Raw genomic sequence first — 259,587 nt, 5'->3', positions numbered from 1 at the left:
CATTTTGTTTCACAGCTCAAGTGAGATAAAGTTAGGAGTGGGGAACTAATTGGATTTGAGATTATATATGTGCATATGTATATTGATATAGATAGATATAGAGATATTGACTGCTTTATGCAGTGAAGCCTGCTTCACTCTGACCAGAGTATTCTTCAGCTGCATACAAGAGCCACGTTCCATAGGTACACCCCAGCTGGCTCCACATGCAACAAGGTCAAGCATGTTCATATCACCCCCACCCACCTCAGCTGAGGACCTCAGTGAAACACAGGAGAGTGTATGACTGTATTGCATCTATATTTGAGCTGCTATATGAGGATGGTATCGCATAGCATTGCATATGCAACCTGGAGCTAGCACTATGAGAACCTCATCTCATGAGACTAAAAATCCCTTAAACTTCTTTCCTGCTCTACAAATACTCACCCAGGAAAATTTCTGTTCACTTCAAAATTCTCAGTCTTTTGTATAAACTCCTGGCCAAGAAAATACTGAATTAGGAAGCTAAGTTTTAAAGGAGAAGAAAGTTGAATTTTTTTAAATGCCACTTTCTACCATGCTTTGAGACTGCAGAACACCAGCAGGTCCAAGAAAGCATTTGAATCAGGCAGAACCTGGACATTTCATTCAATCTGTCCTCAGCTCTCTGAAACATGGGGGCAGAAGCATGCACACCAGCGTAAGGAAGACTAACTCCTTCAGCATGAATTTCTTTTTCAGACCACTTGTTTGCTCAAGAAGTTTTGCAGCCTATAGGTGCATCAGCCTATACCTACATCTGCAGAAGGCTACTTTCCCTCCCTCTTGTGCCCAAGCACTCCAGTTTCCACAGGGGGGGTACACTAGAGAGGTATTGAAGAAGAAACTAAACAATACACAGATTATTTAATGTACAAAAACATGCATACTGCCATTGGAAAATGGCTTATACATAATCTTCAGTCTATAGCGTCTGCTTTTATTTATTACCATTGCTATTTATTATCCCTGGAGTGACTGGAACAGGAAAACACCGGAGTGTACAGTTCAGGGACACACTTCTGTTGGGCCAGGGTGTGCTCCTCAGAGCTGAGGCAAAGAGGTACAGGGGTGACCATTTCACAGGAGTAGCAGGCAAGGCTCCTGAACGGGTCTAATGCCAACACATCCCTGGATGAGCTTAGTGGGCACCACTAGACAAGTCAGACCCCTTCACTGGAGGTGGCCTTCACGTAGCATTTATAAATCCATTTATAAAGCTATGTCAACAGAGGAGCATTCTGCTTGCTGGAGGTTACCCAAGGGCAATTCCTATTTTATTCTATTACCCACTTAGACCAGAGAGGGAAATAAAAAAGGTGGGAGAGGTATAGCTGAGGGAGAAGATGACACATTAGTAACCTGCTGGTGTAGATCTAAGGTCAATCCCAAGGTCAGGTGGAGCTCTGCTCCCGTGGGTGGTCAGAACCACTATCACAGGCCTGCTTTGCCCCTTTGCAAACAGCTGAGGTCCTGGCCAAAAACCTGAATGAAATCCAAGTTTAAATTCAAGTGCCAGAGAGGAGCAGAGTTACCACCATACCCAACGTGTTATTCCAGTTGCTTCATAAGTGCAAGCCTTAAATAATGCTATCAGGGCTCAACTGCTTAACAGTAGCACTGTACAAATTTTTGCACTGTAACTTGACCAGGTGCAAGTCTCTGGCCATGGCCAACATTCAGGCCAGGTTTGGCAAAGCTCCGTTTCCTACACTGCAAGTGTCAACTAATGCTCATCTTAAATGCTCACACCGGTCCTTACATAGACATCTGGTCTTTCCAGACATCCCCCCCAGAAGTTAGTCAGCACGTGAGGTTCTAATAAATCAGGTGACCTTGTACATGCGACTAAGGGAGACAATATGCTGAAGCCTCTCTAACAGGAAATACCCTATAATCAAGTCTTCAATCTGTACTGTCTTAACAGGCAGGACAGATTGTGAGAGTTCCTCCAGCCCAAGTCATGCCAGCAAATCCCCTTCCCCGTCCCACCCCCTCAATTTTAATGGAATCTTCCTCCTCCTCTTTTGCATTACCTCATTTGAATCTGATGAAAAAAAGATTTAGCTTCTTCCCAGGGGCAAATGCTCCCATACTTGTTTCCATCGGTTATGAAACTGCTACTGACGTCTAGCCTAGTTTTTCCCCCGCTTTGCTCAGTTTCAGACCATTGCTCCCCATTGTTCTCCATCTTGCCCTACAAAGAAAAGGTTTAGAGAAGGGAAAACAAACAGGCCTGCAGATGGGGGCTTGGGAAACGCATTCCACCAGCAACTGCACAAAGAGACAGAAAAAAAACTCCAAACCCCGGCCCCACGTACAATCTACTCACATCTAGCAAATTTCAGAGGCTTATTGAACTCACCACCCGGTGTGAAACACGTTTCTTGCAGGCACCGCATACAGCCCTGCTCCAGCTAGAAGGGTCAGGCGCAGACAGAGCGGGCTCCAGCACCTCCTGCTCTGATAGCAATCGCACATGACAAGAATAGACCTAAAGCTGTACCAGGAAAATTTACTCACTTTTACCGTAAGTAACCTGAGTAGTTTGTGACTCTTCCTGTAGCTGCAAAGTAAAATGAAATCCAGACCAAAGAAGTTTGCTTCAACTATGCACAAGTGACTTTGTGGCAAAAAGAAGAACAAGTGATGAGGCATTTTAGATTCTTTTTGCAGCCCAAGAGCTGCTCTGGTCTGACCAGCAGAAAACCAGATGATACGCTTACATGCACAGCAGCAAAGCTGCTATACATTAGAGCATGGGCTTACCTGGCTGTCGGAGGAAGAGGCATTCCCTGTTGTTGCACAAGCTCAGGGCAGAGCACAAGGCTTTGGAGCTGCAGCAGCTGGGCCCTTCCTTGGGCACGTGCATGCTCACATTTAATAGGTGAAACGAGGCAGCACTGTCAAGCAGTTATCATGCAACATGCTGACATTACACCCCACCCTGCACTACATGGTTAGCTGAATTTGTTTCCCCCATGGGGAGGCAGAGCTTCATCTTCCCCAAGACTAAATATCTGGAATAGGACTCCCTCGGAAGGAACATGCATCCAATTTTCCTTGATGTTGTGCAGGTGCCCTCAAGAGGGATAGAGAAAATAGTAATAATAAGAGCCAAAGTGGGATGGGCCCTATGTACGTTTTACAGCCTTACATTAAAGAAGGTGCTTTGGATTTATATCGTACATTTTTGTGCCACAAAGCTATGAAGAGGTTTTACAAGGGTGTATAATGTGTCCTGTGGAGGAAAGGGTGAGTGACCATACCAAGCCATCAGCCAGAATTCGGACACAGTTTTGGGTAGACAGAACTGGACACAAGGGAAGGGAAGGCAGTACCTCCCGTTGGTTTCATCCCTTGCCTGCCATTAAGGCCTAGGTGACACAGAGCTGGGTGCTCTGCAGTAAAAATGAGATCTCTCTTCTCCTGGCCAAAGCGTAATGATAACCAAGGACAGAAAGTGAATTTTGCGAACAGTAGGAGAGGATTGGAGGCCACAAAAGACAAAGCCTTTTGTTACATAGAGCAGGGTCCTCACCTGATGAGACTTCCTCACTTCATTCCTTTCTTGATCCAGCAAACCCCAAAATCTGTTCACCTCCAGACTGGCAGGATATTTAACCATTACCATATCCTTGGGACATGCAAAGGAATTCAACAGCAGAGAGGCTGCTATTTTGCTTAATTAAGATCGCCTCATAACCGGAATCAGAGTTGATTCTTCAATTTAGTGTGTGAATCATTTAAGTGTGGAAGGAAAGCCAGTGTTGTAGGGACTTAGAGGAAAAGAAATCACATGCCTGGGATGTGCAAGATGTCTCTCAGATCTCTGCAGCAAGCAGAGAGGACAAACGCAGATCCCTCATGTACAGTAAGTCCGATTTGTAGATTTAAGATGAGATACAACCTTCCTCCCTATGAGTAGCACCAAAGTCCCCTTGTTGCCATCCACCAAATTGAAACACTTTGAAATAAATCTGTTTGGTATTTGCAAGACAATTCCCTTATTTTCTGGGGGAAAGGAAGGGAGGAAGCTGCTGTTTCCAGACATATTTTGTCCAGCTCTCAACAGGACACATCTAGAGGGAAGCACTGAGGTGGAAAAGAAAGTCTGTAAGAGTGACATGTTAGAATGAGATTCAACATGCTTATTTCACTTGTGACCTAAACTGCAAACACATTTGCCTTTGGGGGTGGGATAATCAGCACTCAGTTGGGTGCTAGCATAGTTTTTATACTAATTGATTCTCAGCAGTGCCATATTTCAGCTATTCCCAACATCCTACTACCCTAGAGCAAAAGCCCTAGTTTATAATAAAGGGCTTAGAGTGTGAAAAACAAAAAAGTTAATTTTTCAATGCCAGACAGACTCCTCAGGGAACCTTAACTCAACATGCATGAGCAATACTCACAACAGGACAACACATTGCAAATAAAACACAAAGCAGAACCAAATGGAAAAAGAGGAGGGAGAGAAGGAGCTGGAAAGAAAGACAACGCATGTGTGCGTAAACACATACACATGCACACAGAGGGGCACCACTTGATGAAGCTGCTCAGTTTTTGTTCTGTAGACTGCAAAGCTACCTGGATGGAGGCTTCAGATCAGTCCAAGGTCGTTGAACATAGCGAAGGCAAAATCCTGCACCGGGACAAATGTGCTCTCAATTACAAGTTAAATGAGAGATTGTGATGACCTAGAACATGTCTTAGTGCAACCTCATGTGTAACGAGGAAAAGGCCGTGCAAGCACAGGGTGCCGAGGACACTGGATAGGATCTTGCTAACATTTCAGCACATACAAATCAGGAATGACTCTGCTGACTTAAGGTTTATGCCAGTATAGGTGCACAAAACAGAGTCCCCACACCCTCAATGTGAGGAGACTCATCCTAAATTTTCCATGCACCCAATTAGCCTGATCAACATTGTTCTCCCAGGTCAGGGCAGACCCTGGGGAAAGCTTGCAAAGAGTATTTTGTCTTTGTGATCTCTTAGGAAAACTGCTTTGCTCCTCATGTCATGTCTCGCTTCCACCTACAGGGCAACACCCAGAGCTCCTCACATGTGAAACAGGGAGGTTTCCCAGCAAGGTGACCCCACTAGCCCACATATTCAGTATTGATGTGCCCAGGCAGCCCAGAATAGCCCAAACCAGCTGTTTGGCAGCATACTTTGCACAGTTCCTGCCTGCTTTTCCACAGTGGTGGGACTGCAGTCCTGCATTGCTTTTCTATAGGATGGGGAGGAGATTGCCTTTACATTTCATTGACCACATTGATCTGTACTTGAGGAACTTCAAAGAGGAATCTCCAACATCCAGAAAGGTTCTTCAAAGTCATGGATCAGAAAGCCACACCCTCATTCAACAAGCTAGTGCTACCTCTCTGGTCCCCTGTGAGGTACACTCTTCCCAATATAGAGTAGAAGAAACAACAAAGCAGGAAAGTAAGAGGTAACATCAGAAATACCTGCATGATTTAGGATTTCTACTCATTTTTTTTCTAGGCATAGCATTTAAAGCACACCAGCAGTCATGAATTCCTTTGGCAATCTAGACCCCTCCAGGCCTGAGACCACCAAGTTACTTGGCTCATGCCCCTGTGTTCACAGAATTGGTCTATTGGGTGTGCATGAGTTTAAGGCAATAAAAGTGCTCTCAGAGAACACGGTTGGAGGGAGGGAGGCATTATAGCTGCCTTCTCTCAGCAGTTAGGGCACTGAGAAGTGATGTGGCAAGTCAGGTTCAAATCTTTATGGGGGTTTAAACCTACATGTCTCACCTTATCCAGTTACCATGCCATACAGATTTCTGGAAGGGATCTGGCTCCATCCACCTTACTTTTCAACCTTGCATGAGAAATTCATCATGGTGAAAGGGGGAAGGACTTGGTAGCTGAGAAACATAATGTGCTTTCTTGGGAAGGAGGACACTTGCAGTCCAGCCCTCACTCAGGTCACTGCTGCCTGGAAAACACTCCCACAGAACAAGGATCAAAACTTCCCCCTTGTACTATCGTTCATTCCTGTACTGTGCAAGTTGCTCTCTCTGCTGTTTCTTTTGGACGCAACAGCAGTTATATTATCAGAGAGGATTCTCTGTGTTGGAAAGGGTAGTGTAAATACCCCTTCTATCACAATATGTGTAAACATGAATTTCACTGCATTTCTAGGATTTATTACTATAGTGAGAGCATCACTTAACCAAACACCCCAGCAGGCTGCACAGAGATACTACAGATCCAGCTGAATTAAGACACTGATTTGTACCTCCCTCTCACCCAGTTGCTCCAGCACTCCACAGACATTAGTGATCAACCTTTGCAGACATTAGTGATTGACCTTGTGTGATTATCTTTGCCTCCTCCAAACGTTATTCCTTTGACCCTCTTTGCAGCTAAACACATCCAACCAGGTTCTCTGCTCTCTCCCGAGTTCCATTTTACCACATACCTGAACAACTAATTCCATCAAACTTGACTGCTGAGTGAGGGTACCCCTCACATGCTGTCACTCCCTGCAACTTGTCCCCATTCTTCTGGTTTCCTCCCATCCACTGAGGAAAGAGACCTTGTCGTGGCCCACCTCCAGAGAAAGATCATTCACCTAAGCTATTTCCCAGCTCTGGTAAAACTCAGCATTTAAAAAGAGCATTGGGTGTGAAGTATGTCTTTCCTGTGGCATTTATGATGGAAATGTGGATACGCTGTGCTAGACCATGAGAATTACAAACCAAAACTAATTAGGAGAGAGGAAGCACGAGGAAACAACATTGTGCACCTTTCAGTAATTTTGACCCTGTGAAGGATTGTGAACTTTGCATGGAATAAAGGCCTGATGTGCCCCACAGAATACAGCCTCTGGCAGAGTCAAGACTGCAGAAGGTTAAAAATGGTAGTGGGGAAGCCAGCTGATGGGTTATGGAGACTGGCCTGTTTGGAGTGGTACGGAAAGAAGCAACAGTCTCTTTTTGCAAATCGTATAATAAGGCAGATGCATTAACCTCTACATTTACAGCCTATATCATGGTACAGGAATGAGGAAATACACAAAGAAATCAAAAAGCATAAGATGGGTCTAGATACGAGTTTTTAACTATGCGGGGCCACTCTCTGGAATTCATGGCTACAGCCATTAAAGGGCCAAACAAGGGTGTTCAGGTTTGAACCTAATGGCTTGTATAACGGCCAGTGTGTAATACCTCTGTGTCAGATACTGCCTAGCTAGCTGGATAGGAACGTGATGGGAAGAGGAGAACTTTCCTACCTCACCCTGCGTGCTGCACACGGGATTATACTACCAAGGACTCAGAATTGTCTAGTGCCAGGGTCACATGGTGCTCAGGTCTTAATACTTTCAAGTCACATTCAATAAAAGCACTTTTAAAAAAAAAAAAGTAACTCCAGTGCTCCAAGAGAAAGGCCAGAAAACACAGATATTTGGAGGTTTTCAGCCAGGAGGCTGAGTGTTTATGATTGCAGGCTCACATGGGCATGCACACACACACACAGAGGCTAGGAATCCTGCCCACTGCAGAGTCCTGCCACACATTTCCACAGGGAGGTGCTAGGATGAGGCACATCAACTTTCATAGGCACCTATAGCACCTCATCTGCTACAACCCTACATACAGCACTTCGCTGGCACTAAGGAACCACAGGCTAAGAGTGGCACAACAGCCTAAACCCAACACTTGCACCACAAATACAGCCTCCCAGGGAACATCACTGGGGTCTAACAAATAAGACAAAATACTTAGGTCCTTTGCATTAGCTTAACAGCAGGTTGATATTAGCCACAGTTTAACTGGTTAGCCTGCAATAGGTTGTTTCACACTCACTTTGCTTTGTAGCTTGACAAAAGCTGTTCACAGAAAGGTTTCTCATAAACAGGCCTGAAGCAAAATCAAGAAGTATATTTCCCCCTACACTCACCCAGTCTTTTTTCAATTCCTCAGAAATCACTGCAGCATCCTACCTTGCAGACCCACCCTCTGACCAGGGAGGAGGCAGGTTCCTGCCTCCCCAGTAAGATCTCAGCAGCCCAAGCTGCCAGAGCAGACATACTTCACCTAACACTTTCTTCCTTTTTCTTTCCACCCCCCTGCAAGTGCAAATATCTTACCTGAGGGAAGGAAAAGGTGCAGTAAAACTAGCAGCCCCCACCTCAGTGGCTTGAACCAGAACCAAGGAAAAAACAGGCCACCCTTACATCTGAGGGAGCCAGAAGCTACGGTGAGCTTATGTGGTGCTAATTTAAGAAGTCACAGGTGCAGCTAATCTCAGTTACCCCACGCTGAGAGGGGGAAGAGGTAGGAAAAAAAAAACCCTGAGCAAGTTTCTGTGCTATATTCTTGGTGTTGACTAGGGCTCAGGCTGTGAGGTAAACCCCTGAGCCTGGGAAAATGACAGTCTGTGTATGGCTTCTAACTTATTTTTTCTGACCCGACATATGAAATTTATCTTTTCTGTTTCTGGGTTATCAGTCTGCAGATCTGCCTTAGTCATCTGGCTAGGGTGTTCACAGAAGAATAAATAAATGAATCACACTCTTTGCAGGCATCACTGTAAAATAACTCCTGGCCCCTTGACTTCCCTGTGTTTCCCGAGCCGAGGAAGCCAAAGCCTACAGCAGCCGCAGTGAGCGTGCTTTGGTCATCGACTGTCTCACCGGGCAGCTTTGCAGGAAAGCAACCTGTGCACAGCTTTGCTGCTGCCTGTATATGGGGGCAGCTCGTGCTCGTGGGCTGTGTCAGCCCCACTGCCTGGTCGGGAGCCTGGACGTGCCCCAGCAGCACCAGGAGACAGCGGGTGAATCCATGCCTGTAAGGGTAGCACAGTATAGGCAAACCTCTTGCACATCCCCTGCTTCTGGATGTCTTTGTATTTGCAGTTTCCCTCGATCTTGAAAATTAAAGCAGGCAGGTAAGAAAAGGCAAAAAGAGAAGCTTGAGATAAAAAACAGTTAACACTCCAAATTCCTCCTACGTGTGGCTCCAGGGGGCTTGACTCTATGCTCTGCATTGGGCCATTCAGATACGATTTTGGGAGTCATCCTACCCAATGTGAGAGAGCAGCAGGTGGAAGGAGATCTGTTACAATCTGGCTTGATTTGCAGGGTGAGGGCCTTGGATGGTGCAGTGCCAACCATTACAGCACCGGCTTTTTGTCCCACAACGTTTGTGACTCTAAGGTCGCACCTGGGGCTGCAGTGGGCAGCAGGACCTCAAAGAGCCTGCAAGGGACACAGGTGTCAGAAGAAAGTTCAGAGAGGAGATATGAGCCTTAGTCTACTTCCAGGGTGAATTAAACACTAATGTTTTGTTGTAGGAAATTGTAAATTGTAAATTTCCAATTTACATTTCTCCTGGAGAAAATCATGAAGGTTTTCCTTCTGAAAATCCAGAGCATAAGTATTTGGCCTTTCAGAAATTCAATGAGAAGAACAAAAGGAATTTCCACCACCCTTTAACCAACTCAGTTCTCCAGACAATAAGCAGAGCATTAAGCAAGGCCATAGAAGACCTTGGTTTTCATCCTGTTTTGACCATAAGATATTTGCTCCCCTTGACATTTTTGAGGGAAGTGTCCTAGCACAAGGTTTCAGGAAAGCTGCTGAACCGGTGTTTCCACAAGTCTTTCAGGTTATGTGGTGAGTTCAGATAAATCACAACAATCTCTGATGGAGAACTCTTGCAGCCTTCTGAGCAATCGAGTTCGGCACTTCAGTTCATCAGGAGGGTTAAAGTTTGCTTTTCTTTAACTGCCTACTGTTTATAGCAGGAAACCCAAAGAGCACTCCCAGGTTCCTACAAGCAATTGCTCTTGTTCTTGTAACTACTATGATGGATTAAGATGGGACTTTCCACCCATCTGGGGATCACTATGCTTTGGTCTAATTTCCCAAAGAGTGCATTCCTGCTGAGATCAGTCCCCCCTCCAAGCTGCTCCTTGTTGAAAGTTCTTGACAGGACAGAGTGCTATGCAAAAGACATTTATGTGCAAAGTGACCTGATTTTTTTTTTTCTTTCACTGATTTTTTTTCTTTTTCTATACCATAAGTGATCATCATTAAAAATTGTATTTTGCTAGTTACTGAGTGTGATGTTCAGTGTGAACCTTCTGTGAATAAGTTAGTTCAGATCATTTCTCTCAAGCTCTGAGATGAGCCAGTTCTCAGGACTTGCCCACAGTTAGCTGTTTTCTGCATTTCTAGTAATTCATGGAATAAAATTACTTGGCCTTTGGTATTTTAATAAAACTTTCCTCTTCCAAACAAGGTGTAGAGGTTGTTGTTATGTTGTTACAGCTCCACAGAAGAATTTTTTCCTCCAATGGAAAACTCCTCTGGAAATATTTCAGCTTTTGTAGTACATGTATAATAAAGTTATAAAATTTTATTTCTTTATGTATGTGCTTATACTTAGATTTACCATTCTGTTTATCACTTTATGTATCCACATTTCTCTTCCATGAGTTTGTGTTACCTTTTAGTATCAGGAAGCATTATATTAGCACAGTGTAGAGAGCAGTGCATTCACCCAGTGCCTTGATACTTAGTACTATCTTCATTCCTCATCAAGCAGAGTCCTGGTATTTTAATTAATACTCAGTATAATTCTAGCAAGTTAAAAAAAAAAAACAAACCCATAACTGAAAGTCCATGAATCCTTATGTATAACAAACATTCCTAACAGCCTAAAATAAGCAGTCATTTGTCTGTTCGAGTGATCAAATGAACAAAAGACAGCTAGCCATAACACATGCAGTCTTATTTACTAGTTCCTATTCCTGTTCCCAGCTATACACGCAAATGGATCTCTAACTTTACCAGAGGAGTGATTCATTTTACCAGTGTCAGAAGAGCAAAATACTGTAATACTCCTGCAAGGCTCTCAAGGCTGCGTCCTCTTGAAGCTGCTTCTGTGTCCTTGGCACTCATGGGTCCCTGTGCATTGACCTTATGCCTGTTAGCAAGCAGAGACTCCTGGATCAGACATCACAAAGAGTTTCCACCTTTATGAGAATTGCTAATCAATGCAAGCTTTTGGAAAATCTGTATGTGGACAGTGGGATATGTTTGAGCATGGGTGGGACAGATGTGCTCCCAGAAATGGGTAAGGTGGCCCCCAGACTGGTTTGGGGTGTTTAGAAAAATGAGGTGTGAAGTCATGATCCAGCTAAACACTTTGAAAGCCATCATTTCAGGAGATGCCCAGGGTCCCTGTAACTTCTGAGGGTTTCTTGTGCCTGTGGATGAGATCTTAGATAGGTGATGTTCCAGCTGCTATTTTTTTCCTCCAGTCAGAGGTTGTGAGTGCTTTGTACAACAGTCAGGGAATGCTGTTTCAGAGGAAATGGTTGAAAATTGTTTCAGAAGTTATTTCTGTAGATGATAAATCATGGTAGGAGAGGAAGAAACAGCTAACAAATGTTTTGTGATCTATAGAAAAATTATGGAAAAGAATCTTGTCAGGACCACAGAAGGCTATCCAACGCCAGGATGAAGCAACCGTACCATTTTGACAGATATTCTTAAAGACTTTCCTGAATGGGATCCTCACTTCCCAGCAATCTGTAGCAGGGCTGAATTGTCCTTATTGGTAAAAAGTGTTTTACCTAAGTCTAAACCAAATCTTCCCTTGCTGCCTTGCACAGTCTTTGCCTCTTGCTCTGCCCAACAGGGACTCAGCCCTCCTGGTGAGGGTGCCCTCACTCTCTCCTGTTCCCATCAAATAACACAAGACAGTTGCAGGGCTGGGTCTTTTACCACAGACCTCCAGGTTGTCTTGAGTGCCTTGGGAAGCTTTTTGAGCTACTTGGAGTACATGTTCTACCAAGACTTTTAAACTAAACATCTACAGCTTGCTAGCAAAGGGGGATGGGTCTCAATGACTTGCCCATCTCCTTCCAGCACCGTGTTCTGGCACTGAATGGCTCAAGTTAGACACCATTTCCATTTCGAGTCATCTGAGCAGTTGAGAAAGCTGTGTTCCCAAAGCACACAAACTGCCACATCACATCAGGTCATTTAGCAAAAATAATAAGAGAACAACTATGGGAAAATCTGTCTGTTGGAGAAATTTTATCCTAAACGTCCATCAGGTACTGGGCTGGGTCATGCCTTGAAATGGTGAGGGAGTTATACTGAAAGGTGGTTGATGAATATGAGAGGGAAAAATATTGTTTTGGATTAGCAAAAAAAAAAATTCTTTCCAGCAAAAGGAAAAAAATTTAATAGGATGAGTTGTCAGCCTTCTGCTAATTAAAATGAAAGAACATTCCTTAAGGGAAAATTGTTTCAAAATGAAACAAAAAATGTTGTATTTAGAAAATCTAAACCATTGTAACTTTCCCCAGCTTGCTTTGTTTGCTTTAGCTTAAAGCAGTCTGGATTTGTAGAACACATGCTCCATCACCTACCTAGGCTGTCCATCCTTTCTCTCCCCTTTTTCCTCATTGGCTCAGTCCATCTGCAAATGGGTTCCAAGGGTCCAGCTTCTTCTTCATGCAGTTGGCACTCTGGACATGGCTTGTGGAGGATGTCCTAGAGAGAAAGACTCCAAAGACATTGGACAAAATTCAGGTAGAGCCTCTTCCCCAGCTCAGGAACTTCACAATTCATCTTACATTTGCTGCCAGCAGCTGCATGCACCCTAGCTAAACCTCATACAGACCGAAGGTAAAAGGTTGTATTAGGTCATTTACCTTGTTCTTCACAAACTGACCATCATGTTATTTAAGTTCAATGTGTGTAGGGTGTCCCTTTTTTCTGATCAAGTCCTTTAGTCCTGCAACAAGGTCAGCATTCATTTAGATGCCACAGTCACTTTACAGAGGCAAGGAGGCTTTGACAGTCCAGGCGATTCTCACTGGTTTTGGTGGTTCCTCATTACTGCAAGATGGATGTATTTCCCAGTCTTGAATGCATTTACCCCCACAGCATTCATCTGGGTCAAAGCAGTGACCCCACTTTATGGGCTGGGAACTGAACCCCAGAGGGAACAACGACTGGGCAAACACACATGTGGTCCCCACATTTCTGCCAGGCTTCCCCAGTTCCCCCTGTCATGACCACAGCTAAACATTCACATGAGGTCCATATCATGCTGAGGTCCTGCTCACACAGTTCGGCAGCCGGAGATCAGCGTGGGACCAGAGCAGCAGTGCTCATTGCTTGTTATGGAGGAGGAGACGATGGGGAGGGAAGAAAAAAGACAGACTTCTCTATTTTTTGGTGATAATCTCTTGACTGCTTTTTCAGTGAAGTATTAACCAAGAAGCTCCTGCTCTGATACACCGTTCCATTAGGTTTCTTTAATTGTCATTATTTGCTCGAAGCTCATAGTTGTAGATGGGCAGTGAGTTTTCAGTGCTGAATCGTAGTTGGCGTAGCAACAGAACATACACACTTGTATGTCCATGCAGTGGGTGGAGGACATAACACTGACTACTGCTGGGTTGCCTCATCCCTCCTATTCTAACACCTTGATTTTCACCGCAGCTAGCTTTACTCTGTGTAAATATTGAAATTTTCCATGTTGGAGAGCTGCTTCCCTGTGGTTATTGTTGTTATTTAACAACATTTATATCCAAGGAACATTATAACATTTATTCCATGAGGAAAACTACGCTTTGTAGCAGAACATCAAGTCTGGCAGAGCAGCAGCTTTCATGGCAAGGCCGTGTCTGTTGCTAATCCCAGGAAAACCTGCCCAATTTGGTCAGTTTATAAGTCTTTGCAAAATTACACTTCACAAATGTGCTGTTGAAATGCCTTTAGACTTCTTGGCAGCCGAGTTCCCCTATGGTTTCTCCATGTTGTTCAGGCATTTGAACAGCCAGTCCTTGGGACTGCAGCTCATGCAGTCTTCACTACCATCACTTCTGGCCTTCCCTTGCTAACTTTTTCAAGAAATCACTTTTGTACTCTCGACAATTTCTTTAATCTGATTTTTGTGCATATGTAATCGAGTAGAGGCAGGCTATCTCACAGCAACAGTCTGTACTGATTTAAAATGATTAGAGGACCTTGGCAGTAGATGCTAGAGGAGTATGAAGTGTTCATACTGCATCTATTTGCTTCTAATGCACCTTTGCCAGAGCCATAATTCAGTTTATGCATAAGGATCAACTTTTTAATACCTTCCAGGAATAACTATTGTCATCATTTTATGTTTCAGTGTGTGTATTCAAATAAAACATGTTGCAATTGGATCAAAAAGGTTGCATCCTGTTTTGAAAAGTCTCATTTAAAGTTAATGGGTTTTGGCAGTTTCAGAATAAAAGTCATTTTAAAAGTTGTGATGTAGCAGTCTCACAAATACATTTTTGCAAAATATAAAGACATATATTCCTCTATGTTCTTACAGAATTTAGCCTAATGAAGTGTGATTTCATTTAGTAGCTTTCAATGATACATATGTATATATACATACATGCATATGTATATATAAGAAAACACAAAGTCCACAGCTCTGTATGTTCCAAATTATTTTTTTGTGATCTTACCTAGGACTATTTGAAAATTGTAATTATTGCTTTTTGACTTTCATTTAGAAGCACATTCTGGTGCAGTTGCAAGAAACTGCTGGAGCTGTATGCTAAGATGCATACACTAACTACCATGTGGGCAGGTAAAAGCATTACACTGCAATCCCATACCATTCCTCCAGCTGCAAGAAGTGCAGTCCCATGCTTTTCTCATTATTTTAAATACTGAATGTCAAAATATTAAATAACCACCCCTTAATAAATCAACACCAAAAATTTCTGTAATAACTACTTTCTTGATGGTCAAGGAGCGCTGCCAAAATCAATAAACTACTTGTCTGTGGTAAAATTTGTCAGCACTGCTATGAACCATAGAAACATGTTATCGGTTGTTTTCTATAGACGCATTTGCTTTTTTATTTTTTTAATTGTCAGCTGAAAATTGACCTTTCAGTTGGCCATGAAATGAATGTTCATTTTCACAGACAGCTACCTGTCTGAGATCGCAGACACCCCCCCGACCCCACCAGCCTAGATATGCTGACAGGAAGGAGTCCTCTTTGCACAACAGTCATCCACCAAGCCAGTGTAACTCCTGTAGCTTCTGTTTGTGTCCACATACCTGTCTCTCCAAGGTGAGTGCACATCTGCAGTGACCACTAGTGCAAATCAAGCCTTGACTGTGTCCGCTATCAGGTTCACAGAAGATACTGCTGGAAAACGCTATGGCTGCCATGTTACACCTTCTGTCCCGTTCACCTGCCACCTTTGCAGCCTGTGGAGACTCACCTCCCTAGACTTTGGGGCTTGGGGTTCTTCTGCAGTGTCTGAATCCCAGTGAGCACTGACATCAGGCCAATGCTCCCCATCCTTCCTGCCCTCCAGCGTGGTTCCCGGCACCTCAGCTCGCTCACATTGGCAAAAGAAGTGCCAAAGCCCAACTTCACATTCGCACCATGCACAAAAGCAGGAAGGCAGAGAGACTGGATGATTTGGCCAAATACCATCCAACATGCTGCATTGCAGCAGTGACACGATTCTGCTGTAGATTTGTACGGGGATGCTCCTGCACGCATCTCTTAGACCTAGCACAGCAGAGACCTCACCTTCCCAGGGGACTGGGGAGGTGCTACCACAGCTTACTGGTAATACTGATAATTTGTCAGAGCTATACAATAGACACACCTATTTTTCCATTTCTGTGGATGACTGGTGGAGGGTCTAGAGCACAAGTCTTATGAGGAGCAGCTGAGGGAACTGGGGTTGTTTAGCCTGGAGAAAAGAAGGCTGAGGGGAGACCTTATCGCTCTCTACGAGTCCCTGAAAGGAGGTTATAGCGAGGTGGGTGTCAGTCTCTTCTCCAAGTAACAAGCAACAGGACAGGAGGAAATGACCTCAAGTTGTGCCAGGGGAGGTTTAGGTTGGATATTAGGAAATATTTCTTCACTGAAAGGGTTATCAAGCACTGGAACAGGCTGCCCAGGGAAGTGGTGGAGTCACCATCCCTGGAAGTATTTGAAAGATGTGTAGATGCGGTGCTTACGGACATGGTTTAGTGGTGACCTTGGCAGTGCTAGGTCAATGATTGACCTTGATGATCTTAAAGATCTTTTCCAACCTAAATGATTCTACGACTATATAAGACTTCAGATGACAGCAGATCTGTTGCTGCCTGTAGGCAAAGTCTTCTAAGAGTTAGCCATAGTTTAGTTCACACAGTGACTACAGATATAATATCTCACTGTGCTTCTTGTCTAGTCACACCAGTTTATAATGTTCCTCACGTCAGCCTTAACATGACTGAGTGTTTCACTTAGTATCCTTGGTGAGGGAGAGACCTTTGGAATAGAAGTCGTCAATAACATCTCTGAGTGCAATAAATAAGAACAATTGAATTCATTTGATTTTTCACTAATCAGCGCTCAGTAATAGACCGTGTTATTCCAACCCCAGCTGACCAATCGATGAAGAAGTTTTACTCCAATGGATTTTGAGTTTTTCTGGATCAGCTGGACTGATTTTCAAACTGCTCTTCAAGAGCATTAAGTTGCAACTGGGGATATTTTTTTCCAGAAAAAAAGGGAATCAGAATAACTTTTCCAATTACTGCAAGAAAAGCTACCATTAAAGATTTTGCTTTGGAGTGGGAAATAGCTTGTGGTTTTGTACAGCAGACATTTTTTGTGGCACACGGTCAGCACCACGTCCTCTTCTAAGAAGCCGGCCGATTTTAGTCCTTGGCATTGGCGGGGCGGTGACAGCCCCTGGAGGAAGAGTGGCTGTGGCCACCCACCGGTTCCCCTGCTGCTTCAGCGCGCCTCTAAAAATGAATCCTCACATACTTGTTTTTCAGAGAACAGCAACGGGCTTGTTTCACAACAGCTTTTGCTATATTTTACTTATGTCTCTTTCTCTCACTCCCTTGAAGGAAGAAAACACATGAATCAAGCCTTTGTTCAGACTGGCAGTCTACACGGCTTAACCCTCGCTGCCCCAGAGACACGCAGTGTCGCGGCCTTCCTGACACAACACCCGTTGGGGACAGGGCATGCTTTGTCACCCATGTAGTCATGAAAAACATGGAATCCCACCTATATATGACAACATATGCCTTTGTTGTTTTCCAGTCTCAAAATCATACTGGTAACCAAATCTAAATCTTAAAACTGAGGTGCCTGTGTCCTGCTTGGGACTGAAAATTATTAAATACAGTATACATTACTGGTGGTTTGCTTATGCCTTACTGCTTAGAGTATTGTAACAGTGCTGGCTGCTGACAAACAACTGCTGTTATTGCCAGCAGTAACACTGTCACACATAGCAACGTGAGAGAACTTCAGTGTTTCAGATGTAAACTTCAGCTTTTCCACCTGAGATATTTAGATCTCTGAGTTTTGTCCAAACTGCTACTGCCCACATATTTTTTCAGGAAGATTGAACCAAGCAAATATTGACATATATCTAATTACTTCATTGCTGTCTTGAATGTTGTTAAACACCAACAGAAGAATGACAGAGCATACAAGCGTCCTCATCCATTTAATACCTAAGTCACTACATGTAATTGTTAATGGATGACAGCCAGCCCAGGGTTGTGGCAATGTACTACACGGTGTAGTGCCACCTTAAATTATTATTGGTACAATTTAGGGAGAAAAAAACCCACTAGAAATAACAAATTCACACTTAAGAAAATGCGCTGATGAACCACAGAAAGAAAGAAACCAGGACACTATCTATGAACACTAGCATCAGAAACTTTGCAGCAGACTGTTTTCACTAGATACTGCCACATAGATACATTAGACAACAGTTTGTCCACTGGATACTAACACCCTTATTTTTAAAAATGATTGAAACATTTCACAGAAAATGTGCCTAATTTGGAATTATAAAAATAAACTTAGAAGAATACCATTTTTTAAAGTACCATACTTTTATTCTGTGTTTTCTTTGGTCTTTCATTATTTTACTCCAAATGGGATGGAATCTACCATAAACTTGTTTTTCAGGTTTTCACACTGTGTCAAGAACCAAAGTGATCAAATATCGAACCCTGCACTTCAATCGCACTCTGGTGACTTTTAACCCCAATCCACCTCATTGTTTATGTTCCCTACTTTGAGCTACTGATAATACCAAGCCTAACAGTGGCTGAGGTTAGATGTTAACAAGGTTATCTGGAGCACCACCCGGAGCTGGCAGGCTCTGCTGCTGCAGGGGTGAATGATGGAGTGGGTGAGACCAGCTAACTCTGAGGAGTCAAATATCTCACCCAGGTGTACCAGTCTGCTTCTGGCTGAGGTTGGAGAGCTCTTGGGCACACTGAGAAAACCTTGTAGAAGATCCCCTAACAGTTGCCACAGTTTTGCAAGGGCTTAAATTGTATTATTTATTATTCAAGAACAAATTCCAGGAGTCTGAGGAAAAAAAACCCTGAAATTGCAGATGACCTGCAAGCCTAATCGACAGCTTGTCAAAGGATTTCTCTGGGTTCAAGTCTGAAGCAGAGCTACAGTATCAGACACACTGCAGCAAATGAGTGTATGTAACGTGTAAAATGAAGAGTGCAGCTGTTGACAGCCAGACAATGAAACAATTTGTTTAAAAATAAAACAACTCAAGAAAACATACTAGCAACTTCAGTGCCGTAACAGAAGCAGATGCAAAATGTTATAAAGTGATAATTAGAGTGAACTGCCTGAATGCATAGTGATGTTGTGCAAGACAGATCAGTTTAGAAATGTACAGCTTGTGATGAAATATTTGCTTGTTCCAAGCCATAAGAATACAGAACATTGAGTTTTCTGTTCTAAGGGTGTGGGGATGTTTGGTGGATCCGAGGTCCTGCTGGTCAGAGGGCACCCTGTGCTCCAGCAGGCACCACCTTCTGATAACGTTTCCTTTGCTCCTGTGTGGGAGGATGGAACCTGGGAAAATGAATTAATGGCCCAAACCAAACAGATCTTCCAAAGTGCCAAATTTCAAGCTTGCACTATTAGGTGGTGGTGCCAGAGACCATGACAACGATGATGCTAACACTGGAGGGGTGGCATGCATTTGATTTCTAAAGCCTGCTGAGGAAGAGTGGCATGTATATGCATGTGTGCCTGTATGCACTGGACTCTGACTTTGAAAGGAAGCTGTTTACGCGGGAGAGCTGAATTTCCAGCTTTTTTTTGCCTTTTTTTTTTTTTTTTTTTTTTTTTTTTTTTGCATAAGAGCTCTCTGGCTGTTTGCCTGATTTCAGAGCAGGGCTATTTTGCAATTATTGTTGTCTGGTTTGCCTTATTCTTCTTCTGTGAGACACGCTGCAGCAGGACAACCCCTTGGTATACTCTCTTCTGCTTCCAGGAGGATGCAAACCCATGGCTGCAGAAGGCTGGGGAGGCAGAGGGGGATTTGCACAGAATGAAGGACTGTGGGGGGAGTTTTCTGTCTGCTGATTCACATACCGGGGTACAGACTATACAACAATGTTGTTGTATACAACAAACAGCCCTCCTCAGCTATTTCATTAAAATAGCTCCCGAGCCCCAGTGGTTGCTTCCCTGCAGGCAGTAAGAACAGCGCCGTGCTCCAGCAGAAAGCACTTGGGGCATGTTCCTAGGAGGGGGATCTGGGTAAGTGCTAATGTACAACTGACCCTTGCAGCTAGGGGGTTTCCTTTTAAATGTGCTTAAAGCAAGGCAGAGGGTTGTTTGATAGCGGCTCAGTCTTTCTTGTTGATTTTCCAGAATAAAGTCTGGTCCAGAGACTTCCCTTGATGCGGCCGTTGCATTCGCTGTCCCTGGCAGGCAGGAGAGTCAGGGTCCATCTGCCACGCAGCTTCCCACCCTCACGGGTGAGCAGCCTTGGTTTCACCTGGACAGCTTTGCTTGCACCACTGAGTTTTCTCCAGAAACCTGTTGCTACCACCAGACTGCTATGGATAGGGATGGAGGCAAAGAGAGGTCCTGCTTTGCTGTGAAAGAGAGCAATGGATCAAGCTCAGCCTCTGACCAAGAAAATTAGCTGATATGGCTGCATTGTGAGAGCTGGTCCACAGTTACAAGTGCAAATTTCTTCCTCACCATTCTCTAGGAAAGACGAAGGAACAAAGGGAAGACCTTGGGTGGAAAATATGCCTTTGACGATCCCAAGCTGTAAGCAGAAACTTTCTGTTTCCAAAACCAGGCTAAGTAAATGTCACAGTCCCCTTACTCATGTTAGGATATCGATTCATCCCTTCTAGGTTTTAAAGGAAATAAGTCACCCTCTGTGTTTGGTCTTATCCCCTTATCTCTAAGTTTTATCGCAAGTTCTCATGTAGTCTCAGGTTCATTCACACAGAAATGTAAAATCCTAACGCTATATCAGTAAATGCATTTTTTCGCTAATGAAATTGCAAATTGCAAATGCTCAGGTTTCATTTGAATAAAAGAAAAGTTTGCGTTACTATGTACTCACGTTCACACCGTATGTGTGCATATCTATATACAAGTTTGTTCAAAGCTATTCAGGAAGAAGAGTGCCTACCATTGGATACACAATTTTAGAATCAATCTAGTAAAATTAATATTTTTAATGGTCAGGAAATAGAGAAATTAAAAACATGGTGAGAGGGAGGGAGGGAGAAAAGTAAGAAAGTGTCTGATTTTAGAGGTCAGACAGGAGCTAAAAGAAAAGGAACGGTGCTGTGCTGAGATGCTAAAATCCAAAACACGCCCCTGGAAGATACACTAGGTGTACTACAGGTTAGACTTTTTGAAACGAAAAGATAATCTCTTGATTTTTAAAGGACATTGCAACTAGAAACACCAGCAGGTACTAAAGTGCATCTGGTATGGCCATCAAGCACAAACTGCTGAGTTTTCAATACCGTTCAGAGATACCAACTATCTGATGGACCATTGTCACTGTTGCTAAGCAGCTGAAACAAACAGTAAGTGAAGTGGCCAGAGCATTATTGCAATAGCATACTAAAGAATTCAGATCAGCAGTATCACTTTGGGGAGCTTTGCCCACAATAAGAAACCCAAAGCAAACATAGCCATTAGCTCAATAAATGTATAGTGTACTGGGAATCCTTGTTAATTCATTCAGTAAGGGGGCACTAGCTAATTTGTTTGCCAGGAGCATTAGTAAATAAGATCCAGCTGAGTGTGACCTAAGCCATAGGACTTGTTCTCAATCAACTTTGCAAAATAAGAGCAATTAATTAGACAGAGAATATACATCCTCCTAAAAGGAATTGAGTACTTTAAAATATTATTTAAAAAAAAAAATTAAAAGACCTGCTCAACTGGAGAAAGGACATTGCGTTGTTTCTGCGTTTTGAGGGCGCACACCCCCTCTGCTATTATTAGGGGTCAGTTTGTAGCAGGAGCAGAAAAACAGATGGTAATCCCCAGTCTCAATAAATGGGAGTCTTTCTGTGTGCTGTCATCTGCTTGCCCAGCCTGTACGTTCTGAACTCAAGTCCCAATGTGAGGGAATAGAAACAATTTTATTGACAGATGGAATTGCTGCTATTTAAGGACAGATGTTTGTGTTTGTAATTTGTTAAGGTTTGCATGTTGTTAAACGCTTCATTACAAGAATGGGGAAAAAAAAATTGAATTATCAATTTCTTCAGCTAAAAGGTATTTTGTCCTGTCAGGGTTAAAGAATTCCACATGCTTATGTATATTACTATGAAACTAAAGTAGTTTCAGAATTTATGCAAATAAAATTTGCTTAGAATTAATTCACAGTTAATTTAATAAATTGCAGTATTTTTGCGATATGTTCAAATGCAATTTAAAAAAAAAAATTAGTGTGTGTCTAAATATCCTTCCCTTTCCTTCTGATAACAACCGTGATGTAGTAAAAGTTGTGTAAAGAAGACACATTTTTAACTTATACAAGAAAGAAACAAGGTACAGATGAAATTCACACTAAGGACAGAGCAGCTTACTGGGACCAATGGGAGAAGAAAGAAAATTAAATGTATGTACCAAAGAAAACTAAGCATGATTAGATCCCAGGTATATTAAAGGAATTTGAGATTTATATAGACCCTGTACTCCTTTCCTGTGCAATGGTCAATTGAATCCCAGCTTCTGCTCTGGGGAATATTTAAGGATTTCTGAACAATGAACTGATCTGAGAGGTGCACTTCAAAGAACTATATTGCTTTGGTGTGTTTGATGTTTTGAAGGACTCTAGTGTATTTGAAGGAGATAAATTTTCCAGAGTCTAAATATTGACATTTAAATTGTCTTGCTTAACTTATCTTAGGTACTTGTCTTTACAGTGCCTGCACCTCCTGAGAAATAGGTGGTGGTTTGTCCACAGATTACGATATGTCCACTTGAGAAACAGTCATCTGATGGCAAAGAAAATTTGTATAAAATAACCACAATGACATATTAATGAATGTGTTTGTTGTACCTTGGTCCTCAGAGTCCAGCTCACATTCAGGTAGCTGCTGTCTCCAAGAATCTTTGAAGGGGACCAGATGTAAATACCAAGTGTCAAGGCACAGTGCAAATAAATGCTTCTGGCTGATTCAAGAAAACTTTTTCTTCTATTCAATTTAGGCTTTAAAAAACTTGATTTCTGGTTTCCTGAAAACTAGGGAGGGTTGTTGAAAATCTAAAATTTGCTGCTGTAAATTTGAATTTTGTAGATCCAGCCTTTATCTTCAAAGAACCTTTCACACTGGCGGTATCAGCGATGGCCATCTCAACACCTACATTTTAATACTGGCAAATGAGAAGTTGAGTAATGCACACAAGATAGCACATCTAACTGGTACTGTTCAGGCAGGTGGCATCCTGACAAAGGGTTTAACAATTTCACCTGAGTCAGCTTTCTGTGACAAACCCAACATTTGAGTCCGCTTTCTAACCTGCTGGCAATTTTGAGAGGGCATAGGGTTGAGGGGCTTTACTGTTGCTCCTTCCTGTATAATGTTCATGGATTTGAATTGTGTTTTGATGTAAAGTACAAAGCTCAATCAGTGGAGCTTAATTTCACCCTGAACAGTTAGGTCCCTCTGAGAGAAAAAGATGGACTGGAGCTGTAATTCTCTTTTCAGCAACAGAGTATTTGATAATAAATTGTAATGACATTGGAAATGGATAATATTAAATTACCTTAACCTTGCTCTGGCTGCCACCTCACTATAGCAGATGACTGGAGAATTGTTGATTGTGTGGCTTTGGGGCTGAGGTGTGTTTTACAAAAAGGAATTAAGACAATTTGGAGTGAAAAGTGAATTCTAAAATCCATGGGAATACTACTGGTTTTCTTTCTGCCTTGCTTTCTGGTTCATTAAGTACTTTTTTTTTTCCCAAAGGATTTCAAATGGAATTTTAATTGTTTTAAGGTATTTTTTTAACTCCCAAGCTATATTTGGTGCCAGAGAAATGATACCACGATATGAGACCCGTGGTACTATCCCAGCTCTGGCTCTGCAGATGGCCTATTGGTCAGGACATGCTAGCAACTGCTCTCCCAGAGGTTTTTCCCTAAAAGAAACATTTGTTTAATGCTCAAAATCAGGCCACCTGCCATTTTATACCTAATTAATAAGACCGTGAGCCAGTTTTGGTTGGGTTGTCCATACATGTCACGACATCCTTTACTTACCCAGTAAAGTAAAGCCTGGGTTCTGCAGGAAGTTTGCCATGCTAGCTGACCAGCCTCTGCTCCTGGGGGCAGCATCTGAGCTCTCCCTGGCCATTTTAGTAGCCACAAATTTACCCTCATCTTGGAAGGAGCATGTAGCTCCAAGCACTACTGCTTTTCTCAGAGAGAGCTCAGACAGCGGGGTCAAGGATATTATTAGTGTCTCCCTACGCACGTGCCCAGCTCAAGCCTCGCAGTCACCCGGCCCCTCCTCACGGTGCCGTGGCTGCAGAGCCAACTGCAGGAAGATCATCGATGAACAGTCAGCTGCCCACAAAGTCCTCCCTTCCTGAGTGACCTGTGGCCCCTGGTTTCTTGCTCCCTGGCACTCTGGCCCAGGTCCTGCTGCCACCAGCCAGAGGAAGACGGTGGCACTTACTGCTACCTCTCTGACTGGGGGGTTCATCCGTGGCCACAGCTTGGGGATCCAGCCTGGCTTCCCCCCCATGAAGAGGTTCCTCTTCACTGGGGTTTGACCACGGCATGTAGGCAGCCTTTGCTTTTGGCTGCCAACTGATTGTTCCTCAGTCACTTTTTTCTCACCTGAGGATTTGAACGTGCTGCATTTCTGTCGCTGGGACTGAGTAAACTTGGGAGCTGGTGTTTAGGTATCGACAGAGGTCTTTCCGGGTCATCACATCAATAGATCTTCTAGCTGTGACGTTGTGAGTGGACATTGGATTTGAAGGTCCTAAATGATCTGGCAGTTGTCTACGTTAGAGGTTAATGCTTTGTGTACCATCTTGCAAAAGACAATTAGAACTCTTTTGATTTACAGAGGCCTGTGATGGTCTGTGGACCTGGGAAGATTCTTCCCATGGCCAGAAGTAGGCTGAAAGCATTGGGGTTTGTAGCTTAAGCCATCGCCAGCAGCATTTGAGGCAAAAGGGGTGATCTGAGCTGCTGGGTGTGTAACCTGACTGGAAGGCAGTGGGTGCCCACAGCTCTGGGTGGGCACTGATTTCTGCTGTCTTGAGGCCAAACACAGGACATAAATAGCAATGAACAAAGGGATACAACTGTAATCAAGCTTCCTACTGCTCCAGAAACAGTTTTAAAACCAGAACCAGTGCTTAATACTCAGCTGCGAAGCAATCTTTCCTTCATTTTCAAGCCATCAAATGCCTGCAGATGCGTAGACTGGCACCCCACCTATGGGACCTGCACCACTCTGCAGAAAGTAACGCAACCCTGTAAGGGTGGGGGAAGAGCATGGTCAAGAAGTTTGTTCTGTAAGTCACTGATTAGGGCAAAAAAACTCGGCTGTATTTCTTGCAGTGAGCACTCTGCGACCCCAAGGGATATTGCCTGCTTAGTATGAGTTGGCTTTCTGGGTGAGTACTTGACCAGAGCCGCAGCCCTAGCCTTGCCCTCAGGCTCAGATCCTCATCAGGTTTCTAACTCAAAACCCAAATGAAATCTTAGTTTCATCCTTCCTTAAATACCCCTGTCCTCCCTTTCCATATGACATCTGTGACTAATCCCCACAGGGATCTGATCCTTTTCCAGGGAAAAGCTATCATCCTGTCCTCCACATTGATGTAGTAGCCAGCTCTTAGCATGCCTCTCAACAGCATTTGCTTCAAACACTTTTCACCTACAGACAAAATCCTCCTATCCCACTGGAATAAGCTGATTTCTAAGGAAAAAATTTATTACAATTACTGTTTGTTCTGCAATCGTGTTAGAAGCCTCACCGGGCAAAGCTTTGTGCAAGAAAGAAACCCCTTGGACAGCCTCATCCCAAGAGTTAATACAGAAATGGGAAAGCTTGGTCCAAGCAGAGAGAGCACTGACGTACACAAGAATGACATGACTGCCAGCAGCCTTTCTGCAACCATCTTCTCATTCAGTACTAATTAGCCATTGCTTCCTACTGCCAGAACACCCTACCATTACCAGTGCTAAACTGGAACATTTTCTGTGAACCTTATCTAGATCTGCAGGAACCAAAAGCCATTCTTTCCTATGAGAGTTATAAATCCCATCCATTGAAAACAGCTACATTTATCACACTCATCTCACTATGTATAGGGACACGGTGAGTTTATTTGTGGGGTGGGTAAATAAGTAATCAGTTTAAGCCACATGGGGCTTTCCAGGTGGCTAGACAATAGCTTATCTACTTGGCAGACACCAAATCCTTTTCCAGTAAATACACTGCAGCCTCCTGTGCCATCTATGGCCAGTAGGCATTCCCCAGTACTGGTCAAAGTCCATCTCCTTCATTTCCTCCTGCACCTCAATGGACAGAAGTCACTGTTTCCCTTCACCACACAATAATTAAATCAAAATATAAGAGTAAATTTATAATAGTGCTCTGGGGTGCTTTCCCTTCGGGACTTGACCACACAAAATGACAGTGTGCTCTAATGGTGTGGTACCCCTCATGTGAAAGCTTGCCAGAGATTGAGGAAGATGCACAGCACAGCAAGATATTACATTCAGTTCTCCAGCATTTTGTTAGTAAAAAAGTCTTTGAGGATTCAGAAATACAAAATGCTCTAAGCAATAGCATTTTGTGAAATTAAAGTATAGTCATCTCCCTCCTCACCTTCAAAAAAACATGAAATGAGATGGCTGGATTTTGAGTTACAAGGTTTAACAACAGAGCAGGAAGGAAATGAGCTGTTTGCCTGTATGTGATTTAACTAACAGTGTTTGCTCTGTTACAAGCCTGTCGAAGCAGGGTGTTTTTGTTAAACTGGGAATCTGAAACGTGGCTTCCATAAAAAGCATAGTGGCAGACTCCTGTATATGTGTGCGGTCAGTCACAGGAAGTAGTTTATTTGAAACCTTTAGAGGTATTCTGCATTGCAGAGGAAATACTTGTACCCAGTAATGGCAAGAGTCCATCTCAAACACCCACACACGTGCACCTCCAGCCCTGAATTGGAAAGTAGCGATTCAGTAAAATCGGGTCCTCAGATTGTTATGCAGAGGTGAAATGTGCACTACTCAGACAGGGACAGGGGTAGGAATATGAGATTTGATAAACCTGCAATGAAAAGCACCTACATCCTAGCAAATCCCAACAACACCTAGCAGGACAGGTGGTTTAGGGAAGCAAGAACAGACTTGGATTTGGTATGCTGATTATTGGAGAGAGAGAGTGTTAAAGAACAGTCTTATCACTAACTGGAAGTATTGTCTAGTAAATATCATCCCTTCCAATGCATCCTTTACCTCCTGCTTTCATTGAAAGCCCTGTGCTGAGCCACGGTTAACTAGATCCTCATCCACTAGGTCCACAAAGCTCCTGATGAGCTCACTAGTTTGCTTAAAAAAAGCCTTCAGTTTCTGATCAAATCCCCCAACTCCCCACAGAAAGATAAGAAGGTAGAAATGAACCAAATGCAACCGTTAGTCCAGGGGCTAATCTACTTAGGGGATTTCCTACAGACATGAGCTGAAAGTTGAGATGACAGAACGATCCCTCATCCATCCCAGTCAGAGCATACACCGCTGGGACGCTTCTCAATCACCCAGAGAAGTGCCAGGCAGCAGCAGGGCAGTTCAAAATAGCCACCACCGACTCCAGTCTGCAGGGTGGGAAGGGGGTGGCCGTGCCAGCGGCCACCCCTCACAAAGCTCCTTTGCCTCTCACCGCTCAGCGCTGCAAACGCTGGCTCTGCAGCCCCGGTGAGATGCTGCCGTGCGCCGTTATTCAGCTCACCGTGGACTTCCTCGCTGTTAATGTCGTGGCGCGGTGGGGATCTAACTTCAGCAGCTGCAATATCCCTGCTTCTCTCGACCTAAACCCGGGGCGAGGACAGGGTGTCACCAGTGGGACAGGCAGACTTGACACAGAACAATAGGGTGAGAAGTACTGACAGTGATGCGATCAGGGAACAAAGCAAAACATCCCCAGCATTAGTTATGGGGCTCCCAGGATGTTTTATAGCATCAGCTTCCTACACCCCCAGGGTTTCCCACCGACAGAGGCTGCAGGACTCCTCCTCATGGTGTTTCCCAGTAGACAGCCGGGATGGGGCCACCAGCACTCAGGTGTTTCCAACATTATGACCCCAAACTCGGCTCTGGGCAGGGGTAGGAGACAATATCCCCGGTGAAGAGGAGATGACTCAAAGCAGCCATGGTGCCCTGCACCCTCAGCCCCTTTATGGACCTGCTGAACCGCTCCTAGACCCGCAGGGGCCAGGGCTGCTCACAGGGGATGGCTGAGTGTAAGGGCTGGCACCAGGGCAGAGCTCAAGGGAGCTGCTTCCAGCTGGTCCAAGGACAAGACCGATCCTCAAGCAAGTGCTGGAGAGCTTGCTCTTCCCTCACCAAGAGCAAAAACTGAGCAACAGCTGCCTGCAATGGCATCACCGCTCTGCTCCCCCCCCCAGCTCCGGTTTACCATCCGAATGTGCCGGAGCTGCCCTCAGCACGGGAGGGCCAGGTACACAGCAGGCTGCTGCACACCTGCGTGGCAACACCCCGTAGAAATCCACTACAGTATCCTGGTGTGAATCCAAGGAACGTTTCACACTCGTCCTTCAAGTTTTGGGAGGGAGGTTGTGTAATCCCCTTAAAGTGAGATCCCAGCCCAGCCTGCAGTCCAGGAGGGCACAGACAGCTCAAAATAACAACTTGGCTCTTTCTAGAAGAGCAGGAAATTACTGTTGTTTTGATTCGTGGTATGACTGGACTTCAGTATAGCCTGTGGCATCTACCTATTCTCTCAGAGGGGTTATGTGAAGACAGGTCCCTTTTCCAGCTGCCCACTGTGTTTTCTACTCCGGCTTCAGCACAAAATCAATGGTCAAGGCAGACTGAGGAAGACCAATGAGTCATTTGCTGCTTTGTTATCCAGGAATATTTTTTTTTCCGTCCGAATTGGAGCCCTTCTGACTCTTATTGCAAGATAACCAAATGGGACCAGCAGAGAAATTAGGGAACATGATGTAACAGTCCTTTAGGATATGATCTAAAAGCCTTTTCTTGCCACAAAACTCAAAGCAGCCAAACCACAGGACAAAAACAGCTCAGAGCCCATTGTCTACTGACAAGATGCTGATGATCTTCACTCCATGGAAAAACAACTCCAAAGACTCACCCCTCAAACATACTTTTTATACTACGTTTTTCCCCATTTTCTGTATTCATTTCCCCAAGTATGTCCTAAACAACATCTACTTATGTACCATATTTTACATGGAAGCAATTAGTTTTATAAATTAATCATAATGCACATTTAAATCTACATTGCACTTGCATCCAAATCATCATCACATTGTCATGGTTATATTATTTATTACGATTTAACTGCCACCAGTCTGTTTAGGAGGAAAACAACTCTCATAGAGGACCCAGCCATTCTATAAGTTACCATACTTGTAGTTTCACTCCTGTAACTGAAACAGAGCTGCAATATAGTGAATGTCAGATATAAGGTTCTTACATGCAACACAGATTTCAAAAAAGTTAAACCTTAAACTGTTATTTTCAGACAAGATATTGTTACCTCTGACATCATCTTTATTGGGGTGAACATGTATACTCCAAGATATAGGCCAGGCAAATCTGGTGCTTCTCAAAGAGGACAAAGATGGGAGGATTTTTTCTATTATCTACACAGCTGTCCAAAAGTCTGTTTGAAATCCCAGGTCTGGTTGGAGGGCGAAGGTAGACTTGGTTTCCCTGAACAAAGTCTCCAACAAGGACTTGAGCTACAAACATGCTGTGGTGGTCTGTGCTGGATGGCCAGTATTAATGAGAATAACTGGCATCTCTGGCAAAGTAGCTTCCTAGGGACCAGAAAAAGCCATGGGTAAGAAAATGCATAAACCAAAGTCATAAACATCTGCTATGGGCACTTTGTCAGCCAACTCCTCAACAAGCACCTTCTTCTCTTTCCTACCCCAGATAGCTCCAAACACATCCTTGCCAGGTGTTTCCACATGAGTTCATTTTAAGGCATCAACAGATGAGGCTGATCTGGCAGCTTTCACCACTGCTTTTTGTTGCTTTACCAGTTACAAAAGGTCTAAGGAGGTAGGATCAGGCCCACACAGTAGGAAGCACAGCTTGTGTTGTGCTCTTCCCTGCACTCTGGAAACAGCCCAAGCATTTTGGTGCAGGTCCAGCTTATGCACTTGCACCTTTTCCATGCATTGTCTGATCAGTCCACAGATCCTCCAGTCGAAATTCTGCTCACAGATAGTAGGCATGTGTGATGGACTCATCCCGTGGAACAGGAACCGCTCACCCACGACCTGCCCTGGGATTCTCTTTTCCATGTGCTCTTTCTGCCTACAGAAAAACATATCAGAGGTTTAGCATATGCATATACACCCATGCACAAGCGCTTATCTTTATAGATCGGTTGCCTTCTCCGCCCAACTCCCCACCAGATCCAAAATAATATGGAAGATGGAACAAAAAAATGGTGTAGCCATACAGCCTGTATCCCAGTGCATGATGAAACATGCCCACTGCACACACTGGAGCATTGCCTTGGTCCTCCCCAGTAAATCTGTGTGCCTGACCAAACCAGAGACAGTGGTGTTTGAAATCAAAAGAGGCAAAGGAGCTGAGCTAAGACCCTTTTTCCTTGACTCGAGCCTTTCCCTCTCTCACTTTTCAGGACAAAACCTTTGTATTGGGTTTGCATGGCAAGGTCTTGGGGGGGGCGGGGCTACAGGGGTGGCTTCTGTGAGAAGCTGCTAGAAGCCTCCCCTGTGTCTGACAAAGCAAATGCCAGCCAGCTCCAAGAAGGACCTGCTGCCGGCCAAGGCCAAGCCCATCAGTGACAGTGGTAGTGCCTCTGGGATAAAAGATTTAAGAAGGGAAAAAAAGTTGCTGGGGCACAGAAACTGCAGCCAGAGAGGTGAGTGAGAACACGTTAAGAGAAACAGCCCTGCAGACACCAAGGTCAGAGAAGAAGGAGGGGGAGGAGGCGCTCCAGGAGCTGGAGCAGAGATTCCCCTGCAGCCCGTGGGGAAGACCATGGTGAGGCAGGCTGTCCCCCTGCAGCCCAGGGAGGTCCACGGTGGAGCAGATATCCACCTGCAGCCCGGGGAGGACCCCACGCCGGAGCAGGTGGGTGCCCACAGGAGGCTGTGACCCTGTGAGAAGCCCACACTGGAGCAGGCTCCTGGCAGGACCTGCGGATCTGTGGACAGAGGAGCCCACGCTGGAGCAGGTTTTCTAGTAGGACTTGTGACCCTGTGGGGGACCCATGCTGGAGCAGTTCATGAAGAACTGTAGCCCATGGGAAGGACCCACACTGGAGACATTTGTGGAGGACTGTCTCGCATGGGAGGGACCCCACGGTGGAGCAGGGGAAGAGTGTGAGGAGTCCTGCCTCTGCAGAGGAAGGAGCAGCAGAGACAACGTGTGATGAACTGACCATAACCGCCATTCCCCATCCCCCTGTGCTGCTGCGGGGGGAGGAGGTAGAGAAAATCAGGAGTGAAGTTGAGCTGGGAAGAAGGGAGGGGTGGGGGGAATGTGTTTTAAGATTTGGTTTTATTTTTCATTACCCTACTCTGGTGGATTGGTAATAAATTAAGTTAATTTTCCCCAAGCTGAGTCTGTTTTGCCCTTGATGGTAATTAGTGAGTGAAGTCTCCCTGTCCTTACCTTGACCCACAAGCCCTTTGTCATATTTTCTCTCCCCTGTCCAGTTGAGGAGAGGGAGTAATAGAGTGGCTTTGGTGGGCACCTGGCATCCAGCCAGGGTCAACCCACCACAGCCTTCCACCTGAAATCAAGTGGCTGGTGTTTTCCTGCATGCCATGAGAAGACAGCAGCATTGCCTTTGGAGAAATCCCTTAACAGAGAAAGAGGGTATGTGGCTGGGGAAAAAGAAAAACAACCTCTTCCTTTTGTAGTGTTAGATCTAATCTCAGCAGACTATGGCCAGACACTGAAATACTGAGATAGATGGTTGGAATTGATAGCATGGCTGAAGGGGTGGCTTGGTCCTTAGCTGGCCTTCAAAAAGAGTTTGCTGCTTTTCTGTTCGTGTCAGTACCAGGAAAGCCAAGATAACTAATATGAGTCAGGTGGTCTTCTCCTGTCATGCTTTTTCCTTCCCTGGCCTCCATCCTAAGGAAAGTGTCTTCAACCTTCTTCCCTGCAAAACCAGCAAAAGAAACACAGGAACTTTGAGCTGGAGCCGAGAGGAATCCCCATATCATCACAAATGCAAAAAATCCCACTGCGCTTCAGATATTTTTAAAAGAAACTTTGCTAGTATAACAGGACATATTTCAGAAATACAAGATTGTCTTGATGAGGGAGAAGAGGACCAAATGAAGAAAAATGATTTTCTGATATATAGCAAATAGCTGCTACTTGCACGTCATACAGGGATAAAGACAATAGATCACAGGCTAAACAGTGGTCTCACACACTCCCTCTGCAGCCCTGAACTCTAATTCTTGATAAAATGAACACTTCAAGTTTTGCTCTCAGACCAGTTTTTCTGATAAAACACTGGCCAGTAAGCAGACCACATTTTCTACAAATTCAATATATCTGTTCTCAGAGAAGAACTGAAGTAGTCACTCATTTAGGTGTACTGAAACATTTTCAGTCCCTCTCTCTGAGAGGTAAAATTCATTTAATCAGTTATATCTATTCCCTTACTGGCTTTTAAATCAAACCTGCCTACTAATTTCTCATGCTCTGTTCAGTCATGGCCAAGTTTGAGAAAAGGAAATGTGTAAAACTACACATTACACCTGCAAAATAAAGAGCCCACTCCACCAGTTTTGACTAAATGTTTTTGCTGAATTTGTGGAAAATGCTTATGCCAACTGGAACCAGGTTTTTTGCAGGAACATTCAGTTTTGGTACTGTTTTTTCCTTGGAAAACTTCAGACCCAGACTGGCATCTCTGGTTACTACACACAAGCCTGAGTGACCCTATCCCATGCTCCATTTGTGAAATGATAGGGGCAAGCACCCAAAACAGGGAGCCTTAGGTTCAGTTCAAGTATAGGATTAAATGTAGGTATCCCATATCCTGGGGAAACAGTCCACCCACTCCTCTGGCTGTGGTTAATCAACCTCTCAGATTTCAAGAAAACACAAAACTCTGGCCTTCTCCATTTTGAATGAGAACATTGCAGTTGCAAGAAGCCAAACAGCAAAGAAAACATTTCCCCAAACCATGTTGTTCTACCAACAGCGAGGGTATGTACAATTTGAACTTATAATGCCTGGGTTTGTTGGTTTTTTCCTAAAAAAGGTCATAGAATCTGATAGTTTTAAAAATGGCTTATGTAAAGCCAGGCTTACAAAACAAGATTTGTATGCACCCCAAATCTAAACCGCAGGTTTATAAAAGCCATCTTTATAACAAAAATCTTGTAAGTTGCTGAGCTTTCCTAATCAAAACATACATTTCCTATAAACCCCAGGTCTAATTCCACAGAGCCCCAACCTTTTTGTCATCCCCCCTCCCATTTTTGGATTTGGTTATTTTTCCACCATAAATCAGAGAATCCACGTGGTCTGCTCCCGAGGAATGCGCCTGAGCCCACGAGGGCTGGGATACGGGGCTGCTCGGAGAGGGATTCAGCTTGCCTTTTGCCAAGGGGAACCACCCACACGCTGGGAGGACGGGATGGGGGCCCAGCCATTATCTGAACGGCTCTGCTGCCACTGGGGGAATGAAGCAAAACGGATACAAACAACTGGAAACGCTGCCAAAGCGTCGGGCTCCGAGTCCTCCGGAGCCTGTGGATTCCGTAATCGTTCATTGTCTGCTGAAATAGGTTCTCGATTTCCCTGTATTTTCTGTCATAGCGGCTGACTTCTACTAGCTGGAAAAAAGTTAACGCAACACAGACCAACGTGTTACAGTGCTTTCGGTTACACCTCCCTGGTCCCTCCCAAAGGACCTAGCCACCACCCACCGCGGGTGTGATAGTGGCCTGGGATTTTTCAGAGCCCTCTCTCACTTGTTCGTAGTCTTTTCGTCACTCTCACTCCTGTCCCAGTGTGCTCTAATCTCCTACCCTGACAGCTTGTCTGTAATACAAGGGAGCTATTGCTCTCTGTGGAGCGCATTTCTTCTGCCCAGAGAACATCTGCAGTCCCAAGCAAGCTAAAGCGAAGCTGTGCAAAGACACTGGGGGTTCAGAATAGGTGTCCAGCTGGAAAAGAGAAGGTGAAATTGTTGTTCTATACCAAATGCACGCTTATCTTTCATGGGCACTAACTCATCTTTATAGACAAGGCCTGATGTTACTGTAGTGAGTCATCAAAGTAGTTTTATCTATAATCATGCTGCCTGATGTTTCAGAAACACACAAGACCTAAATCTCATTATAGCAACACTAAATGAACTGATGGTCTCCCTAACACACATGCTTTGATTTGAAATTCTAGAGCGTGACTGAGTTTTAAAGGAGAAACAGTCCTCTGAATAGGGAGCACTGAGGCTCGACCTCCAGATCATCAGCTGTTTTCTAGGTCAAACCAAAGGCACAATGGATAAACCAACATTTCTGTGCACTGGCCATTTAGATGTACAATGCCATGGTGTGAATGGACACTCCTGTGTCCCCTGCAAAGCTCTTCTGCACAGCAGTCTTTGTCCCTCTTATAGCTGTACATTTTGGAGTGATGTGTTTGCAAGCTGAAAACTAACAAAACCAGCTCCTGGACTCAGGCATGTATTTTAGATTTGCTTGATGCAAGCCATTACAGGCTATAACTTTTCCCAAAGTAGTGAGGAGATGTGAACATATATATACCTCATACCCTTTTTCAGGCAGTGTTGAATGGTCCCAGTCTGAAGGAAACAAACTATGTGAACAGCATCCGATTGTCTGTTAAAAACAAGTTTGACCAAGATTAACCAACTCAAGGGATTTCCACGAGACAGTCTCCTGGTCATGTTTCAGGGACTGCCTCAGAAAACCTTCTGTCTTTGTATTCTGTATAAACTCTTCCCTCTTACTAATGCAAGCTACAAGTAGAGAATGTCCACGTATATTATAGTGATGCTCTGCAGCAAAATGCATCACACAATGCTTTCAGCAAAGCATTACCTTTTCCTGCCTTGCTTGGCTACATGCTTATAAACACGCCTAATAATATCGTGACCTAGTCCTGTCTAAAGAAAGTACAAACAGCTCTTCCAGCACAATCGCTGCATTACATCTCCTTACCACCACCAGGCCATAATGGCCTCTTCTGGCAGTAAGCTACCAAAAAAGAAAAAAAATGCAGTGACACAAACAGTTCACACAATGCCTGTTGAGACCCTAAGAAATAATTAAAACTATTCTTTTCTTAAATTGCATGGCAGGACCATGCAATTCAACCCACTGGGAGAGGAATCAGAGAAGGAAAAGCTCACCAAAACTACATCAGATTATCAAGTGTTTTTTGCTCCAACCAAAACATTCACTTTCTTCCCTTTTCTCTTATTTCCCCCAACTGCTACAAGATGCTACCCACCCCTGTTCCAACAACATTGCACAAATTTCCGCTAATTGATGTCTCTGCTCTTTCAGTCCCACTCTTCCTCCTGCTCCAGACTACAGCATCCACAAATCAGGATGTCAGCCTTATTCCCTGGGCTTCCCAGCTCACTAGAAGGCTGTGTGGCAAACCAAAAGTATGTTTTCCCCAGGCTAAATGGCTATGCATGCCTGAGTTGGACCTGCTATTTCACATTGTCACCAGTATCAGCCTTGATAGAAGAATATAAAACACCACCCTAGAAACTCCATTACGGTAGAGTTTTTCGACCTCCATCAGATTTATTTGAACACCCCCAGCTATGTAACTTCTCATCAGCAGAAAGTGGGAAACTGCCCTGGCAATCTCCAGGCCGCTGGGATTTCTCCTCGGTGCACTCCCCTTGCAGCACGCCTGTCACAGTGACAGCCTGCCAACGCTGTCAGACCCACCGCCCAGCCTACCTGCACGAAGTCTACATCAGCAGATAAATGAGTCATCCTGAAACAAGAGAGGACTTAATCAACAGACATTATTTTCTACAGGCAGGAAAACAATAAGCATAACATCCCATACTTTTTATTGCCCTGTTTCCTACTGTCACTCGTTGCAGCGCTAGACTTCTGCAGATTTTTATCAGGGTCTGAGGATTCAGATTTCTCTGGACTGTTTCTTGAAAGAGAAGGCAAATGCACCACGAATGAGAAAGGAGGTTTTTGCCATCTGGGAATGCTGCCCAGGGGAGCAGATGTCATTGTGCAACACAGTGGGATTAGCCTTGCTCGTGCTGCTCCCTGACATTTCTGCTTCAGGCATTTTGCTGTCAGTAAGAAGGGATCTGTGCAGACGTTTCACGCTGTAGCGGCTGAGAGAGGAGCTGATTATCACCATCACCCAATTTCACGTTTTCTTCCCTTCACAAAGGTTCTGTCTCCAAAGCCACCGAGACTTGGGGGTTGCTGACCTGGCTTCCAACCAGCACTAGCTCCTCTCATGGTGTTGAAAGAAGAGACCCTCTCCTCTCTGAACTTGTGGTGATAGCACAGGGCAAACACTCACAGGTGCTTGAAGTGCTGCCTGTGAAAGTTTTGGGGAGATTTGTGGACATCTTTTTGACTGTGCCTCAGTCAAAGTGGTCAAAGCATGGTGATACCCAGCAAACTTTTGGTTCTATTTATAGTAGTGGGATGTCTATCACAAAAACAGGACTCTCTGAACTACGAGTCCTTCTCTGGGGATCTAGACTCTGCCTTACTCATGCTACATATTCACTGTTTTCCACCGGTATGACATAGTGCCTCGCATCGAGCTCCCCGTCCCAGGCACTCTCACTGTTTTGCTGTTTGCTAGAGATGCCCGGAGTAATTTCTGCCGCTCCCCACAACCTGGCAGCTGGTGCTGCCCACACCAGATGAGGCCCTGATAGCTCAGCGAAGGATGATGCCTCGGAGGCTGCGGAAGCCCAGAGCCTGCTGCGTGCAGACACCCTGAGAGTCTGGCAGCCTCTCCGATGAGCACTGGATTCACCAGCCCCCACACGCTGACGTGCCTGGATTGTGTCGGATGACTCAGTCTCGGCTTTATCGCTAGGGAAGATGTAAGGATAAAAACTCTGCACATTCACTTACAAGAGCACAGTAATAGAGCAGAGCTATGAGAAGATAAAACCCAGAAGGAGCTACTGAGATGCTGCTCGGCCACCATCTGAGTGTTAATTCACTGGCCTCCTTACAGCTCACTCACCCTGCAGAGATCTTGAACAAACTTCTCTCTTTTTCCAGCTGTTGAAGAAGGCCACCAGAGAAGCAATGCTCTTTTTTCAGCCCCATACAGGAGAAGAGGACATCCTACCTACCTCTTGCTCCCTCAGACTGGTTTGGAAGGTATATACGGTGACACACACCACCACATCTAGGCATAAGACATACGCGCTTCTTAACATTTAACCAAGGCTGCCATCCACAGTTTACAGCCTCCTTCAAATATGATATATCACAAGCAACTGTCACTGCACACGATTTCTTTTTAAGGTCTGCACAGAATGTATGTATACCATAGAAACTCAAATACAGCTTAAGCTGTGGAGCCCCTGACCTTTCTTGTTCCCTGCCCCTCTCCCCCAAGGCAATGGACACAGCAGTTTGGGGCCGGGGGAGGTTCTGCTTGGAAAAGCCCTACCTGTACAGCACATTCACACCCAAGGAAAAGCAGAGTCACCAGCGCGTCATGCCCACTGTGCATCGTGGTAAACCGGATTCATATAGAAAGTCAAATTACAATGCATGCAACAACCACCTATGCTGTGTATGCGCAAGAGGGAGTTGGATTTAGCACCTATACAAGTCATGGGGAAAAGCCAGTGATTCAAACCAGTCAGATCACGGACTCCGAGATGAGCTACGGCATGGCCTCTGTTGTCTTTGCCAGTCCCTGCACCACTGCAGATGAGAGGGGCTCTCTCCTCTCCATCTCCTCTCTGTGTCCCCCACCAAGGACTGCTGGTGGCTGCAGTGCCATCCCATTACCTGTGCATGTCACCTCCCTCCACCACCCTTGCGCAGTGCCACCCACCTCGCTCCCCGCAGCGCTTCACCCTCCTCCGACTGCCCTGAGGGGAAGGAATAGAGGCTCCCTGGAAGGAGGAGCTGCAATTCCAGGCTCCAGAGTTATTTCCAAATGAGCTTAAAGCTGGGGATGGTTCCCAGGGGCCTTGAGGGGGAAAACAGGTGGTTTTCAGGGACTTGTTTTTCGGCAGAAGTACACAGAAAGCGGACCCTTCTCACATACACAGAATTTTCAAATTAAAATGAGTTTTCAAAAAATTCCCCAGCCACCTGTAAAGGCAGCCTGTTTTCAGGGCTGGATTTCCTGGGAGCATTGAGGAAAATCAGCAAAAATGACAGAAATGTGTGAGGTGATCAGGAAAGTGCTGGGAGAATATGTGTCACATTTATTAAAGCCAGCAGGTGCTAAGTTCAAAGCAAGGAAAAGGAAAGCCTTCTTCAAGCAACATTCAGTTCAGCTGTGGGAATACTTGCCACAAGATGTTATGGCATACTAAAAGTTTATATGGATTTAAAAAGTGGTGGAATAATTCCTGAAAAAAGAACGCAGCCAGGCTCATTACATGTAGAGATACCAACTCTGATGCGGGAGATCCCCAAGCCAAAAATTGCTGGAGACAGGGAGAGTATTTTGGGAAAGTATCACTACGTGCCCACCTTGAGCTTATAATTTCTTTTGGGCACCTCTGTCATCCGGTGATGGGGTTGGGCTCTGAAGCTAGATGTACCTCTTGTCCTGGTATGCTCCAGCCTTTCCTACACTTTGAGGGAAGGAGACAGCAGGAAGGGAACGACTGGCCTAGGGTGCTGGGCGTCAGAGGGAGATGCTCACCTGCTTCCCATATTCAACCCAATGGTTGTGCCCATCCAGCCAGTACCAGCAGCTTTCCATCCTGCCCATGGAGTGGACGTCAGTGATTGACAGATAGTGCAGAAAGATGACCACAGGCAATAAAAAAGGCAGATCGGTTTCTGGCAGTCCTGAAAGCATTTCCAGTAAGTAAGTCTGCAGCCCTTCAGTGTGCTCTGCAGCACTCCCTGTCCCTTATGTCCTCCTCCAGCCCTTCCTCTTGTGGGTCAAAATCTGCACTAATCAGCAGCCGTGATTAAACCATGACTTTTGGGGGGAGGGGGAACTACTTAGGCTGGGGCTGTATCCTTCCTCGCACCAATATCTGCACATGTCCCTGGGCCTGCTCAGTGGAGGATCCCCTTCTTCCCATCCTCCCCTTCATGCTGCTGTAGCACTGACTGCTTACAATCCACAAAGCACTCCTCACCCCTCTTATGCCCCTGCCTGCAAGCCTTCTCCCAGGACACGCTGCATTGCAACACCAGTCACATCCCACCTGCATTAAACATCAAGCAAACAGATATTTCACCTTTGAAGTTGATCTCATACTGCTGAGAACCTGCTTGAAACTAAAGAGTGCCTTTCTGGTCAGCCTGAAATGCCTTCTCCACTTGTATAGAAGTCACACCAGCAGCACAGTGGTTTGGAGACTAGAAGAAGGAGGGGAATTGTCCATCAGAAAAAAGTTTTGGCTTGAAGGGACCGTAGACCAGCATTTTATTTGCTAACCAGGGGTAATTGCCTACAACTTGGAGCTTCCTAGTACACCCCAGCCCTACCCCACCTCCCACCAGAAGCTGTTTGCTGGACACTGCTCTCTTCTCATCACAGCATGCACAGATGTAGTCTGGTGGGGTGGTGTATGACCCAGAGCCCCGTCCATCTCTGTGGTGCTCGCTGCCTTCTCCTCAGCCCTTCCACACAGGATTGGAGAACAGCACCATGGCTCTCGAAACGGTCACATATTTTGCTATTGTTCCTTCTCAGCACATGGGATAGCTTTCCAGCACTCTCTTCTGCAGTGAGTTGTTAGGATTTCCAAAAGAGAAGAGCACTCTCCTCACAGGTGCACACATAGCATAAAAATTGTTCAATTTTGAAAGGCTCTGGTTTGGCCAAGAAAATAAACAGCGTTCAGACCTCGACCTCACAGGGTCCTGAGTGGTATAAGTAAAATTATGGGAGGCTGCTGAACACATCAAAATGCATGTGCACCATGGGGAGGGACTGAGGCAAGACCCGAGATGTGCGTGAAGGGCACTGCTTGGGAAGGGCAAAAGAACCGGCAACTCCCGAGGGGCGGCTGGCACACAGGCAGGGAGGGGAGAGCTGCTTACTGCCTCTCTGTATCCCTGCTGCTGGTTAGAGTCATCCAGCCACTACCAGCAGTCTTCCGTACTGACCACGGGCAAGTACCAGCGTGTGACACACTGAGAGAAAAGATGTGGAGGTGGAAGGAAAAAGCAAATCAGTGCCTGGTAGGTATGGAAATCAGTAACCTCCATTTTCACCCTTTCCATTCTCTGTGTCCACCTCCTCCTGCCAGTGCAGGCAGGTCATGTCCAAGAAGACACCTCCAGTTTTGCCACCCCTTGCCTCAAGAGGCCCAGAAAGCAGAGTTGTTCTTCACGGTGCTGATGATGAAGGAGGGGAGAGACAGCACACAGCACGACATGTGCGGCTGGACATCTGAGTCATGTCACTTCGTGACAGGTAGAGTGGCCAAGATATAGTGCAACACACAACCCAGCACCCCGCGACCCCCTGCCCACTGCCAGTGCACAGCACACCAGGGCAATCCCAGTGCTGTGTCCAGGGCCCACGCTGGCCATCAAGCTCTCCCTCGGGGCTGGAAGCCAGGCCAGACCTGCTGCCCCCACCTCACAGGCCAATGGTGTTCAACACTAGGGCAGCAAGGATGGACCTGGGGGCTTCCCTTCTCCAGCCACCACAGCCCTCTCTCCGGGGGACCTGGAAAGCTGGATGGGTACCAGCCCAGCACCCCACACCTCTCCTCCAGCTGGCTCCTGCCTCCACCAGATTCATTGTTTGGCCAACAGCAGATTTTTCTTGTCATCTGCATGCTCAGATTTCTCTGGACCATGTCTTGAAAAAAAAAACCACATGAAAGCAGGCAGAAGTAGAGCAGCTATTCAAGAAATGCATAGCTCTACCACAGATCCCACTGCCGCAACACAATGCAGGTGCTAGAAGTCTGCAGCAATTCAAGAAAGACTGAATAAATCCACAGGAGAAGAGAAATCCAATGAGGGCCATTAAATACACATATGTTATCTCAGGCTTAGGAAGTCCCCGAGTTGCATGTCCTGGCAGGGAGGGATGTATCGCTACCTGCTGCTCCTCCTCTTCTCTAGGGATCCAGCCCCTGCTGAAGGCAGGAGCCAGGAGCCAGGTTAGCACACTTTGGCCTGTCCCTGTTCAGCCACTCTTATATAGACAAGCATATGAAAAATGGCTAATGCAGCCATGCAATGCCTTACCTGTGGCCTTACCTGTGTCATCCCCACAGCATGAGGTCATTTTGTCTAGTGCTGCTCCCGCTGGAACTGGCAGCATGAGCAGAGCAGACACACGTCATGTTGTCCACCTGGAAGGCTCCTCTTTTGATCCCATCACACAGTCAGTTTCGAGCTATCACAATCCCACTCCTCCAAAATGGATGTGGGCACTTAAAATAGTACCTACACATGATTTAGGTCTTCTCTTTTTCTTCTTTGAATATCACCCCATCCTTTTTGCTCACAAATATCAGTCACCCAAACAACATCCTTCTCGGCAAACAGCCTCACAGTCGAGCAGCCACCCTAGGGCAATGGAGAACCACAGGCTGTCTCTCATGCAGCTCTCCTCCTACACAGCCTCAGCAAATCCAGGTCTTCTTCGTACTTCCTCTTTCACAACTCCTCCCTTGCTCGTGGTGCCACATGCACCATGACCTACATGTTAGTCTCAAACTATCCTCCTAATATTTTTCCATTTTTTTGTGTGTTGAATACCATTACTTTATTTTTCTAATCTTTCAACTGTACAGGTTTCCAATAGCTCCAGCAATTAAATCACAAAGTTAAACAAAAGAATGGGAAATTTTATATATTTCCCACATTTCATGCTCTGTCAGACACAAACAGCATCTCCCTTACTTCCCCAATTTACACAATTAATTTTCTAGCACGTGCTTTTAAAGATGAACATTCCCTGCGGTGAAGACAGCCACTTCTGCACATCATGGGGCTACATGAGGCATATTCAGGAGAGAAGCTGCACTACAGAGTCAGCAGCACATCACATGTATTAAATAACTTATAAAAAGTAAGTAGTCTACCTCTAAAGTTTATCTCGTATTTCTGTGAATTTTGGAGTGCCTTCCTGATCTGCCTGGAATGACTTCTCCACCTGGACAGAAATGAAGGTTGTGACAGTAGAGGCAGCATCAGAAGCTCCCCTGAGAGTATCAGTGATGCTCCAAGGATTGGCCAGCACTACAGGACTATGGAGAAAGCTTGTGTGCCACCTGACAGGCAGTCCTCACAAAACCCCAAACATTCAAAACAGGACTTCCCCACTAATGGCTGGGGCTTGGAGCTGGGTTTCAGGGGTGCAGTGAGTTTTACCTGCTTCCCGTATTCAATCCACCGCAGGGAATCATCCAGCCAGTACCAGCGGGTTTCCGTGACACCAAATGAGTGAGTGTCAGGAACGATCAGAAGTGCAGAACTGTCTCAAAAAAAGATGAAAAGGAGAAAGAAAAGGGAAAAGGAAAAAGGGAAAAGGGAAATTATCAACTTCTGGCAGGTTGCTTAACAGTAGTCTTGAGAGGGAAACCCAAACTCAGCAGGAATTCCTGGACTGTTGTCATCATTTCACAGCCCAGAAAACTGTCTGTTTTCCAAATCCTTGGGGATGAGAACAAGTCCTGAAAGGTTTTTGGTTTTCTTGTTTGCCTGTGCTTGAACTGAGGCATGCCATTTTCTGCCCTCTGAGTGTGCCAGCCCATGGTATATGCACTGAGCAGACACCTGACCCTGGTTAGTTAGCAATAGTATTATTTGGTTGTTATCGATATTTCACCTGCAGAAGTCAATACTTCTGAGTTTCTCTGGGTTCCCCAACAAAACCTCAGCAGATGTGGGCATAGATCACCTGGCTGCCAAGTCCATGTCCCTCATGCTGCCCACTGCAATGAGCTGCTTCCCGTGATGAGCAACAGCTTTCACAATCATCACAAATTCACAGATCCATTAGAGGACTCTGTGAATTTTTATCTCAGTTGATAGCATTTAGATAGAGGGGAGTCCTGCAAATGGCCTTGCCAGCTGCTATGTAATGAAGCTTTTGCATTACCTATGAGTCTTATTAATTACATTTCAGATCAGAAAACTGCCTAGATGCCACATGTTAACAGGAGCAAGTAGAACAAGAAGTTGAGGGGAAAAAAAGAAAACAAATCCAAAGCTTGATCTGGGAAGGAAAAGAAAAGCTGGTGAGCAGGACACATCATGGAGTTACTCAGATTATCCAGAAATAGCAGCAGCTGGAGGAGGTCCTGATGGGAAAAACGTATTTTTGATAGTGCTGTCACAAAGTTGAGGTTTGGTTAGTATCCTACAGTTTCACGCAGTGAAACTAATCACATCTCAGACTGTACTAGAAATGTAGAGAGTGCATTCCGTTAGCAAGGGATTTGAGTTGCTCAGTGAAGAAAAAAAAAAAACAAACACAAAAAGGGAGGTATTTTTTAAGACATTATGACAGATGTGAGGACTTCCAGTGAAATAAGTTATGTGAAGGGAGAGGTTGTGTAATCGCTACTATGAGGTCAGCTTGTATGAGGATTGAATAGGAAAAAGGATGTGGAAATGATGCTTAGAAGAACCTGCTTCAGCTGAAAGGCAAAATGAAAATCAGCTGGCCTTCAGGACAGAAGAACAGACCACAGCTTGAGATGGATGCCACAGAGTACAGGTAAAAAAATCATGAACTTACAGGAACTTTCAAAAGGAAAACAAACTGAAAGATGCAAGGGGCTATCTGCAAAATGCAGTCAGAAAGAGTCTGCAAGAAGCAAGAGTGAAAGCGTGCACAAAGTGTTAAAGAAAGCAGAGACCAATGTGACTTCTAATGTCTCCTTTGGACTTCGTAAAGGGAAAACCATTTTGAAAAAAAAAAAAAAAAAAATTAAGGAGACCAAAGCTGAAGATACAGCCCAAGAAAAATGATTCAGAGAACACACAGTGAAATAAAGCTTCTCTCTGGGAATGGGTAAAGACACAGCTTCCTCCAGTGGTGGGGATATCATGTGTAGACACTTCCCAAATACTTACAGGTTGAGCACTGGCGCACTGATTAACGGGTCCTCTGACATTACAGTAAAACATCTGGAAGGGAAATCTAAGCTTATTAAGAACAGATGGATAAGAACCAGGTCAGCCTTTCCTATTGCTCCTATTTGTCAGTGTAAAAGTAATCTTGGAAAGACAGTTTGAGTTGTTCTGGGAAACAGTGCCTAGGACTCAACACACCAGACAATAGGCTTCATCAAAAGAAACACAACTGTAAAAGAACAAGAACAAATATAAAAAGTTGTTCCCTCAGCCATAAAAGTCTGATTCCTACAGCTCTGTCTTCTGCAGCCCCTAACTGAGGACCTCTGCCCTCCCCCAAACCCTCAGCCCCCATCATTACCAGAGCTACACAGTGATTCAGAATCATTATTCCCTCGATCCAGAAACGGCCTTGTTAAATAATGCAATTGTTGAGCATGTCATGCCAAGAACAATATCTGTGTTTTCTTCACCTGGCACCCATACAGTGGTCATGCCAGGTTACGGGGCTCAGGTTGATTTTTAGGAGTTTAAATGTTTTGGAAAATAACATGCCATTCAGCATGTTCAATCAAGCATTAAGTTTCTACGGTTTAATCCTCCTGTAATAAATTCTGTCAAAATTGTTTAATATGATTCTTAAAAATGCTGAAAAGTCAAATTTGGCACCAGTAAATTAAAAGAAAGCGTGAAAACTTGCTGAGGTGTTTTTTAATAGAAAGCCTAGAACACGTGCATGAATACGTAACCAACAGCGTTAAAACCAGGAACACTGTGAAGTCCTAAGAGCACTACAAGAAAATCAATTAGAAATGCATTACATTGAAAGGATCACTTGAGCTAAAACCTTTCTACTTGGTGACTCTTGGGGAGGCAGAGCCTCTCAGCAGAGCCCTCTCCCTCTGGTCTTCTGCAGCTGCCACGCTCCCAAAAACCTCCCCATGACAGCGCAGATAAAGTGCTCCCACAGCACCCTTCTAACAGGGAATATGTTCAAAAGGTGGAGAAGCAATTAGCCGAGATACCAACTGATCATTTACTCTCATGTTGAGGGCAGCCTTACTCCCCACCCATGGGCAGAAGGAGATCAGTGAAGGCTCCAGGACAAGCCCACCCTGACACCTGCCCGGCTGGCAGGGAAGGCAGCAAACACCACAGAAATCAGTTTGGCTACTCACGACGTTCCTCAGGTCAGACCTTTTCCATCACCATCTCAGTGACTCTGAAACTGTCAGCCCCATGCGTCTGAGTCAGAAGTCATTTAATCCTTTCTCAACAGGGTAGGGAGCTCTTCAAACACTTTTTTTTTTTAGGGAAAAAAAAATAAATGAAAAGCCCACAGATCAGATCCACACTTAGCGCCTGCCAACAATTGCACGTGTTGCTGCGGGTTTGCAAGTATTTCTCCTCTAAAAGAGTGCTGAGGAATGCTTTCTGCTCAGTACTTTGGAGGCACCCAGGTACTCTAGAGGTAGCAGGAGGTTCAGGTCTGGAAGAAGTTTTAGAGCATTTATAAGACCAAACAAAACTCCCATGAAGAGGTATTCACAGATTAAATTGCTTTTCACTTTTACCAGTGGTTTCTGCTCTCAGTCCCTTGCTGACTGAAATATTCCCAAATCTTTCACCATTCAAAGCCCTGCCTGGGCTAGAGGCTCAGTACCATCTTATGTCAGTCCAAATCTATCCTTCTGCGCCCCCTGCCCCCCCCCCTTTTTATCGGTGTTGGCACAAGCAGAGCTGGGAACGGTTCTTGCTGAACACCATATTTTGGGGTTGGATTTTGTGGGGGTTTTGGCTATGTCAGTTTTCAAGTAGGCGAATTCTCTGCATCCGATCCTCCCCACCCCAGTACAGTCACTAGCAGTGGCATGGGGCAAACGGCAGCAACACACACCTGGAGGTGGGATGCTCCTTTTGGCAGTGACACAAAGTGAGAGTCGCAGAGAGTGCCCCCGAAATAGCACGGGCTCCTCAAGGAGCGCTTCCAGTTCAGATCTGGTACTCCAACACCTACAAAGCCCACAGCAGCTACACCTCAGCAGTCCCACACCTCAGCACGCCATTAGAGCTGCGCATACCCAGACCCCTGCCTGATCTTCTCAATATGACACCCAGAACCTAATTGCTGGAGCCTGCGAGAACTCTCCCTGCAGTCAGAACTAGTTTTGTCTTATTGGAAAATCTCCTTTTCTTCCAAACTCTGCATGTTTGCACCTCTCCTCTCCTCTCTGCCTGTTTTCCTCCTTTTCAACCAACAAAAACCCCCTTTTCAGTGACTGCCTGCCCCTCAGCACATTCTTCCTTGCCTTCGCCTGCCCCGAGGGGGTTGGCAATCACACCCCAAAGCCCACCTTGCTGGAAACAGCTTTCTCCCACACGATGGATAGTTTCTTTTGTCATGGCAGAGAAGAACGGCGGAAGATGGTTTGTACAAGGACATCATTCCACAGAGCATTTTCTCTAATAGCAAAACTCTTCCCAAACCCTCCATGTCCCAGCCCCTGTCCTGCCCAAAGGCTGCACACGCAACTGCCCCCATAAGCTGATGAAGCCATGGAGCAAATTTACGCAATGTTGCAAGGACCAAGGCAGGGTGACAGCTGGAAATGTCCATTATTCAGCCCTTTCCCAGTCCCCTCCCCAGCAGGAAGGGGGGCGACTGGGGGGGGGTGAAGCCTGCCCATGCACAGCACCCATTGGGTGCCACAGCCAGGCAGCAAGTCTGTAAACCAAAAAAGATCTCTATATAATCCCACCTATTTATAAAATTAAGATCTTAAAACAGACTTTCTGTTATTGTTTGTAGAAATAACGCTCAGATTCATGTTTATGCCAAACACAGGATGCAGATCCGTGACAACTGACATCCTAGGCAAACGGCTCTCCAAAATCACCACAGTTTTCCAATGCAGTGGTATTGATAGCACAGGAAAGCAACTGTTCTACACCACTTTCCTTATTGAGAAAGGTGTGTGGCAGATAACTTGCTGCCATTTGCTTTTCTTTTCTTTTTTAATTAAAATACGTCCTATATTCAGGAAAAAGTCCATTTGAGTGACTTTCACTTTTACTTCCTGACTGCATGGAAATCTCTCTGCTCACCTGTGGCTGACAAGATTAGGTCACTAATTTGCAAAGGAACAACCTTTAGGCTCCTGCTAAAGAGGTGGGACATGGAAATGCACTAAATATGGCAGCTCAGGGACTCATCGCAGTCAGCTGCCTTTCTGACATTTTCTAAGGGCACTGATTGTGCCTGAAGATAGCAGGCTTTAGGAAAGCTGATGAGATCCTACACACACCCCTACTCGGTTTCTCCCACTCATGGCATGCACAACCAAACCACTTGTGACTCCTTTGCTGTATTACAACAGCTTATACAGCAAGACTGTTTTAAAATAAACCATTAATTTTTGTTTCCATGCTATCAGTCATCCCAAATGTTATCCCACCATCCACCAAGTTTCAAGTACTATGTCCATCATCCAAGCTTTCCCCCGTCCATCCCAGTCGGAGCACACACCGCTGGGACGCTTCTCAATCACCCAGAGAAGTGCCAGGCAGCAGCAGGGCAGTTCAAAATAGCCACCACCGACTCCAGTCTGCAGGGTGGGAAGGGGGGTGGCCGTGCCAGCGGCCACCCCTCACAAAGCTCCTTTGCCTCTCACCGCTCAGCGCTGCAAACGCTGGCTCTGCAGCCCTGGTGAGACGCTGCCGTGCGCCGTTATTCAGCTCACCGTGGACTTCCTCGCTGTTAATGTCGTGGCACGGTGGGGATCTAACTTCAGCAGCTGCAATATCCCTGCTTCTCTCGACCTAAACCCAGTGGGGACAGACCGAGGACAGGGTGTCACGGAGGTGGGCAGGCTTGACATAGAACAAGGTGAGAAGAGCTGTCAGCAACGCAAGCAGGATACAAAGCAAAGTTCATTGCCAGTATTAATTACAAGGCCTCCAGGATGCAGGAGCTTCCTGCCATTTACTGGAACGACAGGCCATGATTCCTCTCTCGTGCACCATGATGAAGGTACTTTCACTTTTCCTCCTGCCACATTCCCCACCCAGTCTCTCTTTGGCACATCAGCACCATCGCAGGCAAGATCATCCCTAGGTGACTATATCAGTGGATCAAGTTAATCGTATACTCATCAGCGCCGCTTTCAGCAGCAGTAGGTGTCACTGCATCAGGGTACACAAGGCAGGTACATCCCCATCCCAGGGTAAAGGTGGAGGTTAAAGTTTAGCACTCCCTGCTGGCAAAAGAATAGCCCCTACCAAAAAACTATGCCCCAAAATCCTTCAGGGGATTGATATTGGTCCGCTGCATTAGAAAATGTTCCGAAGCTGCTACTAAAATTGAACAAACATTTTAAAATCTGTACTAAAGTGTAATTTATTCAGTGTAAATTCAAAGGAGATTCCGCCATTCATTATAGGATCATACATTGAGCCTCACTGCTGTACTCCAAGATATAGGCAGGGTAAATCTGGTGCTTCTCAAAGATGACAAAGATGGAAGGGTCTGTCGGGTCATCCACGCAGCTGTCGTAAAGTCTGTTTGAATTGCCGGCTCTGGGTGGAGGGCGAAGGTATTCGGGGTCTCCCTGAACAAAGTCTCCAACAAGAACGCGAGCTACAAACATGCTGTAGCGACCACTGCGAGAGGAACAGTAGTCATGAGAATAGCTGGCGTCTCTGGCAAAGTAGCTTCCTAGGGACCAGAAAAAGCCACAGGTAAGACAATACATCAACTGAGGAACAAACATCTGCTATCCGCGCTTTGGCAGCCAGAGATTCAACAACCCCAGGTAGCTCTACACGCATCCTTGCCAGATGTTTCCACGTCGGCTTATTTTAAAGCATCGACAGACTCTAGCCACATTTTGCCATCAACCTCCCAGGCCCACCTCTCCAACAGCTTTGCTGAACAGCAGGTCCCCAAGGCAAAGAGGGGTGTTTTTAGCCCCTCCCGAAATGGGATTGCTGCAGATGCTGCCTGCAGCGATGCAGACGCACGCAGACGAGAGTGCCCTAATGGTGGGAGTGCGGGAGTCAGGGACAGTCAGTTACCTTGCACCCACCCACCAGCCTGGCCAGGGTCTGCAACCCGTGCTGCTACAGCCCCTGAACCCACACTTCGGTGCCTGTACCTCTTCCATACATTGTCCCGTGAGTCCCGCAGATCCTCCAGTCAAAGTTCTGCTCACAGATGGCAGACATGTGGGATGGACTTGTCCCGTGGAACAGGAGCCGCTCATCCACCTGTTTTGATTTATTGAGCTTCTTCATCTGCAGCTTTTGCCTAGGGACCAAAAAAAAAAAAAAAAAGAAAAAAGAAAAAAAAAGAAATGTTATCCTGGTTCAAACGAGGACAATTTCCCAGCTCAAGTCCTCCTACTTTTGGGTCATGGAGGAACAGTGACACTAACCACTCTCAGTGGGGTTACTGCCTGCTTTGCACTTCTGTTGGTACCCTGCTGCACAGCTGGCTCCTTCCAGCAAAACAAAAAGTTCTCAGCATCGCTATGGACTGTGTCACCCACAACTTCATACCACATGAGAGACTAGAGAGACAAACATCTCTTGACTGGGAATTGGTCAGTTCCCAGGTTATATAAATCCTGAATGCATAAATATGTTTATAAAACTGAACTGTATGAAGCCACAGTGAAGACTGTATAATCTCTACCCCTATTTTATCACATAAAAAATCCCCCCTCCCTTTTTTTTTTTAAAAAAAACTATGTGGAAGTGACTAAAACAAAAAGAATAAATTTGAGTTACCACAGCTCAGTCGTGGTGAAGGAAAAGAACTTTCTTTTTTAATAACACTAGCAAGAACCCCCCACACAACCTGTTAGGTTATGCGATAAAAGGCTCATTTCCACACACGCAATAGAGCACAGAGACAACCCCATTAACCCTGTCACAGAGAGAGGAGCCTCAGCCCCGGCCCCTTCCCAGGGCTGCCCCAGGGGAGCCGCAGCCCCAGGGACCAGGGAGGCACCCAGCACCGTGAGCAATGGAAAGGGTCCAGAGCAGCTCACAGACATGAGGAGGGTACTGCCTACCAGAGTATGGGACTTGTTATGGGACACAGGGGAAGAGCATTTGGGGATTGCACAGGACTTATAATGGAATGTTTAACAGAGGAACTGTAGGTGGGAGAAGGGAGGGATCAAGATGGTCTGAGGAGAAACAAATGGGGGAAAATAGATGGATAAGGGGGTAAAAAGGGCTGGTTGCATATAAACAGGCAGCTATCTTGACAGTAGGTTTGTCTGGCCATGCCCTGTGCCTGATCAGCGCAGTCTGCCCTATCTTATTAAATTCCATTTCTAACTCTTACCTGGGTGATGGACTCTCCAGTCTGTGTGTATGCACATGTATGGGGGTCTGGGCGCAGCAACTGGAGTAGGACCTTGGGTCACTGGAGCTGCATGTCCACAGAACCAGAAACTGCAGCAAGTGAGGGGGTGCACGTCAGTGTTTGATCACTAGCCAACATAACACTGGACAGCCAGTGAGGAGGGTAGCTGGCCTGGGAGCCAGGTTTTGGAGAAGTCCTAAGTCTGCGCCAGATGCTCGAGAGACCAGAAGGTCTGAGCTTGCTTACCAGAGGGACCAGGAGGTCCAGGCCAACCCCTGAAGACACCATGAAGTCTACAGAGACCCATTTGCATGTGTGTGTGTCTATGCAGAACATAACTGGAGACGAGAGGACCCAGAGGCCAGCATGTGGGTAGGCTGAGTATCTAAGACCAGCTCCTAGAGGGACCCATACATGTATGTATGTTCCAGTAACAGGCTTTCCTCACGATCAGTCGGAGGAAGGGAACAGGATGAGGCCGTTGGTGCTGTTTATGATTGCTTGAGTGCTGTGCTGTCTGTGTTGGGTTTTGTGGCCAGCTGTGTGTGTATTCATACATTTTGTGTGTGTTTGTGCCTACGTGTGCTGAACCCCCCTGCCAGCCAGACCCGGGCACACAGATATGTGGCAGTCTCACCTCTGCTGGGCTGCTGGATTTGGCAACTCCTAACGCAGACTGTGGAGGACAATAGATCAGGAAATACCAGTCTTCTGCTACCATAAGGATGATGAAATAAAATAGATACGAACCACTGAAAAACTTGCCAAAGTGTTGGGTTCTGGATCCTCTGCAGTTGGTGGATGTAGTAATCTTTCATCGTCTTCTCAAACAGCCTCTTAATTTTTCCATATTCCTGGGAAGTGTAGCTGAGCTGTACCAACTGAAAATTTTAACACCAAAAATAAGGTATTACTGACAGTAACAACTCCCAGTCCTTCCAAAGGACTCATCAATCTCCTCACACCAGAGGAAAAGCCCTGCCATTAAAATCACAAGCTTCTCCTGTTTTTCCAGTTAACCATCCTCTCCCCACCTTCACCCTCACTCCCCATGTGGAAGCACAGGCACTGACTGATGGAAGTGAATACAATCCCACACGAGCTTCCTTTGGTGGACACACCTCCGCATCTAGATTATTTTTACTTTAGAGTAACATAAAGTTGAAATGCACAGCAATATTCAGGCTGGAGAAGAGTGAATATCAGTTTCACCTTAATTTGACGCCCTAGCTCCTTCCCTACAGGGCTAAGCCCTAGTTTTACCGCGGCAAATAACATTTTGCCTCAAATCGTGGGAGCAAATACTACAACACAACCTTAAGATGCAATTCATCCAGTTTATCAGAGGATCGGGTGCCTTGGGAGAGTGCAAAGGACAGGTCAGACCAGTAATAACCAAAAGGGCCTTTCTCTATATACCCACATATACACACACACACAAACACACACACACACACACACACCCTGCATGGTACATGTAGGGGGTCTCAGGGAGCCTCCCAGGAGACATAGGTCTACTCTGAATGTGAAACTGTCAGTCTTGTTTCACTTCATAGTTGCTTATTTTGTAAGACATGTTTAAAAGCTGGGAACATCTCAACTGCCTTGGGTCCTCTTCTGCAGAAAAAGTACAGGGGACAGTTCGCCCTGCCCATTGGAGAGCTGGAAAGACCCACCTTGAACCCGATATCAGGCAGTGCAGATTGGTCCCACTGTGGAGGACAGTCAGAACACGATAGAGTCATGCTTTGGCTGCAGAAAAGAAAAAGGAGCAAGTTAGTCCATGATACTCCTAACAAAATCCCTCTCCCAGAAGATCCAGCCGCTGGCTCTATGACAGACTTTGGATATCCCTGGATTTTTATTTTTGTTTTACTTTCCTGTCCTCATTTTGGCTGGGATAGAGGGTTTTGGGGTTGGGTTTTTTTTTCTAGTAGCTGGTATAGTGTTACGTTTTGGATTCAGTATGAGAATAATGTTGATAACACACTGATGTTTTCAGTTGTTGCTAAGTAGTGTTTAGACTAAGTCAAGACCACGACATTTCCACATAACCATTATCCTTTTCTCCGGTTTAGATTTCCACACACATCCTAGTGGCAGTAATGCATCTCTTGGCAGGTCAAGACCCTGGTAGGAGAGCTTCACATGAGAAGTAACGTGCTCCTAGCCGAGCGGTTTATACAACTGCTCCAGCTAGCCCTCCACACACGTTGCTTGAACCTCTAGGAAACTGGAGCGTTAGCCCTCTCCCTCCACGTGGCCACTCATCTCTAAATCACTGGCCAGACGGGTGGCCTGCCCCTACCCATCCCCAGGACCAAGCCTGTCAGGAGGCTGTGGGTGGACAGTTGTGCCCCGCAGGTACTACTGCACCAGTCAGCGCTCAACAGCTTCCAGCACTAACGCCCTCCTGGCATGCACATTTTAACCCAGGCAAGAGTAGCTCCCAAATGGATGCTAACGCTCCAGTTTGTTTTCGTTTTGAATCAACCCACCCTTGGTTGAACCAACCCTTAAATTGAACCCTTGGCTTCAAATGCACTGTCTGCTGGTTTCTGAAGCAAAGGCAGCTCTTTTTAAAATAAAGCAGTAGCACAGCTAACTTTCACAGCTGACATGCTCAAATTCTATCAAGCTGAACTTCCTTTAAAAAAGCCATAAGATAGAGTATCCCAAATAATTGCCTCCAGTTCACTTCATTTGGAGGGATTTGCTTCTGGGTTTTATTTTATCCTCAGCTTTCCAGGGGATGGTGTCTATCTGCTCCACAGTTCTTGGGACTGGCAGTCCCTTGCTCCTGCTCTGTGCACAGTTTATTTAGTGTTGTTGGGGCATAAATCAAGGAACAAAAATTCCTGGCACAGTTGTGTCAGCCCCATGTGGCCTTGCTCTCACAGAGAGAACAAATCTACTGTAGGGGTCTCTTACAGCTGCCAGAGACTGCCACCAAACACCCCTCCAGCACACTTCACAGAAGCGTTGCATAATTTACAAATACTGTCACAGCAAAATTTGCCATTAAACCAGTCAGCAAAAGGTATCTAAAAATGAATTAGAGGGATCTAAAATTGAATTCTAGACAGGTAGGAGGAACTTCTTAGCAGAAAGGTGCTGACATCTAGAGACATTATTAAATAATGAATGCATATTACCTTCTGTCTTGTTCACCTTGAGAGGACAGAAATTTTGGCAGTCGGGCAACTTTTCTTTGAGTTTCATAGATCAAATTTCTTTGGACCATGTCTTGAAAGACAGAAACAATGACTCAATAATTAGATAATTTATTGTCCAGGGACACACTCTTTTGTGATTAGAAAAAATAAAAAAGGAGGTAGCCTTGAATATCACATCGTGGCACACTTTCTATCACACCCACCCCACTCCGTACTTCAAAAACATTCCCACTTGTGCTGCTTCTGCTGGGAGACCAGCAAGGTTAACCACTTGCTAGCATAGGTTGTGAAATTCAAAGGCAACCAGCCACCAACTGCACCTGCACATGCATTCACATCCAGGCTGTTGGCCAGAGAAAACCACATCTGATGTCAGGCCTACAGCAGGGAAGAGTTTTCAGTATGATGGAGGCCATAAATCTAGCTTTCCCAGCAGTGCGGGATTGTTACATGGTGCTAAGAGGAAAGTCTGCCCTCTCTTCTTGGTCCCTGTAACAATATCACAGAGCACATGCTGTGTGACAAGGCTAATTATCCATTGTTTCCTCCTTTAAACACCACTCTCTCTATTCACGCCAGGAAACAGATTTAAAGCTTGGAAAACTAACAGGAATTTTAAGATGGGTAAATAAATTAGAAACAGAAAAGCATTTCTCATTTTCCTGTTTCTCTCTCTGTGCAACCAGCCCTAAATTTTCCTTTGCTGCCCTGTATGCTTTCTCTCCCCGTAACTAGCTTGAAAGATGTCTACCATGGGCTCACTTCTTCACCATTTGACTTTTCAGTGCTTTTTTTTTTCCTGTCTCATTTCTCCTCTTTAGTTGTATAAGCCCAAATGCATAAGCCAGATACCATGAAGTGTTTACTCTCAGCTCTTCTTCTGAATATACAATATTGTCAGAGATGCTTTTTTGACTAGAGATGCACAAGTCTAGAAGCTCGAGCAGGGCATCTCAAAACTGCAGAGAAACGTACTTGCTGCTCAAGTTCTGCTTGGAGAAAACTTACAGGAGGAAAAAGACCTGTCCAAAGAAATCCCGACATAGGGTGCACACTCTGCATGAAGGAGGCTACCTTAGAGCCAGCTACACTGTGTAATAACTTAAAACAAGGAGATACTTCACCTTCAAAGCTTAACTTATACTTCTGAGAACCAGCCCTGAATAACACAATGCCTTTCTGGTCAGCTCGAAATTCCTTCTCCAGATCTGCAGATGTTACCGTGGCAGAGCAGTGATCTGGATGCTATAGAAAGAGCAAAGAAATTATACCTGTTAGAAACCAGCCTTTGGTTTAGGTGACACTGTGGGGAAATACCACTGTTTCCCCAGGCCCCTAACACGGGTTGCCATTTTGAACTAAGTCTCCAAGGCTTCAAGCATTTTGTTCTTCAGCAACGGAGGGGTACCCCACAGAGAACTGCTGCTTGGAACAGCAGCAACAAAGCAGCCTTCAGCCTGTGTGGTCAGCTTCAGCCAAAAGACATCCGTCATCTCTGGAAAATGCACCCGCTTTCAAAGCCAGTCCTTTGAAAGCTTTCACAGAGTAGCAGTACTGCTTTGAGGGACAATTAATAAGACAAATCCACCAGGGCATCAGAGCAGCACTGCAAGGGCACCCAGTGGTGCATGTGAAACACCCCAGCTGCAGAACAACGTGCCCTAAATAACTCTCCGAAGATGGCTTAACAAAAGCTTTTGACATCAACAGCGGATGGATCTCACCTTTTCCCCATACTCAATCCACTGCCCAGAATCATCGAGCCAATACCAGGCGTACTCCATTTCGGGAGCAGACAGATGAGTCAGAAGACACCACAGCCACAGAAAAGCTGGCCACCACCTGGCTTCTTGCTCGGCCCTAACATCAGAAGAGAAATCCAGATTAAAGTAGGGGTCTTTTCCAAAGCTGTCAAACTATGTGATAACTCTGGTCTGGTCAGAAGTCTGATCACTTCTCAGAAAAGGAGACCCCCCCTCCTGCTGGCAAGTGCAGGTTTGGCCCAGAACCGAGGAACTGAGGTTTGTACATTTATGGGCCATGGTAAGCATCACAGAAATGACCCTGACCTCTCTGGCTTGGACCCAGGTCACTATTTTTCTCTAAAATATATCTTTCTAAAATTCACATTGTAAGAAAATACAATTTGACACAATAAACTCAGCTCATTACGTGAAGGCCAGTGGTGCCACCTGGCTAACAGGAGTAAGACTTGGCTTCTAGGCAGTGTGTGATGAGCTGCAGAAGTCAGGGTAGCTTCAGAAGGCACTGATAGCATCAACCCCCCCTTTAGCGTTCGGGAGAGCAAAGCTGCCACTCGCGGGTACTGTACTGGGTGCAGGTGCCCACGTGCTGGCAGCGGGGGGCTGCAGGGCTGGCCTCCGTGAGAAGAGACCAGGGGTCCCCCATGCCGGGGACAGCCACCTCAACGGAACCCACTGCAGGACACAGCTGAGCCCATCAGCTAAGCTGGTGGCACCTCTGAGAAAGCTGCCCAGCAGTGAGAAGTGAGGAAAAACGTGAGAGAAACAGCCCTGCAGACCCCCAGGTCAGTGAAGAAGGAGGGGGAGGAGGTGCTCCAGGCGCTGGAGCAGAGATTCCCCTGCAGCTCAGAGAAGACCATGGTGAAGCAGATTGTCCCCCTACAACCTGTGGGGGACCGTGGTGAAGCAGATATCCATCCTGCAGCCTGTGGAGGACCCCATGATGCAGGACACGGACATGCCCTGAAGGAAGCTGCAACCCATGGAGAGGAGTCCGTACCAGAGCAGGCTTATCCTGAAGGACTGCAGCCCATGGGAAGGAGCCATGCTGGAATGTGGGAAATTTTTCAGGATGATGGAGTCGCAGAGGGCAATTCTTATGGACTGAGGTCAACACCCATCCCCTTCCCCCCTGCATCACTTGGCAGGGGGGAGGTAGAAGAGTCAGGAATGAAGGAACGAAGTTGAGCTTGGGAAGAAGGGGGGAAGGGGGAAGGTGTTGTTCTAACTTTGGGGTTGGTTTCTTACTGGCCAAATCTATTTTAATTGGCAATAAATTAACTTTCCCCAAGTCAAGTCTGTTTTGCCCATGACAGTAATTGGTAAGTGATCTCCCAGTCTTTATCTCAACCTGTGAGCTTTTCCACCTTATTTTCTCCCCTGTCCTGTTGTGGAGGGGGAGTGAGAGAGTGGCTGGGTGGGCAGCTGGCAGCCAGCCGAGGTCAAATTCCGGGGGGGGGGGGGGGCAGGTAAAAAAAAAAAAAAAAATTGCTTATCAGCAAAGTCTCTGCTCTGCACTCTAACCCCGAAGACACAGCACTTACAAAGAGAAGAAGCTGAAACAGATAGCCACCAATAATTCAAATCCTGTGGATTTTACTTTGCTTGCTGCCTCCTTTTACTGTGCTTCAGCCTCCTTTGAATGTCCCAGTTTGGGACCCAGGCAACGTTTTTCTATGCATCTCATCACTTCGCTGCTCATACAACATTACCCTATTGTGGAGCACATACACGCAGCTGAGAGCTGCCCACCTGCCTGCCGTGGAATTCGCAAGGGTCTGTGGCTGAGCTACTCGGAGCTGCTCGAAGAATTTGAACACAGTATTCAAGCAGAAACTGGAAATGATCATTTATCCAGCTCTGATGCCCTTCACGCTTTGGCAGGGATCATGGGTATTCAGAGCAGGCTAATCAGAGGAAATCATTATAGGAGGAGCTCCCTTATAGAGCTAGTTACAGTACAAAGGTCCATGAACAAAGGCTTGGCAGCTCCTGAACTGCCAAAACAAAGAGCGAGGAAGGACCCGAGTCTCCCTTGCAGCCTTAGCTTGTTCCACTGCTGTCTTCAGACCACGGTTGCTCTTTGTATGCAGTACCACCAGCCAGGCCTATTTCTAGAAAAATGCTCCCAATTCATTTTCTCTCAAATCCCATTGCAGGAGATTCATGAGATCCAGCACTCCTGGGAACTTTCTTTGGATGCAGATGCTCTTTCTCTCCTCTCTGCACAGCAGCGTGCTGCTGCTGCTGCTGCCACCGCAGCAGAAGAATTTTAAGTTTGCGGATACCAAGTGTGGGATTTGAGGGGGTGGAGGGGAAACGGAGAAGAAAGCGGGGGAATGGGGTGGGATGATGTTTCCAGGCAGCCTTTCTCCATTGCTCCCCCCATCCCTGTTCCTTCTCTCCCCGCTCCATAGGTAGATGCTAACCTCTGCTGGCTCCCCTGCCTATACACAGGGCTCTCAGTCTGCCCCAACTCCATCAGCTTTCCAAAATGTCCACTTGTGCCCTACTTTCACTTTCACTTGCCAGCATTTCTGCTCCTTGCAGGGATTTTCCACTCACCAACTAACCCCAACTAGAAAGAAACAGAAGTGAAACACTTAATAAAGCAGACAGAAATATTTCACTGGCAAAACAGGTAGCGTCCTTCAACTTCTGCTGAAGAATTCACTATCTGGTCTTGTGCAACTGAGAGATACCCTGTAAATTTGCTTTTTATATCTCCACAGGAACAGTTTCATACAGAGGAAATTTTATACACAAAAAGCAACCTAATGCCACCTTTGCTCTTACACACTTCTCCCTCACATGGAATAAAGGATGAATTAATGAAGATACAAACACAGCTAACAGTATGACTAACTGCAAGCAGGTATCCTTAAAGCCAAACCCACAAACCATGGAATCCCCAACTTCGTCCGTCTCCCTCCCTCCCTCCCAGGTGCCCCAGGAAAGCTCTTGGAGCCCAGCACAGCCGTCTCCCCAGCTCCCCTACTCACAGTCCTGCCGTCAGGCTGCCCAGCCACCACCCCCGGAGCGGAGGACATCAGCCACGTGCCCGCCAGTCGGACAAGCCCTCTGAACCCTTGCTCCGCGTGGGAAGGGTCCCCTGGGTGCAATAAGATCTTCAGAAATAAAATACGATTGGCCTGTGAGAGCTCCTCGTGAACTCCCAACCGCACGTCCGTACCTCGCTGTGTCTCTCCGCGGGATGTGACGGGTGCCTCGCTGCTAGCCACTGACCCTTAGGAAACGGAGCTGAGTAACGTTTCCTTCTGGTTATTGCACCATACGCACACGCATCTGCCAGGCATGAGTAGACCGGCCAGGCACAGCTGAGGTTTTTGGCAGATGCATCAGTAAAATCGACATCCCTACAAACCGGCATAGGTTACCCCTACTGCTCGGTTCCTGTCATCGTGCACCAGCACTTACCTTGAGCCGATTCCTCCCATCCTTCCACTGGCCAGTAATATTCAGGAGCTTCTCCTTTCAAGATTCCTGTCTGGAGCAGCTTCTGCTGAACATCGTTCTTTGAAAGCCAAAAGCTGGCATTGCCTTGCAAAGCGAACCCCAAATCTCAGTGCAGAAAGTGGGTGCACCTCTCAAGACGCTCTCCGTGTCGGTTATCGCACTCTTTGGGGGGGTTGCAGCACGCAGCGCTGCACGGAGCGATCCAAACCAGTGCAAAACAAGCGCAGAGCCCTGCGGGACAGGCTCGGTCAGCCCACAAATACAAATACAGAGTATTTGTATTCCTTTACCTTGAAGCCTGAGTCTCAGCTGTGTTCTTCCCCACGGAAATCAGAGAAGGGTTAGGAGCTTTCCAGTCTGACCTCCAGCCTTTCAGTCTAAAAGGCTGACAGCGTTTCCCAGCAGAGCTCTGAAGCATAAAGCTTAATGACAGGTCAAGTAGTACTAACTACATAAACTTGTTCAGATACAAACTTTGTTGGTTTTTTTACACAAATTACATTCAGTTGAATTGCCCAGAACATTTTTATTTCCTGATGATCTAGTCAGACCAGATCAGTAGTGGCTGAAAGACATAAATCTCTGTTTTAGTTTCTGGAAAGGCTGTACTCTGAGTGCATTTTATAGACATAGTATTAAAAAAAAAAAACCAAAACACCACAAATGTGATTATGAAGTTGAACTTTGCTTCTTCCCCGTCTGGCCTTTCTTGACTGGCTTTTGACCTCCCATATAGTATCTGGCTCTCATCTCCACAGTTGCACAACTTTTATGCTTGCCTTTGACTGATGAGATTTATCGGATCAGGTCCCACAGGTTCATTTTTGCATATATGAATTCTCTAGTAAAATACTCTTTTGAACTGAAGCCAAGAGCTTCAGCAGGCATGAGATATCAGCTCTAGGAAAAACATTCTGGCTTGGTAGAAAATGTTTATGTAGCTTTGCTGGGAGCAGCATACCATCCTCTCTAAAAACAAACAACTCACCACAAACTGGAAACTTGAGCTCACTGTAAACTGATACCTTCCGAACATCATGTTTTTTATTCTTATCACTTTTAATTGCAATGTCATCTGTGGAGCTGTTGAATCTCTGATTTCTAACTGTCCACGTAACCGTGGTACTATATCTGTCTGCATTTCTAGTATCAGACAGGTTTTGGAGCCCACATCCTATATATAGCCCTGCAAGATCATATTCCTGCAGAGTCAGCAGAGGCACCCAACTGTGGTTTCCCTGCATATGTCAAATGATTTATCATGTATAAAGAAACCACGGTCCAGCAGGTAGGATTACTTATTTTCCCCCCAGGGAATTTCAATTCTTGTTCCCTTTTTCTCTTGACAGGAAATGGACAAAAAAAGTTATGTTCTACCCTTTCTGTCTGTCTCTCTGCAGATGCACAGCAGCTCAGCTGCAATTTCAGACCGCTCCGAGGTTTGATGCGTGAGTACCGATGCTATGGTGTGGGCACACCGTGCTCACAGGGATCCTGCAGCACAGGACCAGGCTGGCAGCACCTCATGCTTCTACCTCAAGATGTGGAAAAATCCCCCAAAGCGGTACCCAAGGGGGTTGGATTCAGGCTATATTGGGGTGCTGGGGCTCACCTGGTTCTGCAAGGTCTTCTGCAGGTTGGTTCCCCAGCCACCCGCACCGGGGCCCGGCCGCGGGGTGAAGGTGTGCCAGGGGCTTCAGCTTCAGCAAAGCCTGGTGCAAGAGGGGACCGACCCACGTGTGGGAGCCTGGAAACATTTCCAGATCTGGCTTGAAACCACACTATCATTTAAAGCCGGTACCTTCTCCTGTAGGTTGTGACGGTTTTCCCCGAAAGACTGGATTTCCTGGTGGACAACATCCAGCAGCTTGTAAATTAAACTGCGGGAGGGGAGAGGGGAAAACGAGCCCTGCAACCACACTGCTGCTATCCCAGCTTAATTTAGCACAGGAACTGGAAGCAGTTATAACAAGAATAATAATTCTCAATTGCTTTGGAAAAAAAAAGCAACTTATTTATTTTCAAATCTTGATGGTGAATTTTACAAGTTTCGGTAGATTACACTGGGTTTGTAAATGGTACTTTGGTTTTACTCTAAGTACACAAATGCTTGATACAAAAGGTTAAAAATGCTCCATGTTCTGCTATTCCTCTCTCCAGCAGCCATTAGAGGAGTCTCAGCATACTGCTTCCTATCTTTTCGGAAAAGATTAACAATTAAGTGATTGGAAATAGCTAATTGTTGTTTTATCTGGACCTAACGTTGCCACATTAATAATGTAAACCAAAGTAATCCAATAACAAAAACTTTTCTAACGTCAATAGTTCAAATGAGTATTTAGGTATCAGTTCAGCAAATAATTTGACTGCAGATTTAAAGTTAAAACTTCTACGTGAAGTCTTTTGTGTCTTTTTACAGCACCAAAAGATGCACTTATTCAGGAATCTGCTCAAGTCTCATCAGTGGTCTTGTCTAAGTAAAGGAGAAATTGTATTTCACTGGAGTTGGGCCGAAATCTGAATTTTCAACTTCATTACTAGTACCAGGTAAGGAGGGGGGCTAGGGAGTTAGGGGAGGGATCAGAATCTATTTTGTCATATTGTTGATATTTAGCTGATTTTTTTAATTTGTCTGTACATTTTGAAATGTCACTTCAGAAAAATAAAATTCAAAATTGAAATATTATTTCAAAACAAAATAAACTTATTCTGCTTATACAATAATCAAAGCAAAACATTCTGACCCTACTTTGGTAATATTTGAACTTCAAGGGGTTTTCAAATATCTTCTCATTAATCTCAATGTGCACTTTCTGGTGAATGAAGTTTCATCCCCCTGCCTCCTCCTTTCCAATACATCTAACCTTATTTCTAATTTGCTCTCCCCACCCATTTCCCTTCATAATGCTTGTCCACAGCATGGCTACTACAACGCTTCAGTTTAAAACCTGCATTTGGCTTCCATGTATTGGACTCTGCAACATGCTCCCTTCCTCTATTTGCCAAGTTAGGAAATTAAAAAATAGTGGGTGTGTATATATATATGCATATATAGGTACACACACACACACACACATACTATTTTACGGAGAACTGGGCTAGGCTGCAAAATTAGGATCTTGGTTTTGAAGACACTCTGCAGGCAAAGCAAGCTCACTTCAGAGAACTAGATTGTTCTGCTAAAAAAGAAAAGGGCAGAAACAGATGTGACACGCTCATCCCAATCCCGATTGGCAAGCTTAGGAACACTTGCAGCAACGTTTTGGCTCAGGCTTATCCTCATTTGCAGTGATTAAAAGAACAAGAACATGGCCTGCTTTTGTTAGGATCAAAGCTATCTGAAAGGAAGTAAGTAGATTTTATCTTCTCCTGTGAGTTCTGATGGTTTTGTCAGTAAGTCTTGATTTCTTGTTGGACTACTTCCAGCAGTAACTGTAGTTTGTGTGTAAGATAATCTGAAAGAGGGGGGGGAAAAAGAAGAAAGTTTAGTCCAAAGGAAATCTTGAGATATGGCTGAAAATCACAGCATCAGCACTGATGGCTGGAGCACTTTATGTTAGCATATCACTGTATCTGTTTCCTTTCTTGCTGTATGTTTTCTTCTGTTCATTGGTTACTGATACACCTAAGCCCAACATCAAATCAAAAGAAAACAAGATTCATAACTGAAATTGTAAATTAAACTCAAAGCTGGGCTCATGTTTCCGAGTAAAACATTGTGCCACCAGGGCTACACCCGAAGGAAATCTGTGCTAGACGTTGCATGGAGTGGAGATGTATTTCATTTACACACCCACATCTGTGCCCCAAACCACCCTGGTCTCTTCAGCAAACAAAAAGCCCTCAGGCAGCACTGTCTTCTCCTATCAGTTGTCTCCCCAATCTTTCAGCAAGTATGTTTGTGCACTGGGTTACAGTGTCTGCCTGTCAGTCCCTCCATCCTAACTTTTGATCTCGTTGCTCAGCGTCAGACAAATTTGACCGAGAGGTGGTGATCCCAGAAGATATCATAAAGTTTAGTAGAAACCAGGGCTAGGGTGCAAAAGCGACCCTCTCTGTTCCCCTTGTTGGTAGACCTCAGCCCTGTCTTTTTTAAAACAGAGCATCAAACCGGCTTATCGGTATATTCACAAGCCAGGCAGACACAGCCCGTGCCTGGCTGCCAACCACCCGCAGCACAGCCTACCCCTCGTGTCTTCAGCTGTGGAGGCTGGGTCCTGGGAAAGCCACTGAAGGGGTAGCAGGGGTCATATGATTTCATTTTTATAAGGTCTGTTGGTCACGGAACAATTTGCATTAGAGATGAGCCCTGGGAACAAACCACCATACCCACTCCTGAGCGTGTTTAGGTCCACAATACTGAAACTCAAACGCATACTTACAAAATGGGCTACGGCAACGAGTTGACATTTGCCTGTGGATTATGAGGTAGTAGACTGGAAAACCGCTTAAAACCATGGTGCATCCGATGCTAATGTTCACGGGGTCTGAATAGAAGGACATTGCCACTGTGAAGAGGCAGATGACGGTAAAAGAGACGGGAATGAACAGGGGAACCTGGGGAAAAGAGGACAGAAGACTCTCAGGCAAAACTGATGGCTGTGGCAAATCAGCCTCCATCTGTGCCAGCACACACTGTATTCACTTCTCCATCTTAAAGATGAGAAAAATCATATAGCTGTCCTGCACACTGTTTCTGTACAATCAGTTGCAAACAAGTAGGATGCATTGAACAGAAATTGGCCCAGTGTGCCCTGTGAGGTGCATGCCTCCTATATTCATGTGCATTAAAATATAAACCTCACTTGCAACTGGAAGCCAAGCAGGGGGAGAAGTCGCCTCTACCCCACTGCTCCCTAAATGTACTGCCCCTGTGCATGCACATGCACACGTACCTACTTGCTACCTGTGGCAACTGCTGGTAAAAAATCTGAAGCCAAGAGTAGAAGCAGCACTTTGAATCAAACCGTTCTTTGGTTATAACACTCGTGACTCGTTTTGACCTGCCTCCAGCTTGCCTGAGCCTTATAGTGACCAAACCAGGATAAACCAGACTCCTTATCTCCATAGCACCTGCATCAAGAGCATGAGCTTCAACAACACCCTGATGAAAGACCAAAGAAGGAGTCAGCACTTCAGCCTTACCCTGTTGGGTGAGCCAATTCACCTGGGTTATTATCTGGAGAGCAAATCGGAAGACTGCAATAAATAATAAAACTCAGTCTTTAGATCCAACCTCAGCCAAGTTACTCCTCGCCATGGCTGACAGAATGAAGGAGCTGCTGGTCTCATCTAGGGTGACAATCTCTTTTCCGGTAACAGAGATCCTATTCTGGATGCTGACCATTCCAAGCTGGAAGAGATCAGTTGCTCCAGCAGTGGCAGCCATCCAGCCACCAAACTTACATGCTCTTGCTGTCTTTCCAGACGGAGCATCCCCTGCCAGCCTCTCCTATGTGCACGCACTCATGCTGCACATCTGCTTGAGAGGTGTGTGAGAGGACTGCTTCCTCCTCTTACCCGTGTTTTGACTCAAAATGCTACAGGGGAGAAGTACCAGCACAATCACACGTATTTTATGATTTGTTCTCCCTAAGTCAGTGGCAGAAGACGACCTGTATCTGACCACTAGAGCGCAGCACATGCCCACACCACTGCACGCAGACCTTCCCTCTTGCAGGTAACTGGGCTTCAGGCTTCAAGGGGTTATAAAAACTAGGGAGAAGGGGGGAAAAGATATCAACCAAACTGACCAAAAGCCCAGCATTTCCCTCCCTTACTTAATCTGCCTTTAGGAACCGTTAAAAGCCTAAATCTCTGTCTAAAACAAAATGGGGCAAAATCTCAGCAACTGAAAACATCACCAGTGGTATCCACTGCTAAACTTCCCCTGAGAAGCTTGGCTTAAGAGAAAAAGAGAAACCTTATTTAAAATCTGGTTTCTGGGTGAGTACACGAGTGCAGCCAGCCAACAAACTGGGAAGCCTGAAGGTCTCTGCTAAACACGCTGTCTCCAGCAAAGACCGAGATGAAAAATTACCCCAAACTTCGCATCAGGCCCCACGTGGCTCCGAGAGGAGCCCTGGGAGCTATGGGAAGTGTTTCTGTCCCCCGGGCTTCTTGCTGATCGGCTGCCTGGTGCCTGTGGCCTTGGCGGTCTCCTCTCCTCCCCAGGAGCTGGCTGGGGGCACCGTGCAGGCACGATCGGAGACGGGAACAAACCGTGCACACCTCGAGCACCACCCCGGCCAAACGCCTTCTGCACGTTCTCCGGCAGCGGGAAAGGTGCCCTGAGCGCGAGAAAGCTGCTCCAGCACCAACTCCAACTTCTCCCACTGACACGAGGAGGATCGCAGCACCCCACAGCGTGAGAAGGGCCGCCGGAGGAGCCCAGCTGGAGACTAGGGAAAGGCACGAGAGGACAAGGCGTCCTACGCTTTGCTTTACGCATGCACGCGCTGTGCATATCCTCAGGGTCTGCAGCAGCAAGAGTTGCACACAAGCTGCTTTACGCTATACAATATTTTTGTGCCAGCAGATGATTCCCCTTAAGTCAGGCTTGCTCCCAGGACCCCGTAAGTCAGATTTGCTCCCAGGATCCCTCTCGCCATGCTCTTTTCCCCCAGGCTTCTCAGCTAGAGCTGAGATTTACCTACCACTGAAATAACATCCAGGCAAGGGTCCCTCCTTGCAGCCCATGGGAGATGAATGTGGGAAGTGCCTTCTGCACATCTCCCGGTTCCCAGCCTGAAACTTCGTCCCCTGGAGCAGGCTTCCATCTTACAGATGTGACTGGTCACACCATGAACCAGTCTTATAGGATTTACCACATCTGGTTGTTTGGGTACATCAACCAATTTCAGGAGGTCCCCACATGCCTAACTGAGCAATAGGGATCGAGACCCCTTTAGAGCCTAAAGGCAATCAAGGCCATGTAATGCTCTAATTCTTAGCAAATAAGAGAAAGAAATGACAAGCCTGCACATTCCTGGCTGTTAGATATATGCCATGCATTACCTTGAACGGGCTGTGCAGCTCCGGGTGACGGTGGCGATGGACAATGAGCCCAAGGGTGGCTAATCCTATGAAGAGCCATCGGGAAAAGCTGAAGAAGTTCATTAGATGGTAGATATCTCCGATACACACCATGGCAGTAACCAAAGGGAACTGAGCATTGTGAAGATGAAATACAGTCATTAAAGCCTTACTACGGTCCTCGGACTAGTAAGGGTAATATGGATCACCTCCTCCAGCCCCCCTGCATTCACAGGCAGCTACTTCACAGCCCCAGCATTTCAGAGGTCAGAGCGCTTTACAAAACAGTGTCACAGACTGAAGGCAAAAGGCCTAAATGCACTATTATGATGTGCTACAGAAAGGAGCAATCCTTTCAACATCAACAGCATCTTTGATGCTTTATGTCCTAGGCAGGGCAATTAAAACATGCATGATCCAAAAGCCTGCGCTGTTGGTACAAAGGTTACCTACAAAGATACCTGTTAAGCTTTTAGCAGGTCAGCCAAGCTGCAAGAGGCACTGCAGCACAGTTAGGATGGAGCTGGACCAGTGCCGGAAAAAAACCAAACCAAAACTGAGAGCATCTCTGCAAATGCTCATTCCCTGCATTTCCACCACACCTAAGAATTTCAGTTTTCCAAATAGCCAAAGCCTGCCAGAGGTATTTTCATAGGACAGTATCAAGCAGCAACTGTGGCAGATGGCAGGGACAGTACTTTTAAAAAAGTTGTCCAAGGCTATAAGGCAGGGACTTCGAGGTAGTGGATTTGGATACCACTGCTGGCACAAGGGGACTTAATGCTTTGCAACCATTTCCAGTATTCCACCTTCTTTATTTTTCAGAGGCTGACTTAGTGTCTCAACACCCTTTGAAACTCCTCAGCTTCTCCAGGCTTTGCAAGAAAGCCAAGGCTGCAAGAACAGGGCACATATCACGTAGCCAGGTCTCCTTACCATTAACATGACAGCAGGAAGGGGCGTATGCCTTCGAATGTGTATCATGGAGAAGAGAGGAGGCCACTGCCCTTCCCTGGAAGCCACAAACAGAGTCCTAGGAAAAGACAGGGAGCCCTATGTATTAGCATCCCACATCCAGAATAGAAATGAGAAGATCAGTCACTGGACTGACCTGGTACCACAAGGCACACCCCCGCCCCAGCACAGATCTGCTATTCAAGGCCACAGTTCTGCCTTTAGCTGCACTTTTGGAGCATTTGGAAGAAAAAACCCAATGCTGAATTCCCATAGCTCTCCCAGGCCCAGTTAGTTCAATGCACCGCAGAGCCCACCAGCAGGACCACTGGCAGCATCCCCTTGGGTGGCATGTTAGCAGAGACCTTTGGGCAAGTCCAAAGTGACCATGAATTAGTTCAGGCTGGAAACAGAAGCAAGAGAGTTTCTTGCCATCAGAGGAGGGGTTAATCTTTCCAGTAGGAAGTAGAGGGGTGACAAACTTCAATTCTTTATAAGAGAGGCTGGCAAGTTTACGAAAAGGGGTTGTCAGTCTTGATATATGTATATATAAAAATACAGGTATCAGTAAAAAAAAAAAAAAATATATATATATATATAAATAAAGTGCAATTTCCTCAAAAAATAGAGGATTTTCAATCCTCTGGCCAGCTGTTGGAAAATATAGTTTTGGCGTACTGCTGAGAGGCCGTACACACAAGACCAGCTACAAAATGACAGCAGAGAGCTCCATGCCTCCATCCCTCTTTGACTCATGAAAGGGCAATTAGGGAGAAGGCATTGCATCCAATTTTATGAATTTAATATCCACAAACAAACCATGCCAGAGCATCAGCTGGGCTGGAGCAGGGCCCAAGGCAGCTGGGGCATGAGTGTAAAACTGGTTTTATTGCTGTCTCTGTGGTTTTGCAGGGGTGTGGCTGGCCAGCAGCCAGGGAGGCCCCATTGCTGTTTCTATGGCCTTTCTGCAGTCATTATGTTAATGGTGCCAAGATGGGGGAGAGAAAGGCGATAGGGACACGCGGAACCTCTGTGCTGTCTGGGGACTTCTCACCCTCAAAGCAAGCCACTATCTAGAGGAGCTCAAGGGGAGGATTCTCCGCACCTGTATTTAATACAGGACTTCAGGGTAGTGGATCAAATAACTCATTAGCTTTTGTGCTCTGAAACTTCCTTTTCATATCACCTGATTTTTCCTTTTGCAAGCAGAGCTGTGAAACAGAACCAGCTCCAGAGAGTTTGCTCAGCTCCTTGGGACCAGCATGACGTGCTTCTCCATGAGTTCTGCCCTCCTCTCCAATTTCAGGGCTCCCATAAGGACATGCAGTGTAGTAGCCAGTGAAGCTGGCAAGATAGTTTTTCCATGGAACAAAGCTTTTCTTATTGCTACAACAAGATGCGTTGAGCCTCAACTATTGCTTCAGGAATAGCCCGTCCCCAGTAACATTTCACTGACCTCAAAGCAAAGTCCTCGAGGGAGAGTTTGCCTTTGGCCAGAGATCCCCACAACAGAGGGACCCGGTGCCCTGCAGCAGAGCAGCTGGGTGAACCCAGAGAAAGAAGACTCGGTCTCGCTGAGTAGCTGCCAACATCAACAAAGCCTCTAGTTCACCAGAAATATTGACATTTCACTTTAAACTGGGGATTTAAACTGAAGGGGGGGGGGGGGGGGGGCGGAGAAGATATAAAAAAAAATCTTTGTTTCTGACCAGCCCTAGATACCAAAGTCTGGACCTGGCCAGAAATAGAAAGGACAGACTCTTAGTCCACAGGGATCATCCTGTAGTTGACATCCTGGGAGTCAAAGGCCTTATTTTTCCCACAAGAGTGGCTAAAATGCCATCGTGTGGGTGGGCAGTTGCGCAGGTCGCTGGTGCTTCCCTCCGGTTCAGTAAGCCAAAAGAGTATTAAATTCTTAGGGATGTGACCTTGAAAACGTAAAGATTCCTCCATTCATGGTTCCAAAGCAGGACAGTGCGACAAGGACGGGGACCACAGATATCAGGCTTTTGAAGGCTCGCTGCACAAAGCTCTGGAGGAAGAGCAAGCGTGACTTTAGGAACACATGGTGATCTCTAGACAACCTCAGATTCAAAGGAAAGAAAACTTCCTCCATCGAAGGAATAAAATATAGCTCATAAATCTTGCCTTTTCTACTGCCATTTGCAGGTTATTTTTCATTATCTTTCAGGCAAGACTAGAAGAAGTTACTGCTGCCCAATAATCCAGAGAAATGTCAAAGCGATAAAGCATTTATAGGAAAACAATCTCCAAAACATTTGCCATGACCACCCCATCAGCATAAGCTGACCACACTGAAGAAAGATAACGGTGGGGGTGACGACTCACCACAGCCACAGCAGGAGAAGCCAGAACGTCTTGCCTTCCCAGGACCGTGTAATAGGAGATGTTGGTGAGCATGTACCCCACAATTACCGTGATCACGGACACGATGACAGCCAGGGGGATATTTCTACAAGAAAGGGAAAGAGATACAAACAAAAAACAAGCTGTTATCCCTTATTACGCACAGTATTTACTACAGATTGCAGCTGGCATTGGTTAGGTGAACCCACAAACTTTTTTCCTCCCATACTGTGTTCGGGAAAGCTGTGGTACCCCAGAGGTTGGTAACCCAAGACGACTTCTTCCCAGCCTTACCGTTCAGGTCTGACCAACTCTTCACGTACAAAGCTGGTCTGAAACCTGCACGGTGGGAAGATACAAGGAGAGAGTTTGAGCCACGTCTCAGACACCAGTCCGCTGCCTCTGTAGTGCCCTCCCATCACACCTACCAGCCTGAATATGCGAACATGCCTGCATAAAAGGCCAGGGGCAGCTTATCCAAAAGCAACGACTGTCTGTCAAAAGCATCCTGGAAGTTTTCGGTGTGGCCTGCAGAAGAGATAAACAATGGACATGGAGCAGGGAAACATCAGAGACAGGCTTCCTTCCCGCAGGACAAAACCCCTTGTACCTCTTGCCCAGACCTGGGAAGAGTGTGTGTGACTTCCTTGGAGCCAGGTATTCAGATTTGTTTCATTGCTTTAATTTTCAGGGCTGTGCTGACACGATTACTTCACAAACAGTGACAGAACAAATCCGTTCCCCGTCCAGCTATGGGAGACATTTCAGGAAGGGCAACGGCGGCGGCTGGTTCTGTTTCACACAGAGCCTGCTATGGGAACGGGAGATCACGGAGACGAGAGGACCAAGTTGTCCTGTCCTTTCTTTAGGCCCAAAATTAATTCACCAGGTTGACCCCCCCCTCTTTTCCCCCCCAGCCCCCTAAGCAGCTGGATGCACACTCCTCTTTGATGTGGTGCAGCCAGCGAGGCGGCTAATTCGGCTCTCGCTGCGCTCCCTCCCGATCCCGCTGCCGGAGCGCTGACCCCAGCCCCAGGCTGGCCGGAGCATGGGAACCGGGGTGGAGGAGGGAGCGGGAGCAGGGAGCAGGGACCGCCAGCCTGGACCCGGCTCCGGGCAGGCTCCCTGCCCACCATCCCTGCCAGCCACCACGGCTCGCTCGCTGGAGGAGGAACCGAGGACACAAAGGGCAAAGCAAATAAAATTCAAAAAGTAGAGGTGGCTCAGGTAGAGATCCCGTTTTACCAACTCCCCCAGTTTTCCTAAAAGTTCTCTGCCTGAAATAACAACGACAAAACAAACAAACAAAAAAATCAAAGTCAGGATTTTGGATATGAACCATATTTTATCAAACTCCAAAAAAACCTTGGGAAGGGAGAAACTCCTAATGGGCTCTCATTCAAAGTAAGACCAATAAAAAATGCAGCCAAAAGGAGTTGCATTTCCAACATTTTCAAACCCAGGTGGCCCAAGATTTGGTTCCACATCTATATTCAGATCTCCATATCAAAGTCTCTTTACAAGCAAAAGCTGTGGGGCTCGCCTAGTTGGGCTTCACCAGGAAAGGAATGAAATGGCACAGAGCACATGGAGAATGTCAGGCCACTTCTATGGAAGTGCCTCTGCAAGGAGCTCTGTGATGAGATTTGGCCATTTGGGTTTGAAACACTGGCCCAGCAAGTCTATAAAACAAACCTGAGCCAAATGGAAGGTAATGGCAGAGGAAAGGACAAGACTGTAACCAAAAAAAGTAGGATGCGGCAGGGGAATCCGGCAAACTGATTTAAAAGCACAACATTGATTTTTAAGCACAAAAAAGCCAAATCAAAAAGGAAATAGATTTTAAGAAAACTAAACCAAAATACAGGAGCAGTCCTGTCCGGGTAGTCTTTTTATGTTCTAAAATGATCGCTGATAAGTGATGGTGCATAAAAAGGATTTATTGCCCGCAATACATTAATGAGTGATTTACAGTCCCCCATGAGTCACATTAAATACGACCTGTCATATGGAGGGTCTCTTGGCGAATTCTCCCTCCAGATGTCACCAGCACTTATCCTCTTCACCGGAGGACGAGTGCCAGGGCTCCAGATTGTCATTTGAAGGCATTCCTAACAATAATGGCTCAGGATTTCTAGCTGCAGGGCAGTCCTTCAGTTCAGAATTGCTGCCAGCCCGCATGGATCTTTGCAGGTTCAAAGGAGTCAGCTCCAGACATCAGAAAGAAATATGAATGTGGAGCCTACTGCCTGTGTTGTTTTCTCCGCGGAGGAAGGTAATAGCGTGGAAAGGGAGCAGGCTTCATCCCCTGAGTGGGAATGCCTTGGGCTTTTCTATAAACTGAGGCTTGGATTAAAGCCAATGTGTTTGTATCATTCCCAGGAGATAGTACTGGTAGGGGTTTTTTCCCTGCTCTGGATGTGAGTGTGCAATCCTACATGAGTCCATTGTAAGTTTACTAAGTTACTGCCCATCTCAATTCGGAGGTAAAAAACATTAGCTTAAGCCACAGAAAGGTTAGAGATGCAGTTACCAGAGTTCAGCTGAGGGCTGGTAACTCATTACACAGCTGTGACTGGCTCAGGTCACCGTGGGATGCTGTCACACGTCCCTGATGTCCATCAAATTTGTGCTGCTTTGGAAGGATTTCGAGCCAAGCTGAAAACAGGCAAGTCTGACACCAAAGAGAGACCGTCTGCAGAGGAAGGTGCCTGTGTGACCCTACGTAGGCTCACGCAGCCTCAGGTACTGGGGCTCAGTCCATTTTGGAGAAAGCACAGCTGAGCCAGGTGCATCAGCCCCGTGCAATGGTGCAGCTTAGTGCCAACTGGTCTCGGCTCTCAGCTAATTCACATGCGGCACACAGGCAGAGAAAGCTCCTGCCAGCTAAAGGAGAACCACACTTGTCCCTAGGGACCAATAAAAGCCATGACAGGCGGGCATGTTGAGCACCCTCCCTCAGCCCCGCAGCAGCACACCTACCCTGGGCCAGCAGCATCATCCCTGGCACGATGATGAGTGCAAGAGCCAGGAGTTTGATGATGGAGAGCGCCGTCTGTAGCCGGGCACTCCAGGTGACGCTCCAGGAATTGAGGGTGAGGACCATGTCTGGAGAGGAGACCACACTGCTACAGCTGTAGCCCACGCTTGACGGACACAGGAAAAAATACAGCAGCTCTCCCTGCTCGAGGGATGCCAGGGAGAAGGCTGCGTCTTTACAGAGAGGATGCATGGGGTGAGAGATGTCAGAAAACATTACAGGTGTGGCCCAGCATAAAGCATTTGAAGGGGAGCTGATTTATGCTCCTAAGAGGGACCAGGAGCCTGGTTCCTGTTGGGTCATCCACGCCTGCCTGGGGGGAAGGCGTGAGTTTGCAGGGACATCTCAGCAGCCCCCTTCACAGCCATCCCTGTGCCAGCACACACCAGCCTGGAGCAGGCAGGACAGCTTCGCAGGCTGGGTGCACCAGGCAAGGAATCCAAAACCTTGAGCCTTACACCCTCAACCCAGGTGACATTTGCACAACTTATACATGAAGAGTTTCTACTCCCGTACTTGGCACAATCCCCCCGACCTAGGGCTCCAGCTGGTCAACAGCTGGAATGGCATCCATCGGGATGGAAGGCCCATTCCCCTTCTTGGAGAATATAGTGGCCCCAAACCAGCGCCTTGGATCAGGAAATTTTGAGTGGCCAAGGAGTTAAGGCCCTGATCCCACCGTTATCCCAGAAGATAACGCCCCGTAAGTGCCCCTGGTCCCGGGCAGAGAGGCTCCGAGATCGGTGGTCCCGTAAAGGTTAGTACTTACAGTACCCCAGGAGAGACACGAGCTTCACAGCAGGGACAGGGGCTGCACAGGGGGCAAAAAATGGCTCCAGCATGTAGCGTCCAAATGCCAAAGAAACCACGGCGCTGTTGGCAGGCCTGGAGGGGCGAACCGAGCACAAACTGTGGTCTGCGGACAGCCAAAAAATGGCGTGATGTAAAACTGCACAAAACTCAGGAGGGGGGGAATTTTCCCCACCCAACTGAATCCTGCTCTCCCATGCAGATGGTGAATTCCTGTAGAGTCTTTTTCATAGGTATTTCTCAGTAAATGGGTTAAAAATCACATGCTGCAAAAAGATTAATTCCCACCTTGAAAGAAAAGTTGAGATTAATCATACTGAGCAATGCAGTGTGGTTCATATGTCCTGCTTCATCTCAGCTTACACAAAGGACACAGGTTATTGAGAGGTGAGCACTTTCTTTTTAAAGTTAAAAAAGAAGTAATTTACAATTTTCTAAAATATTATTTAACTTCGGGCTAAGCCAGAAAGTTGTCTCCACAGGAAAATCTGAAAAAGTTTCACGATGAAAACAGAAAATCTGAAATAAATCTGGCATATATTGTCAGTCTCTTAAAAATACCATGGCTCTTGGAGCATATCAGCTGCCAGGGGACAAAAGAGATACTCTTCAAGTACAGATCACATTGAACATGTGTAACTATTTACTCATTATGCCTTCTTCCTTTTATCACTGAAAATATTTAAAAGTTGTTCAGATTGTTTCTACTCTTCCTTTACAAACTGCCTAGACTGATACTTGGCACCGTAACTTTTGGGTTTTTAAATTGTCACAGCATCCAGCAAAAGGCCAACAAACAAAATCTCTTACCTGATAGCAAAAAACTCTGCCCACAGGAATAAGAAACTTGGCAGAGGCCCTAGTGTCTCCAAAATGTAGATATAATGTCCTCCAGACTTGGTGATTCTTGTTCCAAGCTCTGCATAACACAAAGCACCTGGAAAAGTTCAGGTAGAAATGCACTGAGTAAATCATCCCATGGATTTTCTCTTTTCTGTGTGACTTTTCAGGGATGGAATCAATCTGTTAAATAAGTAGCGAATTAGAGGAAGATAAAGGGGTTTAGCAGAACCACTCCATTTTCTGGTTAATGATACAACTTTTCCATGGAAGTTACATGCAAAGGTGTGTGACAGAAATGTTGTATTAAGCTACAAGAGGTTTTCTTTGAAAAAAGTCCTGGAGGTTTGGGTTCTTGCTTCTCACAGTTAGACTGGTGAAATGGTGGTTACAAGGCAGTTACAGCAGCTCGGCCGACAGCTGAACTGGTCATTTCAATCATGTTTTTGATCACAGACCATGTTCTTGTGTCCTTATCTTGCATCTTCACATAAATCCCTTCCTTCATTCAAAGACATGAGACTGAGGACCTGGAAGGGCATCTTCTCTGAGAGAGAAGTCCTGCCACTGGAGGAAAACACGGCCCCGATGACGCAGAGCGAGGGAAGTGTCCGCATGAGAGGCTCAGTCCGTCTCTTCTCATGTGTTGATGGACAAGCGCACCGACAGACCTGGGACTGCCTGCTCCTGCCTTGACACGTACCTCTGCGCCAGGGCACAACCAGAAACCCTGGGAGACACGCGCCAGAGAAGACAGCTTAAAACTTTCAGCCAAATGGACTGAAATATTTATTCCTCCACCTGTGCCAAAAAGAAATCCCATCTGTGTTTTCTCTGTAGAGCAATCCATCATGCCATTTGAATATGTCTAAGTATGAATCTTAAGCCCTGCCGACACTGGATTCACTTGCTAGGTTAAACGTCCTTTGTTCACCAAAAGAAATCATAAAACACTTCACTTCTTTGAGCACAACTCTCCTTGCAATGGGGCTGAGCGCTGTTGGGATGTGACCCTGTGGGGTAAGACCATCTCTAGCTGTGCTGTCTACTTCTTTGCCCAGCTCAGGCAGCTGTGGAGGGAGAGCGCAGAGGAACCCAGTGCTGATGTGGCCATGCCTCCGAGTCCCGTGGCGATGGTGCCATATTCAGGTCATGCCGATGGTGAGGACCTCCGTTTTTTCTGCCTCTCTGTTGGCAAATTTGAGCAGAATCCCTGTTCAAAGTGTCGAATATAGGCAGACACCTCGTCTCATTTATTCCAGTGGGTCTCTTTATGTGTTTCAAGCGTGCACTTAAGTGCTTTGCTGAACTCATGCTATGGGACTCGTATAAACACCGTATTTGAAAGAAAAAAAGTGTAAAAGAAAGCAGGCCTTTTACTGTGCTGCAAAAATAGTGTCAGAGAAACGCTTAGGGGAGGTCATCAAGCTGATAAAAGGGAAGAACCAACCAACAAATTTGGCTACAAAATACAATAACTTGATAAAGAGGCTCCCAAGGCCCTTCCAGCAGAGTCTGTCAAAGGATGCAATGGAGAGAGAAACCTTTCCAAGTGCAGAGCTTGGGCTATGTGATCAGCACACATGTTATTATTTATTGCTCTGCTCAGTTAAAAGAAACACCGTGCTGACACTATATTTTAAGACTTTCTTTAAGCAAAAGCATATCATTTGCCAAACAACCACCCATAGGCTGCAACGTGAAATACCTGTACGCACAGGCTAAGAGCAAGAACTACACTTGTTGCCACATTAACATTGAATGTCTGAATTTGTAAACTTGCATGTACATGTCACAGTGCCAAGGCGGTTTTTTTCCACATGAAGTATTTCTCCTTTCTTGTTTTTTTTTTTCTTCTAAGTTATGACAGAAGAACAACTTTAAAGTCGCCCACTGAAATAAACATCAGATTTCTCCCCAGAGCTGAGAGATCTTGCAGTTCCCTCCTAACAGCACCTTTAGAATGTTTCCAGGATGGTGATTTTATACAGTTAGCGAAGCAAACTAAAAGCTATACCTTTTATCCATTGTAACTTTAAGAGCTATGTTATTTCAGAAGAACTAGAATGAAGCTGTCATCAAAAAGTCAACCCTTTGTGAAAAAAGACTGGTATTAAATGCCAGAAACCGAGCCAAGGGTAATGCACAGAAAGCAGGGCTGAACTGATCTGCTCCATCTCCTGCTCCAAGGCAGCATCAGACATATCCAAACCATTTCTGACAGACACCCAGACACCCACCCCTGGCTGGTAGATACTCTGCAGCTCCCCAGACAATCTGCTCCAGTGCTTCTCTATCCTCACCGACAGAAGGGGGATCCCTTATAGCACATTAAGACTGTCACTTCTTGCCCTCTTCACAGTGTCTATGAAAAGCACCGCGCAGCCCTTGGACTCGCTTTTAGATGCCTACATCTCCCTTCCACCTTATAGAATGAGTCCCCTCATTTGCTCCCAGCTTTCCTGGCAGAGATGACGCTATCTCCACCTGCAGTCATTGTCACTCCTCTGCCCTCGACTTGCACATTATTTCATATTCACAGACCTTAAGTGCTGGGATTTCCTCAATCACCCCAGAGGAATCATTTGACTAAAGACCCCTGGTGACCCCACACACACACCTCGTTAAACCTTTGTTTCTGTTGCAGTAGGAACAGGGAATTTTTGTTTTTTAATTCTCCCAGCTTTTTATACATAAAAATGTACTGGCTCCCCTCACCTCCCAGGTGCTTAAGCAAAGGCTGACAAAGCTCACCACTCACCAAACATTGAGAGGAGCCCACAGGCAAACCAGACAACCAGGGAGAAACCCACGCTGCCAGAGTTTTTCAGTACTCCTTTGGGGGAGATAAAGATGCCACTGCCAACCATGCTGCCGATGAGGAGGGAGAAAGCCCGCAGCAAAGTTATCTTTTTCCTCAGAAAGACGGCCTCCTCTTCCTTCTTGTCTTTCCCCATGGCTCTCTTCTAATCACAGGAGAAGGTCATGCATTCAGGAGCTACGGTCTCGCAAGTGTCCTCAAGGTTCACCTGTAAGACGAGGAAAGAGTTAGGGATTCGGGGGTCTGCTTTTCTGGACAAGATTTTTCACAGAAACCTGTCAAGATCTGTTGAAATCTGTTCTCCTCAGCTGCCAGATGCACAAACCAAACCACAGGTGAATGTAACACGCTCAGTATCATCTCTCACACCAGTACAGCTCCTGAGAGGGGCTCTAAGTGTTTTCTGCTTCTTCTGCCAAGGAGCACAGAGCGTTACAAGTTGCATGCCACACTTTGGGATATGATTTCCAAATTCAACTTTGATGCCCACACTGGAACTGGCCAGGTTCGGGTTAATTTAATGGGACTTGATTTGGGACAACATTGATGTCAGCACACTGGCAGAAAGCAGATTTCAAGTTGCAAACCTAATAATCAAGACCTTGAGGATCTCTGAGGTTAAAACTCTTTTATTTCTTTTTCTGAGCAGCAAAGAACTCTGTTAGTTGGGGTACAGAGATGAGTTAAGCTTCTTTAACTTCCTAGCCATGCTTGCTGAATGAACAAACCCCAATTTTCTCACTAGGGCTTCATTTTATCAGTGTTTCTTAATATGCCGTCAAGCTTTTTTGCTATCGGAGTATTGAAGAGTCAAGAATAAGTACTGTTTAAAATGGTAAGACAGAGCATAGTCATTAATATCAGAATAAGTACTGTTTAAAATGGTAAGACAGAGCACAGTCATTAATATCAGACATGTCATTTCTTCTATTAATATAAAAACTTTCTTGGTAATAACAGCAGGAGTGAAGTTTTTCCTAGAAAAGAGGGAACTTCAGACACTCCAGGGATCACACAAGTTGATCTAGATCCAGTTGTCTTACACCGCAGTAACCTCCTGCTTCACTGTCTTGTCTCTCCAGTCTCTCCCTCAGTCCTAGACTAGCTCCTTCACCAAGGAACTCACCTTCTGCTTAGGTAGGTAGGACAAATTTACATCAGTTACTACAGTTTAATTTGCTGTAGCAAACCTGTTTATTGTTTTCCTAACAGCAGGGTAGACATTTTACAGTGCTAATTAAGCCTGGTAGAGCAGACAAGACAGGTCTGGAGTAGATAATTTGGCTCCTGTCCCTCCTCCTGCCACATATCCCCTCCAAAGCTCACACGCTCGGCATTAGTGGTATTTTCATTATTCTAATGCAGTAAATTGCAGGTATAGGGAATATTTGCCCCAGCCCCATGGCTGTACACTATTGCAAAGTTACACTGTACATGAGACCATATTTTCTGGATTTCTCAAGTTATTTAATAATTGCAGTGGTGTGTCCAAGAGGAGGCAGCGGTCACCTATAGAAGCAGATCTAAGCAGTCAGAAATTATTTTCTCGATAGTCTGTATTTTCCATCCATAGATATAAACATCCCCACAACTTTGAGGGGACAATTCTTCCTACCACCCACCCACGATACCCTCTTGTATGCCCTGTATAAACTCAGTATAACTAAAGGCTTCTCTCCCCGGTCCCCAGCTATTTTCCCACCTGGAAACCAGCAGGGAGAAGCAGGAGTTATCACTTTCTCTGCGCACATATGAATAGCACGTGCAGAAAGCCCTCTCTCCTGCCAGCAGCATTAGCTGGTTTCTCTGAGACCGCGCCAAGCCTGCACAACCATCTTCTCAATCAAACCAGCCAAGTTTCGTTATTAAACCTCTAATGAGTCCCGGAGGACTCCTTAAGGCTCAGATGGGTCACATCAGCCTCGTCTGGTCCCACAAAGCTGCTCCTCAGAGTCCCAAAACCTCACAGGGCTGCTGGAGACGGCAGCTCCGGGGGGGCAGGGAAAGACCCCCCGGGAGCTTCCCGAGCCGTCAGCTGCGGTTCCCTCAGACGCTAATTAATTAGCTCACGTGAAATACCGATATCATCTGGTATTTCTTAGCCGAAAGGAGAACTGCAGAGCATTCATTTGCAATGGTGAAACACAGAGGGCTCACCGAACTGAAACCAAACTGAAGAGAGATGTTGTGCGCAGCTACGTCTAAAATGTGGTTGTGAGATAATTAAAAGGGCACTTATCTGTTTGGCTGGATTTTAAACAAAGCAGGTGCATTTACAATCCATCAGACTCCCATTTCTTGCTGGGATCCCGAAGCAGCAAAAGACAGCGTCTCTTTGCAGGCTCTGAAATTACACAAAGAAGGGGGGAGGAACAAAAAAAGGAGAGATCAAATCAAATTTACAGACCAGGTTAATGATCCAAAGTAAATACCAAACTCCATACTTCTGTCCACAAGCTTTTTTTTTTTTTTATACTACTGCCATGCAAAAGTATTTGGAGATAAAACAGTCCAGTCCAGTAAATTTCAGAAACATTAAGTCTATCAGGATTTGTTCCAGCAGCTGTTGAAGGAGGGGGAAAAAAGGGAGGGGGCGGAAAAAAACAGTAACAGAAAGCTATTGAATAGCACTTCAAAGAGACACCTAGCTGAGCCCACTGCCTGGAGAGACCATTCCTGCCTGCTCTGCTTTCCAGCTACATTCCAGCACCAGGCACATTAAAATGCAGAGATGTTAATCCTTGTGGCAATGCTTAAAAATATTCACAATGTGCTTAGCACAAAGGAAACATACAAAGCTGCTTTTTGTTCACCCTTTTGACTTAAGGGACAGGCTCCAATCCTTCTTGTTCCCAATGGGGTACCTTTGCACGAGATCATCAGCCAGGACTAGAGAACAACAAACCCATTTCACAACTTTTCACACCTGCTGGATCTTTACTCCCTTGTTCTTCATCTTTACTGACTTCTTTTTTTATTATTATTATTAGCTGTTAATCTTACCTCACAGGCACTGCAGCATGGATGGAGAGGAAGGAGACAAGCGTAAACGGAAAATCATATTTGTTATTCGTAGCAGTGTCTAGAGGCACCGGCGGAGAACAGGGCCCACTGCTATCAGCGCACAGGCAGAGTAGATGTTAGTCTGCTGAAAAGCTAGCGATATAAACAAGCAAGTTGGAAAAAGCAGAGGAGGGAGAAAGTATCATTCTCAGCTGGGGAGCTGAGACCTAGAGCAACCAGTGACCTTCCTCCTCCTATCACACAGGAAGGGGGTGGCATGCCTGGGAAACAGATTATACCTCCAGGGTCCCAATTCAATGACTTACCCCCCAAAAAAACCATTTACTAGGGAATACTCCTAACTATTTACAGCTGTATTTTCTTTGCAGGGGCCTCAATCAATACCATACAGCCAAGAACAGGTTAACCCCTTCCTTTTCATACTGCAAAAGATGCAGGTATCAAACTGTTCTCCACAGTCCCACTTCTTTTTTTTTTTTTTTTTTGGTGCCAAAAATGTCACTCCAATTCAACGTCCACCACAAGGATCTAACTAAATAAAATCAGCAGTGAGTGGGAGCTTTTTTATTCATGCATGAAAGTAGCATAAATAAGCTTTAATGAAACTGCTGGCAGTCTGTTCTGGGAACTCGATCAGAAAATCTGTTTAGGACACCTGAGAGATGTTTGTTTATAGACCAAAATGAACACAAGAAACAGGCTGAAAAGACAAGACATGCAGCTCAACTTCTTTTCAGCTTTCTACAGCTGGTTTGCCGCCCTGGATAAGAAACCAAAAGGGACAGTAGTTAATAAATCAGACTCACACTTGCAGCCCAAGATGTAGTAATAAATCCAGGGTGATTGCCTTAGGTGTAAATGTAAGAATAATTTCCATCAGCTCCTCTTCCTACAGAGTTTCACAAGTTTAGTCTCGTGAGTTCTGTCAAAAGACTGCTGTCTCCTATCATTTCTTTCTTAACGAAAAATTTTTTTTGTAAGCCTTGACAGCAAAATGGTTCTTGGCTCAGGTCACACTTACCACTTTTATCATCTCATTTAGGCATTTCCAGTTGACCTTTGGACAAGAGTGACTTTTTCTGGAAAGCAGACTGATGATGTAGTGAGTCTGGACCTCTTGAGGAGGTGATGATGACCTTTTAATTGAGAACCTAAAAGTGTTGAATCCACACTTTGGCAAGAAACTGGACTAAACTGAGACTGGTTTTCAAGCAGCAAAATTCCTGTTGCTCTTAGAGTTCCTTTCTACCAGGATTTCTATCCTACACCAAGTTTAAAATTCTTCATTATGACCAGTCTGCCAAAGCAGCCATTACAAGTGGAGATGTTTTAATAATAGTAGTACTGATTCATTTTCACAAGATGTACAGATCATATGATGTCATCTCACTTTTCTAAGCATCCAAGTGTAACTCTCCATCCAATTGCCACAAGAAACTCACACTTCTGTGCATCCAGAACTGATTTTCCATGAATGTTGTGCAGGCACATTGGCTTTTTCATGAGCATTTCTTTCTTTCCTGTTGCCAGTGACACGCAAAACACAAATATAGAAGAGATGCACACCTGTTTAAAATAGACTCAACTCTTCTTCTGCAGCATCAGCTATTATAGACTATCAGAAAGGTGCACCAGCATCCCTGTGAAATGAACTAACACGATTTCCCTTTCCTGCAAGCAGGAGAAAGGAATATCCCAGGCACTTGCCGCCCTCCCCATCAGACCCAAAGGAGCAGTGCCCAGAGGACCAGGCACTGGAGCACATAAATCCTAGGAAAAAAAGCTGCTTAACGAGGAGACAGTCTCACATAGTAGTGCTTCCCGAGGCCAACATCTTGGCTCTATAATATCTCTTGTGGGGCACAGTGTAGGGAACTGTCCTTAGAGCTTTGTTCTTTTGTGGACGGCTCTCCAAGTAGCAAGCTGTTTTCACTCTCCAGATCAGACCTCCTCCCTGGAACAAGACAATTTGTCCTATTTGAAACTGTTTTCTTAGCTGCGTAAGACAGAACACAAACAAAAATAAATCTAAACATTTCTAGCAGAAGAGACCCAACAGAGAAATCTAATGCTGTAGCAAAGTACAGCCAAAATTTCCCCAAATGAGAATTCTTCTTAACCATTTCAAATAAAAAAAGAAAAATCCCATAATAGAGCAACATCCCCCCTCCTCCCAGAGATTTGTCGTGCTGCATCAGTGCTGCAGTCTGAGGGTTAGTCTGCCTTTGACGTGGAGCTGGGCAGTGCCAACGCCCAACAGCCCTCGCTTTTGCAGGAGAAATTCCTCCATGAACCACATCTTTGTTTTACTTCTTGCCCTGGTTGAGAGCTTATAAAAGATACTGCTTCCTAGCCACTGCTTGGTGATTTATCCAAAAAAAAAAACCAAACCCCAAACCTTTAACAGCTTCAGGCCGCTCCCTGGGGAACACAAGTCCCCATCATGGTGTAGCGGGTGCTAAACTGCCACCCAGCCCTGGGGCTGTCGGTCTGCAGAGCTGCTACACTGGGGGGGGGCTTTATTAAGGCCAATATTCCCATCAGTGTTATGCCAATGGCACCTTCATCCAGCACCAACCGCTGCTTTTGAGCAGCAGGATAATCCCAAAGCCCTCCCAGAAATGTTCTGCAAGAACAAGACACATTTCCTGAATGGGGGGAAATGCCAAAATGGCCATACTCATCACCAGATTTCCTCACAGAGAGGAAATTCCCCACTAATGCAAGCTATTTTATCCTGCTATGGAGACAGCTCTGTCCAGGTGAAACTCTTTCTGGATGCAGAGGAAACCCTCCTGTGCTTCTGCTATTGTCAGATGGTGGGCCCCATCCCTTGGGGGTTCCTGATCTACCCCTGCTTTAACCATCTGGAACTGAACCCTTTCAGAGCTCGCTGTAGTAATAAAACTCCTCTTAGCATATTGCCTCATATATTACACTAGTTTCCCCCTTAATCTCACTGCAGTGCTGCTGATTTATCACCCCAGGGCTCCAGCTCCCCTCAGGCTCGACCACAGTGCCTGGTTTTGCTCCTTCTCTTCCCGCCTTCAGGGAATCCACAAGAAAATTTAAACATTAAAAAAAACCCAACCTTTCACACCTGCATTAGCCACTCATTTTGATTGCTACTCACTGTCTACATAGTTGTCTAATTCATAGTTAATCCTCAGTGTTTTGTGCTAAATCACCCACTCCAGTACCTGACTCGCACACAGCCCAAACTCTGCCTTGAACATACCTCAGGGTGGGGGGACTCTCTCCTTTTGGCCTCTCTGCTCAGCTGTTACTCATTTATTAAAATACAAGCCAAATATACAATTATGCTGGAGGGAACATGTTTCCTTGTTAACCCTTTCTGGCTCTTACCCAGAATTTCTCAGGCTGTGGGGATTTATATATTTTACTATGCAGAGTTTCAGATTAATTGCTCACCATTCCCCACGCCTCTGATGGCAGGAAGGGGGACAAGGAGGGGTTTTTTCTCACCAGAGCCACTACCTCATCCCCCATGAGACAACACAGGAATGCACATCCAGAGTTTCTGGTGGCCCATCCCAGGTAACGGGGAGCAGTGCCTTGCAAAAAAACAGCAAACCCTCCGTCCAGAAGGAAAAACGAGACTTATGCTCAGCCCTGCCAGCACATACGGGGCCTCTCTAGCCCAGCCGTGGGTGAGGGCTGTGCTGGCAGCTGCCAGACAAAGGTCTTGGTGGGGCAGGGGAGCGGGAGAAGGTTTGGGTAAGGGTGGCAGTTATCGGAGGGGAGAGGAGCGTGCTCCATGCTGGGAGCAGCTTGGGCAGAGCTTTAACCCCTGGTCTGAAGGAATACTTCCAGTTGTGTACACAAACCCCTCAAAGGTCCTGTTTTGTGCCTGCAGTGAAGCAGAAACACATTGTTATGTCTCATGGTTTAGAAGAGGTGAGGGAATGAACACCTGGCAGTGGACTCCCCAAGCCCTCACTAGCTGCAGCCTGTTTTACCTGCAGCAGAAGCTGAAGTGCAAAGACATAGCAGAAATATGCGCTGAAGGGCCCATTAGGCTTCTGAGCACAAGGAGGAGTCTTATTCCAATAACTGCATCTATAGAGCTTGCTACGGGGTGGTATTTGGCACCATGTCATCACAGGGATGTGTTTGCAGCCCCTGCCAGCTTTCCCAGAGCTTGAAAGATGGCACCAGAAGCTAAACAAAAACCCAATGTGCATGTTTTTTCAGGTAACATACAGGCCATTTCCCATTTTCACTCGTATTTAGTGAGCATCGGATTCTAGGAATGAGCATGTCAACAAAACCAGATCAACATGCTCACTGGGAAGGTTAAGTCAACACAAGGGCATGTTTATTCAATTTTAATGTAAGTACAGTCACAGAAGTATCTGCTGGGAAGGATTTCTGGGTGCCTCTGGTCCTGCCTCCCATACGAAGCAGGACTGTCGCCAACACTAGCTCAGATCAGCCATGGCTTTGTTTAGCCGAGTCTTAAAACCCCTCAAGGTCAGAGAGTCCCTGACCTCTCGGGGTAACCTGTTCCAGTGCTGCACCACCCTCCTGGGGAGAAGCTTCTCCCAATGGCCACCCTGAACATCCCAAGCCGCTGCTTACGGCTGTCATCCACAGCCACATCACCTACCACTCCTGAGACCTGCAGCAGCTCAGCCTCATGTCTCCCTGCACAGATCAGCTCGTACTTGCCTTTGCTGACAGTCCTTCCCTCCCCTCCCTCTCCAGCAGCCAGAGACTCACTTCACTTCAGGTTTCCCCAAAGTCAGTGGACTCAACACAGCTGCAGGCTGTGATGGCTTAAGCACAGATAGCTACAGGCAAGTGAAAGGCACCAAGTGGATATTCCCTTCCAACCCGGAGGCTCCAGCGTGGGCTCCAGCATGTCTCTGATGCCCCCTGAGCCCCACACCCAAATGACCTCTAGCCTTGGAAGCTCTATTTTTTTTTTCTTTCTTTCTTTTTTTTTTTCTTTCTCTCTTTTTTTTTTTTCTTTCTCTCTCTCCTTTTTCCATCCTGGACTTTGAACCTCCCTACGATCTCTTCTTGTCTGCATGATTGCATCATTCGTGGCAGGTAAGGTTAGCATGAATAGAAGGAAATACAAACAGCACTTCACACAGCATGCCGGCAGCTGGGAGAACCTGGAGCCAGCAGAGGTTACAGACCCCAGTCAGGTCTAATAAAGACCTGTATCACTGGAGGGGCAGGAACTATAATTGCGATTATTCATGTTGAAATAGAGGTCACTGCGTCTCCTGCTTCAGAGGAAAATCTGAGCGCTGCGGGGCGTCTCAGAAGGAGGTTTCCTTTGTGCACAACACTGAGCGCTGGGCCAGGGCAGCCCAGCAAGGCTCTGCTGCCGGCCGCTCAAAGGAAGAAACACCATGTAGTTTTTTTTTCCTTGTCGATGTGGCTCAGCACGGACGCAGTATACGCTTGGAGAGAGGAAGCGAGGACCTTCCGTCGCAGGACGGGGCTGTAGCCACGTGAGGCACTGGGATCTCTGCAGCCAGCACCAAGGAGCCACCATCCTGACCATGGAAGACGGAAATTCAGCTCCTCTCCTGCGTGCCTTAAAACGATACCAGCCAGAATTTCCTTAGTCCCCATCCTCTCCACACAGCTCCATCTTGGGGGTACTTGCTGTGCAGGCATCAGCAATCCAAACCTCCGCTCTTTTCTGTCCCCAGCAGACTTGCCACGTAAGACAAGGAGAAGAGGGGACTGTGCAGGGCGACCACCGCTCACCCGGCAGAGGTGGGATGAGGAGGCTGTTTACCTGAGGAAGATCACTGCTCTGGCAGGGCCTGCGGCACTATCAGCAATGCTGGCTGGCTTGCAGGATCCTCTCCCTGGAGTGAGTGGTTTGTGAGAGGTGCCCTGTGTGAGGGAGAACACTGCAAAATTCAAGACATCTGTACAAATTCCAAACCAATGCAGCTGCTCAAATATAATTATGAAAAATATTAGCAATTGAATTGGGAAGGCATTGCAAAACAGCTAAGGAGAAAGAAAATAAATTGGCATGCTGTGATTGATGTAAGCATGTAACAGCCTCCACATGTCACTGGGGCCAGCACGATCTGCACCAGCTGAGGCACTGCTTCTAGAGATGGAAAAAACACTTCCAAGGGGAGCAACTGCACAGCTGGGGCCAAGCCCTCGTTCCCTGTCACAGTGCCGGTGAACCCAGTGGGCTTCCCCTGCCACACAAAGATGGGTTTTCAGGGACACGAGGCCTCTGGCCCCAGTTTGGGCTTCTGTGCTTGTCAGAGCTTGGGACGGAAGCATGATCAGCTGGGATGAGTTAACTGGCCATCAGGAATGCTCCTTAGCCCTGTTCAGAATTGGACCTCAGGGCCACCAAGAGTGCTTGCTTTCAACCAGCAGCGATGCTGAGCATCCCTTGACCTTGCCACAACCAGCACGAGCTGCCGGTCCCTCCCAGCCACTTTCCACCCAGGCGCAGCTCCTGCTTACAGGTGACCTGGCCCATCAGTGCTGAGCCCTGGAGAGGCACGGGGACAAACGAAGAGGGAGGTGATGGTCAGTGTTGCTTGCTGGACTCGCCCATCATGGCCAAGGTTGCCAAACAGCCACCCTCTCCTTTCCTGGTGTTGCTTTGGCCGCCACCTGCCAGGCACCCTAACAAAAATTTGGTGCAAAAAGCTGGGAAAAAATTTCCATTCCAGATCAAATGGTGCATGGCATTCAGCCCCAGACCAACGGGCCATACGTCATGTGACCATGCAAACATGCAAAACGTGTCTAGCCTCTTGCTGTACTTCCATAAAGCACATCAGAAAGAATGAATGAAACAGAGAGAAGACAGTAAGAGCAGTATTAAGAGATTATCCCAGGTGCATTTAACTGGTTCTACTTAACATGTGGCTACTCAGCAGCAGGTATAGAGGATACCAGGCCACAGCGTTCAGGCAATTCCTGTAACAGTCTCATCCCTCTCCAGCCAACTACTGCTGGTTTAGGTGAAGGAAAAGATTTATTGTGTTCTTTTTCCCCCCTCCTCCGTGTATTTTTTTTTCGTTTTATCCCAGGAAATCTAATTTAAAAAGGCACTAGCAGAACACTACAGATGTGCGGCTGACGGAGAAGCAAGCAGCAATTTCAGTCCCAAGACACAGGAAAGCCAATGAGAGTCTTTCCCACAGGTTTCAGGGGGCTTCAGGTTAGACCTTCAGGGCAAGGAAGGAAAGAACACCACAAACCCTTGCATTTTGTTCACGTCTTCAAGCAGCGAGGAGCCCGGGATGCTCGAGGTGAAGCCTTTGGGGGCTGCCCGGTCCCCAGGGAGCCGCACACTGTGCGGCAGACGGGGCGATCTGGCAGGCGCGTCCAGCACTGGATGTTCCCACCCAAGCGGGATGCCTGCAGATGGTTTTTCCAGGAGGGCTTGGAGGCGGCTCGGGGATTTTGCTGCTGAATCAGGCATTCTGCGGTGCAGGCAGAGACCTCACCGCTGGCGCCGAGCCCTGCAGCTGCACAACGCCTGGCACGCGCCGCCGGGGCCGCGGAGCCAACAGGGACAAGCTTGGGGCGACGCGGGCTCGCCGTGGCCGCTCACTCGCTTCCAGCTGATGGCATCACTGGAGGCTCGTGTCCTTCTCGGCAGGAAAAGCTGAAAAATAGGCACCAGAGGACAAACCACAGGAAACGCATCCCTATCTGGGAGAAAAAGGACTTGTTGTACAGCACATGCCGAAGACATCGGAGCATGGAGGAGGGGAGTAGATTTGGCATTCGAGCGCAAACAGTATGTCCCTGCCGTACCACGTCACTGGCCGCCTTAGGCAAAAATATTTAGGTTATTGGTATAAGGGAACATGTCCCGACATACGTAATTGTCAGGCTTTTCTGGGAGCAAGTCAAATGTAGTATGTCTCAGTCCTTTCTCCCAGACTGCTTCTACCTGCAGGGAAAGATGGCCTTGTCACTAAAGGCTTCGTTTCCAGCTGCCACCAACCATTTATCTCTGCAAAGCAAGCAGCCAGGACCATTTTTCTTCCTGCTTTGCTGTAGCTTCTTCAGAGCAAGAACTTATTGAGCTTGAAGATAGCACAAACCTTAGCCAAGCTCCGTGCATGCAACAGCAATGCAAATATGTACATTGTCCTTCGGTGTTTTGCTTTGATGTGACTTGCCTTACACAGATCTTAGGGCAAGCACAGCTACAACAGCCCCCCCCAGGTTTTGATGTCTCCTGAAGACCCCAGAGCCTGTGCCTGCCAGCTCGTGTTTTCAATGCCTAGCTACAGGAGCGCTTTGGAAAGGGTAGGACCTGTGCAGCCTTGTGGCAGGATTTTCATTTGCTGTGTTTACAGGGCATCTCCTCTCTTTCGGCAGCTAGCAGTGGCGGGCAGTTAAAGGCACTTCTGAGCGCAACACCGTGTGAACATCTCACTCCAGCTGGCAGGGGCAGGAGAGACAAAAGTAAGAGCAGCAGCTCTGGAAAGGGAAACAAGAGGGGCAAAGACGGGGGAATGGGAGATTGAAACATCAGATTGAAAAGGAACGATAAATCCCTGGTGAGGAATATGACTGGGGGGGTAGAGAAGGAACAGATTGCAGCTCAGTAATGAGGCAGACGGCATTTTCTTTGTGATCTGCAAATTCATTTGGGCTTTCTGACAGAAAAAGACCCCATGCTATCCAGAAATCTGCTTGATACATGACCTGCCTCCCTCTGCCTTCAGCGACCATAGCTGCTGGAGCAGGCAGGTCTGGCGGAGCCCAGCTGGCCCAGCAGCGCAGGTTGAGGTCAGTCCGCTCTCGGGGCCAAGCCCTTGCAGCACCCTGGGGAGAAGGCAGGCAGGACATCAGCAGGGCCGTACCTTCCCGTGCCTGCTAAAGTGCAAGGCTCCGAGTTGCACAGGCCTGTCAAAATGGGCAGGATGCTCTGCTCGGGCCACAAAGCCGAGGTGACGGCCAGGCTCGGCGTCACAGGCAGTGCCCCAGACATGGGGGGCTGCCTAGGACCATTAAAGGATGGCTGGGGGCATCTGGCAAAACACTGTCTTGCTGCAAGGGCCCCTGGAGTATTAAGACCGTAGCTCCTCTGTCAGGCAGGAAGGCTCCAGCTGCACGGTTTCAGTCTGTAAGGGCTGCAGACAACGACGCAGAGCATTTCAGGATATGACACCCTTGGAGCGGGGACGTAGCTACCAGCTGTCAGGACTAGTGTTCTGGCAGTGCCGAGGCATTCTTGCAAAACTCTTCCAGGGAAGGAGAGGGAGGAAAGACAGCGAGCCGCAGATCCTCACATCTAGCTCCCACCCCTCAGTTCCCTGTATTTCATTAGGCAAATAATAGCTCAGGGTCAATAGCACCAGCCTCTTTCCTAGAAATGAAATAACCACAGCCAACTATCAGGTTGCCAAGCCGGGGACCTGGGGATGCAGGCAGAGGTCCCTGCTCTGCAGTCAGCTGCTTTTGGTGTCTTTAGGACAGCATTACTTTTATGACACTAGGCAACATGTCATAGCACGTCTCTCCTTTGCTATGGTCTGGGGAACGCAAGTGTATAAAAGATGGGGCAAGAGCTCCCACCCACATGCTTGCCTTCCTCATTGAAGCCTTGGCAGAAGTACGCAGGAATAAATGGGCAGAGGGGGCCCATTTGTTTTCTTTCCTATGGCATAAAGAGATTACAGTTCTCAGAGTTATCAGACTGATACTTGCCTTTAGTATTAAAGTCTCCAAAACAAAAGAACAAAGAGAAATTCAGGATAATCAATAGCTCTGTGGGCACAGCGCACCTGACGGCACACGCAGAGTCCAGCTCTATGAAGATACAAATCATCGCTAACGGTTGCTGGGACACGTCCTCTCTCCTATCATTTGCGGGAAGGAAGAGCACGGAGATGCAACGTGCCCCTTGCAATATTTGGTTACAACAAAATGCAAAGGCTTGGTTTGCTTGGACCAAGCCACATACACACTTGCACCCCAGAAGCTGGGGACTGCCTGGCCCCTGAGCCATGTCTCTGCTTCATGATAACATGCGTACTGCTACCCCTCATGCAGTTGGCAGCAATCCCAGACCCCGGACATCCATGAAGAAAACAAGTTAACAAGTTAACAAGAGGAGCCTGGCTAAGGAGGAATTCATTTAGTGATGGGTCAACCCTGTGAGACCCACCCTTCCCATCAGCTGACCTGGGCTCTCCTCTACCTGCCCACAAACTTAGCTCACTGCCAGAAACATCACCAGAGTTTACTTTTACTCTGGAAACACAACAAATAGCATCGTGCCAGCACACGGACCAGATCACCTCCAGCAGGACAGCAGCCACCTGCAGGCAGAAGTCTAAAGACAAGGTACTCCAGCTCCTGTTTTATATAATACATATTCTCTGACATGGCACTATAATACACTGCTTTTTTTATGCACATCCATCCTCAAAATGTTCTCCCTGCTACTAGAAAGACAAAGTTTCCGTAAAGCAGTTAACTAACAAATATCCCTATTTTTGTCCCTCTTACAGTCTAATTACTCAAACTTGTCAAAATTATCAGCATGACTTTTCCTACTTTACATAGAAAATCTCTGTAACCAGTTCCAGTCACCTTTCCCTGTCTTAATTATTTGCACCAGTAAGCACCTATGCTCACTTACAGCTACACAGACCCAGGCCTGTAGATCAAAATCCAACACTTCACACCAGTGCCAAATCAGTTAGAGTGGTTAGCTGTCAGAAAGATGACCAATTGATACGGGACATCCTCAGCAGTAAATGACTTCAGATGAAGATGTTTCCTTACGAGATACGCTGTAGGCTCACGTGATAGGGAGGGGGACAGCTACAGGGCTTACCTCATGGTATTTTACAGCGTGCTACTCGAAACACCAGGCTAGGCAGTCTTCCTTCTGACCCCAGAAAAGTCAAGCCCTTGCCACATGGAACCATTGTAGATGGGTTTTGTGTTACCACTGTGCTTGCAAAAGGCATGAATGTACTTACATCCTTCTTGGTTGCATATCCATTTAGGTGTTACCACCAGTTTTTCAGGGACCAATCATATTTGGTTCTTGAATTTTCCTCTCCTATGAAAGTTTTCATCATGCTTTGGACTCAAGCTCACTGACTCTTTACAAGCCACCTCTGGCCTTTTATTTCAGGACGTTTGCTTACAGAGGGTGATATGTTTCTGGCTGGTGCTGACATTGCACTTATTAAGAAAAGCCTGTCTGTAAGTCTGCAAGGTCAGGACATTTCTGAAGAGTAACAACACAAAGGCAGACACCATTTAAAATGGATCGCCAATCATCAGTCCTAAGTTACTCTGCTTTATCAGTCTTGCATACAAAGGACTGAGTATCAGCCCTTATACTTTGTCAAAGCAATGCTCCTGCCTTGTACGAAAAGGCACTTCAAAAGGCATCTCTGTCCCAATTAACTTAAAAAAACCCAACAACCCCAAAATTGTGCTCCAGCCATAGAATTGCCATGCAAATCCCCACGAGCTGATTTTTCCAGGGAGGTTCCTTTCCTCTAACACTGCTGATAGAAAGTCAATATTTAACAGAACAGATGCCACGGAGATACACTTCTGTTTCTGGAAATAAACATGAAGGCCGTATTGAACATGCCCACACATCCCCGACATGACACAAACTTACTGCATGGCCCTGAGGATAGCCGCGAGCTGGATCTCAGAAAGCTGGCTGGATTTATCTGCAGACTGGTGAGGAGACATGGGGGAGAATAACCTGATTAGTTGCAGTCCTGAAAAGCTCTATTCATTTCAGGTTCTACATAAACATCCTTCCAAAAAACACTGCAAACTCCAAGAGACAAGCGCAACATCAACTTTCTCGAATTGCTTTCTGTTAGGAAAATAAGTTGCAGAGCAGAGGTTTTTTCCTGATTAAAGTAGCAATAAAGTACCTTCAATGGTAACAATTCCTCAGCCCAACCAAACAACATGTGGCTTTCTGGAGCAGTTGAGGCATAAACTGTGTGGATTTCATGGGGATCCATTTTTTTTTTTTTTCCCCTCTTCTTTTCACTTTCCTCCAAACTCTTCATTTTAGTGGCAGACAGATTGCAAGATGGATCCCAATAGAGACATTTGAAGTTTTTCTTTGCTGTGACACTGAAATAAAGCCTTTAACCAATAAGCACAGACTCACACAAGAGAGAACATTGGATTCTCACCCTTAACGAGTGCCTAAAAATTGATGAACTGGCTGAAACCCTTCTGAATGTTTTACTGCATGCACAAATACTTATGGAGACAAGTGCACTCTTAGGCTATGGGAACTCTGGCAGTTAGGCAACTTACATCAAAGCAGGGAAGCTGAAGGCAAGATCTAAGCAAGAAGAAAAAGGAAAAAGGTTACAAGACTTTATACAGGGAAACCCAGCAGCAAGGTGCACTTGCTATACCTCATCCCCATGATTACTCATGGGTATCTTCAACCACTTACAGTAACAGCCAGAACGACAATGTTGTTTTTCTGATAGACAGGACTACTAAAAATTTCCAAGCCTACCAAAGTAGCACAAAACCCCCACAAATCCAAGCCACAAAACCTGTCATGAGTTGGTATTTCCACTTCCCTCCTCTCTTCTCCAGCCTTCTCCCCAAAAAGTTATTGAGTCAGTCAAAAAACATTTTGGTTTTGTTTTAAGGCATTGGCTGTTTTGCTATTTAAGTCCAAGTTACTTTGAAATAAAACCAGAATTGTTTGCATTTTTTTCTCCTGAAGAAAAGCAGTATCAAAACCTAACCTCCTTTCACACACAACATAGGTGCAAGGAATGTGCTGTTTCCCCACAGAAGAACGCTGTGGGAAAGACATCCCATACACATCTCCTGGGTTCATGGGAACTGGAGGTAAACTCAAGAACCAGATGAGAGATGCAATAAAAAGATTGGCTTTATTCTATTATAGGAATATCCCTTTGACTATGACCCTACCGTTTTAGTCATGGTTTCTCTGGGGTACATCGTGACTAACATCTCCTACTGTACATCCCTGACAGCAAAGGAAGTGCTGGCCTCCAAAGCGGTAACCGTGGTGAGTGCTGCCCTTTGTTTTTACCGGATATTTTCAGGGTAGCACAGAAAAAGCAATCACATCTGGGACCATCTCAAGGGGTCATTGGCAAAAATCCAGAGGCTCCATAGAAGAAGCAGCAGATTGTGGATTTTGATGCCTTGGGCAGGATGTCTGTTTCCACAATGGCTGGGGAAGGAAGGAATATAAAGGGAGATGGTCTGATAAGAACATGGCTGTGATAAAAAGACTCTGTTCAGTATTAATTTATTTTAGCAAGAAGGAAGGTGCCCACAGTCACTGAGTTACAGACGTTAGTCTCTTGCCTGAGTGAAATGGGAACTGATTAGTCTTGAGGCAATGTCAAACATTGGATTTTAAAACTAGTACAAAAATAGACAGCGAGCAGAACAGATGTGACAGACAGTGGGTTCTTCTCATTCATCCTGGAGTTTTGCAGGAAATTGTTAAAATAATTTCCTCAGCAATTTCAGTGCTGCTGGCGCTGTCCTGCTTTGTCCTGGACAGAGGAAACCTAGCAGCTGCAAGGTGAAAATCTGTGCTTTCTGCAATCAAGCATCTCTTCCACAATAAAAACTACCAGCCTTTTACTTACAAATTTGTTCTGCCACCTTTGGATAGCTAGGAACATTCACATCACCGAGTGGAGTTACCGACCTGCCTATAAAGATCTTTACTAAAACTTTAAAAAGCATTGTACCATGTGAACACTCCCCCCTTCTGGTTGCCAGCTGGTCTTTATGCCACCTCGGCTTTTTTACCAATGGAATAACAGAGATTTCGGAACTAAAGTTTGAGGCTGGGATTCCCTGTATAAAAGAGGCCATTCGTGCAGCACGGTGGATCATCACGTTGTTCTCTAACCTCCCGGCATCTGCCCGTGGCAAGTCGTCCCACCTGCCCTCTGTTTTGGGTTGCTTTGCTTTTTCCAGATGTAGCTTTATTTTGTGCGTTCCTATGTCAAATGCCAGCACTGTCACCTTTAATGGGATGGGTGCCCGCACCGTGCTTTGACTTGAAGTTCCTACTTTGGTGAAATTCCGACAAGCTTAGAGGCAGGAAGCTAACGCTGCAGGCTGTATCGTGAGCTCCTCCTGGTGGTCATTAATATTGTATTAACTTCCCCTGTGTGTGAGCTCAAAAATAAAAACACAGCTTTTGGACATTTTTCTTTTCTTCTATAGTCAAGAAACACATTTTAAAATGGAAACAGAAAATGAACCATATATTCTGAGAGTGATGTAAATGTGTTCATTCCACACTGCTTGCAGATGTGGATAAAGGGAACAAACACATCCTTACCCCTTGCCTTGATTTTTTTCAATAAAAATCAAAAGCTTAGCATTTTCTTCCTAGCAGAAGAAATCATTTTGTTTGCTGCAGATTCCACTCTTTTGTATGACCAACAGCCTAATAAATACATCTTTCCTAACTATTTCTGTCTGCTGAAGACAGGCTTCTCCATGCTGAGTCTGCAGGGCAGGAAGAGGGGAAAGAGGAAGGAGAGTTATCCGTATCATTTTCTGAGACTGGGATGGAATGGATAGAATGGGAAATTCTATTCTACTCAAATAGCATGGGTAAAAATATTACAGAAAGCTAAATCATAAATAATCCTGGCTCAAGGCGTTAACCAAACCAGTTTGTTAGGCACTGCACAAGCATCTAGCATCCAACAGCTGCTGTCCCAAAAAAGGTTACATTACAAAGAACAAGCATTAACACCTAAGTGGAACAAAAGGTGGGAAAGAAAACAATACAAGAGTTTTTGCAGACTGTCACTAGCAATGTTCTCCACTCCCCTTCTAGCTGGCCGTTAGTATATGGTATTTTGGCATCGCAGAGTATCTTCTGATTTTTACAACATGAAGTTATATGAATATATGAATATGTAAATAAACAAATAAATTAATTTATATGAATTCTTTATCCACGCACTGCTAGCCAGGTAGCAGAAACAAAATCTTGGTGTCAGATCTGCCTCTGCTCAGAGCCTTGCTGTCAAAAACTGACTTGACATACTTGGAAATTTTCAGAACAGATCAGACGCTTTCTTCAGGGTGGGCTAGTAGAAACCTTTGTTAATGCTGCCCATTTTCAGTACATAGCCAAAATGCCTCCTGTCAGAACTATTAAACCCAACATCTTGCATTAGAAAGGCTCATTTTAGAAACGTTTTAGTCCAGGATATCCTTCTGATGACTTGGCATGGAATTGTACAATAGCTGATCTACGTAACATCAGAGGATCCATTTTTCCCACTATCTTCACCATCCCTTCCTTCTTTCCTTTGCTGCTTCTACATAATCACCATCTCTTATTCAGCCTAAGAGGTGCAGACCATGAGCTTCCAAAACCTAGTTTTCCCAGGTACTGTCACACAGAGGTAGAAGTGGCTTACACCAGAGAGCAGAGGCACAGCCTGGCCCTGTATCAGGCTGCATTCTTGTGTAGACTATTTGCCTCAGCAGCCAATCCCCACTTCTGGGAAAAGCATGGATTAAATGAGCTGCATACATATACACACAAATACGTGTATTTTCTTCTGCATATCCCCAAGACACGTTATGAACTAATAGTGATGCAGGTCCTATGTTTGAAAGTGATCTGTAAGCCCCTTGCCATAATGTCTCCAAGCAAGAAGAGCTTCTTTTTCTAAATTTTACTGTTACACCTTCTTAATTTCCCAGCTATTGAGGTTATTGATGATGATCTTGATGGTGTTGATTTGAAGGCCTTTTGTTTGGGCTGTTGAATTTTATTGGCTATTCACAGGTATGGCAACCTTTGGGCTCACTCTGCATCATTAATTAGCACCTTAAGATATCAATAGCATTTGAGGAGACAGGAAAATCAGCTAGCAACAGTTGCACCCAGAAATGCCCTCAAAGATTTGGAGAATCTGAAAAATGTAGAAATGGAAGGCCAGAGATGTCTTAGCTTACCTATGAGAATTACATCAGTGAAAAGGACTAAGTACTTCATAGCAGAAACATTGTAAAGCATAGCCAAAAAATTAAGTGGAGAAAAAAATGAAAATCAATAGAGCTCCCTAAAATGCTCAATATTTTGTAGCCTTCAGCTGCAAAAAAACCTAGAAATCTATAGAAATAATCCATTTAAGATTTTTCAGACCTGTGATTTTTAACTTGCATCAAACTTGGTTGCAACAGAATACAAGCCTAAACATATGAGAGTAGTGAAATGGACTTAAAAAAGGAATTTTTTTAAATTAGAAAGTCACTAAATATCCTCCAGTTCAGATCCTTTGCAAAACCAGGCAGAATCTGGATCAATTACAGTCCAATCTTCCTGGCAGCTGATAAATTCAAGCAGAGAGATCCAGAGATCTTAAATAATTTTCTAAGAGGTCACATGGTTTAGATGTTTTCATAGAAAAGGAAATGTGTCTGTTAACCTCCTTCCGCGCTGTTACTACAGTGACTGAAACACTGATGATAAAGTGCTGCAGTGGTAACACAGTTTTCCAGGCTAAGCTACTACATTATTAGGTGACTGAAACATCAGACAAAGCTACGTTCCACTCAATTTCACCTGAAGCAACAACTGAGGAATGAAACATAGCAAAATAACATGGTTTAGAAAAAGCTCTTCCAAAATTACAAACTGGAGAGGTTCACTTCATATTATGCCAGTAGCGTAAGTGAAAGACTGATTCAGAAAAGTAAGATTTAAACACTACTTCAAAAAACTCAAGCTGACCCCAGGGGTTGCATTTATAAGAAAGTTCACACCATTCCAGGTATCAGCTTGGATACCTCCGTATTATTTTCTGTCCCGTTTATCACAGAAACGTGCTTAACCTCTCCAAACCTGACATCTGTGCAAAGGACACGGAGGTCTCCGATCCAGGGAAGCACAGAAGAACCCTTCCCTGTCTGGAAGCAGTCCCCAGTGAGCAGTGGCTGGGAGCCTTCCTCTAAGGAGACCCTGGTGAGACTGGTCAGATCTTAGTCTGGCTACTGCTTCTCTCCCTACACAGGGGAAAGCAGTGATGTCCGTCTTTTGGGGTCCCACCACTTCTATGCTCTTCACCACACAGGCTGGCAGGGTTTGAATACATGAGGAAAGAGGTGAAAAAAACCAGCCCCACGGGAGCTGGCATGTCAACCAGTCGAAATGGGAGAAATGCCTTCTGCCTTTTGCAGGTGCCTCGGTGATGCCTGCAGACTGCTGCTTCGGTCTCCTAAAGGGCACACGTTCCTCTCCTGACTGGCCCATTACTCTGACCCTTGCTACTCCTTTCCCTCACCAGCACACCCCAGAGGCCCTCATCACATTAGCAAAACAAAAGTTAAGATATAGCAGCACAATCCAAAGCCTTCCCATTAAATGAATTCCTGCACAGGAGAAGGCAGCTCCCAGGCAGCAGAGAGGATCACCCTGCCTCCTTCCCACAATAGGCTGGACTGGGAAGCACCAAGACAACTTTTTTTCCAGGAGAGCACTGGGAGTTCTGAATCATCAGAAGTCTTGATCAAGGATCCCAAAAGAGCAAACTGCAACATCACCTGAAGACCCTTAGAAGCACAGCTACATGTTTAAAGATATGTCACTACATCAGCTGAGGCATTAATTTAGACCTCATTAAAACCAGCGTATGCACATTCAAACCAGTGTATGCACGTTCAGCAGCTGAACTGGTTAGAAATTAAGGGTAGGATTGTAGCCAAGGTGTGCAAATTTAAGCAGATTCTTCCCTAGAAAAAGAAAACCCTTGTGCTTCTAGCCAGAAATCAACCCTATTTTGGCGCTATTACTTGTAGCCATTTCTATCACCTGACAGTCTAAGTACTTCAGGTATTAAGCCCATTCAGTGTAATTCCTCCATGCAGGTGAAACAGTAAAAAATCTAGCATTCCTGCAGCTAATTAAGGAAAAATTATCTCATTTCATCCATACAGTTTTCCTTCTATTCTCTACCACTATGTACATTTTGATCTGATTAGTCAACATAGCATCTTCAAGATCTCAAGCTACACTAACCCGTGCTTTAGTGCTTCAGCTAACGACTGGAGGTACAGACTCCACAGAACATGTACGAGATCAGAGATTTCTTTTTGTGTTGTTCCCAGTCTTTTAGAGTCCTTTTCAGTGAACCACAACAGTCTGGCACAGAATGATACTCAGTTTTTTCTTCAAGCCATGAACTGTAAAATACAGTGAGAGTTAGCATCAGTGCAGAAAAAATTTAGAAATCTGACTGTCCCAACCAAGTGGAAAAGAATTTAAATACAGTATTTTAGAGTACTGACAGCACCATTTTGTTGTCAATTAAAATGTGTAATAAAAGGATTAGTGAAGACATTCTTTTAATTATAGTTATGGTAAAAATACTAATATTACTGGAGTTTGGTAGCTGACATTCTATAATGTTTAAAATTCTTTTAAATTAGAGGAAACAGAAAACACGGGACAGAATAAATACATGTGTGTGTATACATACACACGCACTTGATATTGTACCTGCCATGGTTGAAGACAGTTTTGACTATAGTAAAAAAATACATATATAGATCCTGTGGCCTGCTAAAGCATTTCTGACCTCCTCAGTTTGGTAATCTTGTGAATGGTCCTCTTTTGAAGCTGTTGTGGTTTTTTAATGTACTGAACACATTAACCTCAGGGAATTCTGCCTTATTCCTACATCTCCTCCTAGATACTACATGTATTATGCATTCAATCCATCCAAACATCATCATTTTTCTCCTCAATTACTATAGTAAGTGGTATTTAAAATGTACTTTACAATAAGAAAGCTACTAAAGGCAACATTACTGAAAACAGTCTATAAGCTACCAGTTCACAGCAGTGGCCCTGTATTGCGAGTACAACGTACGCGTGGAGAGGAAATGTCTTACATCTGAACCATGAGCACTAAACATTACATTTCCCACTCTCCAAATACGTCAGTTGGTCTAATACATATTACTTCCCCTTACACACCTCGCTCACAGGGTAACTGTGGGATGTATAACATGAAATCTCTTTCTGCTTCCTGTACAAACTGAACTCCTTCTTTAAGTGAAATTCTCTCAATATTGAAGAAAATGGATGAAGAGAACCAGTGCCTAAAATAATTTCATGTAGCTGCAGAAGAGGTATGTTATACAGTGTTTTTGCATTTTCCCAAAGCGTCTCACTAATACCTCTTCACTGAGCTGCTGCAAAAGCCAGGAGAGAGAGAGATCATTCAGATGCCATGTCCCATTTAATGCTTGGTCTCCCTCCCAAGACTACAACAATTCAGCATCACTTGTGGTGCTTAGTTTTATGACAGGTACAGCTGCCCAGCAGTCTTTGGAGCATGATCAACTCGTTTTGCAGTAGCACACTGCACAGCTCACAGATTTTTCTTCTCCCCTCCTCCCAGTGGACCTTGGCTGAATATGAATTGCAAAAGGGTTCCTCTCAATACTAACTTCATCTGAGCCACCCAGTTCTGACATCATTTTTAGGACTGTTGGCTTGGTAAGTACACTCTTTGAATGCTCTCCTTCTTCAATAGGTATAACTCTGTCAGAACACAGAGGTTAGCTGCCTCTCGAGGATAAGCACTTTAACCACATGGGAAGAGCTCTGTTCATTAATCATTACACGATGGAATTCAAAACAATTTCTACGAGTGCAGGTCGAGCACCTTACTGGAAAATCCTTACTGGGACAGACCTGTAATGGATCTATTCAAAGATCTGTTGTAAAAAACCAAAACTTCTGTAACTAGAAATCAACAGCTTAAGAATTAAGCACATGATTTAGTATCTTTTTCAAATTAATACTAGCTTGAAAAAGCTGCCTAGTTTAACCACATTTCCACAGCCCAGATCCTATTTTAGGACATGAGAACAGCAGTTTCTAGAGTTTTGTTGGCTTTTAGTTTTACCGGAACAAAAAGCCGACTTGCATCCTTATGACTTACCACCAAGGTGTATGATTCAAGGGCAAATGTTTCTTCCAGATAAATACCACATTTTCCAAGTATGGGTGGGAACTTTACTCACACTCATGGCAGCAAATAAAACATTTCTTATGAGAAACAAACTTTGGGGCAAAGCATCACAAACAAGCAGACTCTTTGTATACTGTTCTTTTAGTTGACTTATATGTTCCAAAGTAGAGTATTTTTTCCAAGACCAAAGCAAATACAGCAGGAGCAGTACAGATAAATAGATCTATTAAGCCAAACACAATTCTTCAAAAATTTGCAGTACTTATTCTAAAGACTGAATATAATTGGCTTCAGAGAAATCAGACCTTAGTCTAGACAAAGCAAACTGTCTTATTAGCTGGCTGTTATGTGGAATACTATGAGCTCTAGCAATGACAGACTTTATTCACTGTCTTGATCACCAGGTATTTCTTCTGCAGGTAGACTTTAGTCATTGACAGCTGTAGAAACAAAGGCATTTAAAATTCCTGGTTATATCAGAATAACTAACAGTAACATTCTGGTTTTAGTTTAGTCCTCATTAACTTTTGGCTTGAGATAGTTGACATTACTTACCAGCAGTAAAAGCATAATTTCAAGGGCTCCCAGGAGAAATACTTCTATACAAAGAAAAAAAAGTTTCTACAGAAACCAACACTCAGCATGATTGACTTCACCATAATTGTTCTACTACTCAGGTTTCCATCATCTATCCAAAGTTATATCTAAACAAAACAAACAAGAGAAGGTTTGGTTGAATGTGTTAAGTGATGAGCCACCACCACAATAGCTTCACAACTTAAGCAGGTCATGAGAAACCCTCTAGCGAAAAGAGTTGAACTTCACTAAATGTACACAAAACCAAGTTTGTAGGCACTTTACAAGGAGGTACTCTACTGGAAACACAGAATACTGTTGATTTAAAAAAAAAAAAAAAAAAAAAAGAAAAACAAACCCAACAACTTTAGTCTTCAGATACCAAGAAGAGTATCTTGCCCACTCCCTGACTTTAGAAATTCAATTCTTTTGCCATATTTGGTAGCCTTGAAATCTTTAAAATCCATCTGTCCATTAGGAAAGAACGATCCAGGTAACTATTTCCCCACCCTCCCCAAATAGAAAAGCAGAAAAAGCAGAAACTCTGATTTTTAATGGAAATATGGCTCCAGGTGCTGAAGGCTATCCAGTAGCATTTAAAGCAGCACTTTGAGATATTTCACATATTTTCCAGTGCATTATCCTACCTATTATCCACCAAACAGCAGTCACAGAGAAAAGCTCTGGTATGTAGCTGGCAAAAACAAAAGGACAAATAGTAAAGGTGCTTATACAGGTTTTTATATGGGTATGAAACTTGTATTTGTGGCCCACTAAGGCGCTCTCTTAAGTCTGTTGCTTTAAGACCAAAACATTAGTATAAGCAGCGAGTTCAGTGTGACAAATCCAGATGAGTCTGTCTGATGGAAACGCGTAGGTTGTAGCGTTGTTCTTCAATCACAGTGATCAAGACTTTTTCAAAATATGTGGTTGGTCTGATAGACAAACAGCTCTTTCAGATCTTTGGCAAATCTTTGGCTAACCAAATTTAAAATCAGTTTTAACACATTAATTGAAAAGATGTAAAGGCATGTCAAAATACAGCAGGAACTGATTTCTGGACAGATAAACATTTAATCTTCATCCCTTGTACTTAAATAATGAGTCTTCCTCATGATTTCTTACTCCACTCAAATGAAATTTGTTTTTGAAACAGCACAGAAGCTTATGCCCCCAAAATCTACAATACTACCATGTAGGCCACAGAACCTTCTAGTTTGTTGGGATTTTTTTAAAACTATTTCAATCTTATACTTAAGCAGTACACGGTTTGATGAGGTCAGCATTCTTGTTCTTTGTCTGTAAAGCACCTGGCACAATGAAGTCCTGGTCCATGAACAGATCTCCTAGTCATTACAGTCAACCATAAATTCTCTGTAAAGTAAAAGCCAGGCTAAGAAGTAAACTTGAGCAGCTGCAGAGGACACTCAAATCAAACACCTTTTGCTACCTGGTTCTTTCAATGCCATTGCTGCATCATTTATCTAAGGTTCTCATAAAATGACCATCACTGGAATCTAAGCATCTGCCCATCACAGCACTGAAGCAGTTCAGTAGCATGGAGCACTATTTGCAGAAGAAAATGCATCACATGAAGTTGGAGTGCAACACAGTAATGCTTCCGTTACCCCCAAGTAGTGTACCCACATGCAAACACTGTACTGCCGCCATACGGAGTCAAAATAGGGAGCAGTGACAACTGTAAACCAGAAGACGACATGCAGTGGGAGAAATCAGCAGAGAAGTCATCTGGGATAAAAGCAAGTATGACAAAGTACATGGAAGTGTGAAAGAGAAGTCTCTTCTTCCAGCAACTGCATACACTTAAAGGAATAAGAAGAAGAAGGAGGGGAAAAAAAAAAAAAAAAAAAAAAAGTAATCAAGAGATGAGTCAGTCATCAGTACCATGAGACAAACCTGAACAAAAACCAAGAGCAAGAACATGAAAATACCATTTGACACCCTTTTTACAGTTATAGATCTGCTAATATGATGGATCACAAACACTTCCACCTCCTTTTTACATCAGGATTCAAAAAGAATATACACATCTTCACAAAATGCATTTAGTTGCCATATAATACACATGGATTGAAATAAGATTTGCACTTTGAAAAAAATTTTTGAAAAGTATGAGAATATTCCCTCTCACATTTCTCCAGAAAACTTCTTCTTTAAAGTGTGACAAGTAAAGGGCACAGAGATTGGACCTAGAAAAGCATTTTTCTCCTCACGATATTCTGTACAGTTTTCTGTATTTACACTGAAGCAAATAAGCAGAAGTCTGAAGAAATTAAACACTTTAGAGTGCTAAAATCAAAACATAAGCAATACAATTTTTTAATTTCAGTATTTTAAAGTACAGAAAGTGGAAACTATGAATATCAAATACAAATTTAAACAAAGCCACTTGTCCTCCCCTAGAATAATCAATGTGAACTACTTATAGAAACTTACAAATTTAAAGTAAAATCGAAACAAAATAAATACTGTACATACGCTTTCCCTGCCTGCAGGCAAAAGAGGATGGGAAATACTGTTATGAATTGAAAAAAATGCTCTTAAAGCTGCAGCATCCCATTTCCCAGCCAAATACTTAACACAGTAGTGCGTTTCTGTAAAAAGGAAGACACACATACACCGACCTCTACTGAGCAGACAAGCTAATATTTTCAGAGACATTAGAAGGAAAGATAGAAACTAGACTATGAGAGTAGAAAAAGGAGAGGAAGAGACAAACGGGCCAGCAAAACATTACTACAAAACTAGTAAATATAGCCAAGAACTAGCCACCTTTTCTTTTTTTTTTTCAAATTCATTTTTTTAAAAAAAAAGATTCACCAAAGCATTGGCAGCAATAGACATTTCCCAGCAGAAGTGACAATACATATCAATATAATCTCTTAAAGTGATCCCTTTCATTCCCTTCCCACAGCATGAAACTCTTATGGCTTAATTTATATTAAAAGTAGAAAAAGTCTTTTTTTCCAAACAGAAATGCAGCCTATGAAGAACATGCATTTCCTTATCAGTGCTACTTAAACTTCCCATCCACTGCATGATTTATCACTCATACGCTCCCACAAAGAGGGTTACTAGGGTGTTTTTTGTTGGTTTTTTTTTGTTTGGGGTTTGTTTTTTTATTTTTTTGGAAAAATGGATGTTGCAGCTTTTAATCTTGTTTAACCACAAATAGTAAGGCCCTTGGTTCCATTTATGTTTTTTCTGTGAAACAGTAGCTCTGGGCTCACTCAACCCCAGAGCTACAAACAGCTTTTAATGGTCTGGAAGTATTATGTGAAAAGTATTATGTGGAAAGACACTAGATTTGGGGGACATGGTGGGGGTGTGAAGGGATAGGTGAGCATGTGGAGCTTAAATCGGGCACTAGTTATAAGCTTGTAGTACCAGGTCATTCTAGCTTCTGTTCTGCTTCGTCTCCACAATTACCAAAAAGGGGGTAGCAAGATTCACATCAGCTCTGATTCCAAAACCCTGCAAAAATTTTCAACATTTACAAGTTCATTGGCTTGTGAATGAAGGTAGCTTATGCCATATAGCAAAGTCTAGGGAAAGCTGAAGCTTCTCAAATGTGATCATGACACTGTGCTCTCTTCTATCTCTACTAAAGGTAACACAAGCACTTCAACTACCAAAAAAAACCAAAACCCCCAAAATCCCCCACGTGATCAGAAAGCAACAATTTTAACTCTCAACATCTAACCCTTTCAAAATTGTCTTTAAGAATGGATTTATGTAGAGTATTATAGGTTGCATAGGTAATCTACCTCAGAGGTCAACAAAGGCTACCTTGTAGCCAGGGTTTATTAGCAAGTATAGTAGGAGAAGAAAAGGGAAAGTTGCTGGAAGAGTCTTTGATATAGTTTCTAGGTGGTCTTTCCATTTTCATGTTTGTTTCTTTTTTTCAATTGCAGGAACGTGAGAACGTAGAGAATGGGAAAACCCCTACAATATTTCATTTCCTATTGTTCTGTCTACAAAAAAAAAAAAAGTTTTATGCCAAATCCAAGTTCTCTGACTTTTCAAAAAAGATTATCCTTGAAAAAGAGTTACTATAGCAGGCTTAATTCTCTTTGTTGTCCTGTCAGTGTTCCCTACTCCCTCCCTCTTCCACCCCAGGTGAGACAGCAAGGAAAAAAAAATAGGGCTTTTTCTCTCCACTACAACAACACAAGGTTCAGTCCATCTACAGAAAGATTGGTGCAGTAGTGTTTTCATCTAGAACACAATAAAAATATGCCTACATACAAGTACACAAAACAAGTGAGGTCACCACATCCTCTTCATGAGCTACCAGGAGACTTCCCCTCCCCTCTTTTTTTTTCTTTTTTTTTTTCTTTCTTTGTTTTTTGTTTTGTTTTGTTTTTTTAAATACTGCTCATCATGGCAATTTCTTTTAAATTATTTGTTCTGAGATGGAACATCAGAATTAACTTCTGCTGGAAGCATGGGTATTTGAAGAAAATGGAATGAACCTCTGCCTGTTGACAGCCTGTGAAGAGACTATTACATAAATTCATGACAGTGGAGAGCCACTTTGAAAAAAAAAAAAGGTAGAAAGAAAAGTAATGAAAGAATAAAACCAAGAAGAAATAATATATATGGGTCCAGCCACATCTGTGTTCCAATAGTAAAATACAGATAAATAATGCGGATGGTCAGAAAAGACACTTTGTATAAGCCAATCACAAGTACAAGAAAGCATACTCCATATTTTAAAATTCCTTACTCCAGATTCTATTCTGGCATACTTCTATTTCAGATAAGCGTTCTCAAAAATCTGCCTTTAAGGAGAGTGAGCTCGTTCTTCATTTTGCTCTGAATCTGATTGCTGCCCTAAACTGCAATTTTCTATTCTTAAAAATTATACAGCCAGCAAGAAGGAAACAGTTTGGTTCAATATGCTAAAGCTAAAACAGTTTTCAAAGCCTGGCAGACGTTAATCCATTTGCTCAAGCTTAAGCACAGAGAGTATTTATATGGGTATATAGTTTTAACTAATATTGACAACAGTTTATTTCTTTGACTTACTTTGGTGAGAACATATTAGAAGATAGTTAAAATATTCTCTTTTAACTATTTCCATCTGGAAAACATAGCACCTGAGAACAGCAAGTACTTATAGTCACTTTCAGCACCTGTAGAGTACCTCTTAGCTTATCTTCTGCTTTTTAGAAATCCTTTCTTACCTCCATTCCCAACAGTCTAAACAAGGTTGATAGCTTGCATTAAATTAAATTAAAAAAAAAAAATTAAAAAAGACTGAAAACATGCTTTTGTGAAACCATACTTAGCAAACAAAAAACGTTAAAAAAATTCACCCATACGCACACACAATACACAAAAAACTGTAAAGTCAAGTCAATATAATGTAAATGCAGGGCTGCAAAAACCACTCTTAAATTATAATTTTCAAGCTCCAGAGGAAGTAAAGCCATGAAAGCTACCTGACTTATTTGCAGTTGCATTATGTTTTGATGTTTCTCAATTCAGAAACAGGATAACATAGTGCTAAATAGTTTTGACCCTGCAACAATCAAAAACACCTGACATCAGAACTCTTTCCATAAATTTGTAAAGGCATTCATCATCTAGCCTAGACAAAAATAACTGCACAAATATTCCGGAAAGTCCAACTGAATTCGTTTTTAAACCACAACAAGAGAAAATGATTCCAGTATAGAATATGGAGGAAGGAAAAACTGGTATGGAAAGTTAAATCAATTCAATGACTTGTATAGCTATGCCTGAGTATTTTTACTCTCAGCAACCAAAAAAACCCCCAACCAACCAACAATATTGTTGTCACTAGCATATTAATGTTTACATTTTGGCTGGACCCTGCAAAATGCCCTTTTTCCAGAATCAAGTAAAAGTATTCTCCTTCCCGCCTTCATCCCAATCCCCCAGAAGTTAAATATTTAATTTTATATTACAGAAAAATACAAATTTTAAATCCAAATTATTTACAATAATTCAGAATTGGCATTTGCTATCAGCTCTGTATGAAGCCTGACACAAATGACCATTCTGATACCAGTAAGCTACTTAATGCTTGTATATGCACCAGTTAAGACTTTTAATTGGCTGTCTCGACCAGCTTTGAAAGCAACACACATTCTCCTGCCTTCCTTACTCTTCAGTAAAATGTGTTTAAAGTACAATAATAATATTTTAATGCTTCTTCCATGCTACATTAAGTAATATGCCAAATCTTGAGACTGCAATGTATATCTTACGAGTTATTTCAAAGTAATTATTCTGAAGAAACATTTATCTTAACTGATGTCCCTATTCCTCCAAAAAGATATATTAGGTTTCCCTCCTTTGTACCACCTCTTAAATAACCTGTACAAACACAATTTCAGGGAGCCTTTTTACAGAAGAAAATCATGACAGAAGATCATCAGGAGGAAAAGCATGCATTCCAATTTGGAGGAAAGGGGTGCAGTTTAAAACAAGTTAGCTACTGGACTGATGTAAGAAGATTCTTCTGTCTTTAGGAGTCTCTTCTAGTCCATCAAATAAATAAATCTGTATTAAAGAGGACAGGTCAAAAAATAATCAAGCTGGCAGAGAATATGCAACTTGCAAGTCAACAGAAGCCCAGACAATAGCTTACAAAAAGCAGGAAAAAAAATAAGATTCCATATGCCTTAATTTAAAAAATAATTAATAATGCATCTCACCCCTATTTAAGACTATAACCTGAATATCAAATTTAGGAGTCCAGACTAATCACAATTAACGTGGCTCTCCACTGCACCAAACATACATTATCAAAACAATTAAAAACTTTCACATTCTTAAATCTAAATTAATAACCCCCACAAAAAAGTCTTCCAAATAAATAGGTTTTTTAAATGAATTTAAAAGTTGTCAAAATCTATCAGAAATAAATTATTGATATACCACCTTCATCATCTTCCCCTCATTAATTAGGTCAGAAACTACCAGCAACAAATGATATTCAAGCCCTGATGAGAGACTATTTCTCACAGTCCATGTCTCTCTGAAGATTTCCCCATTCCCGTATGGTTATTGCTGAGCAGGTGTGGCACAGTGAAAATGCAGCATTGGGTTGGTTTTTTTTTTGTTTGTTTTTTTGTTTTGTATTTTTTTTCTTTCTTGTTTTTGTTCATCAGGCAGTGTTTTATATGGTACATGCAAGTCTGCTTCAAGCAGAGGAGTAACAGCAGCTCCAGGCTCTGTTGACCTCAATACTGGTCTGTGTAGGAAAGACAGCAGTAGTAGAAGTAGCAGCTACATTAAACAAAGAAGCGTGCATGGCCATTCCGGTTCAGCTTCAAGATCTTCCCAAGACGCTGTTTAGCAGTTGCCATTCCTTTCTTTGGACGTTTGCCTGAAAAATGAAATCAAGTACTTCAATCAGGAATTTCACAACAAATTTTTATCATTGTAGAACAAAGATGAAACCCAGCTTTCAAGCTGAAGCAGGCAAAATTTTCACCTGAATTTTCACCAGCCTCAAAAAAAAAAAAAAAAAACACCCCAAACCAAAAAAATACCCCAAACAAAAAAAAGCTCTTCATTTGTCTGTTTGGAAGCAAACAAACAAGGAATCAGAATTGTAAAAAAAAAACAAAACAAAAAAAAAAACCAACCACCAGGAATTGTTTTTCCTAAACTCTGGCTAGCATTATCATAAATAAAGTGATTATATTATTTACAAACATTTCCAGCCTAGGGAAGGGCAGTGGGTGTGGTAGGGGAGAACCTAAACTGAGCTTCCTGAATTTTGCTCAGGTAAGTTATTCCCTTGAGTAAATTATAGAAAATTAACCAGAAACTAAAAACTAAATAGTATGATCATCAGACCACTTTTTTTAAGTGTCACAGCTTTTAAGCCTTCACTTTGATAAACAAATCTGATTCAAGCCAGTGTTTCAGAGTGTAAGTGTGGTTCTGTTCCCTGTAATAAATGCATAACAGATACACCTGCAGAGGTGCAATGGTAACTATGAAAGTTTCATCTGGCCATGCACCCGGTTAGGTCTCTCAAACTCCACCTCCACACATTCTGTGCCAAAATTTGAGTGCCCACAGGACGCCTATTTTGTATTTTTCCTCAAGGTCTAAGCCTGTCCTTTTTTCAGTTTCTGCATCTAACAGCTCTTTTTGATGTTTACAAGCTCCTTTTCCTAGTCTTCCCCCCCCCCCCCCCCCCCCGCCCTCCACTCTGGCAAGAGCACAGAGATAAACATTACCTTTTGTCGCCTGGTTGCTGATAGGGGGTGGATTTGATGCTGGCCTCTTTGTTGGATGAAGTGGTACAGACAAGGATGTTTCACCATACGGCCTGTCAGGGCTAAGGCTGCCATCACTCAGCCGACATTCTCCTTGAATTAGATTGGAGTCTCGTGTATACTTGCCGTGCTGAAAACTCAAGCTGTTGTTGTGGACTATACTTCTGTTTTCCTGAACCTTATGATTGGCTTCTGATGCAGCCTCTTTCTTAACGTATTTTTGAGTTTTACTTGTATCCTAGTATGGAAATGAGGGGAAGAAAAAAAAGTGGAAGTTAATACCTTCTGTCTACAAGTTCACTCCAGTTTTTCTAATTATACTACAGTATCTTTGAAAAAGATATTTCAGTTCCACCAGTGTCTGACCACTTTATGATTCCATCATTTCTTTTAGCATAGATACCTCTTAAAAATAAGATACAATATAGTATTTCTGTGCAAGCTTTTCCATATGCACTTAAGGGCAATGCTATAGATTAATTACACATACTAGTCTACTCAGTTTCTCTACTTTTTGGTTTTAGTGTGCATTGATCCAAACATGCAATTGTTCTTGATTAAACTGGCCACTATAGCAAGCTATACCATAACCACTGACTACTTAAATAGGCAATTTGTTTTCAATATTCAGCTGATGAGAGAACAAATGCTAAATTGGGAATTACAAATTGTAAGGAGTATCATGTAGTTAGATATTCTTACCAAAAAAATCCTACAAAGCACACAGTTAAAATACAGCTTTAAATAGCACCGTTATTTTGCAACTTTAATTGTTCTATTTAATCGTTTTATTGTTCTTATACTTCTAATGTAGACAAGTTTAGAAATACTAAAAAAGTTCAGAGTGTAAGACACACAACCTTTCATTTATGTATTCCTTGCTGGATTCCACCTGGACATCAGAAAGCAAAAATATTCCTACCTGGTGGCTGTTGAAAGGTTGTATCAGTTTGGCAGTATCAATTTCCTAAGCAAGTATCTTTACTATAAATACTATCAACAGGTTCCACTTGTTCTGATGCTCTGGTTGGGAATAACAATGAATAAACAATACAGTGCTTCCCCAGTATAGAGACTGAATGTAAATTCACGCTTTATTTTTTATAAAGTATTTTTTATTTTTCAAGATACTGCCTTGAGCTTCTTAATACTAGCCACTATGACAGAAGAGAGTTTGAAAGGAAAAAAAACCAAAACAACAATGAAAAAAAGTATGACAAAAACATAATACTCAGTTACCAAAACAAGAAGTATCTCTTATCAGATATGCAGTGTGGAAAGACCTGTCCACCATGCCTTCTGTACTTACAACTTCATGATCTCTTTTTCCTATAAAAATGTATTCAAAATGTTTGAAGTATTGCTTTACCTGAGGGGTAATCCTCGAAACTTCATTCAGGTGTCTAGCCCATGCTGAAGTCCCCAAGTCTCCTTCCTCTTCCTTCACAGACCTACCTATAGAGAAGTTGAACAAGCTTATATTTTAAAATCAAAACTAGGAATACAAAGTTAATTATACATTTCAATGACTTTAAAATGAAAACAAGAAAGGAAGGAAAATACAGTGGAAAATATTTCTGAGATACAAAACAAAAGAGAGCTGCTTGGTTCTACACACTAAATTGGGAAAACAATCTCACAGTATAAATACACCTAATTAAAGACCCATACACCACAGTAAGAAGGTCAGACAAACATTACTTCAAATTTTAAAGTACTGATGTTGAAGATGGCTTACTTTCTTTGTTATGCTACAGTTTTCTACTATGGCTTTGTATCATGAGGAGTTCATAGAAAGATGGACATTTAATTTTCAGGTATTACTGATCGTATTGTTTCTAAACACTGATGTGCTATTCAGGTACAACATATGGAAGATCTATGCTGATAGGCTTATAGAAGAAGTGTCCACACTGAAAACACATTTACAATACAGTTAACTTGTAAAATTAAGGATATTCCAAGACACTGATTCAATTGAATTTGGAGAGACTGAAAGGTTTTGCAAAACCTGCTAGCTAAGAAGCACAGTTTCATCTTCTTCACGTGTGGAGTTTGACACGTGTACTGGGTCTGGCCAGAATGGAATTTTTTCCTAACAGTCCATATGGTGCTGTATTTTAAATTTGTGGCTAAAGCAGTGTTGATAACACACCAAAGTTTTGGCTGTTGCTGAACAGTGCTTGCACAGTGTTACAGCTTTCTCTTTTCCCACTCTGCCCCCTGCAGTAAGTAGGCTAGGGGTAGGCAAGAGATTGGGAAGGGACAGCCAGGACAGCTGAGGTGAACTAGCCAAAGGGCTATTCCATACCATATAATGTCATGCTTGGCAATAAAAGCAGGGGCAGAGGACGAGGCTGGGGGGAAAGGCGGTCTTGCAAGGTAGTCATTGCTCAGAGATTGGCTGGGCATCAGTCTGCTTGCAGAAAGTGGTGAGTGATTGCTTTTGCACCACTTGTTTCTTTTCCTCTTTCTTTCACTTACTAAACTGCCTTTATGTCAGCCCATGAATCTTCTCACTTTTGCTCTTTCTATTCTCTCTCCGATCCCACAGGGTGGAGGGAGAGAACAAGTGGCTGTGTCGGTGGTTAGCTGCTGGCCTGAGTCAACCCACCACAATTTAGAGATCTGGTTACTACCTTTTTCATGAAGCTACGAAGATAGAAAGGCACTGCATGTGTCTGTGTGGTTTGCTGGTTAGGGTATTTTAGTGGTGGTGGTGGGTTTATTTATTTATTTATTTGGTAGGTTGGTGGGTTTTAAGGACATACAGTACAACTTCAATTACCAGAACACAGTCCATGACATCACATTAGGCTTTCCCGTTATCCATGTAAACAAAAATCAACATACTATTAGTTCTTTGAATTAGCACCCTATTTGTTGGTGGGGTTCTATTTGTTTCACGTCAGCAAAGGTATAATCCTCTTCCATTTCCTTCTCAAGCAAAGAATTTTCAAACATAATGACTCTCTTTTTCTCTGTTCCGAGAAGAGATTTTGATTCCTTTGAGGGGATTAGTGTTAATGTTCTATTGTCTGTCATTCCAAAATGCATTTAACAGATGTCTGTTTTCCACTGACATCAAAATGCCACTGACAAAAAAATTACCTCTGAATTCTCCTCTTCAAGATTACGATCTCCTTTAATGCACTGCATTCATAGCAGAATTTCAGGAGTAAAGCCAAATATGCCCTCCAAAGACACATGAGAAAATCACCACGCAGATTCCTATGGATATCTAAGTAACACACATGCCATGAAAGCTGCAACCATGAAGGTTCTGTCAACCTTTTCTGAAGGAGATTACACTTTCAATAAGGAGACTACACTTTCAATCTAGCCATAACTTTGCCACTCTTGTAAGGAAGCCATAAAGCTTTTAGATGGCACTATTTAGAATATTTATTCTGATGACCTCTCTAAGTTTGTCCCAGTTTTCAGAAGTAACATTTACTTTTTATAGGGGAAAAAAACCCCAAAACCCAAAGAACACACCTTTTTAAATGTCGGTCTCACTTACTTAAAAACTTGACTACAAAACTAAAAATATAACTTTTAAGCGCTTATTCTGAGCAGTTTGTCCAAGAGCAGAGAGCAGCAGTGCCTTTAATTCAGATACCTACCACATTCTATTGTTTTGTGGCTCTGAGATGGCTGTCTGTCTTTATGCCGACTCCTGGGGTAGCTTCTGTGTTCCTGAAGAGAGGTTCTTTTATCTGTGCAGTCTGTGCTTTGAGTATGACCTGGTAAACATGTAGTATAGTGCAATCCTGCCATAGAAAGCATGCCCTGAATAGCTTCTTCTTCTGTACTTGTCGAGGTAGGACATTCCCTAGAAAAATAAAGGAGTATTGATTAAGCAGTTTAAAACAGAACACTAAATTTCTCCAAAGGAATGCTTTTTACATTGGTATAAAGCAGAACTATAAATGTGTGCAAAAAGTTTATAAACAAATGCCCACAATGTGCTTACTTTTTACTGGGAGTTTCATTTCTGGATGGCTTCTGAGTATTTTGACAAAGGTCTCTCATGACCTTAGATTCTTCTTTGAAATTTGATGTTACTTCCTGTTTCTCTTCATCACCTGAGCTTTCTGACTCCTCTGTGGAGGAATCCTTCTGCTGAAACAAGAGGAAACAGTATGCAGAATGGTCACCATGCCTTCTAAATAGAGACGCTACCTTAATTTATGCTAAGTAAAAAATTCAAAGGCTTCCAGCTCCAACTTCTTTATATATATAGTATTCAAAATGCAGTTAATTTGAATATAGCAACTAAGATGCTACACATCCAAATTTTGTAACACTGATAAGTACAAGCTCCAGCGATACAGAAAGCTCCAAAATCCATTTTCTTACAGAAAACACTACACACATTAAACCATCCACAAATCATTGTTTTCTCTTTAAAGAGAGCATTGATTATTCTTATCTTCAATATTCAAAGCAGAGGAAAAAAATATGGAAGTATGGTTCCAAGCAGCAGCCAGAATTGACGCTTATTACATATAACAGGACACATCCTGCCCCAAGTAATTGTTTCTGGTTTCTGCTCTCACAAAAGATAACTTTCAGCAGCAGCATCTCTCTGATGAGTGACAGAAGCTCTCAGGTAAGTCCAGAACACAGTAGGAACAGAGACACAACAGCTGTTGCCTCTCTGACAGTGGCACAGCCTCATTTCATGACTGAAAGGGCTATTCAGCTCCTGCTGAGATTACAGCTTGTATGGGCAGGAGCTTCTCAAAGGTGGAGCAACCATATGTGACTGAATATGCCTTTACATGAAGCAAGGGCTACAATAGATACGTTCCATCTTGGTAATTCAGACTAATCTGTTTTCAACAAGTACAGAGAATGCCACAATTTTTTTTTCAAGCCAAGGAATATACATGACACTCAATAAAAGTGTTGAAAGTGGAAGATCAGAACATGGAGGCATCATAATTCTTCAAGACTGACACCACTATCCCTATCATCAAAAACTGAACTGGAATGAATGAAGTGCATCGTATCACCAAGGGATGTTTTTATACAATAGCTTCATTCACAAGAGCAGCTTGTTAATCTTTGACACTTGCAAAGTGACACAAATGGGCAATTAAATTATAACTATGACTCAATGTGAGTAATAAAGCTATTATCTTGTTTTGTTAAGATCTTCTTTGGTGCAATATGAAAACATAAAAAGGATTTACAGGAGCAACCGAGACAGTTCATTTTGGATAAATCATTACAAAAGACAAACTTAAATATGCAGAAAAATTATTCCATTAGATACTATTAGAAATGAAGAAGCAGAAGAATATAGAAGGAACCAAGAGAGTAAATGGTATTAGTACAAAACACTTCACTCAATGACAAAGTCATCCAAAACTGGCTACTTTCTCCTGTTGTCCTGGTTTCAGCTGGGATAGAGTTAACTGTCTTCCTAGTAGCTGGTACAGTGCTATGTTTTGAGTTTCTTCTTTTCTGTTCTATTAAACCGTTCTTATCTCAACCCACGGGTTTTGCTTCTTTTCCCGATTTTCTCCCCCATCCCACTGGGTGGGGGGGAGTGAGTGAGCGGCTGCGTGGTGTTTAGTTGCTGGCTGGGGTTAAACCACGACACCTGTGAAGAAGTATACCACTTCTGAATCACTAGAATAACTATTGATTCTGTGTCTTAAAAAAGGAAACCTGCTGAGCCAAAGTTGCTGACAATGCAGTTTAGGAAACCTGAAGAAGCCACATCATGAAGGTTCCTATAACTTATTCCAGCAGCTAGATAAGGTAATGATGGAAGACAACAAATATTAAAAATAGATCTTGACCACCATGTAAGAAGTAGGAATTTGAAGACTTCTTGTAAAGTCTTATAATAGGCTGACGATTGAAAGAAAGACCAAAGCATTAGCTTTCCAGAAGCATGAACCAAAAATCTGAGGTGATCACTCCACACTACTTACTGCTGTCCAATTAAAATTAAAATTAGGAAGTCAGAGCACAATTTTGCAAGGGAAAAAAATCATAAAAATATTTGTATATATATATATGCACATTTCTAAATACTAAAAGTTGTATTAAAATACATGGGTGTACATATAAATACATGTACACAGATGTGTATGCATTTATATTTCACTTGGCTGTAAAGAAATCACTACAATCTAGACCCTAAAATGAAGCATTCCCATTTATTTCGAATAGTCTAAAATACCTCAGTAGGATTTAGCCACTTCAGCTTATTTAAAAAACTAAAGGCCTATAAGATCTTTTCCATTTAAACATGCTCTAAAATTAAACTGTGTGGTAGATACTCATAATTCTAACAATGAAATTTAGACCTGTTACGGAGGAAATGAACAAAGCAAGTAGGATCTAACTTTTCTCAGACTTTGCATGTTCCAGAGCAGGGCTCATCCTCTGCCAGCCCCACTTTAATGACAAAGATGATCATAAAATTTGGGTCAAGATAGCATATCTTATCATTTTTCTCAACGCTAGAATAAATGAAGAATGAGGCAGAACCATAAGTTTGAGATATTAACTTGAACAAGAATTAAATACTTTGTTATTGCTCTTTTAACACAAACTTTGACCAGATAAATTTGAAGTGAGTGAGCAAAATTATATTTAATTGCTTTGTTAACTTTTGTGACTTTTTCTAGCTATACCTGTGTAGTGCAATCAGGCTCAGATTCTTCTGAATCAGAAATATCAGAGTACTCTGAGGATCCATTCCTGAGTTCTGATTTCACACTTTCAAAGAACACTGCAGAGAGAAAAATTAAAATACAAGACCAAACATTTATTACATATAATATTTAAAAATTATTTTGGAAGTAAAGAACAAGAAACACATATTTAGTTTTTAACGGTCAGTAAACAAAATCACATACATCCACACACTGATCTCATTCACAAGTCAAGTTTGCTTAAAACTCTAGTGAGTTGCCTACTGTTGACCAACAGACTCCTCAAGCGACTGACTGGGTGAAGCCAGAGGAAGAGAAGTCAGGCGCAGCAGGAGCGTGTATTTTTTCTCTCCCATAGAGCACATACTCCACAGATGGTACCTTGGGCAGTTTCTGCTTTTGTATATAGGCTGGGGTCAGAGAAGTGGCTCTCAGAAAAAGTTAATTAGAAGTAATCTTCGAGATATTTTGTCTTAGGCTCTTTGAACCTGGAATTTCCATGTTTAAAAAAAAAAGCAGTTATACAGAAACACTAAACATGGAAGTCAGAGGATATTAAGCGATTTAAAAGTAAAAAAATCATTGTGTTACTTGCAATTTTAATTGTCACAACTTTAATTGCGTTACTTGCAAATTTAATGTCACAATTTACTAGCATATTCTGCCTGTTTTGTGCTACTATGGAGCTGCCAATCAGGGTTAAAATGCAGACCTGTTAAAGAAGATTAAAATATTACTGTGATGATACACAATACACTTGCATTAGTTTTCATCACAGAAAGACCTGAAAAGGAAGAGGAGGAGAGGAAATACCAACCTTAGACATGCTTTTTGCTAGTAGTAAGATAAAGTACTAATTAGAGAATGAGGTGTCAAAATAGATATCAAAAACACTGGCATATGACAAAACAATCAATCAGATCAAGCCACCTAGTCCACATGGTTTTTACTTTTTTAAGCACTGAAAGAACTCAAACATGAAGTAGCTGAGCAGCTCCCAGAAGCATGTGCTCTTAAAAAACAGCGTATGACCCAAACAACCACGAGTAGGGAACACATGTGTAAGTGTTCTGAATCCAAGGCTCAAGGTCAGTGGACTGTATGTATATGTGTGTCAAGGCTGCTGGCAGAAATCTTGATTAGGTACAAATTTATGAAAGACTACAATATGCAGTTTAACTAGCAAAAGTTTTTTGGAGAAAAGCCAAATAGAATAAAAAAATTTATGAATTTGTGTCAAGAAGGTAGTAGATAAAGAAACATAAGTTTTTCAAGTTTTCAAGTACTTAGTTTCATATAAAACTATGCTGAAAGCAAATCAACATTTTAACTTTACTTATCTTCATTCCAGAGCTAATTTCTGATGTGTGGGGGTTTGCTTTCAGTATAGTTTTATATGAAACTACGTAAACAGAATGCAATCCTTCATAACTCATTAATTATGCAAGCATAACAGATGTAACTGTAACCCTATATACATGCAATTCTAGTAGCATTTCCTATTGTAGACTGTGGCAAAGCTCACAAATAGGCATTAAATATATTTCAAGGCATATTATTAATTTCTAAACACTACATAAGTGGAAATTATTTTTAGAGTCAGAAGAAATCTAAGAATGAGACATCTTATCAGAAAGTGATTAAAATGAACAGCTGGCCCAAAATCTAGAGAAGACTAATTAAAATTAAGATAGTATTAGAAAAAACTGTGAGGAATATCCAAACACAGTAAATGAGCAACAACACTGTATATGAAGTTAAGCTAAATAAAGTAATGCTCAACATATGACAATAAAATGAATAGTCTAATCTACTGTAGCTCAAAAAACCCCAAGGAATTTCTGATGATAATTTAAGCCTTTGGCTCATTTCAAAAAGGCATACAAGATTCTAGGATAAGTAACAGCATGCATGATACAGAAAATAATACCGTTATATAGCTCAAATGAATTTTCCTTTGGACTACTGCCTTTTTCAAAGAAAAAAAACCTGCTCCAATCTTCAAGAAAATTTAAAGGAAGGGGCAAGAACAATTAAGGATATCTAAATATGCTCACATGTGGAGCTTCAGATCTTAGGCAAAAATTAATGTGTAAATAGTGAACCACAACTTAAACTTCACAAAGTCTCCTCAGGAATTTTTCTTCTTTCTGTCTAAAGGAACTGGAAAATCCTAATTATTAAAATGACAAAACTTTTAAGAAGAAATGTGAGTCTTCCTATTAGAAGGCAAATGATTCAGCAAGACAGAAAAGAAACTGAACATGTACATAATTTAGCTATATACAGATACTACTAAGATTTATAAAAGCAATGCTAAATACAGAGTCTCATACTTCAGAAGCCCTCTTGCTTTCTCATAGAGATTAACTGATGATACCCTACTAAGTGGGACAAATTATTTGTTATCTGCCTACTGTCTGGTAATATGATCTAGACTGAACAACTAAAGCCACCTAACATTATTGAGACATTCCTGGTTCATTTGGGGCTGGATACTAGCATACATGACATAATACACTGTATGAGCCTCAGGTCTGAACCAGTTTGGCTATGCCAGTATTCCTATATGCGGCTAAACCATTGTCCATTTTTACCACTTCTTTACTTTGCAAGCTCTGTGCAAAGCAGTCAGAGAACACCTCTCCCATTTTCCTTCTACCTTGTATTGTTCAAAAAGCCAGGGAAGCTGCATTCCTTTATACGTCTCAAAAAAAAAAAAAAAAAAAAAAAAAATATCCCAGTTGCTCCCCCCCCCTCAACTTTCTACATTCCCCTGTAAAAGATTACTATAGTTTTCTCTCCGTTCTCTTTCACATACAGGTTTCAGATACATTTACTGATCTTCACAACAACACATCATGTATTATTAGGACCCCTCATCTCTTCACCCATGAATGTGATTTTAACTGAGCTTTAAAAAAAACTCAGTCTAAATATACAAGTTGGGTTTTGTGCTTTTTTTGTTTGTTGTTTTTGTGAATTACCTTGGTAATTACTATTGTAACTTCAAAATGAACCAGTCTACTCTCAGATAAAGTTATGGCTCTGTATGCTTCCAGAGACTGGGAGGAATACTCCAGAAATCACGTGAATGAAAGCAGTCATTATCTGTAAGATCAGCTACTGTGAATTCAGAAAAATATCTTACATCACCTTCCCTTCATCCACACAAAGTATCTTGCTCTATTAAGCACAGCACTTGATCTTTGTCTCTCTGATAACACTGGGTCACCATTTAGAACCAGGATCTTGGCATGACACACAAAGCTATATAGAGCTTCATCTGTTTAAAGGCATCTCTCTGTGGACATTGCTTCTTGGCCTAAATCCCAGTAAGAACAATGGAAGGCGGCAGCTGTTATAGAAACAGGTAGTTCCTTTTATGGAATTCCCTGCAGAAGAGTATCATCTCTCTCTCTGTAGACCTTCAGTTAAGGCAAAATAATAAAATGTAGGTGATCTTTATAGGGAAGTCTGAAGACTCTCACTATTCAATTAAAAATATTAGCGATAGACCTGAGTACTCAATTTCTGGAAGAACAAGCTCAACATTCACTTCTAAGTACATTTCTTACATTTAGATACACACTGTGATATTCATTCTGTATCAAACAAGAGCAACAATTTTGAAGAAAAGCTACAATTTCTTCCTATGATTTAGTCTTTGATTCAAGTGTAAAACTTAGTTTAATTTACTTAGTTTAATTCTGAAAGTAGAAAAACACCACATATGTCTAAGCCTTCACTCAACAAGCCGTTTGCCTTGTTGGTTCACCAGTACCCAAGAGGGACTTCTTTCCTGTGCAAATTTTTTAATATTGTCCTCTGTGACCTTTGGAAGCACAGTCAACAGGGATTACAAATTGCTTTGTTAATGAAAATAATTAAATATTTTATCCATGCTGACAATGGACTCAAATGTTGTTATGGATTGTTGTGCAGGAAACTAAGGGAATTGTAAGTCTCTAGAGGAGTCTTGTTATCTTTTAAGTGTTGACCTCCGTTTTCTAATACATACCCTCTGAGCCCTTGTAAGTTCTATTGTGAAAGGATGTGACTTTTATAATTAAACAGAGAGCTGAACAGCTATGTCAAGGACCAATCTGTCACTGCACACAGACAGTACTATTAAAAATAGGTGCTGAAAACAGGCATTCAATATTGATACTTTACTAATACACTGTGTGATCAGCACTGCTGAACACTTGGCAGGAAGGCTTGAGGCTACAGAAAGACCAAAAAAGATTAACTCCTAGTGAAGGATGGTTTAAAGTATTGGAAACTGGGGTTAAAGTGTTTTACAGATAACCTAAATTCTTCCCCAGCCTTGCAGATTACTGCAAAGTTAAAAGCCTAAGATTTTTTTAATGCTAAATTACATTCGATCACTTGTATGGAATAAACCTAATAATTAACAAGACACACAAAGTTGTATGATCAAGTATGTAATCACCAAATTGAACAGAAAAGTGAAATATAAGATAGGTTTAAAGTTAGCTGCAAAATTAGCTGTAAGTTATGGTCTTCGCTTTTCTACAGTGAATGATGTGATGAACTTTTCACACTGAAGTATATTTTAGTAAAGAAAAATCAGCATTCTTACACTATGAAACAGACCAAAAGGAACAAATACTCACCTAGAACACCAGTTAAACCTCCACTCTGAAAAATGCTGTACATAGTATTCAGGATGGCACTAACATAAAAAGGTGTTTTACTTTTCAACTCTATCCTGTTAGCTTCTTCAGTAGACAGATAATATTTGACAAATGTTTTGCTGTAACTTCTAATATTAATTCTCTGATATATTAGTTTATCCTCCTTATACTTTGGTAAAATTTCAGTCAGACTTCACAATAGTTAGACCCTCTTCAAGATCACCAAAATGTTCAACTGATAGGACTTAGAGACAAGCTTACTGTTCAGTGGTTTCTGGGCATCTGCATTCCCTTCTCCTTCAAATTCTGAGGGCTGGCCTTCTACCTTAACAGTCATCTTTCTCGACCTTGTCCTGTCATCTTCATCTTCGCTATCTGCTGTGTAAAGACTTCGATCTGTAAATGGGCGTCTCTCATCTCTGTCTCACAAGAAAAAAAAAAAAATCATGTTATTCTTACAAACCTGAAAGAATTGTTTTCCTTTCATTATTTACATGTTCTCAAGATACAACAGTAACGTTCTCTTATGCTCATCTTTTTGTTCCAAATTGTACATACTCCCATTTCACTCCCTGTACAACTGTCATTTCCATAAAGATGCAAAGTTTTACACCAGAATATTTTTAATGAGAATCACTCCAATACATGGATACAAAACAACCATTTCTACTTTGAAGCATTCCCTTCAGTACAAACCCAACTGAGCAACTGAATGAAACCCTGTAACAAAGGAACATGCAAAGAGTCTCCTCTTCTTCACTCCATAACCATGGCTCCACTAGGGGACAGCAGACACAACAGACAACATATTGCTTCTATATTCCTAACATGAATCCTACTGGTAAAAAGGAACTTAGAGCTCCACAAACAGAAAAGAAATGTTATTAACAATTAGCATGCTCCAGACCATGATGACTAGGAAGAAGTGATCCACAATCAACCCTTGGTACCTAATTATTCTTCCATTTGACAGCAGAAGGCGAAGATCATTGTCTTTTGTTCGCCATTCAGGTATGGTAGAAGATGGCTGAAAGGGCTTGTTAAATCTCCCATTCAGTTTCGAGCTTGTGGTGTCCTAAAGAAGTAAAAGCAATGTCGCTTATTATTTATTTCTATAAATTCAACTGTCTTTTCTGCACTCCACAAAACCTGAAACTCAGCATCAGGATGGTTACCTTCCTGATAACCAACTGAAGAAAGCTCAGACAGAACATGTTTGGATGTAAAGACCAGCAGACTGCATCCTGTCCTTGAATCTATACACTCCTGAAGCATCTGGAACAACTACAACTTCACTATAATACTCCTTTTATATTTCCTTTGGAGAATTATCGCTGTGTTCAAAACAAAGAAATACCAATAGAGACTGGCAAGCCAAAAAAAAGCTGGGCTTGGAACTGATGAGGCAACTCCTGGACTGGGTATCAGGTCCCTGGAATTAGTATCCCAGAACTGATTTATAGGACAGTAAAACATCAATAATGGAAAGTAACCTGCCATAAGCAGAACTTTCTTAGCTCAAAGCAATTTACATTTGACATATCCTCTGAGGCAATCGGCGATACACTTATGTGCCAAACCAGAAACATGTGAAATATTATTTTTTTAACAAGTCAACACTAATAGTGAACAATATATTTAACGCTAATAGTGAACAATATATTTCTACATTAAATGACAATGACTAATACTCCTAAACATTTGTTTGTAGCAATGAACTGCACAGGTTAACTATCTGTGGTAAATTTTAAGTTCAACTTCCTGTCTTTGGGGGCTAAATGAATGTCTCTTGTTCATGCCTTATGAAGATCAATATACGGACCCAAATCAGTATTACTCCACTATGACAGTCCATCCTGTCCCAACTGAATTTGTCAGCACTTCTCTTTCTCAGAAAGCTACTTATTTCCTTTCATAAAGCTATTTATTTCCATTCTCTCACTCCTCCTCCCATTTCTGTTGCTGTTTTTTGAAATAAGGTCATCAAACCTGAAAAAAAGAATTTTTCAAGAGACTACATTTCTCTCATTCACTCCATGATACCTTTGTAATATGACCACAGAGTCCACAGCCCCACAATGGAGACCAAAGAGCACCTTAGGCTTACTGGTAGGGAGGCACAGTCATACAGGAAATAGGAACATGACTGAAAACCAAGGCTAATCAAATTACAGCAACTGAACTATAAGAAACAACTATCTAAAAACACATAGAGAAGCAGGCTGTCTCAGATCCTCACCAAATCAAGGCTTTGCAAGCTCCCTTTTCTTCACAGAACTGATTCAATGTACCACTTGATAGCTACAGCAGTCCTAACTCAAAAACTATACTTGAAGCAGGTAGTGGATTCAGGACACCTTCTGAACCAAAAGGTTGAAGGAACCTCCAACAAAAAAATTATCAAGGAAGAAAGAAATTCCTATCAGAAGACCTCAAAAGGAAGAAACCAAAACCAAATCTATCCATGTCTTTCATGACAAAGAGTAGTAGCCTGTGTTCTTATGCATGTTATAAGCTTTTCCCTTTCAACAGAGATTAGAAATCTACTCTGGTTTTGTTTTTCTTGCACATAACTGAATACTTGCCTCCTCCCACGGTGACATCTCCAGCCTTTTCAGTACCTCCCTAGTGTGGAGTTCCAGAATGTCCAGATTAGAAGGAGTTTTGGCAGCATGGTCTCGCAGTTTCCTCACCCTTCGTCTGGAGTGGTGAGGGGAAGTTGTTTCATGCAAAGACCGTGAAGTTGGACACGCACCAAGAATTCCCTGAGTTTTAACTAGTTTGCTGTTTTCCTCCTTTAATTAAAAACACATATTTCAGAATAGTCTCAGGGGAATAAACCCACATATCTAAGTGCTGCTTCTTATTCATCTAATTAAATGTAAATGATATAAATAAAATTGCTAGACCTTTTAGAGAGGTACTACATATTTCCTATGGATTTGATGTACAAAGCTTAGTTCTACTGCACCTCTTTCCCATTTGGAGCTTTTATACTCTCCCATAATAGTAGTGCTTAATGCCAAAAGTTACCACCAAAACATACGGTTTTATTCAGGAAGGCAGCATAGGGTAGACATGTATTGTACCCAACAGACCATATTTCAGTTCTCCGAACTGTTCTCTCCACATGCAAATGTGAGAATTTGTCAAGAATCAATGTTCATTAAGGAATAAAGGAGCAAAACACTGGTATAGGAGGGGAAAAAAGAAATTAAAAAAACTCTATGTAACAAATAGTGACAAAGCATGAGAAAAAGAGCAAGAGAGACAACTGCATCAGAACTAACAAAACAGTAGGAGAATGTAATATGCACAGAATTTCAAATTAAACTCTTTAACAACACATTCACAGTAATTATTGTTAAGTAGTTATAAGTGAGAGCATTTTAGAAATACTGACCTACAGGTAATTTCACCATTAAAAATATTTTAAAAAAACTAAAACACCCTTGCTATACATTTTCTTTATCTGAAATACCCATAGCTTAGTATTCCCAACAGTTTTCCTCTTGGTCTTCTATTAAACAAAAGTTAAATAAATTAAAAAGTGAATACAGTCAATCAGAAGCATAACTACTGTGGAATACCCCGATTCAAAGATTTTTTTTTTTCTGCAGGCTTATGTAGGGGTAGCCTCTGTTCTTACCTCTACAGAACGAATCACTTTTGAGAGCTCTTTTATGAGATGCCCAGGCCTAATGTTGTCTGGAATTTCAAAGGCATGTTCTGTTACAAGCTGTATACAAAGGGGGAAGAAAAGACACTTAATTCATTTTTTCAGATAAAAGCGGAAGTAATATGAAAAACAAAGCTACAGGGAAAAAAATTAAAAGAAAAAAAAAACAGATTAATTTCTGTAATAATGACTGCAAACTGCCAGGACAGATACACACACACTCTGAAGCTTCCAGTCCAAGCTTAAGAAGGCAGCAGATATCCCTCAATGTCTCTAAGAATCCAAAGAAGGGGTAATACAAAGCCATACTGACAACCACTTAATTTTTTTCTTCCCCTCAGTACAGCAATCAGCTGCTTTTTTTCCTTTAGCATGGTCAGTATAGAGCCATGCTTCAGAAAATCATTAGAGTCACGACCTTCAAAATTGCTAAAGACTAAGGAAATTTCATTATGGCAAAAATTTAACCTAAAGAGAAAATCAAGAATAATAATCAGTAACCAACATGCAGATTTTCAGATATCTGCCTCACATTTCACTTTTAAAGACTACCTTCTTCGCTTATTTAGAATCTAGTAGGTTGGAGAAAGCGACTCAAAAAAAAAATCATTCCTTATAAAAAAATGTAGGAAGCCCTAGCAGTTTATGTTCCCTTCAATCCTTTGAAACAGTATCAGAGACAGATCTCATATATATATAAAAACACCAATCTGAGCAAGTCCAAACTCTACAGTTAGATCTAGTAAAAAATGTTTAATATTTTGTATGTACAGTTTAAATGTGCCTCAAAACACTTACTTAGAATTAAACAGACAAAACAGCACTCACACATAGACCAGAATGACTGACATGAATTCTGCTATCCTCTTAATAGACTATTTAAATGGAAAAACATCCCACAAACACTTTCAGCTACCCACATTTCAAAAATGAGACTCAGCAGCAAAATTATTGCTAGAAGCAATTTGATACTGTACGTGCATTTCACTGAACCTGGCTTCTTCTCAGTAATTAAAATGAATACTCTCTCCCGTAAAAAAAAAAACCAACATGGATGTATAACCATGATATAATCATTCATTTCAGTGCCATTGATTCTACAGGAAAGATTAAATGGGCAGCTATTGTTTACCATTGTTGATTCTTTGAATGCATCACCTCTACACATTCACATTTGGGAACACGGCACCTCTGTCACTAAACTGTATAATTTTTCCATCAAGTTACTGGTCATTTTAGCACCATACAGTCCTTTCCACTTAAGGACTTCACTCTCCCAAAAGCCTTCCTGCCCATGAAGACTTCAAGAGGAAGTGACTGAAGCAATCCTCCAAAACACTGACTTCAAAGGTTCTCTGGTTTAAAAATACTGAAAAGCCTTCCTAATTCAAACATAGTTTATATCAGAAGCACATTCTTTTGCCAGTATGATTTATAGTAAAATCTTGAGTTCCACTGGCAAGCTCACTTGTTTGCCACTATAAAAGGTACCTATTTAGACCAAAGCTTTCTCAATTAAGCTGTAGCAAAGTAATTATTAAAAAAAAAAAAAAAAAATCCATCCAAGCAACTGAAATATGCAAACAAATTCAAATGGATATATATATATAACCTAACAGTCTGACAGAAGGAAAGGATGGGCAGGAAATATGAATACCTACAGATGCCATGTCTGAAAATATATTACCATTATTAAATAACTTGGGTTTAAGTTGTCTCTGCATACTGCTTCTTGGAAAAGGAACAAGCAGCCTTTGAGACTGAGGAACTCTCTTGTAATAGGGAGACCCGTAACAACAAAATGGCCTAAGTATGTCAGATGTAAACTGCAGGTAAAGAAAATAATGGAAAAAAGCTATGATGCATTCAAGAGATTCAAGAAATGGTTTTGTAAATGTTGGAAATATACAGAGGAAAAAGAAACTTGTCTTAAATCAAGAGATACAGATAAAAAAAGTCCTGGTAAATGGCAAATGAATTCACCCATCTTTGGAAACTAGCATCACAATGAAGTATATCAATACTTAAAAAAGCACACACAAAAAAATAAAGATAAAAATAATAAACTCCACATCCCTTCCTCCCCTGATTTTTTCCTTTTATAACAGCTATTAATATCTTTTTTAAAAAACACATAACACTTGCCCAAAATAACCTTACTGGCACATGAATCAAACATCTGAAAAATTGAATCTGAGACCTGTTGCTTATGCAAGCTGGAAGGAAGCCAGAGCTAAAATCCAAGAGCTCAGACGACTGGATAGGTCATCATCATTATTGTGTGTATCTGTGCAGATTGATGATCTGCACCAAAGTAATCAGAAGATACACATACTGATAAAAGCCTTGCACAAACTGAATTCAAATAAAGACATGAAAACTAAAATAATTTTAGTAGCACTCAATCTCTATTCTCAGCATCTTATAATTTTTGGCAGTTTTAAAATATTGCAGAAATGAAGATACCACTGCCCTGCTGAAAACAAGTTTGAAATTCTACAGCAAACAGTTTAAAACAATACACTAAGATAATTCACATATGTCTTGAAAAGACATACTCCATGACAGGAATGTGAAACCTCATGAGCAGGCTTCTGATTTGAGGAGTATTCATTTGTCATTTCTTTTTCAGAATCTGTCTGAAATCCCCAGCATTAGCAGATCATACAGCAATGTACAAAGTTACTTCTGTCTTCAGCTGCATACAACTACAATCCTATCGCACACATGGCCTGCTGCAAAGAAAAGATCAGCTCACTTATGAAGCAGTAGCTAGAAAAGATGAACGCAAGGTACAAAACATGACAGCTGGTGGACAGCAGACAGCATTGTGATTAGATCACTGATGCTGTGCAGTTTCCTCACAATTGAAATGTCTTTTCAGCCAGTGGTTTGGGAATACTCACAGGTCTCATTAATAAGCATTCAGAATGTAGCATGTGCAATTATTTTTTTTCCACAGAAAAGTAGGAAACATATCACATTCTAGATGAAGTATTAATCAAACTACTTCATGAGCTACAAGACAGCACACAAATGCTACAATACTATACTACAGCTATCTGGAAAAGAGGAATGGCAATCCAATTTCAGATTAAAATAAGGATTTATATAGGCTATGTTGGATCTCATTTATCAGCAGTGTGATTACTTGGCTTGCTTGTTATCCCTGCCACGGATGCAGGGATAGCTTGGATTCACACGTGGTTTAACAGCTTAGGCACAACATCCTGTAAATACTGCTACACTGCTTACTAGCTAGCTTTGATCCAGAATGGCACAAAGAGGCACTAGAGAACCAACTCAGAGGTGTTACAGAGGGCCAGCAAAGGTTCACCTGGAATTAATAATGCTGCACAGGCTGCACCCCAGCAGACTCCACACAGAGTAACCACCTCTGTGTTTGCACCTCGTGTTCAGTTCCACGAAGCTCATTATGTTGGATGCAGCATTGTGCAAATATCATACCTGTTGTATAATAAGTTCTCTTACAAGGAGAACTTGTGTGCAGAAAGACCAAACAGATCTCCAAGAGCCAGTTCAAGTCAGCATGGCCAGCAACAAACTAGAATTAATCAGCTCAGTCAGAACCAAACTGCCTGTCAGTGAACAGCACTTCCCAGAAGCACAGGTTCCAAGAGGACTTATTAGCTCAGGCAAATGAAAAAACACAAGGAGTTAGGCCAGATCCAGTGCTATGCCAAAACAAATAAGCTTTCCTGGAGAGCAGAGCACCAGCGAAGCCAGTGTAGACAACATATTAATGATTTTACAAGAGTTAGCCAATGTTCAGCAAGGACAGTATTCAACTGAAGTTAATATCCTCATCTGTATCTAAACCAACTCTTCAGCAATACAGGTGCACCAGAAATGTGCCCTCCAAAGCACTGACATTAATGGAAAATGCTAAATATCAGGGCATTCCATCCCTCCATTGCCTCAGAGTAGGATGGATCAACTACATAAACAGACTTGTCAGAAAAAAAACCCACCTTATCAGCTTATCCTCTAGCATTCTTATACCATCCTGAGGTGAAGCAAGATTCTACTACTATAAGCTACAAAACAAGAGCTTATTAATTGGTCTAAAATAACTTTTTTAGCATCATGGAATATAAAATTGTCATGATGATTCTTCCCCAAATCAGCAGTACATACTCTCCATAGGGCCCTTCAGTACTCATTAACAGATAAAAATAATCTTAAACTTTAAAAGGGCACAGATCTTCACTTACTTCTAAATCAAAACAGAGCTCACGAAAATAGCAAACAAAATCCCTTATACTTACTTCTTTTTTCATCCATAGTTTTAAAGCAGTAAGTAAAGCCTTCACTCCTTGCACTAAATAGCTTGGAGGCTGGAAGCCATCTTCCCTCAGTTCTAAAAAGGATACAGATACCAATTTAGAAACACTAGCAGTGAAAACTAAAGAATGATACCTACCCTTCAGCCAACAAAGTTGCTGTTATGCAACAGCACAAAAAAGGAAAAATTGTGCAAGCAAATGAAACATGACATCCTGTATTTGTGTGCATACTGCAGGGGAAAAAAAAAAAAAAAAAAAAAAAAACCACCAACACACCACCCTAAAGTGATTCTATGTAAAAATCTTCTTTTTTTGACTTATTCTTGCATGAATTAGGAAGAGTTTACAACATTCTAAAGGTCAATTAAAACAAAACAGATATAAAATGCAGAACAAGAGAAAACATATTTGAAGAAAGAAATCACTTTTCTTCCATTCAGAAATATTTTAGTCGAACAGGACCAGAAGGATGTGGGATGTATCTCTACATTAGAATTCCTATTGCTTATTCCCATACATACAGCAAATGGTTCACACTAGCACACTTCCACTCCCCGAATGTTTTCTGTCACCCTTCCAATTATCACAGTTCTCCTTCACACAGTTTACATCATTATTCCTCCCAAAATCAGAGAGGGTAGGGGGTTGAAATCACTCTGCTACAGAAGCTGCTCTTCTTAAGAAAGCTGGTACTTCCAAGTGACTGCAATTGCTTTTCAATTTTTTCTTCTCCTTCATGGGGAAAAAAAAGAAGGGAAAAAACAAGTCCTCCATAAACAGCCAAAAGTAGATTGCAACCTCTTCCTGCGTTCCTGACAAATATTTCCACTGGTCAATAGCAAATGGACCAACACTAGAACTATTTGGCTCATTTTATTCCCTGAAAAGAATACACTACTAAAACACTATTCTTCTAGACAATGTATTAGTCTGCTGGCAGAAAAAGGGAAGTTCTGTTACTAAACAGCTGTTCTTCCCTCAAAGATGCCTCCTACTTGTTGAAGGGTACAAGAAGGAGTGGCAGGCCTTTGAGTTGCAGCAGAAGTCTTCCTGCCCACTAGCTGACTCAGTTGATAAAATTTTGAGAATACAATGCAGCACCACAGGCTGGATTTTTTAGCTGCAAGAGAAAAGACTGCATGACATAAGAGTAATCAAAATTAATGAGTATCAGATAGATGAACAAATTACCTATTCTGAATCCCCAAGAATTATGAAGTTTAGGTGAATGCCACAACACTTACAATACCATAAAACACTTCTTCCCAATGAAAAGACAAAATCAAAATGTTTATGACCCTGTTATCTATCATTTTGTAAAAAGAACCAGAAAGATACATTGTGCTGATTTTGCTTACTGACCTGAATTTCATACGAAGTACTGCTAACTACCATGCACTCCACATTTCACACGTTAGTCATCACCATTACCTTTCACAACCCAATTGGTAAGATCCCTTATTTATAAAACGACAAATTCTGACTAGTAAACACCTAATTCACATGAGTCTTGATGCCAAAGCCCAACACAAGCTTCACTCTAGTCATGGAAACCTCAATTTTTATTTTTTATGATGGGTTTATAGATCATAGCATTGTTCTTCAACAAAATATCTGCTAAACCATAGATTAAAAATAACATGAGAATAAGCTCCATACCCCTCCCCTAAGACACAAGTCACAAGAAGCTCCTAGTCTATGTACTCAAGGAGTCTTGGATAAAAAGGTGATGGGGAAGGGGTGGGGGGAGGATGACACGGACACAGCACACGACTCATGGTCAGCTACATGATGTAGAAATATATCCCATGGTTTTTCCAGCAGGAATACAGTTCCTATGTCTTCTGACGAGTTTGTAAATTTTAAATACGCAGGAGTGAGAACAACCAAAGTAAGCTTTCAAGAAGAAAATACTCTTTTTTTGGAAGGAAAAGTTTTCTGCAAGTTTATTTTATCTGGTAAGATTTCTGAGTTGCTTTAGGTTCATCCAGAAACTTTAAACACTCATTTAGGAAACAAGGGTTGTTCAATGCCTTCATTTGCTGAAAGGAGAATAGATCATTTTCAATAACTGTGACTGTTTTCATATTAGAAAAAGATTACGTGAGATTCTAATCTCTTCCAAAGCAGAAGCTGAATTCAGCAGCCTCCTCTGAAGGTTGATTTCTCTCCTTTGAAATACATCATTTGGAATATGACATTTATTATTAAGATTAAACAGAGCAGGCAGAGGGCAAGATATTTGAGGAAAAGAAGGTGAAGTCAGACAGGCACTCTCTCAAGCTCAATTATACATGGGTACCAATACAGCAATTACAGGACTAGATGAGGAAGTTTGGAAAGGATCAAGAACTGTCAAGAACAAGAGCCTGTTGAGATATCTATTGATAAGCACCGATATAAATGATTTAACAGAGCTGATAGGAACTGATGCATCTTTCCTACAAAAGCCCTCACAGACATCTTTCCCTTCACACCAAAGAGAAGATCACAACAGGTAGTTTGACTGGAAAGGTCAAAGAAAATTGTAGAAGTGCAAGAAAACCTCTTTATTCAGCTATGAAGCCACTAAGAAGAAACCCACAGATATAAGTTAGTGGGATCATTCAGAGAGTCATTTGCCGAAAGAAGGAGAGAAAGGCTATCAGACGGTAGTCAAAGATCTTAAATGATATGGAAGAAGCCTGAGTGAAAAACTGGTGCCATTGAAATAAGTTTCCGATCTTCCTTAACAAAGTCTTTTCAGGTAATGGCAAATTAATCGTATTTGGCTGGTAGTATAATTGCACTGTGCCAGGATCTCAGATACTCTGTCATGATAATCCAGAATATTTTCATTGACCAGATACATCATCAGCATTGGATGAAAAACACTAATAAAACAGTTCAAAGGTTCCAACAGCATGCTACAAAGTGTTAGTTTACATGCATCACCAAGTGCACTAAGATTTCTGCACAGTGCGAGTTACCCCAGAAACCTTTAATCACCAAAGCAGTTTTCAGAAAGATCATTTACTAAACCCAAGAACTGCTGAATCTAGAACTGTCACAGTGCAGCATTCACTAAAATCTGGTTAAAATAATGTGACTTTTCAAAAAACAAAACAAAAAAAAAATTCAAGTCTGGTTTTTCAGCCTAAGAAGTTTCCTCTGTTCACACAACAACAGTATGATTTTCTCCATTATCAATGAAGGGGCGGGGGAGGAGCAGATACATGTATACCTCTTAAAACAAAATAAGGATTACCTTTCAATGTTTCCAGTAAGTTTTTGGCCACAAACCAACAGATGGCTTCAAAGAAAGGAAATTTGAAAAGATCTGGGGTTTTTAGCCTCTTCTCCATTTCATAACACCTAAATAAATAGAAATATTACAAAACATGAATGTCTTAATTATAAATTCATTATTCAACTATGTAATCATTCAAATTGACACAATGTTCAAAATAAAATAAAATAACCATGGCCATGATAAATAAAAGAAGTCAAGTACCACATAGTTAAATCCCAACAAGACCACAGACAAGATTGAACTCTGGTCTCATCCAGGCTCTGACCTTATCAAGTTTGACTGCGGCACTTCTAAGAATAAAGTTGGACTTCATAAAACTAGGATACAAACCCAATGTGTGATCTTTTAACAGATGGAATTTTATCAGGATTCCACTGTAATAAATAAAAACAATATGTTTAGAAGACAGCTCCACATCTTGGACAAAAACTAAATACAGCTGCCCTTAGAGCAATGCTGACTTGAGGACGCTCATTTCAACTCAGTGTCGCACACCTGGGCTTGCTCAGTTTTGTTTTACTCACTTATACTAATCTCCAAAGTAGTGCTTTTCTTTCCTTTATTTTTTCTTTTATTCACTTAAATTCTTGCATACCCTTCATTTTGTTTTTGAAACAAACTTTGCAGAAGTGAAATAAGAGTACGTGCTTGATACATTCTAACTGAAAATGCCACTAATATCTGTTTGAGAGCCTGTACCGATTTGATCCTGGTTAAGAGCATGAAGAAAAATAACTATTAAAGGAATATCCTACTTACTGAGGAAAAGCTATAGGAAGAGCTGAGACTAACCTGAGCTGCATGCCAATATTGAGGTTGTGCAAAAAGTTTCCTCCAAAAGCCATACAATCCTGAGATGTGAGCACAGCGTGAATCCAGCCTGAAATGACAGATTCTGAAACTTAATAAATGCATATAAATTATTCTAACACTGTTTTCAAATACACATATAAGTAAAAATGCTGTACCTAGAAACAAAAAAAACTTAACAAATTGGTATTCTGTGCTAGGAACAAGTAATCTAAATTTTAACAACATGTAAATTACAGAGTTTCAGAAATCTAGTGGAAATGCAGTTTTCTGAAGGAGTTAAGATTAAGACTTTTTTCACAGGAGGCAGAGGGGGGATGCAAGACCACCAGTCATTTTTCAAGTAGAAATTCCCAGAAGTTTTCCCTCCAATCAACAAAAATAAGCAAGTCAGGAGAGGAAGAATATACTGAACAAAAGATAAAGTCATAAAAATAAAATAGAAATTATTTTCCTTTCAATATTTACATGTGCTTACAGTAACTGAGCTGTTTGCACAACATAAAAAAAGTCATCTAGCAACACTGAAGTTTCTCAAATAGGAATTCAGAAGTTTCCATTAATTATTCCAAATACAGTTGTCCTAATTCCAGTGAAATTACTACCAGTTTAAAGCCCAGTCTAGGCACTCTGAGTACATAAAATTGTCACATAATTGAAATATTGTCCTTGTGAACTCCACTATTCAACGTGGCAAAGCACAGCCAACATTATGCTAGCAATCTAGCTGATTACTACTGGATAATTTCAAGTACACAAAAGAACATATGATACTAGCTTGCTGATTAAAAATAGTTACCTTCAAAATTTATACTGTGCAGCTTTAATGCAAATAAACTACAAATAGAGTTTCTTCTTTCGAGATTTTTTTTTTCTGATTTTGCATGCATACAGATGATCTTTTGACAAAAGATGAGTTGGCCATACATTTGCAGATTACTTCATGGTTTGACTGAGCGTAGGCAAGACATACAAAAACATAGGAAGCTCCCCAACTTCAGGCAAGATCAGACCAAATTACAAGCAACTACGTACTGCAAACTACCATTAAATCCATGCCCTAATTCATTTAAGAACAACCAGTTCTAGTTGTTGTGGTACCACACATCAAAAGACCTGAAACCTAGCAACTACGCTAAGTAACATGCCTACTATGTAGACTGTGAAGGAAGTAAGTTACCAGAGGATGTAGAGTACAGTGCCACATGTAACCTAAGGGGTTTTTTTAATTAATATTATACATTGTTCAGTTTTACTTCTGTTCTTTGAGAAGTGCAGTGCAATGAAGATTGCCTTGTATTACCAGATGCATTTTGCATTTGTTAATATGGTTTCAATTTTTCACTCTTACCATCATCATCATAGTAAATGAATACCTCTGACTCTCCAAGGAGTATGTGTATTTCAACCCTTTAAACACACATCTCCCCAGACACCAACAAAACTGACAACAAAGCCTTGTCACTGTTGCATCAACACCAAGGATTTTTATGGCATACCTGTATCAAACTAAAGGATTTAATTTTTTTTACATTTTACTTGCTATTTTTATGCTGCAGTTTTGATCAAGGTCTATGTAACAAGGCAAGAAAATTTGGTGTCGACCACACAGAATATCTTGAATAATATTTAAATAACTCTCAAGAGCCTCCCAGTAGGTGCTATTCATCTACATGCAAGATAAATTTTAAATCAGAAGTCTACTCTGAACATATTTCAGAGATCATAAAATAATTATGACATCCACTACCATCAGTGCAAGCAGGAACAGCAAAAGTGGTTTTCTGTAGAGATCAGGGTATTTTAAAGCCTTTAATCAGTCTTACAGAATTTCCCATTTTTAAACACCTGTCTTGAAATCTAGTTTAATTTACTGGTTCTTACACTATACTCCATCATATGTATACAAATATGTATGTGTGTATACACACATTTACATTTAAAAGTATCATTTTATGTGTATACACATACAAATACACATATACATTAGAAATTATCATTTTATGATACTTTTATTTTTGGTCACATTATAGTGAGAGCTCAGATTTAGCTGATAACTTGGGAAGTCTATCTTCTTCAAAGATCTGTGGGTCACAATAAAGTTCTTCATTCTGTAATTCTGCATTCTTTGTTCATAGAAGTATGACCTTTCACTTAGATAAATGGAAAATTAATGTCATCTCTTGTAAAAAATAGATGGTTTTAAAAAGCCCTGGGTGTTCAGAAATGTTACGTGCATATATAGCTCCTCACCATATAGTATTTATTCTGCGCAAGCCATGAACTAGAACAGTAAATACTAAACCTCAGAGGAGAGAACTGAGCTATGAGAAAAATGTGGTAGTGTGTCTAGGAAGTTCATGACAGAATAAGGTACTGAATATAATCTCCAAGGGTTATTCCAGAAGTAGAATCGTGCACCATTTTCCTTCTGTGTATTTAAAGCTTCCTCCCCCCAAAAAGGGAAGATAGTATCCAGTACAAATCTTTAATAATAAAATAATAAGAAGTATTTATATGGATGGGCTGGATAAGTGAAAATAAAAGAAATTAACCGGCACTCGCTTTATTGGCAAAATATGGTTTGATTTATTAAAGACTTCTAAGTTTATGGTACTTGGGAGTTTAGGGTGCGTGGGGGTGGTGTGTTTTGTTTGGAGGATTTTTCTGTGGGTTTTTTTAAATACAGAAGTTTAATTGTTTTGGTGTTTCTCCTTTCTTAAAAGTGTCCTGTAATTTATCAGATGCTATTAGGTGACGGCTACAAGAAATGTTGATAAAGAAAATCAGAAAAGGCCATGCCTCTGCATCATTTTTAAAGGAAGCTTCTGAAATGAATTTATGAACTCTACAGTTTCATAAACTATATCTACAAATATCCTTTTATTTTTAATAAAAGGAATTAAGACATGAATTCAATTATACATTCTTTGACTTTATTTAGGGACACTTTCATTCTGATTCAGAAAGTCTCCACAGGCTCCACCAAAGTTTAGATTTCCTGCTGACAGAAAACAAAAAATGAAGAAAAAAGCCAAAAAAAAAAAAAACCCCAAATAAAAACCCCACCCAACTTTTATTTTTAATCCTCTAGCCTACAGCATAAGAAGTTTATGTGATGTTCTTGTAATAATTTTGCCTAGTAGGTCTTACAATATTCAAAACCTGTAAAAACAAAATTGTATTATAAAATTAAGATAATAATTCAGTCTGGATATCTATCAAATGGTGAACAATGCGTGTTCTATGAATTGGAACTATTTCCCTGATATCCAAATAAAGCTTTAATTCGTTGTCTTATAATTGGGTAACAAGCACCCTTTCTTTCCCTGATAACTGCTATTACTGTCAGGCAATCTAAAAAGCTAATTACTTGTTTTGAAAATCTAAATTTCAAATTTTTTTATTATTGTCTCTTAACCAAAATTTTAGGAGAAACCAAATGTTGATAAAGCAATCATTTTAGGACACCCTTAAATCCTGGTGATTAAACATGCTAAGTCCTAGTAATACGGGTAAAATCTTACCTGTTGGAACAAATAAAGTGTGTCCTTGCTTCACAACACATTTGTAACATTTGTCAACCTTGTCCCCAAAATATACTTCACTCTGGGTGACAGATGAACTCCAAGACTCATAGAGAGCCAAATTTTCATCAGTGGGCTTGATCAAATAGAATATCTTCTCACCCTATTAAACAAAAATGTCAAATAAATAAATGAATGTCCTTCTGGAGGCATACTACAACCTCTGAATCATTCCTAATGAAGTAGCAGATTGATCTAAATGGTAAGTATTCCATATCTCCATTATGGAATGTTAGGGCTTCCTAGCCCCAGTGCTTCCCAACTGTAATCCACCAAAAGCTCAATCAATAGTACACTAACCAGTTGGTGTCTTGTGATGTAAAAGCAGCAAACAAATCAACCAAAACTCTTCATTGGAGTATAAAAAATTCCAGCTTTTATGAACAATTTATGGATATGTGCACACATGCCAAATGAGAAAACATAAGATGAAACCACTTCGCCTTTTTTTTGATGTATACATGGTCAAAGTTTGTGAGAAGAATAAAAAGTTGAGTATGTCAATGATTTTCATTCAATTAATTTTTTCATACTAAAACCTCACTATATTACCTACCAATCTACTAAAATGATCAGTCAACTAATTACAGTCTAGAAGTCACCAAGAGCATGCTAAAATAAAAGCATAAAAATGCAACACCAACAATCAGTAATTCACTTTCAAGCTCCTCCCCCAGCTTTTTAAGAACAAAATTTCGTACAGGTGATAATGCCATGGCAGAAGGCTGCACACTGAATAAATTTTGTTCCACATAGTCATAAATCAAGAAGTCTTCATACCCAGAGAACATGGTACCAAACTGATGTTCCTCCAAAATCGATATGAAAATCAGTATAGCTGTCCTGGACACCCATCAAGCAATACTTCTGAACAAAAGGCTTAGGGAAGACAGAATCATCTGGCCAATAATTTTCCACCCATGAAAGCTTTCTGGCAATATCTGGTACTTCCACTAATTCAGACATCCTTTTAAAACAAACAAACAAAAAAGAACCATAAATATAATCAAGAGTAAGCACAACTCTTTTTAAATGACAGCTTTAAATTTTTGTTTCCTACAAAGTTATTACTTATGAATGAATAAAAATGTTTTATACCCGCATTACATCACAGTAGCTGTCTACATAAAATATACAGCCTCCTACCTTTCCCACTACAGACTTTATATTCCTACACATACTGTTCGGCTTAGTGAAAACCACTTCTATGTTCAATGAATTTAAGTCAGTACTCACTTTGTGTCCGAGAATTCCAGGCTGATCACATTCAATACTTTTGGTCGGTCGGGATTTGTGAAATACTTAATATAATTATGGAGCTTCATTTTACTGTCTGCTTGTCTTGCTACATCTATTACATCTATCACTTTGTCGCCACCTGTGAAAAATAGGATGACTTTCTTAAACCTATTGCAGATAAAAACAGCCACTTAAGGTGCTTGAGAAAAATTTAACTTTTTTCCAGCCTTTATCAAAACATTCCTGCACAAAAAAATCCACTGCTATCAGTATTCTCTTGGAACAGAGACAGATCAGTACAAAACAACTTTTTATTAGGTCTAACTTTAATTGCTATAATCAGCTAAGGACAGAAGTCAAAACACTGTAAAAAAAAAAAAATCCTCTTTCCTGTGGTTAACCCAAAAGAAAAAGAGCAATATAGAATGATTGCAACTGGTTTAAAAAAAAAAAAAAAAAATTGGGTTTGTGGCTGCAATTGGAAAGACTAGCATAGAGAAAGTTATCACGGCAGATCTATTCCTCACTCTTCCTATTAATCATCACCACAGCACTTGAATATTTAATACAAGGACCACTGCGAATTCTTCACAAATAATAAATCCTACTGCTTACAGCTTGTAATTCTTAGCAAACTGAACTAAACTTGTGCCATAATTGGTAAGTTATTAACGCTAAAAACTATGCAGGTACTCCTTCGCAAACATTCTACAAGCCCACTCCCACCCTCTTTATATACAGGCATAACTTTCAAGCACACAATAATTTCACTGAATAATTGTCATGAGCGTGTTTCACTTCCAAAGGCAACAAGGATTGGTTTACATATCGTGTATTTTGAAGTGATACGTCTGTAGAACTAGACAAGCAAGAAGCAACCTTTAACCAAGAGAAAGGACTAACAACAATATAATAAGAGTAATTGTTTTATGTCCATTTAGTTATACAATGGTCAAATTTGACAATTAACTTTGGAATGCTGGAATATATCTAGATGTACATTATAAACACAAAGTATGTTAAAATTGCAAGTTAGTATCATCTTGATAAATTCCAGTTGGAATAGTATTTATTCAGTTTTCTTATTTTTAATTTTAGTAACAGAATGGTAAATCTGTGACATTCTATTTTTTTTTCCCTAAACTGGAAAACCTGGCAGGTCAAAATATATGTATGAGAACAAGAAGACCAAGTTTCTCTCTGAATCTGAAGAGGCAGTATTCCAAAAGAAAAGATTCAGAAGTATCAGAATGATAATTACACTTTAAAGCAGAACACATTACTGTTTATTATCATCATAATGGTAACAATATACCCTATACTACATATTTCCTACATTCTGGTGCCATTGTAAAATGTTGATGGACAGAAAACCTACATTCAGCACACATCATTATATTAGGTTATCACAAGAACACAGACAAGGCCATATATAGACTTCTCAACTGTATGTTACAGGAAATGTCATACTGCAATTAGCTCAGTCTCTATTTCTCTGTACTGCACACTTACACGAGGCTGAAACAATTACAGACTGTCAAGAGATCTGATAGGAAAGAAACAGTCCTTGGGAAGCTCTAGCTCTCCTGCTAAAGGAAGCCAAGGTAGGAAATTTTCCAGGAAGAAAGATTTAATTCAGAAATGCCAATTTACTGAGCCCAAAACATTAAGTTTTGCAATATCCTAACCAATGATTAAACTTTATTGATCACAAGAGTGATTCAATTCCCACAAAGAACACAATCTTAGAAGTCATTACAGTTTATCAGTTTACAACACATAGCAGAAAAAGAAACCTGCATTCCATGTTTAGCTTGCACCATAATTAACATGTTTGAAAGTTGAAAAGTAAGACTGCACTCCTATCACAGGACGGAAGGAAGGAAGGAAGGAAGGACCAAAACCCCATAGCTTTAGTTTTACTTTCTGCTAGTCTTCAATTTAGAATATGTATTTAGCACCCTGGAAGCTCTTATAATCATGCAAATATTTATTTTAATTTACAGACAGGATCATTTGTAAGTACTCCAGCGTGACTCTTACCTACATAGCGTTCCACATCTAAAACAGAGAAAGTTGGAGGAGGAAGTCTGAGCCCCAGACCATCTAATTTAGGAACCATAATGGGAACATCAAACCCATGTTTTTCCAAGTATCTTTGTGTCAACTGGCTTCCATGCATTTTCAAAATTACTTCATCAGCACTGGTGGAAAGAAATAATAGAATATTACCATGACTGAAAAAAAAAAAAAAAATGTCACTGTTTGTGGGAGGACAGATGGGAACGGCTATATTTGAATCCAAAAGAAATGGACCCAGTGCTATTACATTAAGCATTTAACTAAAAGACAAAGAAAACAACCTAAACCAGCAAGGAAACATTTACTGTCATGCATAACCTGGGAACTCATAATCTTTCTGTATGACTGAACACAGTAATTTAAGAGGGTGGGGAAAAGGAATTCTCAGAGAAGGCATTCAAGTACATTTTGGTAACAACAACAACCACCTCCTTTAAAGAATTGTAAGTCATCATGTTTCAATGAGATAGCCTATCACAGACAGCTCAGGATGAAAGTACAACACGTTTCTCCACTTTCCTCTAAAGCACGTGAGAATGGATAGACTCCCAGCTCATATGAATGTTCTATGTTATTTGGAATGAAACTGAGGACTACTCCTGGACTAGAGGAATAGACAGACAATATTCTGACAGTTCAGGCACAAAAAAAGAAAAAGAAAAACCAACCACTTATGCTACTGCCCCTACACCCCCACAAAAACAAACAAACAAAACCCAGAAAACGCAAAACCCCCCACACCACCCTGCAGCAGTCCTGACAGACAACATAACTCAGTGCAAAACTCAACAGAGGAAGCTACTGCATGAAAAGGCAAATGTATCCATCTGAAACAGGGATGGGGCGGGGGGGGGATTCTAAGGGAGGGAGAAGTCATCCTCAACCTTAATTTTCTGAAGCAGAGAAATGTTAGTCACCTCCCCCAAGACACACTCAGCTGACAACATTTCTCTATTTTTTTCACTGAAATGTGTAAGTAAGCTTCTGTACCTTGGGAAACAGCGAGCCCGCAGCTGTTTAACGAAGGTCCGTGTTCCAGCCTGCACTGGTTTGGAACCATCATCCAACTCTGTGTAGTCATGTCTGTGCCAGTTCCTCCTCTTCTTCACTACAAGTTTCAGAAGGATTAAACTTCAAATTAGTTAAATCAGATGGCTCAGATTAGCAGTCATCCCACCAGAGATCCAGACATTCCTCAATCACATTATTATGATTAACAAACCTTATTGTTTAGGTAGGTGACACTCTACTTATCTGCAACAAACAAAATCTTCAGGACACCTGACAGTAATCCTCTATACTTCTATAGCTCCTTCTATGTGAGAACCTCAGTGCACATTATACATGATTTAAGACTCCATATCCAGTGCAGCACAAGCAAACAGCAGCAGCCTGAAACCTGTCCAAATCTAAAAAGTCAGCAACAAAACTAGAACTTTAATTTCCTAAAGCTTTTTTTTTTTTTTTAAATAAACGGAAGAGTTGTACCTCTTCAAGATCCATAGACTTCATTTTATGCATTAACAAAGAATCAACAGGACCTAATCCCATTGTGTTATCTCACCATACGAGCATACCCATATCCAGTCTGATAATATTACTACTATTCACTACCATATGCTATTTGAAACCAAACCACCTTTCTTTTATATACTACTTATGTCTCCGTAACAGTTTTGGGCATAAACTGTTTTGGGCAGGTGTGATCTATACTATGCAAGCACAATACATATAACGCATGCATTGTGCCCCAAAACAACCAGCTTCTGAGTGGTTTTAAGTTTTAATGCACTGTTACAGCATATTAATAAAGAACATAGGATAAATTAATGTTCTATTACAATTTGGGGCATCTGAAACTGATAGTTCAGTAGCAACTAAACTGCATTTTTAACAGTTCCCTGTACTTCAGTGGCCAAGGAAAATGAAAAACTAGCCATCCTCATAAAAACTGTTGTGTTGGTCTCCCCATGACAAATGACAGACACACAAATGAGAAAAAAAAAACTATTTTCAAGAATCATAGCATGGTTTGGGTTGGAAGGGACTTTAATGATCAGCTAGTCCAACCCCCCTGCCATAGGTAGGGACACCTTCCACTAGACCAAGCTGCTCAAAGCCCCATCCAACCTGGCCTTGAACACTTCCAGGGAAGAGACATCCAGAACCTCTCTGGGCAACCTGTTCCAGTGTCTCACCACCCTCATCATAAAAAAATTCTTCCTTATATCCAATATAAACCTACCCTCTTTCAGTTTAAAACCGTTACCCCTTGTCCTGTCACTACAGGCCTCAGTAAAAAGTCATCTTCTTTCTAAGTCCCCTTTATATATTGAAAGGCTGTAGTTTAGAACATTGTAAGCTGTATGCAGTCTCCCCAATAGAATTTTTTGGCCTTAAGTGAAGCAGAGGACAAAGTGACTTATGATATCATGGTGACCTTACTGCCCGTCTTCAAATTTTCATTATTTCGTGGCAAATTATTTCATAGTGGATATTTCATTAATTCATCTTCATCAACCACTCATTTTGTATCTTGATTTATAAAGAACACAAGCTTACTGCTTTGAAAGCAAGCCCTTGGTTGTATCATCTATCTGTTAGCAAATCGCACTTTGGAGCACTTGCTGACTATACAAATAAAACTGTATCTCTTGTACTCAAACATTCAACAGGCTGAGAAGCCCTACTAAATTCCCAACAGGTGCCTCGGCAAAAAGGACCACCATCTCATCATCTGGGAAAGTGACTCCAACAGTGCTCAACTCGCTACCTTTTTATTGACTTACCAGTATATCATTTACCACACTAAGAAATATACTAAGGGCACAGTAATTTTTAGGTTGCGTTTCAGTTTTTCCTAAAAAAGCCAAACTCTGCTCTACAGCATTAGATAGTTGCTACTGGAAGACTGCCCCAAGAAGATTTACTGATACCAGATCTACAATTCAACCACTAATATTAAGCAGAAATTTAGTTACATCTGCTGAGGAAACACAGAAGAGGGAAAAGCTACCGTTACTTGTCAACACAAATGGTGTTTTACAGGCATATACAAAACAGCCTGCAATGCAAATACAACACCCAGCTGAACAACTGTATTAATACAAATTTGAACTTTATGGAAGAGCTCATTCCTAAGTTTACCAAAGTCACGATGCACCCAAAATCTAAAAAAGTGCTAGCAATACTGAAAACACAGCTAACAGTAACAGGAAGAAAAGGATTTAAGAGGGGAAAGAAAAAAGTAGTTTCTAAAAAGTAAAAAAAAAAAATGCTGCTTCTCTGGAAAAAAAACAGTTGGTTATATAGGAATAACTGACACCTTATATAGTCATTACACATAAGAGGTAATTATTCCTACTGATAAGCTGTTTCCTACAGACGTGACAAAATGTACCCTTTAGAAGACATTCAAGAGAATTAACTGACATTTATAGCTATTTGCTAACCTGAAAACCAGTGCTGAAGAGCCTGCTTAATGAGCCAACTATCCAAATACAGTAAAACTTCATAAATAATGAAGCCAGGTTTATTAAGTTTTCAAAGCTATTTTCTCAGTCATAAAAAATAATACAAGAAATTAGTGGCTAATACTAATTTGCAACAGAGTAGTTTTTCATAAATTCACTGCTGTTATAACAGCTTATTAAAATTGTAAGATAAGCTGCTGAAGAGATTTTATAGCACAGAACCAACTTTTAAAAATCTGTCTTTCCAACACCTAAAAATCAGAAATTAAAGTCATTCCTTTACTTAGTACTTGGCAATGTATATCATCCTTCCATAAGTAAGAGAATACTGAAGAACAGAAAACAGTAACAGAAAGTTTTCCAACTTACATATCTCTTAATTCTAGACCTTTTATAACCCCACAAGACATTACAATAACAGTTGCAAGAAAAATAATTTAACTGAATGGATCCTCATGCTCAAATTAAAACAAACAAAAAAAACCTACATAAATTGAAATGCATATAGAACAGCTCCCCCTCCCAATTACTCCAAACTAGTGGAACGAACTAGTGTTCACCCTTGCTGTTCCTCAAAACTGAGGCACAACCTGCTGTGACAACACTAAAAATACATACACTAGAAGTACACTAGACAGTTGCAGGAGGGCTGAGAAAAGGAAAGGAGTGTGCTGGAAGTTTTCATGAAAAGTAAGCAGAAAGCTATTTTTAAGTTACATTCCTTATAAACTCAAAACAAGGGGCCAATAACTGTACATACTTTAGGCAAACACTATTCCCTGCCTTCTCACACTACTACTCTGTTTGCCTCAGAGGCCACATGTTAAGACTTCAAATGGGGACCATCAAGAGGTGTACATCTGTACAATGAGGCCCCAAGTCTTGGAAGTGGTCCTCTAGGTGATTGCCAGTGATCAAAAAGGCAAGAGAAATGTTAGCATAGGAAGTAAATCATACATACCACATACAGTAACATACAGTAAATCATAGAATACCACTTCCAAGGCCTAGTATATCATCTCATATTGTCAGCTCAGACCAAACACTGGCATTACTACCACATTCAGAAAAAACAGGTGGGAGGATATTTACAGAATTTGAGAAGATAAAACCAGATTAAGAAAGTAATGTCCTGACAACCACAGTCCTGTTAACATTTATTGCACCTCGTGCTCTCTTAAAGCTCTGGATTCTAGAGTCTGGTGACAGACCTGACTCCCAGCATTCATGCAAATAGAACATTTTCAGACTTAAGGATCACTGAGAAAAATTGGAAAATAACAAAATATAATATGAAGACTCTAAACCAAGTAAGCTAAGAAAACTCCATAATGTATTACTATTTTTTTAAATCACTCTTTTTTTATTATTCAGGATTTGGGGATTAATTATTCAGCATTTTACACGCACAGCTGCTTACTAAAGGTCTTGTAAAATTGTTGCTCTTCCAAATCAGCAAGAGGATTTATTTTTCTTTGAAATACAGGAAGAAATTGATTGGTTAATTTGATCTTTACATCTGACCATGCAGTAGCTTATTGAACTGATTGCAGTAGTTTATTGAAACTTTTACATAATTAATTTTGTAGAATACGGAAAGTAACCATCCATTTGGTAGTACGAAGTATGTGTTTCTTGCATATTTTTAATAAATTTTTTGCACTACATCATTTGATTAGATAATTATATACACAAGTGTCAGCTGAAATCACAGATATACTCGCCCTCTAATTCAAACAGCTGAATTTTTGTCTCTTTCAAAACTCCTTTAGACAAAGGGATTTTAGAATATGAAGCTGTAAATAACAATGCTTTTTTTATTCATGTACATAATTTCATATGATTGAAGCACTCTGGAGCATTGCTACAACACTTACAATCATGAGACATTATCAGCCTCTCTAAAGTAGAGCCCAAACCACAAACTATCATAGATTTGATTCTGACAGCTTCGCTGAGAACAATTAAAAAAATTCGAGGTGAAGACATATTTCAATATATCACCTCTGCTTGGGTTGATAAGTGACATGTCTGAAGCTTCTACTAAATCTAGATGATCTACTTACTTGAGGCAATATGAAGTAGTAAGGATAATTTTTACCACAGATTCTTGTCTTTTTGAGAAGACTTCCAACACAAAAATCACTCTTATCTCACTGTCAAATTGCTGCAGGTGAGACAGAGCTTGCATTAGAGCCAGCAGCCTCTGCATTACAAGAAAGGTTATTCACAGGCTTCATGGTGGAACATACTAGTTCTCCCAAATCAAGAAGAGAAAAGAAGTTTCAAATTTACTAGTTTATTATGTTGAAAGTCAGATATGATCACCCTTCTACTCCTCCTCCTAGTCCCTCTATTCCACAGAAAAAACAGGCAGAAAGGTAGGGAAAGAAATGGCTGTTACTTGTATTCTGATTTACAGGAGAGACATGCAGATTTTTAACTGAAAATGACAACTGGAATACTAAAAACTACAAGCATGTAAAACAGCATTTATCTTACCTTTAAGCCCCTAACCTAAAAGTAGCTAACCCTGAATTCGCATACTATGCAAGATACATATCATGCAACATACATTAATTACATCAATAAGTAATGCTTTATCACTTTGTTCATATTCCACAAGACTACCACTGAGGGTGCAGATTCTAGATCTTAAGTCACTGCTGACTATAAATCATTATGTGGTCTTCAAGCAAAAGAAACCACATTAGAAAACACAAATGACCATGACTTAGTGCTTGGAGGTTAAAGACACACAGTGCATACAAACATTTTTCAGGTCTGAACACAGAAACTTAATTCATTGTTAAAAAGGTGAAATTCATTTTTACATAGTTTCCTTTTGAGAACAGAAGTCATGAGGAAAAATTTAGGAAGTTGGATAAAGCAGTATCCTTTCAGTTGTTACAGAAAGACAAAAACTCTTCCATCTTTCCACTGCAGAGCTCTACAGCAAATTTATCTACTGAAAGGAGAACCAAAGAAGATATGCCTCTTGCTGCTCTGTTTCACAGACTCCTCTGGCAACTCTTAAAATTGCACAAGAACCTTGGTGGAAATTTGTTTATAAATCAGAAACCTGAAATTAGGAGCTGCATAACTCTCAAAGGCATAAATCGGAAGGGGAAAAAAAAAAAAAAAAAAAAAAAACAAAAAAACCACACACACAAAAACCAAACACACCACACCACAAACAAACACACACCACGCACAGGAAGTTCATATTCTCAGATTTCACTGGACTGTTGTGGCATATAGCCTACAATCATCAAGAACGGTAAAACAGCTAACTCCTACATTTTCTCCAAGTTGCCTTCCTAGGTATTAGAATTTTGATGATTAAAATACAGGAACCTTAAGCCATCTTTTGGATTTTCCTCCTTTTTTTTTTTTTTTTTTTTAAACTATGATTCCCTAATTTTCATTCTCTCACTCTGTCAAGTCCAGATTGTTTTCTTCTAGCTCTGTGCGCTTTGATTTCTCTAATCCATAGCAGTGGCTCGTATTTTATTCTCTCTGCATCTCCAGATCAAGGAATCTTTCAGGATGGTTTGTTTGGTTTGTGTTGGTTTTGTGGTTTTGTTTTATCAGCTCAGAGTTAGTCATGTAGAACCAGCACCTTCTAAGTAATCAAACTAATCTTGAACGTTCTTCTGAACAGTCTTTTTCAGTTGTACATTGTACTGGGTTTGTGTGGCAAGGTTTTGGTAGCTGGGGGGGGGCTACAAGAGTGGATTCTGTGAGAAGCTGCTAGAAGCCTCCCCTGTGTCTGACAAAGCAAATGCCAGCCAGCTCCAAGAAGGACCTGCTGCCGGCCAAGGCCAAGCCCATCAGTGACAGTGGTAGTGCCTCTGGGATAAAAGATTTAAGAAGGGGAAAAAAAGTTGCTGGGGCACAGAAACTGCAGCCAGAGAGGTGAGTGAGAACACGTTAAGAGAAACAGCCCTGCAGACACCAAGGTCAGAGAAGAAGGAGGGGGAGGAGGCGCTCCAAGCACCGGAGCAGAGATTCCCCTGCAGCCCGTGGGGAAGACCATGGTGAGGCAGGCTGTACCCCTGCAGCCCAGGGAGGTCCACAGTGGAGCAAATATCCACCTGCAGCCCGGGGAGGACCCCACGCCGGAGCAGGTGGGTGCCCACAGGAGGCTGTGACCCCTTGGGAAGCTGGCACCAGAGCAGGCTCCTGGCAGGACCTGCGGATCTGTGGACAGAGGAGCCCACGCTGGAGCAGGTTTTCTAGTAGGACTTGTGACCCTGTGGGGGACCCACGCTGGAGCAGTCTGTGCTTGAAGGACTGCACCCCGTGGAAGGGACCCACGCTGGAGCAGTTCATGAGGAACTGTAGCCCGTGGGAAGGACTCGCGTTGGAGAAGTTTGTGGAGGACTGTCTCCCGTGGGAGGGACCCCACGCTGGAGCAGGGGAAGAGTGACGAGTCCTGCCTCTGCGGAGGAAGGAGCAGCAGAGACAATGTGTGATGAACTGACCCCAACCCCCATTATACCCCGTCCCCCTGTGCCACTGTGGGGGGAGAAGGTAGAGAAAATTGGGAGTGATGCTGTGCCCCAGAAGAAGGGAGGGGTGGAGGGAAGGTATTTCAAGATTTGGTTTTACTTCTCATTACCCTCCTCTGGTGTATTGGTAATAAATTAAGGTAATCTTCCCCAAGTTGAGTTTGGTTTTGCCCATGACGATAATTAGTGAGTGATCTCTCCCTGTCTTTATCTCAACTCATGAGCCTTTCATTATATTTTCTCTCCCCTGTCCAGTTAAGGAGGGGGAGTGACAGAGTGGCTTTGGTGGGCACCTGGCTTCCAGGCAGGGTCAACCCACCACAAACATGGAGAGAAAACAGACTGGAAGTATAAAATAAAATTTGAATAACCCATACTTACTTAGAGAAGGTCCATGGAGAATTGCGCAGTTGGGACAATGGTACAGATCAATGTCAACAGCATGGTGCTCCTCTACCCCAACACAGCTGGAATAATATTTTTAAAATGTTAGTGAGAATACATGCAAGATTTATTTTTTAACCTAAAAATAATTAAATCCTAAGTTTTTGCCAGAACATGCTTAGTCTACAAAATATTAATGAGATACCAAATTACCTCAACTACTGGGTTGCCACATAAATTTTGAATAATAATTTATCGCTGAACAGAGAACACCATTTAAAAAAAAAAAAAAAAATCACAGAAAGGAAACAAGAATCAAATTTCTTTAAAAATGTGTCCACAACATATACCATTACCCCTCAACACCCCCAAAAGCTTTGATCCTAATTACAGGAAACAGTTCATGCAAAATCATTCAGGCAATTTGCCTTATAAAAGTTATGTTTTCAAAAAAATTCTAAAGTCTCTATGCTGTCAATTTATAGATGATACCATGGATTTTTTTCTTGGTTTTTCTTTCCTTTTTTTTTTCCTGCAAAAAGCACATAACTGACTCCTACCCTCCAAGACAAATCAATGAAGAACATTTTCATATTCTTCCTGAAATCTTTACAAAGTTACACAAGTGACCCCACAAATCACTTTGCAGAAGTGTTTTTGTTTTAAAATAGCAACAAGTATTTCAAAGAGCACTTGAGAGATGTAATGTTTTCCCAGTGCCCATTTTTTCCCAGATACAACAGTCAAAGTGGGATTAAAGTTGAAGATGTTTGTCACAGTCATGACAAAGCATCTACACTGCTGTGTATCTAAATAACACAATTTAACACAATTTAAAAGTCAAAATTAAGTACATTTTCTTAGAAGTTGAAACACTAGAGGTTAATTGGAGAAGACATGCTTTTGCACAAAGTTCTCAAGACAAAAAAAAAGTAATCCCTACTTGCTGATAGAATCTGAATCTTAGCAGAGCTCTTTCTCTCAAAGGTCATTGACACTTATAAAATTGCTGACTTCTGTATAATACAGAAGCAAGACTACAACATGGAACATTTACACCAAAATTAGGTATTTATATTCAATGCATTCTAGTAACATGAGAACTTGAACAGTACTCCATTCAGGTAACCCGTTTCGTATCAAAAGTGTAATGACAGCTTAAACACCGAAGCTTTGAAATGATCCAGCTACACAAAGTCTTTTCCCTCGCAGCCTAGTGCCAAATCTGCTGACACGCTCCAGTAAGTGTCAGTACATGCTGCCAAAACAATATACTGAACAGTCTAGCATTCAAAGCGCACCAATGAGCAAATCAAATCTGAAACTGAAGAGCATCTCCCATGTAACTATCAATAAGTACACCATTCTGAATTCTCTATGAACAGATTCAGCTGGTTCTTCTACTTCTCCATTTGCTACATACCACATGAAATTTAGAAATTATATAGCTTTTTTATATACATACTATTTTAAAATCTAAATACAAAACTCAGCTGCCACAGGTCATCACAATTCTTGCAATATTTAGTATCTGTTTTAAGACCAACAACTACAGAAATCGTTATTACATGAAAATTCAGCTGACACATAAACAAAAAGGAAGGCAGAAGCAGTCTTTAAAAATACATGCCCCATTTCCTTCTGCTTGTGTTCTCTCTCTTTTTATAGAATAGATGAGTGACTCATAATCCTATGTATAATAAGAAAACTGTTTTAAAATGTACACTCTAAAAGCCCCAAATGAGAAGGCTGGTTTTATACATCCTTAGGAATTCCATTATTTTAGCTAAATTTCTCATTTTTGAACAGCTAAAGATATTTATGTTGGACTGTATCTTGATCCAAGTTTGCACAATTATTCAAGGAAACACAGTGCTCCATGGGAAAACTTCACTTACTCCCTTTCCTTTTTCTTGGTGTTTGATACATTCATCATCACCCCACTCAGATTATCTTGCTGACTAACAGTAAAAAATTTAAATCAAAGTATAGTAAAAATACCTTCAAGCTTTGACAATTGTTTGTCATATTCTGTTTAAGAATGTTAATTTTATTGTCTCTTATAGAATGTTACAGATAGCCTGAAAATAAAGCAGAAATTCTGTTAAGTACTAAACACTTTCTCCGACTTGATTAATTCCATAACCTTTCATGAAGGTACATGGGGTTTTGTGTACAGAGACAGCAGGTGACACTGGAATGGTATTAGAATAGCTGGAATAGCCATTCAAGAAAGCAAGCAAACGTTTTTGGTCTACCATTTATGCCCTAAACTCAGAGCTAACTGGAAAGGCAAAACACTAACTGGGAGATACTGGAAGTGAATCTAGTAGCAGATACCTGACTGATGCAAAGGGCAAGTGAGGTGCCAGCACCTCCAAGAACAAGCATTGCCAAGGATGCCAGAGAGCATATCAATCACATACACCACCATTACAAGTGACTTTCCTGAGTCCCTTTCCCCAACACACACAGATGAACCTGACATTAATCATTCTGGCTATGAGCAAGTAATCAATTACTGTCGTAAGTGCAACTTCAGACCTAGAGCATCAGAGCAAGGTCACCAAGAGGTATCAGAGAGCCTGGAAAGCATTAACATACTCAAACACAGTAACACTGCCAATCCACTAATGTTTTCCTGAATGAAGTATCATTATTACCCTTCACCTCGCCATCCATTTGGATTGAAATGTCTTTAGTGTGTATTACCTAGTTTCTGAATTGCTCATCTCCTGCAGGGAGGCTGTAGACTAATCCTCAGGAATGGTGAAAAGTTTACAGTATTAACAAAATAAAAAATAAAATACAATAATAATTAAAAAAAACTAACTGTAAGAGACTATGCAAAAATACATCTCTAATTCTCTTCTTGAAGGTGGAAGGCCTGAACAGGCCCAATTGTACTTGAAAAGGTTCTAGAAGCAGCAGCAAGGTAGAAAAATTTAGTTAAAAATAGACTCCACGATATCAGTCTCTGAGTGGTCAGACTTTCATAACTTCCCCAAGGTGTCTAGTATCAATGCAAGGTCAGCAAAAGGTAGTAGAAGAATTGGGGAAGTGCTAAGTTTTTTCACATACAAGAACATACCCATCCCTGGCAACTGAAGAAATCCCTTGCTACTCAAAGTTCAAGGAACCAATTCTCCAGACTTAAGTCTCACTAGAAGGTGGATGGTTTTGATTTAGTCTCAAATTTCCATTTGATTATTTGAGCTATGTAAAAAGAGCAAGTGTAAATCAAAAACAATCAGAAGAGGACTATCTAACATATCTGATAGATACCAATGGACTTCTGCTGTTCTGTAAAGGTAAAATAAAGCTTCTTTCATGGGACAGTGAGAGGGGGGGAAAGTCCTGCAGAGGCTGGTCTCTACTGCAGTATTGCTATTAATTTAGAATTTAAGAGATGAGTACTGATAATTCGGTATCACAGATTCAACAACCATTTCACAATTATGCTGGAATGCCTTGTACAAGGCGTTTGCAAACTACCTTTCATCTTTTCCAAGCTTTAAAATTACTGAAAATTACATTTTCCAAGATCCCCCCTATATTCTCCCTGAATAAACACTATGGGTGATGTTCTTTTTCTTTCTCTACTATCCTATTTCTGAACAAGAACTTGGCACATCCTCTTCTTCTAGTCCACCCTTGCAGCAGCACCCACAACTTTTCCTTGCTATGTCTCAGAAAGCACCGCAGGCTTTATCCGTAAAAGGAGAAAAAAGCACATGTCTTAACATCCAGTAGGAAAAAAATCAATAAAAATCCTGACCAGTGGAAAAACACTAGGAGTATTAGAGCATGTTCCCTGTTACAAGGAATGCAGGGCTATAGACAATTACTAGGGGTATAGGCATGTTTCCTATTATCTGACAGAGCAGATCCCCAAAATCCTTTTTCAATTTCCAGTTATCCACAGAACCGCTGAGAAGACACATAGATACTGAGTCCCTACTGTGTCTTAACAGGATGAAGAAAGGAGTAAGTCAACTCTAGAGGTAGCAAAGATTCATTAGTAACAGGACAGCCTTAACTGCCCCAAAACTTAAGTCACTACTGCAGGGTACAGTCTCATATAATATTAAACTGAATGTTGCTGTTGCTGCTGAAAAAAGATCCCACCCTCCTTCCTTCAACTGTCTGACCATGGACTTCCATTGTTTCTCATACAAGATCTAAACCATCAGGCAGCCACATGACACATCAGTTCAACAAGCTGATCCAAAGGAAAAAAGTGAACCACCATTCAACTCACTTTTTCAGATAGGCTTTAGACCCTAACAATAAGATTCCTATAAATAAAAAATAAACAAAATGGTACATGTTACAGTTATATGCAGTTATTTAACAAATATATAACTTAATGTTACTTTCAAGACATGATATTTGAAAATATTCTGTTATTTCATCCCTACACTTTTTTGTCTTTCTAAAAATCTTTGCTGAACAACAGGAAAGATGTCTGTTTAGCAACCTTATGGCGACAATATACACATATAAGAAAGAGACTGACACTTGCTTTTTTAGTATCAGGCCTTATTACTGAATGTCAAACCATCAAAGATGAGATATATTTCTATTAATATACTGAGCAAATAACTCTAAGTAGTAGGCAAGTATCATAGCTTTCAGTTTACCTTTATCGAAGCTTTCAGTTTACCTGTAACAAGGTCTGCTGTTGCTACTTTCAGTCCTGATCTGTTTGAGTGTAACAAAACCCAAAATACTATTGCATTTATTATTCACGCACATTCTTCTATTGAGAAAGAAAATCGGTATATGTAATTTCTCACTCAAGTAACAGTGCTCTTCACTCCCTCAAAGCACAGAGGCTAAAATAAATAAAATCAGTACATTACATCTTGTCAAAGAAAGCTCAACTCCACAGAATAGATCCTGACAAGTAGAAAACTAATAGGAAAATTATGATCAATGGAACAAATCTATCAAGTTACATAATGATACAGGTTCAGTTACAGATACAACAAAACCTTCTACCTACATTTAGGGATGTAGCCATGTATTCAACATAATCACCACGGTACCCAAAATCTCAGGGAAACAACACTGACATACGTTATTTGTACACTGATTCTTCCATTCCATAATTCCAGTCCAGTCTGAAAGTGAGTTGATCTGGTTTTGAAACGGAACACATGCTTTTTTCCAAGATCTGGATTTTAAGTACAAGTAGTTCAATTTATTGAAATTGCTAGAATGAAGTTGAGAGAAAGGGCCATTACTTTTACAAAATACTTTGACATCTGAATATTTGATGTAATCAGTCTAATCTTACTTCTCATCATCTACGTTTATGAAAAGATTGTGTGGAGAGCTCATTTTCTATACAATGATTTCATGTAACTATTAGGAATTTAAGCAAAAGAGTAAAAAGACTGTTCAAACTGCAGTCAAAAGAAGTACATGCTCAGGAAATCCAAAGAACTTCACATGCAGAAATCCACACTGAAGTCAAACAACCTTTTCACTACAATGTAAGACTGTTAGGAAGAGACTCACAGTCCAGCTAAATTCATAATAGCATTGACCATCATGGATTATGTGTAACAGTTTTAGGAGAATTACTTTTCCTAGTGACAATTTCCTGACAAGGCCAAGTTAACATTACTGAAGTACTTCTGATGTATTCCTTCTGTTTAGTATCATCTATTAAGCACATACCCAATTTCTCCCTCTTTCTGACACGAACTGAGATTTCTACTTATTCTTCCCAACCAGACTGATTGCATCAAGCTGCTTTGAAAGAGTATTTATAATGTTTTCATTCCTGTCCTTTTAAAATCATTGTTTTACAGAAATGAAGGTCTGAAGGAGCCTAGATCTTTTTGTGTGGATTTTAGCAAAATAAGCTGCCTCAAGAAGATCCGAAAAATAACATTTAATAAAACTGCAGCAGACCTCAAAACTAAAGACCATGCAGTGACAGCAGAGAGAAAAGGCATTTTAAAAGCAGCAGTGATAGCTGAAGGCCTTATTTCAGTGTGAAACCGATGAGATAAACCAGGATGATACCAGCAAGTGTATCAAGACATAAGATTTATAGGAAAGAAAGAAAAAAATATATATGTATATCGATCTGACCTGAAGAAAATTTTTTTAGCACTTTAAAACCAGTAATCAGTGTAACCCTGCACATAGGAAGCAAAGTACTCTGCTCAGGAATTCAGAAAGATTCTCTGTAGCAGTTCAGACTCCCACCTTTCTCCATTCATTCTCCCAGTGTGGCCAGACTGACACACCAAAGAAAAGGAGAAACAACAGCCCAATCTTACTTCAAGCACTGTGTCTTGGCGGAGTTGCACCTGCTAGAAGCATGTTGAAGTAAATGAGAGCTATCCTGTCCTTCCCACAACTGATGCAGGAAAAAGGATTAACATTGGATTTCAAGTAATTCTAGGAATACTGGAGTCCAAATTTATCTGACCACAGCTAACATGAATTTTAGTTCTGGTTATAATGCAAAGTCCATAGCGGCTTTGCTTTCCTATTAGGTAGCATAGGCCTTACATACACAAAAGAATACACGTATTAGTTATTTGGTTCAAGGAGAGAGGGCATTGGAAGGGGAAGAAAAAGGACAGAAATTAACTGTCTCCCTATACGCTGACAACAAAGGTTTTCTAGGTCTTTAAGAAAGTTTTTCCATCATGTATTTTTATCTCCTCCTCAAGACTCCAAGCCAACAAAAGTTTACCTCTTCCCCTCCAAGATATTCCAGAACCTAGTAAAAGCCCCTGACGCATAACTGCGTCTTATTTACATAATTTGCCTTATTTCAATTCCCAGTCAGGGTTATTCTGTTATAATTGTGCTTACAAATGAGAAAAGAAAAAAATAATCCTAAACTTACAACTAAACAAAAATAAGTACTTTAAAATAATACCTACAAACCACAGAGGCTTTAAAGGCAGAACCACCGCTCTGTCTTGATTCTATGAAAAGAAAAACAACAACAAAAAAACCACCAAACCACAAAATCTTCAACCCATTTAAAACAGCTGCCATGGCTATCTTGAAAGAGACATCTTAACTGAGTGCCTGTGTGTGGTTGTATTCTACCCAACAACAAACTACTACCCAAAATTGCTACCATTATTTCCCTAGCAGAAAAAGAAAAAGAAATAGGCTAAGCTCTACTACAGAGATAACAAGAGGGTGGAAAAGGGAAGTCAGTATACAAGTTAATTAAACCTTCACTCATTCAGAAATAAAGCAAATATGACAACTGTAATACAGCATATGAAGGCCACTCTTTTTACTGAAAGAAGATATAAAAAATGAAATGTAAATAAGCTTTTATTTTTTTGGTTATATATTGTCTACACACATTCACTTGCCTCAACTTTTACATTCTTAGTTGTTCGTCTTAATCTTCCTCAGCGCCAACTTGCACACAGACTCCTGTTAATTATCACTCTGTCTCTAGCCATCTTAATGCAACATTGCATATGATGTGGTTTTAAGAATTACTGGCATCCCAAGTCCTTTGACCACAATCAACACAAATTTCAGTTCCAGTTCCAGTGTAGTTTCCTATTAGGTAGCAAGGGCCTTTTGTACACAGAATAGACATACTAGTTGCTTGTAAGAGAGAGGGCATTGGAAGGGGAGGAAAGAAGAGACAAATTAACTGAATTGCAAACACACAAACAGCCTATGAAGAGAAACTGAGGTTCAACCCGAAATGACAAACAAATCTTAGGAAGCAATGACATGATATAGCTTGCATTGATCTAACAGCTTGCAGCCACTGGAAGAGGCAGATTACTCATTCCCTTCCAAGCAAACACTCCCACTCCCCTTCCCTGCAATGGCCCTGGTACTTGTCTGGTTACAAGGCAACCTGTTTTCACTTGCTTATCCAACGAAAACTAACCTAGCCAGTTTTTTGCCTGTTTACCAAGTTAGCTTACAGCACCATCGGACAACTATCAGAGTCAATCCACGAGAGGGAGTGGGACTATGTAACCTGGAGAGAGGAACATGAGAAGCCGGACTGCCCCTTTTGGCAACGGAAGTCGCTAGACCCAGTCAGACCTACTGTTGACCTTCACCTTCATTATTCTCTAATACTCAGAACTACTCCGATCTAATAAATTGCCAATAGCTTACCAATTAGATTGCAGGGAACATCCCTCCCTGCATCTGAAAAACTTCCTAGAATTTAATCATATACCCTGCACAACATCGAAAAAGATGTTACTAAGTTCCAGAGATGCATACATTGGCACTAGATGCCGTACGTGAACCAAGGTTTCTTAGATAGCACAACATTTAAGATGGTCTTGTCTGACTGCCTTTAGGTATCCCAATCCTTCTTTGATGAAGTGTTTAGTTTTATCAGTTCCTTGAGACCAGTTATCTGTAGCTCCAGCTACGAGAGTAGCTGAGGCAAGTACCAGGCAGATGTATGACTTCATGCCACTACCAATACGTTATTTGCCTATAAAACACTCTTTCCAGTAATTCACTGAAGTACAGCCGTAACTATAACAGTCCAGAAAAACAAACAAGTGACCCAAACAGTTTGAAAGCTACATTTCTAAACCACATCAAACATGGCTTTCCATAAAGCAGGACAAGATCAGAAGGACAGGTTTTCAGCTAGATTCCCACCTCCTAGTTTGAGAGAAACATGATGACCATTCTGAAGTGTGAAGATATCTACCTGCTCTTAATAAAAGAAGTATCGTTTTATGGCAGCTTTTAGGGAAACAACAAGACTTAATGTTTAATGCTCACTCACAGCAGTTTCTGAATTCCAGAATTACCTACACCCAAGTCTCACAAAAAAATTTTATAATAATATTCTTATGTAACAAGCATCTCTTTAATACTAGATACTAGGCCAACCACCTCTTTTAGGCGATCTGCACTGTATATTAAAAGCAGTTTTTAATTTATTAGGGAATTTGTTGGTATGTCTTCAGGAGTTCCATTTCCTTCTCAACAGGTAGAAGCGTTGACTGTTCCTCATCAACGAAGGGCATGGACTGCAGCCTCCTACAGAGAGAGTACTAGCTGGTTATTCCGGTTGCCTAATAAAGATGAGCTGTTTAGAAAGATCAGGTTGCCTAATAAAGATGAGCTGTTTAAAAAGATCATGAAGCATGACAAGTACTATCAGTACTGTGTTATTTTATGCAACGCACAGTCTGTAAAGCTTTTGACGTCCTGAGTAATACTGTCAGTAGGCACCATCAGACCTGTGTTGTTCTCAAGCACAGTGGTAGAAAAAGGTTTGGAGGTGAACAGTAACAAACCCACAATGGCTTCCTAGCCTGAGGGGATTGATTAGGAAGTTAATTATTGTTTTTAAACTGTGCCCCTTCATTAGAAAATGATGTCAGGCATGATTTGAAAATATGACTTTCTGCTAACAACACCAGGCAATACCCTTTTCTGTCTCCCATGTTCTAGGACCAGTAACCAGTATTAGCACAACCTTAAGACTCCATTGCTGCAAATCCCTTATTCCTGGGTTACTATAGGACTGCGCTGCTACTTTTACAGACCGCAGCAACCGCAAACTTGGCTTCAGCCTGCTTTATACACCTTTTAATTGGCTCCTTACACCAAATACAGTTTATCACCTACCTGGTTTAAAAATTTCTGAAACAGACTGGTTTAAAGATCTCCTCGAGCCTCCTACTAAGTAGCCTTAACACTCACAGTAGCATTCAGAGTCTCTGCAGCTGTTCCCAAAATGAATCTTTTATTGCCTTCAAAATTCAACTCATTAAATAGGTCTCCTTTAAGAAAGAAAAAAAAAAAACCAAAGACATTTTTAAAGTCCTCTGCTTCTCAACTGTGTAATTCTTCCTCCAACCTACAATATTTTTCAGACATTGCTAAGAACTTTTTAGTAAGCAGAGTAATTTCTGCATCTTCTAAGCACAACAGAAAATAATATATGATAGCCCCTATAGCTTTGAAATACCTTACATTTCTAAGGCAAATAGACTTGCAGGCAATAGCAAGTAGAGACAGATGCTTCATTTCTGAAGAAATCTGAAAGCAAACTGGCTCATCATCTCTAGCTCACCATCCTCATTTCAAACGCAGATGGAGTAGCTGATTACATTAACTTCTATTTAAGCTATGATACAAGCAAACTGTTTCAGATACACAGATAATGAGTTTAAATATCAGATGTTACATTGGCTGGCTGGCAGAGCAGCAAGTAGATTAAGCTCCTTCAATCAACTAGATAATGCCTATAATTTAGAGATCTTTATTGGATTCTCAGCTCTTTATAGAGGTCCAGAGGGGCATACTGGCCAAAACTGCATCCACGCAGTCCATAACTTATCAAGAAGTCACTGTTACACATTATTCCATCTACAGAAATCTAACTGTTCAATCCTCTTCAGATGGAATTAATGAAGCACAGTAATTTTCAGACCACGTGGAAACTTCAAATAGTGCAGAACAAAGCTAACTAGAGTTTGGGGGTTGAGTTACATCAGCACTAAGATTTAATTTTATCTGCATCAATTATTTTTATTCTGGATATAATTTGACATTCTGATTTTAATCTAAAACTCTAACTGAAACCAGTTTTGCTCTTTCATAAGCTATCTAGAGTCATGTATATTATTTGCAAAAGCACAAATTCACATCTTTTTTTCTAGATTTTACATGCAAACACTTTTCAGGTAATCTTTACTTCACAGTCTATACTACTCAGCTTCACAGTTTTTAGATGGGGAAAAAGATTTTATCCATGTATCACTCTAGTGTATGTATATGTACCTCTTACAATGCCGCCTTCTTCATAGTGGGCAAAACACCAATAACATTTGAACAAGAATACTCAAAGAAATGCATGAGAAAAGAATGAAGCAGGAAGCAGAGGACCTACTACAAAAGGTCCCCTGGAAATGAGTACAGACACTTACCATTCCTGTAAAAACTACAGGAGACATTATGGCTCACTTATTGTGAAAAATACAAAATTAATTCTTCAGGAGAAGATTCTGACTCAAGTTTTGCTTAATTGTTTCTATGAGAGAAAACAGGAAGCCTGCCAAAGAGCAACACATCCAAGTGTTTTATTTTGGGTGTCAATACTACAAGAAGTGATTATATGAAAATGTTTTGATAGAAGCTAAGTAAATTACGTCTTTGCAATTCAAGACTCATTCAAAGTACACATTATTACAGGTCTTAGGCTTTGTCTGCAAGGGTAATCTGCACCATTACATGCTGGAGGCCAACTGGCTGGAATGCAGCTCTGCAAAAGAAGGACCTTGTAACCCTGATGGACAAGCTGCTCATTACCCAGCAGTGCAACCTCATGGCAATGGCGGCCAACAGCCTCCTGGGCTGCGTTAGGAAAACCGTTGCCAAAAGGTCAAAGGAGGTGATCTTTCCCCTCTACTCAGCATTGGTGAGGCCCCACCTGGAGCGTTGGGTCCAGTTCTGGGATCCCCAGTAGAAGAGACGTGGACATGCTGGAGCAAGTCCAGCTAAGTGCCACTAAGATGGTTAAGGGACTACAGCATCCTTCAGATGAGGAGAGGCTGAGAGACCTGCAACCATTCAGCTTGGAGAAGAGAAAGCACGGGGGGATCTTATCAATGTGTGTAAATATCAATACGTATCAATTCCCCTGATGGGAAGGGAAAGGTGACAGACTTTGCTCAGTAGTGCCCAGTGACAGGACAAAAGGCAATGGCCACAGATTAAAGCACATTAAATCCACCTGAACACAAGGGGAAAAAAAAAAGTATTTCTTTACTTTTTAGCTGCTGGAGTGGTCCAACAGTGGAAGAGGTTGCAGAGTCTCCATCTGTGGAGATACTCAGAAACCAAGTGGACACAGTTCTGAGCAGCCTGCTCTAGCTGACCCTGCTTGAGCAGGGGGGGAGCAGACTAGATGATCTTAAGAGATTCCTTCCAGCCTCAGCAGTTTTGTGATTCTGTGAAAGTTATTTATTAAATCAAAATTTTCTAGATTAATTTGGGTCTATCACTACACTGTTACACATCTAGTTTAAACCAAAAGTAAGACTACCAGAGGACTTTTGTTCCACATCAACTGATACTAAGTGGATTAGTTAAAATAGCAAGTACAACAGGATGCAGCCTTGGAATGAACAGTTGTAAGGAACAACTACTTTCAATCCAGAGTAGAGAAGAATCAGGGAGAAACTGCAAGAACATGGAGCCGGAGGGGAAGGGATACATCTATATAAGGGTATGAGGGCAATACCCAAATAGGGAATGCTGGCCCCTAAAGCCCACCTAAATTCAGAAGACAGACAGCTAACCACAGAGGTACCTACACTCACCTGACACCTCACCACTTGACCTGAAAATTCCAAAAGCACCATCTATTCTGCTCACCTTGCGCACCCAGCCAGCATGCACCACGTTCCCTGGCATAGAAGCCAGAAGGCAAGCACAGCTGCCATATTTTCAAAGTACTGGGCACTAAAAAATAGTTATGAAGGGAGAAGTTATTTTGTTTTTCCAAGTGAGATGGCAGCAGTGCTTATTCAGGTTGTGGGAGTTCAAGTCCACACACCTCAAGGGAATGTTCACCTCCAAGTTACTTTTTATGTAAAGATACTCTTTATCTCCCCCACTTACTCTGCAGAAAAGAATCCAAGAATTATGGCCCCAGAACAGAATGTAACATGACCCAAACATAAACTTCTGGTTAGAGCACTCGGACATTGACAAGATTATCTTGAGTTCTGGTCCCTGCTCCTGACATCCGTGAATACATACATACAGTGAGCATCCATTACAGCACAACCTTTTGCAGATCTTAAGACATCCTAATACTTTTTCTTAGTCTTCTGATTTAATAGTGCTTCCTACAGGAGCATAACAGTCTATCCCCTGACTGTGAATGCACTTGTTTTTCTTTAAAAAAAGGCAGGCTGTCAATTTCTCTAAATATTTCAGGAACTGGTGAGGACTTTACATTTGCCTAAAATCTGACTCACACCTGCCAGACTTTTTGGAGTACAGGTAACACTTAACTGTTGTTGCTTTTCTGATTTGAAAGTGGTAGTAATGTTTTGCTTTCCTTTACGACCTCTACTAACATAATCCAAAAGCGCCAAAAAGGTTTTTCTTCAATAATTAGCAAAAAGCAGTAAATACGTCACATGAGAATAATCGTTTACCGTGTTTCCTAGATAAAGATTTAGAGGTCAATGATCTCTAAAGAGCCTTTAATGAGTTCAATAATTTACTGAATGCGAAGTATTAAGTCATCTTCTTACAATTCAATTACAGAAGAAAAGTTTATTTATCAGTTTGTATTACATAGCACGGGCTATGAAACTAAGTAAAACTAAAAATACTAAGAAAAAATAATCAAGCTATTTGAAGAGTGAGGATTCCCCATCCTTACAATACAATTTGTAGTACATCAATTTAAATACACCTAGAGTCAGCTTTCTTTAAAAAGACAGCTTTTACTTTTAGCAATTCAAACCATGGAGTTACACAAGACAACCTCAAACTGTGTATTTATCTCCAGAAAATGTAAGAATTAAGACTGGACTTGATGCAGCTGATTCAGGTTAGATTCCATTCAGAGAAAGATACAGAAAACTACATTGCAAATTTAAATTAAAGTTGATCACTTCTTATTTTCTGCACACCGTAAAGTGGCTTCCATCAAATCAAAAACTCAACCATGCATTTGTATCCGCATCAGCAAGCCTACTGGCTGCATTAGAACTTGGATCTTCCACACTTCACTTCAGAGTGATTGGTCATTGCAACAGATATTTTAGCACAGAGGCTTTCTTTCCGCTCACAAATTAATGTTCAAATTTAAAACTCCAGACTCTTGCAGTACAAGTTAATATTCTCCAAGTATTCTTTGTTCTGATATCCATTTCCTTCCGCATTGTCTTCACTTTCCTGTCCTCTCCCTCCAGCTTTTCACCTAGAAGACCATCTCTTCTTCACTGTGCTGCTTACTCCCTTTATAGACACCCCATGAGAACAGAAAAATCTCCTAATCTCAGTTCTGATTTTTCAGACACCTGATAACCAGAAGTCTCATTCAGCTGCTTTGTGTCTGCTACAGAGTTTTGAAAAGGAAGTATCTGCTTTACTCCCAGCCTCTTAGCGTATAGTCAGTAAGTTTCCAACAATGATCATTTAGAGATTTACAGTTTTTCTTCCAAACGCATATGAGGGTACACATGACGCTGGCAAGCATATTAGGGGATAGAGAACACTTCCTAACAAAAACCTTGTTCCAAAGTATCATGGTGCACAAACTTCATAGAAAGCTGATGAATTTCCCAGAGGCTCAGAGCAATGCATACATTCACACTGGAAAGAGACTTGTCCAGCTTCCTCAGGTTGGCATTATAAGAAACAGAATTTTACTATACTGTTAACGATTGTTAACGAAAAATCCAGTATATAAAACACATGTACCTGCTACTTCTGTCTCCAAATTCCCCATTAGCTGTACAAAAAAAAAAAAAAAAAACCACAACAGAAAAATAGACTATTCAAAACATTAGTAAATGTGTTATAAAAAGCATGTGATATTTTACTAGTGTTGCCCTGGGATGGTATGGAAAATTGGAGACAGAAGCTTTCCTGCTTCAAGCTGCTATATGGTCCACAAGCAAATCCCTGGGAATTTTCCATGTAGTTTGCATTGGGAACTGACATCATACACTGCAGGGATGCACTCACTTCCACTCTCAGCACACATGCTCCAAGAGCAGTAAGGAATGCATTGCAATTCACTCTCAGTTACATGATGTAAATGTACCAGTCCCTGTTTCACGTAAGCTTAGTCCAGACAAACATGATGTTAGCTCAAAATCATTTCACTGATCATTCAACCATATTTACAGGCTAAAGCTTTATTTTCCAATGTTTTACTACTTTCTCATGATTTTGTCTCATTTCCTTGTCCCCCTCCCCACATAACATCGCTGTTTAAGACTGTGTGTAGCATCAAAGAAAAAAAGAGAATTAAATGCAGTGCCACCCTATGAAAAACAAAGGTTCAGCCAATTAAGGTAGAGACATGCATTGACGTTCACATGCTGGGGGGGAAGAAAAAAGGCACAAAAGCACTAATGTGCAATAAACAAACAGGATTCTAGAGATACCTGAGATCTATTCCTTAATGTGAGGAAACTACTTCTGAGAAAACACCAGTTGTATGCGAGGCATCTTCACAAGAAGCGGGTAACGGCACCTCACATTAACAGGTCAAGCACTGGCACCAACAGCAATACATTCCTTTCACCAATATACAAGATCTTGATCTCTCTTATACTAATAAGTCTATTCAGCATTCAGTACCAGAACTAACTAGGAGTAAAAAGCTTTATTATTCTATAAAGTGGAGGGTTTGTGGGTTGTTTTCATTAGCCAATAAAGTTATTTCCACACTCTGATAAGGGCCAGGAAATAGAATGCACAGTATGTTCTCACTGGCGATGCTAGCACAGACACCAAATCCAAAAACCAAAACGAAATTAGAATTTGCCCCTACTAGTAAAATAGAAAAGCCAAGAGGTAAGTAACACTTGCAGAAGCACTTAAGAGTTACATCTTCACTTCAGAAAATTCTGATCTACTCAAATGATACTCCTAATGCTAGTTCACACCTAAATCCTTCTTACTGGAGTTTCATGATGCTGCAAGCACAAGCCAGCTGACCATGCTGGAAGTATAAGCTACAGCCAAGGCATCTGCTTTCACTCAGTTAAATGAGACACTTTTCAGCAAGGATGCTAGTCCAATCACTCAATACTACTGCTGCCCCATTCATTCTTATGAAGAATAAGAACAACGTTCTAAACTACTTCTCCTATATTCATTACATCAGAGCAGCAGCACATTTTACTGCAGCGTTAAGAGATTCAAAGTGATGCCCCCAGAGGTCCCAGCAATTCACACAGGAAGGCACAGCATCAGAGGCAGCAAGTTGCTGCTCACCTTTGCATCACATTCACGTGTCCTCAGACGTATACTGTAGTCAGAACTTAACTTGAGATTTAAGAGACTACAGGTGTACACCATTTTTGTTAACATGCTTTTGGTCCTATCTCACATAAGCAATAGAGCACAGAGAAATACCTAGGACAGCGTGTTTGGGCTTGAAGCTGTGGCATGTCAACACAGCACACCATCATGAAATAAAAAGGGAAAACACTATCCTAAGAGGTAGACTGGCAACATTTGCCTGGGCACAACATCAGATTAGCACGGCTATCTTGCTTTTGGTACTGTTCCTAGACTGCTCCATACGGTACTTTGCAGCTCACAGATCTGCCCATCAGTACTCCCTGAAAGCCATACGTTCAAGTTGCAGTGCCTCATTTCACTTCCGCTTGTTCTTGACACTGAGTTTTGCAAGTCAACAGGATGATGTAATCTTTTAGTGAAAAGATCCAAATATTTTTGTTATTGAAACAAAACTAAAAAATCTGTACCTTGGGGAAGCCAGCTAGAAGTTTTACAAGTACTATTGGGTAATAAAACATAGCAATTTCTTTAGTTGCTCTTCATTTACCCAATTTGGCCTTTGTTTACTGGCCCTCAAACGTCAATACCCCAAAAGGAAAATGTCAGTCTATTCAGAAAATACTGCCTGATAAGTGGTAAGAATGACAGATCAGATCAATCCTATCTCCTCAATATCAAAGACTTCATTTCTCAGAAAGTCACCTTTCCTTGCACTCATTTTCATGAATAGTGCTTTAAGAGCCTTTAAGTGAATAAAGCATTAATGTAAATGGAACAAACACAATTAAATTTATGAAATGAATTTCCCAGGCTAGCTGCAATGTCAGCTGACAGTTTCAAATGAAAATAAATAGACTTTGTACCACAATGTATTAAAAATTTAGAACAGTCATCCTCACTCCAGTTGGCTTTTAAAACAGAATGATGTGGGAGGGTTTTTAAAAAAGCTTTCTTGCTTTTGTGGCAAACATCAGCATTTATGCCTGCCTGAGCAACAATGAACTCAATATTTTCAAAAAGAAAGACCAGTTTTAAAGTCTACTTTAGTTAATGCTGAAGTAATGGAGAAAACAGTATTAAATATTAATTCCATTCAAAAGCAGAATTGACCTGAGGAGATGTAACTAGTCACATAAATCCACATTACCACCATATAGCAGACATCTCAAGACTATTCATACTCCATAGATTGTTAGTTCTGTGTATTCATAAGCTAATGTTACAATACATTAGAAAGGACTGACAAATGAAAAATAGCTTAGCTATTTTAAAAGCTGTATATTTCACTAAAATATCTCTCCTACATTGCTAATAAAGCAATACAATGTTCTTAATTGAATTTTCATACTTCAGCAATGAGACAAATTTAAAACTTATTTCTGTTTTTAAGCCTGCACATTGTACCTATGAAAGTCTTTACTGATTACTCAGAGTTGTTTTGAGACAATGGTATTTTATTTTAAAATTATGTAGGGAAAGTACAAATATTTACAGGAAGAGTATGAGTTCAACTTGTGCAAAGTGTCATGTAAACAGAATGGAGACACTGTATCACATGATCTTTCAAAAGATGATACAGAAAGTGCACAGAAAACTGCACTGAGAACCTGCTAATGAATATGAAAACTGTCCACAAAAAAAAGCGAGAAACCACAAATGAAGAAAGAAAACAAAATTAATGTGATTTTGCCCACTGGCAGTTAACAGAGTGACACTCCACTGTAAGGCTTAATCCATTTTATTGCCATTGTGTTGCTGTAAGAGAACTCAGCACTATAAACAGAGCAAGATAAGTTGAAAATAAAAGGAATATATTTCATGCTCTGCACTGTAGCACCTAGCAGATATATACAGAAATTATGCGTACCAAGGAGCAGGCCCCCACCCAGACTTCTCTTACCTCTGTAGTTTGTAGATACAGAAGTCACAAAACAGAGCCTTCTGGAAGCATTTTAATTCTTCAGCCAAATCAAGCATGTATTAATATAACACAAGGAAAGAAAGATACCAATGTGCTACATAAACATCAACAAATGCCATCTTGGAATATAAAATCATCACAAATTAACTAGCTAATAAAAAATTCACTATTAGTTAAATTACACAGAGAGACTTAGAACACCTTCATTTGCACAGTCAAGAATGGCCGAAGAAAAAACAATGATACCAAAAATATTGATATAGATCAACTATAACATCACAAAAAATTAAAGGTAGTGTTTAAATCACTAATTCTGAGCCTTTGCATCTTGTAACTAACACTGAATAGGCAATAATTAATTTGTACTGTAGAAATGAGAACTATTAGCATTTAACAATTGTTCAGAAACTCACTAGAATCTTGTTGCAATTCTACTTTAAAAAGCTGAATTATGTACCCTTCAGTTCTCTTACATATCTTTATTGGACAATACTTTTTCTTCCTTGTCCTAGTTATTGTGTCGAAATGCATATTCTAAAACATCTACTATGTTTTATTCCAGAACATCAAATGAAAAAATCTACCACATTACAGGTCTAAAGGAAAGAGGTGTTAACTTTCAAAGTACACATACTTCAAATAAAGCCAGTTTTTCAAGAAAACTGTAAAGAAAAAAACCTTGTATATATAATTCTACATGTTATTACACAGTTCCAAAAATTGAAGAAATTTGAATACTTACTGCTCTACAGTGCTTATTATGGTAGAATACATCTACTTTAATATATATTAATAAGTCTTCCCACTTCACAGATGGGAACCGAGAAGGAAGAATTGGTTTGCTCAAATGAAGAATATAAAAGGATTGGAAACAGACACCCAATTACACAAGTGCTAGTCTGGCACCCTTATTATTATTAGTTTCTTCTCAGTTTAACCAAAACTGTTTCAGCTTTTGTATTGTTAGAAGAGCTGAAGTCACCTGAAGTTATTTTATCCTTTGGCAGAAGACACACAGCTCATTGGACTTAAGCTGAGGCTTCCATCTTACCTCTAAGGAAACAAGGCTAAACCATAGAAAAGTAAGGTTAACAAACACATTCACTTCCCCTTGGGGTCTAAAACACTTCCCTAACATACACACAGTTGCCACAGGAAGAATTTAAGGCTTATACAATATGAAAGCCAGGAAGTCAGCTCAGGAGCCTCTGGTGCCAGACCAGAGCTCTAGTGACCAGACAAGGATTTGTTGATTCAGTTCTGGCCCCTGAACTTTTACAATTACAAGGCCTTAATTTTCTGTAAACAGAAGGCCTGCACCAGAAGGCATTTGTAAAAGTCTGTCTTTGCAGTCTCCATGTTCCTTGACATGAGCATCACCGAACCTTGTCCTCTAAGTCCCTTGAAGACAGACACAGGAGCTTCGCCCACCTCTGCAAACAGATGATGTTCTGGGGTTGCAACACTGCAGCTGCACTGGAAATGCCTTGCTTGCTATGGACCACACTAGATCAGCAGATAAGTCTGGGCAGAGGCCATCAGATTAAAAGCAGAGTCACATACGGTGACTGAGACCCAAAAACAAAGTTCCACAGAACTGGGTGAGCCATTGATCCTGACGCAGGCAGTAAGGAAGAAAAACAGGCAACTCTTCTGTCTTTTCCCACCTACTATCATCTCCTCCAGCAACACAGTCCTCACTAATATTTTGCAACAGTCTGGGACTCATCCTAGCCCTTGATGAGCCTGTTCAGCTCAGTAACCCAACAAAAAGCTAACCCAGCAAAAGAATGGGGTTTGTCAGTTTTCCGAGCAGAGTTGATTTACCAAACAATCAGACAAGCACTGAACCAGCAAAAGAGAAATTATAGTAGCATGCAGCCAGGAGTGGGACAGCCTCTTTCAGCAGCAAGGAGCTGGCGAAGCCCATTGTGCAGAACCTCATGTATAAAGCTCCAAAACAAAGAACCAATTCAGGAAAAGTAGTCACTATAGCACGTGCATTTCCTTCTTTTCTTAAGGAGAACGCCTGCCTTCAGAGTACAAACCAATGCGTTAAGAGGGACCTGTACCATGTAACGTAACAGCTGTAAGAGGGAACCTTGATTTTGAAATTGAGATCAGATTAAGGAGTGGTTAAGAAATTTTATGTTTCTTCAGAGACCAAATGAAGACATGTTCAAATCTATATAACATCAGAAAACCTATGTTCTACATGAACTTAGCTCAGATGTGATTTTGGTGCTGAAATTTTTTTCCATTTGAGAAAAAAGCCTCAAGGCATCTGCAATTTAAATAGTCAGCCTCAAAAGGTACATGAATCACCTTTCTTTTCAAATGATGTTATTAAGTGTTTTTTAAATAATGACAAAGCTGTAAAAAACATCAAACACTTAATGGCGAAGTTCTATATACCATCAATGAACTGCTCTAGGAAAGGAAAAAAAAAGTTAATTCTTTCAGGAATGCTACACAGAATAAAGAATTAATCGTGAGAGCAAGAGGTATCAATTTAAAAACAATTCCATATAAATTTAATCAATTTGATTTTGCTATGCAACAGAAGTACGTACATACACACGCTACATACAGATTAGTGCTGTATTTCCTTTATTGCCCTCTAACCTGCTCAAATGAAATGCTGATTTCTGTAAACATAAAATTTTATCAAAGAAAAAGGATTTATGGCTTCTAATTTTAAGTTTCATTTACATAAAACACCAAAGATGCGACTTAGGCAAAGCTGGATGGTCTGTTTTCTTTCTTTCTTCTCCCTGAGGGTGAGACATCAAAGTTGACACCATTATGAAATTTTAGGAAAAATTACTGATTTTGAACAAAAAAAAAAAAAAAAAAAAAGATTTATTCCCTTCCTATTACCTGCTGCTCTGGCTTTGAAGAATAAAACACTTCCCTTGTTTCAAAAAAATCTTTTTTTAACATAAAAAAATACATTTAAAAGGTTACAGGCATTTTAAAAGGCAGAGACCATTACTGTAATTGACATTCACATGTTTGATAACTTCTTACCCTATTTGTTATTGAGACATGTTAGAAGTTCACTGTATGTTTGCCAACAAACAAAACATCCCTTGGAAAAGTGCTACACAGAAAACTTCATAGGAGCACCTGCATTTTTAATTCTCAGTTTGCCTGACTTCTCCATGCTCCTTTACAACCAGTACAGTACCAGTGCAGCTTTACAGAGCAAACTGCCTTAAAAAGCTAACTCTGCAATCACTTACCCCTAAAGCATTACTGACATTATGTTGTGCAGACAAAAAGTGAATTCCATGCTTAAACTTAAGTTTGTTCCGACCTGTCTGAAATCTAGTCTACAAGAACAAGTGACATCTATGCAACATACATCAATCTAGTCAAGTACAGGTATCATGGACAGAAAAAAAGGACAAAAACTTCAAAGCTGACAATAGGATTTCTGCAGACTCCACAAACACATTTCAAGAACAGAGCTGACTGCAAGATAGGTTTAAAAAACGATATTCTGTGCGTAAGGTTACATACATCACCGTAAAAAAAAGAAGCGAGAAAAGACAACAGTATGTAGTTAACCTAATAACTGAGGTAAAGCATCAGAAAAATGAAGGGAGACAGAACAAGAAGTATCATGCTATGATACATATCATTTGAAGATGAAGCCAAGAACTTAAAATAGGTGTCAGGAGCTACTGAACAGATTCAAAAAAAAGTAGAAGACTTAGAGCAGCATAAAGGGGTTTTTCTGCTGCATGCTAGTTGGAGTATATCCTAGACAAGCCAGAAAGGGGGAAGCAGCTTAATGTGACATTTTCATTCAAAGAAGATAAAAAGACCGGGAAAATACAAAAATCATCTAAAACATAAATGGATTTGCCCATCTGAAAGATTTGACAGTTTGTCATATCTGTGTCTCTGTAGTCTCTCCAGTCTTGCAACCCATTCAAGAAAGTGACGAAGCCTAGAACACCATACAGACACACACGTTATGTATGCTCTTTTGTTCAGCAAGAGGTAATTACACAAGACTGTGGCCGGCTGTTAGGCCCACTCGTAGAGTAACTAAAACCCAGAATGTAGGTTCACAACCTTGTAAGGCACATCAAAATATCTACTTTTACACAAATATTTGCCAGAACCAATAAAATGTATATTTGATAATATTAATATCTTGGTAACAGTAAACCAAAATACAGTCATTTGAAGACAGTGCAAGAACACCCAGGAAAAAAATCACACATAAAATTTAAAGGGATTAGTACCAATCTGCCAGAACAGACTTTGTACTGCCTCCTGCATATTGCTAAGGTGCTCTCTTGACTATACACCGGAAGGCACCAAAGAGTCCGTCATCCAGTAATACATGCTAGGTATCATATTAGCACAGCACAGCCTTAAGTAAGCATGGGTTTATATGTTTAACATGAAGTCACATCAATCCCATTCCACGGGGGGGGGGGGGGGATCAAGAAAGCACGAAACCAAGAAGTTCAAGATTTAAGAGTATACATGTTCTTTCACAAGCTATGTAATGGTCTTCAGATACTCTTAGAGCAAGGGGAAAGGCACTCCCAGAGCAACCACAGCTGGGAGAGGACACAGATCTCCCACAATCCTGTCCCTTAGTCACGAGACTGGGTGAGCATGCAACTAAATCCCAGAGCAACATGCCAGATCCTGCTGGCTTGCTTACTTTCCACACTTACAGTTTCAGACTATCAAAGCAGTTCAGTGCCAGCACAGTTTTTCTACCAATTGCATGACAGAGCTCAAGCATAGGAACCACTGTAGATCTTTAAGCAGATCAAGATTTAGGAAGAAAGCTACAGAGCAGTCTGTCCCACCTTTGTATCAGACAGTCAATACTTTCCTCCTCGTAACAACTTCAGAACTTAGTTCACTTGTACCCTAGTAATATCGGTGCACAAGACTGGCACTTAAGTTGAGCCTGCATGTGAGCCGAGCGATTGCCAAGACAGAGTGAAAGAGCAACATGCAAATGCAGAAAAATACTTGCAAGAGAGAGAACCTGTAACTGTACAAAGACCTTCAGACGATGTCTGCACCTTTACTACAAGCAGTGACCAAGTTCTGACAAACTTGTATTAAGATACTGTAATCCAAAAAAGCTGTTGTGCATCTAGCTTCAAACAACAGCGCTGGCAAGAGTAGTAGCAGTCTAGTTAAAAATATTAACGAGGGGTTGTTTTTAAAGGTACGACAATTCTGCTTTGCCAGTTTTTACAGTTTACAAAACCCTTTTCATAGTTTCTATTATACTGTGGTTTGAGTCGAGGGAAAGCCATACACAAAGAGCCTAACAACCCAACATATGTACAAGTCAACATCTGAAATACTGCAAGCCTTCCTTTCATCCTAAAACGTGGCAAGGAAACACCCATGTGTAATAATTACTGTTAAGTAACACCTAGATATGCAACCTACTTTTAGCCAGCATTTTTCTTTTGCCATGGAGGGGAAGAAAGAAAAAAACAAATACAGAAAAAACAAACAAACAAACAAAAAAAGCCCAAGAAAAAACCCACACAACCACCGCTTCTCTGCTGCAAGCGCCGAGGGCAAGAGATGAAAGGCAAAGGCGGCCGGACCGCCAGCGCGCTGCCGCACGACACCTCTCCCCGACGGGCAGCCCTCCCCGGCGCACCGCTTTGTTCAGCGGCCGGCTGCACCGGCGAGGTGCAAAGCCCCGGTGCGGTCGCCTGCTTTCCGGGCAACTTCGGGGGCCGCCGGCTCGGCTCCGCTCCGCTCGGCCCGGCCGGGCTCCGCCGCCCCGTGCCGGCAGAGGGCGAGGCGGCTGTCTGTCTCGCCGGCAGCCTGTTTTTGTTACACGGGGGGTATTTAAATGTCCTGCTGTCAATCACAAGGCACTTCCTACACCGCCGCCAGCTCCCCGGTCCGCACGCCGCCGCCGGGGCTCCCCACATAATGGGGGCGGCAACTCGGAGCCCCGCAGCCCCAGCCCGGCCGAGCCGCTTGAGCCGCGGGCCCCCAACTTGCTCCTTTGTTTAACTGCCCGTGAATCCCCACCGCCGCCGCCTCCTCCTCCTCGCAGCCGGGAGGCTGCCGCCGGGCCTTTTATTATTCACACGCTCGCCTCGCACAACACGCGCCGAGCCGGCGGCGGCCGCTCGGGACAGGGGCTGGAAACGTCACCGCGGCGAGAGGAGCGGGGCGACCCTCCTCCGCCTCCCGCCCCCGGCCCTCCCCACGGACGGCCGCCCGCCCCAACCAAAACGCACGGCGAGCCAGGAGCCCGAGCCCGGGCCCGGCCGGGGGAGAGCCCCGGCAGCCGGCGCCGTGCCCCCTCCGCACTTCTCCGCCGAGAGACCGCCCTGTCCCGGGAGAGACCCCCCGGGGGAGCGGGGCGAGGCGGGGGGGTGGACGTGACGCGTGCCCAAAGCCGGCTCAACTTGAGGGGGGCCGGGGAGCCCCACATCTGTTGCTCTTTCATAACCGGCCTGCCCCCCCCACCCCCCGCCGGGCCGCCTCGCCCGGCCCGGCCGCCCCCTCGCCAGCGAACGACCCCATGTGCCCAGGGACGGCAGCCCTCGCCCGCACCGGCCACTGCCACCGCCGCGGGGGAGAGACGGAGCGGACGGGAGCCCGTTCCCCGCCCCGTGCTGCCGCTGCGTCGCCATTGTCCCCCCAGCCGTTACCGGGCGGGGGGGGGGGGGGGGCGGAGGGTGACTGCCACCGCCTGTGCCCGGCCGACCCGGCGGTCCCGTTCTCCCCCCGCCGCCGCCGCCCCGCGGCGCCCGTCCCCGCGCGGCTCCCGGCGCCTACCTGCCGTGGAACCAGTCCTTGCAGATGTCGCACTCGATCATGAAGCGGCTCACGTCGTAGGGCTCCCGGCACACGCAGTACACGGGAGTCGCGGCGGCACTAGCCGCCGCTCCGGCCATCTTTAAAGAACTCACTGACTGAGGCGCCCGCCCGCTCCCCCTCCCTCCGCCGCGGCCGGCGGCACCAATAACAACAGCGCGCGTGCCAGCCCCACACGCCGCGCGCGCCCCGCCGCCGGCAGGCAGGCACGGGCTGAGGCGGCGCGGGAGCGAGCGAACAACAGCGCGCGGGGGCGCGCGCACGTGCGTCACCCGGCCCCCGCGGAGGCGGGCGGGAGGGGGGGGGAACCGCCCCCCCCGCCCTCTCTCCTCACAGCCACCGTCCCCGCCGCGCCTGCGCCCCGCGGAACGCTCCGCGCCCCGCCCGTCTCGCCGAGCGGCTGGAACAGAGCGTGCGCGGGGGAAGGAGGCGGGGGGGAGGGAAACCCGGCTCCCATTGGGCGCGGGGAGGGGAGCGCACGTGCCGCCGCCCGCCCCTCCCCTCCCGGGAGGCGTGGCGCGGGGAGGCACGCGCTGGCCCTGCCCTTCCCCCCTCCCCCGGGCAGCGTCACGCGGGGAGGGGGAGGGGCAGGGTGCTACGAGGACACGGGCGGCGAGAAGGCGGGCAGCGGCGGCGGCGCGCGCGCCGGCTCCCCCTTATGTAACTGCGGCGGCGGAAGCGGCCGAGCGTTGCCGGAGGCGCCCGAAGGAGCCCGAAGGCTGGACTTTGTTGTCGGGCCGCCGGCGCAGGCGCAGAGGCCACCCTCCGCTCCACGGGGCTCGGGTGACGGCCGGCGGCGCCGGTGGGACGGGACGGGGCGGTCCGGTCCGGTCTGGTCCGGTCCGGTGGCCCGGCCTCTCTGCCGCGGTGGGCTCGTCCCGGCTCCCTCCTGAGCAGGGGCCTCCCGCAGACAGCACCGGACCTTGGTGTAGGGGCCGCTGTCCGGGAGTAGCCGGGTCCCGCTTGGTTCTGACGGCGGGAGCCGCGCAGGCCTGCTGCAGGAGGCCGTCCTCTCTCATTTTAACTTAACTCCGCTCCTGCGGGTTCAGTCGAAGTAGCCGAAGACCCGACCACGGGTCACAGAAAATCAGTGAGGCAGCGCTCGTTCCCGGCGGGTTTTTGAGGAGGTTTTTCCCAGCTCGTCGGTGCACACGCTGAACGTTGAGCGGACGGGCAGTGCTGCTTCATGCTGGAGGGGTCTTGGGGCAGAGGCACGTCGCCTCATTTTATGGTGTCGAGGCCGGCCGGTGCTTTCACGCTGTGGAGCTGGGGTCTGCAGTCCGTTACTTCTTGTCAAGGCCTCTGCATATGTTTGCAGCGCTGTTCCATTCCATCCCATCGCCCTTTCTTTCAGGACACAAAAGTAACACCGATGCATGCGTTGTACGTCATCAAGGACAAAAAAGTAGAGTTTAAAATGGAAATTTTTATATTTTTTTTTCCTGCTGGCAGGCAGAGTCTCAAGGACCTGTGGAGATTATGTTGTGTAAGGGAATGGGGAGTCACGTCCTCCACACTGAATGTACCAATTTAAAAGTGAAACAATAAGTACGTTGAAATGCGTGTTATGGTGATCATAACTGTAATAGACTAACGGTGCATACAGCATTATGAGTTTACATCCCATGCCCTTAACCACCAGTAGCCACAAAAAAACATACACTGCACGTTTGTTTGGCAGAGGGAAGCTCAGAAGTAAATGTTTCCTTTCCAGGCTGTTACTGTGAAGCTAGCTAATGTTAACATTTATATAAGACAGCAACACGAGATGATGATTTGGCAGCAAATGGGACAGCAAAGAAATGTAAAACAAATAATTCCAGCATGCAGGCTATGTGACTGAATAGAGAATGAAATAGAGAAATATATGAAATGTAAAGGACCTCTTCAAGAAATACCAGATTCTCAGACCAAACCCCGACCTATTTAGAAAGTGTATGCGATTCTGACCTGCAGGATGTTTTTAGTGGGTGTTTCAGTGCTCTTGTTTTCCAATGCATCCCAGTATTTTAGCAACTCAGAATGTGACCATGGACACAGCGGTCCTCTAAAAAGCTGATGTTAAGCTTAATAGGGGTAAAAAACACCAGTAGGGTAACAAATGATGATTTCGGGGTTTCTGGAAATAATACATACCAAGAGGCTTTCTCATGAAAAATAGTGTTTTCCTTTGTTAATCTGATTCAAAAGCACACCCAGGAAGATGCATGTTAATGGTAGGGCCTGCAAGCTCTTGCAGAAACAATTACAGGTAATATAACAGCTACTAAGAGACAACTGTTCAAGTTAAAGTCATTATTCTGTGTTTGTGCAACAAAGTGTCAGTATATGGAGCCATGTTGGAGTCTGAAAAAAAAACAATTCCTTGCTCCTCAGTTTGCTGTTCCTTAGGATGTCACGTGGTGAGTTTTATCTTGAAGTTGCAGTTACCAGCTGCAGTGCTAACTTTATCCAAAGTGGCCATAAAAATACACACGTCGTATTTCGGGAGGTGTCTGCAAATGACAAAACCCTTAACCTCCGTGGTAAAGCACACCGTTGGGTTTTCCCATAAGAGATGGGGGTGAGGCTGCCTAACGTGTGTTACGTGGGGAGAAGACCTTGTTTTCTTCAGGGTGAGTCCTGTGTTACTGTATTTGATGAGGAAGTTTTCAACTGACATAGAAGAAAGTTGCCCAACAGTCAGAGTGCAAAGAATGAGGAAGCAGGTTGGTCTCAGCACTCCATGGGGACCTTCCCTTCACCAGCCTTGATTACTGCAACAAACAGATTTTTTTTGAAAAGAAAGAAGTTGCAACCTTAAGCATGCAAAGCAAAGCTTGCCATTTAATAAACACTTTCTCTACTGCCACAAACATCATCCTTTTGCTGTTGTGATTTCTCTCAGAACAAGGTGTGTTAGTGAGTCAGTCTGCTGTGGGCACTCCTTAAGCAGGTGGGGAACACCGACTCCATCTGCTGCAAAAAATAGAAGCATAAACCAGATCCATCTCCCTCTCAGTCTGATCTGCTCCTTGTCAGCTTTTCTCTTTCCAAGCTTTCTTTCCAACTACACTAAACTATACTTGAATGTAGCACAGCAAAAGTTCAGAAAAGCCAAAGACCACACACTGTAAGAATTACAAAACCACTTTTAATAAGCGTTCTTCCCAGAAACTTGGAGAGCTTTTATATGACAGTCTTATTAAATGCAGTTTAGAAACAAAATTTGCAATATGGACCTTGAACGTAAACAAATAAATGAAGCCAGTTTAGAGCCCAATCCCCAAAAATCTTCACAAGCAAGCTCGTTATTCACAGTAACACATCTGACACTTTAAGAGACCTGGGGCCGTAGCCCTCTCTGTCCTTGGCTCCCAACCAGCAAGACATGCCAGCGTGAAATATGGGTGGCAGAGTGCCTTGTAATAAGCAACGTCAGGTTCATATGCTTGGCCCCTGGAGGAGATCTGACTGCCAGAAGCAGGCGAGGCAGCGGTGCCGCAGGGCTGGGGAGGGCTGCAGAACCAGGTCTAGAGGAGCAGGCAGCTCTAGAGATCCAGAGGCAGGAGGACAAGGGGTGGGGATGGTGACGAAGAACCAGCAGAAGGGCAGTGAGAAGTAAGCAGGCAGGAGCAATGAGGCTTGTTTTAAGAAAGCAGCAAGGTCACTGGGACACATCAGCCATTCTCAGGCTTTTCTAATCATCCCTGACCCACTGCTTCTTCTCTGTGACAGTGTGCCTCCCTGCTCTCTCACTGATGTACCGACACTCTCACACTCCCCCTTGCCCCACGCTGTAGGTTGCACCCAGCCTACCATCCCCTCAGTGGCTGGAGCAAACCAGTTGATCCCTTAAGCCATGCCCCCCCCCAAAATCTTTCCACATTATACTCTACCAAAATGTGCCCTGAGCAAGCCCCACTGGCCACCCCCAGCCCTGTGCCCAGACTCCAGCAAAGACCTTAGAAACACAGTCATGAGGGCTGGGGCTAGCTGGGGTGAACAGCTCTGGCACTCAGAAGTACGGGCCAGTACATAAAGACCATCAGGTCTGTAGACACTAAAGTCAGGGTTAGGGATTGGGACACCAAGGACTAAAGAGCATCACCTCTTTCTTTGCCCCTCTGGGCAAGCCCGAGTGCTGGTACCCAGCGAGGCGGAAGGCTTCGGGTTATGTTTGGAGGAGTGCTGGCTGACAGCTTATGGTTAAAGCTGGAATCAGGCTTTGGGGTAGAAAGGGCTGAAAAGTCTGAGATTATTCATGAATAATGTGAGGATTTCAGAGATATGATGACTGGCATCCAGTTCTTGTCATTTGGGGATAGGGCTACAAAGGCACTAGAGCTAACCAAATCAAGCAGCTTCCCATTAGGTCTGGAGGGACGATGGATGCACTCGACCTAAAGTTTGGGGTGAATTATTGCCATGGGTGGGCAGTGGAGGCTAGAGAAAATGTCAGGAATAGGACGTAGGGCTTAGAACTGAAGAGCTAGAATGTTAGGAAGGTGATATGGTCCCCTAGCACTACAATACATGCTTGTGCATATGGCTTACAATTAGCTATCGGTCAGGTATGGCTCACTGTTGTACGGGCCAGTATAGTCAGGATTGTAGCGGGGTTTGGGCCACGATGCTAAGTAGAGGTCACGTTAGCCAAGGCCATTGCTAGGGGTTGAGTGTGAGAATTTTTCTGTGGTTAAAGTTACTGTTAGAGATCAAAAAAACAGGGTCTATGGAATTCATTTCACCCTGCACACTCTACAGAATACATCTATAGGCACATCATCTTCTGATCTCCCAAAAGATAACCTTTGCCGCACAACATCTTTCACCCACAAGTCTAGTATTGTCTAGCCATTCCCATACCTTCAGCAAGGTTCATGGTGGGCTAAGGGCTGGTATCAGCAGGGAAAAATAGTTTATCAGTGGCTCTAGGATGCTGGGCTATGATTACATGTAAGGGTCTTAGCAAGCAACCTATTCTTATCAAGGACATGACTACCAGCACTCTGCTCTGCAGCAGACAAGAGGGGATGGGAGAAGAGAGCACACATCGTTGCACAATAAAAGCATCCACAGTCCATGGCTGGCTTCATGCATCTCCCAAAGCACATGCCAGACTCTGTAGGTGGCATACAGGGAGGACAAAGAAGGGGGAGCAGGGCAGGGAGGTTGCCAGAAGGGAGAAAGGGAAATTTTCTGGGACTTTTGTCACTTCTGGGTACTGGCCGAACCACATACATGTACACACAAATATGCCTACTTGTCTCTTGGGAGCAGGGTGAGAACTTACACCCATCGGTCAGAAGATGGTGGCTTTCACCCAGCAGGGCACGGCTGGTAAAAAAAATACTGGAGATGATACTCAGCCGACAAAGAGATGGCCCAGGAGCAATCCCGGCTAGGGAGAATCAGAAAAAAGAGATCAGACATTAATGGACATTTCTAGAATAACATGAAAATAATCAGATAAATTGTTGTGAAAACATGGGGGTAGAGGTAGTTTCCCCATGTTCAGTCATTTCTTCAGTGTATTTTTGTACATTTTGGAAAAGCACTTATTTTTAGAATTACTTACTTATTTTCACATCAAGAGGCTTAAGGCTGCCAAAAAGCAAAGCTCCGGACCAAAAAAGCATTCCAGTTCTCTGCATGAAACTGCCCGAAGTATACCCAGAATTGGCAATATGATCTTTGCATCTGCTGAGAAAATACTGAGTCATGTTGTCAGCCCACACACATCTAACAAAAATAAAAGCAGCCCAACAATTCAGGATTCACCCACTCGTCATTTAAAGAAAACACAAGTCATTCAGTCATGCCTCATGCTTCAGAGACCTTTAGAAAACACCCAGCGCAGGGAACATTCGCCCACGTCGTGCCCACGCACTGTTTCGAATCAGTGATGTCATTTGCAACTCGTTCACTCGCGAGTCTGGACGGCGTTTGGTTCAGCATCCTTGGAGGAAGTTGCCGAGACGCAAAGGTTTCTGCCGAAAATGCGACACGATAGCTGCAGGCTCAGCCCTTCTGTTAGCAATGCTGAGATGGTGTAACAGTGTACCTGGCTTGAATCCCTGGAGGAGGCAGGAAAGCGCCCTGTGCTTCATTGCATAAAAGATCTGGCAAACTCAAGCCATAGTTTGTATAAGATGCTACTGTACTCTTCCTTCAAGGGTTAACCTGTCCTGAAGCATTAGCTCTCCCTGCACTGGGCTCCCCAGTCACTCGGCACACATTAGACTGGGAGGTATTTGCACAAACATCAAAACTTGGGGAATTACCCAGGAAATCCTCCTCCTTTTACCCCTTCCCACATCATTGTCCCCTAGCAAGAAAAAACAAGTTGCTGCATGCCACCCAGCTGCTGGCAATCTCTCTTCCTCCTTCAGTGCTAAAAGCTGCTTGAAGTATTAATAGCTGAACCTGGATGTGCGGCAGCCAGCCCAGCTCATGACAGAGGGGGAGACGTCACTGCACAGAAGATGTGGAGTTACACAATCTCTGCGGTGCTGAAAGCAGCGCTGGAAACTTGTCAGGAGCCCAAAGGCCAGAGCTAATTTGGATTTTCTTTTACACAGCATGATTTTAATCAGAGCAAAAAGCACCCGGTTGTGTTTTATGTACAGAATGTTATAAGTAGGAACAAGTTCAGAGAGCAACTAGGAGCAGGACATGCTCTGAGGGCAGCGCAGGGAGGAACATTAGATGAGGAAAGGAAAGCCAGGGAAGTCTCCTACACCCAATTTATCAGCTTTTCCTTGATTCTTCAGGAAGGCCACGTGCTATGAAGCAAGAGGCTAAGAGGCAACTTCATCAAAATGCTGTGATTGCCTAATTCTCTTTATAAGAAGGAAGAAGGAAAAAAAAGGGGAAAAAAAGAGAACTGCAAAAAGCTTGAGCATAAGCTTATTTGAAAAAGCTCTTCCCAGAGGTTCTGGATGTGTCACCAAGTAAAACATAGCATTCAGAAAACCCATCTCACTTGCAGCCAATATTTGACAGCAGTGGAGTCCAGGTGACCTCTAACATAAGCTCCTCCAGCTTCAGCTGCAAACAGGTGTGTGCGAGTTCCCCTTTACAACCAATTTTCTGCCTCGCTGAGAGCAGGCAGCACAAAGGGCTGGCACAGCCCCCAAGCACCACTGTTCCCAACGCGGGCTCCCCTCCAGCATCCCCTTTCCGCGCTGCGACGGCCGGAGAGCAGGTGTTGGGAGCCAGGTCCTCGTTCGTCACCTCTCCCTGGCCGGGCTCGCAGCAGTACCCCCTTCCCGGGACACAGAGTCGGGGTGGACCCTTGTGTGCCACCAATGTGCACCAGGGAGGGATCGGGGCAGCAGGTTAACAGGAGAGTAAATACACCTTGACATTTCTTGATTTGTTTGCTTTGTAGTCCTGGTAGGTTTACTGGAAACTCAGAGGTGGGGTTTGCCACCTGGGGAGTGCTATCGCTGGCGAAAATCCTTCATATCGGCCGCCTTCTCTTTACCCACTGGGAATAAATGCTCCTTGCCCCCTCAGTTCAGCTTTATTCCTTGACGGCTGAGAAAAAGAAAGAAAAAAAAAAAAAAAAGGAAAAAAATCAAACCTGGGACCTATACTTTGCTCTGGAGCACGATTTAGATGTGTTGTTTGATGTCTAGTTCAGGACAGGATGAGCTGCATGTTAGGGTTATAAAAGGAAAGCTGTTGGACAAGCTCATCAGTACCTTCCTACATTCAGTCCGATAAACCCTAATCCCAGGGCTTCATCCCACCAGCTAGCCCCTTTCCATTGTAGCCCCCGAAAGCAGCACCCTCTCTGCTCCCATCCCTCCCTACTCCACGTGCTCCTTTGCCCCCCTCCCCCATGCACATTTGTGCCCCCGACTCAAACAGCTCCCCGAGGAGCTCAGGCACCACCGATGCTCGGGGATGGGGAAAAGGGAAGACAGAGCCAGCTGAATATGCAAACAATCCTATTTGCACCCCAGCATGTACAATCCGTGTCTTTGTCAGCATGATGGAGTACGCTCCGTCCTGTTTGTTTTCCTTCCCTGGTATTACCATACACACCCTTTCCATGTGAGCATTATCAAATGCTGTACCTGAACCAGCCTTTTCAAGACAGAGGCTGACTGCTGCCTGGCTAGTATCTGTCCACCAGCTGTGTATTTATTTTGTTCAAAAATTATAGCCAATTATAAAATCTGGTGTAAAATCTATAGCTGCCGTTAAAAAAAAAAAAAGCACCAATGGGCTTTTCCGTGTTTGATCTCCACTGCCACTAAGGTACTGGGTGGAAGCGTTTTCACTTACAGGAGCAGCCCCGCTTGGACGCAGCCCGTTGCGACTGGCGCGCGGTTGCTCTCGCGCTTCGAGGCGGTGTGTTTGGGAAGCTGCCTGCCTGCCTGCCTGCCTTCCTGCCTTCTCCCCCGCGCAGCGTCACGCCGCAGGGACACCCACGGTGTGCGGGTATCAGCCGGTCCCACCTCGCATCGCCCCGGACAGACGGACACCCCGGGCGGGAAGGACGTCGGGGCAAAGGCGCAAAGCGCTTTTGCGGCTGGGGATGGCGGCGATGGCAGCCGCCGGAGCAGCGCCGGCAGGGCCCCAGGCCTGGCAGACAATAGCTCTCTCCCTCCCGGCCACATTCGTCGTTCCCCAAGACAGAGGAGTCTCATGAATCAAGTCAAACACCCAGCGACAGGCTGGAGAAATCCATTAATATGCACCCGCCGCAGCACGTCGCCAGCCCCCTGCCTCGCGCGCCGCTCACCTGCCCGTCTCACCCCTGGCAGGCAGCGCGGGAACAAAGGAGCAGGGGAGGACGGCAGCGACTGCCCCCCGAAACGGAGGGAGGCAGCGGCTGGAGACAAAGCTCATTCGCCGGCCGCCATGGGTGTGAGGAATGCTCCCGCTCGCCCTATTGTCTGGGGTCCTTTGTGCTCCTCCACACACACACCCCCCCACCCCGCTCCCCAACCGCACAGGCAGAAATACTGGGAGCAGGACAGAAACGGCTTTGTTGAAGGAAGGCCTCGCGCGCGAAAAGCCTCCTGCCCTCTCCCCACCGTACGTGCCCGTCTGGCCCGCCGGCCCGCTCTCCTTCTGCCCCAGAGGGCAGGGGGGGGTCCCCACCGTGCCACCCCCGACGGCCCGGCCCGGCCCAGGGGCTGCAGAGCGATGCGGACAGATGGACCCGGGGCGGCGGGGGTCGTTTCTCCGCAGCCAAGAGGCACCCGGCAGCGCCCTCCGGCTCCCCCAGAGATTTGGCCCTGCGATGCCTTTGGGAGGTGGGGAGCGGTCGTCGGGTGCTGCGGAGGGGAGCGGGAGGGCTGCCTTCGCCCCGCACCGCTGATGGCGGGGCCGGCAAGCCCTGCCAAGCTGCACTAGGGAGCAGATCTGGCAGCATGGGCTTCGGCGCGCACTGAGCACCCACCGCGCCATCCGCATCTCTCCCAGCCTCCGGAGCGGCACGGACGCCTCTGCCAAACCTCCGCTGCTTTGTCAAGCGGCGGCCGTGGCCCCCCCCCGCCCCGTGCGAGCCACATCTGCGGCTGCAGCATTACAGCCCCCCCAAGTCCTGCAGGGCTGGTGGCAGGACCCAGGTCCCCTTGTTTCAGGGCAGAGCCGTAATTGCCAAGCCCTCCCGAGGGGTCGGTCCCCAGCTGCAGCACGCTGCTCCGCTCTCCTCCCACCGCCAATGCCGGTGAGAAGGGGAAAGCCAGGCCCCTCCAGCGCGAGGAGCAGGGTGACCCCGCGACGCCCGTGCCACCATCCAAGGGACTACAAGCGCCGCCTGGCCCCGCAGCAGCCACAGCACGTGGGCCAGCTCTGGCGAGTGACAGCCGCAGAGGTACCGCTCATCCGGACGTGGCACACCGGCTCGTGCGGTCCCTGCCCTGGCCGCCCTCGGCTGCCTCGCACCTCCCCGCCAGCACTGCTCGCACCAGCGATCTTAGCCACGTGCAGAAACAACCACAAGGTAGGTCTCGTTCAGGCAATACAGCCAACGGGACGTAAGCAAAGAAAGAAAGATAAGGTCCACAAACCCAAGGGAAAAGCTTGCTCCAGAGGGATGGCACCTGGGACCACGAAGGAGCCCCAGCACGCGTCTGCTCCACTGCCGGGACAGCCGTGCTGGGCGCTCCAGCACAGAGAACAGCGGGGTCTGGGAACGAGCACCAGGAGACTTACCGTACAGAGGCTGCTGGTGGAGCCTGAAGCATATCTATAAGGGACAGGGATGGTAAGGAGGCAGCTGTATACATAAAACTAAAGAGCCTGTTTCTCAGTCTTGTGTTGGGAGAACAGTTTCTGACATTTTCTGGTACTAAGGAGTGCACACTAAAGAGGAAGGCTCTGTCCAAAGTTCAGTTTCTCCTCCTATTTTTCATTATATTTGGTGTATTTTAAATAAATTCTAAGTCGTCATTGCAAAAAAGCTCCTATGGCCACCAACAAGGAGGTCTCCAAACAAGCTTTGTCCAGAAATAAGTTTTTGCTAAAGAAAACTGTAAAATTCTTACGTTAAAAGAAAAACAAGAGGAGTAGAAACCATGATACCTAAACAGCATCACTTCCTTCTTTGAGTTTTGCACTTCACAGTGAAGATTCAGCACCTCTTGTAAAGTATACTTGTGCTTTATAAGCAGGAATCGCACTGAGTTCAGTGGACAGGAGATTCCCAGTAATATCTAAGTTGCAGAAGCAAGGCAGTCGTTCCCAAAGCCACCAGCTAAGACGAGACTTTGTGAGGGTAGATAAAGCAAGAAGCCAGATAAAGCAAAAGGCCTTCATCTTGGACTGTAAAAAGTCAGAGAAAGGAGAAAGACCAGAGTTGAGCCCGGAGTTGAGCGGTGAGTTGGTGGCAGAGCTCCTGGCCTCTCTCCTCTGTGCCCCTTCCATGACATCTCCCTTCTTCCTCAGGCAAACGGGGACACGGCAGCTCTGCCCCGCCAGCCCCGGGTCTGCACCGAGCTGGCGGTCCCGCACGGCGGCATTTCAGCAGCTGGAGGGCCGACTGCATCAGCCCAGAGCTGAACTAACGTGACTACAAGAGCCGTTTTGGCATCCGAGCCGGAGAAGCTGCCTGAGTTAATGAAGCTGATGGGAACGGGATGGGGTGTAACAAGGTGCCTCTTACTGAAAAGCAGGGAACTTCCCCCAGGCTGCCTTCAGCTCCTGCAGAGCACTCGGGTCAGTTTGTAACTTATTAATGCCAACAGTCACACAGTCAAAGTTCAGCACGTTTAGTTGCTCTTCTGGAACAGCGGATTTGAAAAGCACATCGCACAGGTTTCCTAGGAATAAAAGAGACGTCCAGAGAAAGCATCTCCTACCCCATCTGCCCAGAGACCTCCACCGCACCGCTGTGCATTTGGGTGGTGAGACAGTGTTCATTCACCAGCCAGTGCCTGAGGAGCCAGCTCTGCTCAGCTACGGCACCCGTCTCCATCAGGCCACGGCTCCCTCCTCCTCTGGCAACAAAACAGCTTTGCACCCCAGCGAAGCCTGAAAGGGTCTCCAGGTTTAGCAGGAAATTCTCTGCCGAGAAGGCAGATTTATTCACTTTCTGGTGAGATGAGTGGGTCTGTTGGCACACGCGCTGTGTGTTTCAAGTGTCTCCCCTGCAGCTAGAACTTAACCCTAATCTAAATTATGCCTCCAGTGCCCTAATTTAAAGAAGTGTTCAATAGACTATGTCACTTGGAAAATTAATCGCTTTGCCGCTGGACAAGCGGGGATGGGTAACGGAGTCAGCGTTGCACTTCAGCATCAGATGAGAGCAGTGGGGCTGCTTCTCCCGGGAGCGGGAGGGGACTGCTGCAGCTCCCGCAGCCAGTCTCTTGTCGGGCCATTAAGCCCTCACAAGCCAGGTCACCTCCAAAAGAAACTCTGAGATCCCAGGGGTGATTTTCTATCCGCCGCCTGCTGTGCTGACCGCCGCTCCTGAGGAGCCGTTCCTTCGGAGGCAGAGCAAGGAAGAGGGTAGACATGTCCTAGACTGTGGTCACCCCACCGGTGGGCAGAAAACCTACCCCACTGGAGGCAGCAATGTGCACACAGAGGAGCTGCAAGAAAGGCAGAGAGGGAAAGAGGTTCTTATGAACCAAAGCAGAGAGGAAGGCAAGAGCCCATAACTCATCAAACCTGGGAGAGAAGCACTGATGGATGGAGCTGCGAATGTAGTTTTCCAAAGGTATCACTGGGCAGGATGTCGCCAGAAAGAAAATCAAAGCAAAAGAGTCGCTGAGCTGGTGGCATGCTTTGAATCCTGGCTGGCCTTGGATTGGCACTACTCACCCCAGCGTACGCCTGTTGCAGCAATCAAGTTACCCAGAGAGAAGGGGTTACGCAGCAGTTATAACTACCTCCCCACCAGCGGAGCAGCCAAACAACCTCTGCTACCCCCAGCTTCCCTGCAGGTTCACAAGCAAAAAAGCCAAATAGGTTTCATTCACTTTGCAGCTATTGCCCAAACCAGCGTGGGTAAGAGCGTTGGACCTGATACCCAAGAGACAAGCCTACACTGACTTAAAGGACAATGCACAAGCGTGCTTCTTGCTTATCCAAACCTCCAGATGTCCAGAGAGCATATGGTTCTGTTGTTTAAAGTGTTTTTATTTACATACTTTATAATGAACAGTATCTGTGTATTATTCTTTATAAGTGTCTGTGCTCCCTGAAGGTCAGAGTTAAGAACATCCAAGTAAAGTTACTGGAAGTGTTCCTCATATTTGAGCATGTTATTGGAGCTATCAGTGATTTATCAACGACTTCTGGCACCATTTGTGAACATGCAACTATTGCTTACTCTGAGCCACGGCCACTATTTTAGCCCTATTAGAAGCGAGATGTTCATTGCTATTCAGATAGCACCAGTGCCTATTGCCAAACTTGCAAGGACACATCACCTGCAGCCTTTTAATCAAAGGACAGGTCTGGGGGGAATGAAGTTCAGAGCTGATTTCTTTCTGTGTATTATTAAAAGGCATCACTACAAATTCACCACACTTCCAAGTGTACTTTGTGTCTGGTGGGCGAAAGCATTCCTTCTCCCTCATGTTTGCAGAAGTAAAAACAACTGGAGAAAGGAACAAGTTCCACTTCTGCAGCCACTTACCAGAAGAAATGGTGTGGTTTGGCCATCACGATCGTTTGTTTTCCCTACAAAGACGTACTAACAAGGTCTTTGCTTCTCAGTGACTGAGGAGGGGGGAAAGAGAAACCTTGACCGCAAAGAGGAACCCTGTCACTAGGAAACAGGCAAAGAGGATGCTGTTAAACATTTCAGGAAACACTAAAGGAAAGATGGGGGCAGCCAGAAGCTTTGAAAGTTTTGATTTCTCCAAGAGAATGAACTGCCTGATCTAACTAGAGGAGAAATAGCCTGTGAGCCCTCTCTTCCAGAGAGGTTTCTCCTATGGTGTTCAATACTGTAAGGCTGTAGAGGAGGGAACACTCTTGGATTAATTTACGAGGTAAAAGTGATTTTTTTCCCAGGGGGAGTTAAACTAGACTCATGCCCTTGCTTCTCTGGGGTTGACAAAGAGTATTTGAAACTCTACTGCTTGCATGAGGAGGAGATGCTCCTGCCCCAGGAGTACAGGCACTGCCGAGCCCAGGACCACCCCGGTAACCGGGGAATTGCCCAAGCGGCGTCTCTGCAGGAGAAGTTAAATACTTCAGATTCCCTTTTCAACCAGGCTACTTAAGGTTTGGATTTGTTTTTGTTAAAGCCCTCTTATTTTAATTAAGAAAGTCCTTGTTGAAATGCAGTACCCCGCTCCTTCAGTTACCTTTAACATGTGTCTGCTGAGATCGCCAGCAAGCCTTCAAGGTGCAGCATGGCTGAACTCAGTAGCTCTCCTGGAGTGATAAAAACCCTTTAAATGTAGCGTGGGAGAAAGATCATACTCTCAGCAAACTGAGGATCCAAAACAACCCTGAGAAACTCAAGTTTTGGGCCAACAGCAACCTCATGAGGCACGGGAAGGAGAGTGCAAAGCTCTGCCCTGGGGAGGAATAATACCAGGCATCAGCGCAGGCTGGGAACAGCCTGGCCGAGTAGTTGCCCGGCTGAAAAGGACCTGGGAGTTACAGACATGCCAAGCCATGTGTGAGTTAGCAGTGTGCTCTCATCGCAAACACCAAGAACTGCGTAGCGGGCAATGTCAGGGGCAGCGTCGCCAGCAGGCCAAGGGGAGGTGATAATTCAACACCGCTCAGGCTGCACCTGGAACGGAGCTGGAATAGTGGACTTCATTAATATTATGAGTCCCAGAGCAGAGCTAGGGCTTCCCAGAAGATCTGTTCATTTCAATTATAGGGGGAGAGAAAAAAAAAAAGGAAAAAAACCCCAAAACCCAGAAGTGACAATTTCCTCCCAGTTCCCTTCCCATGTCTTTAAAAATGGCCCAGCATCACCACATTTAGGATGTGTATCTGAGAAAGCAAGGTTCTCTTTTAAAGAAAAGTTTCTTGTAGGAAGAAGACTTGAAAAAGGGAACCAAGCTCCGTGCTGTTCAGGGTGCAAGGCAGCACTGCTGGCAGCCTCCCTGCCAGCGGGACATAAAGAAAGTACAGAAGAAAAAAAAAAATCAAACAAATTGCTGACAACCTTCCTGTCCTCCTGCAACCCTGGAGCATCACAGGAAGATTCATTTGAGATGGCAGTGGACTAGCAGGTAGTTTTGGCAGGGTAAGGTAGAGAAGATCAGATAGGAGAAAACACGGCTGCACTGAACAGACCATGAAATCCTTGATCTCCTTTGCTGAAATGCATTGCTTTTAGCTGCTGGATGCCAGTCACCAGTGCAAACCCAGCAGGTAAATAGGCACAGGCAGTGTTTGCAGCAGGAAGGTTAACCAGAAAGGAATTTTAGCTGCCCAGAGCAGGCCCCTGCCCGGGGCAGCCGGGAGACCTCTCTAGCAATCAAACACTGACACCACTTAGGTCTAACCTGCTCCCGTACCTACTGCTTCTCTGCTCTTATAGGTGCTGTGCTGGCTGGGGGCTGGTTTTTACTGCTGGAAACAGACACACCTATGTGCATTGACCAAAAATCAGTGTTCGGCAACAATTATTAAAGGCAACTGCTGCCCAAGCAGCACCAACAAGTGTTTGGCCTGGTCAGACTGACAATATTACAGTTAAAATAGGCAAGACCCCCTGCTTAGTCCGGGGGAACAGCTCTCAACAACTTGGGTACTTCCACACAGCCTATAAATCTCAGTTGTTTGACTACTGCTTGCGGATTTTTATCCTCCCCTCTCTTCTCGCCAGCCCACTGTCCCGCCAGCAGAGGACAAGAGTTTTTTCTGGAGAACATGAGCACTTCTCCACATGACCTCCCAGGCACCAGAGGTGATGGACAGCAAGATAGCCAAGCCTAATCCCCACATGCTATGTGGTTTTTTTCATCCCATTCCCCTCCTTTTACAGCCTAAGTGGGAGGGACTCAGACCAGATCTCAGCCTCCATCTGCAGCCTAGGATTATGATCTGAAGCATAATATTTCTTTAAGAGCAAATTATCACTGAGACTTCAATGCGCTGTTGGCCTTTAAAACAACTAAGTGTTTAGTATTTTTATTTCTTTCTGCTTTGCAGTTTATGGCTCCCATAAATCAGGTGACAGGCTGTGGCACAGAGGGCTGATCTGATCTGTGGGAACATGGAAAGGGGCAGGAGAAGGGAGCACCGGCTGAGTCCTTAACCAGGGACCTCTGCTCCCTGCTGTAAGCATCCCAGCGGGGGGGCAGGATGCTGCCCACCTGAGGCACTGCTGACACCCTGCCAACATTTTCTTCTCTGACACCGAGTTGAAAAACCTTATTTCTTCTATGCCACACCATCTACTTGTGAAACACGAAAAACCACTTCTCTGTCACAGGAGCAAGAGCACTAATAAATCCATTAGCATTCACAAACTGTTCCATCAATACAGAAATTAGAGCTACGGGGGGGGGGGGGGCGGACACAAGCAAAGTACTAACCCACTACACTGGTAAACCAACCCATGCGTTTGAAACAATCAAATCTGACCCAATGTATTACCTTGTAGCAAATGAAGGATGCTGCCATGGTTAAAAGACTACTTCAGAGTCCGAAACTTGTTGCTGAACTCCCCAGTCTCGCAAGTTCAAGACCAAATTTTCAAGCACATTTAATTGGTCAGAGGTACCCCAAAGGCTGTGCTATGAAGCGTCCCAGCAAGCAACTTGTCAGGGAAACCTCCTCCCGACATCTCTGTGCTTCCAAATACTATTAAAAAAATCTGTCCTGTGGTCAGCCTACTCCCTGTCAGGGAAAGGGGATCCGTAGCCCTTCCTTTCCCCTGCCACCTGCCTTGTGCACTTGGACTCTAAATACTTCAGGACAGACACTTTCCTACATGCACACATGTGCATGCTTAACACCTTGCCAAGCGAGCCACCATCTTCACAAAGACCTTAAGGTTCAAAAGACAAATAATATGTAATATTGCAAGGACCTTGTGGGATTGGGGCTTGCAGGGTTATTCACTGATGGTGGTTTTATTCTTAGCTGCACTGCTTTGTTCATTGGTAAGAACTGGTCTCTCTCCCTATGTGTTCAATGCTGGTTTGCTAGGGGAGATGTCGGTACAAGTACTTTATGCTCCACTGCTAGGAGGACAGGAGCACCGGCGGCTTACCGCTGTTTCAAGGGACGGTCTGTGCAGAACAGGGCGAGAGGAATTCTACAAGGACAAGACCTGACGTTCCTTCCACTGGTTCATATAAGCCCAGGAGATGACAGAACTTCATGTGTCAACCTTCCCTTGAACACTCCCACAGTCCCAATCCTTCCTTTGGCATTTCCAAAGCAGTTGAAACCACCACCAGGCATTTGAAGACCCACGGACGTTTTGCCTACTGAGGCAAAAAGTGATGCCAATCATCACCTTGCTTTTGAGTGGCTGCCTGCGGCCCAGCCTCCACCACTGGTCCTGCACTCAACCGGGAAGATTTTTCCTGCTACAAAAAGCTGTATAAGGGGCAGGCGTTGCTGCCAACCTCAGCAGGCACCCACCTTCTTGGTGGGTGCCGGCAGCTCCGGGCTGTGCACCCAGACTGCTGCAAAAGCTGTAAGAGTGCTACTGACTGGGTAGCCAAGTGCCAACAAGCACAAAGGCGTGGGGCTATTTCATTTTATACATGTTTTACCAACATTTAAATGCACACTAGAGTCCCAGCCCAACCTGTAACCTGCACACAGGACTGTATGAAAGGTAAAGGGAGGAAGTAAATTGAGCATGGACAAATTAACCTAATAACGGAGCTGGCAAGAGTCTGGTGGTGGCCCTGGCCAGAGTCTGAGGCACGTGCCTTGGCCCCAGCCCCCCGTCGGGCACCCGGCCCTGCCGTCCAATTTAGTCCCACTCTGCGGTGGGGGAAACGGTCCGGCTTCCACCTGATGCCAAGGAATTGGAGGGGAACATGGTCCAAAGCCCAGCCCTTGCATGTGGCCTCAGAAAGCACATGGGAACCTTTAATCCACATGAAGAGCATGCTGGATTTGGGGAGGCCGGGGACAACAGCGATTTCGGCTCCTTCTGAGAGTTCACAGAGCGGTTTGCAGAGTGTGCCGGGTTTCTGGCTAGGAAAGGGAAGGAGGGGAGGCAGGTTCGGGGAGGGGGGATCCCAAAGAGCACAGCTTCTTCCCAGGCTCTTGGCCAGTGCCCTCAGGAAGGACACAGTTGCCGTTTGTCCTGTTTGACAATGCTTGAAAGCAGGACATGCAGATGCCCTTGGGAAGCCCAGTGCAGAGGTCCCTCCATGAGGGAGCAGTGGGGCCCCTGGGCCAGGTCCCTGCCCTGAACTCCCACCCTGATAACAGCCAGGGAGAAACCCCCTGACAGGTTGCCCCATGTAAAACAATATAAACGAGCAGCTAACCACACCGGGGTAGCAGAGGTCTGACTGTTGACATTAAACCGCACAAATTGTTCCAATGAAACTGAGATTAGATGATAAGCAGCAAGCAGTAACAGCAGGAGGACATCCATCCATCCATCCATCCATCCATCCATCCATCCACAGTCTGGGTCTCGGTACAGAGCTCGGTACAACAACTGGAGCCGGGCTGTGACATTTAGGACTCGCAGTCGGAGAGCGCAGGCGAGACGGAGACCTGCCAGCGGCTCACCCCGGGGCTGGGGCTGTCACTGGAAGTAACAGGATTAGCAGAGAGAAGAGAAAGCTTCCAGGCTGGCAAGGAATAGACAAAGTGCATAAGAAGTTTAGGCCATGCTTTTGAGCATTAGAGAATCTCTTTAACAATAATGAGAATCCGGTATTTAAAAAAAAAAGACGGAAAGAAAGAGTAGCAAGAAAGCAAGAACCAGCTCTCTCACAGGAAAACGTGTGCCCCACAGAACAATTCCCAAACACAGACACCACTCTCGTCCTCCCGAAACCTGGTTGTAAAGCTAACAACTGTTGCGCTATTAAAGTGTCAGATAAGCCAGGCAAAAGCACCAGCGAGACTCCTGGAGCTTCAATACCCTCCGGGATCGCTTGGATACATCGTTTTTTACTCTGAAGGTATCAAGATCCCGGAGTGTTAAGGCCAGAGGTAAACGTTATCAGGAGTTGCTCTGCCCTCCTCCAGGAACTACAGCTGATCTGTTTGGACAGAAGGACAGGCAGGAGGCAATGGCACCCGTTTCAGCAAGCCACCTACTCTCTCCTGCAAAAGACTTTGAGGAAATGCAAAATTCACTGCATGCGTCCGAACATCATGCAACTAACTGCTTTCAGTGTGGAAAATGTGCATCTTGTTTCCAGTGCAACATTTTCCCCATTTTGCTCTCCAGTCGTGAAGTTGTGCTGCAGCTGCTCCTTGCAGGCAGGAGAGCTGCCCGCTGCCGGATCTCTTGCCCCCAGGTGGGTGCCGGCAGCCTGGAGCCCCTCACCACCCAAATCCACCTCTCCCCGCCACTGAGTGAAGGGGCACATTAGGACAGAAAAAAAAAAGTGAACTAAAGCCAATTAAAAGCACAGGGAAAATGCGGGGAGGCAGGATGTCATTACCAGAGCTGGAATTTGGCCTGGGTACCATGGAGATGAAACACAGCAGATGGTTAAGGTGTACACGGGAAGCACGCGCGCAGCACCTGACTATAGATTTAAGACCAATTAATACAACAAAAGAGAAAACTTGACGAGGAAGCCAGAGACCTACAAAATGAATAAGTGAACCATGAAAAGGGGAGGCTCTCCCATCCAAAAAAAAAAAAAAAAAATCAGCAGAGTGTACAATACCTACAGAGCCGTGAATAAACTGAAATTGGAACAGATGGAGACAGAAACAAACCACCGTGTGTATTAGTTGGCTACCAAGTAAAAGAGCCAGCATGGGGAAAGAGCTTCCCCGCAATTCAGGGCAAGAACAATAGGCTCTGGTTCTGCAGCACCCCCTTCCCGAGGTGCTCAATGTCCTTCATACAGCTTAATTTAAGGCTTACAAGCTGCAGCACTCTCAGATACAAGATCCTAACAAATGATGGGGAAAGCACACTCTTTCAAATAATAAACCATGTGTCTCTAATTAAAAGAGCCCAGGCACTATGCAGCAGAGACAGGAGCCTTCCCTGGCAGCCCGTCATGCAGGAACAGACCCAGACTATGTGGCCCTGCCTCGGACCCGATCCAAAATGGGATCGGGGACAACACACAAGGGCTTTCCAATGGACGGCAACTGCCCTGAAGTGGCCGTGGTCGCAGTCTGCTGGGTAAATACTTGGTAAACCCCAGCGCTACCTTGGAGGCACATATGTGACCTTTATCTTTGCAGGTGAGAGCGGCTTGACACACAAACGTTTCCATTGAATTTTATCTGATCGCCTGTGAACTGAAGCCCTGGTCAGGTCAGAGATGAGAAGACAAGTAAGGAGACGAGCCAGCGCGCCATGGGAACCGGAGCAGGGAGAGGTTAGCGTGGTGCAATTAAACACAACGAGAGAAACCTCTCACTACAAGGGCATTTAAAATCCCAGCCTCGAAGAAGAGGAGGCAAGCGTCTGGAGGAGCACCGGGCGCTGACTTCTCAAGAGCCACCCTCGCCCCGAGCAGCAGCGGGTGCTGCGGGAAGGCTGCGCCTGGGCAGCGGCGGCCCCCCGACACCCACGGCAGCAGCCCCCTCCTCGGGACGGGCTGGCAGGAGCGGGCGCTCAGCTTTCCCTCCAGGTCTGCAAACACAGGGCTGTCCCGCCACTGTATCTGCAATGTAAATCCCAAAGATAAACAAGTCCAGCTCTGCAGACAACATTTATCACCCGCTTTAAAGGCAGGCGGCTCGGGGCTAAGCCCCCTGCGAGGCACCCCCCACCCATGGCAAGCTCAGCCTGGAAGCGACAAGCTTTTCACGACATTAAGTCCTGCCTCGAAGCCAACTGGCTGAAACTTTAGCGACTTCAAAGCGAGAGGGCTTTTGCAGAGCTGTGCGCTCCCTGAAAACCCTGTCCCCAAAAGCCCTTCCTTTTGTCCGTGCTCTAGGCAGACCCTGGAGCACGGCTGGTTTGTACAGCGGCAGGCGTGCTCGTGCATCCGCTGCTCCGCTCCTTGTAGCACTAAGGAGACGCCAGCGCGTTTCCCCACCGCCACAACTGACTTTATAAAACAACACTGGCTGAGAGGCAGCACCTGCAATGAGCACAACCACAGGCACAAGCTATAAAAAAACCTCCCCCTCATCTCTACCCCCACCTGACTCCCTCTGTGGCTTTAAGCAAATCACATAACTTTTCCTCTTTAGTTTCTGCACCTGGGAGAGAGTAATATTTACCTACCCCAGAAGGGTGTTGAGAGGATTAGTTAATGTTTGCCCAGCATTTTAAAGGATAAAATATTCTGTATTAATTCCTAGCCACTGAAAAGACTGATATGTACAACTCTCATTAGCTTTAACGGAATATTTTTGCTCGAGTTGGGCTTTACCGCTTCAGAAAAGTAGAAGCGAGATGATGTGATATTAACATTTCAAAAAGCGCCTGCAGCATGTGCTGTAAAACCCCTTTTCTCTTTTGACTACCACCAGCCTCCTGCTCCACCGCCTGTATTGCGGAGGTGCACCTGCACCTGTTAAACATTAAAACAGTCCAAACTCAACACGGGTCTCTGGGGCTTTGCTGGCAGCGCTGGGTAACCCCCTCCCAGGGGGTCCCTTTGCAGGCCCCCACGGCAGGGAGCTGGCCTCACCTGCGAGATGTCCTCTTATTGATTAAAAGCAGCCATTGCACCGGGATCACCCTTTTGCTCAGATTTATCAACGTTGCCTAGCTCTTATTTGAAAGACGGGAGCCAACGCAGGTTTTCCTGCCCTGACGGCTGTGAGCTGTAGCTGGGGTCTGTGCAGCACCGTGTCTGTCGGTGGATGCGCCGGGGGATGCGCCGGCCGGGTGGGCAACCCCTGTGCTCTGCCCTGCCACCGCTCGGGTTGTGTCCCCTGCGAGCTGGTACTGGGCAGAAAGAAAAAGCGACTGGTAAGAACCGGGCTCCGGCAGAGCACTGGGCAGTCTCAGCACGCTGTATAACCCGGGACACCCACAGCGCTAGGGAAAATATATCGCTGCACATCCCACAAATCAACCCACCCACTGCTCGGGCCCTTTACAGCCACCGCAGCGTCACTGTTCCCTCCCTGTGTGCTGAGCACCTTGTTTTGGAGGGCAAGGACAGCGAGGTGACACCTCTGCATGGCGTTGCACCCCCGGGCTCATTTCCCTTGGTTGTTTCCCACCACAGCTCGCCCCAACTCTGGTATCCCACACGTGATGGGTGCCCACCCATACGTGGGACCCCCACCATACATGGGGGCTCCGCTGTCATGGACAGCGAGTGGAAATGCCCCCAGCCCTCGTGGGCTCCCAGGACCGAACAAGTGGAGGAAAGGGCCTGGCTTTGGCCCACGGCATCTGTGGCTCGCTGGGGTAAGCAAGCTGCACCGGGCAGGGCTCCGGGCACGGCAGCCGGCGAGCTCCCACCTCCAGCAAACCCTGCGGCCACGGCGGACGCACCCCTGTACGCTCGTCCTCAAAAGCAGCACGGCAGGGCTGAGCCCCGCGGCAGTCAGGAGGAGGGACGGGGCTCAGAGAGCCCGCCAGAAAGGGATTGGGTTTTAACTGCTGGTTTACTGCCCGCCGGCAGGAGTATATGGCTGTACAATAAGGGAAAGGCTGGAGGAAGGTGTTTGAAAATCAGGCTAACCCACCCCCAGACTCATGAAAGAAAAACGCCACCAAAGCAGCCCCCCACCGGCCCCACAGTTTCGGGGAGGGGAAGCGGTTTTGAAGCCCGAGAACAATGGGGCGACCTTTCCCTCCTTTCTTCTGGCAAAGGTAAAAGACCTCCCTGCAGAGGTGTCCACGCTGGGGAAGCCACTGAATGAGAAGCCCCAGGCCAATAAAGCATCCCTTTGTGCCTTCAAACACCACGTCCGATGCGCTTCCCAACCTCCGCCGCTCCTGCCCGCCAGCAGCGCTGGCAAATCTCAGCCCTCAGCAGCAGGTCACCCCGCAAATCCCTGACCGGAGGCAACGGCACGGCCGTGCTGGCGCGGAGGGCTGCCTGCCGGCGCTGGACCACGCGCGGTGGGGCAGCTCGGAGGGCTCGGTTCTCCTTTCCAAAGGAGCCCCTCCGCCCCATCGCTCCCTGCTTCTCCCCTCTTGCTCGACGTCCAGGACAGCAGGCAGAGGCTGAGGCACTGCAGACGGCTGCTGAGCAAAATCAGAAGCACGAACCGAAACATGACTAATTTCTAACACATCACAGCCTGCGAGTCAGTTTGTTTGTGAGCCTAAATTGCTCTCTGCTGCTTTCATACCAGCTTGTTTCAAGGGTGAGTAAGCAGACAGTGGCAGACACGACTTTTATTATTCCCAGAGCTTTGAAGTTGTACCATTTCACTGAGGTTAGCTGACTGCATCAGCCGTTTGTAGTGGCACATTTCGAAGAACTCAGCAATGATGCATAGGTAGCCAGACCGAGCTGGGTTGGAGCTCAGCATATTCCACTGACGGTATTTCGTGGTGAGTCATTAGTTGCCTACCCACTATTATTCATTGTTTTTATCCTGTTGTTTTATTTCAATACTCTTGACAACTTCCAAGAAGGCCCTTTCGCAGACAGACGTCAAGGGCAATGAAAACAGCTTCAAGCCCCTTTCTGTTAAATTAGCAGTGCACGAGTTAAAGTGGATTTTGTGATGAATATCCTTGAAGACTAAACACCACCACCCGAAGAGGGAGAAATATGGAAAAACTGTTCAAGCTACAACAATGTGAGCATTTCATGTATTTATACATGTGTATGTACTCATACATATGCAAAAGGGTAAACACAGAAACACACATCTATTAGACGAGAAAGTGAAACTTCCTGCATTTTTTGAATGACTCATTTAAAACAGCCTATTACATAGATATTTTTTCTATTTAAAAATACAACACTTGCACACATTTTTGAGAGCGAATTGTGTGTTTTATTTCCATCCCAGGCTAAACTGTTATGGCCTTTTTTCTCCTGCTTCTCCAGAATTCCACATTTCTCATCTGTATTTCTACATTTAACTGCTTCTAACTTGAATGACTGATCATCAAGAAGACTCTTTGCACAGCATGAAGCAGCACAGTTTGAAAGCGTGCAGTATTTTTAGCTGCAAACCCCGTGTCAACTTCAGCACAAATATGAACCTTTTGTCAGTTGGAGGCATCACAGCTGCTTCCCCAGGACAAGGTGGCACCACAAACACCAAAGTCTAAGCAAAAGCGCTGGACTGTAATTGTGGCGTTATTTACACAGACCGGTCCAACTTCTACTTTTAATTCCAGTGCCAAAAGCTTAGGGCTCGAGATAAATCACTCTTTCCCCTTGAAAGCGGCTGACTGCATTTATGGCTCATTTCAGAGTCCAAGGGCCCAGGCCGAGAGGAAAGGCTGGGGGCAGAGCAGGGCGATGCCCCACATCCTGCGCCGCAGAGGGTGAGGGCTCTGGCAGTGGGGAGAGGAACCACCAGATTCAGTTCCCAGCAGCGCTCGGCACTCTTGGGTAACCTCAGATGTGTCATTGAGCCTCCCGCTGACTCAGTTCCTCATTCGTACCGTGGAAATAACACCACTTCTTTATTTTGTAGGAGTTTTGGGCAGATAAATATCTTTTAATTCTGTATTGGAATCCACTCGAGAAGTGTAACTAAAATAGAGATCAGTTACGATCTAAAGAAATGATGCAAGCGAGGGCTGGGAGGAAGGAACAAGACATACGGTACAAAGGCGGGGAGCTCTCCGAACCGAGCTAGTTTCTCGTTATCTCCTCAGGATAGTTCAGAGCGAGAGCCTTGGCTCCCCATACAGCATGGAAAATTCCAGGGACCGGACAGTTTCCCCTAAGAGTTAAGGCTCGCTTTGTAAATACAGTTTCCCTTCTCTCCCTACCGCACTCGACAGGGCTTGGCCGTGAGCTGAAGCACAGGAGAGATGCAGGTCCTGGGTTAGGATCCCAACCGGGCTCCCGCTCCCCGGGAACTCCTTGGGTCCCTTCGCCTCCTGGCTGTGATGGACCGGCCACGCGGCTCCCACATCCCTGCCGGGGGCTGCTCACTCACCCGGGGAGGGAGACGAAACGCGGCACCTCTCCCCATGAACCTGGTGTACCTCAGCCCCTGCTGCAGCCCCCTCCAAAGGCAGGGGACCCCACCTGAGTCCCCGCTGGATGGGCGTTCGAAGCCCTGGGCCGTGCCAGACTTTTGAAGCGACATCATGTTTTGGCATGTCAGACGTCTGCGTGACCCAGATTCTTCTACTGAACTGTGAAGCGGGTGCAAGGGCAGGTCCCAGCCCTGTTACTCTGGCAAGGTCAGATAGCTCTGTGTCCAACACCCAGGGCGAGGAGAGCAGGGCTACCTGGGCCAGTGTGCCTCACCGCTTCGTGCTCTGCATCACTACCCCGTAACGTAGATGTGGTTAACTACTGCAGAAGGACAAGCCTGGCCAGATGAGATTTTAAGACAAGCAACCTGGCAGCCCCGTCCCTGACATGAACGTTTTGCTTCCGGCACGATGTGGCTGACCACAACCCCCTCATCCTTGGCACATTTGGGTGGGTAAGCCAGGGGAGATAACAATACTTCTCTTTTTTTCACAGAAGACAAAGCTGCAGAAGACGCCGATTCCCATGGCAACATAGGCAGAGAAGAAGTGTCCCAAGATGTGATTTGCTGTCACCATATCCACCTCGTGGCAGATAAGGACAAGTGATAGCTCTGAAAGGAACTGTTTCCATGGGACCCTTCCCAGTGAGCCCACGTGATGACAACCCAACCGTCTGCCACAGCCTTCAGTGTCAAACAGGTCTGACTGGTAGAGAGCAGCAAAGGCTGCCTGCCTCCATCTCATCCTCTTGTGAGGAACAGTGCCCTCAGAGCCTGCCTAACCCCAAACAAGCCACGCTGCTGCTCGCTAATCCACTTACCCAGGCAATTACACTGGGATAGCAGCCTGCAGAGAGCTGCGCTCAACTTCTCAGCTAAACATCGTCCTGGGTTTTTTCAATCCACGGAGTGCTACCTTAAGCTATGTTGAAAGTTCCTCACAGAGCACGCATTTATGCTTTGGTAGTGCGTGCTATGTAAGTGCATTTCCTTCCGACACTTTCATTTATCATACTTCTCCCCTCCCAACCCTGCCCCTTCAGTTCCCCGGGGAAAGTTAGTGAATTTATGCAGGAACAAAGTCACCTTGAGCTTTAATCCACACCCCAGCAGAAGGAACATGTCTGTCGGCAATCACATCCACCCACTCTGCAACTGCATTACAATGCTCACTTTGTTAGCACAGAAAATACCGGCTCCTTTTCTAGTCCTGGAGACAAGCTACCACAAAGGCTGGAGCAAAGAAAACAGACTGGGGACAGAAGAGGGAGGAATCTGGCCCTGCACATTTGAGGCTGAACAGGTAAACTGAGGTGAAACAGTGGAAGAAAAGAGCAAGTCAGGCAAACTGAGTCCTTGCGTTATGATAAACCCTCCAAAACAACTCCCTGCTCCCTTCCTGTGTAAGAAGTGAAGGCAGTTGAGAAAACTGCAGTCAACGAAGTCGCGGAAGACAGGCAGAGATCCTCATCCAACTGATAGCAAAATAGCAGCCAAAGCAAGAGGCAAAGTACAGCAGAACCAGGCACGTAAAGCAATTTGGATTTCGCCATCTGGGAGCAAAGGCCAGATTCCCTCAGTACCAGGGTGGCACCCAGCTGCTGGGGCCATGGCTCCATGTTCCCCCAACACCTTTCTCCTTCTCTCAGGGAACCCAGTTCTGACGCTCCCTGAGCATACAGGGCCAAGACAGTGTTTAAAAACGGGCCTGGGAGCTCCAGTAGCCCTGAACAGCATCGCAGATGCGCATAGAAACAAAGCGGCGAAAAGCCACCTCCAGCAGAGACTCTACCAGCCCTGCACACACGCTCACATGCCGTTTGGAGGTGTGCACTAATACAGAAATCACTCGTGCTGGCGCAATGCTGATGCACGCCTGCTATTGCAGGCAGGGCTCCTAACTTTGCGTCTCTCCTTGCGTAACAGCTCCTTTGCATTCGACAGCAGGAACCACAGCCGCCTGTTGCCGCCCGTCCTACTTGTTGCTGTGCCTTGATAAGCAGTCCTGGGATAAACCTGCTTCTGACTGGAAGAAATGAAACATTAATATTCCCAGAAGGATGCAAGAGTTACAGCAGAGGGCAAGGAGGCTGAAGAAGAGGTGAATGGATAGTTGAGCCAGTCCCGATGAAACTGCCTCTCAGATACCCCATCCTTCTGGCTGAGTAGCATAGTCAGCTATTACCCAATTGCTTTGTCATCTTTGGCACTCACTGCAGGCAAGCACCACCAGCTTTTGCCAGCCCTACATCGCTTTTCTCTGCCGTGTACCCCAGAGCAGATGAGTGAGTTCTAGAAATTGGTCCCCCCCGACAAACGGGGAAAGAGTGAGGATGTAGGTCTCCAGGTGTAGGAGTTCTCTGAGCTAGTGTTGGAATCCAGGAGCCCAGAGAAATCAACCCATCCAAAATCCCCAATACTTTGCTTACTACGTTATAAGGAAAGTCGATTTAAACAGCACATGTAAGAAATCTCATCCTTACCTGCTGTCATTCCACTGGTACGCTCTGGATTATATTCTTACGTGGCCCACAAGGACAAGAGGTAGTGGTGTATGGATTTCCTAGCCTTCGCAACTGAGCAAGAATGCAGACTTCACCAATTCATCTAGAGGTCCATCAACTGCCATCTGCTGCTTTAAAAACTACTGCAAACCAAGAGAGGTTGTCCCCAAATAGTTTACCTGGGCTTCTGTAATCTCAGCAGAAATCTTCCTTCTCCTGGCAGTAATCTTAAACCCAACAAGAGCGCCACAAAACTTGCTATCTGCTCCTGTGCTCCAGGAGTACCTTCTGATTTGCCCATCACATTTGTTTTCATAGATACCTGCACTCTGTTGCAAAGGTGGTCAAAGCAGATATTCCAGGAGAACCTCCTGGGATCCAAATGTACACAAACATAATCACCAGTGCAGGAGAACCAAAGGGAACATTCACAGCAATTGCTTAAATTCTTCTTTGCATTACTGTAAACATTCATCTAAGCAACTCTCGTTTAGGAAAGGCTTTAATAGAACAAAGATGCTTTCATGGGCCTGTACGTAACACACCCCCCACCCCTATCCAACCCCACAAAATGGTCTAAGAGCCTGTATTTACAGCCTTCAGAGAACAGTAGGCTGTTTACTAAAAAGATTAGATAAGGCTTGACAAAGATGTAGGAAGGTGGGCATGCTGTGCCTTAGAAAACTTTTGCAATACAGAACCCAAAACATCCCTGTAGGCACTCTGTTAGAAAAGAAGGGGGGGAGAAATTGCAAATCGGTTTGGCAGAGCACTTTGGCCACCGCTGGGTAGAGGGCAAAATTACACAAGAGTAACTGATCAGTGGTGTGTTTGAGACATCCCTGAACAGCTAGTGCGTTTACTGGTGAGATCTGTGGGACTGTCTTGAAATAGATACTTTCTCCTTTTATCTCAGGGAGAAAACAATAACACTTAAAACATGCTGCTGCTTCTCCTCCCACTTTCCTGCAGAAGGGAAAGCTGCTCTTCTGGGTTTGGTGAGGACAAGCAGCTCATTTGCTCCCTAAGGCTGCCCAGCACTCTGAGCAGAAGCCTGATTCTTCCCCCTTTGGAGAGCACTGTGATACTGCTGCCAGGCAGACTTCTGTACCACACCTCTGAGAAAACCAGCACCTACAGCATTGCTTGTAGGGCACCTATTGCAAGGACCTCCCCTGATACGGGAAAGCATTACGGGGCTGAAGCACGCCTTTTCTTTTCATAACCAGTTTGGTCAGAGAGTCTGTCACATCCTGGGCTACAACCAAACGCCCAGAGATCAGTTCCTAATGCGCCTCCTTTGCACTCAGAAGTTAAGTAATTCCTACACTTCTGCTCGGAGATCACAGTCACAGCAGTGGTGATGGGGACTGCTACTATCAGCATGTTCAAATAGATACTTGAGCAAAGCTCTACTCCTTAGAGTACTTCCAGAGTAGGATGGAAAGTTCCTCATGAGTAGGAAAAAATAAAAAAGGGACAGGAAAGTGGTAAAAATATGAAGCGTTACTTTTCTTGAGGAATAGCATCATAGCACCACCAACCTACTTGGAGTTGAGGGATTAGAACGTGCAGGTATGGGGTTTCTCCAGCAATCCAGTATTGTGCTCAACTCCGAATTTATGGTAAACTATAAAACACAAACACAATTACAAAGTTCCCCACTGTGTCCATTTAAACACAGCTAAGCATAGGTGTGGATTTGTGTTTAAAGAAACAAGCCACATGAGAGAAGGCACAGCAGGGCCAGCAGCCACATGGCATGTTTCATTTCAAGGGAAGAACACCTGACTTCACGCAGATCAACAAATAAATAAATAAAACCAAGTATATGTTCTGGCTTCTTTATTTAAGACCGTTAATTACACATTTATGGGCATCTCTGTTAGGGGACTCTCACAAAGCTTCTCATGAGACTGATCAGGAAGAGTGCCAAACCGCAGCATGTGGGACATGACCCCCATTTAGGTTGGGATGAGGGTTTGGTTTTAGTGTTAGTCAAGGCTCTGGTCTTCACAGCAGTTGACTGAAAAGCAGCTGTTAGAGCTAGGCCTATAATGAGGAGGAAGAGAAGCACGCTCAGCAGAACCACATTGAGAAGAGTGGAATAAAGCACACAGAAGAAGTAGCCCAGATCAAGTCAAAGTAAGTTTATTCATGTGAGATCAGTTTGGACATCAGATTGAAAACCTTTCTCCATCTGAGCACCCTGAGAAAATACACAGAACCAAAAACCCAGGACAACAACAACAAAACAATCCTGAAGTCATAGGCATGCCTAGCTAATTGAGGGTGGCCTCAAAGCACTGCCGCACACTTACATGCGAGCTGCTGGGCAGCTTGTGCTTGCAGTGCTCGCAACACATCTGACACTTCTCAAGAGGGGACAGAACTGTTCACAGGAAACCATTTGTTACAGGGGCCTGCCTCTCCTCCCCCCGGCCCCGGCAGCATCCCTCTCCCACCCTACCTTTCATCAGAAGCTTATCTAGTGCCCAGACAGCCGGCCAAAAAGCTCATCCAGGTTGGAATTTGAAACCACAGATTCTCAGACACCGTGGCTGGGGCAAACCGTGCCGCCATCAATTTTAGAACTAAATTTCAGGGAGTTTTGATTCTATTTGTACAGGGGCTAATGAGTAGGTTGGGATGTGAACACTAACCCCAGGGCATAATTCTGAGAACAGGATGATAGATTCTCAATCTCCTGCTCTAATTATACAGGCAAAAATTGGAGTGGGAATGAGAAGAGACAAGAACAGGATTCAGGTCCCTCATCAGCTTAACGGCATCATTTTCTCAAGCACTGAAATTTTTCAAGTGTTAGCAAAAATGCAAGAATCACTTCCACCAAGAAAGAGAGAGACTCAAAAAAAGTATAAAATGGAGCAACTGAGTTTCACAGTAAGCAAAGCTGTGCACAGAGCCGTCACTGCAGAAGCAGCAATCACCAAGCAACCGTTCAATACAGTAAAACTGTAAGGCACTAATAATGTTCCACTCATTACAATCAACACATGACTAAAAATTGACATTCATAAATTTAAAAAAAAAAATAAAATCACTGTACATTTTAAAAAGGCAACTTTTCCCATTTAAAAAGTTTCAAATTTTCAGCTCCAAGAATTTTGCTGCCCCCCACCCCCATCCAGGCATCACTGCTTAGTTAGATTGAGTGGTTGATCAGAAGTTCTGCTGGTTAACACATACCTATTACAATGAAACATCCCAAGGCATAAGCAGAAAACAATTTGTTGAGAAGTTACTCAATGATCCATTAACATCACCAACAAATGTTAGTGGTGTCAGTCGGTCACCCTGCTTACCGCAGTACTGCAAAACATTCAAATACCACCATACTAAGTGCAGTCACATGTTTTTAGTGCTGACTTGCATCTACCTTTCTCTTCAAGATACAACTCCAGCTTTAAAACCCTGGAGCTTGAGGTTCCCTACGCAGCCATAGGCAGAGGAGCACGGAGGAAGACAGCAGCACTTGCTCATTGATGCTATTTCACGAGTACACTTCAGTCCCTGTCTGGAAGCCCATGTCCAAGAGCAGCCAGGTCCCTTAAATGCCTTTAATTCCATTCTGGTTCTCCTTTGCTGGAGACAAGCAATTGCTCAATGAGTATGAAATCAGTGACACCAGCTTCCTTCAGAGGGTCACCTGACAGTCCCATTTTGGTCAGTATTGATCAGAGTTCAAATAACAAAGCAGTAGTGAAAGTATTTGTGTCCCATTACTGATCCCCAAAGCCATTCAAGGATCCTTTAGACAGAAAGGATCTATTAAGGCTTATTCTCAGAGATCACAGTAAAGTATTGCACACTATTTGTCTGCTTAAACAGTTAAAAATGGAAATCTCATTTCCCAGAGATTAGTAATATTATTATTATTAAAAAATGCTAAAAACAAATATGGAGGTAACTTCTCCATGTGAATCTACTGGAATATGTGACAGTTAATAGCTAGAGATAGCAGAGGTCCATCTGTGCAGAGATTTAGCAACAGCATTTTTTAAACAATTGGACAGCACAAATTCCAAATAATTATTTTTGCCCTTTCTAAAAGCTAAAGTGATCGTAAATTTAGACTACCCGTGAAATGCACTGTATGATTTCACTGGCACAACAGAGCATCAAAATTCATTGCAAGACAGCCTCTCCACTGTCAGTTTTAAACAGCTGACCTTTGGTCAGGACATCCAGAAATAAATAAGAACAGGTATAGCAGTGAGACCACCCAACAGAAGACCCTAGTGTGACTGCTGACATGGAAGAGTCTGGTAGGCTGGGACAATCCGCCAGTCCTGTGGATTGTCTAGTTTAGGTCAGCAGCTCCGTGATGCGGGTGGTCTCGGGAGGGGTATTTGGTACTTCACTATTGAGTTTGCCAAAGGCAGATCAATCAAGCTATTTTGAATTAGTCCAAACCTGGAGGATGTAAGAAACAATTCTCCCAGAGTTTTGAATGGTGTCCCGGCTGTCAGGTCCATACAACAGTCCCTCCAGAGGCAAGCAGAAGTCACTCAGCCAGCATTCGCAGGCGCTGCTCATGCAGAAGCAATTTGATCTCCCTCACTATTAATGGTGAAATGAACAGGATTGTTGAACTTGTCTGTGAAAAGAAGCACATCCAGGGCAATTAGCACTGAGCAACCACAGCTGCAGCCATCCTAAGCTCCAAAGTGCACTCAAGGCCTCCCCAGAAAGATACAGGCTAAGAGAAGCAATGATAAAGTGGCACAGCAGATGGAAGGACTGAGCTTGCAGGAAAGCTCATACAACTTCAGCTGTCATGATCTTCTCTTCATAAAGATGAACTCTTCACCTCCTCAATGGCCTTCCTCCTTGCCACCTCTGCTGCTTACCAAAGTGGCCTTTTCCCTTGTCAGCACAGATGCAAAGACAATTCCTGGTACTTGCAGCAGGGAAGAACAGGTGAATTGTAGAGCATTCACCACTGTGGCAATGCTGAGGAGACCAGGGCCTGAACGGTTGTCTCCACCAGCAGTATACCAGGGCAAGGCATTTTCATTTTAGTTTCAAGGTCCTTATCACTCCTTCCGCTAATCTTCAAGGGCTAACAAAAAAGCAGCTTAACTTAAATATTAGGAACTATATATCATGGACATGAAGGAGGAAAAAGTCCTGCCTTGGAAGTCAGTCAGGTGGTGTGAGCTTTAGGAAATACATACAGGTATTTTAAGGCAAGTATTTTTGTGCCTCTGCCACAATCTCAGTTCCTGTTGGCCAGCATGACTTTGAAGGATCCAAAATTAACCCAATTGATTTAGACGCCCTGAGGCAAAGGCATACCGTAGACCATTTTAAGAATGGCATCAGAGTTTGCAGCTGCTGCAGAAACAGATTGCACGTCTAAGTCACAATTTTCAGGTTCTCACAAAAACTTTCTATTGCAAATTGAACTTTGACAAAGAATTTGTAAAAAGGAGATTTCTTACCATTAGAATAAAGAAATAGAAAACCCACATCCATCCCAGATTCTCCTGGATCAAAGACACTAGATACTAAAAAGAAAGGGGGAAAAAATTATTCACACTGGGAAGATAAGCATGACTTTCAGGCACTACTCTTTCATTTTCTAGAATTTGTGGGCTGTTAACACTCCATACAGAGCTTCATACAAAACCTTCCAGCTGATCTTTTCCTGTCAGAAGAGATGACTCAGGACAGCAGCCCTTCTGTGTAAAACCCACAGTCTCAGCAAAGCGGAGACACCATCCTGAAGGTTTACAGTAACTCATAGCAGCATAAAGACAGAATTGAACTACAGTTTCAAAGGGTGACAAATTGACTCCGCTGAACACAAGGTTTTTGCACAGAACACTGGGACATAAGTGGATGTAAGTACTCTCAGAAGAACTAAAAGCTCTAGAATGGCTTATAAATTACACAGGACGCATTTTCAAGAGCTGTGCAACCACTAACTACTTAACCCTTCATCGTAGGCAAGACACTTGAGACTACAGTCTGTTCTGAACTGCATCCTAGTTCAAAAGACTACACAGGCTACAAAAGAAAATGTATTCCCTACTAGCAGATTTATATTCAGATGCTGTACAAGGGCCTCCCTTCTTCACTACTGGGTATATCAGCACAAAACAGGATCTGAATTTCTAACACGTTCATTGTGCATTTGCTGTTATTCACACACCCCCAGAATGACATCATGGTTGTCTCTGTTGAAATAAATGCAATGTTAGAATTGGAGGCAGGTGGAATTTTTCAGAACTAAAGACCCAATTTTTATGATGACGTAAGCTTGAATGGTATGTGTGGGGGAAGACAGAAACACTGGAGACAATGCAAGAAGAACATTGAGTGTAACAGTGCACTTGAAGATGTCCACAAAGCACTCACAATTTTCCATGTTTAATGGAGCTAAGCGGCATCTTTTCTACGAAATAGAGACTGAACAATTTTATTTATCAGGCTATCAATGCCAAGTACAAACCCAAATCCCTTTCCAGAAAAGAAACTTCCTAGGCCTTGCCTGCATCCTTGGTATCAGGATGCCTGGAACAGAACTAGCTCCAATCTTTCTCCTAAATCCTCCCCTCCCCAAAGCACCACTGTGTTCTTCCATATAGTTAACACTTGTATTTGAGAAGAAAGAATGTCCCCAGTGGGCACACTGTCAGCTTCCTTTTCTGCAACAGTCTAGTCTTCAGACCTGTGGCAGCGTCCTGTAAGGACTATGGAAGTAAGTGGTGCTGGATTTACAAGGTGTAAAAGACATCCATAGACAAAAAGGGGAACCACAAATAAGAGCAAATTTTAAATTACTTTATAAACACTGTAACATTCATAACAGGTATTCTAATTTTACTCGGCTATATAGGTAAACTTTTCTGTAAGCAAAGGTTTTGCTATTACCTTTGAACAAAAAAAATCCCAAACAAACTTCAAAATATTTTCTTTCCACTCTTTGTGAAGCTGACCTTTACTCGCTTTTTGGAGTTCAGGAATGAAAGTCTCTAAAATTCATTTGAGCTATGAAAGTGCCATAACATTAGCACTATGAATACTTAGTTTAGTTCTTAATCAAATTGCTTCCACTGGATGCTTAAAAACACACATGTTCGCTTGATTGTTTCTTAAATAAATAAATAAATATTTTAAAAAACCTGAAACCCAACCCTCTCTTTCTCTTTCTCTCTCCATGCAACTTTGGATTGAGGAATGAGCTAACATCTCTAACCACAACAGACTTTGCCTCCTTCCCCAGACCTCTATTTTCCTTTGGTAGCCTCACCTGTCCCACTGCTGCACCAACACTGCCAGTTCCATCCACAATTCCCGTGACTGTTGCCAGAGCTTCGCTGCTACCTTTCACCAGATCCTGGCGCCCCAGGTCAGCAGAAATTGCAGAACTGATCATGTTAGAAGGGCCTCCGATGAAAAATCCTATAAGTGCCAAGAAAACAGCCTTGGTGCAAAACAAGCATGAGGATAGACTCTCAACAGAACACCTTCAAAACACAGATTTTCTACCATGCAAAGCTCAGGAAAAGGATTAAGTCTAGGGACAATGATCACAGACTAATTGGAGGTAGAAGTGTACCCTCACAGCTGAAGCATACAGTCATGGCATACCTGGAGTACGCACACAGAAATTGCCAACAAGCACATTTTTGTCCAACAGCAAAAACGAGGCAATTAGCTGTGGCACACTCTGCAAGAAGAGTCAGGACACACCAAACTGCATAGAGAAAGCTACTTTTGAACAGCATGCATATACAAACCCTCAACACAAAGCAGATTTAGAAACATTTCTACTGTGGAGTAGTATACCCCCATGCTACTGCCTCAGTCTCCAGGGATTGGTGAAAGAGATGGAAGGGAGGAAAAAAATGCAACAGGACAGAGTTCTGTGGTAGGAGTGTTTGAAAAGAAAGGCTCTATTCATGCAGGCTAATCTTAATTCCATAACACAGCACAGTATGTCTGGTAGCACACAAAGCTTGTGACCTCTCACAGCACATAGGGCAGTTGGGGTTCTGATAAACACCCTCGAATTTGAGCTGCAGCTCATGACTTTGCCATATATACACCTCCTCAGATACCAGATCGCTGCTAGGTATTTTGGCATAAATCTGTCCTCATCATACTGAGCCAAGGCATACCCCTGTAGTTCCAAGCCATTATTCTATATCTCCCTCTGTAAGGCAGTTTTCCTACAGCTGTATTCCAAAAGTAACAGAACTTGGGCCCCAGCTTTTACTCTTTCTGCAAAACCAGCACAGATGGCAGCACACACAAATGCATTACCACCACCTGAGGCTGGCGTTACTGATTTTTCTGCAAGGTGTATATATATGTCTACTAGCGTAACAGTGGCATTTGATAAGATACCTGTAATTGCCATGATCACAGCATTGATAGGTTTACTGTTTGGAGAACCTGCAAGAGAAAGACCAGATAAGTGTAAATAAAACAAATGAACTTGAGAAAGGATCAGAAAGAAGCACGCAAACATCCAGTTTGAACTGCCTGTTCAATTAGCTACATAGTGACAACAGTAATTTCTGTTTGACTACAGACTTCTACAGAGATTAATCTTACTGCAAAGGCATTTAGAGACTAAAGACCCAGAAGTTTCCTGATGGCAATTTACAGTAGAAAAGTCACCTTTACCATTAAAATTTTGTGCCCTGTTTCGATATCGGATTTGCCTGGCTCTGGGTTCCAGCCCTTGTTATGCCTCTTTTGATGACACAGAGCTTGCATTTACCCTCCTTGAGAGTCCATTTGAATAGTAAGAGAATCCTCCCTCTATCTCCCTGGGGAAGTTAGACTCAACTCAATCTCTCCCACCATAAAGTATTCAACACTTGAATCACCCTTCCACTCATTCTGAATTTTCCAAAATCTTTTTTAAAATACAGAGATTAGATCCAGAGGTAGTAAGCCAGCAACTGCCTAAACAATGCTGCACCACAAAGTAAAAAATGCAAAACTCCATATCCTCAGTCCACCTTACAATGCCACGCTTGGGTATCTACAGGTTCTGCTTGCCCTTCCAGTAACAGCATCATACTGTGTACATGCAGCTGGTTTTCCACTACAGTTTTTCAGTGCTTTTCAGACACTGTTTTCCCTGATACCTCACTTCCAGGCAACACCTGAATTCCTTACTCACTGCTTCAACTTGGGGCTCACACCTGGTCAAGTTACCATGTGTAAGGCAAGTTGCAGCCCTCTTCACATACTCTCAGGCCATTACTACTCTTATGTGCAACACACCATGAACATGAAAAGGTTCCCTGGTTTGGCTGATGGAATTTAATTATCACACTGCAGTAACTTTGTATTGCCTGTCTGAGCCTTCTATATCTTGTGCTTAGCTCTGTCCAGCCAGACATTTGGACCTCTGGCTGCTCTGCTGTCTAGAACAAACTTCAAACTTCATCAGCAATAATTTTATATTTGCATCCAATGCACTTCTGAAAGTGTGAGCTCACACAAGAGCCTCCAAAACTCCACCGAACTCCAACAAACCCAGTCCTTGCTATTTAATGATTATACCTTATTGACTTATTTTGAGACCATCAGAGTAAGCCAGCGTGCTTCTGAAAGGCACACTTTACTGTTCGTGTCCAGTTCAGGCAGCAATTTCTGTCCACAGATCTCAAAGTGCTCTATAAGAGCCAGTCTGTATCACCACCCCGTTTTGGAGGAAGACACAGAGAAGTGAAATGACATCCCAGTGAGTTAAATAAAGCACTCTGGTACCACAGGACACCATGTCTGAAGACAGAAAACCATTACCCTTAGAAGAGCTTCACAGACATTTCATAGAAATGAGATCTGCCTGTCTCCTTCTACTGAGTTTTCCTGACAGACTCCTTTCAATAACCAGTCACCAAGAACTGCATTTATTATAAAACAAGCAGAAACTCTTCAATTTCACCACTTAGAGAAGCATAAATGGTAAAGTCTAAGAGCTTCTACCTCTTTGCAGTGTATATATACTCCAGCACAGATCTGTCCCCACATTCTCTTTCCTCTTGCTAGGGAGGGATGCACCTGAGATTTCCTGCTCTGCCAGTTGTGGTGTTGATACAATGACAATGCCAAAAATCTCACTGACACTGGAGAAGGATCAGTACTGTAACTCACCAGTACAAGGAAATCCAACCACTCAGCTAATTCTTTTCCACTTCATTAACCAGAGAACAGATTTCTTTCTGTGCAGTGCCACACTTCAGGCAAAATAGACCAAAAGGCACAATCCTGATCCAAAAGCAGTTTCAAGACCAGAAAACAATTAGAAAAGGCTGTGCTCTGGTTCTCTCTAAGAAGTACCGAACGAACCTCTTACCACTGTGCAGCAAAAGCATACTCACGGCTGTATCCAAAAAGAGAGCCTACAGCAAAGAGCAAGCTAGTTGCTAGCACTGGGGCTCTCTTCTGTAGCACATCAGAAATCAAGCCCTGGATAGTCCCACCTGCAAAACAATAAATCATTGTCAGGCTCAGGATGCTAACACCTTGAACAAAACTCGTTTCACTGAGTGCAGTGGCCTCTTGCCTTCTCATCAATACGCATTCTCTCTAAAATCCTGAAAACTAAGTGTCCTGCCCTTACTGCCCCAGACACAGAGACAAGAGTAAACTTAAGTGGCTCAGAGCAGGAAAAATTACTCATACTTCTTTCCCAGGAATTTATTACTTTTTTTTTCTGGCACACCACTAGCCAATACTCCTGCTTTCCCTTTCCTTCCCCTGTAGGACCATCACAGCTGTAGGATCACCACAACTCTGGACGTAAACAAGCTCAACATTGTGGCTGGCTTCTTTAAGTGCAGGAAAAGGGAGTTCTTTTCCACAGGGAAAGCATTAGCACACAGGGTCCTCACACTCCCTGCTGTCTCACCTACTTAGGGTAGGTGCAACTAATTGCAACAAATGTCAATAGCTGATAAAAACCACCTTATGTATCACTGCTACCTCTGTAAGAACTGCTCTGCTGGTAAAAACTAGAATGTTGAGAAGGCCTAACATAAAAAAGGCCACAGAGGCAAAAAAACTGACCCTGAACAGACCAAAACAAGGATGTCTATTCTAGGAAAGCTAACTGGACAAGGTAATAAAGCAAGAAACTGAGCACAGGAGAGTGGAAGTCTAAACACATATACAGTATGTTCTTTATTCTGGAGGAACAGGGTCAGATTTTGCAGCCAGCAGAAACAAGTGCAATTACACTTTATTTCTGAACATAACACAGTTGTGCCTGCTCTGCTGAGGTCTGTGCTGAGTCTGTTCTTAAAAATACAGGACAGAAGGGACAGTACAGTACCCAGTAAGTCCAGATCCAAACTCTCCCTCAAGGGTACCTGTCAAAAAGGAAGCAGCAAGGAGCAGGGACACCATTTTGTACACGGCACTTTTCAAGAAGTCCTAGCAAGTAAAGAAAATGCCCACTGAGGGTAATGTCCAAGAACACAACAGTGCCCTTTAAATTCTATGTAAACTCTTTAGGGGTTCACATACTCTGTGTTTTAGAATAAAACACAGCCAAGCAGCTACATACGTAACTAGACTTTTCATATATTCAGTAAACAACTAGATCCCACCAAACATGACTGCTCTGAGTTGCAATCGTTGTCTTTAATTTTCAAACACTAGCAGGACAACTGCAGGAAGATGTCATTCACTTGCTCACTCACCTATTATTCCTCCCACATCATACCAGATCGAGAGCTGGTCAGCTTCTGCTTCTTTCCATCCAAAGTTGTTGCTGAGGTAGAAGGGCAGCCAGAAGAAGAATGAGTAATTCACCAGTTTCAAGCAGGCATAGGCCAAAGAGTACTGGGACACAAAGAGAGGGCCAGCAGTTAGCACTTGAGAAATGCAAACAGCATTTCTGCTTCTTCCCACAAAGCTCTGTATCCAGCTAAAGCTTTCAGAGGGAAGTGCTTCTGCATTTCACGTAAGAAGGCAGCATTATGAAAGCTTAATGCTGAACATCAAAGGGAACCCAGGAATACAGAGGGCTCAGGGGAAAGCTGTCTGTACTAAAACTCTTCCACCATATCACTCATCAGGAGAAGAGAGGAACTACAGAAAAAATATGTCAAATAAAGTCTTTGTAGAATCTTGACAAGGCTTTGGAGGTTCTCTCAGTATTTGGTCTCTCACTGATCTGACACAGTGTCCTGGTTTGGCTGGGCACTGATCTGACATCAGATAAAACTCAGACTCAGAGGTGTTCATGTTGCTGGGTTAATGCACAGAATGTCCTCAGAAGAAACAGCAACATCAGTTGTATAGTACCTCCTTATGTTCTGGCCAACGAAAAAAAGTCACACATCAACTGAGGAAGCCTCCACCACTAGGAAATTTTGCCTAAAGGTTCTTTGTACATCAGCCCATTCTTAGGACCACCAAAACCGAGCTATAGTTTATACGGCATTTAGCCATATTAGGAAAGAACTCAAGATGGGTATTCTTTTGCCATCCCTCAACGAGGGTCTTAAAAAGAGAACTGTGGCTGTCCAGCACCCTAAACACTGACAATCCACCCAACCCTTCTAGATTTTGTGTTGCCTTAATCACTACAATCAACCACTTTACTCATTAAGGGTACCTGACAATACTGTCCATTCAGTAATTCTGCTTCATGATCAAATCCAGAGAGTTCACACTGTATTACTGAACCAGCCACCCTGCCCCCTTTCTTGTACTGGTTCTAGTATTCAGGGGGCACACAGCCCACTGACACAGAAAGTTAACATTGTTTTTTAATGGCAGGTTAATTTTTCAGCTGAACCAAATCCATTAATTGGGCAATACTGCTGATGCAGAAATATAGGTTCTCACACAAGGGACAGGATGAGGATATGTGGAAACTCTATCACCAGGCCTTGTTTCCAGTTGTTTATAAAAACCCTGCCTACTTCACTGCATTACATCCTGCTGATTAAGGCTTTTGAGGCCAGCTTTCTGCTTTCAGGCAATTAAAAAAACCCAAACCCCAATATCAGTGCCACAGAGTTCTGTGTGATGCTCAGCTAGCAGTGAGAATTCTGTTCCTCAGGGCAGTGTAGCTACCTTATCAAGAAAGCATCCTACAGCCACCTTTGTTCATGGCCTCCTAAATTCAGCAGCAAAAAGGGCAGAATCTCTGCCCTTAGTTGGCTCATTACATGCACTAAATGAAGAAGGAGTCCAATGGGAAGAGCGACATGCAACCACATACCCAGACAGTATTATAATCCATGCGCACAAGGATGACAGTCCCAACCCCAAGGTTTTATCAGCATAAGAAGTCAGATGTCAACAACTACAACACACGGTCAACAATTTAACAATGATGTCAACAAATGCTGACAACACAAAAAGTCAGCTTTATGTTTAACAACATAAGTCAGATCTCACTAAAGAATCTGTGTCCTCACCAGTACTACACCTGGAAGGCAACAAGCCTGGAAAAAGCCAATGGCCTTTGGCTGGTTGTCAGTGTCAGTTGCTTGAATAGAGTAATTCCGGTCACCATCATCTGCATCATCATTGCCCATTAAAGGTCTGTTGGCATCTTCCTCCACATTGTCGTCTTCATCTGCTCCAAGCTCAGGGAGGCCTAAGTTTTAAAATGGATATGCAACAACAAGAAAAACTGACCAGAGCCCGTTCACCCTCTCCCCACTCTAAAGCTATGCTTGCCTCTTTTAAGCAATTCTCCCTTGCTCTCCCATACCTCCATCCTCCTTTGGCTTAGAAACTCTTCTAGATGGCGTTCTGCAGTGTCGCCAGTTTCTACCCTTTGTCTTCTGGCACTCTTGAAAGTACTCTCTCTGATCCTGGCATCAGCTTTGTCTGTTCTGAGTGTCTGGCCATTAGTTGGAAGGCACAACAAATTAGTGCGTTTTCCCACTTATTTAGTGGTTGGGATCCTTGGACCTGGCTCCTGGGTACCGCTTCCCTTGAGCATGGAGGCTGAGTGTACCAGCAACTACTCAGCTGCTGCCTCTTAACACCTCCACTGGAACGGAAACCCTAGGAACTGCACTGCGCTTTCTGGGCTGCTGCGTGCTCTTATAAGCACTCTTTATGGTAGCTTTAGTGCTACCAACTTTACAGCCTTTGCAGGCACCTGAGAAACCTCCTCCATGGCCCTGCCAAAGCCCAAAAGTTTGTTTTCCTGTTACACTTTGGCTTGCCTACCATCTTCTCAGAGAAGGACCACATCCAACCTGAGACCTATTTAACTGGCTGTGGGACATCTGCAGATTAAAAGTATTTTCCCTTCCCACTGCACAGTTAAGGCTTGTCATAGTTTTCTCCTACAATAGCCAGTTATCAGTTTGCCTACTCTTTCTTTAAAAAAATACTGATTTTCCAGGTGAATAAAAACTGATAATTAGGCACATCTTAATGGAGATGTTAGAGCCAGGTTGTTTTATTTCACTTTTTAAAATATCCAGACCCTATACACATTATGCACGATGGCATTTAGTGTGATTTTGGCCAGTAATGCATTTGCTCCATGAAATACACTAAAGTGCAACACCATTTTATAAGATCCCTGAGGATAAGTGCTGTCAGAACGAGCAGTACTTTTAGTACTACATAGAAAGCTGCAGATCTGCTTTCCATGAAGGGACTGAAATGCTACAGCTCTCTTCTACTTACCCACTTCCTTTGGTGATGTCAGGAGCCCAAAGAAGACAATGACTCCTCCAGCAAACTGTACTGAGGCAGTCACCAAGAAAGCATACTGAAGATAAATAAATACAATTTTTTTTTTTAAAACAATTCCAGTTACAGAGGCTTCCCTGACTAATGAGGGTTTCTTTACATTCCAACCTTGTCAGAGAGTAAACACAGCTACAACAACCCAGACTACATCCATAAAACTTGGAAACAAGTGATCTCTGCATCTCCTGAACAGACTCGGTTCTATCGAGGCTGAAAGACCACACTGAAACAGCTGTCTTAGTGTACTGAGGTGACAGCAGTGAGGAAGGAGCTCACCCAACACAACTACAGATCCAGCTATATTGGAAGGGACTGCTCAAAGAAGGGTCAAACACCAAGTTCAGACCAGGTTGCTCAGGGCTTTGTTCAATCAGGTCTTGAAATCCTCCAAAGACAGATCATCCAGGCTCTGGCCCGTTGTTCCAGTGTTTAACTAACTTCATAGTGAAATAGTTTTCCAAACATCCAGTTGGAACTGTCCCTGCTTCACTTTATACCCACTGCTTTTTAGCTCTCTCACCGTGCAACCCAGGAAAGGGTCTCACTCTGATTTTTCAGCAATCTTCTCACAGGCTTTGGAAGGCTGCTATTTGGTACCCTAAGCCTCTTCATCTCCAGAGTGACAAGCTCAGCTCTGTTAGCCTGTCCTCATAGGTCACGCACTGCAAGATATGCTGGTTCACTTACATTCCCTGTATTCAACTGCCAGCCTGCCGCATTACAGCAAAATAGCACACGCCTGGCCTCCTCCCAGTTATAGAAGCTATGCCTCCATACCTGTCAGAACCTCACCACTATTCAGCAGCAGTGATTTCAGTTAAGTGACAACCTGTGATGGATGACTCTGAAGAGCACTTTAAGCCACACAAATCAGAAGAGAGTATACTATGACACTAGGGCTCTTCAATAACACTAGTCCCATTTACAGAGAAGTCTCAGGCTCATTTCTCCCAACTTGGAAGGGTCAGTAAAGGAATACTCTCTCTATTCTGCCTACTGCTTGCTACCACAGAATTCAGGAAGATGAAACTGGACACTCTGAGCCTGTTATCTCTCAGAGACAGGACAAGAAACTAGTCTCTCATAACCCAATCAGACATGCAGTTGTAGCTAGAAGCCAGACAGCAATACCTACCTCATAGCCATACTTGAGAACACAGGAGGCAAGGAACGCCCCGAGGATATTTCCCACAGATGCACAGGCACTCCAGAGTCCAAACACAAAACCTCTCCTGCAGAAGGGGAAGAAAATTTGAAAAAGGCAATGCGGGGAGAGGTGACATTAGGAGCAAAACAAAGATATAACATTCGAGTGAACTTTAACTTATGAATAAAGTTACAGCATTCTCCCAGTTCACTTCAAAGAGACTCAAAGGTCACTTAAAACAAAACACAGAATAACTTGCGGGTACCAAATAGATAAGTGAGGAACCTCTATCCTGAAACACCTGTGTTACAGCAGAGGTGAGCTGGCAACAACAGGGTTACAAGCTATGGCTAGAGCTCATCTGCAACACCCCGAAGTGACAGAATTGAACCTAAAATGAGTCAGTTTCCATTAGGTCTCTTCAGTGGTAAGTAGACAGAAACAGGTTTTCCAGTGGCATGAAAATTCGAATTCAGCCACTCTGCGCTACGGGACTTTTGAGGTTTGAACCTGTGCCTTTAACATACACAACTGTGCTCACACCAAGCTGTTCTGTGGCTCCAGAGGGAAGGGTAAAAAAAAAAAAAAACCCAACATATAATAGTAACAAGTAGGGCATATTTCATCCCACATAACTTTAACTTTAATTCTGACCTAACAGTTGGCCTTTTTGGTTTGAGACTTTCAGCTCAATCTGCTACTCAGCAGGTCAGATAAGTGAGTCACTGAAGACAACTTACCCAGCTTTTCCGAACCAATTGCCCATGACAGCAACCACGCAGGGCCAACCAGTGGACTGCAGCAAGCCATTCACAACCCAGAGACAGCAGTAGAACCACTTGTTGTAGAAATGCAACCATTCTGTGAGTGTGCCAAAGAAGAATACCTAAAGAGGAGGGAAATAAAAAAAAAAAAAACCAACAAAAAAACCAACAAAGCAGTGAAGAAACCCTGAGGCTACTGCTGAAAGCCAGGCAGGAGTGGGATCCTAAAGAAGAAACAACATTTCAGGGAGCAGGTACCCCGCAGGGGCCAGGCCAGACGCAAGCCTGGCATTGTTTAAGGACCAGGTCAGAGCTAACAGCACCCTCTGCTGAGACACCACAGCACTGACTCCAGAGCCCAAACAACTCCAGAGACAAATGTGCTGTCATGGCACTTCCCCTCCGAAAGACTTTTGTCTTTGTAAACAGCACAGTTATAACAGCAGAGGAGAAGAAAGAGACAAATACTTGCAGTAACAACACTAAAAATACAGTAGCCTCTTCATCTGCTATTGTACTGACATCTGAATCCACAAGGGTCTATGCAAACACAAAACCCTCAGCAGTCATTTATCTGAGCAAAATTTAACAGCAATACAACAGCCAGATCTCAAATTACAAATAGCCCCAATCCAAACTAGCCAAAATAAACACACTTTGTGGCACACTATCCTTGATGCATGTTTGTGGTCATGTGTTTGCAGAACGCAATAGCCCATAGTGGGGTTTGTAGCCGCTGGGTAAATCAAAAGCACTCCACACATTTTACCACTACTTTAATAACCAGAAAACCACAATGAGATAAAACCGATTCACACTTATCTGCAGTGGCTTGAACCTGAAGAACCCTTTTGTTTTAAGCAGACATTCTTTTTTGACACAAGCCCTCCCAGCAATTACAAAATAAGTAAATGAATGCTTAGTATTGTTAGCATGTCCTTTACAGAAGAGAGCAAAGACTGCATTTGGAAGCAAAAGCCTTGATGACAACAAATGTGGGCTGGGAGAACAGTTATAATACAAAACAGTCCCAAGAAGTCCAAATACACCAATCTAGTACAAAAGCTGTTCGTAAGTCTCTAGACAGTGCCTCAAACTTAGGAATTTCCTTCTGACACAACATCCACAAATAGATATTTCAGGAAGAGGTGAGTCATCTATCATAGCTCTATGCTTTAGACAATGCAATAAGTGCATCCAGGACAAAGTTTTACACGCAGACTTTCAGACTACTGAGGTACAGCTACAGCTCATGGGCAGATTCACACAGAAACAGAGCCTCTTCTGCCCTAAAGTAAAACCCTATCAAGAAACCCTAAGAGATCTCTCTAAATCACACTTATATGTTCTGACTTACCACCAGAGCAGAGGAACACATGCCAAAAGACAAAACCCAGCGTAAATTCAGGCGATCGCCAACTATGCCACTGACAAAGAGACCCTAAGAACAAAACACAGCATTAAATAAAGCCACAAGATTTGCATCTGTTATCTACAAGAATTAAAACAATGTAGAAGGGTCAAGCTGATCCAAACATTGTTATTATACCAACTTACACTTTGATTCTAACCGCTACTTCTGCCACTAAAGAAACCCTGCTCATAGTTGTTCATTACATTTCTTATTTTTAAAAAATTCAGCTGAGAACCCCTGGAGAGATAGAACTAGCCCTCCCACTGACGGGCGACAGTGGTGTGAGAAATTCTGAAGTGATAGTATTTCTCTTGCATTTGTTAACAAGCATCTTCACATGGGTGACAGGCATGGACAGAACTAATAGAAATTTAAAGAAAAAAAATCTGCTCCTGAACTAAGCTTTTTAACTGCATTAGTGCTAGGCAAGTCCAAGAAGAAGATCCTGTTCATCCCCTCCAAATGTGGGTGTGATCATCTCAATAAGATTCAACCAAAGCTTAGCAGCTTTGGGTTACTTTTACTCACCATAGCATAGGAAAACAAAAAGATAGTGTCCAATGTCCCCAAGAAGAGAGTTGCTTCTTCTGCATTTGGAAATAAATAGCTGCTGTTCCAGAGCTACAGAGAGAAAATTTTAACAGGTAAACAGGGAAAGACACAGCTCATTCTACTCTTTCGCGATGGAAACCCCACCTCCAAAGCAGAACAGCATCTGACCCCATCAACCTCCCATTCCTTGAACACTTTAATTATCAAATCAAGAACAATTCTGGCATTATCTACTGCAGAAAATGTCCACTGCCACTTTATTTCACTTCTAAAGGGCAAGCTAGCAAACCAGAAGAAAGAAATGCTCGTTCCACCTGGATCAAGACAAATGACTAGCAAAACAAACCCTGCTTCTAACAAGCATGCAACTCTTAGACAGCTTCTTACACAGAAACACTGATGAGCATCTTAATGAATAATACAATAAAGGCATATTCTGTTTTATGTGCAGCGTCTCTTCTGTACTTATCTTGCTGTCTTCACTAAATGAATAATTCCCTTAAAGTATTTGTGGCAGCAACCATAGTAAGAAATGACAGACCACAAACAGAAAAGAAAGAACGCAGAAGAACAAGAAGAAATAGACTGGTTGGAAACTATTTACAATGAACTCCAGTCACTAATGTTGTTATTTTTTGTGCTTACCCTGAGTCTCATTTTACTTTCAATATGATCAAAAAAAGGGAAAAAGACTCAATTGTCCCCAAACTAAGATTAGTGACATCAGCTGAAAATAGCAAGCTTTGAGGATGACTTAAGAACGAATAAAGTTAATCAGGACAAAGTTTTCTTCCCTCCCTGCCATGCCCCCCATTAACAAACAAAAAAACCCCATCCAAACCTGACCTATGGATGCGCCTAACTCAAATATCAGTTTTAGTTTGATTCTGCCTCTCCAGGACAGCATCCTGTACAGACAACACTAATTACACATCCACATAGTTTAAAAGATGTAACATTGGTAAGGCCTATTGACACAGCTTCTGCTTAAGTCTCCTGTGGCCAAGAAAATTAATAAATCCCTTGAAAAACACTTTTTGTCACTTGAGGCCACCAATACCTACTTACACCAGTAGCTTTCAACTTTTAACCAGAGATCCCTGGAGGTCCACAAGCTATTAAGAGTCTTAGAAAGATAAGAGAATCAAATCTTTTGCCATTAGGCTTAAATTCATTAAACAACCTCCGCAGAACCCACAAATCTTTAAAGGCTGAAAAGTATAGATCTAAGTTGTCCTTCTAATAAAATCATACTTGGTCCTATTCACAAAACAATTGCAGAAAATTTTGTTATACTTTAAAAAAATATTTTAAAGTATAAAAATAAAGAACAACTGTAGTTAAAAAGATATACCAAAGTTCAAAACTGATAGCACGTGACTTCTCTGTTCACGTCCTTAATCTGTTCTATCAGTTTCTCAAAGCGCACTTTACTGTTAACTGACATAATCTCAATTGATACCAAAAGGACCATTTTGACCATTTTTCTTGATTAGACACATATACCTCAATATCCAGCAAACACTAAATCATCTATGTAAAAAAAAAAATAAAAAATCAAAACAGCTTCCAAAATATACTAGTTGTTTGAATGTCATTCAAGGAACTAAATATAAACACCCTGTAGTTCATTGTAGCGTCCCTGAGATGCTCGCTCCTTTTTGCCACACTATGAAATCCTGAACACATTACAGGCCCAATTCACTGTTTTCACTTATCACAAAAAGTCAGCATTTATCATCCCTCAGTCAAATGTTCAAATAACCAATGATTTCTAATGCAGACAACACCCAAGCAACTGACTTGGAACTCCCTGCTCTGATAGATCTCATGGCCTGCAACCAAGATGTTAACATAACTTTCTTGCACTTCTCAAAAGTATTGGGACAAGCCACTGCTAAAAACAAGCATGCTCCTAAAAGGACTATGAGTAGGAGTCAGGAGGTAGTTCTCGCATTCCCATTTGTGAGATGCAAGCAGTATACAACTTCTTTTTCTGCAAGCAAACACTGCCAAAACTCCCACTGTTTTCACAGAAGCTAGGATTTTACAGAGAAGGGGTACTAGATGTTCAGGATTTTTGGAAATCAGACCTTTCAGATGCAAGATAAAATGTCATTCTTCAGTATCAATTTAGGATAAGCAGCTAGCACTTTCAGATAGCTTCCTTCTCTCCTACTTTGGCTATCCTTTTAATAGGGTGGCAGCAGCAGCACCGCCACAGAGAAAGCCACAGCCAGGGTTCTACAGAGATCGCCGTAAGCCCGTTAACTACTTTTATTTATTGCCTCCAACACTCAGAGGTAGGGTCCCTCTTTCCCCCTCCTCCCCTACCTCCGTGCTGCTGGCTACTACAGACACTCTCCTGGGGTTCCCATTTCTATTGGAACACTGAAACTTCTTGAGAAGTTTCTCTCTGGGGACCATTAGGAAAGATTTCACCATCACCTGATGATCCAGAAAACTACAATCCAGACACCTGAAGTTCCCACTCACATTCTGAGAATACTGGAAGTTACCCATCTTTCTTTGCACTTGCCTATCCCTTGTGTCCTTACCTCATATGGGCGGAGTTCAGGGGCTGTGCTGTTTAGGCAGGAGGGAGTCCATTGGCTGGAAATGCTGACTTTGACATTACTGAATGTTTTTCTGGAAGCATGGAGCAGGGAATAACTGCCAGAAAACACACAAGCACAGGTTGGCCAAATCTTCTCTGGAGGTCAAGTGGGAAAGGGTGGGACTCAAAATACAGATACATGCTGTCTAAGCAGGCAGCATAGCAGAGGACTGGTAGTTTTGGAGATAGTGGTCAGCAGCAGGAACCCCCAAATTATGGGTAGACACACTGATTTTAGTGGGGAGTTGTGAAATAGCGTCTTGACTAGAAAGGACCTCCTCTTTTATTTTCAAAAGAGGACGTGACTGTGCAACAACAATTAGGTACCTCAGAAAAAAAAAAAAACAATGACGAGAAAAGAGAAGACACACTCATCTGGCTAACCACCATTACAAGTGCTCTTCCAGAGACAGATTAGGTATCAGTGGCTGTATTGATGTGAAGATCAAAGGATATCAGCGAGGCAAAGTTTGTAAGGAGAGGCAGTGTGGTATTCCAGCTGTTGTCAGCTGGTGTAACTGACAAGTTTTCAACAAACCAATCTAGCAGATCTTCAGATCTGAAGCAGTGACCTCTCTGTTCTAGAGGCCTGTCCACCCTCTGCAAAGAGCACTTTCTGGAGAGAAGAGGACCCCGGAAGCAACGACAGCATGTTCCATCAGGCAGAACAGGCATTAGAGTTCTGAGCATCAGGATTTGCTTCCCTCCTCATTTCAGCCAGTTCCTCCCCACACCCACCCACATTCACCCTTCTGCAACAGACTGCTGCTGGCTTGGCACAGTCAGCCTCACCTTTGGTGCAAACCCTGTTTGTGGCTGGATTCCCCAGGGGCACAGCACACTTAGCTCCAGTACTGCGTGACTCCCAGACCGGTTGGTACTACTAGCATTTAAGTTTGTTTTCAAGGCTCACAGCCAAAGGTTTAGACTATTTCCCTGCCTTCATTCTCCTTCTTTGGACACGCCCTCACCTCCCACATTCAGCGAGATGAACACTTCTCTATACAGAGATACAATTGACCTACCTGAAGAAGGTCAGCAGGAACACAACAATATGATGGTGGGTGCAATGGGACACAAGGCCTCTGTTTGCAGGCTGCCTCCGTAAGCTTCCAGGCAAAGCCATCCTCCTGGCAGCCCTACCCCTGCTCCTGCCCTTGGCCACAAAGGCTGGACGGTGCTTAGGTCATTTTTCTTCTCACTTAAACAGAAGAGAGTGGAAAGGGAGAAAAAAAGAAAACATATTTGAATTAAAACACATGTATAAAATACAGCTGTGTTCCTCAAACAGCTGGAATTCAGCAGGAACTACTCTATGCCATTCCTTCCCAATTTGTTTCACATCGCTGCCCATCTCATCACCTGTACATTTCTTGACACCTTCTATGCCCAGAAACGTCTTTTTACTCCCATTAACCCAGCAAGCCCACGGTTATCCTCCAACCCACTTCTTTTTCGTCCCCTTCTAGCAGATGCCTCTTCAGTGCCCATCACCAAAGGAGTTCCCCCAGGATCTACCAACTTTCAGTGTTCCCACCTTAAAGACCATTCTGCACCTTTTACATATAAAGTGCACTACAGAGTGGTCATAAATAAACTAACTTTCCACTGCTACCTGGTTGGCTATAGACTGATGAATAAGTCAAGAAAGCAGCATTTGGTTACTTGGTGGGGAATGGTTTTGGATCTAACTGCCTCTTTAGGATGTTGTTGAAAGAATATACCCAAGAGTGGACTTGCACAGCTGGAAAAAAGAAAGTAACTGTGAGGACAGTGCTGAAATCCAACAGCTAGACTCCCTGCTTATTCATTCTCAAGCCCTTCATTGCAGCTCCATCTGTCACTAACTCATTAGTACAGCATGTGGCAAGTCATACTTTCCTGTCCCTACCTATAGGGCATGGGTGACATCTGCCTAAACTTCTAGATATCAGATATTATCAGTACTGAGGAAAGGTTATGACAGATATACAGTTTCTAGTGCTGGCTCATGCCACACTACTCCACTCCCTCAGCTGTGCTGGCGTGGCTGAGGGGCCATTTCTGCAAATGGAGTCCGGGAAACGACTCCGCTGGGCAGCAAGGTGATGAATCTCTTTCCATGCCTCCATTTTGTTTTCTCAGCAGAGATCTTTTCAGCCAGACTTCCCTGCCACAGCTCACGAAGCAGCTACACAAACACTCGTGTCCGTGCAACAGAGAGAGCAGTGCAGAGAAAGATATGCTGTACGCTGATATCACTGCTGAAGGTAGAACTTGATTCTGTTCACGCTAGCTGGCTTAAGACAGCTAGACAAAGTAGTTGGTGGGAACTGCATTTTCAGAACATTCAACCACCACACACGTTCTGAACGCTGAGGAGAGGTAAAATAATGCACCACCCCTGTTCCCCCAAAGAATCAGAGCTGAAATAAGACAGAACATAATGCCTTTGTGTTCTTTCATATCCACAGGTGCTTTTTGTAATGATTTGTAAATCTGACAGAAGACTTCTCAGGTTCAGCTTCATAACCTCACCTGGAGAAATTAGAAGTCATTGCCCAGACTCCCTCTTATCCAAATTTCTGCTGCTGAAAAGTCTGTATTTCACAGAGGCTTCCGCTCTTCCTTCTAATAACTTTTAAAGGTTTCATCAAGACAACTTCCACTGTAAGAAGTCTTCCTTTCCTGTTCTATGATGATGCATGCCTGACTGACAAACAGATGCCAGCTGCTACTGGATATATTAATCATCATGGAAACCGAGGCTACATCTGACCTCCAAAATGGAGAATGGCATGGAGATCCTCTGAGTAATAGGGACCCAGCTATTACACCTTTGAGACACTGGAGTAGTGTTTATCCTACACCACACTTGAACACCTCCATTCTCATCCAGGACAAATACAGCAAGTCTATACAAGATCTGAGACCGTCCTGCATCTACACAGCCCAGGTGCAGCTGAGCCACGCTCCCATTCCTCCAGCTAGAACAGCCTGCCCGGATCTGGCAGCACCTTCTAATAGGGACACGCTTCTAGGCTGCTTGGGTTCACGCAAAGGAAAAAAAAAAAAGCACCTACAGCAGAAGCTGTAGAAAGGCAAGGCTAAACTTGGAAGAGGCATCTTCACAAGTAGTCTTGAAACTACATCCATCTAAAGTCCCAGCCCATTTCTCAACATCAATAAATGAAAACTCAGCACCCACACCATTATCATATGGTGCTACTTCCTCAGACAGCAGTAAAACTGCTCAGGGCTGTCCCCCCCCAGAAACTGCACGAAGAGAAAGCAACCCAATTTCCCAGCACCATGGTCCTTACAAGCCTATGAACCATGCAGTCTGTTGGTCAAACACAAGAGCTTGTTCCCCCTCCCTGCCTGTCCCTCCCCTCCCACCAGGCAACAGCAGATAACAGAGCTCTCCTGAGGAAAGCAAAACACTGCCAGTTGTGCAACGCTGCGGGAAAAGTTCCTTCCTCAAGTAATCAGTTCGCAGCCTGAAGCATGAGATTTACTACTTGATTCATGTCAACTTATGCAAATATAGATCTTATTTGTCCAAGATACCAAGTCTTTTTAAAGTTAAGACCTGGTTTTGACCTTAAAGTCACCGATTTTTTTTATAGCATTTACTACTGAAATTATCTGTTCCTCAGAGCTTTTCAATCTCAGCTACCTTTCTAGAAGGCGACCTTTTGGCACAGGACGACACTTTTCACTTATTTACAGCGTAGAGATGACTATGAAAGATTTCGGTTTTCCTTTTTTTCTTTCTTCACCCTGTCATTTTTATATTCAAAACTGGCATTCTCCCTAGGCTAGAAGAGTCTGCAACTAGGAGTTTATCCTTACAAATTAATCTAATTATTCTGAGAATACCACATTAAATTTGTACTGGAGGGGGAGCAAAGGCTAGGAGGCAGGACAAACCGCAGAACTCAAGGCTGTGAAGTGCAAGCCTGTAAGAAAAGAAGAGAACTGCTTTTAGGATGGTAGGCTGCCTAGTCTGCTTGTTTAGCACTATTTACCTTCAGCTAACCGGTATTTTGAATAAGCTTTTGTTAAGCTTTCCGCGTTCTCCCTTAACCCTTCACTTAAGGGCAGAATAAGGGACCTTAAGGTCAAAATAAACTACCTTCATACCACCCTGCCGTCCACCAAAGCCGGCAGGAAAGACCAGAATTAACATTCCGAAAAACAAAACAAACAAAGGAGGTTTTCTTTTTTTAAAAAAAAAAAACAAAAAACACGCTCTTTTATGCCCTCTTTCCAAACGGAAGAAAAGCGGTAAAAAACCCAAACCCACCCGGGGCCCTCCGCAGCCAGCAGAAGCGGACGCCTGTCACCCGAGAGCCCCAGCTGGATGCCGTTCGGGAGGAAGCGGGACTCCTCCGAACACCGCGCCGATCCCAGCGCGGTCACGCCCGCTGCGGCGGCGACAGCCCGACAGACAGGCTCTCCCCCCCCCCCCCCCCGCCCCGGTAACCCAGCTCCGGCGGCAGAGACCCGGGCTGGGCCGAGCGGCCCGGCGCACAGGCCGCGCTCCCGCCGGCGGGCAGGGCTCACCTGAGGCGGGCTGAGGCACCGGCTCCGCACGCAGCCCCGCTCCGGGGCTCGGCTGGGCTGGGCCGGGCCGGCTCCCCCGCTGCAGCGCCGAGGCAGGCGATGAGGACGAGGCTCTTTCCCCGCAGCGAACCCCCGCCCGGCTGCCGGCGCAGGTGGCCCCGCGGCCACGTCCTCAGCGGGGTGGGGCGGGGAGCCGAGCAGGCAGCGGCAGGGCACGCACCGGCTCCGCCGCCGCCACCGTTAGCCCGCCACGGCCGTTAAACCGCCGCCCGCCCCGCGCCGCCTTCCCCCGCCGCGGGGGAAGCCGCCCGCCCCCGCGTACCGGGCCCGGCAGCCAGCACGGCCCTCAGGAAGTCAGTCGGGGGGAGGCGGCTCTTCCGGCGGGAGGGGCCCGCGGGCGCGGCGGGAGCTGTAGTCCGGGCCCCGCCGCCGCCAGGCAGGGACCCCCCCGGCTCTGCCCCCGGGCCCTTGCCCGCCTCCCGCCTCGCAGCGCTGGGGCGGGGAGCGGCGCCGGCAGCGCTCCCCGGGCTGAGCCCGCGGGGCAGGGCAGGCGGAGGAAGGGGAGGAAGAGGAGGAGGAGGACTACATTTCCCGGCGGCCCCGGGAGGGCCGGGGCGGGTACAAAGCGGGCGCTACCTGTCCCGGCAGGTGAGCGCCAACAGGTGAGCGGGCGGCTGGCTGGGGCTCGGGCTCCTTCCCCGGGCTGCCGTGAGCGGAGCTGGGCCGGGCGGCGGCTCTTCCTCTTCTTCCTCTTCTTCCTCCTCCTCTTCCTCGCCGCCGCGCTTCCCCCCCACCTCTCCCGCAGGCCCGCCCGGGAGCCGCGATGCCTTTCTCCAGCTCCGGCGCGGACGATGCCTTCGACTACCTCTTCAAGATCATCCTGATCGGGGACTCCAACGTGGGGAAGACCTGCGTGGTGCACCGCTTCAAGACGGGGCAGTACAACGAGAAGCAGCAGAACACCATCGGCGTCGACTTCACTGTGCGCTCCATGGACATCGACGGCAAGAAAGTGAAGGTCGGTGGCTGCAGCGAGCCCCAGCCGCTCGGTGGGCAGCACCTGCTCGCCACGACTGTGTGGCCGTTGTCCTGCGGGTGCTAGGGGAGCGGTGGGACGCACAGCGTCTCCTGCTCGGCCCTGCTGAAGGCAGCAGGCAAAAGCTGGCAGCCATCCTGACCGGGGGTGTTTCTGAGGGGAGCTTTCCCTCAGGAGGATGCCCTGTGGGAGGCAGCCACCCCAATCTGGGTACGTGCTTGCTCTCGTGGCTCCTCTGGAGCTACCTGTGGAGAGGGCTCACACTTTTCCCGCAGAAAGTTCTTTGAAAGCCGGCTCTGGTTTGGAGGGGGTGTCTCTTCCCCCCTTCAGATATGGGGGGGGGGGGGTTGAGCTGGGACGTGAAGGAGGGAAAACCCTCTAGTATGCAAAGACTCTGCCTTGACACGTGCTTGATTTGAGCGAAGGTGAAGATTTGCAAGACAAACGCCAGAAGATATTGTTGGCTAGAACTTACCTCTGTGTGCAGACAAAAGTTCAGATGCCTGCCCTTTATATAGCTTTGCTCTACCCAGCCCTGCATCGGGGCTTCTTGGCTCCTCTTCCTTTCCTATTAAAAGGCTGTAATGCTCGGTATCTTCTGGTACAGTTGTTGAAACTGGGTTTCTTGGCCTCTTTGCAAAGCTGGGTTTACCTTTGCAGCTTTCTCTTTGCTCTGTGTAGACCATCTTTACAGGCATGTAAGTGTTTCTTCAGATCTAGAGGACAAAGCCACACTGTGGTGTAGTAGAGTAAGCTGGGACAGGTCTAGCCCCCTCTAGACAAGGGGTTTCAAAAGCATAGATGCTCATGGCAGATGCCTAGGAAGTCACATTCACTGGTCTTTACTACAACTTCTATCCTTTCTCTTACAGATTCAAGTGTGGGACACAGCTGGTCAAGAACGCTTCCGGACAATAACCCAGTCTTATTACAGGAGTGCCCATGGGGCCATCCTTGCCTATGACCTTACTAGGAGGTCTACATTTGAATCCATTCCTCACTGGATTCATGAAATTGAAAAGTATGGTGCCGCAAACTTGGTCATGATGTTAATTGGTAGGAATCTAATTTTAAATATTATGTTATGTAGCTTTTTTAATATGTATATAAAATCCCCCTTGCTTCCCCCCCACTAGTTAAAGCATCTATAAACTATGCATTAAAGAACAATGCAGTTTAATTAAAGGAGACCAGAAAGTGTATCAATTTGGCCTAAGCTTAAAAAATGAGGAAAGTCACAGCCTGGTCCTGACAGGACCAAGCCCATTGCAGACAGTGAAACCTTTTTACTTGTTCCTTTCCTGCTGGAATAATGCAACAAGCTTGCTGCTAGTCTAGCAAGCAGGGACAACCTTACTGAGGTTAGAATTGCAGTAAGTCTGACCCTGTACTCCTGATGCGCAGGAATTTAGCGGCTCAATAATTCAGGACGAAGGGGAACGTACAGAGCAACACAACTCCTCATTCTCATCTTTCCTCTCTGTTCTTTTGATATGCATGCGCGTTGCTCTGTAATTGGACTCTGATCAGGTAAGATGGTAGATGAGGACATGGCTTTTCCAGAGCATGAAGTAGTCTGCTTGCATTCCTCCTCCTCCTCATTTATTCCACTAGCATTCAGGAAACTTTGCCTCTTGAGGAAAGAAATGGGTAGAAATTGTTGAGAATGGAGCTGGTAGGAAGCAATGTGGTTCTTTCCCTTTGTGTTTCAGGTTATTATTGCTCTTCCCTCCTCCAAGGAGGAAGCTGCAAATGAGAGAACTGGTGTAGTAAAATGACAGAGCCTTTATTTACATTCCACTGCTTCTGCCTGTTCCACTGTGGCACTGTGCCGAGAGCAATGCATGCAGCCACACCAGCCCAAACTGGCTCTTGAGGATAGGCAGCGTTGAGCCCCACAGCACAGCAGGCATGGGACCTAAGCTTCTGCTTGTGCACCTAGCAAATTACTTACTTCTGCTGTGGTGGTTCTTCTTGTTCTTCCTCTGAAGAAACAAACAACAAATTCTGACCTGCATGTAACTGCAGTGCTTGGAATGAATAAGAGGGGGAGGATCACTAAGCTTTGGTAGGGTTTTTCCAACTTTTCTCATTAATCTGAAAAACAAGATCTATCTGTGTGTGTGGTGGAGGCTGTTGGTTGTTTGGGTTTTTTTAAGAAAGAAGTTCTGAAATTGGTAAAAATAAAGCTTTTGTCAAGGATCCAGCTTGGTGCTTTCTTCCAAAGCTGGTGCTGTTTGGTTTACTTTGGCAGGAAGCCTTTATATGTTTAATTACATGTAGTCATGTTATACACCTTTCTAACATGAGGTTAAGGTTAAGAAATCTAACTTTCCCATCTGGAACTGAAGAAGGAAGAGGGGTGGGGGGGGTCTCTTTTTAAGAAGGCAAATAACCCTCAAGCAAGGTGGGTTTTAGGGGGGGCTGTGGGTTTTTTTTTCCCTTTTAGAAAAACTGAAAGGGACTTAATGGGAGGGGAGTTGGCTTATATATGCTTCAAATTCAAGATCTGAATTTGATCAAGGGTTGTCTTGAAACTATGAATGTAGGCTTCAGCCAGGTACTACATGTACCAGAACTGATGATAATTCCACACGTGCTGAAACTACTTAAATATACAAAGGTATTTTATCTGAGGTGTTTCATGACTTCTGGCAGATTTTGAGTGAATTGCTTCAATGAAAAGTTTAATATATAAGTGCAGAACTTTTTAAATAGATGTTTTAAGCATTAAGGTAGCTGGTGTGAATTCTTATGTGTTTTGACATCATCTTAAAATGACTGACTTGTATAAATAGGTCATGTTAAAGTCTGATTTAACAGTTGAGCAGGTTCTTCCTGGGTTTTAGTGGGGGGGTTTTTTGAGGAGATCTGCTTTAGACTAACAACATTCCAGGTCTTCAGAGCTGAGCATCCACTTTGAGATGTGTCAAGGTATCTTGACACTTAGCGTAACACGTGTGGCTTCCACTGGAGGTTGGAAGTTGGAAGGAGTGAGGAATAAACCTTCAAGCAATGCTGCTTTGGTTTACTGTGTGCAATCACTATAGTTACAAGATTTCTATTTTTTTTTAAATATTTAACTTAAATGCTCCTTAATGTTTTTAAACACTTGGGAATAGGGACCAACAGTTGCTTCCAAATAATCCTCTGGCACCACTAACTACAGCAAGTAACTACATGAACACAGGTTTTTAGGTTTTGGATTTTAACTCATTTGATATCATATGATTAGCTGCAGTTTTGATTTGCATTCTATGTTTGTGGCTCTGATGCGCTCACATCTTGTTTTTTCCAGTAACTCTTGTTCCCAACAAATCTATTGTTTAACAAAATTGAATGGATTGCATTTAAAGATTAATTTTTGAGAGACTAAATTATTGAATTACCTATTTGCCGCCTTTTCAGGGAACAAATCAGATTCACTGGATAAGCGCCAAGTCCTGTTTGAAGATGCTTGCACACTGGCAGAGAAGCATGGGCTCTTAGCTGTACTGGAGACATCAGCAAAAGAAGCTCAAAACATAGAAGAGGTGTTCATGTTAATGGCTAAGGAGCTAATAGCCCGAAATACCTTACAGCTTCATGGAGAGAACCCTCCAAACAGCATCTACCTTGATTCCAGGCCAGTGATTGCCAGTCCAAGTGTGGAGAAGACCCAGTGCCTCTGCTGAAGAGAGATTTCAGGAACTACTTGGAAGTTGTCATTCTTCTGAGGCTGTTTGATTTTATTCAATTCATGAAAGTGTGCTGTGTGGCCTCAAGCCACCTCTTTTGATATCTCTACCTTGCAGCTTGGCTTGTAAGTATCTTCAGAGATTGTTGTTGCTGTTGGTAGCACAGGTTGCTTTGAACATGGCAGCTGATGCTTTAACACGAACTTCTGAGCTGAGAGGACTCAGGAAGCTGCCAGCCCTTGCCTTAACCAAAGAGAACTGTAAAAATTATTGCCTTTAATTATATCCTTAAACAATTTTCTGGCTGTGTCAAGACAAACTTGCACCAGAGCTCTGCACTGATTTGACCTATCTAAGCTGTTTGTTCTAGTGCAAGCTCTTTACTCTTTGCCAGTAGCTTTAAAAAGTCTGACAGATGCTTGGACAGCACTAACCCATTGCTGCTTAAACTTTCATTCAGGGGTGGTCCTTATGTCAGGCATGTAGCCATCCATCCCAAGGAGCTTAATATTTGTGAAAAAGTAAATGATTTCACATCTGTACTGACTTCCTCGCCAGACAAACCTGGAGACATCCCTGGGGTTTCATAGCAGACAGAATATGATACACTAGGGTCCCAACCTTCTTCCTAAGGTGAAAAAACTTGTCTTTCACTTTACTAATTATAAGAACTGTTTCCAGTAGTGATCTCTGCCTTGCTACATAGACTTGCTAGGAGTAATGAAGCTTCCAAGGCACCAGTAATGGCCTAAATCAATGCTGGGGTGAAAGGACTTCCCCCCTCCCCCCCAACTTGTCTTGCTTTTGATGTGCTGATTTTAATCAGAAGCCTTCTGTAGTTTGTGTGATGGACTAATGGCAGCTTGAGAGTATGCCTGTAGATTTTTTTCAAGGGAGTGTGAAGAAGGGATTCAAGCTCCTGTAAAACCTGGCAAGGGGTAAGATGGTTTAATTATGTAACCTCACCTTAGAGCAATAAGGGAATGGTATGAGGCACACCAGAAAGCTAGCCCTAGGCAAGTATATATGCTACTGCTATGGAGACTGAACATCTTGGTAGCAGTAGAAGGTTTTGTATTGTTCCTCCCACATGCAAGCTCTGCTATTGGGGGCTCAATTCTTCTATGTACTGGAACTGAATTGTTTGGTGTTTGGGGTTGGGTTTTTTTTTTCCCAGTAGATGGAAACAGGGAAGGAGGAGGAAAGAAATATTATACAGAGGAAGTTTTTTGACTGCAATCCTCATGTACCAAAGTGCATCACTTAGTTACTGTTAAGCTATGAACTGGAACTCAAACTCTGTAATGATAAAATACAGTCTGGTTACATGCAAAGAAGCGCTGAGAAGGCTGGTATGCTGCTAGCTTACCAGATGGCAGTCTACCCCTGTTTCACAAGTTCTTGGAAAATAGGGAAAAACATGTAGCAAATATTTCTGGAAAATCTTGTCTGAGAAGCACAAAAAATAAAGCAGAATGAATCATTGATTTATAGTCTTGCAAATATTTCTAATATTATCAATGCTTCCTCTGGCCAGGTTCTTTGCTATCACATCCAAAGAGCAGGGGTTAATTCAGCTATGTGTAAACTGAGGGAGAAATCTTCAATGCTAGCCTCCAAGCCTTTTGCTATAGCCTGCTGTGGAGAAAGCTTCATCATCTTCAGGCATCTTCTTCCTGATGTTTACTTTTTAAATCTTAATTTCATCTTGATTTGGTACTAGCCTAGTAGTTGCATTTCAGTTTGCATATTTAAGCAACAGTAAACACCATAACCTTTCAGAGTAGCTGAACAAGTAGCAATCCAGCTTCCAAACAACTAGTTTCTATACCTTTTACCATTAGGAAAACAGCCAAATGTAAGTTCAATATTCTTGTGTTTCAAATCCAAACTACCCCGGTAGTAGTTTGTACTTTTTTTTTTTATCCACACTTAAACTGCTAGGAAACCGTGTTCTATTTCAGATATACCAGAGATGGTATTTGCAGCAAATACTAATCTTCCATGAGACCTTAATAGAAAAGTACTGTGTTCATCTCCCATTATACTCTTTCATTAGCCAAGAATTGGAGGAAGGATCTTACCAGCAGAGCATTAACCTTTGTATGGTTCATTGGGTTTACTGCCTTAATTAGAGACTACCATATGAAGCTATTTTGCTTACCCTCAGTATGGAGACTACTGCAGGCTGATGCTCCCTTAACTGCCCAGCACTGCCGGGTCACAGGGCTGTGGCCATTCTCTTCCTGCGCACACGGAGCTACTTGCGAAGCAAGTCCTTCCTTGGCAGAAAGCTGTGCAACATGGCATCAGGAAGAACAGGCTTGTGATTGTGCTTTGAGCTGTACTGTTCCCTTTCCTCTAACAGGTGTAACAGGCTCCTTACTACTCTTGTGAGAAACTAGTCTTAAATACCTACCCATTGTGCAACTAAACCAGGAGTGTGACCCCTTTTGGTTGGTTGTTTGGCATCTTCCACAAGCCCTTTGGGCAGTTCTACTGAATGGTTTCCATAGGGTCACTTTTCATTCACATGAGGACAGCTTAAAAAGCAAGCTGCAGCAGTTGCTAACAAGAAGGTTCTTCAAAGTGTCTATTAGTAGACAGTATTACTCATGAGGTAATACATGAAGAAAGGTATAAACTTAAAAAACCTCCTTTATTATAGCATGTTATTCTAGGCTGCAAGAGAGCAACCACTAGATTAAAAGCACAGTGTAACTTCTGCAGTTGTGCCTCTCCCCATCACAGAGCAGATGGAAGCATGCAGCTATGATAATGCAAGTAGCATTAACTGCTATGGAACATTATATTAATGTGTTTGTTCCTGCAACATCATATGCCAATTCAATGTGCTTCCTGACAGCATCACTAATGCACTTGTATAAAATGTAGCTTATTGTAATGTTGTTTACAATGCTATCCTAAAAACTACTACTGTCCCACAGTTTTAAAAGCTGCACATGCAGCTCAAAGACAGGCTCACTTGTTAAATTTTTATCTACTTGGAAGAAGTATTTGAATGTTAGCTGTGGCACATTACTTGCACTGGTATCACAGCCACACCAGGTGAGATTGAAGCAGCACCTGTCCATGTAACAGGGTAACAAAAAAAACCTAGAAGCATTTTAAAATGGAGCAAACTGACACCTCCCAGAAGCTGACAGGCTTAAAATCAAACGTAAGTGCAACCCAGTGATGGGGAAGGCACATGGCACTGCCTGTGTGGTCAAGCTTTTTTTCATACATAACGGGGAGGCTCTTAACACCACAAGCTCATGTTCTTATCTAATCATTCCAGTTAATGTTTAAGTATAGTTGGAAAGGAGACAGAGAAAGCAATTTTCAGGCCGTGAACAGAGAGAGCATGCTCTATCCTGGAGCCTTCTTGCAGGAAGGAGATGCAGGCCTGCACTTTTGGACAAGGAACTGAAACTGAAGCTTCCCCCAGCCAGGTGAGTGCTCTAACCACAGTACTGTTTAGAGCTGCCCCTTCCCAGCTGTGGGCTGCCGCCAATAAGCAGATTTTTAATACATCTTGGTTCCCAGACACCACATTTGGCTGCAGGCAGGGGGGCTTTAATACTCATTGCTCAACACACTGACTCCTGAAGCCATTTTCAAGCACCTCTCAAGCAAGGGTGTTAAGGACTGGAACTACAACAAGCAATGCTGGAATATCATGAGTCCTCAGAGTAGTTTTAGATAGGCCAAGAGCCCCTTCTACCTAAGAGTACTTCAACTTTTAATAGGAACTTGCAGTTTGAGAGAGGTAGGACTTTTAAAAATCTTTTAAAGCACTTCTTCTAGTGCTGTTATTCTAAAAATCAATCTTACCTTAGCTGGCTGCACAGGCTCTGTCTACACAATCACATCAAGCTATTGCCAAACAGGTGTTGACTCAGGCTTGACTGCAAGTGACAAATAGCATACCCATGGATAAAAGCAACAGCAGCAAGTAGAGGCAGAAATTTAGCATATTTGCAACCTCACATTTCCTTGCTCCAGCTGTGTCCATAAACATCACTGCTTACTACAGTTTTCACTGCCAGGTCTGTCTAGTTTTGCTTACCTGAAGTGAGGCTTACCACAAGTACAGTTTAAGAATGCCTCTCTCATGCTAGCACGAGAGTAAAACTGACTTTGTAGCAACCTGATCCCAACAGCGCAGTCCTGTACTGTATCTCTGTCCTAAGGGACTACACGTGAATTCCCTTGTTTTGTGCTGCTGCAACATTATTAATTCCATCTATGCAAGTTTTGTTCCAAGCTTGAGACACCTCATACCTCACAGTATCCTCCAAACAGAAATCTATTTTGTACCTGCTGTAGCAGGAAAGAGTTACTTGTATTTCATTAAATGAACCAGGCATCCCCTCAGCAAGATTACAATACACCTTGGGTTACCATTGGGAAAGAGCTGTCCTATCAAGATTTGAACAAAAGCAACAGAGGTAGCAAGAAGCGCTCTTTGCTTGTATGATCACATTCAGACCAATTAGAATGGGCAGCAGACACTTATTTTGCACTTACCACAAGATGCAAAATTTTATATCAAACCATATGTATATATTCTTGCATAGGGAGTAAAGTCAAGGCACTTAAAGTGAGAGCATGTGTCAATTTCAAAACAATAGTCTTCAGAAAAAAAGATTTTGCTGGTGGGAGTTTATGGAGTCTTTATACCTTTTTCATCTTGACACTACTCTCATTGGCCTCTTCAGTTTCTGTACCATGAGTATTTGCTTAAAGAAAATGTAGCACAGCCTAAGTCATCACCCCCCATATTTTTACATTTAAATCTACTGAATTTATTCCTGTTCTTACAGAGGAAAAACACAGCAGCCTACTAACATACTTCACTCATTTCAAAGGCCCTACTCTGGAATAACTGAAAAGTTTGAGGTGGGGGATGTGGAAATCATAGTTCAACAGCAAGCTTAGAAACAGGCCTACCACCAGCAAGTGACACACAGCAGTACTGCTTGATGACAAATACATGCAGTTCTTTAACTTACAGAACAAGAACCACACCACGCTTCAAAGCAAGAGATCAACAGAAACTACTTGTCACACTTGAATACGTCACTTTGTAGCTAGACAGAACAGCCTCCACCAAAGCAAGTCACTTACTTGCGTATTCTCAGCTTCCCCTGTAACACATACAGAAGTAGGTTTAGAAGCAGCAGCATCCACCATTGTGCCACATGTACACCCCCACAAAAAGTAAAGCGTGCCATTTATGACCCCTTATGAAGGAAAGCTGATGCACGTGCTCTGGCTGGCAAATTTATTACCTTTTTCCATCTTACCAGAACACATCTTTGTGAAACTTATATTTGAATGCAACCTTCCAATAAGATATTAGCAACTTATGTTCACTGTGTAGGGGAGAAAAGGCTAGCTCTACTTCAAAGCTTTTCATTTTTCCTGTTTCTCCCTGTCAGTTTTAAGTGTCATTTGCGCAAGTTACATTCAAATCCTTTTCTCCCTCTGCTACTTGCCTCTGGAAAAAAAACAACCAAACCAACCCAAAGATGGGTTTAGACTGTTCAGTTAAACTTTTCATAGTCATATCCCTCAGCATCTGAATATGTTTCTAGTAGTTTACTGCCAAATTTTTCTGCAGAAGAATGCCTCTTTCTAAACACACAGGCTTAAAGAAGCATGTAAATTCTCAGGAAGTGGCCTGTAGCAATGCTTGGACTTGCTGTCCAAACAGCATTATGACAGGAAACTATCAATACAATATGTACTGCAACTGACTTTGTTCAGGACAAATAAAATTAATACCATAGTGCACAACTTAGTTCTGAGAAAGCAAGCCACATCTGTCCCCACTAATGGCCCCATATATTCCTTCAACAGTTCAATTGTCTCAGCTGTCTGTTCAGAATGCGTTCCTTACGTTACAGGCTCTTTGCTGGAGAAGTTACAACCAAGTTAAAATTCTGTATTAGTGTGAAACGATTCTGCAGGAGTTAAGAATAAGTGACATAAATGCCTTTATACTTACAGAAACACACACAAAAATAATCAATCAAGCTGAAACACAGAAGCTTCAAACTTAAAAGAACAGACAGACTTCTTGTTTAATTTTTTTGATTTTTTTTTATTTGGGAAAAGTGCTTCTTACAAAAGGCAGCTGCAAAACAATACGTTATAGACCTCAGAACAATTTCTCATTCCATTTAAAAGTGAAAGGAGAGGCAGTCTAGGGGACAAGAGCAGCAGGAGAACAGATCACGGGGCATCCACGAGTCAATAAAAAACAGCAATAATGTAATGCAAGGTTAAAATTCCTGTGCTGGGGCTTTGGTGGCGAAGTAATTTCTCAATGCAAATTACAGCCAGAAACTGCATGACTGCCTTTGTAAGCAGTAACGCACATAAACTGAACAGCTTTACCAGGCAACCTGCCCAACTCAGATGCTGAGAGGCACGTGTACCTCAAACCAGCTGACAGGCACAGCAATTCCCTAGTGAAGCTCACAGCTTAAGTGGTTACACCAAGTTCTAAAACTTACAGAGCAATAAAGCTAAAGGGGCCTCTCTGGTGTTCCTCTGACCCCACCTTGGCTAACTGGATTTCTGCTCCTGGACAACCCTAATCATACACATGAAAGAGAGCTGGTGTATTAGGGAGTGCCATCTATTAAGTTAAGCGATAGTTAAGATCACTGCCACAGACTGGGCTGAGACCACTAAACCAGTTTCATGTCCAATTGGAGGCTAGACTTCATGCACCAAGAGGGGATGAAAGATGGTTTTGTTATTTTTAACTTACACAGAGTCTCCCCATCCTTGAGGTCCAACTCTACATTTATCTGTATATACACATAGAGAGTTCTCCTTTCACAAAGACATTTTCCTTTCATGCTAAACACAGTAAAAACCCAGAACGTTCACACCTGGTTCTGGTTACACAGTAGTAATAGTAATGTGCAAGTAAACAAGAGACCAAAATCACAAATGAAGATGTGTACATGAGGGGGCTGGAACAGAGCTGATGCCAGAAAGAGTATTTGTATCTGGCCTCAAGTCAGAAATATTGGTACAAAGACAGAAGAAAGGCCATCAGCCAATTTACATCCCCACTGCATGGCCACTGCTCATTTTTGTATCTGGGCTCTTCAAAATGAGTGTGGAAGTCCTGTAAACACTTTAACCCTGGAACTGGGTGAACTCTGTTGGGTACACAGATGAAGCAACAAACCTAACCTAACTGTTTGACAGTTAAATTCATTTTTACAAAAACTAACATTTTAAAGATTTATTTCTTGTTATTTGTTTAAACAGAGGAAAAACAACACTCCTGGGGTGGGAGGGGATGGGAAGAGACAGACCCTGGGTAAAAGTTATTACAACAGCACCTGGAATTGATTGGCCTGCCTAGGAGAAACACAGGCACTGCCACAACACCACAGGTAATAGCTACTGCCTGAAGCCAAGATGACAGTCCACACTCCGCTGACAGGTGCTATAGATCCAAGTCATAGTAATCTTCCAGCTCATCATGAAACAAGTCCCACTCATCCTCGGAATCCGTTAGCTCATCGTCACCTCCTGCTGCCAACAGCATAAGCAACATCTCACCAAGCTCAAAGGTCACCACCTCATCCTCGTCGGTCTCAAATGGATCACCATTCTCTCGCTCCTCAATGAACTCCCAGAACCGATTCCTCCGCTGGGCCTGCAAGTGGAACACAAACATTTCCCCAGGTGACCAAGCGGTACAAGGTAGGAGTCTTCCCAGAGGCTGACAAGGTTCAGCCCCCAGCATACTGCCTGACATGCAAGAAACCATGTTTCTCTTTCAGGGAGACACTGACCTCCAGTAGAATTTACCCTTACACACCCCTATTAATGCTACCCAACATTTCTACTTCAGTATGTTGGTGTACTAGGAAAGTTTTTAAAATTCACTCTTTCCATCTTGGCCTCCAGCGTTCACAAACTTTAGACTACAGCCTATTTCAAATTCACCATTACAGAGGTCTATCAGAAGTAAAAAAAAAAAAAAAAAATTTTCAACATTTCCCTGTTCTCTTCTCAAAGCAGCTGAATTAATGCACAGCCCTCTTGCACTCTCTCTGTATAGGAAGGACAAAAAACAGCAGCACTGACCCGGTATCTACTTGATGTTCCCACTTTGGGTCTCTGTGGCTCCTCTCGGCGGCCATCAGGATAGGCATGTTTGTAAAAACAGTTCCCTCCAAATGGACAGCTCCCACGGCCTTCATCAAAATACCTGCATGGCTTGTTGCTGGAAAGGAAAATATCGCAACCCTTACTCACAGCAGACCCCAACCAGACTTCAGAATTGCATTTACCTGTAGTCCAAAATGATCTCAGGTACCATTTGGAGCTGAAGGTATTTTGTCAGTATTAACACCGACGCGCAGAAATGATGAATTACACAACGTGTGTGGGTCGATGCATGCATAGGGACACTGACGGCTCGCAGTGCACAAGCTTGTACTACCTTATGGCTACACCACCAGCATTTTGCTTATAGAAGGGAAAGACTGAGGTCAAAGAACATAGGAATAGCTTTGCGATTGTGTGGGTGCATGCATCTGTGGGCAGATAGGCAAGGACGCACTCCACACGTGGTGGTGGAAAGGAGGTGTGAGAGGGCTTTACATCAACACCCTTCTTCTCCAGGTGTGCCTTTATCTCTGCAGTCTCAACTTGACAAAAGGCTGCAGTGCTCATACCTCATTGCCTCCTTGTATTTCTGAATGAGTTTCTGCTTCTCTTCCTTCTCCTCCACCCAGTACTCACTTGGAATGACAAAGTTAGATGTGATCCGACATTCTGGGCAGGACCTGGGGAATGAACAGACTGTGCTGCAAAATTCCACATTACAGGGCGCTCGCTCTCCTAGATTACAAGTCATGGCATATATATCCATCTTTAAAGATGTATTGTACCCACACACTTGCTGTATGAGCTTTTCAATCTAGACTCTCTCTTACACATGACGATAACCTAAACTCTCCAAGAACTCAATGGCAATGGCAGCTGGTCAGCTTGTCTCAGAAAAGCTTGAAAAAACACTTCACACAGACTCCTTTTTCTTTACAATTAAATAAATTTATTTTCGTTTGATTTCTGTATTTATTTGATTGGAACTTTGTTTTTTTAGAACAGCCTTTAAATGGAAAAATGTTTTGTCAACTGATTAATGAACTAGGGCGGTAATGAATTAAGAAGCATACATTCTGAACTGGTTAATCTGTTTTCTGATTCCTGGCTGGGTGTCCAAGACACAAACAGTAACCACTGGACAACATGCTACTAAATAAATGAAAGTTATTTTCTACCATTAATTGAGTTTTGCAAACTTAATCCATATTAACCAAATCAGAGTGTACATGTTATCCCTAACAATTATTTCACTTGCAAACTAAAGTTAGTATGCATTTAATGCAGTCTCTGTGCAGTCTGCATCTGGAAGTCTGTTGCAAGTTGTCACAAGTTACTAAGTTCTTCCACAGTAACAAAGCACAATCGAAATGGGAAAGTGCCTCACTTTATAATCTTGCTCTCAAATTGTTTAGCACTCCTCCACTTGCGGATGCACTTGAGACAGTAAGTGTGGCTGCAGTTGGAGAGGATCCCAAAGCGGCGCTCACTAGGATTAGCTTTTTCATACACCACCTCCATGCATATCCCGCACACCATGTCTTTACTACGCTGGACGGCAAATGAAAGCTCCATGTCCTTCTCGTGAGCTTCAATGCAAGACTGAAAAGGAGAAACAAAGAAAACAACTCCAGAGACAACTGGTCACCTGGTCAACTCTAAGCAGGTTTTCAAGCTCAGTTTTACTCTGCTGTTTTGCATAATGAATGGAGTATGATTAAGCTGAAAAATCTTTATCCAAAAAACAAACTTGCTCAGATGGAGGGGAACAATCAATACAGAGTTCAAATTCCATTCTTCAGACATTGCTTTTAAACATGAGAAAGGCAATCTAAAAGACCATCCAGTTTTACTAGGCAAAGAAAAAAGCTTTAGTATCTTTAAGCAGACTGCTCTCCCAGCACAGATAAGGAAACCCAGCTGCTTTTAAATATGGCCCTGACAGGAAACAGTCCAGTTTACAACAGGAATTTCATTCACTGCCTGACCTGCATGCACCTTAAAATGAAAGGGAACTAGTGACAAGTGATTGTGGGGAGCTAGGAAGCAATAACTTAGAGCTGTTTAACACCAGACAGTTGTTTGCTTACCTTTATGTGCTCGGATCTCTGTGCAGCATCAATTGGATGCAAGACCTGCAGTCCACACATATCACACACATCCCCATGAATATACACGCAGTTTTCTCCATAACGACATTCTCCTACTGCAGCATAGGGGCACAGCTCCTTCTTTATCTCCACATCTACTTGCTGCTTTTCATATTCTTCCTCAATCACCATTTCCTGCAAGGGTGCTTCAATGCAGGAAGGAGCAGCTGGAAACAAAATTAAGGACAGTAAGCAATAAATTCAGACTGAGAGCACTGGGAACAAGAATACACTGTTTTAATGCAAAGTAATCTTTGGGTAACCCTGCTCAAGTTATCCAAAGAGAATAATAAAAACAACCAAGGTTCATTTCAGTCCAAGTTTCACATACCCTCAACCTGAACTAACAGTTATTTTTCCACTCAAGAAAGCATGACCAATTTCTTCATCCTTCAAACCAGACAAGACTAAAGCTATCAAGGTTTCAGTGGACAGATTCAGATCCGTTTACAGCCTAAGTCTGCACTGGAAAAAAAAAATCTCGCTAGTCCTCAGCAGGTTAAGTACATTTTCATAAAAACTGGTTCAGCAACAGTTAAATACGGTTACAAATCTATCACTGCTTTGAGAATCAATTTCACATCAGCTAAAGTTAACAGGCTTTTTCCCAGAAATTACACAGCTGAAGCAATAAAGGTATATCCAGCATAACAAAACACCAGTATGGAAACACCACACCAGCAGTTCCTTATGTGCAGGTTAATTAGCATGTTGTTGTTCAGCCTGGACAACAGACTTTCACTTCTAGACTCCCATGCATCTCCGTGACAGACAAAAAAGCTGGGTCCACACCTCTCAAACTAACTTGATTCTAGGTATTTGCCAAAAAGCCTATCCTATACAGATATCTGGTGTCAGTCAGACATGTAAACCTAGCTTTAAGGAACTGAAATTCAGAATATTTTCATTGCATTCTAAGCTAGCCATCAGTTTTGCAAAATCCTTAAGTAAATTCCCTTACCTAATTCTAAACTGAACTGAAATCTGCATCATTTCTCTTCCCCATTTAGACAGCTGCTGCCTAACACTTCTCCCTGTACCTCTTGAACATATGCTTGTCTGTGTAACCACAAGCCAAACAGCCTTTTGAAATAATTACATAAGTAGGATGATAAACTAAGTTATAAGACAAAAGCAGTCGGTTTGAAACTGAAGACATAATAAACACAGGAGGACAAGAAAGCATTACTATATTCAGAATAAACACCAGGAAGAAAAGCAACTGGACTTCGTTTACATAACCAGTAGCTGTTACAAGAGTAAAAAGTCATCTAGGCTATAAGAAAGTGTAACTTTCATAAGCTGTTTGAGCACTAGATTTGGAGAAGTAAGCAAAAACTATAAAAGGCATACTTGGATCAGTAAAAGTAAAGGACAGACTCCTTCTCAAAAATGAGAGGCTGCACACTCACACAGTTTTCATCCCCATGGAGCAAAGAGATAAAATAAGCATGTATCAGCCTGTTAGATTCTGGACATGCAAAGAAAAAGCAGGTCCCTCAGAGCTCACAGTTTTGGGGCATATGCAAATATTGAAGATTAGCATAGGAAAATATTGGCTCTCAAAGTAAGTTCAAGTCTGCTTCTTGAACCATCTCTGACTTGAGAGGTCACTCACACTGATCTTGGATCAGTCTGTTTGCTAGAAACATACTTTTCAAAAGCAAGTGAGTGACAGAGTAGCAAGTCAACTGTCAACCTGCTCATTTTTCAGTAAGAGATTTCCAACCAAAAAAGCTTCATTACCCCTTCTTCCCCATGAGTTCTAGTAAACTGGCACCAAGAAAAGTAACAAGTAACCATATACTAGGCTCTACCTACTCTTCTGAATAGCTGAACATAATATGAAAATTTGTATTTATTAATGGAAATTTCCACCCCCACCCCCCCTTTTGAAATCCATGGTCTCCACTTCCAAAAGAAGTAACAAAAATCACAACTACCAGTCAGTTTCTATTCCCTCGACTGTCATTTCTGCCAGTGTTTTTTCTAGTTGATGTTGTTACAGATTTTTTACTTAGTTGCTTCACATGACTTCTGACATCTTGTTTTACCCTTACTGAGGAAGGAAAGTTTAGTAGATCATAGCATGGATGAGCAGAAGCCTACTAGACAGACAGATGCAGCTGAGTTTCAAAGGAAAGAAGAGGCACATTTCAAGCTCCTCTTAACAGAAAAAAATTCCAGTCACCTGCACTCCTCTCAAGCATATCTTTTGTCAAAATTTTATTCAAAAGGGTTTTATTTGTTTAAAAAACAAAAACAAAAAAACCCAAACCCCACTCTATTACTTGAGGTTCTTTGAGAATAAAGCCTCTGAAGTCTTACCCCTCCAGAGACTGACTTAGAAACCCATTTATTTATTATGCTGGTCCACGAAAGGAGAGAGAAGAACTTCACATCTTGGCACAAAACAAGTATAGAGTTGTTACTTTAAACAAACAAGCCACCACCAACAACAACTACTTATGTCAACAAGCACAGTACAGCTACTAAATTCCAGCCCAGTCCACAATACCATGCTTGCACAAAAAAGTACAACCAGTTCTTAGTGAATAGACATCTAGACAAGAAGATACAGATCTATGAATGTCAGTCTTTAATAATGGCTCTGGGTACTTCTACATTATGAGAGTGTTGGAGAGGGAAAAACATGCTAGAAGTGACATTAGTCTTCCAGTCCCAGTCTTCTGTGCTGTCCCAGCACTTCCCCTCAGCAAGAGCTGTATTTCTATGAAATAAAAATTAATTAGGATTTTCACTTCTGAATATCTTAGCTTCCATAACCTAAAGCCCTGCATGCATATCTGCTGTATCTACTGCACTGTATCTGCTACAGTTTTGCTACCTCTTTGAAAGCAAAATTAGAGAAACTCACAAGACATCATTGCCTCAGTAGTTCCAAATCAAACATCCCTCATAGAGCAACATTTACCCTCTACAATTCTGTCTGCGGTTTTCAAAACCACTATTCTCCAGTAGGTGGACCCAATCCCTATCTTCTCACTGCCATTTCACAGTCAACAGGTTAAATTCATACAAGTGAAAAAAATAGTTTGTTACCTTCAATTCACACACCACCTGCTTTCACTCCAGGACACACTTTGTAGCATCAAATACATTCATCTTGTAGCAGCAGGAAACAGCCACCCAATTCAGAGTGTTTCCTATATTTCTGCCTTTCCACTCTCCCTCAATTATTCCAGAACATCTAGCAGCAGTAGCAGCAAAACATATACAGAAATGTGGTGCAGCTGTAGATCAAACAAGTGAATATCTGAAGAATCACCACTATTTTCTTTGCTAGGCCTTGAGGTCATCTTCAAGATATCAGGTCTAGTCCCAAATCAGAGAATCATCTGCATTAGCAGAATGTCTTGTCTCATAGTAAAAGATGAGCATTATAGCCCAAGCTACACATGGTTAAGCTGCCAACCCTGAATCTTCAGCATTTGTAAAACAATTTAAAACACACAGGCTTCTAGCTGATCTTGAGAAATAGGATCCATTTTAAAATTTCCAAGTACCTGTACATTTCTCCAGGCATTTGACAAGAATAATATGTAAGGCTTTAAAGCGTATACCGTGGAACCGTGCACACGTTTGTGATCACTACAGCAAGGTTCTTCATTTTTTATAGCTTAATAAAGACAATGGCTCCAGAAAAATAAAGTTTTCAAAATGCAGCTTTTAAGAAGTCACCATGGGAATTAGCACCATGTAGCGCTGTTCAGAACAGAAACAGCAGAGTACGTTTGTACATTAAAATACATCAAATTTCAAAGGATACAAAACGGAGAATTTCAAACAAGATTCAGAGAAGAGAATGTTACTTAACTTTATCTGTGGCAGCGACAAGTTTCCACGAAAAATAAGCCTGACCCCCTAGAAAAAGGAACTGCTTCAGTAAAACTAAGTGAGTTAAAGGTATAATGAAATGCTCTTGCGCTTTGGGAATTTAGGAGAAAGCACCAGCTCTCCTGTAAGGAGTAGGTGTATTTAAAAGACCTCTGGCTGTTCAAACTAGCAACGAAATGCTTCCAGTGGAAGGCCACCCAGACATTAAGGGGGCTGAAGCCCATGAAGAGAGACTGAGGAAACTGGACTAGTTCAGCTTAAGAAGCGATCTTATTGCTATCTTCAACTACTTAAAGGAAAGGAAAAAAAAAACCCAACAAACAACACAAAGCCAGACTCTTCTCAGGTGTGCACAGGACAAGAGACAGAAGGCAAGCCGAGGCAGGGAAAAATCCAATCACATACTAGGAAAGAGTTTTTCCTTGTGGAAGAAGTCAAACACTGCAAAAGCTGCCAAAGGTTATGGCATTTTGAACATGTCTGAGGATAGAGACTGAACTAAACAAAGCCCCTGGCAACCTGACATAGCAGACCCTCCTTTGAGCAGTAAATGAACTAGATGAAATCTAGAGGTCCCTTCCAATCTAAATTATTCTATTCTGATTAAAGTATTTAAAAAAGGGGATCCTCTATCTCAAACACAGAAGCTGTATCTTTTATGACAGTGACATATTGACAGGTAGAAGACAAGTTTTCATTCCTTTGGACTATACCCAAGTCACAGATTCACCAAACAATTCCATAATCAAACTTCTCAACACTACCAAAATGTTAATGTCACTTGACCATTCCTTTCCTCTTCGCCCTTCCTCAAATCAGATCAGAGCAGGCTCCAGCAGCACCCTGTAACACTGAGAAGGTAATTCTCTTTTCAGATCTGAGAATCTGAGTAGTGCTGGGGAGACAAAAAGTATAATCTGAGCACTGTATGACAACTTCAAAATTTTCTAGATGCAAGGTGTCTATTTTGGATTCAAACAATTATCTGAATACTCACGGCCATAAGCCTTCAGTTTTAGAGCGCCAAATATTAAAAATTATGCTAAAGTAAACACCTTCAGCCTACTTTTCATGTAAATTTTAAGTCCTTGGGCTATCTTTCTGCAGGGAAAGCAGATGACAAGTATGCTACTTAAACAGTCTGGTCCATACGATGAGCTTCTTCAATCTCATTCTCAACATGACCTGTCATAGTAACAGAAAATCAAGTCTCAGAAAGGCAACTAGAATAAATGATTTTCAACTTCTGGTCTGAATTGCCATGGGATTCATGAAAGCAAGCATTAGGCTTCCATTCATTCTACAGTAATCCGTACCTCCACCAAAAAAACCTTTAAGAGACTGCAAAAAAAACCCAAAACAAAGGCAGCAGATTATCTTTCCAGAGTAGTGATATTAATTGCATCACCAGTATTTTCTTCTCCCATCACATATGCAAACTAAACTTCAAAGGAGATTCTCCAAGTCATTCAGAGCCACGACAAGAAGGAGACAGTTATGCAGAGACTGTCTTTAAGTATACCTGGTTTCAGAACATCAGGACAGCAGTAGTAACTGACGTGGAATGGTCCGACTATTCACATCAGAAAATTTAAACATAAGTTAAGGACAGATCACATGAAGTGATAAATAAATATGAATAGCTGTACTCAACAAAACCAAAAGCATTAAAATAAACGGACTACATATAAATTCTTGACCCATGACAGAAATTTACTGTTATCCCATGATCAGCTTACCACGTCCACAGTATGGCTGCCCAGGGACAAACTCTACAGCGTTCACCCAGTCTTCAGCACCTACTCCGGCAGCTGCCAGATCTATATTTTCATCTTCTATCTCAGCAATAATTTCTTCAACCGTTTCAGGGAGTGATGCGAAGTCTGAGGATACTGAGGGATAAACTTCTGCATCTGGATTCACATCAGTCACTTCTTCCTCTTTCAGTGGCTTGGTATGTTCATATCTAAACAGTTAAGACACATCATGTCAACTCTTCACAAAAAGATACCTCCATAAAGCAGCCCAAGATATCGGAAATAAACTGATTAATATGTAAACACACTATTCTGAAGGAGGACCTAGAAATGGCTTGAAAGAGAAAGCCACTAATGACCCTTTATAGAGATGTGCTTCCACTTTTGTAATGTCAGCACTGCTTAAGGAAACAGAAGGTAATCCATGATTTTTGGGGAAACTGAGCAGCATGCACAGTTTTTACTTAACTTACATAGAATGAACTTCAATTATGTCCAAAATTGGTCACATACCTATTATGCATGTGCAGTATTACTAAATGAAATAAATTAGTTCATTCAGCTTTAAAAAGAGAAGACTAGGGGCAGATATTGCTGTCTTCAACTACCTCGTAGGAAGCCACATGAAAGATGCAGCCAGAGTCTTGTCAAAGGTGCAGCAATGAGAGCCAGTAGACAAAAGTCCAAAATGAGAAGTTACAATTAGGTGTTAGGAAAAAAATTCACTGTGAGGGTAGTCAAACACTGGAATGGGTGCCCAGAGAGGCTGCATGATCTTCATCCTTGCAGATAATCAGAACGTGACTGGACAATACCTTTGGGCAACCTGACCTAGGCTGGCTCTGTCTTCAGTATGGCTCCAGAGATCCCCACCAAAATAAGTGATTCTTTTCTGTATCTGAGCATCTTGTCTTATTCAGATTTTATATTGAATTTTACTTATTTCTAATGCCTCTTTCAACTTACTGTGGAAAATGATGCTTGGAACACTTTGAGCCCTACCTTTGATCCCACTTGCAACAGGAAAGCACCATTTCCCTCAAAAATCTGTCTTCCAGCAACTAGTAGACTACGTGGGAAAATAAATTACAGGTGTACCTTTGAAGTCTTAGATATTTGCCGACGAATTTCAAGAATAAAGGGAGGGAATTTTTGGACATCATACAAAACTTTTAAGCAACTGTGATTCATTTACCTTGTGTCAGACTGAAAACAACAAAGTCTCATGGTTCTCGCACATTAAAGAGATGCTCCCAACCAAATGTCAGCTTTGAACTCCTAAGGAAGCTACGAAGCACAAATTTAAAAGTCAAAACTTCAGACCTCTACACCAGTGGTCTCCAAGTGGTATGCATGCACCCTAAGGGGTGCACAAGACAATCCACTGGGGTGCAGGAAGAAAATACTAGAACTTCTTGTCATATTTCTTTTTTCTAAAAAAAACCCAAGAATTAAGTTTTACTAATATTTAACACACAGATTGACAGCGGTGTCCTCATTCGGTCTGTATGTCAGAGGGTCCCACATATGGTATGCACGAGGTGTCCTGAAGGAGGAGCAGGTGTTCCACCACGCAGCGGGGTTGACAGTGGCACCCTCACTTGTTCACTCACTTTCAGCATATTTCAACACACTGCAGTTTGTTTGTGCCCAATTAAATGGACTGACAGATTATATTATCTTGTTTTACCTAAATTAACTGGCAAAACAAACAAGTGGCTTAAAAAGATTCCTGCAAATAAACTGTGGACGGATGACAACACTGATAATGTGAGCACAAGCAAACAACAAGGAAATGTCAGAACTAACACTTCTCCTACTCCTACTACAAGCTCTTCATTACAAGGTAAAGACAATGCCAGCCTAATCAGATCTGAAAGAACTTGGCAGGGGGGAATAAATAAATCCGAGATTACTGAGACGACTACTTGAAATACGGATTTACATCCACTATTATTAATGGTGAACCTTGCCCTCAGTGTCTATTGTGGTATGAAGCCATCACAGTTAGCAAGACATTTAAAATCTAAAGATCCAGAACATGAAGACAAATCTCTACAATTTTTTCAGAGATGTTTCAAGTCATGCGATACTCAATCTAGTACTTTACAAAACTTCACAATAAATGTTTAGAAGCATCTTTTGAGGCTTCTTATATAATAGTAAAAGACAAAAAGCTACATACCATTGGACCACTTGTTCTTCCTGCTGTGGTAAAAATTACTGAAATAATGCATGGAAAACAATATGGTGACAAAGTAAAACACAGTCCTTTGTCAGCAAATACTGTTGGGAAACACGTAGAAAACACTGCTGAAGATGTGAAGAAACAAGCATTAGAACAAATTTCGCAGTGTGGGAAGTTTGCTGTACAGTTGGACGAAAGTACAGGTATTTCTAACATGTCTCAGCTTATGATATTTGCTACATTCTGTTTCAATAATGAAATACATGAAGAACTACTTTTTGTGAGCCACTAAAGAAAAGATGTACCAGAAGAGATACATGCTCAACAAATGACTTCTTTAATTAAAAAAAAAAAAATGACATACTGGAGGAGATGTACTCTCAACAGTAAGTTACTTCTTTAATAAAAACAATGTTTTATGGAAAAACTGTAACCAAGTGTAACCACTGATGGAGCTGCTGCTTTGACTACAAAAAAAAAAAAAGGTTCCAGGGTAAGGTTACAGAGATAGCACCACACCAGAAATTCATTTACTGCATGGTTCACAGGCAAGATATTGCAGCAAAGATGGAGCCAGAAGTGCACAAAGAGCTACAGAGTGTCATCAATATAGTTAATTTTTAAAAAACCAAGACCTTTAAATAGTCCAATCTTTACAACACTTTGTTATGAGATAGAGAGCAACCATGAAAATCTTCTGTACACAGAGGTTTGCTGGTTATCTCATGGTAAAGCACTTAAAAGTTGCCAAAGATGAGTTACGCATTTTTCTTTCACAAAGACACAAGTGTTCCAAATTTGCTGACCACCTCTGTGATGACAAGTCGCTGTCAGTAGTATGCTACCTAGCAAATATTCTCAAAAAAATAAACACACTCAATCTGTCCCTTCAAGGTAAAGACAATGCTTTAAGAACAAGTAACTGCTTTTTGAAAGAAACTTGAGGCATGGAGACAACATTTTGAAAATGGCTGTTCTGAAACATTTCCACCATTATGCAATTTTGTTGCCAAAAATGATGCGTGTCAACTATAAAAAACTCTAATAGCTTGTACATTTAAAAAACCTGGAAACAGAATTCTCTAACATGTTTAAAAAAAATCTTCCAAACAAAGAGTTTCAGTAGGTTTTGGACCCATTTGTTAAAAATATAAAAATGCAACACCTTCCAATTAGTCTGCAAGAACAGCTGATTGACATCAGGCGAAGATGGAAATTTACTAACCAAATTTTAACAAAAAATCTTTGCACAATTGGTAGATGGGATTGAAAAATGGGTATCACACATTAGTAAGCACAGCCAACAAAACACTTCTTCCTTTTGGATCTACATATCTTTGTGAAAGATCTTTTTCAGCTATGACAGCCATTAAAACTAAGTACTGAAATAAACTGAACTTAGAACAAGACCTTCAAATCGCCATATTACAAAATGTTAAACTAAGATTTCAAAAAATAATGAAGCATATTCAATCAACATTAGTGTCAGTAAAAAAATATTGTTACTAATAATGCTTTTAGTGAGAGCAAAAATTGTTTTGGACTTAATAAAATATTTATAAAGCATTGTTTATTTCATCTTTATTACATCCTTAAAATTCTGATTTTTGTTGTATGTTTTATATTGTACATAATGTATTAGTACAGTAGTACATATCTATATAAAATCTATAAATATATATATATTGGGGGGCTGCTCAAAAATTTTTCACTGATGGGGTGCGCGATCAAAAGTTTGGGGACCACTGATCTACATGGTCAAGAAGGCAACACTGGCACATACAAGGCTACAGAGAGGCTTATTTTTGTTATCTTTCTTATACATAGTAACCATATATTAAACATGAAAATAAAGCTAACTATGAACTACCATATGAAGTCACCATGCAAATATTTAATCATGCATTAGAGCTGCAACAAGACAGAATGTTAAAACTCCTGATAAATTTTAATAAAGTGAACTTAAGATGATGCAAACATCCCTAAGCCTTTGTAAAGCTTTGCTACACTAGGAAAGCACCCGTTTCCTTTCTTCACACTTCTTTTTAATAATTTCAGGGGTATAGGTTAAGTCATATTATGTTTTCATAATGTAGGGCCATTTTGTACAGGCAGTATTTTAGAACCTACATGACTACACTCAAGTTACTTTTCCAAACTGGCAGTTCAAGTGTCAGAGCAGCAATTCCTGAAGAGACATACACAATCAGGAAAAAAAAAAAAAAATCTTACCTGTTCAGGCTTTTATGACCACTCAGCAAATGTAACTCAGTTATATCAGTTCAGCTAGTTTGAATGTAGTCTCAGATTTCAATTAATTTATATACTCTTGTTATTAACAAACAAACAAAAAATCCCACACACACTGACAACTAGCATTTTTACCAGTTTTCTTCTCGCCTTGCCTTTGCTATTTATTTCCATAGCAAAGCAAACACCATAGTATTTAGCAAGAGAAGGCAGTTTGTGAAAAGAAGCTATTTTTACAGATTTCTGAAGTTGCCACAAAAGAGGAAAACTTTAAGATTTACTATCTTTCTGTGAGCTCTCGGGGACTTAGAGTGAAATTACTCCCCTACAAGATGGTCAAATGCATTTCTTTACCTGCAACGATCTCCGTAAGCACAGCATCCTCGCTGATAATACCTGCACACCATGGCAGACTGACTAGTGGAGAGGTCATGGGAGTAGCGACAGTTGTCTCCTTCCTTGCAAACTCCATGCATGAAATATCTGCAAGACAGAAGATTACTGTGAATTAAGGAGAGGCACTGAGGCTGTAAACAAAGTATCTGGATGACAAATTATTCTATAAATCAAGCTATGCTGAATTAAGAACACCACTAACAACTCATGGGACCATGTCCCAGTATAAACATACAAATTACATCTGAAAGATGAAGCCTTAACTGTTCCAGTGAACTCCACTGCACATTTAGGGACTTACGCTTACAAATGCCTGAAAAAAAACGTGCGAAGCAAACTTTATCCTGGGCTATGACACAGAGAAGGAAGAGTCTTGGACAAAGTAGATGGGGACAAAATTTTACTTGTAGCTCCTGTGTTCTGACACCAACAAAAACCTTAGAGAAGCCCACCACTGAATCCAAAAATCAAAATCAGCCACACCCTAAACAATTTTCCTGAGGGCTTAAATCTATTTTGAATTTGTAAATAGTTCAATCAAAAGTAATTTCCTCTCCAAGAATGCAAAACATGTTTATGATGGATAATTGCATTTGACAAAACATACACATTAGTTTTTGCCATAGAAGCCAAATACTCAGTAGAAGCACCCTGCTTCAGTACTGTGCTGCCTATATTGGAAGAATTGAGTGGAGTTTCAAAGCTTTTGAGGGCAGTTTACTGAATTTCAGCCATGTCAAATAACACGAGTTTAATTGAGCATCCTCAAATTCAAGAAAACCAAACAGTGATTTTCCATTTAGTTGAAATTTAAACCTAGAAGACACAAGCTTCTTTAAAGTACTGTAACTATTCAGACTCAATATGCTCACATCAAACCTACAATTGAAAATACAAGTTTAAGTACATCTTTCCCAATCAACATAGAAGTACTAGCCAAGGAAAAAAAACCAAAACCCCAACCAAAAAACCAAAACAAAACTAACCACTATGTAAGAACTGAATCCATCAACATGTTTACCAACACTTCAGTTTACAAAAGAAGCAGTGGGCCCAGATACCAAGTAAGTTGCAAACTCTGAACTCATTGGAAATATCAGGACCTGGTAAACAATAAAAATTTTTAGGATTTAGGTCTCATACAAATTCTTCACTTGCCTATAAAACACCACTTCAGGGAACACTGAGATGCAGATTACACCCTTCTAAACCTATCCTGCTGCTGAAAGGGGCAGTCCTGCCCTCGTCCTGTTACACACTTTCACATTGGTACTACCACACCTACGCAGCCAGAAGAACCAGGTCCTCTGACCAGCTGACTGTGCAGCCACACAGCAGTACAGCCAGCGCAAGAGACAGAAGGATCATCTTTCAGCAGCCCAAACTAAGATTAGGATAGCTCTTCACAAAACAGCATGTTCAAGTCAATATTCCTAGACTTAAAAGGTGTCAACTCATTGAATTGCATGAACTTCGGCATAGGTACTTAGTCTGCTGTATTTTTAAGAAGTCAGATAAATCGAAGTAAACAATTCACCAAATGACATAAGCAGACCTACATTTGTAACTCAGTACTAGGGATCTATTAAAACCTGAGGCAAGTCTTAAGAGGGCTGATAACCTTCCATGTGCAAAACCAGCGGTATATTCAAAGTACTAAGAACAAAAACAAACAAACAAAACCCCCCAAAACTAAAGTGGTTTTATAAACCACCAGCTGACACTTGCCATCAGGCTGCAATTCACACTCAAAACAATCACCTGTCTGTACACTGTAGCCGCATAGTAACCAGGCAAGAAACGTGGTCCTACATAAAAGTGGTATAAGACCAAGATGAGGCTCTGCAGGATATTGTCCCCAGAGAGACAAGTACCCTAGTCAGGTTTGCCAGGTGGCTGCACAAACAGCTATGCCAGCACACACCAGGAATAGGATGTGACAAAAACAAAACAAAAAAAACCCACTCCATAAACAGCACTCTCTACTGTGAACAAAAAAAAAAGCAGAAAAAAAAACCCAAACACCACCAAAACCCCACCACCCACACACCCCTCCCAACCCACCCACAAACAAACCCACCTCAAAGCCAAAAAAATAAACAACCCACGAACTCGTGGAACCAGAACATAACTGGAATTTCTGGCTTGCTTTTAAGAAGCGAGAGTCACACACCAATAGGGTAAAAAACAATTCGGGTTGTTAAACGTTTGTTCTTATTAACAACTGTTATCTCCACCCTTTGCTTATTTCCACACAGCATTGCTTCCCCCACCTGCTGGGGCACGCAATTTCATAGCCACTTGCTGACTCAGATCAGGGAACAGAGCTTCAGACGTAACCTGACATTCCTTTTGCTGCCCCCATCGTTATTTTTAATCTAGATCAGATCACTGTTCAGCCCCACTGCACAGCCACGCTGCTACTTAAGCCAACAAAGCATTGGGACACCACTATGGCTGAAATAAGCGACTAAGAGAAAGGCATTAGCCTGAAGTGAGGACTTTCATCAGGAAGTACTTGGTCAACATAACTTACCCTGAACACGTAAGCCTCAAAATCAGGCTCTCCCACTGCTTGTTAGACAGAGGAAATAGGGCTCCAAGTCCCGTTCCTTCTTTCCCAGCTTATGTTAGAAAATCCTCTGCAAATACAGATTCTGCATAATTCTGAAAGTTGTCACAATTTATTACATCAAGATGGTAGGCTATAAGGGGAAAAAAACCAAACCTGAAACACTCATAAGCTCAATTTAATTCACACGTTACTTTTAAAGGCCTGCAATCCTACACAGCAAGCTCTGCCTCATTTGAACAAGAAGGCTGGGGTGGGAGGAGAGAAAAATGTGTTTCTCTAAGGATTATACCAACTCCCCCCAAGCCGACAAGAGGTAGGGTTTTTTACTTTTAGGTCACAAAGAATTTAACATTTCACACATGAAATTGCTGTGTTTGGCTAAAATACGCTTTGGTAATGTCAAAAAATAAACAGAATGCATTACTTTTGGTGAAAGGTAACAAAACTTCTGTTGGACAATATCTTTACACACACAGAGTATTCAATTTAACTGTAGCTTTACACAACAGCAATACCAGCCTCTTGTTTCTGGTTACAGGAAAAAAGGATCCTTAAAAACTGAGAAATATATGAGTTACCTGCCTCACTCAGTGACATGTAGAAGGATATCCGAAATTTGCATTCTGTCAAGTACCCAGAGAATACATTAAATTTCATCTGAAAAAGTAAAACTGGATCAAGACAAGTATGTAGCTGGATTTTCTCTGAGCATCTATGATGCTGTCACCCAAAAAAGGACTTACTCTGGCAGCAACCCTCTCCATCTTCCCTATCCAGATATACTAGCGTAATTTGGTGAGGCTGCATGGGGAACCAGACCAGAGAACTCATCGGGGTCCAAACCCAGATCAACTCCCCAGTTCGGTTCACTGCATGACTGTACGAAACGAGTGATCCCAACACACAGAACAACCACACAGAAATAGTAGTTGCCTGCACTGGCATTTTATCACCGAAAAACATTTCAACTCACATCTAGTTACGGATGCCTTGATCAAAATAGCACATCCTGATTTTCACAGGGTACTTAAAGTCACAGAAATCAGGCTTTGCACATCCAAAAGTCTCAAGTTGTAGACAAGATCCAGCGGGCATTTTTTGGAACTGTATAGAAGAAACACTTGCCCAAGGCCATAAAGCTAATCATGTCTCCAACTCCCTGGAATTCCAACCACTGGAGAGAGGTCAGATGTTACAAGTGCTACAACAGATTTACTAGAATACTTAAAATTTTCAAGTTTATCCAGGTTTCAACGACCCTGATTTCCATGATGCTTTAAAGTATAATAATCTACTGAAGATTGTTTTCCATTGCTAGAATAATATTACTTCTATTACTTTCCATGAGCTACAGAAAAAGAATGTGCAATGCCTTTATCAAAAGGACACTGCAGTGTTAAACACATATAACTGCAGTCTAAAATCCTGAACATGGAAGCATCTGAGAGAAGCTAGTACTTCTATATATTAAGTCTTTACCCCTGTAATCCTATTAGTGAAATCAATATGCAATACTTCTTTCCATAGCTTTTGAAGCTTGCCATGGGTTTGCTTATTCAGGTGTGGTTTGTTCTCTACTTCAAGGCCACTTAATTCTGCTTTCAGGTAACCCCACTTTGTTTATTTAACTACTGGTTTTGCTGAATTAGAATGTCACACCCAGCAACAGGCCTCCTTCAAAAATTGAGACATTGCCATGACTGGCAGACAGGGAACCTGAGGATAATAGCCAACTGCAGTCATTAGCTTCTTCAGGCACCATACAGAGATTGACAATTCCCAGAGAAGAGGCCAGGCACCCTGTTCTAGCACAGCACATGGGCGTTCAGCCACATGAGCAGCTGATTAAATTCTACATGAGTTAGTAATCTTAAGAAAAAGGAAAAGAAAAAAAGTAGGTCTTAATAGCATTTATCTCCTTGTCTGTTCTTCTCCATAACCTCCTTCAGCACGAAGCTAGTGGGGAATCCAGAACAGAGCAGCTAAGAAAGGGGCAATACAAGCAGGCTGTTAAGAAGTTTGCACTCCACACCTTATCACTAGTGCTCCACTGAATGACGGAGGCATACTTCACGGATTCAGATTCCTCACATTGAAAGACAGCTAAGTCTTTCTTTTCGGAAAGAGCAGCAAAGATACAAACACACGGACAACTCTCAAAATACACCAATTAGTTGCTAAGGGTTTTATTTATGTTCAGTTATTAAACAAACAAATGAAATGTAACCTATTTACATCAACTTGATGACCTGAACTATTATTGCATGACATCTGGAAAACACAAGTATCTGGAGCTAACAGTGTCAAGTCTTTGGAAAACAATGTTGGTTATACTACTTCTCAATAAAACTATGTATCCATCTGAACCTGGAAGGACAGAGAAACTTGGCAAGGACCACCATTCTTTTTCTTATTTCAAACATATCAATAACAAAAGGATCGGAATATTAAATAAAAAGTAGTTAAGAGTTACAGTTTTATTCCCCTGCTGTTTATTCCAGATTAAAAGATTATACATTATTACACACCACAAAAGCATTGAAAACTGCTAAACCATAGAAGCAATGTATGAAAATTATTTTTTGTTATCTCTTAAGGAACATGATGAATTCCTACATTTCACCCTGAGACTTCTGAAATTTAGATGCAAGAAAAGCAGAAAGGCAACATCTGCAAAACTAGACGTCTAGGAGAAATCAAAGTCCTTCATCTTAGTCATTGTGTCTCTCACTCTGAGGTATCAATCATCCATCCCAAGGATATCACACTGGTATAATAAAACTCATTAACCAACCAATTTATCATATCAGGTATTCAAAGGAGCAGCAAGAACTTATTCTACCAATTCTAAAACTATCAGTTCTGATAAAACAGCAGTATTCCTTCACCAGCCATGAAGTGCTAAGTCTTTATACTGAAGGGACTACTATCTCCCAGAAGTTTTTCAGGCAGCATTTACTGTCACCCGTATGAAGATTCAAGTAAATAAAGCCTATAAACAAATAGAATTGTGCTCTGTTACTCAAAACAGAAACTGCTCTACCTATCACATCAAAACCCTGCATTTCAAAATTCAACCCCTTCATCTCACAGTTAAAATCTCAAGCTCATTTATGAAGGTAAACCAAGATTTAATAGTATATTATTTTCTTGAATATGAGTACATCCTATCGAAACCAAACTTAGAAAAACAAAATTCTTATCACACATCCCCAGAAGCTCAAGTCAGAATTGTTAATTTCACTTTCAAGTCTGAGGAAAGCTACTCTGTCTACAACTTGAATGGCCTAGTAAAAATAAACAATAAGCAAGCAAGCCGTGGGATAACTAGGAGGATTTGTCAAAAAGAACAAAGAATGGAGAGGTTCATTAGGTCTAAAGCCCAGATCTCGTTGTTTAAGCTCACATTAAAGCACATTAACCATTACAAAAAAGTAGCTTTAACTTCCCACTAGTCCTGTGTTTGTAAATAAATATGCTCGTTAGACAGACTCACTGCACTGCATGACACTGATGAACTTGACTGCTTCTGTACTACGGCAGTCACCACCTTCAATAAACTGATTTATTGTGCCTGTTACCGGGGGGGGGGGGGGGGGGGGGGCAGAGAGAGAGAGAGATCACCAATCCATTTCACCTAATTGAGCCTTTCGATTTTCAGAAATTACGAGGCAATCTGCATAGAGGGAGCACTAACCTATACCCTTGCAGCTCACTCAAAAGCCGAGCTAAGCATCACACCCGATCATTTCCTCGTCACTGGCCTACGTTTAACTGCCATGCATCAAATATTAACCCGGGTATTCATAGGCAAGACTCTTTGTATGCAGAAGTACTGGGAGAGAGCTGAGAAACAGCGCTTCTCAAATGGACACGTTAACAGTGCATTAACCAAAATAAACAGTGATCAACAGTTAACAGGAACGCGTTAAATACTGCAGGGTATACTTAACAGCACAAAAGAGACACACAGCAAGGAAGATCCCTGTGAAAGCCAAGCAACGGTTCTTAATACTGCTATTTCAATCTGCAATTGGCACAAACGGAAAAATATGCAGAAGAGAGACGGAGCTCACATCAAGATCTAGAGCCTCTTCCCTTTCTGCCCAAGGGATGTTCCTTTTTGCTTCAGAGTGACTTGAAAAGTATTTGCTCAGAAGCATATTCAGGTTAAACGTAGTTTACCATTTTATTTAAATAATAAAAATAATCATTGAAAAAAAAGGATCAGGTGCTCCTTAATGCTAATCTTGGATTACCACTTGCTTTCACATAAAGTAACATATTTCTACATTCACAAAACTGTTTTATATTCCTTTCAGCCTGCAAACAGAGCAGCAGTGTAAATTTAAAAATAGTCCATCTGGCAAGCTTTACAACATGCAGTGTGATTTGCTTAACCCCATATAAAAGATTTATCAGAACTACAGTTTAAAGGAAAATACAAGTAGAAAATGACGCAGCATACGGAACCTTAACTAACACAAGTAGCAGCACTCCTCACATTTTGCAGCCTATCATGACTTATTCCCATTCTCTGGTTTAATAAGTAATTCTTGCTATATCAATCACGAATTCGTTTCCATTTTAAAATTTTTATTCAAACGGACAAGAACTTAAAACGATTTGGTATTTCCTGCTTTATCGCATTTTCTGGAACGCGGTTACAGGACTTCCCTTCTACAGTCTCCTTCACACCGACCACTGCGGGCATATTTTCACACAATAAAAAGTCGCCCACGGCATCTCATAAGGAGCCAGCGAGGCTTCCGACTCCTCCGGGAAGGCGAGAGGACGCCACACGCGATTTGCACGGCAGAGCCGCAGGGAACACCTTCCCGTAACACAAGGGCAGAAGAAAGGCCGCAGCCCACGCCGCCCCAGCCCGCGGCTCTGGCAGACTAGGCCCGCAGCGCGCTCGACGCCAGCCGGTACTTCCGGCAAAGGGCCGCCGCCGCCACACTACATCCCCCACAAGTCCCGCCGCCGCGGCCGGTTTCCGCCCGGAGCCGCCGCAGGGCGCGGCGCGGCCCGGCCCGGCCAGCTGCGCAGTTTGCCGCAGGCCTCCCCCGGGGCGCCGGGCGGGGCGGGGCGGGCCGGGGGGGGAAGGGGGCGCTGCGGCCGCGCGTACGTGACCGTGGGGGGAGGGGAGGGCTGAGGGAAACGGCCGCTGCCGCCGCGCGGGAGGGGGGGAGGGGGACGGGGACGGTCGCGACCGCCACCGCTACCGCCACCCCCCCCCACGCCCCCCCCGGCTGCCGACAGCGCGTACCTGCAAGTGACCTGCTTGGTCCAGCCGCCTCCTCCCGGCCCCACGACGGGTGGCGGCACGGCTGCGAAGTCGAAGGCCGCGGCCGTCGCTCCCGCGACGGCGGATGTTCCCAGGGCCGCTGCCGCCGCCGCCGCCGCGGCGCCCGCCGTTGTTCCCAGAGCCACCGCCTCCGCCATTACTGTTTATCCCACTCAGCGGCAGCACCGGAACTTCCGGGAGCACATCCTTCCGGCCGGGCGGGCGGGCGGACGGAGCGCAGCCGGGCGGCAGCGGCGGGGAGGAGCGCGGGCCGGGCGGCAAACGGGCAGCGCGGCGGCTGAGGCGCGCGCCGGCTCCACCCCTTCCCTCCGCCCCCCCTCCCTTCCCCAGCCGAACAGCGGCTCCGATTGGTGGAGGGGAACGTCCAGGCGGGAACGTGCCGGGTGGGGGAGGGCGCCGGGCGTTACCGCCGCGCGGCCCTGCCGTTGTCCCCGCGCGGCCTCAGCGACGTAACGGCGGGCCGGAGCCTTCGGTCGCGGCCCGGGGAAGGGCACCTGGGCCGCACCGCGGGGACCGGGCCCAGGCGGAGCCCGGCAGCCGGGCCTCGGAGGCCGTCTCGCCCCAGTCAGCCCCGAGGAGCGGCAGCGCTCGCCTGACGGGGTGGGGCCCTCAGAGACGCCCAGCTGCCGGCCTGGGCTGCGCCGGTTGGGCTGGCTTAGTCAGGGGCGGGAAACGGGCCTTGCTCTGGAGAGAACACGTAACGGCAACGTGGCGCCGGCTGCGGGCGGGGAGGGGGTTGGGAGCAAAGCGAGCCAGTGGCACCCTGAAAGCCCTGACCGAAAACTGGCACTAGGCCACCGGAGAGCTCGGTGCTGCTAATTTGGGGCGAGAAACATTACATCCTTCTGCCATAATAAATCCTGCTCGTGAAACTACTGTTTGCCTGCTCTGCATCATGCCCTTATCTTCCTACTGCCAAGAGTCTTAAGCCAAGTACTAGACACGGCCTGAAAAGGCAGAGTGAGAAGCAGGGATGCAGGGGCAAGGTGAAAAGAGAAGTCTGTCAGTGCAGTGTTACTGATACTTTGCACATCTATTTCAAAATGTATTAAAAAATCAAACATATTTAAGTTGCCAGTCACTTCAGAAGATACTGAAATTAAGACTTCGTTCTAAAAGTAGACAGTAGGATGCCATCCCGAGATGGCAGGACTTCAGGAAGTGCACTAGAGAGGTCAGAAGAGGTAAATCTGTTTCCAGGTTGCCTTGAAACAATGACTTAAGTGCCCTTGAATGACCTGAGAAATGAAGTAATGTGAATGCACTTGCTGGCACCTTCTGGAGTATGCAGTGCTGTGACCTGGGCAAACAGAACTCTAAAGTAAAAGGCAGTGAAGTATACATATAGATTGTAACAGACTTCAAACCAAGGTGAAGGTATGCGTCAGAAAAAAAGACGGCCAAAAGCTGGACTTCACAGGATTCGGTGGAC

The 259,587-nt window shown here is 43.4% G+C and overlaps 6 protein-coding genes and 1 long non-coding RNA gene across 14 annotated transcripts; 1 reads left to right on the top strand and 6 right to left on the bottom strand.

The window, feature by feature from the left end:
- Window positions 1–48,241: 48,241 nt before the first annotated feature.
- Window positions 48,242–58,814, bottom strand: LOC128142975 (protein mono-ADP-ribosyltransferase PARP12-like). 3 transcript variants are annotated; one of them, XM_052789758.1, is made up of 9 exons: window positions 58,176–58,590; window positions 57,603–57,751; window positions 55,135–55,270; window positions 54,535–54,655; window positions 53,390–53,480; window positions 51,911–51,986; window positions 50,985–51,115; window positions 49,015–49,166; window positions 48,242–48,575 (listed from the first exon to the last, which is right to left on the bottom strand). In XM_052789758.1, exons 2-9 carry the CDS (start codon window positions 57,653–57,655, stop codon window positions 48,295–48,297), a joined length of 1,041 nt encoding a protein of 346 aa, XP_052645718.1. In that variant the 5' UTR covers window positions 57,656–57,751; window positions 58,176–58,590; the 3' UTR covers window positions 48,242–48,294. The 3 variants fall into 3 exon arrangements, with proteins under 3 accessions (XP_052645718.1, XP_052645719.1, XP_052645720.1); XM_052789759.1 differs by lacking the exons at window positions 57,603–57,751; window positions 58,176–58,590 and adding an exon at window positions 58,612–58,814; XM_052789760.1 differs by lacking the exon at window positions 57,603–57,751 and having other exon boundaries at window positions 58,176–58,587.
- Window positions 58,815–60,642: 1,828 nt separating this feature from the next.
- Window positions 60,643–79,645, bottom strand: LOC128142974 (cystine/glutamate transporter-like). 3 transcript variants are annotated; one of them, XM_052789756.1, is made up of 14 exons: window positions 79,521–79,645; window positions 78,675–78,861; window positions 76,458–76,725; window positions 73,667–73,793; window positions 72,816–72,931; window positions 71,989–72,114; window positions 69,435–69,534; window positions 69,301–69,345; window positions 68,989–69,112; window positions 68,568–68,671; window positions 66,622–66,718; window positions 65,668–65,817; window positions 63,033–63,207; window positions 60,643–62,105 (listed from the first exon to the last, which is right to left on the bottom strand). In XM_052789756.1, the coding sequence occupies exons 3-14, from the start codon at window positions 76,651–76,653 to the stop codon at window positions 62,041–62,043; spliced, it is 1,425 nt and encodes a 474-aa protein (XP_052645716.1). In that variant the 5' UTR covers window positions 76,654–76,725; window positions 78,675–78,861; window positions 79,521–79,645; the 3' UTR covers window positions 60,643–62,040. The 3 variants fall into 3 exon arrangements, 2 of the variants coding, with proteins under 2 accessions (XP_052645716.1, XP_052645717.1); XM_052789757.1 differs by lacking the exon at window positions 79,521–79,645 and adding an exon at window positions 79,162–79,179; XR_008235582.1 differs by lacking the exons at window positions 78,675–78,861; window positions 79,521–79,645 and having other exon boundaries at window positions 65,668–65,755; window positions 76,458–77,376.
- A 20,034-nt stretch (window positions 79,646–99,679) lies between these two features.
- LOC128142717 (uncharacterized) lies at window positions 99,680–101,980 on the bottom strand. Its single transcript, XR_008235489.1, has 2 exons — window positions 100,112–101,980; window positions 99,680–99,996 (listed from the first exon to the last, which is right to left on the bottom strand). It is a non-coding gene; the product is annotated as an uncharacterized LOC128142717 (long non-coding RNA).
- A 101-nt stretch (window positions 101,981–102,081) lies between these two features.
- On the bottom strand, window positions 102,082–172,114 carry KDM7A (lysine demethylase 7A). 2 transcript variants are annotated; one of them, XM_052788990.1, is made up of 20 exons: window positions 171,853–172,114; window positions 147,126–147,211; window positions 139,748–139,865; window positions 138,719–138,879; window positions 136,673–136,814; window positions 136,217–136,403; window positions 135,377–135,539; window positions 131,832–131,919; window positions 130,995–131,101; window positions 127,730–127,821; window positions 123,411–123,500; window positions 122,347–122,556; window positions 120,712–120,836; window positions 120,023–120,180; window positions 115,080–115,177; window positions 112,397–112,545; window positions 112,047–112,255; window positions 109,790–109,875; window positions 108,382–108,658; window positions 102,082–107,516 (listed from the first exon to the last, which is right to left on the bottom strand). In XM_052788990.1, the coding sequence occupies exons 1-20, from the start codon at window positions 171,969–171,971 to the stop codon at window positions 107,422–107,424; spliced, it is 2,760 nt and encodes a 919-aa protein (XP_052644950.1). In that variant the 5' UTR covers window positions 171,972–172,114; the 3' UTR covers window positions 102,082–107,421. The 2 variants fall into 2 exon arrangements, with proteins under 2 accessions (XP_052644950.1, XP_052644951.1); XM_052788991.1 differs by having other exon boundaries at window positions 112,397–112,542.
- A 29,055-nt stretch (window positions 172,115–201,169) lies between these two features.
- On the bottom strand, window positions 201,170–225,111 carry SLC37A3 (solute carrier family 37 member 3). 2 transcript variants are annotated; one of them, XM_052789995.1, is made up of 15 exons: window positions 224,807–225,111; window positions 221,284–221,459; window positions 220,200–220,314; window positions 217,618–217,710; window positions 217,033–217,116; window positions 215,652–215,797; window positions 214,900–214,996; window positions 213,699–213,783; window positions 212,465–212,646; window positions 210,734–210,875; window positions 209,411–209,512; window positions 207,417–207,464; window positions 206,317–206,468; window positions 204,503–204,568; window positions 201,170–203,655 (listed from the first exon to the last, which is right to left on the bottom strand). In XM_052789995.1, the coding sequence occupies exons 2-15, from the start codon at window positions 221,382–221,384 to the stop codon at window positions 203,563–203,565; spliced, it is 1,506 nt and encodes a 501-aa protein (XP_052645955.1). In that variant the 5' UTR covers window positions 221,385–221,459; window positions 224,807–225,111; the 3' UTR covers window positions 201,170–203,562. The 2 variants fall into 2 exon arrangements, with proteins under 2 accessions (XP_052645955.1, XP_052645956.1); XM_052789996.1 differs by lacking the exon at window positions 224,807–225,111 and adding an exon at window positions 224,376–224,421.
- Window positions 225,112–225,361: 250 nt separating this feature from the next.
- RAB19 (RAB19, member RAS oncogene family) lies at window positions 225,362–231,006 on the top strand. Of its 2 annotated transcripts, none has more exons than XM_052790666.1 (4): window positions 225,362–225,468; window positions 225,612–225,824; window positions 226,715–226,898; window positions 229,251–231,006. In XM_052790666.1, exons 2-4 carry the CDS (start codon window positions 225,630–225,632, stop codon window positions 229,514–229,516), a joined length of 645 nt encoding a protein of 214 aa, XP_052646626.1. In that variant the 5' UTR covers window positions 225,362–225,468; window positions 225,612–225,629; the 3' UTR covers window positions 229,517–231,006. The 2 variants fall into 2 exon arrangements, with proteins under 2 accessions (XP_052646626.1, XP_052646627.1); XM_052790667.1 differs by having other exon boundaries at window positions 225,405–225,454.
- A 4,598-nt stretch (window positions 231,007–235,604) lies between these two features.
- Window positions 235,605–258,362, bottom strand: MKRN1 (makorin ring finger protein 1). The gene is made up of 8 exons (XM_052788897.1): window positions 258,117–258,362; window positions 250,228–250,356; window positions 245,418–245,644; window positions 239,761–239,987; window positions 239,058–239,272; window positions 238,240–238,350; window positions 237,647–237,785; window positions 235,605–237,212 (listed from the first exon to the last, which is right to left on the bottom strand). The coding sequence occupies exons 1-8, from the start codon at window positions 258,290–258,292 to the stop codon at window positions 237,000–237,002; spliced, it is 1,437 nt and encodes a 478-aa protein (XP_052644857.1). The 5' UTR covers window positions 258,293–258,362; the 3' UTR covers window positions 235,605–236,999.
- Window positions 258,363–259,587: the final 1,225 nt, after the last annotated feature.

Source organism: Harpia harpyja, chromosome 6, assembly GCF_026419915.1.
Source record: "Harpia harpyja isolate bHarHar1 chromosome 6, bHarHar1 primary haplotype, whole genome shotgun sequence".
In the NCBI taxonomy this organism is placed as follows: Eukaryota; Metazoa; Chordata; class Aves; order Accipitriformes; family Accipitridae; genus Harpia; species Harpia harpyja.
This window is presented reverse-complemented; position numbering and strand designations above follow the sequence as displayed.

Excerpts from the sequence above, each read along its gene's own strand:
- RAB19 (XM_052790666.1), top strand. The coding sequence starts at position 225,630 with ATGCCTTTCTCCAGCTCCGGCGCGGACGATGCCTTCGACTACCTCTTC. Across the intron at positions 225,825-226,714 it reads TCGACGGCAAGAAAGTGAAG|ATTCAAGTGTGGGACACAGC; the intron begins GTCGGTGGCTGC and ends TTTCTCTTACAG. Across the intron at positions 226,899-229,250 it reads CTTGGTCATGATGTTAATTG|GGAACAAATCAGATTCACTG; the intron begins GTAGGAATCTAA and ends CCGCCTTTTCAG.
- LOC128142974 (XM_052789756.1), bottom strand. The coding sequence starts at position 76,653 with ATGGGGAAAGACAAGAAGGAAGAGGAGGCCGTCTTTCTGAGGAAAAAG. Across the intron at positions 73,794-76,457 it reads TGGGCTCCTCTCAATGTTTG|GTGCTTTGTGTTATGCAGAG; the intron begins GTGAGTGGTGAG and ends GAACTTTTCCAG. Across the intron at positions 66,719-68,567 it reads GGAATCTTTACGTTTTCAAG|GACTCTGTTTGTGGCTTCCA; the intron begins GTCACATCCCTA and ends GTCTTTTCCTAG.
- SLC37A3 (XM_052789995.1), bottom strand. The coding sequence starts at position 221,384 with ATGGCTTTGCCTGGAAGCTTACGGAGGCAGCCTGCAAACAGAGGCCTT. Across the intron at positions 217,711-220,199 it reads CTGAACTCCGCCCATATGAG|CTCTGGAACAGCAGCTATTT; the intron begins GTAAGGACACAA and ends TTCTCTCTGTAG. Across the intron at positions 217,117-217,617 it reads TTTTGTTTTCCTATGCTATG|GGTCTCTTTGTCAGTGGCAT; the intron begins GTGAGTAAAAGT and ends TTTTGTTCTTAG.
- MKRN1 (XM_052788897.1), bottom strand. The coding sequence starts at position 258,292 with ATGGCGGAGGCGGTGGCTCTGGGAACAACGGCGGGCGCCGCGGCGGCG. Across the intron at positions 245,645-250,227 it reads GCTTACGGAGATCGTTGCAG|ATATGAACATACCAAGCCAC; the intron begins GTAAAGAAATGC and ends TTAACTGTTTAG. Across the intron at positions 239,273-239,760 it reads AGAGATCCGAGCACATAAAG|TCTTGCATTGAAGCTCACGA; the intron begins GTAAGCAAACAA and ends TCTCCTTTTCAG.
- LOC128142975 (XM_052789758.1), bottom strand. The coding sequence starts at position 57,655 with ATGGAGTTGGGGCAGACTGAGAGCCCTGTGTATAGGCAGGGGAGCCAG. Across the intron at positions 51,116-51,910 it reads TGCCTGATATCGGGTTCAAG|TTGGTACAGCTCAGCTACAC; the intron begins GTGGGTCTTTCC and ends TAAAATTTTCAG. Across the intron at positions 48,576-49,014 it reads CGGGACAATGTATGGAAGAG|GAAGCTACTTTGCCAGAGAC; the intron begins GTACAGGCACCG and ends TCTGGTCCCTAG.
- KDM7A (XM_052788990.1), bottom strand. The coding sequence starts at position 171,971 with ATGGCCGGAGCGGCGGCTAGTGCCGCCGCGACTCCCGTGTACTGCGTG. Across the intron at positions 122,557-123,410 it reads AAGTGATTCGTTCTGTAGAG|GAGGAAAACAGCAAACTAGT; the intron begins GTAAGAACAGAG and ends TTTTAATTAAAG. Across the intron at positions 120,181-120,711 it reads TCAAATGGAAGAATAATTAG|AGATGAGAGACGCCCATTTA; the intron begins GTACCAAGGGTT and ends CTTGTGAGACAG.